Source organism: Gopherus flavomarginatus, chromosome 3 (assembly GCF_025201925.1).
Source record: "Gopherus flavomarginatus isolate rGopFla2 chromosome 3, rGopFla2.mat.asm, whole genome shotgun sequence".
Classification (NCBI taxonomy): domain Eukaryota; kingdom Metazoa; phylum Chordata; order Testudines; family Testudinidae; genus Gopherus; species Gopherus flavomarginatus.
The window spans coordinates 29,492,302-29,780,659 of record NC_066619.1 but is presented as its reverse complement, the minus strand read 5'-3'; the positions used below and the strand labels follow the sequence as shown (position 1 = coordinate 29,780,659).

The window sequence follows — 288,358 nt, the reverse complement described above, 5'->3', positions numbered from 1 at the left end:
TTCCTTTGCTTCCTTTCAATTTCATGTCAGGTCCTTGCTGCACCCATATTGGTTCAGGAAACAGGCGTGTAGTAGTTAGTGGATTCCCAATGGTGCTTCCCAACTAAACTTTGCAATATAGAGGAAGTTGGCTGCAGGAATAACTTCCTGTCTGAAAAATGGGGGTCATGCTATTCACTCTATAATCTCTAATTTACATGACTGCACATGTTTTAAAAACAATTTTTGGCTGTTTATTTGAAAAATTACACGGACCAAATGTGGTTCTGGCATAAGCAAACACAGCTGTCACTAAGTCAGGGACAAATAACTCCTGAGGGGTTACATTTAGAACACCATGCATTCCTCGCAGCTTTTCTTGTGGTATATCTTCACTTTTGTTTCCAGTCCTCCTGACTGAAACCAGGAAGCACAGAAGTGTGCAAACGTCAAGGTAAGACCGTTTTCTCAAATGCTAAGGTTTCAGTTCCAGTTTCAGATGATGGAGGAGGCTATTTTTATATCCATGTACCTTAATCTGTGTATTCATTGTTACTGTGTATAGAAGCAGCACGACTGTGGAAGGTGGGCAAAATAAATACCTTGGCCCTGATCCTGCAAACTGAACTACATGAGAGAACTCCCACACATCCCCATTGAGGTGATTGGGGTGTGGCATCTCAGGTATGTATAATGCCCCTCATTACTGGGTAACTGATTGCCTCACAGCCTTTGTATTTATGAGCACCCTTCTGAGGTAGAGAAGTGCCATTATCTGTATTTTACAGGGAAGGGAATGAGGCACAGAGTGGCTAAGTGATTTGCCCAGGGAACCACAGGAAATCTGTTGTGGAGCAGGGAACTGAAGCCAGCTTTCCGAAGTCCCAGACTAGTGATGTAATCATTGGACAGACACACATGCCTCTTCCTCTCATACATGAGAACAAAGGTTTGCTTGCTTAGATCAACTTTCAGGGTTGTGGCCTTAAGAGACTAGTTTTGTGGTTCTGTTTCTTCAGGTGGAAAATCAAGAGGATGATTTTCAAACATTTTTATAGCAATACAATTCAAAATTCAAAATCATCAGAACTCTTGGGAAAGTCCTCCCTTTTCAGTGATGGTTCTTCTGGGGACTACTGGTACAAGCATAGGAGTCTCCTCATCCTCTACCATCAGTGAAGCCACTGAGTCCTCTCCTACAAAGGTAAAATAATACAGTTCTCAGTTTGTTACCCTTCTAATATCAATCTGCTTTCACCACAGTATGACAGATCGACTGAAGGAAATTTTTCTTCCTGAATATGGCCATCAAGTTGTCTGTATGCTAAATGAAACTAGGCAGGTTGAGTTGGGTTGACTTTTATTTTTCTCCGGGCATGCTCCACCCCAACTCCACTCCAAGGCCTTGCCCTCACTCCACCTCTTCCTGCTCCTGCTCCTGCTCCTGCTGTGCCTCCTTCTCCCGAGTCCTTGCCCCACCTCTTCCCATGCCCATTCTGCCTTCTTCTCCGAAGCCCCCACCTACCGCTCCCTGCTCTCCACACTCTCCAAAGTGCCTCCCCCAGCTGCCAAACAGTGAACAGTGGTGGCTGGTGGGTGCTGAGAACCCACTATTTTTTTTCCATGGGTTCTTGAGCCCCAGAGCATCCATGGAGTCGATGCCTATGTATTAAATCCATGTTTGTTTGCTAGGTACAGTGCATACAGAATTAGGTTGTTTTGCAAAATTCCTAAAAGAGTTAGTATGTCAACATTCATTGTGCAACTCTGCTATTTACTGTGTAACAGGGTGATAACAGCAGTGAGTTTTCCTGTAAATGTGCAAAATTTTCTTGGCTAACACCGTGTACAAAGTAGTTGTGCCAGGAAAAAGAGTAGCAGGCACACTCTTCCTTCACATGGAGTGGGACGGCAGGAGGCATGTTTGTACTCACAGATAAGAGAGACACTTCATCAAAAGGTGCCCCTCAGAGTGTGCAAAAATTCAGACACATTGCTTAACTGACATTGCATCCTCATAACATATGCCCCATATATCCAGAAAATAAGAGGATATGTGAAAATCAAGAATCCTGTGTTGCTGTATGCAAAAATATAAGTGTGCAGAGCAAGTTCCTGCATCCCCTTGCGAGATTCAGTTCCAAATCATCTTCCCTCTCATTTACATTTTATTTATTTCTTCATCAGTGCTGACACCTGCTCTTCCTTTCTTCTAAGTACACCTCTAAGAATACCCAAGTCGTCATGCCTTTTTGAGTAGCTGCATCTGAAAAACATTTGAAAGGGCTGCTGTGCACATCATGGGCATTTACGGGGTTAAAATTAAATACCTATGTCTTTTAAAACCACTCCTCACAGCCACTTGTCCATATGTTAGTGCTTACACATGTATTTTCTCAATTTACACATAGAATGCCACTAAGACTGGTGAAAGCTGTTGTGACTATCATATCTTTTTGCTCATGCCTTAGTGCCAGCCCTATGGATTAATTGCATGGTGAAGAAAGCTGAGACAAACCTGTCATAAACAGATAGCTAAGGGTTAATGTCTCTTTCACCTGAAAAAAAAAGTAACCTGAAGCACCTGACCAGAGGACCAATCAGGAAACAGGACTTTTTTCAACTCTGGGTGGAGGGAAGTTTGTGTCTGAGTTCTTTGTCTTCTGCCTGAATCTCTCTCAGCTAGAGAAGGATTTTTCTATTTCCTGCTTTCTAATCTTCTGTTTCCAAGTTGTGAGTACAAAGTTGGTTTTTTGTTTTGTATTTACATGTCTATAGTTACTGGAGTGCTTTGAATTGTATTCTTTTGAATAAGGCTGTTTATTCATATTTCTTTTAAGCAATTGACCCTGTATTTGTCACCTTAATACAGAGAGACCATTTGTATGTATTTTTCTTTCTTTTTTATATAAAGCTTTCTTTTAAGACCTGTTGGAGTTTTTCTTTAGTGGGGACTCCAGGGAACTGGATCTGCAGCTCACCAGGGAATTGGTGGGAGGAAGAAGTCAGGGGAAAACCTGTGTGTGTTAGATGTACTAGCCTGACTTTGCATTCACTCTGGGTGAGGGGGGAAGAGAGATTGACTCTCGGTAATTCTGTTCTCCAGGCTGGGAACGGGAAGGGTGGAATCCCTCCGTTTAGATTCATGGAGGTTGCTTCTGTGTATCTCTCCAGGAACACCTGGAGGGGGGGGGAAAGGAAAAGGTTTATTTCCCTTTGTTGTGAGACTCAAGGGATTTGGATCTTGGGGTCCCCAGGGAAGGTTTTTGGGGGGACCAGAGTGCCCCAAAACACTCTAATTTTTTGGGTGGTGGCAGCAGTACCAGGTCCAAGCTGGTAACTAAGCTTGGAGGTTTTCATGCTAACCCCCATATTTTGGACGCTAAGGTCCAAATCTGGGCTAGGTTATTGACAAAACCCTTTTGCAAACCTGGTTTGCATATAACCCCCAAACTCTTCCATTCACAGAATCAAAGTGTCTCTGCCTCATGCCGTACCAGTGTCCGAAGGATGAGAACCAGCCTATCAGAAAGGGATTTGCACACAGAAGAAATCCAACCTGTGTGCAATGGGAGCAATAAAACGTGCTAAAGTGAAATCTGAAACGTTGCATCCTGGGAAATGTTTGACTTAACATGTCATGGAAGACAATAAAGAATAACTCATCCTCATTGAAGAAATTCCGACCTTCACTTATAACGATGTTACTTTACTTAGAAATATTGTCTTCAGAAATATCAATGAATGCTGAATGTGGAGGGTCTAATCCTGGAACCTTCACTGAAATGACCTTACCCATGTGCCAGTGGGATTTCTTGTTTCTCCATATAGGTACTTATATGGCCCTCATCAACTTAATACTTGAGCACATGAGTAAAGTTGCAATATAAAGCAATGTAGAAATATTCATGTTAGCCTGCATGGAGTTTGTGTTTACACAAGTAAAGGCCAATGGTATAAGCATATTGAGACATAGGAGTACTTATAACGTGTGTAGTTATTCAAGATCATAATATCAGAAACCCTTGAAAGCACTCTAGTATAACCTCTACCTACAGCATACTGTGGAAATATTACTTTGTCACAGAAGCTGGCCGCATACTCATGGTAAATTATCACACTGCTCCCAGGCTGCTTGCCTCTTGCTAAAATTTATTCTGTACATTTAATTGTAACTAATTTATTTCAAACCAATGAATAGAGCAAAAATAATTTTATAGCAAACATTACCAGTGCTTAAATGAGTCAACCGTTCTGTCTGCTCCTGTGAGAGCAGAATTCGACCCAATGACTTAACAGAACCCAAACAACAAATGGGAAAAAAATCCCTAAGGAATACACAATGAGAGAGTTCCTGAAATAGAAATCTGAACCCTAAATGAGCTAATACTTCTCAAGAATTTTGTCAGAAAAGAATCCAATATGCCTCACACCCCTATAGGGCCAGAATCCATTCTTTCTGTTGTTAAGCCAAATCTATCCCATCTCTGGTAGTACAGAGAGAAAAAAATCAATGACCTTTTATTTTACTTGGTCAATAGCCATATGCAGTAATTACTCCATAATTAATTGCAAGAGTGGAGCATCAAATTGCATGGAGAAGTAAATGCACAGTCTGAGAAAAGTGGAGCTGATATGTAATGTTATGAATAGCGAGACGTAACAATTTTAGGAGCAGTGTACTTGACCAGGTCAGTGAGGGAGTTACGATGTATTTGATTATAAGGACTTCCTTCCTGACTGCATTAAATTAATTTAGATTGAGGGCTGTGAGGAGAACAAACAGGGAAGTAATACAATGGCTACCCAGCTAAGAATACCCAGTCTAAGGGTACGTCTTCACTTCCGGCCGTATCGGCTGGTAGCAATCAATTTCTCGGGGATCGATATATCGCATCTCATCTAGACACGATATATCGATCCCCAAACGCTCTCCTGTCGACTCTGGAACTCCACCAACGCGAACGACAGTAGCGGAGTCGACAGGGGGAGCTGTGGACATCGATCCCGCACCATGAGGACAGTAGGTAACTCAATCTAAGATACTTCGACTTCAGCTACTAGCTGAAGTTGCGTATCTTAGATCGATCCCCTCCCCTAGTGTAGACCAGCCCTCACGCTTGAAAGACAATGGGTAAAAGTACCTGCTTCAAGGACTTTGCGTCTTGTCTTCAAGGAAGATGCAAGTTTCTTTTGCCAGGCTGGGAACTTGAAGCTCAAAAGAATGCTAAATAGTTAAAAGCTCTCTGAGGAGATGGGCAGTCACTTGTCAGAAGCTGTCTAGAGAGACAAGCTAACAGAGTGAGAGAGAAAGAGAGAGAGAAAGAAACTCTGTGGAGGGCATCTAAGCAGTAGGGCCTTTCCAGATCCAGAGAGAGATACGTCTTAGGGATAAGATAAGTATGTATACGGGTCCATTATATTGGTTTTGAGATGTTTTCTTTGAAATGTGTTTGTTCTAAATGTAACCCCTCAGGAGTTATTTGTCCCTGACATACTATGTTAAGACTCAAGGGGACTTGCCTCTGGACAACGGAGGCTCAGGACTCCAGTTCCCAGATTGCCTGAAGTCCTGGATGCAGATAGAACAAGCTGGAAGCTACTACCAGAACCAATCAGAATCCAGAATTCAGGGACAAAGGGTTTGGTTTTACTTTTAGTTTTGGCTATTGCTGGAGAGCAGAGAGGGAAACATCACAGCCGGGGGCTGGGGGGGGGAGTAACCCTTTAAACTGCCCAAAGAATAACTTTGAACTCTCTCAGTGGATCACTGAAAGGTTGTTATACTCAGATGCACCCCAAAACTGCAATCCCAAGATACCGAAAAAATGAAGCAAGACACACAGGTAAATTGTCAGTCAAAATAAGTAATAAGCATGAACAAGTTAAGTCAGCAACGATCTGAACAAAACAAAACAGTCCAAAAGGTTGATGCATAGCAAGCCCTGAGTAGCTGCACACATTTTTTGTTGAGTCTGTGATGATGACTCTTGGGTCCTGTCCTCAGAGTATCCTGTGAACTCAGAGCCCATCAGCATATTCAAGACCTTTATTTTGTCTTTGTCAGCATTAAATTTAATCTATCACAGTATTGCCCAATTCCCCAATGAGATTAAGTTTTGCTGCAATTTCTCATAGTCTTCATTTTTTTCTACTGTTTTAACAGCTTAATGTCCTCTGCAAACTTCCCCACTGTTCTATGAACCTCCCCTTCACAATCACTGCTGAATATATGAAAATGTACATCCCCAAACCAAACCCTGAAGATCCTCACCAGCAAAAAGAAAACTTTTTCTTCTGTGGATGTCACAAGTCATTATATAGATTATTCAGCCATCTAGCTGCTGCATCTGCAAGGATAGCAAACACTTGCAGATGCTCCTCCAATTGTGTTTGACCACCTGTATTGCTGCCCTGCAGTCACACTGTGAAGATTGGGCTAAGCCAAAATTCTGCATTATGGAATTCTGCATTATTCTGGCCATTCCAGTCAGCAGTCTGTTAAGCCAATCCAGGATCAACTTCCCAGATTGCAAACAGGTGGGTGTAAATTAGGGCTTCTATCCCATAATTGCTGCTACTCTGTGAGGACATAGCTGTTGGCCCTGATATGCCATTGTTCACCCAAGATTGGCACTTGACTGGTAGCACTGGACGGGCAGCTCTGGACACGAATGCATGACAAGCTAATGAAAAAGGATGTCGCCAAGTCAGTCATGACAAGTCAGCAGGAGCTGCAGCAGTAGGTGTTTTCTTCTGGAGTTGAGTAGATCTTCTTGTGAGACGTGTGTGTCTTACTGGAACCATTGTCAGCCTTGTGTGCAGCAGCTTGTTTTCATTTTTCATAGCCTTCCATTCAGTTTTAAGGGTGAGGGCCTCTTGTTGAAGCTCTGGAGGAGCTATATGAGACAACACATATAAATTAGGTATGAATGTGTGACTAAGGCAACCACTCATGATATGGGTGGCTGTATTCAGTTCTGAATCAACGAGGTGGGTATGCCAACATCTGCCCCAAACTGTTGTACAATATTACACTGGAGCAAAGAACAGCACCAGGACTGAGAACTAGTTTGACTCCCCCGAAGGTCCTTGCTAGCTTCTGCCCTGATGTGCAGCCAGCAGAGACTCATTGTGGAGGGAATCAATGAACTGACCAGATCAACGCAATCCCCAGAAAAAAAAATTTCAGATGAACCCAACTTTGTTGTTGTTGCTGTTAATAGGTTGAACTGATTTTGGATAAACTTCCCACCTCCTTGCTCACTTCTTAACTTTGCTGATTCTTTATTGTGGTCTCAGCTGGTCTAACCATTTTTAAATGGAAGTTGATGTCTTGAAATTTCATGGGTTCCAGGCTTTGCCCAGAGTTTCAATCAGGAGGAATAGAATTCAGTACATTCTGAGCACTTTTGAGCTGGAGACCTGCAGAGTATGTGAGATTTGAAAAGAACACGTGACCAGTGTCCAGCTGAGAAATTTCTGAACTGACATTGCTCTAAATGGAATATCATCTAATACAGGGAACTCCTGGGGTCAGGTAGAGAGAACAGAAATGGAAATATGAAACCAAAGGTAGCATCTGGTTGGGGTCAGAAGGAGGGGAAAGGATGGGAGACAGAGAGGATGGAGTACAGGGTGGAGACACGGGAGGAGAAAGGAAGGATAAGAGCACCCTCAGAAGATGCAGATGAGGCAGATGGGTATCCAGACTTAAAGGGATTAGCCAGAGTGAACTGTCTGAAGTTCACCCAGCCACAATATTTTGTCTGTCTTATCTCAGTCAGGCAGTAGTTTATTTTGTAAATGTGGAGATCTCTGTGTGCTGGAATATAATTATAATGCACCATAATTTGGTTTCTTTGAACTGTTTCTTAAGCAAGTATTTCCAGGCTTTAAGGTACCATGCTGTTTTCTGTGGACATTTTCCTATTTTTCAGGCACAGATCGCTGGGTTTCTATTATCCGTGTGCTATTTATCAGGAATTTTCCACTAAATATGATTTTCTTTATGCCTCCAGCAGTATAAGGAGGCTGCTTCAAGCCAGAGCAATAAAATCTTAGTCAATTCACGTTTCATGCCAGCTGCTCACAGGAAAAGGGTAGAGACTGCAGATCTGTAACCAAGGAATAACACTCTGTACACTGCGGGGCTTACATTCTGCAGCCCTCCAAAAACATTAGAGCAGAGCAAATATTTCAGCGCAATAATCTATTGGCTTCACTGCACCTGGGTATGGGGCTTTTTCTCCTCTCTGAGAGCAGATTATTTTCTCAAATTCAAGTTATGTTGATTGGTTTTCAAAAACATATGTGCTGCATGTTCCTTACTCAAAACTATTTGAATCAAGTTTCCATGCAAATATTCGTGTTTATAAATTCAATATTAATCCCTATTAATATTTTATTGCTTAAAATTCACTGTGTCCATGAACAATCCTGTAAATTAGGGGAGGGGGTGGGGTGTCTTGTGTTTTAAGGCATTGATGGGGAGTCAGGAATGTAATGGAACACTAAACTCTATTATAATCAGCCACTAGGTGGCACTGTGTGTAAAATACCTTATTGAAGCTAATCTCTGCGCAGGGCCGGCTCCAGGCCCCAGCGCGCCAAGCACGTGCTTGGGGCGGCATGCCATGGGGGGCGCTCTGCTGGTTGCCGGGAGGGCGGCAGGCAGCTCCGGTGGACCTCCCTCAGGCATCCCTGCGGAGGGTCCAATGGTCCTGCGGCTCCGGTGGAGCATCCACAGGCACGCCGCCGTGCTTGGGGCAGCAAAATGGCTAGAGCCAGCCCTGCCTCAGCACATTTCCTGGTGGAGCATTAAAAGATTTTAAATACATCTGGTGTGCATAAGCAAGCTCTGTGGCCCGTCCAAATCTGGAACAGAAACATGAGGAGGCCTGGGTTTAATTCCGAATTTTGCTCCAGACTGCTGTGGGACATTGGGCATTAATTTCGCAGTGATTTGGTTCCCCATCTTCACAGTGGGAATAATGCATCTTTTTTTCCCTAGCCTTCATCTGTCTCGTCTATTACACTATACACTCCCTGGGCACTCTCTCTTCCTGTGTGTCTGTACAGTACCTAGTAGAATGGGGTCTGTTCTCAGTAGGAGCTTGTAGGTGCCCACATATCACAAAATAATAAGTAAACTCTTTTGCTATAATATTCATAGAAATTGAAAACAAAAAGGGACAGGAATGTGGTTGAAGTAAATTAATTCATTTAAAAACTTGTGCAAATTTATTTTCACTGTTTGCCAACCTCTAACATACATGCCTGTAAAATTCGTGGGTACATCTATGTGTATATACACAAGCACATTAGCACAGATGCAGAATAGGAACATGCAGAGTGGCTTGATGTGAAGTTATCCACTTTACCCAAGTCAATGTCTTTTTGTGCTCAGAGATACAATTTTTTGTGCATGTGAACAAATGTACAAGCATAGTATCTGTGTAGCATGGCCTCCCTTGGAGATTGACAGCAAGGGAGGGCCAGATGCCCCCTGATGGGTGGAACCAGGAAAGCCACACCCACCACACCAGAAGAAGAAGGGTGGAACAGGAAGTATAAAAGGCAGCCCCTGTAGTTCAGTTAGGAGGAAGCCACTGAGGGAGGGAGATGCTTCCACCCTGCTGCTGGAGTCTGAGCCAGCTGAGAACATCTTCTGCCTTCTTTGCCAACTTTCTACTTGCACACAACTGAACACCCTTGCCCTGCCCCACCCCTTCTGTGAAGCCACAGCCCCGGTCACTCCATCTCCCCTCCCTCTGTCACTCGCTCTCCCAACCCTCACTCACTTGCACATTTTCAATGGGATGGCTCAGGGAGTTATGGTGCAGGAGTGGGTGGGGACTCTGGCTGGTGTGGGTATGGTTCCTGACTAATGGGAGCTGCAGAACTGATGCTTGGGGCGGGGGCAACATGCAGAGTCCCCTTGCTGCCGCTATGTGCAGGAGTCAGAGATGGGACATGCCACGGCATGGTGCCACAACCTGCCTCAGCCCTGCTGTGCTACTGACCAGATTTTAACGGCCCAGTCAGGAGTGCTGACTGGAGCCGCCAGGTCCCTTTTTGACCAGGTGTTCCAGTTGAAAACTGGACACTGGCAATCCTACTTCTGCCCCGAGGACTCGTCTAAACTTCCTGAGCTACCAGACATGCCAGATACTGAGGAGCAGCTAGGATTACTGCTTGCAGTGTACTCAGGGAAGACAGAGGACAATCCAGAGATCCAGGTACTTGATTACCCAATAGGCAGACTAAGCATGTGCTTAGAGCACCAGCAAAGCAGGGGGCACTAAAAAAAAATGAGTTGTTTTGTTTTTTTTTTTTGGAAAAAAATTGATATTTGATATTTCAGAAAAAGCATTGAAGTAGTCATCATGGGAAAAATCAGAACTTTGTGTAGTGGAGTGTAAGTCTAACACTCTCCCCCCATTTTTCTATTTTCTTTTTTATTACTTATTCCCACCTAAACCAGGGGGGCATCCTACTAACATAGGTTGAAATAATGCGAGGAAATCAGAGACTGTAACTGATCATCCTACTCCTGGTGGTAAAACAGACATTCACACAGAAGGTGTGAATATGTCAGAGACTGAACCTGCTCATGCTGTAAATAATAGGAGAAAAGATCCTGATATGGGGGTTGATTTCAGTACCGATGATGTCTCTTACTGGATAGATCGTGGACCAAATGACTGTCAACACCACACAGGACCATTTGAGAAATCACGTCGGACTTTTACCAATGGCAAACAAACAAGATATTGTCCACAAAAAATATTTTTTGGCATGAAAGTGAATGGTGAGAAATATACTCAAGAATAGCTGCTGTAGTCATCATCAACAGATGTGTACTGTTTCGTTTGCAAACTTTTTGCATATAAACCTTCAACATCCTGGTTTGCTGCAAATGGATTTAGTGATTGGTGGAATACTGTTTTAATTGAACAACATGAAAATAGCACTACTCTCAGAGGTTCAATGTTGACATATTTAAATCGAAGACAGGGCTTTGGATTGACACACAAGTTGGAAGAACAAATTAAAGGGGAGTGTGAATACTGGCAACATGTCTTGCAGCGTGTTATAGCTGTTATTCAAACATTAGCTGAACGTGGTCTGGCTTTCCAGGGATCAAATGACACATTTGGATCATTGCAGAATGGAAATTTCTTGAGACTGTTGGATCTTGTGGCTCAGATATGGCCTGCTAAAAATGGGTCAATCTCAAAATATGGGAATGCTGGCAAAGGTAACCCATCATACTTATCCAAGACAATATATGATGAACGCATTGGTCTAATGAGTGACAAAGTTCATTCAGCTATTGTGGATGAAAGAAGTACTGCTGGGTACTTCAGTTGATCTGTTGACTCTATACCTGATTTTTCACATATTGATCAATTGAGTACTGTACTAAGATATGTGTCTCTCACAGATGGAAAACCAGTTGAAAGATTTATAACATCCCTCAATTTGAAAAGCTACACTGATGAAGAAATGGCAAATCAAGTACTGCATTATCTGTGCCAAGTTTGCAAAATAGATTTCTCAAAGTGCAGAGGTCAAACTTATGACAATGCTGCCAACATGTCAGGGTGTTATCAAGGAATGCAGAAGCTTTAGAATGGAACAAATATTCATACCATGTGCTGCACACGCTCTCAATCTTGTTGGCCATTGTGCTGTTGATTGTTGTCCGGTGGCAGTAGGGTTTTTCTCAACAATTCAGTTACTTTATACATTTTTCTCTGCCTCAACACACCGATGGGCAGTTCTTAAAACATATTTGGGCAATGATCGTGTGCTGAAATCTCTTTCTAATACTCGCTGGGAGGCACATGCAGTGGCAACAAGTGCAATTCTGGAGTCCTACTCAAAGACTGTGGATGCATTAGAAAGTATAGCTGAAGACCAGTCACAAAAGGGAGAAACTATACGAGAAGCAGAAAACATTGCAAATAAGATGCAAGAACTAGAGTTTGTATTCATGCTGACCATGTGGAATGAAATTTTACAACACTTTTACCACACAAGCCAAGCTCTCCAAGTAAAATTGGATTTGGAAACATGTGCAGACCTCTGTCAATCATTAGCAGACCACTTACACACTTGGAGGAATGATTTTACTGTGTAGTATTGTTTTTATTTTGAATTACATATGGGGGGACACTATAAACTTTTGAGTGCTTAGAGCATCTACAGGTCTTAATCCGGCCCTGACGCTGAGAAAGGGTAGGAAGTGGTCTGACTGTGGTCTTGCTGGGTTGCTGCCTGAGTCTGGTTCAGTGTGTTGCATCTGGATTCCAGTTGACTCAGTGGCAGACCACTCTGCCGCTGTTCGGGCCCTGGGTTGGGACGCAGTGGAGTCGGTTGAGCCTGCATCCTTCTACCCGCTGGTATCCCATCCCTGGGCTGGCAGCCACTCCAACCAGGCAGCCTGTGGGAGTTTACTGTCTTCTTGGGCCCCTTATACCAGTGGTGGGCAACCTGTGGGGAATGATGAGCTGTGGTCACTGGGAGCTGTGGGTGGCTGTGCCTGCAAACAGTCAATGAAAACAAACTCTCTTGCGGCCCACCAGTGGATTACCCTGATGGGCCACATGTGGCCCGTGGAGCACTGTCCTAGCCTATGTTGGGTGCTTGCCACTTGCCTGGGCCCACTAGACTGTGTTGGGTGCTCACCTCTGCCTCAGAGCTGGAGCCCTGGCCTGCTGTACCCCACCCTGCTTGAGGGTCAGGGTCTGGATAATTCACTGCTCTGCCCTGCCTGAGGGCTGGAGCCCTACACAGTTGGTATCCTGCCCTGTGTGTGGGCCAGGATCCCCGGATTATTCACTGGGTCTGCCCTGCCAGAGTGTTGGGGCCCCAGATTGTGCTCAGTACCCTACTCTGTCTGAGGGTCTGGGGTCCCAGACTATACCAGGCTCTACCCTGCCTGAGGATTGGGCTTAAGACTGTTGGTGCCCTGCCCTGTCTGAGGGCTTTGGCCTCTGAACCACTCACTGCTTGACCCCGCTGGAGGCATTGAGCCCAAGACTGCTAAATTTCCCCTTGTCTAAAACTGGTATTCCAGGGGAGTGACAGCCAAGAGGTGTGGCCTCCCTCGGAGATAGACAGCGAGGGAGGGCCACACACGCATACACAATTATAATCTATATACACAACAGTTTGTGTTGTGGCTCGCTAGATATAATAAGCCAAGCCACAATAGACCACATCATGGAGGATAGGTCCATCAATGGCATTAGCCTAGATGGCCAGGGCTGTACCACATACTCTGAATGTTGCTAGCCTCTGTTTTCCAGAATCTGGGAGAAGATTCATTCCCTCTGAAGCATCTGGCATTGGCCACTGTAGGAAGACAGGACATGGGGCTCACTGGATCATTGGTCTGACCCACTATGTCTGTTCTTATGTATATCAGTACTTGGATTGAAGACCACCAGGAAATTATTACTCTTTAATAAGTGGATTACAATAGCACCTAGATGTCCCATCCAGATTGCAGTCCCCTTGAGCTAAATGAAAAAAACACGTGGTAACAGACAAGGAAGGACAGGTTAATACTATGACACTCTGTGGTGTGGTAATTCAGTAAATGCACTGTTCTTTCTGATTTGGCACTGAATCATTGCCACAGTATGATGATAGGGGCACAATGCTGGTGGAGGTGGCCTAATTGTAATACAGGTAACTACATTCTGCAAACCCCAAATCCCTCCCTGCAATTTCTGTTGAATATGAAATTCACATAGCTGTGAGCTGTTAAACTGCTTTTGTGTTTCATCACGGATTCTGCTCCATTTCAGTGGTGCCAGCAGGTAAAGTGACATAGGGACATTGTGCCTGGAAAGTGGCCCAATATGCCAAATTTTGAACACTATTGAGTTTGTGGTTTTTCTAATCTGAAGGTTTAGGTTGGCTCCTGGTAGAAATATGGGCCAGCTGCAAAAGTTGGATCCAGATCTAAATTTTAATTCCAAATACACACATCAAGTTTGGGAAATGTTCAGATCTAGGGTTTCCATTCAGGCACTGAGGTTTAATTGACCAGTGTTTGTACATTGGTTTGAGATCTTGGATAAAAAGACAATACAGAGGTGCAACATATTAACTGTTGTTATCTGCTGGCCTCACAAATAAAATTATATCAATGGAAAATTATCTGTGTACATAAATTATCATTACAGGGGAGTGGAATCTTTCTATTATTCATATTTCCCTTAATACCAGAACTCCTGTGCCAGCCTTGTGCTGTTTGTTTGTCCTTGTGTGACAGACTGAACATCTAGTTATGCAGTAAAGTTTGGAACTGTTATTCCCCAAAGAATGTTTGGCCTGGAGAAATCCAGTGATGCTTTCCATTGCATTAGTTCTGCACTGATGGCACTTTCTTCCCTTATCAAGGGAAAGGCAAAGTTTTGGGGTTTATCATTTTTACCAGTCCTCCCAGGGAAAGCTCCCCCGATGGCAAAACTTGGTAAACAAGATTTCTAACTAGGAAGATTGGCAATCAGTCTGATTGATTAAAGTCTTTTATTATGGATAACAGAAAAACCATAACCCAAAAATTTAGAGTCATATCCTACCTTAGCAGACAGAGCATCCCAAAGCCCTTTACTAAACAGAACAGCTGAGACATTCTGCAACCAAATTAAACTTTCAGACAAAATAATAAAATCTGCTTTGAAGCTTGGACCTAATGTATTCAGGAGGAGCAGTGCTCTAGCTGGTTTGGTTTTAGTAAGAGAGGAGCCATAGCTGCAAAGTCCAGAGAGTTGCTCCTGCACTACTCCAGTCCATGAGAGATTATTCATTGATTTCAATGGCATCAGGAGGAAGGCCTAGATCTGGATGCAAATTTTCCATAGTCTGCGGCTGGTTTGATTTGGACCAATGATTGGTCCTACTGATCCTCTGAAACTGACTTGTGGAGCCCCAGTGGGCTGCAGACGCCCCTGGTTCAGAACCGTAACAGCATCAGGCTGGAGACAATGTTTGAAAATATTTACCAGAACTCTGCTCCAGACAGCTCCAGCTGAATTTAAGCCCTGACCTTGGCTTAGTAAAATGTTCTGTCTAGACATGCCTTTTTGTTGTTCCAGGGATTCTCCTTGGGCTTGTTTACACTACAAACAGTACCATGCTATGATACCTTATTATGACACAGTCATGCTTTAGAGCCTGTGTGGAAAGAAAAAAAGTGTCATAACACTGGGCTCTGACACAGGACATTTGCAAGTTAGTCAGGTCCTTATTGTTCCACACTGGCCAGGTCAGGCTGGAGCATCAGATTCATAGATTTTACAGCCAGAAGGGACCATGAGACTGATCTTCTGCATAACACAGACCATAGAATTTCATCCAGTTAAAGGCTAGAACATGGTTGTTAAATGTGGTTCAAACTCAAACAGGTCAGATTACTAATTTAAAGAGATGGCTCATGTGAGTAAGCAATACTCAGCCTGATTGAGGGCTGCTGAATCTGGCCTTTTATGATTGGGATGTGGAAACTTGCCAACACATTGCTAGCCAACAAAATAAGATCTTGTATAAGAACAGCTTTAGTGGTGAACCAGGGTGGCCAAGGGTCAAATGATAAATGTAGGAGAATCGTTCCAGGGGAAAGAAACCTCACTGCACAAACAAGCACGTCCAGAGCTTTAAGTTTGCTTCTGAAACTAGGGCACTTCTGTGAAAATATGTGAGCTGGCAAAATATTGAGAGGCCTAATATGCAAATAAGCGCCAGAGGAGGACTTCAGAATTCTCATTTCCAGTACTACCACAGAATGGAGCTTTTCAAGCTGAGGTAGGGTTTACGCAGGTCAACCACACATACAAGTAAGTCAATAGTCATTATAAGGAGAAACAATGGAACCCCTTATGTTTGATAGGCATTTAATGATAAATATAAATCCATTTCTTTAAAAGTGTACAAGTTTCACAATTTCATCCAGCTTATTTTATCATCCATCCTGCTACTCAGCCCCCAGCCCATATCCTTGTTTTGATCTAAGAGTAACTACGAAGACAAAAAAAAGGGGGGAGGATTTCAAACACAGGCACCTAAATTGTACTTGCAACGTGTGTGTACCTGCAAACATGCCATTTCATCCATAAAACAGGTAGGTGCATGTTGCCTGTTTGCAGAGTTTAGGTTCACAAGCTGCGGTGCACAAGACACCCCCTTTATTGGACAGCCGTCCTCCTTAAGAAATTGCCCCAAAGTATCTCCAAGGAGACTGAGTGTAATTTTTCTCGATTTCTATTAGAAGACGCCTCCCCAAAGCAACCCACCTTGAGAAAATTTTCCTTTGAAAACAGATTTTGCTAGATACTTTTCCACATGTAAATTCCTATTTTGCAAATATACAAATGCATTTTAGCAAGTTCAACTTAGCTGCCTATGTTTGAAAGTTTAGCTCTCAGTGAAAGTTAGGATAATGTGAAATATATGGTTATATTTGTATTAAGCGGAATTGGTGTACCAGAAGCTACAGTATATTAATTCTTTTCATTATTTTAAGCTGTCTTCATTATCAGTACATATTGCTTTGACTTATAAATGCTTCAGGCTCAGTGACAGGTACACTGCTGTGCATGCAGTGTGCTTAATTGAATAAGGCAAAATGGTAATAAAGTTACTTCATTAAAAGGGAATAATCATATCTCTTATTGCATTAATGGGCCATTCTTTTCCCTGGTTTCTACACATGGAAGCTATCCAGTCCAATCAGTGTATGTGTGCATTTTGGGGTGGGTTGTTTGTTTTTTCAAATTAATTTACATGTTTTAGATACTTAAATCAATCACTCTATAAATAGCACCTTGGTATTTGCAGATTTAGACTGAGTCTACAAGTTGTTCCATGCGCCTGCAGGAAATAAGATGCAGGATCAAGGCCAATTTTGGAACATTTTTAACCCAGAGGGAAATATAAAGCAGACTTGCCAATTCCAAGCCACAGGCCTAGACCAATAGCCCTTATTTTAGCTTCAGTGGGACCGTTCAAGCCGAGTAAAGGCTAAGGGCCCTGATTCAAAGCCCACTGAGGCTAATGAAAAGACCCTCATGGATTTCAGTGGGCTTCATGTAAGGCCCTACGTTGGGTAGAATAAGGTTTTATGTACATAGAAAGGAAAAAACAAACTCAAAGGCACTTTTAAGCATGACCTGCCCAACTATTGACATTTTGACATATCCTATGGCAAGAAGCAAAATGAACCATAAAATATCTTATTTACTCGGTACATCACAGGGTCTCATGCTCACAGGGGTGACATTCTCCCCCCGGCACTTGAGGAGACCAGCCTCACATTCAGTCATTGTCCTTCTGGCGACTTTCCCATTCACGTCAACGCAAATGCTTATTCCTCCCTCGTCGCATTGCCCAGCTTCTCGGCACACACATGTGTTGGTTTGAGCTTAAAAAACACACATACCCCAATATTAGTATCTCAACCACTGAAAGAAAAACAGCCCCATAACTGTCCTACCATCAGAAATTGTCCCAGTAACTGAGGAATTTGTAGGAGCTCCTGCTCCTGGTCAGATGTTAATCAATATTTAGGTTCAGTGGGAAAAACTAAAAGCAGATTCAAACAGCAGTTCTATTGTAACAGGAGTCGTAAGCGTGTATTGGGGCTGCTGCTAGTCTGAGCAGTGCTTGCTGAGGATGGCTGAGAGCACAGCTCTCTCCTATCCATTTGAAATTACTGCTTGAAAACAATACTAGCATGATTTATTATTTATCTGGTGGACGTATAAGATGACACGTCCCTGGTCCAGAGAGTAACAAGTTAAGGCCCTGATCCTGCAAACTCTACATAGATGTATAATTTTACTAAAAAGTAATCTCACTGATGTCAATGGATCTGCTCACATAATTAAATGTATGCACGTGCATAAGCATTCACAGGATCAGGGCCTAAATAACAACATGCAAAGAATAAGGGGTATGAGATTTCTCTTCCATTTGTGTTTTTATTTTTAACCTTAGTCCACAGTTGTCCTTGTTTAAGGCTTAGTTATTTTGACTGTATATTTGTTTAATCTTTGCCTAATTTCTTCCTTTTCTATTTTAACTCTTTACCCATTTTTATTGTTGTTTGCTATTTTCAAAACAATGTTTGCTAAGGATCATTGCATGAACCCACCAGACAAGATATAAAACTATGGGTTTGATGGAGTTTTATTGTAAGAAATATAACAACTGATGTGTATGTGGGGACCTCAATGCACTTTACAAACACTAATTCTGGTCACTCTAGGTCAAAAGAGATATAACAGAAATAGAGGAGATTAAAAGACCAGTGATCAGAATAATTAGGGGCCTGGAAGAACTTCTATTTGATGACAAATTGAAAAGATTGGGACTGTTAACTTTAGAAAAGAGAGTATCATATATAGGTATGTACGAGAGCATAAACCAGGCACTTCACTTCACCTTTTCTCACAATGAAGGAACAAGGGGATGTTCAATGAAACTGAAAGGCAGCAAAGGAAATACTTTTTCCACACAATGTGTAATTAGCCACTGGATTCATTGCCACAAGATAACATTGAGGGCAAGCGCTCAGTGGGATTCAGAAAAGGATCGGACATTGGCATGGATAGTGACAACATCCAGAGTTAAGATGAGCAAGGATTGAATAACACACACGAGGGGTGAAATCATGGCCTCATTGAAGTCAATGAGAGTTTTGCCATTTACTTCAGTGCAGCCAAGATTTCACCCCAAAGGTTCTAGAAGGGATATCAAATTTCATGCTCCAATCTCTAACTAATGGGAGTTAGCAAGAAACTTTCCCTAGTATTCCACAATTATTTCCTACAGGCTTTTTTCCAGCATAGAAACATCTGGTCACTGTCAGAAACAGGGCACGGGACTAGATGGGCCTCAGCTCTGATTCAGGAGGGCAATTCCTACGTTCCGAACACCTCTGGAAGGTAGGCAGGAATTATATCTATTTTACAGATGGGTAAATGGAGGCACATCAAGCCAGGAGCAGAGTCATGGCTAATGTGAAAGCGGATAAAGGTTTTCTTTTATTCACAGGCAGTTTCTCCAAATTCATCCACATTAAATGTGAGGACTCTCTTACCATCACATGTTTCCCACAAATAACATGAGCCACAAGCTTTTGCTGCAGCAGCAGGCATTTTGCAGTTTTCCTCGCTGGTCAAAGAGTATTTTCTGCCCATACACTCAAGAGCGTACATCTTACACACAGTTAAGGCTGTGTTTCTCTTGCTTCTCTCATCTATGGCACAGACATCCAGGGACGGTCTGAAAAGAAAAGCATAAATTGCATCATTTACTTCTCCTTTATCTTGGTACCTCTTAAAAGGGGGAAAACGTGTCCTATCCTGATCTCACGTACATCGGTGCATCCCCAATGACTTTGGTTAAGTTACTCATGGCTTACATGCAGGTAAGTGAGATCAGAATTAGGCTCTCTCTCTCCCTCCATCACACGTATGCTGTGCCTAACTTAAGACCTTTATCCGCCTTTTGAAGTCTCTGTGAATTTTGCCAGTGATTTCAATGGGAGCATGCTTTAGCCTTTAGGCCCAGATCCACCAAGGTATTTAGACACCTAAACTCCAGATTTAAGTGCCTAAATATCAGTTTTAGACATCACTGTGATCCACATCCTCCTGACAGCTAAACTCAGTTGCTTCTACCATTTGCTATTTTAAAAATGCATAGTAGACTTACTGTATTGCTTTATTTGTCTGAAAATAACAAATTTCAACACCTGATTTTTACAATACTTACAAAAATGTGTATATGAGGCTGTTTAATTTAGCTGAAAAGAAAAGACTAAGAGGAAGCTCCCAACTCACTGATCTGCCAGCTTTGTAATGCTTCAACAATCCAAAGCAAGTGAAAAGCTGATTGAACCAGCTGGTGAGGGATTCCCCCAGGGCAGGGATATACCAGGGGAAGGGATGTGGCTGGAACATGCTGCACTCCAGCAATCCCCTTGCTGCAAAATAGCCCTTTGGGAACTGCTGCAGCCAGGCATAATTTAGAGCCTCCTTGATACCTGGAGACAGAATATTAAGACACATAAGGAAAGATAATATGGAGAATAATATATTCCCGTTGTATAAATCACCTTCAACTAGAACAACTAGGTACACCTTCAACTAGAATACAATGCGCAATGCTGGTCACCCCATTTCGAAAAGGAGTTTGCAGAGTTTGAAGAGGGTTCAGAGAAGAGTGACAAGTATGATTAGGGATAAAGAAGAAACTCTCATAGGAAGAGTGATTGAAAAGACTGGGATTGTTCACTGTAGCAAGGAGATGAATAAGAGGTGATATGTTAAAAGTCTACAGAATAAAGAATGGTCTAGGGAAAGTAGATTGGGAACTTCTGTTCTTCCTGTCCTCTAACAGAAGAACAAGGAACATTAAATGAAACAAAGGTGAGAAAATAAAAACTTATAAAAGGAAAGAGAATCATAGAAATATAGAACTGGAAGGGACCTCGATAGGTCATCTAGTCCAGTCCCCTGCACTGAGGCAGGAATAAGTATTATTTCAACTATCCCTGACAAGTGTTTGTCTAACCTGTTCTAAAAAACCTGCAATGACAGAGATCCTAAAACCTACCTATGTAATTTGTTCCAGGGCTACCCTAGCAGTTAGGAAGTTTTTCCTAATGTCTAACCTGAATATCCCATGGTGCAATTTAAGCTCATTACTTCTAGTCCTACCTCAGTGGATAAGAAGAGCAATTTATCTTCCTCCTCTTTATAACAAACTTTTATGTACTTGAAAACTGTTATCACAGCCCACACTCACAATTCTCTTCTCCAAATCAAACCAACCAAATTTTTCAGTCTTTCCTTGTAGGTAATGTTTTATATCATTTTTGCCTTTTGCTTTTATCATTTTTGCTGATCTCCTCTGGTCTTTCTCCAATCAGTCCACATCTTTCTTGAAGAGTGGTGCCCAGAACTGGACACAATACTCCAGTTAAAGCTGTATCAGTGCTGACTAGAATGGAAGAATTACTTCTCGTGTCTTACTTACAACACTCCTGCTAATTCCAGAATGGTGTTCACTATTTTTGCAGCAGTATTACATTGCTGACTCATTCTGAGTTTATGATCCACTATAACCCTCAGCTCCTTTTCTGCAGTAATCTTTCCTAGACAGTCCCCATTTTGTATTTATGCTACTAATAATTCCTTCTTACCTGTAGTACTTTGCATTTGTCTTTATTGAATTTCATCCCACTTATTTCAGATCATTTCTTCAGTTTGTCAAGATCATTTTGAATTATTATTCTATCTTCCAAAGCACTTGCAATCCCTCCAACCTTGATATCATCCCCAAAATTTATAAGTCTACTCTCTATGCCATTATCCAAATCCTTTATTAAGATATTGAATAGCTCTGGACCCAGGACAGATCCCTGTGAGACCCCCCTTGATACGCCCTTCCAGCTTGGCTGTGAACCATTGATAACTGCTCTGAGTACAATTTTCCAGCCAGCTGTATACCCACCTTTATTGTAGGTTTGTCTAGGCTATATTTCCCTAGTTTTCTCATGAGAAGGTCATCTGAAATTCTATCAAAAGCCTTACTAAAGTCGAGGTATTTCACATCTACCACTTCCCCCCTAGCCACAAGGCTTGTTAACCTGTCAAAGAAGGAAATTACATTAGTCTGCTTTGACTTGTTCTTGACAAAGCTATGTTGATTTTTTTAACAATCACTTTATTATCTTCTAGGTATTTACAAATTGTTTGATTATTTGCTATATTATCTTTCCAGATATCAATGTTTAACTGATTGGTCTATAATTCCCTGGGTAGTCCTTATTCCTCTTTTTATAGATAGGTACTGTACTTTCCTATGGGACGGCCAGTTCATTCCTGCCTCTGTTCAAGCCCACAAATGACTCAGAGACTTTGTGCTCATAAAACTCCAGATGCGGTCTATATAGCCTTAAACCTACAGTCCTAGAGATACAGGATATCTCTTCTCACTTCCTTCCTGTGTCTTTTGTATCATCTGCCAAATGGCCTAGTTACCCTCTTAATTCTCCTCAGCCCATCAGTTAGGCAGAGCTCTTGTTAATGAGGTCTACCAGGAGCATAGCCACTTAGCATCCAGGCTCATCTAAATCTACCACAGCGACCCAGAGCATCACTAGGGCATCTGAAATCCAGGACGGAGCACAGGCAGGGCTGGAGCACCTGAATCCATGGCTGGGAGAGGGTGAGTTATTCCAAACGGGGAGTGTGCCTCATGGAGGCAGATCTGTGTGAGGCTAGCACTGGGGCTGGAGCAAAGTGAAGCCCGGCTAGATGCATGACTGGGCTGGGCGTGGACAGGGCGCCGGAGACCGGAGCAGCAGCATGCAGTGCAAGAAGCACAGACACACAGCAGCACCAGCAGGACAGAGGGACATGGTCAGGCAGGCGGACAGACACCGAGCTGGGGTCAGCAGGGGCACGCAGAGCTTGAGCCCTGGTGAGGCCCCCCCCTTCATCCCATGGGTGTGCCCCTCAGCCTGTGTGCCCTGGGCAGCCTTGTCCTCTGATCCCTGCTGAGTGGTAAAGGCTGGCTGGAGGAGGTGGGGAAAGGTGGGCCCCCAGATTCCTCCTGCCCCCTCCCACACTCTCATCCCTCCTATGCCCCAGTCCCATCCCTGTGCCCCCAGCTCCAGGCTCTGCTATGCCTCCAAGTTCTGCCACCTGACCCATGTCCTGTGCCCCCCGTGTCCTGCCCTTTCCCCCCAACTCTGGCCCTTAGCCTCTGCCCTCCCTGTCCAGCCCCTCCCCTGCCCCAGTTTTCCCTCCCCGCTCTGGATAAACTTTCTCTCTTCCCAAGATGGTCAGGCTCAGGGAACCAGTTTCCCTTGCTGGGTACCCTGTTGGGGAGGTGGGGGAGTAGCCTTCAGACTCTGCTCAACTGAAGTGGCGGACCAGTTTCTATTATCTCCCCTCTGCCCTAAGGAATGTGAAGAATTTCAGCCTGAAGGGGGGAACCTCTTTTACCCCAGCAGCTATCCACACTGGAGCATGGGGGTGGGGTCGTGGGCCCATGCACATGCCCAGCTCAGCAGGTGAAGCCCTGTGTCTAGGGGCACCAAGGCTAGGAAGAGGGCATGGCATCAGGGGAGAAGCTGAACTTGTGCAGTCTGTCATTGCCCGCCCACTGGAAGGTCAGGGCTCACCCAAATTTCCACTCCTAGCTACACCACAGAGGCCTACTCTAGAATAATTAATTAGCTTCACTGTGACGGAGATGGCCAGATTTCAAGAGCTCACACCCAAAGTGCTCAGCTATTATGAAAGTCTCACTCTGACTGTGGGTGCAGAGCAATTTTGAAAATTCAACTTTTACTGCCTGGTAGGTCCCAGACATTCTTCTATTTCCTCAAAATAAATAAATAAATAAATCAGTGGTTGAGCCATTTGATTTCAAGCACAATAAAGGCAAACCCAAACCACAGCACCATTTGTCCCATTAGTAAAGTGTCCCGGAGACTCAAAGCACCAAATAAATGAACGATGATAAACTCAAGCCAGACTTCACATTATGAGGTGCAAAAGGGTGACCTTGAGCACTCTGCTGGTGCCACAGACTGGTCTCTGCAAATTGCTGTGTAAATGGGAGATCAGATTATTGCATCTCTTCTAGCTCTGCAGTCTCTCGGAAAATACCTGCTTTATTGCACATGCTTATTACTTGGAGAATTTATATCCCAGGGGGATGAGTCTCTTACTCCTCCTTGATCTTCTAAATATCCAGAATAGCATTTTATCTTCCCTGCATCCCCCATTTCACAGATCAAGTGGAGCTGAAATTATCCTTTTACCTTCAGCCGTTTACCTAAGTTCTATCACTGCTAATTCCCACTGACAGGTAAGTGAAGAACAGGGGATTGATCGAGCGGTAATGTAAACACAGCACAATGACTTTCCCTGGTATAAGTAAAGCTGTCTAATCTGTCATGAACTGAAATCCTGAGAAATTTAATTCGTCTTGAATAAAGTGAGAAAGTTATTGTCAATGTCAGGCTGAACTTACCCACACTCATAGGGCATTTTACATACACATTTTGACTGTTGCGCTTTCTCCCATGGCTGACATTTAGGTTCTATCAGTTCTGGTTTCATGCTGGGTACTGAAGTGAAAGAACACAAACAAAACTATTACAGATCAGAAAAATTAAGGCTATTAAATGGCGACCGTGGAATTATCCCCCTGGTTGCATTTAAAAGGTACTGGATTATTATACTATGCCATAAAATTACAGCCTGCTTGTAATAAAAATTATCTACTGTGTAGATGGAATCAATAGAATTTTTAAAAATGTAATAAACTCTGTAGCTAGTGCAATTGCTGAATGCTGCTTTAGCTCTGGGCCCAGAGTCATACGGGGGACAGACGGGGGTACTATATATGATTGTGGGATACTGAGACCACAGCCCATCATGCTGATCAATATTGTTTCATTGTTTCCTTTTCCTCCCCCAGCAGTCTGTCTTTATCGATCTTTTGTCTTACACTTAGTGCCTGCTCTTCTGGGCAGGGACTGTCTTTTTGTCCTTTGTTTGTACAGTGCCTAGCACAATGGACTCATGGTGATAATACAGATAACAAAGAATAATAATAATATACAAGTGCTGTCTACAGTCTGAAATTCCATTTCCCATTTTACAGTAACTATCTATTTCTGCTGTATTGAATAACAGTTAGCAATGTTGACATCTTTGCTACATTTCATCTACACTAGGTTTCAGAGTAAAAGCTCTTCTGATGTGAATGGTGGAAGTTGAGACTTCAAATCTCTAGTTCAGGGGCGGGCAACCTATGGCATGTGTGCCAAAGGCTTCACGCAAACTGATTTTCAGTGGCACCCACATTGCCCAGGTCCTGGCCACCGGTCCGGGGGGCTTTGCATTGTAATTTAATTTTAAAAGAAGCTTCTTAAACATTTTAAAAACCTTATTTACTTCACATACAACAATAGTTTAGTTCTATATTATAGACTTATAGAAAGAGACCTTCTAAAAACGATAAAATGTATTACTGGCACGTGAAACCTTAAATTAGAGTCAGGGGCGGCTCTAGGCATTTTGCCACCCCAAGTATGGCAGGACACAATACTGGGCTGGATGTGGGGAGGGTGACGGAGACCAGAGCAGCAGCATGCAGTGCAGGAAGCGCAGGACCAGCAGACCCTCCCCAAGCATGCCGCCAAAGACAGCCTACCTGCCGCCCTCGCGGCGACCGGCAGAGTGCCCGGGGTGCTGGTGCCTGGAGCCGCCCCTGATTAGAGTGAACAAATGAAGACTCAGCACACCACTTCTGAAAGGTTGCCGACTCCTGCTCTAGTTAGAAATATTCAGATGTGGAGGTTGCAGCCACTGGAAACTACGAATACCAGTATGCGATCCTATATGCAAAAAGACTTAAAATAAAGGCAAGAGTGGATCTTGTAGAACTCTATGGACATAGGTGCTGGAACACGGGTGCTGAGGGTGCTGCTGTACCCCCTGGATTGAAGTGGTTTCCATCATATATAGGCCTTACAGTTTGATTCAACGGTTCTCAGCACCCCTACTATACAAAGTGTCATAAACAGATAGCTAAGGGTTAATGTCTCTTTCACCTGAAGCACCTGACCAGAGGACCAATCAGAAAACCGGATTTTTTCAACTTTGGGTGGAGGGAATTGAGTGTCTGAGTCTTTTGTCGTCTGCCTGCTTTTCTCTGAGCTTTGGAGAAGCAGTTTCTACCTTCTAGTCTTCTGTTTCTAAGTGTAAGGACAAAGAGATCAGATAGTAAGTTATATGGTTTCTTTTCTTTGGTATTTGCATGAATATAAGTGCTGGAGTGCTTTGATTTGTATTCTTTTTGAATAAGGCTGTTTATTCAATATTCTTTTAAGAAATTGCCCTGTATTGTGTCATCTTAATACAGAGAGACTATTTGTATTTTTTCTTTCTTTTTATATAAAGCTTTCTTTTAAGACCTGTTGGAGTTTTTCTTTACTGCAGGGAAATTGAGTCTGTACTCACCAGGGAATTGGTGGGAGGAAGAAATCAGGGGAGATCTGTGTGTGTTGAAGTGGCTAGCCTGATTTTGCATTCCCTCTGGGTGAAGAGGAAAGTACTTTTTGTTCCAGGACTGGGAACAGAGAGGGGGAGTCACTCTGTTTGGATTCACAGAGCTTGTGTCTGTGTATCTCTCCAGGAGTACCTGGAGGGGGGAAGGGAAAAAGGATTATTTCCCTTTGTTGTGAGACTCAAGGGATTTGGGTCTTGGGGTCCCAGGGAAGGTTTTTCAGGGGGACCAGAGTGCCCCAAAACACTCTAATTTTTTGGGTGGTGGCAGCAGGTACCAGGTCCAAGCTGGTAACTAAGCTTGGAGGTTTTCATCCTAACCCCCATATTTTGGACGCTAAGGTCCAAATCTGGGACTAAGGTTATTACATGGTGGCAGAGGTGGGATATAGACAGAATCCAGAAGCCAATAGGAATATTATATTTTTCTTTTCTCTGCTAAGGGCTTTTTAGCAGAGAGAAACAGTTGGTTTTAAAAGGGAACCAGAGAGAATTTTTTTTTTCTGCTCTCTCTGGCAGTTTGTGGCTTGCATGTTAAGCGAGAAGCCATTAAGAGACTGTTGAGGGTCTTTTGTCATGCAATAGCCCTCCCATTAGGAGGCAAGTACCAGCACTTATATGCATGCAAATAAAGTGGTTTTTCTGGTTTCCCTTCATTGAACATTAGCTAGAGAGAGAAAAGGAAAAAAACACTGTTGCTAGGCAGACTTCAGGAGGCAACAGAGCCTGCAGTTCAGAAGATAAACACCGGAGGGCACCCCAACACAAGAAAACAGGAACCATGACTTCTAAGGCAAAAATTGATGCCGAAGAGCAATTCAAAGAAGCTGAACACAGGCGACAACTGGAGCTGAAAGAAAAGGAAGAAAGCATCAAACTGGCAGCCTTCCAAAGAGAACAGGCAGCCCAAGAGGCAGCACACAAAAGAAAACTAGAAGAAGAAGAGGTGGCCCACCGCCGAGAAATGGAAAAAACAACAAAAAGAAATGGAAAAACAACAAAAAGAGAATGAAGAGAAGGAAAAACAGAGAAAACATGAACTGGAGTTGGCAAAAGCTGGGCTGCATGTGCCAGCCAACCCTAACAACCCGGCGCCCATTATTGCTCCACAGCACAGGAAATTTCCCACCTACAAGGCAGGGGATGACACCGAGGCCTTCTTGGAAAATTTTGAAAGAGCCTGTCTTGGGTACAGCATTCCCGAAGACCAGTACATGGTAGAATTGAGGTCACAGCTCAGTGGACCTTTAGCAGAGGTGGCAGCTGAAATGCCTAAGCTGCAAATGAATGACTATAAACTTTTTCAAACCAAGGCCAGATACCGAATGGGGATAACCCCAGATCATGCCCGTCGGCGCTTCAGAACCCAAAAGTGGAAACCCGAGGTGTCATTTCCAAAACACGCCTACTACATTGCAAAAAACTATGAGGCCTGGATAACAGGAAACAACATTCAAACCTTGGAAGAACTGAACCTCCTCATACAAATGGAGCAGTTCTTGGATGGTGTTCCTGAAGACATCACACGGTACATACAAGATGGAAATCCCAAAGATATCGCTGAGGCGGGGGAGATTGGAGCCAAATGGATGGAACTGGCAGAAAGCAAAAAAGCTACTGTCAAGGGGAACGATTACCCCAGGGGGCACACAGACCATAAACCCTACAACCGAGGACAGCCAAAGACCCCACATACCACCCAAGTAAAGCCACAGATACCCTACCCTTCAACCTCACCAGTCTCCAGTAACTCACCTCGGCCCAGTGACCCATCAGATGGAAGATGCTTTAAGTGTAATGAACTGGGACATATCAAGGCCAAGTGTCCCAAGAACACCATGCGAGTGCAATTCATTACACCACAATCACACCAAAGATCCCCAGGCCCGGATGCCTCTCAAATACCCTTGGAGCGAAGGGAAAATTTAAGAGTGGGTGGAAAAAAGGTTACTGCGTGGAGAGACACGGGGGCACAAGTGTCAGCTATCCACCAATCCTTCGTTGACCCCAAATTCATCAACCCAAAGGCCAAAGTTACAATTTACCCCTTCATGTCACAAGCTGTAGACTTGCCTACAGCTCAACTGCCTGTCCAGTACAAAGGCTGGTCAGGAATGTGGACTTTTACAGTCTATGACAATTATCCTATCCCCATGCTACTGGGGGAAGACTTGGCCAACCAGGTGAGGCGGGCCAAGAGAGTGGGAATGGTTACACGTAGCCAAACCAGGCAAGCTTCCAGACCCATTCCTGTTCCTGAGCCGTCCACAGAGGCCCCGTCTGTGTTACCAGAGACCCAGACAGAGGTAGTGGACCCGGATTCCATGCCAACCACTGAAACAGCCACAGCACCTCCAGTCCCAGGCCCGGAACTAGAACAGCAACCAGCACCAGCCATTGCAACCCCATCTTCAAACTCAACGCCAGTGGGCGCCAGCGAGCCACAACTGGCAGAAGCAACAGGCAGCCATACCCAAAAGGCTCAGCCAGAGCCTGAAATACCCTCAGGTGCACCAGCGGAGAGCGGTTCACCAGCAACGGAAACAACCCCATCACCTACATTGCTTCCAGAGGGACCAAGCCCAAGTCCACAGTCTGAGGAAGAACTGGTGACCCCAGCCTCAAGGGAACAGTTCCAGACTGAGCAGGAAGCGGATGACAGCCTTCAGAAAGCTTGGGCGGCGGCACGGAGCACCCCACCGCCTCTCAGCTCTTCTAATCGATCCCGGTTTGTTATAGACCAAGGACTTTTATACAAGGAAATTCTTTCTGGTGGACACCGGGAAGAATGGCAGCCGCAAAAACAGTTGGTGGTTCCAACGAAGTACCGGGGGAAGCTCTTAAGCTTAGCCCATGATCATCCCAGTGGCCATGCTGGGGTGAACAGAACCAAGGACCGGTTGGGGAAGTCCTTCCACTGGGAGGGGATGGGCAAGAACGTTGCCAAGTATGTCCGGTCTTGTGAGGTATGCCAAAGAGTGGGAAAGCCTCAAGACCTGGTCAAGGCCCCTCTCCAGCCACTCCCCATAATTAAGGTCCCATTTCAGCGAGTAGCTGTAAATATTCTGGGCCCTTTCCCAAAAAAGACGCCCAGAGGAAAGCAGTACGTACTGACTTTAGTGGACTTTGCTACCCGATGGCCAGAAGCAGTAGCTCTAGGCAACACCAGGGCTAACACTGTGTGCCTGGCCCTAACAGACATCTTTGCCAGGGTAGGTTGGCCCTCTGACATCCTTACAGATTCAGGGTCTAATTTCCTGGCAGGGACCATGGAAAAACTGTGGGAAACTCATGGGGTGAATCACTTGGTTGCCACCCCATACCACCATCAAACCAATGGCCTGGTGGAAAGGTTCAATGGAACTTTGGGGGCCATGATACGAAAATTCATCAACAAATTCTCCAATAATTGGGACCTAGTGTTGCAGCAGTTGCTGTTTGCCTACAGGGCTGTACCACATCCCAGTTTAGGGTTTTCACCATTTGAACTTGTGTATGGTCACGAGGTTAAGGGGCCATTACAGTTGGTGAAGCAGCAATGGGAGGGGTTTACGCCTTCTCCAGGAACTAACATTCTGAACTTTGTAAGCAACCTACAAAGCACCCTCCAACACTCTTTAGCCCTTGCTAAAGAGAACCTAAAGGATGCTCAAGAAGAGCAAAAGGCCTGGTATGACAGACATGCCAGAGATCGGTCCTTCAAGGTAGGAGACCAGGTTATGGTCTTGAAGGCGCAACAGGCCCATAAGATGGAAGCATCATGGGAAGGGCCATTCACGGTCCAAAAGCGCCTGGGAGCTGTAAACTACCTCATAGCATTTCCCAATTCCTCACTAAAGCCTAAAGTGTACCATGTTAATTCTCTCAAGCCTTTCTATTCCAGAGACTTACAGGTTTGTCAGTTTACAGTCCAGGGAGATGATGCTAAGTGGCCTGACGGTGTCTACTATGACGGGAAAAAAGACGGTGGCGTGGAAGAGGTGAACCTCTCAACCACCCTGGAACGTCTGCAGCGGCAACAAATCAAGGAGCTGTGCACTAGCTTCGCCCCATTGTTCTCAGCCACCCCAGGACGGACTGAACGGGCATACCACTCCATTGATACAGGTAATGCTCACCCAATCAGAACCCCACCCTACCGAGTGTCTCCTCATGCCCAAGCTGCTATAGAACGGAAGATCCAGAACATGCTACAGATGGGTATAATCCGCCCATCTACCAGTGCATGGGCATCTCCAGTGGTTCTGGTACCCAAACCAGATGGGGAAATACGCTTTTGCGTGGACTACCGTAAGCTAAATGCTGTAACTCGTCCGGACAACTATCCAATGCCACGTACCGATGAGCTATTGGAAAAGTTGGGACGTGCCCAGTTCATCTCTACAATAGACTTAACCAAGGGGTACTGGCAAGTACCGCTTGATAAACCTGCCAAGGAGAGGTCAGCATTCATCACCCATGCGGGGGTGTATGAATTCAATGTCCTTCCTTTCGGCCTTCGAAATGCACCCGCCACCTTCCAGAGGCTGGTAGATGGTCTACTAGCTGGACTGGGAGAATTTGCAGTTGCCTACCTCAATGATGTGGCCATTTTTTCAGACTCCTGGCCCGAACACCTACTACACCTGGAAAAGGTCTTTGAGCGCATCAGGCAGGCAGGACTAACTGTTAAGGCCAAAAAGTGTCAAATAGGCCAAAACAGAGTGACTTACCTGGGGCACCAGGTGGGTCGAGGAACCATAAACCCCCTACAGGCCAAGGTGGATGCTATCCAAAAGTGGCCTGTCCCACGGTCCAAAAAGCAGGTCCAATCCTTCTTAGGCTTGGCCGGATACTACAGGCGATTTGTACCACACTACAGCCAAATCGCTGCCCCACTAACCAACCTGACCAAAAAGACCCAGCCAAATGCAGTTAAGTGGACTGATGAGTGTCAAAAGGCCTTTACCCAACTTAAGGCAACGCTCATGTCTGACCCTGTGCTCAGGGCCCCAGACTTTGACAAGCCATTCCTAGTAACCACGGATGCATCTGAGCGTGGTATAGGAGCAGTGCTCATGCAGGAAGCAACAGATCACAACTTCCATCCTGTCGTGTTTCTCAGCAAGAAACTGTCTGAGAGGGAAAGTCACTGGTCAGTCAGTGAAAAGGAATGCTATGCCATTGTGTACGCCCTGGAAAAGCTACGCCCATATGTTTGGGAACGGCGGTTCCAACTACAAACTGACCATGCTGCACTAAAGTGGCTTCATACTGCCAAGGGGAACAACAAGAAACTTCTTCGTTGGAGTTTAGCTCTCCAAGATTTTGATTTTGAAATTCAACACATCACAGAAGCTTCTAATAAAGTTGCTAATGCACTCTCCCGTGACAGTTTCCCAAAATTCAGTAGTTAAAAAGTGTTCTTAAAATGTAAAAGTCTGTTAGTTATATACTTAGTAGTATATGTAAAGGTGCATGTGTTGTAGTAATCTGTTTATTTTAAAGTTCTAGAAGGAAATCGCCGCCAGTGAGCTTCCCCACTGTCTGCAATTTGGGGGGCGTGTCATAAACAGATAGCTAAGGGTTAATGTCTCTTTCACCTGAAGCACCTGACCAGAGGACCAATCAGAAAACCGGATTTTTTCAACTTTGGGTGGAGGGAATTGAGTGTCTGAGTCTTTTGTCGTCTGCCTGCTTTTCTCTGAGCTTTGGAGAAGCAGTTTCTACCTTCTAGTCTTCTGTTTCTAAGTGTAAGGACAAAGAGATCAGATAGTAAGTTATATGGTTTCTTTTCTTTGGTATTTGCATGAATATAAGTGCTGGAGTGCTTTGATTTGTATTCTTTTTGAATAAGGCTGTTTATTCAATATTCTTTTAAGAAATTGCCCTGTATTGTGTCATCTTAATACAGAGAGACTATTTGTATTTTTTCTTTCTTTTTATATAAAGCTTTCTTTTAAGACCTGTTGGAGTTTTTCTTTACTGCAGGGAAATTGAGTCTGTACTCACCAGGGAATTGGTGGGAGGAAGAAATCAGGGGAGATCTGTGTGTGTTGAAGTGGCTAGCCTGATTTTGCATTCCCTCTGGGTGAAGAGGAAAGTACTTTTTGTTCCAGGACTGGGAACAGAGAGGGGGAGTCACTCTGTTTGGATTCACAGAGCTTGTGTCTGTGTATCTCTCCAGGAGTACCTGGAGGGGGGAAGGGAAAAAGGATTATTTCCCTTTGTTGTGAGACTCAAGGGATTTGGGTCTTGGGGTCCCAGGGAAGGTTTTTCAGGGGGACCAGAGTGCCCCAAAACACTCTAATTTTTTGGGTGGTGGCAGCAGGTACCAGGTCCAAGCTGGTAACTAAGCTTGGAGGTTTTCATCCTAACCCCCATATTTTGGACGCTAAGGTCCAAATCTGGGACTAAGGTTATTACAATCATATATAGGCCTTACAGTTTGATTCAACGGTTCTCAGCACCCCTACTATACAAAATGTTCCAGCATCTCTGTCTGTGGATTGTGTTTGGACTGTGCTCTGTGCTCTGTGCTTTGGCCTGCTGTATAATATACTTCTGTATTCCGCTTTGGCCTGCTGCATTATATTCAAAACTTAAAAGTGAAAAAGATCCTTACTGAACTAAAATCCCTCCTGAGATTTCTTCAGCTAGCAATAGTCAGACTTCACTAAAGCCCTACAAAACTGTTTTCTATGAGAGGTTTAACCTAGTTTGTGTATTGGATCGTGTAATATCTGTGATACAGCATGGCCAGAAGGCAGCAGGAGAGTGTTAGCAGGGAGCCTTATTCCCTGCAAGGGGAGGAAGGTTTGCTGTAGATTAACTAGAGCACCTGACGCCAATTAGAGCACCAGCAGTCAGTCATGTGATAAAAACCCCCTGCTTCCACCAGATGGTGTGGGAGTGGGAACAGAGAACAGTTTTGAAGAGAGACTACAAGGAAAGTTTGGAGGAGTGCTGAGAAATCCAAAAAAGTCCTAGGTAAGGGGCAACTGGCTTATGTAGAAGGAGGGCTAGAAGCTCCTTCACAAGCTGAAGGGCAGGAGAGGGAAGTAGCCCAGGAGAAGGAACTGCTAGTTCAAGTGGTTCACCACAAACCTCAGGGCCCCTGGGTTGGGACCTGGAGAAGAGGGTTGGCCCAGGTCCCTCTCTCTCCACTCTCCTCCTCAAGGACACTAGTGGGGTAATTAAAATACTGATTCAGAGGCAAGCAATGGTGCCCTGAGCCTTCCCCAAAGAAGAGAGAGCGTGAGACCCAGCATAACAGTACTGGCAATTTGCCACATATCACTGACCAGAACTGCATTTTTAAAAAGAAATCTTTTTACAATTTTAGACTTACTTTAGCAAAATAGATAAGAATAGACACACTGTCAAAGATAGGGATGGGGGGAATAACAAAAAGGGGAGAGCGAGAACTGTAGTGAAAGTTTAATATAAACACTAAGCCTAGTCCTGACTGAATGTAGATGAGAAAATTATACACATGCACCCCTCCCCCCCAAAAAAAATCCTGGGATCAGCAGGTCAACCAGTCCTGTTTTTACTCTATAGTTTATAGCTAGGAAACTTAGTTATCTGATTGTTCTTATCCCACCCTGTCTCAGAAAACCCAGTTATGTGCTATGTCATGCAAAATTACAGTGATTCCCATTCTTCCTTTTTTGATGTAAGTGTTTGATCTAGTACATCAGCTTTTTCTAATTTGTGTCTCTATGTACCTTCTTTTGTTTAAAATGTTATATTATTGTCTTGATCCTCTATGCTCTTCTCACCAGTTCAGCTGTAATTCCAGGCTTGTCACGTTTCTGGATGCATAAGGCTAGATTGTGATTTAAAGCTGTAGCTTACTAATGAGCTGGAGGGGACCCTGTGAGCCCTTTGTTAACATAGTTGGCCTTTGAAAACCATAAAGGAGAATCACAGTTTTCATTTTTTGTAAGAGTATTCAGCCATTGTCCTTGCATAGGGCTTGAAAACATAAAGCAATGTAAACTGGTGAAACAAATTGCTAGGGTTGAAAGGAAAACCAGCTGGGCTACATTTCAGCAATAAAAGGTAGTTATCTTCGGAGTGTACTCCAGGAAGTGATTTTGCTATCCCTTCTCAAATCCTTAGGTTGGCCCGGTTCATGGAGGTGTGCTAGTGGAGAACAGGAAGTGGTTTGGGGTAGTGGGTGTGACTAGGTGATTGACCCAAGTCCAGCTCTCACCTGTGCCTGATTTCCTCCCAGATCACATAACTGTAGGCAACGGCAAAGCCTGCTAGGGAGGGGAAGCAGGATACGATAGGTCCTGGCTCTCACTGTAAAGAGGGACCTGGAAGTGTTTAGGAAACTTACCACTAGACAAGCTGCAGGGGAAAAGCAGTGGCTGTTAGCCCTCTCCAAGCTAATGTCTGGGAAGGGATTTCCTGTAAACTATGGGAAGAATTTGTGAGCACCAGTTCTCAGAGGAAAAAGTCACCTAGACCTTAGTGAGAAGAGACAGTGGAGAGCTAAGAGACAGCATATAGAACTGGGAACAGATAGATGGAATCAGTCCTGAGGTGGCATGGATGACAGAGGTTTCCTGTATGGATCTTAGGATATATTTCATGTGGTCATGAGACTATTAACCAGACCCCAGAGGAAGAGGCTCTGTTCTGGAATGTCCTCCCATCCCTCTCACCAGAAGTGGTACAATCCTACCCAGAAAGAGTAGCAACCCCCTCAACAGTGAGTGCAAACAAGTATTTATCAACCTTGCCCCAAAATGCTAAAGCCAGTGTCATTTCCCTAAAGGCCTGACTTGAGTGGCCAGCTACTCGCTCGGGCCATGGCAACTGGTCCAAGGAAACTGCCCTTCTACATCTCCTACCAGCACTCCTAAGAGTACGTGGGGAAAACCCTGTGCAGTACCTGCCCTCAACTGGCTGCTTCAGTGGAAGGGGTAGATGAACAGTAGCTAAGGTGCTGCTGTGCTAAGTGGGAGTCCTGCAGCTGTTGTATCCTGCCTCCACCCTGCCAGTGCCTGTATGCCCAGCCTCCTCCTGGAGCTTGAGGAGCCACTACTGAGAGGAAGCCTGGAGCCCCACTCCCTACCTCAACTCCTGTCCCCAACAAACAGAGGACCCCAATTCATCACCAGCTAGGGGGAGACTGCCAGCAGCCGGGGAGGCCTGCCTGCCTCAAGTGCCAAAAGGGACCCTTTTCCTAATGGACCATCCAGCCTTGCCATTGGAGGAGACCTGCTGCCCACCTGACCATCCACCCCACAACCTCAGACCATAGTGTGCCCTGTTGTGAGGAACAGCTGCCAGGTAGGGGGGACACACAGAAGAACTGCTTTGTGATGCAGTTACCATGGTGGGCTGAGAGGGGTCAGGTGGAAAGATGGATGCAGTGGGAGGGGGATGTCACCCACATAGCCAGCTGAGATGGGAAATATCGGAGGGAACTCCTTGTTAAAATGTTGGCAGCTGCCACAGCCTGCAGGGGAATGATATGTGAAGGGGCTACATCATAGGCACCGACTCCATGAGTGCTCCAGGGCTGGAGCATTCATGGAAAAAAAAAGTTGGGTGCTGAGCACCCACCAGCAGACCCCTTCCCAGCACCTCCCACCTACCACAGATCAGCTGTTCCATTGTGTGAAGGAGGTGCGGAGGGGGAGAACTGAGGGCGGGGTGTGCTGGAGGTAGGGGGCAGGAAGAGGCAGAGTGGGGGGTGGAGTATTGGGAGAAGGAGTGGAGTGGGGGCAGGGGCAGGGCGGAACCAAAGAGAGAACCTCCTGGCATATTAGAAAGTTGGTGCTTATGGGATACGTTGCAAAAGGAGCCACGAAGAGAGATAGTCTTAGGACACCTGAGGTGAACATCACAGCAGCATCAACTTCATCAGCATGGGCAAGGGTGCAGCACATTTTTATGACATGAGTAACTGTGGCACACTTAGGGAATAATAAATATATAATGTCTAGGTCTTAGATATCTCTTCTCATCAGTAGATCTCAAAGTGCCTCACAAAGGAGCTAACCCATTTTACATATGGGGAAACTAAGGCACAGACAGGGAAGTGACTTGCCCAAAGTCACCCAAGAGGCCAGGGACAGAGATCCCAGATCTCCTACACCTTAGTTCAATGCATCCTCCATTAGGAAGCACTGCCTCTCTAATCACTGCTAGGATTTCATTCAGACTCAATTAGTGCAGTGGCTTACCTCTTCTCTTGCACTTGATATCCTTCATATCAGGAGACCACTTGAGGCTGGGTTCACACAGAATGAGAGATGACCCTTCCAAGTGCATGCCATCTGGACAGGACAGAGTCACCTTCTCTCCAATCTCATATGAAGGTTTCCATGGCTCTCCCCTCATATCCTCCGCCAGAACAGGTAAGACACAAGCTGTTTCTAAGGAATGAAAGCAAAAGAAATGGTGACACTGTAACTTGTTCAGAAAGTGGTCACACATTTCTTGTCCTGTCTTAAATTATTTGTCTATTGCCCATGTTTAGAGCAAACTGTATGAAAACTCAGCTCTTATTCCTCTAGAAAGACACTAATTGCGTTACTACAGAATATAACCTATTCGTTAAACATTTGCTGTGTGCTTGGGGCTGTACCAGAGACAAAGACAACGTAAACCCTGCGGGCTGGGAATATAGTCTGCACTGGGATCTCCCAGGATAAACTGCACTGGTATAAACTTCTATTAAGGGCTTGAACTGATGCATTTACACCAGTGTCTGACATCCCAGTATAGACAAGGCCCAATAAAGACACACTGAGAGACCCAGAAGAAGATGTTAAAGTTTATTTTTGTAGAGAAGGCAACTGACTGCCTGGGCTAATGTTTGTGGACAATACAAAAGAAGTGAGTCTTCATCAGTGATTGAAATGAGGAAAGGGTAGTGGCCTGACCCTGCAATTGTGAGGGTAACGCCAGGCATGTCATAGAAGAAGGCAAAAAGATAGGAATGGGAGGCCATTAAGTGGACATTAAGGCTGGCATGGATGGTAGGAGGAAGATGGGATCTGGATCTAGACCAAGCTGCTTTCCATCTAGAAAGATATCAATCTATCTGATATACTATTTTAATAGGTGACCCACAAATCAAAAATAAGAAGGATCTAATCATGGTGGGCAACAGGGCGGGAAGTGAGAAGAGAATATTGCAGACATAAACTTATAAACATTTCTTTATAGGTCCCACAGAGTTCAGTGGCTGAGTTTTGGATTCATCATGATGTCAAAACAGCTACTGGAGAACTTAGCTATAGCCAGGAGCTGCCCATAGGACCCCAAGTAAGTTGTGGCATTATTATACACAGAGATTTTTTAAGTATATCAGCTAATAATGGTAATTCTTGGTCATAGGCTCAGGACTAAGTTGATCACCAAATGTGAGTGTCTCAGAAATGAATTCACCATCCACTCCAAGTTGGGCAGGGCCAGGTAGGCAAGCAAAGCTTCAGAGTCTCAATGCGTTCTTCTTCACATAGCACACAGCCAACTTGTGGAACTCCTTGCCTGAGGAGGTTGTGAAGACTAGGACTATAACAGTGTTTAAAAGAGAACTGGATAAATTCATGGAGGTTATGTCCGTTAATGGATATTAGCCAGGATGGGTAAGGAAGGGTGTCCCTAGCCTCTGTTTGTCAGAGGGTGGAGATGGATGGCAGGAGAGAGATCACTTGATCATTGCCTGTTGGGTTCACTCCCTCTAGGGCATTTGGCACTGGCCACTGTTGGTAGACAGGATACTGGGCTAGACAGACCTTTGGTCTGACCCAGTAAAGCCATTCTTATCTTACATATTCTTATTAGCTAGGACCTGGAGAGTTTTTGTTTCCTAAGGAGACTTGAGCAGGGATTATTCAATATATTAGGAGGGTATATCTCAGTCAACTTTCTGCTGCAGCAGGAGAAGAGTATGGAGCACCTCAATTCTATATACATAGAATAGTACTACCATTATTTTACCTAAGATTCAAATCATCAGGGCTAGCAATCCTCTGACTTCAGGGGGGTCAGGAAGAAATTTACCCCTGCAGTATACCTTTGGCCTGGTGCACTGTGAGTTTTCTGGTTCAGTTTTTGCCTTCCTTACAACTAGACCAGATGGACCAGTTGTCCATTCTATTATAGCAATTTCTATATTCAAAGAAAGAAAAAAAGCAGTTTAAGTCTGATTCTAGTTGAGAATTGGAAGACAACAGCTGTCTACATCCACCCCCCCCCCCCCCGCCCTTTCCTCTATTTTTGAAAAATAGATGTGGGGAAAAGTTTCACTGGGATTCAAAAGTCAACTTTCAATTGTACTTTGTAGTGAAAATCAATTTAAACATACTCTTGCATTGCATATTCCCAGTGAGCCACTTTAAACCTTTCCCACATTTAGCAACAGGATCACCAACAAGAGAATAACCATCTCTGCAGGCGTAAACAACACTTTTCCCGACAGGATATGAGGAATCAGCGTTCTGAAAGGAAATAAATAGGAGAAGCTTTGAACGTGAAACAAAAAATGAGTAATAACCAGTAAAAATATCAAACTTTTTTTTTTGGTTTCTAAGAAATCTGACAGAATTAACCGAGCAAATACCATTCCATGGTTTGCAGGATTTTACCTTTATCTTCTGAGATAAACTAGTACATGCAGGATGATAACCATTGACCGGAAAAACAAATGGCAAAATAGATGTTAGGGTCCAATCCCTCAAGCCTTATTCATTTAGGTAGTCCCAGTGGAGTAAGGGTTTTCAGGGTCAGGCCATTAGATTTTAGATTTTTTTTAACTGATTCCTAGTTAATTTGAGGGAAGGATGTTTCTTGCACATTTCTCCAAAACCTACAGTATTGCTATAAGTGTTAGTTATTTCTCATAGCAACCAAAAGGGTGCTAGGCACCTCACAGCATGGATAAAACATAATCTCTGGTCCAAGGAATTTGCAAACTCTCTTGTTACTCCCTTGTTAAATCACGTCTGAGATTAGGCCCAATCCTGCTGCTGCAGGCAGTTGGACCCCTGTGCATGTGTGGAGTCCTGGTGGGGACAAAGAATGTGTTCCACTAGTTAGGGCACTTGACTTGGAGTCAGGAGACCTGGAGTCTATTCCTAGTTCTACCGCCAATTTGCTGTGGCAGCTCACTTCACCCCTCTGTGCCTCTTTCCCATCCTGTCCTTTGTCTATTTTAAATGTTAAGCTCTTTCAGGCATGGACTCTCTTACCATGTGTTTGTACAACAGGGGCCCTGATCTCTGTTGGAGACTCTGGGCATTGCGGGTAATAAAAATAGGAGTAAAGGTATGGGCGGAGGGATGGGGAGCTACAAATAAATAAAATAAATCTTGGCTAACTTCTTGTAAACTTAATCCAGGAGGAACAGCTAAAGAGATTTTCATACAGCATCATATTAAATTGATCAAGACTAATACAGTGTCGTAGGGGAATTGCTATGAGTATATTAACTGCAGCTCAAAACAAGCATAGATTAAGTAATAAAGAGAACTTTTTATAACCTACTTGAACAAATCCATTTTCCAAGAGTGGGGGAGGTGAGCAGAATTCTGTGGGGATTATGGACACATCAAAGCAGTGTGGTTCAATCAAACTGTAAAGCAAAAATTTTAACTGTGATTATTTTTACTAAATGCAAGAGGGTTTTTAGTCATTCTTTCTTCTAAAATACTGCCCTTCACAGAGAATCCCCTTTTCAGGGCCAGTCTACATTACTGTAAGCCATGATCAAACTACACTCATTTATCATGTGTTTTTGAGAAAGCATGTGAAGACTAGAGTGAAGTTAAGCTCATAGGCTTCACCCTTTTTTCCAGATCCACTTCACATCTAGGTCACAGCTCTTGAATTTCATTTTGTTTCAGACTTGAACAAACACAAAAACTTGATGCTTTGGTTTAGCCAAAGCCACTGAATTGCTGTGACAGTCCAACAAATTACAAATCGTTTTGAGTCAAAATCATAAATTGCCTCAGATCTCCCACTTTACATTCATGCTCAAGGTGTTTCCACTTACCGAAAATGTTGCAACTCCTCATCCTCACATTGTCTGCTTTCAAACTGTTCTCCAATGCAGGATATCCCACCTCCACTAGGTGAGGGATTATTGCAGGTTCGACTCCTGGACTTCCTTTCTCCTGAGCAAGGACTCCAAGAGGACCAGCAACTCCACCTTCCATCAATAACTCCTGTGTAATGTTAGAGTGAGACTTTACATTATAGGAATATGTAGGAAATTCTATTGTCCTCTTAGTAGCTGCTGCTATCTTAAAAGCAGGAAACAACAGTCAAAGCTAATGATGATCCCAAACCATTCGCTTGGAGCTGAATCCAAGATCTCACTATCATGGACTATCAAGTCTTTTCTTGCTTATATTGCTTTTACACTGGTGTAATTCTGTGGAGTCATTGCTGATTTATACTAGAATGAGTAAATAGAAATGTAGCACCATACTACAACTAGACAAAAACTGAATGTGTTCCTGTTTCACAGGACGTGAAATAGACCCATTTTTCATTTTTGTTAATTCATTCCCAAAATGTTATTGAACTTTCATTTACATGCATAGCAAAAACAATAATTGTGAAACTCAGTTTGTCAGGGGAAGACCAGCATAATATTAGTCACTGGTGCTCTTTGAATCAAAACTTTTATTCAGATTTAGATTAGTTAAAATAAACCCATGCAATCCAATACTGATCTCTATGCTCTTATACCCTCCCTGCACAAATACTCCTCTTGGAGATCTGATCCCTCAATGCATTACCATTAGAACAGTTGTTCCCTTTTCTCTACTCATCAGTGTCATTTCATGTATCGCGGGACACAAGTAATGTAGAAGCCTAGGCTATTGGCAAATTTGAAAAAAAGCACTTTGATATAGTGGACTGAGTACTATACTTTGAGTCATGAGTTCTAATCCTGGCTTTGTACATAATCTTGGGCAAGTCAACTTTCAAGCTAGATGCCTAAAGTAAGGCACTTAAATAATCAGAGGGGCACATGACACAAACTCTAACTTTTTTTTCAGTAGTACTTATGGGTGCTGGATAGCTCTGAAAACTGGGCAATAGTTTAGGTGCTTAAATGTGCACTTAAGTATCTAAGTTTGATTACCTTCCCCAGACCCGAAGAAGAGCTCTGCGAAGCTCAAAAGCTTGTCTCTCTCACCAACAGAAGTTAGTCCAATAAAAGATATCACCTCACCTACCTTGTGTCTCTCATATTCTCGGATCAACACTGCTACAACAACATAGTAATCAATGTGTTTAGGCACCTAAGTTTGAAAATTCTGGCCTTGATCTTTTTGCATCTCAGTTTTTCTATTTGCAAAATGGGGATAACAGAATCAGAGAAGCAAGAGATGGAAAAAATCTATTAATTCATCTAGTCCATTTGCTTGTCAGTGCAGGACTGCTCTCACTGTTATTAGTATTGTCAACAGTAGTTAAAGACAATACTTGGAATATGTAAAGTGCTGTATACAAATGTTAGGCAGAGAGCTAGAGTCTAACAGAGAGGAATACTCCCCATACTCATTTAACCGCTGTCCTGTAGCAGCCTGATGCCCTCAAAAATCCACTTGACTTTTACAGATAGCTGATGCCCAGTATCACTTGCACATTCAACCTCCGCAATAGCACTGACCGTATCATTGCAAGCAGAAAAGTATGCTTTAAACTTTTGAAATCTCAAAACAAATGTGTACTTACCTGGTTGGTCTTGTACAAGCGTTCCAAGTTCACAAGCTGCTCCAAACGTATAAGGTTTGCAGAAACACAGGCACTGAGTTCCTGCTATGGCAGGTTCGCCACCATTTTGACATGGCCGACATTTGCAGGGATCATTCTCACTCAGATACTCTTCAATGGCTAGTTTCAGGTAATGCCTTTTAACTGAGGCACAGGATACTTCCTTTACCAGCTCGTACAATGGTGTTAGCTAAATGCAATAAACAGATATGTCTTAAATTTAAAAACTACATATTTTAAGGGTGTCACTGTTTAATAACACGTTGGTCATGTACAATATTTGGAGATGTATATTGTGTGGACAGTTTTGCAAAGAGGGAAAACTCTTCATCTGTCGTGAGTAGAAAAGATCAAGTAAGGCCTCATCTACACTCAAAACCAACTTTGTGCTACATTTGTTAAAATCACGTGCAGCTCAGCTGTATTCAACACAGTTCAGCCATGGCTGTGTGGTTGGGGCTAAATAATGTCATGACATATTCAAAAACGATACACTAGCAAAAAAACCTATACACTATATGAGCTTCCCCGGTCCAAGAAGTTGTATATTTTAAACAATTATAATGTCAATTTCTTATAATTTCAATTTCAATAATACTTTTTGCTTCTATAGCCCTTCCACAAAATCCCACATTTCCAGAGCTCACATTAAATCCCAAACTCATCGACAGAATTCATCTTTTTCATTTGACACTGTGCTCCAATTTGGGCCCTGAGATATAAGCAGCTGGACCCCTGTGCTTGTGCAAAGCAGTAGTGAAATTATTGGGGTTCTGCACAGGGGCAGTGTTGTCTTATATAAAATTCTTGTACAAAAATGCTCTACAGTGTACAAAATGCAGTGCAGGATCAGAGCTTTGATTTCGTAAAACTGCCACTCATTACTGTCCATTTCTCAGATAGTCGTCTTTGCCTGTGCACATTTTTCTTATTTTAATTTTTCAAAAACACTCTGGATACAAAACTATTGCCATTTACAACTGGTGCTGATTAACCTCTATAGCTTAATCATGTCTCAACTTCAGATAAACCCACCTCTCAGAGCTGTTTTAGGAAAACAGTACCCAAGTCTTACCTTTTGTTTAATTACTCTGGGATAGTATTTCACTGATCGAGCCCAGAAGGAATATCTTTCACTATTTCCAGCAGGATTATTCAAATCTAGATAAGCAAGGCCAGCAACAGCCGCTGGATTTCCTCCCTCTACATAGGGATCACCTCTAATCTGATTATGACTGGTTCCTACACATTCAGGGATGAGAAATACAGAAGAACAGCACTGGTATGTTTTCATGTAGCAATAGAAATTCCACAATATAATGCAAATAACTGTGCAAGAAATTAAAGGGCATATCAGTAGAGAATTTAAGTAATATAGTACATGTGTCCTAGAATGGCAATAGCGGGCCAAATCCTGAAATGGTGTTTCCCAACCGTGGGAGGACCTGACTAGGGCAGAAGTGCAGATAGGGAAAGGTGCATGGCTGTGGAATCATTCCAACTCCTTGCAGCAGAAATGCTGTTGTGAGTAAAGATGCGAAGAGGTGGAAATGGTGCTGATGGTGCCCACTTTATAACTTTTAGCCCAATGGCAAGTGCTTTAACCACTGGGCTAAAAGTTATATGGTTAGCACCCCATCACCATTCCTCTTACTACCCCCCCAGATTTTGAGTGGGACCCACTCTGGTGGGCAGCCTCGGCGCACGCCGACCAGATTGGATCCCACGGTGAGATAGGTACTTCTCTGCCTACCTTCCCCAACTTTGTGAATCACTCTGGGGCAACAGGTAGATGTCCTGATGCCTAGAGTAAGGCATTAGTGCACCCAGAGGCACCTATGGAACTATTACAGTAGAAATTTAGGGCCAAGTGAGTTAAGCACCTACAGAACTAGGTAGCAGCCAAACAGAAGGTTTGTTGATCACACTGGTGCATACACCTGGGACGTAGTCTTCTAAGTACCTTTGTGGATCTGGGCCATGGCAACTGTGAATGAGTATGGCTCAAGGGATGTGGAAGAGAGGCTATCCACAAATCTACCACAAGGTGGGCTCTAATCAAGTCAGGCTGGGCACAGCTGTCATAAAATCATAGCTATGTAGGACTGGAAAGGACCTCGAGAAAACATCTAGTCCAGCCCCCTGCACTGAAGCAAGACCATGTAAACCTAGGCCATCCCTAATAGGTGTTTGTCCAACCTGCTCTTAAATATTTCCAGTGACAAGGCTTCCACACCCTCGTTGGAAACCTATTCCAGAGTTTAACTACCCTTATCGTTAGAATTTTTTCCTAATATCTAACCTAAATCTGCTTTGCTGGAGATAAAGCCAATTACTTCTTGGCCTAGCTTCAGTCCTCTTTATAACAGCCCTTAACATATTTGGAGACTGTTATTAGATACTCCCCCTCACCGTCTTCTTTTCTCAAGACTAAATAAGCCCAGGGTGTTTTAACCTGTCCTCACAGATCAGGTTTTCTAAACCTTTATCATTTTTGGTGCTCTCCTCTGGACTCTCTCCAATTTGTCCACATCTTTCCTAAAGTATGGCACCCAAAACTGGACACAGTTCTCTAGATGAGGACTCATCAGTGCCAAGTAGAGAGGGTAAATTACTGCCCATGTCTTACATACAAAACTCCTGTTAATGCACCCCAAAATGATATTAGCCTTTTCCACAACTGCATCACATTGTTGGCTCATTTTCAATTTGTGATCCAGTAGAACCCCTATATTCTTTTCAGCTACTGCCTAGCCAATTACTTCCCATTTTGTATTTGTGGATTTGATTTTTCCTTCCAAGTGTAGTAGCTGGCACTTGGCTTTAATGAATTTCATCTTGTTGATTTTAGACCAATTCTCTAATTTGTCAAGATCACATTGAATTCTCATCCTGTCCTTCAAACTGCTTGTGAACCATCTTAGCTTGGTGTCATCTACAAATTTTATAAGGATACTCTCCATTCTGTTATAAGACATTAATGAAAATATTAACTAGTACAGGACCCAGGACTACCCCTGCGGGATCCCAATAGATAGGTCTCCCCAGTTTGACATGAAAAATTGATATCTCCACTTTTAGTATCGTCTTTCAACCAGTTTTGCACCCACCTTATAGTAATGTAATCTAGATCATATGTGAACATCCTGGGGACTGTGTCAGAAGCCTTACTAAAATCAAGGCATATCACATCTACTGCTTTTCCCCTATCCACTAGGTCAGTAACCGTGTCAAAGAAGAAAATTGGGTTGGGGGGTATGATTTGTTCTTGACAAATTCATGGCGGCTAGTACCCTATTATCCTGTCCTGAGAGATGCTGAGCACTTGCCATTCCTACTGGAGCTCAGCACCTGCCAGGATTGGCCTAGTGACCAAAGGGATGAAAGGCACTGGTTTGTATTTGTTTTTTCTGCTCTTCCACCAATTTACACAATATTTTGACAATTGTGATACCTTTTCCAAGCTCCTCAAATGTTAACCCACTTATATCTGAAATCTCGATTATGTCACCAGATATGCATCATTTACAATGAAAACTCAGTCCCTCTTATCTGAAACCTGTTTATGCAAATATGTTCCCTGTAATTCCATTCAGATAGTCAGGGTTCAACTACATCTAAAAAGGTCTTCTGTTTTATTGATCTCCCACACTTAACCCATTCTGACATATCCTGCAGTGCAAGATATCTCTGTGCTGTGGAATCATTTACCTGAAGAGGATTTTAACAGTTCATCCAGTTTTGAGCAGGTAGTCTTTTTCTTTCTTACAATGAATAAGTTCCAACCTGATGATGAACATTTGTACATGTCTGTAATACTCAAACCTGGAAAAAAATAGATCCAGTCACCTTGACAGTAGGCTGAAAATTAATTTCTGCTTTTGGATTCATGTGTGAGGCTCCCATTGACCGAGGGCCCACTTTAGGAATAGAACAACTGCAGCATTTTCTTGCAGGAGGGGACGACTACAAAGCAGATCCCATGCTAAGGATTACCAGTAACCAGTAGCTATCCAAGAGCGGCGCCTAAGGATACTGGCAGAGAGCTGAATGATGTATTTGCCTGATATTTTATTTCCTTTTTTCTGATTTATCCTTTTTCTCACCCCACCCCTGCCCTTCCAGCCGTGGCTGTGTGTTTGAGTATCACCATATGTGCAGTTTTGCCCTTTGCTTTATTTTTATTTTGTTCTGCCTTTGCTAGAGATGGACTTTAATCACACCTTGTATCCAAACACCTTTGAACTTTGAGGCTGTTCAAAATCCAAACCAGGATTGAGATCCAAATTTTTCAAATGGCCCTTTAAGTTTATAATGTGTGGAATCAAATGTATAACACACTGAACCCCAATTCCAAATCTCCCTGAACTTTGAATGTTCAACGCCCAGATCGGGATCTAAAGATAATAGCTTGAGCCCACCTCTAGTTTATTATCGATAAAGAGAGTCTGTGGCGACTGACTGGTGAGAAAGCAGTCTCTTTATTTTTGTTTTATTTGTTAGCTGACAGGATCTAGGGAGGAGTTTCTTTACTTGTTCATTCGCTTGGTTCATTGTAACAAATGCTCTAGTACTCTACCTTCTGCTTTGATTTTTTCAGTATCCATATAAAAGAGAACTTTGTAGTGTCCTCCCAGAGATCCAGAGTGCAGGAAGTGAGTTCCAAAATGTTCAATTAATCTTCGATATGCACTATATTCATAGACAGCAGGAAGGTTGGCAAGTTCTTTCCAGAATGGCTCCGTAAGAGTTAGAAATTCTGGGTTGTTATTAATGAATTGAGCAACTTCCACATCATTCTCAACAACTATGAAGTGGTTACTCTAAGGGGATGAAAATAAATCAGTCATAGAGCTATTTAAAAATGAAATGGCTTCTGCCAATCAGCTCATCAGGATCCTGAACTTGCTAATGGACAATAGTTTCTACAACTGTTCAGTATGTTACCCCTGCATTCTGATTCACTCCTGTCCTCAGGACTTATCATTTATGTATGGCTCTTGTGATAAGGTGGTCTGTTTCTTTTAGAGACTGGATTTTTGTTTTGTTTTGTTTTGTTTTTCCCTTTGAGGTTCTGTTCTTCCTCCTGTAATAGGGTTTCCTGTTTTGCGTGATAGGACTGTCCGAATGAATGTGATATGAATAGTGTGGGAGGTAGACAAAATCACTATTTTTTGCCCTTTTTAATGACTGCAGCATTCTTCCTTCACTCTCTACCTCCTAAAAAAAGCTTCAAAAGGACAAATAGGCAAATGCATATTCCTGTGTAAAAGTTAATGGTGGTTGCCAGGCATTAGGATCCTGGCAGAGTCTGCTTAATGAGCCAGACTGGAGACAAAGGTACTGCAGTTCAGCAAAAGGGAAACTGAGGCACCAGAAAATTCTTTTCTTTGCATCCTGACGGGTCTGGAGCACGCTTTTCTTTATAAGTTCCCCACTCACACTTGTCTTTGTGATAGTTTCTCAGATACACGCGCACAATAAATATGGCCTTCTCAGCTTTTCTTCCAGTTAAATAAGTTCAAAATAAGGCTTATATTTTACTGTAAGTCTCAACATGTGTAATCAGTGTACACATTTCAGTGTACTAACAACAGAAGAGTAGTTTCTGTCAATTTGGTGGCAATCATATTATGAGCTAAAAGCATATTAGCCTTCAGCTTCTGAGTTCATTTAGCCCAAGATACTAATATTACCTCACAAATGGGAAGCACTTGAGTTATTGAATTAATACTTTTTAGTTAACTCAAAATTATAGGCACAGTGGAGACAAAAGCACTTTATAAAGGAGTAGGTAAAGTTCTCAGTACAGTTCAATTCTGGAACACAATTTTTCTTGGGGATAGGCAAAACAAATGTTAACTCCTCATTGTAGAATAGATTTTTTTAAAGTTGCCTCTAAACACTGAGGAATGTAATAAAAAAGGCAAAGAGAAAACAACATTTAAATGAACTGTTGAGAAGAAAATTATCGGCATGGAGAATATTATTCAGTTATTGGCCAGTGTCTTTTCTTACAGCAAAAGCAGCCAATAAATCAAATGAATAGATAATAAGCAATTACAATGTCAAAAAATAAACGAACATAACCCAGACTAGTGACCTCTTTGTACAGATCTTAGAGGGATTATGTTTGTTTTGTCTAAAGTTGCACCAAAAGTACCAAGATAAAACAAAAAAATTGTCTTGAAGATGTTCAAATTATAAAACAACATTGAAGGAAGTAAGACTTTAATCATTCATGGGAAATTCTAAGCCAAAAAGACAGTTTATACATACCTTTTTGCTGTTTTTCTCCTGTGTATTTTGTGAATAGTCATGGCCACTGTTTGATTGTACATTGCGCACTGTGTGTTTCATATAAGCCCAGCTACTGTTGTAAAACTCATAGCTAAAATCATTCTGAATTTTCACCTAGAGAAAAGGAAAATGGAGTCCTTTGTGAACGGTTGTTAGAAGCACATGCACTTTCTGGCACAGAGAGGCTAGGAAGATTTCTTTGGGTTGAATACATTCTAGATAATGTATGAATATAGGATAAAGCAAACATCTTTATACAAACATACCAGTAGTATGGCAGTGGATTTAAGGACTGACCCAGTTCCCACTGATGTCAATAGGAGCAGGATCAAGTCTATTAATGATATGACAATGAACAAAGCATCCCTCTGAAAAGGATGTAATATGTCTCTACAAATGTCCTAAGAAGCATATGTATGCTATACTTCTAAAGAATGAGCAGGTGCATTAGCTGCTCATACTCAGAGAAAACCAAGTGAGGACAGACCCCTGCACTCAGTAAAGATCTGACCCTGAGACATGAAGACTACGTCTACCACACTTTGGCACTCATCTTGCAAACATTTATGCACGTGCTTAACTTTAACCATTATTTGGTTATTATAATCTCTCAAAGCCCTCAATGAGTTGAACACATTCCATGGGTACGCAATGCTTCTATTGAAATAAAGGGTGCACAGGATCAAGACCTTGATCTAAGCAATAACATTCTGGGTTCTGTTCCTTTCTTCTAGTGATAAATCCTCCATTTAACATCGATTAAAACTACTAAACAGATATACAATTTTCTGGGAAGAGATAAACTTAACCCTAAGTAGACAGATAAGCTAGAGGAGGAGGGATAGCTCAGTGGTTTGAGCATAGGCCTGCAAAACCCAGGGTTGTAAGTTCAATCATTGAGGGGACTATTTACAGATTTGGTGCAAAAATCGGTCAGGGACAGTACTTGGTCCCGCTGTGAAGGCAAGGGACTGGACTCAATGACCTTGCAAGGTCCCTTCTAGTTCTCTGAGATAGGTATTTAATTCTGGTGTAACTTGGCATAACTCCATTGACTGACAAAGCTATGCCAAATTTCACCAGCTGAGGATCTGGTACATGATCTCTAACACTATTTTTCGCTGTTGGCAATCCTGTTCCTTGAATGCATGGCCTGTTCAGGAGATAGCTACCCTGCTCAGTTCAGTTCAATAGTGTTGACTGCTCCTTTCTCTGGATTTAATCTTGTGAGAGGTTCTGAGTATTGACTTCCCCAGGGCCAGATTTCCAATTAGGCACAGGGGACTCATAGAATATCAGGGTTGGAAGGGACCTCAGGAGGTCATCTAGTCCAACTCCCTGCTCAAAGCAGGACCAATCCCAAATTAAATCTTCCCAGCCAGGGCTTTGCCAAACCTGATCTTAAAAACCTCTAAGGGGATTCCACCACCTCCCTAGGTAACCAATTCCGGTGCTTCACCACCCTGCTAGTGCTCCTACTTATATAGCCCAAAATGCTGTTAGCCTTCTTGCAACAAGTGAACACTGTTGACTCATATCCAGCTTCTCGTCCACTGTAACCCCTAGGTCCTTTTCTGCAGAACTGCTGCCTAGCCATTCAGTCCCTAGTCTGTAGCAGTACATGGGATTCTTCCATCCTAAGTGCAGGACTCTGCATTTGTTTTTGTTGAACCTCATCACATTTCTTTAGGCCCAATCCTCTAATTTGTCTAGGTCCCTCTGTATCCTACCCCTACCCTCCAGTGTATCTATCACTCCTCCCGTTTAGTGTAATCTGCAAACTTGTGAAAGGTGCAATCTACACCATCTTCCAGATCATTAATGAAGATATTAAACAAAACCAGCCCCAGGACTGACCCTTGGGACACTCCACTTGATACCAGCTGCCAGCTAGACATGGAGCCATCTATCACTACCCTTTGAGCCTGATGATCTAGTCAGCTTTCTATCCACCTTATAGTCCACTCATCCAGCCCATACTTCTTTAACTTGCTGGCAAGAATACTGTGGGAGATCGTATCAAAAGCTTTGCTAAAGTCAAGGAATAACACATCCACTGCTTTTCCCTCATCCACAGAGCCAATCATCTCATCATAAAAGGCAATTAGGTAGGCACGTGCCTAGGGGTGCCAGCATTCTAGGAGCACCTTACCTCTCTAAAACTGCTGTAGGCAGGGGGGAAAACTGAAGATGCTGTGCTTAGGGGTGCATAAGGTGAAAACCTTGGACTTCCCCTTGGAGGCTGGCCAGGTGAACGAGCCACCATCTAACTGAACCAGCACACCAGACAGCTGGGGCTGGCTGAGTGCATGTTTGCCACAAGGAACTCTTTCCAGGAAGCTTGCCACTTTCAAGAAACCTTTCATGTTTCACATTATTCTCCCAGGTCTAAATATGACTCTAAAAATAAGGCTATAGTAAAGCAAACATACTTGGAATGTGTAGGTAAGAAGGCTTTCACTCAGTCTGTAGTATTCTCTCTGATCACCGCTAAACACCTTTCTGCACTGTCCACCAAAACTTTTAGTATGAATCACTCTTCCCCTAGTCTCACCAGAAACGGCATCAAAGCTGCAAAAGAGAAAATACAAACGATAGCGTAAGGCAGCAGAGTCACTGAGAAGAATGCATGGTTGACAGGAGGTTAAAACTACAGAAAGTTACATCTGCATATAACAATCAAAAAAGGACTTAAGGCCTGTGTAGTCAGCAAATTAGTTCACAGCAAGCCAGAGAGGGAATCCACAGTGGACTAGCCACCTATGCGGACACTGCTACCGTGAACTAAAAGTTCCATAGTGAGCACTGATGTACGGATGTTTGAAATGGGAATATGCCAAAATGTACAACAGAATTTTCAGTGCACTGCAGCAGAGTCCACATGGTGAATTAGTGTGCAGCAAGCTAATGCCCTGTTGATTTACACCCTGGCTTGCCATGTGCTAACTCACCATGTAGACAAGCCATTACATAAGAAAATAGGACACTATATTATTGACTCCTAGATGGGCATAAAAGTGCCACACATACATACTAGAGTATGGAAAGTAAAATGCCATTCTTAATTGTGTCAGCAATGACTACAACTTAGATAATGTTTTTACTCCTCTTAGCCAGATATTACACACCTGCTAATGTCAATACATTCATATCCATGGCAACTGCTTATGTTTAGCTATATCCGCAAAATGCCCAATCCATTACCAAAACTCCCCTTTATTCCGTCTGAGCTAAGATCATTCTCAAGGAGATAGGGCTACATTAAACAAGTTAAAGATAATCATTTTGTTATGCTAATACTTCTGTATATGTAGCTGAGGTCATTAAAGAGTATAGATCCACAATGCTATTGCACAGCAGTATTCCTTAAGGAAAAAGCAACTGCTGTTGCTATGCCTTTGGAAACCGGTCTATAACCTATCCTGGTTATAGACAACTAGTTTGCAACATTTCTTTTCAAATTAAAAAGATGTGTTTAAGTTGCAGAAGTGCAAATGTTTCAAATCATTGTTCAAAATCAAAAGGCCAGATTCATAGTTATACTCTGGCTGCTTTAAGATCCTTCTGTGATGCAAGACAGCTATAAACCCAGTTAAAACAGGTTCCCAGCTGCTTTGTATTAGTGGAGCTAGAGCCCAGCAGCCAGATCATAGTAGTGAATCTTGTCCAAAAATTGTACCTATATTAAGATCTTAGGCCTGATTCTCCACCACCATGCACCTTGTTTAAGCAACACACTTATACAAAGTCATTATAAAATGCTTCCATTTTGATTTGGCTGCATTTTATATTGGCAGGACACAGGCGTCAATGACTACTCAAAGTGCAAGTCAGGGAAGAACTAAGCTCCTTTTATAAAATAAAAGTATAAAATTTCAGCTCATAAGGCCAAATTCTGCAATCATATCTCTGTTTGAAGTCAATGGAAGTTATATGTGTGTATCTGAGGAGAAAATTTCATACCCATAATGAACATATGGCAAAGCTATGAAGTCCTTCAATCATCTGTTTAATCTATCTAAATTGGCAGACGGGAGCGAGAAAGAGGTCGTAATGTGCTATACACGGTACATGTGCATTGCTGCCTTCTGTTAGGTGGAATGCCTGCTCAGAAAATTTTTTTAAAGATTGTGTTACACTTTAATGAATGCCCTCTACAGAGACTGTGAGCCCTAATTCTACTCTATCAAAAGGAGACTTTTCTTTAGTGCAGCTGTTTGTCCAGCACCTAGCACAATGGGGTCCTGGTCCATGACTGTGACTCCTAGGCACTAAGGTTAACATAAATACTAAAATAGTAAAAATAATAGTCTTGAGATCTGGAGCTGATCCCTCTGAGGCATGTGAGCAAGTTAACTAGAGGCCAAGATTTGTTGTAAAATGCTACAAAAATACAACTTAAACTAGCACAGATATTGACATAACAGGTAAGATGAGATCTGCAGAGAAGCTTACCCAGCTCCTGTAAGTTCTGCATTAGGAGGCATTTTATCAATGTCACAAGCCGGTCTGCTTTCTTCACACCGATCCTCATCAGCACCGTCTTCCTCGCAATCCTGGTCTCCATTGCACACCAGAGATTTGCTAATGCATTGACCTAAAACCAAAACAAAAAAAAATCTCGGGGAAAGGGGGAAACATGTTTGTCCATCTGGATACACAGCAGTTAAAATTAAAGTATGTTAATAAGCCGATTTAATCACACATTCTCATTTTGTGTAGTTCTAATTAAAAACAAGCTTTAAGAAAAATTATGGAAACTCAAGAAAAAACTCAGACTCAGGGGCCTGCCTCTGTGACCGATATATCACTGGAAGACCAGGGTTCAAATCCTATTTTTGGCAATAGTCAAAAAGCAACACTAGGTCTCTAAAAAATGACACTTGAATTGAACTGAGGGCATTGCAGCACATGTTTTAAACACATAGCTAGGGTTGCTGGAGTGTATACACTAGAATGCGCCTTTAATTATGTGATCATCTATTGGGCCTGATTCTTCTCTGCTTTAGACCAGTTTTACTCCATTGTAACTCCACTGATGGCAGTTGAGTTACTCCTGATTTACACTGGTGTAAGAGAGGGGAGAATTGGGATCATCATTTCCACACCACCCTAACTCATTCAGTGTGCTGACTGGCCAGTGGGCAGTGGTTGTAAACTATGCAATTATAACACAGAAAATCCATCATTCCATTTATTCTGGTGTAACTAGGAGCAAAATTGGGCCCTCGGTGTGCAGGCTGAACAGTGAACAGCAGGCATACAGGAGTGCTGGTGTCTTAATAGTATGTGATCATGTACAATAATATAGTGGGGCAGGGGAGACGCATGGAGGTGGGGCCCTAAGCATTACATGCCCCTCCTCAATTGCCTGCCGTGGGGCAAGGACCCAGCAGCACCCAAGAGTCAGAGCTTGAGTGTGGAATGTGATGAGTTGTGGGCTACTAATGACTTCCGCCCTTGGTGCAGGGAGTTTGTTTATAAACAGAGGCAGGGTGATTAAGATAACAAAGGCTTGTCAATAAATTAAATTAAGGATCATTAGATGATCCTGAAAGCATTCCCAGGCACTCAAGTGAAAAGATAGGAAACAAAGGGTAGGAATAAATAGCCCATTTTCAGAATGGAGAGAAGTCAGTACAGATGTCCCCAGGGGTCTGTACTGGTCTGGGATCAGCGCTGTTCAACATATTCATAAATGATCTGCAAAAGGGGGTTAGCAGTGAGGTGCCAAAGTTTGCAGATGATACAAAATTACTCAAGATAGTTAAGTCAAAAACAGACTGTGAAAAGTTACAAAGGGGTCTCACTAAATTGGTTGACTTGGCAATAGGGTTGCCAGCTTTCTAATGGCCCTTCCTCAAGGCCATGCCCCCTGCCCCACCCCTTCCCCGAGGCCCGGCCCTCCACTCACTACATTCCCCCTCTTGGTGGCTCTCTCTCCCTCACCCTCACTCACTTTCACTGGGCTGGGGCAGGGGATTGGGGTGTGGGAGGTGGTGAGGACTCTAACGGGGGGTATGGGTTCCGGGGTGGGGCCAGAAATGAGGGTTTCAGGGTAAGGGAAAGGGCTTCGGACTCAGCCAGGGTGTTGGGGTGCAGGGGGCGGTGAGGGCTTCATCTGGGCGTGCAGGCTCTAGAGTGGGGTTGGGGATGAGGGTTTGGGGTGCAGGAGGGGGCTCCAGGTTTGGGGGGGTTCAGGGCTGGGGCAGGGGATTAGGACTCACGGTTGGGGCACAGGCTTATCTCCAGCAGCTCCGGACAGTGGCACAGCGAGGGGGCTAAGGCAGGCTTCCTGCCTGTCCTGACTCACGCTGCGCCCCGTAAGTGGCCAGCAGGTCCGGGTCCTAGACGGTGGTGCCGCAGGTGGCTCTGCATGCTGCTCTTGCCCATAGGCACCGCCTCTGCAGCTCCCATTGGCCGCAGTTCCTGGCCAGTGGGAATGCAGAGCCAGTGCTCGGGGCAGCGCACGAAGCCCTGTGGCCCCCCCACCTAGGAACCAGACTTGCAGGCCACTTCCTGGGTGCAGCACAGAGCCAGGACAGGTAGGGTCTGTCCCTCCAATGTGTCAGTAGGGTAAGGCATATATGCACAGAGGGACCACAGCAAGACTATATAGTGGATTAATAAGGCTGTGTCTGATTTTTGACCTGTGAATTTCTTTCCTGTAAAAACTGGAGCTTTCATCCTTTGATTTTATTTACCCCATGATACTGTGATTGTCTGATAAATAGGAAGCACCTTTACGTAATCCTCTTCATAACTTTAAGTATCAGAAACTTATGAAAAATAAAGTAAAATAAAGTACCTGAAAAGCACCTGAACCTATCACCACAGCCCTCCTCTGTTGGGCATCCTCTCGTAGGAACACATTGTCGTGTTTCAAAGGCACTCCCAACACAGGGGTTTCCCCCATACTGGCCATAAACTGCTATTGTCCGTCTGCGAATCTGAATGCAAATCAATAGAAACCTTTAGAAAGTGTAAACCTAAAGCAGAAATATTAGACTGCTTTCATGACAGCACAACAAATCCTTTGCTGTAATTAATTGAAACGTTTAATTACGTTTCCTGAAAACAAAGACACTACTCCTCATGTTACTACAAACTAACAACGTATCAATAAAAAATGGTTTAACAGAAAGGACTCTACTCTTTTTGGCCCTAGTAGACTAATCAACCCAATTCCTCTGTTCTAAAATCTAGGCGCCAACTGCAACTAGTACGAGTCAGTTGAAAATACTGTACTCTTTGCATTTTATGAACATTTTAATGTTGTCAGTCACTCTTGGAACTGACCTGCCAGAACTAAAATAAAACAGCCATCGATCCCAAGAGGAAGCAAGTGCAAAGGAAAATGACAAAAACTAAAGTTAAACAAACTGGAGTTTTATTGCATCTCAAAAGAAATTCAGGTTCATGTCAAGTCTTGAGAGAAAGTGCACGCTGGCCCTTTTTTAAGCTGAACCCATCCATCCACCTATCCCTAATTAACGACTTATCAAAGGAAGCAATAAAGAATCTAAAAATCAAAAATATCTCTCACCTGAGTGGAAGTGCCAACACAGAAAACTTTCAGCTTGTTTCTACTGATTCCTGTTAGGAATGGGATGGAATGGAATGGAGCAGTTGGGTCAACCAATAAAAACTAATAGAAATCAATAGATATCAGCTGAAGAATTATACTAGAGTTTACTTGAATTTCCACTAGGACATCTTTTGCAACTATCACCAAAATGAAAACTGCTGAGTCAGCTATGCTTATGATTATTATCCTCCATCCTAACATCAATGTCCTTTCCTTCTGCACTGTCAGCTCTTAGAATATCGCATCCTTGCAGACACAAATCATATGCTTTAGGCTTTTGATACTCTTACAGATATAATACTACCATAATTATTATAAAAATGCATGTTAAGAAAGGCAAAAGGAAAAAGCATTAATAGCATTATACCTGAGTCTTAGTGCAGCCATCACATTCAGACCAAGGGCCATAAGGATTCCAGTGGCAATTAACTGGAGAGGAAGGACTGCCTCAATATTATTTTTTGCATTATTAAAAAAACAGAAACAAAATATAAGGAATTGCAATGTCTCCATTCATAAGCATTAGAGCCAAGTTTTCAGACACAGCTAAATGAATGTTGATTAAAAATATGGGGCCTTATTGGGCTCCTACTGAAACCAATGGGATTCACTCATCCTGCCACAGAAGAATAAATCTGACTCCCAATCCTTCTGTCTAACCACTAAGCAGACAGGAGAAACTATTTCTGAAGAGGGACACATTCGGTCCTGAATGCTCGCATAGACCATATCTTAACTATACACTGGGAGCCAGATTGTGTCAGCAGCACAGCCCCGTGTCATGGGGATCGCGGGGAGGCCAGAGCTCCCTGTGGAATTCTCAGGCTCAGCCAGAATTCCCAGGAAGTGCACAATTCCCAGGAAGTGCTCCCTCTGGAGCTTGCCAGCTCTTCCAGTGTGTTCAGAAGGGAGGGAGCAAGTGGCCTACCTGTCACCACACTTCCCTCCGCCACTGGAGTGCGGCACTGACAGTGCTGATCGGGAAAGTGGCTTCCCTCTCACGGCGCACAAGCTAAGAGATTCCTTTAACCCTCTCCCCATGCTGTGGACCAGCCACATCTATATAAGCATTTATATATAAGTATATTAAACAATTCATGGTCATTCTTTAGCATACACAATTCCAAATAAATACTCACCTGGAAAAAACTGGAAAGAAACATGTAACTTCTACCAGAAGGAAAAACTCAAATACCTGAACAAGAAGGAGGGAAAACATTAATTAATTTTTGGTTTGTTTTGCTTTTTCTTTTGAACGCATTATGTCAACTCTGGGACCTGGTCGGCAACCCTTACTCCAGCCAAACTCCAATGCAAATAAATAATAATGGCACTGCTAATAATGATGTGAAATCTGAACACTCAGCAGATTAGCCACCCAAACCACTTTTTCTTGTTTGTCTACTTTATTGCAGTTTTATTGCATTACATTTCTCAGCCAGGGATCTTCCTTTTTAAATTAATATTTCATCTAATTCATTTCACTCGTAGAAATTAGCTAAGTGATTGTCTTACCTTCATGTTAGGAGAAACGCTCAGATACCCAGCAACTACCAGGGAAGAACTGTACCTCCTCTGGGACTAGCGGGCAAGTCAGCAGCAGGAGGAGTCTGTCTGTCTGACTCTTGTGGAGTCTTCTCTGCCTTGCTGTTTTGCTTTTCTTTCACAGAAAGACTGAGTAATACAGAGGGAATTTTAATCTTAACCCATTTAATCACCTCCTGGAACACAAACAGCCTGTTCTTGTAGCTGCTCAATGTCTTAAAGACAGAATAATATACATATAAATCAAGGCTTGACTATGCTAACTAGGGCTGGCATGAAACTATGGGAAGGACTCACAAAAAGAAAACTAAGTTTCTCTTCCTTTTTTCTACTGTGCAATGTCTTTCACTTTTCAGAGACCACAAGCCAGCTCTGACCTCAGTTACACAAACTCAGAGTCACTTCACTCTCTTCAGTGGATGGAGTTACTCTGGTTTGCAACTGTACGACTGAGTTTAGATTCTGGCCACAAATCCTTAGTGGTGATGTGCAGTAGCAAGCCTCATCTCCACACATCAGCTTCTACCGTGAAAAATCAGGTCGGGGTCAAGTTTTGGTCTCAATCTTTCAAATGCCCATGTAGCCCCACAAAGCCTCATTGATTTCAATGGAGCTCCATGCAGGGAGCTGTCGGTGTGAAGGCAGTTGCAGGACTGGGACCTTTGTCTATGGGAGAATTTTATTCCTTCCCCTACATGCCCTCTCACTTTCTCCCTATGTTCGTCTCTTCCACAGTGCTCACCCCCTTCTTCAAGAATTGCCCCCAAATCCAGAAATACCATTAAGATGTTTCAGCTGGGGAAATTTCCATTAATTTGCACCAAAAGTAGAAAAAGTCCTTATGATTGGGTGAAGGTATTCTTCCTCCCAGGAAATTCTTTGCATGATACACACGATTCTGTACAATCTAGTGTAATCCAAAGGTAAAACAATTGCTCTTCAGAAGTATTACTCTGCAGCAGGAGGGTAATGAACATTCTACAGAGAAGTGGAAGTCCTTGCTGTGATGTAGTAACTTCTGCATTGCACTAGGTGGAGGCTGTGTGCAGATTCATAGGTTCACAGCTTAAAGCCTGAAGGAACCTTAGATACCTAGCCGGACATTCTATATAACACAGAACAAGGCCAGCTCCATCTTTTTTGCTGTCCCAAGGGGCGAAGCAAGAAAAAAAAAAAAGCCGACCGGCAGCACTTCGGCAGCAGCTCAGTTGCACCGCTTTATTCTTCTGTGGCAATTCAGCGGTGAGTCCTTCGCTCCCTCTTTTCTTCTTTGGCAGCACTTTGGCGGCAGCTCAAAGAGCTGGAGAGGAACTGAGGGACTCGCTATCGAATTTCTGCCGAAGAGCTGGACGTGCCATCCCCCTTTCCATTGACTGCCCCAAGCACCTGATGCCTGGAGCCGTCCCTGACACAGACCATTAATTTTCACCCACTTACCCCTGCATTGAGCTCAAAAACTTGTGTTTGACTAAAGCATAACTTGTGTTTGGCTAAAGCATATCTTCTAAGAAGGCATCTAGCCTTGATGTAAAGATATCGAGAAGAGCTGGAGAATGCACTACTTCCCATGATAGTTTGTTCCAACGGTTAATCACTCTCAGTGTTAAAAATGTGTGCCTCATTTCTAATTTTGAATTTGTCTGGTTTCAGTGACCAGCCATTGGTTCTTGTTATGCCTTTCTCCTCAGATTGGTGAGCGCTTTACTACCCAGTATCTTCTCCCTGTGAAGATTCTTATATACTATAATCAAGTCACCTCTCAGCCTTCTTTATGATAAACTAAACTGATTGAACTAGGATTGACAAACTAAACAGACTGAGCTCTCTTATTATGAGGCATTTTGTGGCTCTTTTCTGCGTTCTCTCTAATTTTTCAGCAGCATTTTTGAAATGAGGACACCAGAACTATACACAGTATTTCAGTATCAGCCTCACCAAAGCCACATATGGAGGTAAAATCACCTCCCTACTCCTACTTACCTGTTTATGCATCCCAGGAATGCATTAGCCCTTTTTGCCACATCATTGCACTGAGCTGATTGTCCACTATGACCCCTAAATCCTTTTCACTGTCACTGCTTTCCAGGATACAGTCCCTCATTCTGTCGGTATGGCCTGCATTCCTTCTGCCTAGATGTGGATTCCTAGATTAATTATTCCTTGCTCCTAGATCTGGGGTCATGTTTCTCTGTTTAAGGCAGGGATGATGATGATGACCTGTTTGCTAAAAGAAAACAGTTCCAAAGCCAATTTAGCTGTATCAGGAGCCTGCTTCAGAGACTCTTCCGGTTCTGTAATGGTGAACCCTTTTGATAACATGATCTAAACTGTTTGAAGATACCTGGTACTTGTTTCTTTATTATTTTACTTGTCTTAACTCATATCCAGGACTTGGGGTCCTTATTCAATTTGAACTCATTGCTTACACAAGCAACCCCCGTAACTCCCTCCTCCCCACCATCTCACAATGAAGTCAGTCTTCTCTGTTGTCTATACACTTTCTCTCCTTGAAACTAATTGATAGGATGGAAGAATAATGCAAAGTCATAGTTTCTCTTTTTTTTCTGTCACTAAGGCCATGTCTACAATATGGAGTTAAGTCAACTTAAGTTACGACAACTATCATAAACCACTGTAAATACATTGCTTGTGCATGTTCACACAATGCTCCTTGTGTTGGAGGAGCACATCCACAGTTGGTGCTGTAGCACCGACAGAGAGAGCAGTGCACCATGGGTAACAATCTCACTGTTAAAATCTCGACCTTTTCCTGCTAGGAGTTCTGGGAATGGATTGCAATGCATCATGCAGTCAGGAGCGGTGCCAGGGTTTTTGGTGCCCTAGGAGGGGGGTCCTTCCGCGCTCCCAGTCAGAGGCATTTCTGCGGCGGGGGGGTCCTTCTGCGCTCCCGGTCTTCGGGGCACTTCAGCGGTGGGTCCCGGAGCGAGTGAAGGACCCACCGCCGAATTGCTGCCGAAGACTCAGAGTATGGAAAGACCCCCTTGCCGCCGAATTGCTGCCAAGGGTGGCAAAATGCCACCCCCCCAAATCCTGGTGCCCTAGGCGACTGCCTAGGTCGCCTAAATGGAAGCGCTGGCCCTACATGCAGTGCATCAAAAAAAAGAAATAGATAAATTCATGGAGGATAGGTCCATTGATGACTATTAGCCAGGATGGGCAGAGATGGTATCCTTAGCCTCTGTTTGCCAGAAGCTGGGAATGGGTGACAGGGGATGGATCACTTGTTCTGTTCATTCCCTCAGAAGCACCTGGCATTGGCCACTGTCAGAAGACAGGATACTGGGCTAGATGGAACGTTGGTCTAACCCTGTATGTTCTTATGTTCTAATGGGGGCGGGATCACTGCCCCATGAAGGAGTTTTCTCCATCTCATGATTCCAAGGGCTTCTGACTGCATTGCGTGTTGTTTTTCAACTGCCCCTGTAAACTTTGTGCCTGCCATCTCAGCTGTGTGGAAGCTGTGTGGAAGCTGGCAATTCCAGACTGCTACCGGTCAGTCATGAATCAGTTTGGAGTTGGGAAGTCCACTGTGGAGGTTGCGGTGATGCAAGTGTGCAGGGCCATTAATCTCCTCCTGCTACAAAGGACTGTGACTCTGGGTAATGTGCAGAAAATATTAGATGGCTTTATGGCAATGGGATTCCCTAACTGCAGTGGGGCGATAGCCGGCATGCATATCCCAATTTTGACCCCAGATCATCTTGCGACAGAATACATCAACAGAAAGGGCTACTTCTCTATGGTATTGCAGGCCCTGGTGACTCATTGGGGTCGTTCCACTGACATCAACGCAGGGTGGTCAAGGAAGGTGCATGACACACGCATCTTCAGGAACACCGGCCTGTATAGAAAGCATGCAGGAACTTTCTTTCCAGACCAAGAGATTCCAATAGGGGATGTGGAAATGCCCATAGTGATCCTGGGAGACCCAGTCTACCCCTTACTCCCATGGCTCATGAAGCCTTACACCACAGAGCACTTCAACAACAGGCTCAGCAGGTACTGAATGACCGTTGAATATGTGTTTGGCAGAATAAAGGGTCACTGATGCTGCCTATTTGGCAGTTAGACCTCAATGAGGAAAATATTCTCAGGTCATAGCAGCCTGCTATGCTCTGCATAACATTTCCCAAGGGGGAAAAGTTTCCCCAAAGGTGGAGCATTGAAGTGGATCACCTGGCAGCTGATTTTGAGCAGCCAGACTCTAGGGCTATTAGAGGGGCTCAGTGGGAGGGGTTGGGGGGCTATACAAATCAAGGAGGTTTTGAAGGAGCATTTTGACAATGAGCTCCAGTAATGTGTCTTTCTATAATGAATTGAGCCAAGCATTGTTTACTTGCCACATTGAATGACCTCTGTAATGATTCCTGCCTGAAAGTTAATTGTAGTCTGCAAATGTGCCGATTGCCACTGTGTATGAATTTCTGTTGCAATCACCCTGTGTAGGTCACAAATAAAGAATCCCTGTCTTTATAAGACTAAATTGTTATTAAACAGCAATACACAGATTAACATTTCTTACAAGGGACATGACAGTGAGCAGCACCCTCTGATGAGAGGATTTCACAGCTGAGTGTAAATGTAGCTGCCATTATGGGAAATGTCCCTAAGGGTGGAGTGCAAGGGATATTGTGATGGGCAGGAACATAAGAGGAATGTGTGTAGGGAGTTTGGGGAGGCAAAGAAGGCAGTTCGGTATGGGATGCAGGGGGAGTCAAGCACATATGTGTTCCACCTTCCATGCAATCAGGGACCTTAGTGTCTCTATTTGGTCCTCCGTGAACTTTAGTATCTACTTCTGACCCTGTATTATCCACTTCTGGCTTTGTCTACTCTCCTGGCTATCCATTTTTAATTTTTCATTTATTGTCTCTCTCCATGCTCTGTGTTCACTATCGGCCTGATCTGATGATTGCAGCACTTTGCAAAACTCCTTTTCATTTGCTTCTTTACCTGACAGAGGTGCTACACCAGTGTGTAGGAGCTGGCCCTCAAGAAACAATAAACAGAGTCTTGAATCAGAAAAGTTACACACACCTCTTTCTCTCTTTCCCTTGCAAGCATGAAGCATGGCCAGAGCACCAAACATGGTGAATTCGGCCGGGGGGGATGGTGGTGCAAGATGGAACAAAGGGTCTGGGTGGGTTCAGAAGGGATCAATATAAGAACCTAGGGACACTATTCTGAATATTGGCACCATTTTCAAGAAACGGGGGTGATTGAAGCTGAAATCACACTACTGATGCAAGGGTGCATCTCCTGCGTGCATGCAGCTTCAGACTGGGTCCATATGCTGCTCACCTGTGTGTTTCTTTGGTTCCTGCAGAAGTAATTGCGGATTGTCACAGCAAAGTTTTCTACAATGGGGAAAGAAACAAAGCAGCTCTGCCAAGGAACCTTCGGCAGAGGATTGCAGAGTATCTGCAGGAAAGTTTCCTAGAGATCTCTATGGAGGATTTTGGGGAGATCTAAGTGGGCAATAACAAACTTTTCTGCATGGGACCTACTGGTTGGCTGCATAGGGGAATATGAAGCAGATGCAAACAGTATCTAGTGTTGTTAATTTCTATTCCATCTCTCATGTACACCATATAACAAAATAAAGGACACCTCTACCTCATGTCACTGGGCACTATCAAAGCAAAATGAGCTACCCTCTCCTACTTCAGGAACACCGGAGCCGGACTGCTGGGACTGGCTAGACTCCTCCGGAGTCAAAAAGAAGTCCTGACTTGCCACACCACCAAACGAGCCTGTCGCCTGTCCCACATCCTCCTCCAACTCAACCTCCTCGTCCACCACTTCATCCTTGCAGTTGACTCTGTTTGCTGCTGCCTCCAGTCCCACCAAATATCCACAGGGCTCTTGGCAGGGTTGCCACAAGGATGAGAAGCAGCTCCTTGTAGAAGCCGCACGTTTTCAAAATCACACCAGAGCGATGTTTGTCCTCATTTGCCTTCTGGTATGCCTGGTATGTCAGGTCCTTGATCTTAGCATGGCACTGCTGCGTGTCCCTTTTGTGTCCCTTCTCATCCATGCCACGAGCAATCTGCTCTTAGGTGTCTAAGTTCCTATGGATAGATCAGAGCTGCGACACAGCCCCCTTTCCCCACAGACCCAACAGATCCAACAGATCCAGCAACTCCAGTGTACTCCAGGCCGGAGCACATTTGCTGTGGAAAGCCAACATGGTCAGCTGGAAAGATGTGACGTGAGCTGTCCACATGCAGCAAACAGGAAGTGAAATTTCAAAAATTCCCGAGGCTTTAAATGGGAAGGAGTACATGCCTGTGTACCTGGCTGCAGGGCAGCAGAGTAGAAATGCTTAGCAGAGCTGTCATGATGGGCATTGTGGGACACCTCCTGGAGGCCCCTTAGGGCAGGGTTTCTCAAACAAGGGTCGCCGCTTGTGCAGGGAAAGCTGCTCTGGGCCAATGGGAGCTGCTGGAAGTGACGGCCAGTAAGTCCCTTGGCCCACGCCACTTCCAGCAGCTCCCATTGGCCCGGAGCAGCCATCCACGGCCAGTGGGAGCCGCTATCAGCCAGACCTGCGGACGGGGCAGGTAAACACTGTGGCCCGGCCCGCCTGGGGTTTTCCCTACACAAGCGGCAACCCCTGTTTGAGAAACCCTGCCTTAGGGTGACATAAGCAAGCGCAGTATCTACACTGAACTGCGTCACTCTAAGTTTGTTGCAAAAAGCTCTGTGTTGCTCGTTGAGGTGTTTTATTATGTTTACTATGTAGCAAGAGAGTTTAAATTGGGGAGCGGGAGCATAGCTGTGTGTATGCCTCCATTGTTTTGTTGACGAAACCTGACTTTTGTCGACAAAACTGTGTAGTTTAGACTAGGCCTAAGGCTACTTTCTGCTGGAAAAAAATAATGATGGGCTTGGCCTTGATCCCAGTAAAGTTAATGAGACTTATTTTGCAAACATCTACACAGGCCAAATAGTATTTAATTTATAAGACTATTCACAAGAAGTGAAATTCATCCCTGTGCTGAAGGGAAGTGGAAGTTATGTGACGTAGATGGCTGATTTTTACCTGACTCATTTTTTCCAGGTTCGTTATCCATTGTATTCCCAAACAAAATCTGTGAAACTAGTTTTTGTTCTAGCAAGTATTTTGCAACAGCTTTTCATTACAGCAACTAAGGTTCATTGCTGATGATTTTTATTATACATTAAGAAGAGTACCCAATGTGGCACCCTTTTCTGTTAAAGTAGTGTTGTGTGAAACTATCTGGAAAAAGAAGCAAAAGGCCAACCATAAGGCAGAAATTGTTTTGTCCAAAATGAGAATTCCACCACAAGAATTGTTAGTATAATGCTTCATTCACTGGACTGCTGATATTCCGCCTAGTTTGGAGATGCCATGAAATGCTGCTGTCTGTATTTTAATTCAAACTAAGGTTAGCCAGTATATAATTACATCTGTGATATTTCCCTGAAGGCTTTTGATACTTTTACAGGATTGATGTGTAGGTTTCTCCATAGGTTACAAGGCTTTAAATGACCTTGCATCTTCACTTTTGTCTGAGTTCATTATCTGTTATGTTGATTTTAACAAATAGGGAGGAACTTGTTGAGAATTTGAAAGTAGAAGGAAGCTTGGGTGAAAGTGATCATGAAATCATAGAATTTGCAATTCTAAGGAAGGGTAGAAGGGAGTACAGCAGAATAGAGACAATGGATTTCAGGAAGGCGGATTTTGGTAAGCTCAGAGAGCTGATAGGCAAGGTCCCATGGGAATTAAGACTGAGGGGAAAAACAACTGAGGAAAGTTGGCAGTTTTTCAAAGGGACGCTATTAAGGGCCCAAAAGCAAGTTATTCCAATGGTTAGGAAAGATAGAAAATGTGGCAAAAGACCACCTTGGCTTACCCTTGAGATCTTGCGTGACCTACAAAATAAAAAGGCGTCATATAAAAAATGGAAACTAGGGCAGATCACGAAGGATGAATATAGGCAAATAACACAGGAATGCAGAGGCAAGATTAGAAAAGCAAAAGCACAAAATGAACTCAAACTAGCTATGGGAATAAAGGGAAACAAGAAGACTTTTTATCAATACATTCGAAGCAAGAGGAAGACTAAGGACAGGGTAGGCCCACTGCTCAATGAGGAGGGGGTAACAGTAACGGGAGACTTGGAAATGGCAGAGATGCTTAATGACTTCTTTGTTTCGGTCTTCACTGAGAAGTCTGAAGGAATGTCTAGTATAGTGAATGCTTACGGGAAGAGGGTTGATTTAGAAGAGAAAATAAGCAAAGAGCAAGTAAAAAATCACTTAGAAAAGTTAGATGCCTGCAAGTCACCAGGGCCTGATGAAATGCATCCTAGAATACTGAAGGAGTTAATAGAAGAGGTATCTGAGCCTCTAGCTATTATCTTTGGGAAATCATGGGAGACGGGGGAGATTCCAGAAGACTGGAAGGGGGCAAATATAGTGCCCATCTATAAAAAGGGAAATAAAAACAACCCAGGAAACTACAGACCAGTTAGTTTAACTTCTGTGCCAGGGAAGATAATGGAGCAGGTAATCAAAGAAATCATCTGCAAACACTTGGAAGGTGGTAAGGTGATCGGGAATAGCCAGCATGGATTTGTAAAGAACAAATCATGTCAAACTAATCTGATAACATTCTTTGATAGGATAACGAGCCTTGTGGATAAGGGAGAAGCGGTGGATGTGATATATCTAGACTTCAGTAAGGCATTTGATACAGTCTCGCATGATATTCTTATAGATAAGCTAGGAAAGTACAATTTAGATGGGGCTACTATAAGGTGGGTGCATAACTGGCTGGATAACCGTACTCAGAGAGTAGTTGTTAATGGCTCCCAATCCTGCTGGAAAGGTATAACAAGTGGGGTTCCGCAGGGTTCTGTTTTGGGACCGGTTCTGTTCAATATCTTCATCAACGATTTAGATGTTGGCATAGAAAGTACGCTTATTAAGTTTGCAGATGATACCAAACTGGGAGGGATTGCAACTGCTTTGGAGGACAGGGTCAAAATTCAAAATGATCTGGACAAGTTGGAGAAATGGTCTGAGGTAAACAGGATGAAGTTCAATAAAGATAAATGCAAAGTGCTCCACATAGGAAGGAACAATCAGTTTCACAGATACAGAATGGGAGGAGACTGTCTAGGAAGGAGTATGGCAGAAAGAGATCTAGGGGTCATAGTGGACCACAAGCTTAATATGAGTCAACAGTGTGATACTGTTGCAAAAAAAGCAAACGTGATTCTGGGATGCATTAACAGGTGTGTTGTAAACAAGACACGAGAAGTCATTCTTCCGCTTTACTCTGCGCTGGTTAGGCCCCAACTGGAGTATTGTGTCCAGTTCTGGGCACCGCATTTCAAGAAAGATGTGGAGAAATTGGAGAGGGTCCAGAGAAGAGCAACAAGAATGATTAAAGGTCTTGAGAACATGACCTATGAAGGAAGGCTGAAGGAATTGGGTTTGTTTAGTTTGGAAAAGAGAAGACTGAGAGGGGACATGATAGCAGTTTTCAGGTATCTAAAAGGGTGTCATCAGGAGGAGGGAGAAAACTTGTTCACCTTAGCCTCCAATGATAGAACAAGAAGCAATGGGCTTAAACTGCAGCAAGGGAGATTTAGGTTGGACATTAGGAAAAAGTTCCTAACTGTCAGGGTAGTTAAACACTGGAATAGATTGCCTAGGGAAGTTGTGGAATCTCCATCTCTGGAGATATTTAAGAGTAGGTTAGATAAATGTCTATCAGGGATGGTCTAGACAGTATTTGGTCCTGCCATGAGGGCAGGGGACTGGACTCGATGACCTCTCGAGGTCCCTTCCAGTCCTAGAGTCTATGAGTCTATGAGTCTATGTTCCCAAGTATAATCTATGCGCTGCGACTTCTGCGGATGGCACGGAGCAAATCACAGTTGGGTTGAGAAAGAACACGTTGTCATTATGGTTTTTAATTGTGACACTCACTTTCTCTCTGAGAGTTTCTGGATTTGTATGGGAGTGTTAATGTCATCTGGCTTTTTCTAACTAACTGCAATTATCTGCTTTGCTTTCAAGGTATTTATTACATTTCAGGGATTAATGTAAAGTGCCTTGGGATGCATCTCCATAAAATGTGTCAAATGATATTAATGTTGTACTAACTACAACTCAAAAGATTTTCTCCCAAGGGACCTTTCAGAATGTTTTCTTACATACTCTAATGTGTGCTGCAGTATCTAGGTAAAACAAACAAAAGTGAAATGCTGAGAGAATTTCCTAGCTTGCATGAACTCATGTTAGATTAAACTCGAGGGCATGTTTCCATCATTCAATGTCTACACTGAATTTTGAGGGATTAAGTGTGACTTGAGTGGTCCGGCAACCTCGTGTTGGTCCGGTGCCTAGGACAGAATTTCACCCCATATGCCTGCATGTGCCAGCAGGTTTTTTATGTTATTTAGGGCTAAATCATCACACCTAGTCCTGTGTAAGGAGTGGCATGTAGCTGGCACAAGCACTTAAATGGCCTACAGTAGGCAGTATGTAGGGGAAGACATATATACTTTATGTGGCAGGGAATAGAACTCCATTGGTCCCAAATAAGCTAGCAAAGAAGGGGCTAATAGGAGTAGGCAGAGGAGGAGCCACTGCCTCTGTGCTTTATATGGATTCAGTGACACAAAACCACACATAGCATACAGATGGGCTGCACTAATGTTTAAGTTGTTTTGGGGGTGGGGTATCTGTCCCTCACAAGCCCTAAAGACAAAGAGGGTAAAGTTTTTCAACATGCCTAAGTGATTTAGGAACCAAGGTGCCATTGATATTGTTATGGGACTTAGGTTTCTAAGTCACTTAGGTGCTTTTCAATATAGTATCCACAGTCTACTCTGTTAAAAGTCAACTATGAGGCTTTGATACTTCCAGTTCTTTTGGTATATCTGCATTATTATTATTGGAAATATTGTTATTAATTGATCAGAAAACAAAACTCTTCCTGTGAAAAAAGTTGAATGAAAAAATCTTTGCTTAAAATGTTTCAGGCAAAATCTTTCAATTTTTCTTCAGGGAGTTTCAAAACAATTTGGAACAAAAAATGCAATAAATGCCTCTCAATAAAGAAAACAAAATGTCCTTTATTTTGAAGGAAACTAGAAAAAAAGGCTGACAGACAAAACTTGACATAAACAGAAAAGCTTTCAGAGTTATGTTTTTCAAAGTACAATGGCATTCCTGGGGCCATCTGAAATTCATCAAGATTTTGTCAGATTGCACAAGAGGTTTGTAATTAATTCTGTCTGCAGCTTCATTGCTTCTCATAATGTGCTTTCTTCTCATAGAGACATTATCAGCTCTAACTGGACCCAAAGTTTAAGTTTTGTGAAAATAAGTTTTTGCAAAATTTAAGACAGTGACCTAGATTCTTTGCTGTGGTGAAGAACACAGTACAACGTGGGGGTGTGGGTAGTAGTATTTAATGGATGCAAAGCTGACATATAGCTCTCTTTTGCACTCCCTGATTCTGGGCTGGCTCTATATTGGTCCCCGCAACATTAAGTAAAGCAGCCTGAAGACTGAGCTACATTAAACTAGCTACCAGCAACCTCAAAAGGCCAATTTGGCAGGTGGGTTCAGCTGCATTTAAAGAAAACTTGGCCTTGCCTCTTGGCAATGGCCACATCATAGCTATGCTGGATCCATGCCAATGGAAGATGCCCCCGTCCCCCATACTGGTTTGATTTTCCTATTGCTGGTTACACTGGCTTTAGAGCCCATTTGCACCAACAGTTTAACTCAAGGCAGCTGTATTGTAGCAAAAACTCTGGGCCACTATGCTCCTATGATATTTTAAAATAATGAAATAATACAAATATTTCTGTTTTTATGCTTGTATTAATGGTGATTTATTTGTACTTTTTTATCTGCAAATAATAAACATTCATGCGGTATTTACACCCCAAACAATGCAGCTAAAAATGTACAGAACCTGACAGTGAACTTGACTAGAAACTGTCTATAAATAAAACTGAAAGTGATTAACCTTTTGTCATTTTCCAAGTTATGCTCTAGAGCCATAGCTATATAAGAATGGAGAGCATATCACATGAGGGCTTTTAAAAGGACTTCCATCTCAAAAGGTGTCATTCATTCCAAATTATCTTTTAATCCTTTCCGAGTCTAGGCTTATTCTGAGGGAGAACCCCATGAGTGGAAGCCAAATGATGATGTTTCTAATTTGAGGCGAATACCTACAGAGCAGTTTATAGCTGACAAAAATGTTCATTGTGCAGCTCTGTTGAGACTTCAAGCTAGCAAATGGCTTGGAGAAGTTTTGGATGATAACACAAGAAGAAAATACATAACAATTTCCAGAATAGAAAGCTAAAATCTAGGCACTAATGTAATAATAAATCTAGAGGCCTCAAATAAGACTGGAGTCCCATTGTGCCTGACACTGTACAGGCACATAGTAAGAAACAGGTATACTCCTCAGCATATTTACTAAGGACTGTATTGTGCCTTTAAGGCACAGTTGGCACTGGCATAATCACTACAGCAAGAAAGCCAAGAAGCACTGGACCTGAAAAAGACATACTGGTTGTTACCCTGCTACAGTAGAAGTCAATGACAAAACTCCCTGTGAACTGATGGAATGACTCAGCAGAAAAAAGACTGTCAGCAATATTTTTTTCCTCAAGGGTTAGTATTTATAATATCTTAGTAAAATAAGTTAACAGAGTGAGTAGAAAATTCCCGTTTAGGATTCATTTCAGTCCTATGATCTTTTTATTGTGGAGCCCAACCTTCCGAAAAGTATTTCTTCCCTCTCCCAAGCAGACACTCTAAGTGTATGCCAACACTTAGTGTGTTAAACCATACCTAAAAGATTAACATCATTGTAAATTCTAATGTAGACACCGTCATGCTGCCTGGAATGGCTCATAACTCTGAGTGCCTGTCTCAGGGCAGCCTGTCAGAAAAAAGTTTGTTCCAGGACACAAACTTTTGTTGCTACTTGGGTTAAACACAACTAATGACAAACATTTGTGCCCTGTTTAGGCTAGAATTTGCAATAATTGGTTAATATGTTAATGTATGAGTAAAAATTCCAGTGTAGACATAGGCTTATAGACCTTCCCCTCTCATCTGTGCAAGGGCAGGGGGAAGCTGAGCTGAAGTTACTCCAAGGGCCAGATTTTCAAAGGCACCTAAAGATGTAGACAGGTGCCTACTAAGATGGGAGTTAGGTGCCTAGTTGCTTTTGAAAATCCCACTAGGTGTTTAGCTGCATCTTTACATGCCCAAATAGCTTTGAAAATCTGTCCACCAGTGACTTCATTGGAAGCAGGATTCATGTTCAATACCACAGTTCCAAAGAGTCCAGCTGCTGTGCCACTCTTGAAGAGGGTGCAGCCAATGCAAGCCTTTGTGCCCAGCTAGCTCCAGAGCCACTCTGGAGGTTAGCACCACTATGCATACTAGACTTGCATTCAGTGAAGCACATGGCTCTTCTTCAGGTATGGAATAGTTCAGGAAGCTCCATGTGCTTTCTGTGTTCCCTTTGCCCATGCTTGCAGGGCTGGGCACAATCTAGTCCTAACAGTTCTTATTAAGAGAAAGAAAATGAGAAACTGCAGGCACTGCAGATGTTATGCTGGAGTGGAATTCCCAGATGCCACATATATGCTTTGTTTCCAGTAAATGGAAAATTGCCTGGACCCAAACAGAGGAAAAGATTTGTAATTATAGACGAGCACAGATCTGCTTTATTGGTCCTTAAACATTTAGGCCCAAATCCTCATCAGATGTAAATTGCAGTAACCTTATTGACTTCAATGGAATGTGCCAATTTACGCCAGCTGAGGAATTGGCTTCCACTGTCTACAAAGTCAGAATTGACAATTAGCTACTTCATTTTTGTCTCAACAGATTTTTTGATAATTTGTACATTATATCGGAGCATTCAAATAAATACACAAAAGAAAGTCAAACAATTCTGTAACAATGAGCAGAAGACTTTGTGCAAATAGCAGTTTTTCTTACTTTAAAATGAGTTAACATAGTTAAAGTGGTAGCTGTGTTAGTCTGTATAATCAAAAACAACGAGGAGTCCTTGTGGCACCTTAGAGACTAACAAATTTATTTGGGCATAAGCTCACAAAAGCTTATGCCCAAATACATTTGTTAGTCTCTAAGGTGCCACAAGGACTCCTTGTTATATTCAAAGTAGGGCAGCAACTTTCCAAACAACTTTACTCTTTCCAGACAAGCTACAATGACATGATCATCTATTAAAAAAAAAAAAAAGATCATTTGGATCAGTTGCACATCAAGCTCAATGTTTGTAAAGTGCTTTGGGATGAAAGGTAAATTGTTATAAGTACGTGGAAGTAAACATAAATTATTTTTATTATTTCCCAGATCAAGCCTATGTGATACGGTTTGCTGTATTTCATCTTCCTTGACTTTCTAATTAATGGCAAAGAGTCCTGTGGCACCTTATAGACTAACTCTTACTGGAGCATGAGCTTTCGTGGGTGAATACCCACTTTGTCAGATGCATGTAGTGGAAATTCCACTCTTTGCCGCTTTTACAGATCCAGACTAACACGGCTACCCCCTGATGCTTTCTAATTCATAATATTCACTGTGACAATCATTTTTTTCTTCGCTTTTGCACAATGTTGTAAGCATGTGTCATATTTTTCAAAACTCAGGACCTAAATTACTCCTTGGAATATGTGTGAGGAAGTGGGCCTTAAGGATTTGTGTGTGGCAAACATGCATTTGTGAACTCAAAACAGATTCTCAACACTTAGCTCATGTATGTTTTATACAATTGGCTTTGGCTCATATTCTTCCGTGCAGAGTTTTGAAAATGTGGTCCTTAACCACTGTATTTGGCACTAACTCGCGCTAACAGTGTTAGCAACCCCAGCAAAGAGGCCAAAGAATGACTGGGTCATGGAAACTGAATTACCCGCTTACCTTTGGGCATGGACACTGCTGTCAAGCATTCATGCCTATTGCATAAGATGTATAGCAGCTTCCTGGGAAAAGGGGAACAAGATGTCATGCTCTTACATCAGACTGTTTAAGGGAAGGTTGGTGTCTAGTAAACTTATGAGCATCTATAATTTAAATAAAGGTGAGACACTTGACAATAAATGTGTAACTGGTTGGATGACATAATGAAGGTGTTGTGTTGGCATAGTCGCATCTGGCAGGATATGCAATTCTGCATGAAGCAAGAAAGAATTAAGAGGGTGATGTAACCATCTTGTTTAAATCTGGTCTTAAATTTAGATCGCCCTTTCCAAACTGGATATAAATGAGTATCCTGGGAATGGGGTTAAGATGAGCCCAAGATTAGGTTATTAAAATTGTCCTGCTATGCCACAGAGAGTCCCTTTTGAGCTAATCAAGTTCCTCTCTGCAGTTGTACTGGAGTCGCTAAAGCTGATTGTTTTTGAAGATGGCAATTCTTCTGGTATAGCTCTGATTTTGTGGCTAGAATGACAACCGTAAGGCTGATAGTGGTTTCTGGTTCAATTCAATGCAGCTTGGGTTTAGATTGGGATGAACTGAAGGTTACACCCTTTTTGTGGACTCTCCTTAGCTTTACGGAAGGAAAATGTCTTTCCTGTCAGGGAGATGGTTGTTTCAGTTGCTTGCCCTATGAGGTAAATGGAGCCAAGGCACTTCTAGAGAGTTCTAAGTGAAAATACTGTTCTGCTGACTGTTCTGTTCTATTGATGACTTGGTAGGACTTTATAATGATCTTTTGTCCTTGTCTATCATATAGTGGCCTTGAATGCCCTGACTCCATTTCCACAGGTCACTCTGGTGTCCAGGTGATAAGACAGATGTAGTGTAAGGGAGAGCAGCTAGCAGAAATCATACACTGAGTCTGACTATTTGGTCCCTTAAAGACTTTTTGAAATAATATGCTGTGGCTTCGCAGGAAGTAAGGATGCATTTCATTGTCTCCACTATAACATCCTCAACATCCAGAAATGTGTAACTGTTCAACATGGCAGACAGTTATGGAGCATGATGTTTTAGTGACAAGTCTGTGGTTTCTAATGGGGTAGATGGAGTCTCTCCTGGGTTGCTTCATCCCTTTCTTTCTGAGAGGTCTGAGATTGCTCCTGGGTGACTGCTCATCTGCCCTAAAGGCTCTCTCATGGGGTACCACAGGTTTCTGTCTGTCACTCTTCCTGTTCAATGTGAACGTCAAGGTTAGGGCCTGATCCAACTCACAGTACAGTCAAAGGAAAGAGTCTTGTTAGTTCAACAGCACCTGAACTGGTTGCTGCAAGACTCATCTATCTCCCCCAGCTTTTGCTAAGGAGCAGATTGAATGACACTGGATAGTCAGATGCGGGGATTACTATTAAAGTACATTTTGTGACATGGGGTTGTTTTGAATGGGCAGGTTGTAATTATCCTTAATTTTGTAAATTTAAATATCTGTGCAAGCACCTAGAGACTTGGATTGACAGTTCTTAAAGAAATATGATTAAATAAAAGAAGAAATGTTATGACAAAATGTCCATGGACACAATCTGGACATCTCTGTACTTAGGGCTGCCTGACACTTCACATTATAAGACCCTGTTTTCAGCTGATCATAATTTTGCCAAACTTTAACCATTCAGGCTGAATTTTTTCATGCCAGGTGTCTGCTTCAGGCTGAATATTTTTTAAAAGTTTGGTAAAAATGGTTCAGTCATTTCTGAGAATGTGATTAGAAAAAAATACATTGCTTTACCTATGTGAAAAAAATTCTTACAGTCATTTCATTGAGAAGCCCTAGCATCTCCATGCTGTGGAGCAGGAACTTGACATTTGGCAGAGAGGTGGCCTCTGTCTCAAGGATATGCCTTTTGCTGTTCCTGTGAAAAAATACCACTTCAATGCAGAAAGCACAAGAACCAGATCTGGGGTGGAGGGGGGTGACAGAGGGAGTAAATTAGGACAAGGAGGGGGGCAGAGGGAGAGACTGAGGGTATGTCTGCACTAGAAATGCTCCAGTGGCATAGCTATGCCAGAGACAGAAGGGGTTCTTACATCACTGTAGTAAATCCACCTCTCTGAGAACCGTAGGTAGGTGAACGGAAGAATTCTGTTGACCTATCAATGTCTACACTGGGGCTCGGGTTTGCTTAATTAAATAGCACAGGGTGTGAAACTTCCCAACTGTAAGAACAGTAGGACAAGGGAACAGACTGCCGAGGGAGGTCGTGGAAGCTCCTTCACTGGAAGTTTTCAAAAGGAGGTTGGATAGTTTAGACACAACAAATCCTGCATCTTGGCAGTGACTAGACTACATGACCTTAGCAGTCCCTTCTAACACAATGGTTCTATGATTCTGTGACTGGGAGCCAGTGAGGTGTGGGGAAGACTCAGATCAGATGAGGAGCTGGGCCAGAGACTGAGACTGGCTAGGCAAGGAGACTGGAAGCCTGTGAAGGAGAGGGCTAAGTGAGAGAGCGAATGGAAGCCAGTAAGAGGGGGAAAACAGATTGGACAGGGAGGCAAGGTGGGAACTGGGCCTGGCTGGGCAAGGAATCCAGGGGAATGGAGTTGTGGGTGCTCAAAAGCTGTGAAAATCAGGCTTCTTGCATTTAGATATCTAAATATGGATTTAGGAGCCTAACTTTGGTCATAGTGTCCAAAGACTGTCTGTGTAGGATCGATGATAGAATTAAAAAAAACAAAACAAAACAGGCCATGGCCAGTATTTTGGTGGGATGGGGTGTATCTGTATGAACTGGTGTTTATTATGTTGTTTCTTTTTTCTTTTGCAGAATGGCAAATCTTTTGGTGTTTCCTGGGGTAATCCTGAGCTATGCAAATCTGAGACAGAAAGTACATTGTGGATAAAGGAACATTTACAAGGCATGTTCTTTAAAGGAGAGCTTATTACTGGGGCAACATAAATATTTATATGAAATCAATTACACATTAAATTATAATCCAAGCGGGTGTGTCTTCACAGCCCAGTTAGGTTGAGTTATAACACACAAAAATCTCTCAAATCATGTTGATCCTCTGTGGGGATGCAACAACTCATTAGCAGCTAATTCAATCACTCTGCTAATCTAATCGCACTCTGCTGCTATTCAAATCACTATGTATTACTCCAGTGTTGTTCTGGAAGTGTAGTTGCTCTAAGGGCTTGTCTAGTCTTTTATGGTGCTCTAACTTGCTGGCTCAGGGGGCTGAAAAATCACCCCCCGAGCGCAGCAAGTCCAAGCTCTTTAAAGTGCTAGTATAGACAGGCTTCAAGCATCATGCTCCCAGTGCTTGGAGCTAATCCCCTCGTGGAGGTGGATTACCAGGAGTGCTGGGAGAGCTCTCCCACAGCGTTCACGTGCGACCACACTCGCACTTCAAAGCGCTGCCACAAGAGCATTCCCGTGGCAGCGCTTTGAAGTTTCCACTGCAGACATACCCATGGCTGTATCTACAAAGCAGACTCTTGCTAGGGCTATGGGAGGAGTTCTCCCATCTGCATAGTTAATCCACTTCCTGAAAAGGTGGCAGTTAGGTCAATGAAATAATTTTTCTGTCTTCTGCACCAGGGGTTAGGTTGGCTTCACTGTTGCTTAGGGGTGTGGATTTTTCACACCCCTGAGCAACATAGCTGGGTCAACCTAACTTTTTAGTGTAGACCTGCCCTAACTTGAGCTAGGTTAGCATGAATGTAGTAATTTGAGCATATTCACTGAAGCTGTGTCTACACTACCACTTATGTCAGCAAAACTCATGTCGCTCAGGGATGTGAAAAAACTGCCTCTCATTGAGGTGATTTTATTATGTCAATGGGAGACCTCTCTCCCATCAGTATAGAGTGGCTACATGAGTGATCTTACAGCAGTGCAGCTGCATTGGTACAGCTGTAAGCTCGCTAGTGTAGAAATGGCCAAACTTAAGCTAACTATTGCAGTGAAGATGAGGCCAGAAAGAAGTGATTAATTATTTATTGATTGTTGAAAAGTACTTTATTTGTTGTAGGTTAATTTTTTTTTTAATGCAAAGACATGGGCCAATGAAAAATGAAACACTGTGATGTTCCTAGGTGTCTTCTTTCTACTTTGTTCCAATATGTAGAAAATGGAGTGTTTTATCCCTAGAATATGATGCAAACCATGACACCACACCTATACTGTTTTGAGAAATGTCGTTCAGTAGTTGAGTAGTAGTTTTGTTGCAGGCGTGTTTATTTGTGACTGGGGACATTGAACAAAGGTTCTTAACTGCGATATATGGACCACTGGTGGTCCACATAGTTTTTGCTTGTGGTTTGAAGAGAACTAGCTGGTTATGGGTCGTGACCTTCCTCATTTCCAGCTGCTAGGATGCATTAAAAGAAGCTAAAACTATAATAACTACTCTCATATCATTTATTCATGTGAGCAATTGCTATAGTTCTAACAAGAATGGGAGGTGAAGTGGAGTCCAAGCAATCATGAATGGAAGGAGAGGTGTCCATGAGACATTCTCTCTACTCAGATGTCATCCACACTATAAAAACCTTTAAAGAACCCCTGCATTAAAAATATGAGATCTAAGAAACCTTATTTTCACTAAATTGTGGTACTTATTTGGTTTCATTATATGTGAGTTAATTTTTTGTGCCGTTTTTGTGGAGGAGGAAGATTTTAATGTTTGAGAACGAGGGGATTATGGGTATCTTTTGTCACATATACAAAAGAACAGAACATCCACAGGGTCTCTCCCAGTAAAGTGTAGGAGTGCTGGAGGCAGAAATGGTTACAATAGTCAGTTTTGTTGCAAGCTTTTTTTGGTGGTTTATTATGCATTTTACCTAGCAACTTCTTAAACTAAATATTTTTTCTTTTACCAATTTTTTTTTAAATTATTTTAATCAAATAGAAGCTTTTAATACATTCACTGATTTCTGAATGAGATGCCCCAGCTTCTCACATATGTACCATCTGTTTTATTACAGTAATAGAAATTTAAGAATTAAGCACAACTATAACTTTGTAATATGAATTTCAATCAACTGACATAATTCACAGTCATTTAATAGAGAGTCATCGAAGAGTTTCTTAGTAAATTGTATGATAGGAAGGACTCAGCTAAATTACAGTGTCCTCTAGTGGCAATCAGTGTTGCTGTGCTCTACATTCTTACTAGAAATAATAGACTGTCTTGTGGTTAAAGGAGAGCAGATACATGGGATCAAATTTTTCAGTAGTGTGTCCACTAATCTTAGGTGCCTCATCATTTGAGTGCCATCTTGATACATTTTGGACCAGATTTTCAGAGGTGACATGCACCCACATCTCCCCATGACTTCAGAGAGAGGCAGATGGCCACAGCGCTGAAAATCAAGTTGGCACCCAGAAATTAAGGCACCCAAAATTAGTAAACATTGTTCAAAAATTTGCCTTGGATTCTATTCCCAGCTCTGCCACAGACTTCTTGTGTGATTGCAAGCAGCCACCTAGGTCACGATGTTCAAACTTCAATGGGAGCTGCAAGCACTCATGACTTGAGGCATCTCAGTTTGGAAACATAGGCTTTTGGCTTCCTTGGCTTTGTAAAGAAACTTGGTAGTACAATCACCTGCTACACTTGTAGGGTATGTCAGACCTGAATCTTTCCCTGTGCAAAGTATTTTACATCTATTTTGTAACTCACTGTGCCCAGGTATTAATGACTACACAGAGTGAAAGACAATGGAAAATCAGGTCCTTCATATCCTCACCACAAAATTTCTTGCAACAGTGCACCAGTTTTGCTAGCACCAATGCAGTGCTAGTGTGGACTGGAAGTGCTGTGCTGTAGCTGCAATGGTATAATTACTTATTGAGTCCCTGGGCACTCCTACAAGGCTCCTTCTCATGCTGCTGTGACAACTCTGAACACCGAGCTGCTTGTCAAAACTCTCACTCACTGTCTGCATGCAGGGCTGAGAACAGCTGAGATGGTACTTGGTCAATCTTAAGATTTACCCATTCCCCACCTCCAATATCCCAACCTCCCATAGCACTAATTAAAGGCTCAAAGAGATACGGAAAAATACACCTTTATTAACATTTTTCAGCATGTAAGCAAACTGGGTTTTTTTGGTTCTACAGGGGACTCAAATATTTTTTAAACAACATGAACATGGCACACATTCCAATGTGCTTACTTTAGTGGCTGTTGCCATGCCAGTCTGTCCACTACCACTGCAGCATCTCTCAAGCTCCTGATATCAAAATAGAAAACAGGGAAGGGACATTAGTTAAAAGATATATAGCAAGGTTTATATGAGGAGGATCGCCCAGACCCAGTTTGTATGCTGTAACATATATTCATGCTGAGTTGTTTGGATTTCCCATGGTCTCCTGGATCCCTGGACTGTCATCAGGCCACAGAGAGAAAACCACATGACTTCATCTTCATTTGCACTGGCTAAATCCCAGACACTACCTGGATGTAAGCCTCTTTCTCTCTCTTTCCCTCCCGCCACCCCACACATCCTTTTCCTTTCCTACCTTATTTCTTCTCTTTCCTATCCCTCTCCTTTTGCCTAATAAGAGTCTAGCCTAGCTGGTCAACACTGAATATTTTACAACACTGCTGTAAGCTTGTGATCAGAAAAAGGGAGCAAAAGCATTGCCCTAAACAGCCTGATGCTGGTAGCGTACAAGTTTACCGGGTCTCAGAGGGTATATCTACATTAGTGCAATTAAAAACCCAGCTGATTCGGGTTTCCGCTAAGGGGCTGTTTAATTTCAGTGTAGATGTTCAGGCTCAAGTTGCAGCCTGGACTCTTAAGACCCTGAGAGGTGGTAGGGTCCCAAGCTCAGGCTGCAGACCGACGTGTACACACAATTAAACATCCCCTTAGCCATGAGCCCAAGTCAGTTGGCATGAGCCAGCTCCAGGTGTCTAATTGCACAGTAGATACCATAAGTGGCTTATATGACCACGTGCTGTGCCTGTATTTTTCCAGCAGCGAGACTGCAAGTACGACTCAACACCAGAGGCATTTTTTCTATCTTTGCTGTCCCTTTCTTTCCCCTTTTATTGTGTATTTATGCTTGTTTTGTCCTCTAGGAAATGGGATCACTTTATCAACAACAGTTCCAGCCCATCTCACCTAACTTCTTGTCTTTTCCCCAAAAAGACAATTACCATCTAAGAGACTCTCAAATAACGTCCCCCCCCCCCCGCCTTTAAAGACTCTCTTAAGGCTAAAGGAAAAAAATGTTAAAATAAAAGCCTTACTTAATTCTTTACATTTCAAATGCTTTGTTTTTTCTTCTTTTCTGTATTTTTAATACATGGTTAAAAGGATTTTTAATTATGTGTTAGCCATAATATTAAGCAGGCTGAGATCTCTGTATGTGAAACCCTCAATCTTGTTTAAAACTGTAATGTTGGACAGTTTCAGGGTCAAATTATCACCTTTGTGTCACACGGTCCATCTAAATTAATACAATACATCCCATTGGTGTCCACCCAAAACCTCCCAAGGAAGTGTTCAGGAGGCTGGTGGTTTACAGATGCTATACAAGCACTCACAAATGGGAATGAGGGTAGGGACATCCCTGACTTGTTCCACGGATTAAAATGAGTGTGGAAGAAATTATACTTATGAATAACACTGCATATAATAATTAACTTTGTTAAAATGGACTTGGACTTACACATTTATGTACTAGAAGGAAAAAGTAAAACTGTTCTATGGAGTTGGGAGACTTTTCTTTATCAACTATAAGCGGCCATTATCCCATATTTTCAGGCTCTGTAGCACATTGCATTACTTCTTGAAAGAGAATGAGAGGTGGCCCTGTTGTACATCAGTACCACATCATGAGGTGAATGAGACTATCACGTTAATTCTGATATTCAGCAATTTTAGGAAACTTTGTAGATCAGAGTTGAGCAATGGTATAGGTCAGTAGGAAGACAGGTAAGTGGTGCTTACAAGGTTTGCAAAGTAGTGACATCTGAATCTGTCTATAAATGGCAGATTACTTAAAAAATAACCTGATGATTTTAGAGCATTCTGGATTGGTGACACTGCATATTATTCTGTGTCACGATGTCTGCCCTCTCACCCCTCATCATCCCAGACCAGGCAGGTCCCCCTGTGCTAAACTTGCCAATTCTGGTTGGATCTGTTCTGGGAGGTTTCATCACCACATAGCGCAGTGGTCAGCAACCCTTCAGAAGTGGTGTGCTGAGTCTTCATTTATTCACTCTAATTTAAGGGTCTGCATGCCAGTAATACATTTTAACATTTTTAGAAGGTCTCTTCCTCTAAGTCTATAATATATAACTAAACTATTATTGTATGTAAAGTAAATAAGGTTTTTAAAATGTTTAAGAAGCTTCATTTAAAATTAAATTAAAATGCAGAGCCCCCCGGACCGCTGCCCAGGACCCGGGCAGTGTGAGTGCCACTGAAAATCAGCTCGAGTGCTGCCTTTGGCACCCATGCCATAGGTGCCTACCCTGACATAGCGGCTTTAAGGCCCCAGCTACTGGGGAAATCATTTACAATTACCACCCAGCAGTTTGCCCCAGTGGAAAATAAGGACCTGCGGGTGCAGCAGATTCTCCCTAGGCAAGCAAAGACGTTCAAGCCAGTCCCATAGTCACTGTGAGAATTCCCCAGGGTTTCCCCCCTAGTTGTTCACAGCAGCATCTGAGGAAATAATGTGTAATTCCTGGGGCTTCAAGGCAACACTGGAGGGTTGGCAAAAAACCCGCCTCCCCTGACCCCAAACGCAGCTGCTTGTGGGCAATGTGATCTGCTCCCACTGTCCTGCCCGTCTCCCCTCTGCTTGGGTCCAGACTCCCCCACCATGTCACCCTATGTACCATTCCCTCGGGTCTGGGCTCCCCTCACCGTAACACCTCCCATCCCATTGCCCCCCCCCCCCCCCCCCACTTTCCAGGCCTGGGCTCCCCAACTGTGTCATCCCGACTCCTGGCCCCCCTCCATTCGGGCCCAGTCTCCCCACCATGCCACTCCATCCGGGTTATTTCACCCTGTCTCGTATCCCCCCTCCCTCCGGGCCCTGCCCCCGGTGTCACTCCGTCTGCCGCCCTCCCCGTCCGGGCCCTGGCTCCTCCGTGTCACCCCGTCTCCCGTCCCCTCCGGCCCCGGCTCCCCTTGTGTCACCCCGTCTCCCCTCCCCCCTCTGGGTCCTGGCTCCCCTCGTGTCACCCCGTCTCCCGTCCCCTCCGGGCCCCGGCTCCCCCCGTGTCACCGAGTCTCCCTTCGCCCACCCTCCGGGCCCCGGCTCCTCCCGTGTCACCCCCTCTGTCTTCCCCCAGGCTCCACTGCCGTGTCACTCGGCCCGTCTCCCTCCCCTCACGTCACCTCAACTCTGTCCCAACTCACCTCGTGTCCCGTCCCATCTCCCCCTCGGGTCCAAGTTACCCCACTGTGTTTCCCACTCGCCCCGTCTCCCGTCCCGCTCTGCCCTCGGGCCCAGGCTCCCGTCCCCCTCTCTTCAAGCTCCTCCGCTCTGCCACTCGGCCCTCAGGCCCAGACTCCCCCACCATGTCTCCCGGAGCCGGGCGGAGCGGTTTGTCCGCTTCACCCGGAAGTGGCGCGCGGGATATAGCGGAAGCGTTGGGCGGGCCCGGGTCTCTTTGGTGCTAGCGGCCGGAGGAAGATGGTGAGTGCCGGGAGGGGGGTCGGGGGAAATCCGCTGCCATCCAGCGGGATTCGGGGGCTGCGTGGTGCGGAGAGGCTGCCCGGGGCCAGGCCAGTCCGTGCGTCACGATGGAGCTGCGGGCCGGGGCGCCAGGCCGCCTCTGCTGTGAGGCCACGGCGGGCCCGGTCCCTGCTCCCTCTTGCTGCGCTCGGGGGCTTAAGGAGCTGGACACGCTGCCACTGAGAGAGCGGGGGGCGCGGGGTCTCCCGCCTCCGGGGTCCCCTCCGCGAGCATCTTCCCTCGCTGACCCCGAGCCGCGGGGCTCTGCGTGGAGCGAGGCCTCGTGCTGGCGAAGGGGCCTTCAGTATTGAAGGGTGAACCACCAACCTGCCCTGTCCTGTAAAGATCCGGTAAAAGCCTCCTGCGCGTTGGGGCTCAGCGGTGTCAGAGGGGATTGTGGTAGCTCTTTAATAAGAGGAGCCAAGTAAACCGTGCGGGACATGAGGTGGGGGGGGGGGGGTCTGCCTAGGTCTGTAACTTGTCAAAACGATCCTGCCGAGTTGTCTTTTCGATGGAAAGGTATAAAAAATTATCATTGGCTTGTGCAAAACGAGCCTGCCGTGTTGATGAAGTGATGCTATTCCCCCAGTTTACTCGCAAGGAGAGATCACTTGAGGGGTTGAGAGAAAACAGAATTAGGAATCTAAACACTTCTAAGTAGTTGTGCTATCTCATATTTTTTGTCATAAAGGTGGGATATACAGGAATACAAGTAATTCTTGTTTAAGAAAGTGAGATGTGGTACATAAAACTGAGATGTGTATGTTAGATGTATTTCCACCTCTGCGTTTGTGTGTACCTTTTGTTATTTCATTAAAATATCTGAGTGTGAAGAGTTTCAGAAGAGTTTACTTTGTTTTGAAGTACATGGTTAAGCGCTAGCCAAAACTGTATTTTTATTTAATACTGCTTTCTGACATGCAAATTCCTGAATTGTATTTCAGACGAAGGGAACATCGTCATTCGGTAAGCGCCGCAATAAGACCCACACTTTGTGCCGGCGCTGCGGATCCAAGGCATACCATCTCCAGAAGTCCACCTGTGGGAAATGTGGGTACCCTGCTAAGCGGAAGAGAAAGTGTAAGTATGGAACCTTCAAACATTATTTGTGTAAACTTGTTCTTCGAATTAATTTTTCATGAAGAAACTGTTTATACAGTACCAGGATAGTCACTTGTGAAAGTGATGCATCTGTCTAAATAAACACAACCAAAACAGTGGGGTTTTTTGTGATTTAATAGAAAAAATATTGTTTGTATAAGGAGTTCTGTGGTATTTTGCAATGCACTTTAGAGTTTTCAAGGAGCTTTTTGTTCACTACCTTCTGTTTTCTTTATTTACATAGGCCTGGTCTACCCCGGGGGGGGTGGGGTGGGGAGGAGAGGATTGACCTCGGATACGCAACTTCAGTTATGAAACTGGCATCTATACTAGAAGCGATAAATTGATCCCCGATAGATCGATCACTACCCACCGATCCAGCGAGTAGTGTAGACGTACCCATACAGAAACTACTTATGAGAAAATGAGCACCAAGTTGTTCTGCATATAGCTATACGTCTCCAAATCAAATTTATACATATTTACAATATATCATGTAGAAACAACCATTGTTCAATGTGCACATATTTAAAGTATTTTAGTGGTATTACTGTTGCTCTGCTTCGTTCCCACTGTAAAACAGGGATGGTATTTGCCTATCTCATTTTATACACTTAATTGTGTAGGTGAAACAAAATAAATCTGTAAATTGCTTTCTAGATAACTGGAGTGCCAAGGCTAAAAGACGCAACACCACTGGTACTGGTCGTATGAGGCACCTGAAAAATGTCTACCGTCGATTCAGGTACAACACTGAATTTCAAGCATGCAAGTTACACTGTAACATGAGATCTTACACAGAATTCAAATACCTTTTAAAAACCCATTATCTAAATGAACACTTATTTCCATTTTCTTTTGTAATTTATGCAGTATGTATGTAGTCTTACATTTTTCAATTTATTGTAAACATCTTGTAATGTAAAAGGTATTTGATTCATATATTTGACCCAACATTCCTTGGTAGCCTTCTCCATTTGTTTAGACGGGAAGTTCTGAGTTCTAATGTAAGATCTGCAACTAACATGCCAAGTGAACTTGCCTAAGTCAGGAAAGGTTTAATGAATGTTTATAAATGCTTTGGAAAGCTCAGTTAACGGGAGTTACATAGGGCATAATATTGTTAGTTTTGATTGTAATCCAGTTTGGTTTACATGAATATGAATCAGAAATGGAAGCAACATTATTTCTAAGAGTGAAGCCATGATCTGCACTTGTGGTAACTTATTGGTATTTTAATTAAAATAATTATACCAGTGTTTTCCATTGTTGTGGAGTGAAGAACACAAGAGGAAAAGTAGCTAGAGGGGTTTTATGCAATGATAATACAATGTCTTTGTGATGACTGGCTTTCTTTTTTACACTTTTATTTGCACTTTTTGCACTACTGCATGTTTGGACTAGATGTGCTCTAGCAGACTTTAAAGGACTTTCAGATTCCACTTCCATTACTAAAATTACCTCTTTTTAGAAGATATGTCTTGTCCAGCACTTGTTTCTGTTGAGGCGATTACTTCATAACGTTATTAGATCTGCTGATGCTGCCAGGCACTAATAAAGTGAGTTGAAGGCATTCTGCATCTTGCAGGATTGGGCTCATTGTCCACTTGAAAGAGTACTTTTTTTTTTTCTTTTTTTTTTAATCTTCTGGGTGGTCGTAGTTGCATGTTAACTACCTGCAACTCAACAAATTCCTGAAGCAGAACTTCTTGTAATAGATCCTTGAAAGATTTCAGAGGTTTTTGCCCACATGTGGCATTACCAGCAGAATCCCAGGATATGAGTGTGATCATAGTATTTTGTTTTAAATTGTGGAGGAAATCACATCATATAAAAGAGGAACAGAAATGTTTGACTAATTTTGATTTCCATAACAGCATCCCATGAATAAGAGTTAACATATTTTTGTTAGCCTGTTCCTTTTGTAAGAAATGCCACGATTGCCAGTGTTGATGAGTTAGCAACTTGGTATAGATAGTACAGTAATACTAATCCAGGAACATATACCTTGTTAGCACTGAGATAGTTATGTTTGATAAATTGAAATTGCATTCAAAGTGAGAATTAATCACTTAAAGGTGTGCCTTTCACGTTTCAACATGGAGTTCATATGTCGTTTAAAGCATCACTGCTCCGTGAAGGTATAAAATAAAACTGAAGCTTCCTTTAAAATGAACATTGATTTTAATAGTGATGTCTGTAGTGTTGCTCTTGAAAGTCCAAAAAAGACTTATAGCTAGGGTCAGTGTTAGCTCTTATTCTTTTGGTCTGTGTAGTCCTTTCCCAACAGCGGCTGTCAGAAAAAAGTTGTAATAAATCACATAATGTCCCGCTTCCTGCAACCTGCTACTTGATACATCTAAGGCCGTGTCTATGATACCACTTAAGTTGCTCAGGGTGTGAAAAAACACCCCCAAGAGACATAAGTTACACTGACAGAACACTGTCTATGCCTTCTCCTGACGACATAGCTAATACTGCTCGTGGAGGTGGTTTTATGGCATAGAGCAGCTACACAAGTGGTCATGCAGCTATAAGATCACTAGTGTAGACATGACCCCAAGGCATTGGTTAGCTGCATTTAATTGCTTTATCTTGGTGAACCTTGCAGTGACTGTTCCCTTGTTTGTTTCTTTCTTAGCTGGTCTCACTTTTTCTCAGTTTACTTCATTAGTAATTGGAGGCTGAGAGATTTGTGTTTGGAGTAGCCTTACATCTAATCATACAGTACTTACTAAAGTGAAACTCCCCTTGGCTTCAAATAATCAGTTGCTGGGAAAAGAAAAATAGTATGATTTCAGCTGGAGTTTTACCTGAGTAAGCACTGCAGAATTGCATCCATTATGTTGGGACATGAACTTCTGGTAATAACTTAACTCTTTTACTAGGAGTGAAATTTTAAATAGACACACTGAAATGTTCATGAGCAGCTTGTCAATGATGTTTCTCTTTAAAAATGTCTGAACATATGAGTTCCATAGTGATTTTGACTTGTAGCTGAGATAAGCTGAACCAAATACATTGTCTGAAACTTTCTAATAAATACCACTTTTTAGAGCCTGGAATATAAAATGCTTAAAAAAGACAGTAACCCTATTATTATTTTTGTACATACAGGAATGGATTCCGTGAAGGAACAACACCTAAACCCAAGAGAGCTGCTGTTGCAGCATCCAGCTCATCTTAAGGACTCATCTGTTTGTTAAAATAAATGGTCTAATCCAGAAAAAATTGTCAGTTTTTTGGTTTTTTTTACACATTTTATTTTGGTGAAATAGTAAGAGAGTGTGTGTGTGTGTGTGTAATAGATTCTGACAGTCTTGTGTTGAAGTTCATTAAACACATTCCTTTAAGTGATTTCTCATTTGATCATATTTATATCTTTAAGAGTGTTCATCTAAATACTGTAATTGCTGAAGTTTTTTATGGGCAAAGAATATAATAATTCTTTATACCAACACAACTTTTACTCTGAATAATTTCAAAACTCCCTTTTACATAACAAGTCTTCTACATATACAGCCGTAGGAGATGTTCATCACTTAGTAGCTTATGGTTGATATAACTACTAATTTGTACACAGATGTGCACAGTTCTAGATACGACTATAAATAAGATGCACGTTTTTTCCTTATTCTGTCTAAAAGAAAGCAATTCACTTACCAAGGAGCTATAAATATTCTCACCCTAATAGTCGCTGTATGCACTGGAGTGTACTTTAAATGACAGCCATCAGCTAAATAAAGCCATACGTTATTCTTAATGTCAGTCTGTAAAGGTTTTATTGACTTAGAACTGCCTACTTTCAGAATATAAGGGAAAACTATTTAAAAAAGGGGTTGTCTGGTCTTATTTATCTTGTATTTTAGTGTACTAATGTTCTGTTCACTGTTACTTTTCACAATTTAAAAAAGACAGGTCTGCAAAAAGTGTCTACCCCATTTGTTCAGGGGGTCATCATTTGGGTTGAGTGAAGTTTACAACTATGGAAAAAATAGTTTTTAAGTCCCTAATGAACAAGTGGTTTTAGCCTAGTCCTTATTACTAACGAGACCTAATCTGCAATTGAGGGTCGGGAATCTGGATAGACACCTCCCCTGCTCCTCCAAAAAGAAAACAACAAAAAAATCAGGACAGTAGTAACATTCTGTTGCTAGGATCAAGGTACCATGTGTGAGGGGTTCCACCCCACCCCCAGGGGATTAGTGCCCTGGGGGTTAGAGATGTGCTGTATATGTGAATTACTTAGGTTAAATGAGCAGATGCTTTGTGCATTAATCTGTATGTTGTGGCAGAGGGTTGGTCAGGAGTCTCTTGGAATGGGTGTTGGTTCCCATACTCTATAACTTGCCTTGGAAGACTTGGTTGGTCACTCACAACTGATTCTTTATCTCAGGATGCCGCCATTGGAAAAACTGCTGTATGGTGAGAGTGTAGGCTGGGTGCAGTGACTTGAGGCCCCTTAAGTGAGGGAGGGCAGAACAGGCAAGTCAGCAAGGCTGAGCATTTCCTGGTACAGTAGGCCTAAAACCAGGCTGAGATGTTTATGGTTCCTTTTGTTTCACCTTGTAACAGTTCAGGAGTGCAGGGTGTCAACAAGCATCTCTTACTTCACCTTATTACACTATTGAAAGAAGGGTCAGTTACGACTAAAGTTTATACTCTGATATTTTAAAAGGATGTTAGTCATGTCTTTGCTTCCATAACCTATACCTGGCTTGGAACTGTAGAATGATTACTGTCATGGTAAATGTCTATCATATATCCATCTCCAGCCTGGTATATGGTAGAGCACAAGCAAAGAAAGATTGGGGAGGGAGTACAGCAGATGTATCCAAACTATGTAATTGTGGATCTACTTGGGCCATTTCTAAACTAGGAAAAATTATTACTGCCCTACTCTCCTTCCCTCTCTGATCCTGTTATGAAAGCAGAAACTCACTCTATCCATCAATTGTTTTGATATTATCACTTTTAAAGGAGACATTTAAAGACTCAACTTATTTTAATTTCAAAAGCATTTTTAATTCTACAACTACATAATGTGCTGTGGTGGTGGTTTCTTATGTTAGTCTTGTAAGTATGTATAGTTTGGCTAAAAAATGCGTATGCTTCATATGTGTAATGAGATGCATCTGTAGCACATGGACACCATCATGGCAGAAGTGTAACTGAGCAATGGGGATGAAATTAAAAGAAGGTAGGCTGGTTAGGAGAGCTTCCTACTATTGAATGCTTTGGCATATCCCACTTCTCCAGCATCCTTGTATGAGAGCATCCCCAACCCTGGAAGCATAGGGAAAGCTTCTGTCCTAGCGCACCTAGCAATAGTAGATGTGACCTGCTAGGTCTTTCCTTCAACAGTATGCAAATTATTTTTCTATGTGGAAAAAAAAAAAGGTTAATCTCTGATTTTTCCAGGACACAACTGACCTAGGTATTTTTATTTTGTGAGCAATCAGATCTACTGACTAAAAAATCCAATATGTTGTTGGAAAGAAAAATGCTTAGCCCTTTGCTGCTACTGTTTGTCAGCTTCCCTGATGTGAAATATATTGATCTGTACTATCTGTCAGAAAAAGGTCAGTTTATGTCATGATCAAACAGAAGTGCTGGAGAAGAAAATCAATAATTGTATAATGCTGAAAGAGGAATTAAAAGGGATTTTTATACAGTACAGCAGTATAATAAGCTGTTGATTACTTGAACAAGTGAAAATTGTGCAAACGTTCAATTACACTTTTAAATTGTATTCAGGGGAATTTCATAAATGATAGATGTTGTAGGAGCAGCAGTGATCTGTATGCTCTGTATGACTATGCTATGTATGTATGTATGTATCTGTATGCTATGTACAACTTGTATGCTCAAAAGGTCTGTTACATTTCCCTCCCCTTAATCTCCTCTCCCTCTTTGAATACCTGTGAAGTGCCTTCCCCCCTTCTCTTGGAATGCTTGTGGGATGAATGAGCTGGTTGAACAGCTGGAAGATCAGAAGAGCTTCCAAGTAGACAAGGTGTCTGGGACTCTAATTAGGCAGCACTCACACACCCAATGCATGGACACTGCCTGAGGTGGAGTGTGACCAACCAGATGCGGCCAAGTCATCTCTAGTCCTAGGCCATGAGGAGCAGGTCCTTAAAAGGGGAAGGGGCCATGTGCTCAGGAGAGCACTTACAAGCTTTTACCGTCCATAAAGGTCCTTCGCCTGGACCGCCTGACCAGTGGTTTGCCGTGTTGCATTCCCTCATGCCTCGGGAAGACTTACCTTCATCGCACCATCCATTGCTGCACTGTGGGACACTTACCTTCAAGGATCCTGACACCTCCAGTGCCGTGCCTCTCCTGGGCGAGTGAGAGTGTGACACCCCCCCCACACCCACCTTCTTTTGAGCTTAGCTATCAATATAATAAATGTGCTGCTTTCTGCCAAACTCTGGTGGGTCATTAGTCATCCCTAAGCTTACTAACTGGCCCAATTTCGGGTAACAATAGAAACAAGTCTTATACAGGTACAGTTGTTGGAGCTGTTGGTCAGTATCAGTTGAACGTTGAATTTGTATTTTGTGGACTGAAGATTGAATATCATCAGTTTTTCCAGGTTCTTGCTTTGCTGTAATCTGCTAAACTACTGATGTTTGTTATTGTAAGAAATGCCATAAAATAGTTAATGTGATAATTACTGGTGAACTATTTAATGTTAAAATCACACATGGATTTGAGAACCATTTTTCTTGAAGGGTAGGTGTGAAGCACTTATAAATAAAAACTAAAGTTTACAGTTTTCTAAGTATTGGAAAGCTTCAGAATATTTAAGCTTGTCCATAATCTTAAAAAAAAAATCTTTTAAATAAATACCTACTTATTGATAACTACCCTATCAATGGTGACAGGCATGGTAGAGTGATAGTTGTGTTAGTCTGTATCAGCAAAAAGAATGAGGAGTACTTGTGGCACTCTTTATTCTATCAAAAACAACCTAGGATCATTCAGACCCCATTGCAATCAATTTAAGTCTTTTTGCCATCTCTTTTTCAGAGCTTGGATCAGGCCCTTGTTTATAAGAATCCTCTGTTTCTGTAGAGGGCTATAGCTTGGAGGATTTGGCAAAGGCAACTGATATCTTTCTTCTCTGACATTCTCCAGGTTGGTTAGTTAAGTCACCTTTCTCTCAAGTTTTGTTGAAACCTAGTAGACCAAAGTAGGTGGAGGCTGTTTTGTTTTCTTGTTTGAGTGCAGGTTAACTTTTTGTCCAAAGTCTCTTAAAGAATTTCCCGGCATTTAAAGTAAGATAAGGGGATGGAGGCATCCATGTGGTGACCTGACATGATGTCCCAGGAGATGTGCTGCCTGCCAGGAGCCCACATCTGAGAAGCTATGGAAAGGGTGCTGAGGATCATCTGTCCCTCTGACAGTTACTTCATGCTGCTTATCCATGGAGGCACTCATGATACTGTCAGGTCTGACCATCAACAGTGACTACAGGGCTTGTGGAGCGTGAGGGTAAAGGAGTCAGGGGGGCAGGCTAAGTTCTTGTCTGTGCTCCCACTCTCAGGGTAAGGGCCCAGGCAAGGATATGCACATCCTGAGGATGAATGAATGGCTGCACGGATGATGTCGATGGGAGGATTTTGGCTTTGTCCACCATGGGATATTGTTTCAGAAAGGAGGTCTGTTGGGACAAGAAGGGGAAGAGCATCTTCGTGCACTGACTCACCAACCTAGGGAGGAGGACTGTAAACAAGGTTCAAAGAGGGCAGGTGACAAAATCCCACAGGTAAGCATAAGTGACCTTACCAGAAGTCTAGGGGGAAAGGGTGTAAATAAGAAAAATTACAATAGGGTCATAGGAGCAACAAGAGGGAAATCATTTCAGATGTCCATACATAATATGAGGAAACAACAGGAAGAACTGGAAATATTAGTTCATAGTCAAATTATGACTTAGCTGGTATCACAGAGACCTGATGAGGTAAATCTCGACCAGAACATGGGCAGTGCTTCTCAACCTGTTGCACTACTGGCAGACAGCTGTGGCTCGTGACATCCTCAGGGCCATTCAAGCAGTATTGAATGTGTAGACCCCCTATCATGACATCACCCCCATTTTTTCCCCTTTTATCCTTACCTAGAGACTTTCAACAGGTGTCTTTTCACTTTTTTCTGGACCTCAGAACAACTACACCTCCTCCTTTTTTTCTTGCCTGCCCTTCCTGAACAAGCTATACCCCTCTATACCAGTAGTTCTTAACCTATTTACCACTGTGGGCCACATTCAATACTGCTTGAATGGCCCTGAGGATGTCACGATGGGTTTTGTAAGATATCATTGGAAAGGTTATAATTTACTGAATGTTATTATCCAATTTGTATGCCTGTATCATTTCTGTATCTGAAGTTAGGAATATTAACTATGTATCTGTATTTCAACTATATACTTTGGGTGACGCCCACTGCTAACACTTTAGGTACAACATGGAAAAGCCAGACAGGGCTCATGGCCCATCAGCGAGGACAATGGACTGTGAAAAGGCTTGGCCTTCCTGTGGATGCTCCATACTGCCACTGACTCGTGGACACTGTGATACTACAGAGTCAGGTGGTCTTGTCACCTGATACTAAACATTACCTGGAACTGCTTGTAACGTGAAAGGGAAGGGGGGTTCAAGTTTGGGAAACAAAGGATTCCTGCCTTATGTAAAACCTATTTAAAGGTGGGGAGGAAGGTAAATGAGAAACCTCCTCTCCATGACCTGTCTGCCTAAGAAGAAAGACTGCTAAAGCCACCTGAAGGGAAGTCAAGGGGGAAGTCCAGACTGAGACAGGGGTCCAGTCAGAAAAGGAAACTTTGCAACCTGCCTAAAATAATATCTAGGATGAGAATTTACATTTTGTAACCCGTTTCTTAAGTATATTGAGCTTAGCTTGAATATTTTTATTTGGTCAGTAGTCTGCTTTGTTCTGTTATCTCTTATATTCACTTAAAATTCACCTTTTGTAGTTAAACTGGGGTTATATTATAAAATTATGCAATTTCTAACTGGGGTGGGGGCAAGAAGCTGAGCATAACTCTCGACATTGAGGAAGAGGGTGGATTTTTATGAGCTTGTGCTATACAGATTTTTCTACACAGCGCAAGACAGTATTTTGGGCTTTATCTCCCAAAATGGCAGGTGGCTCTACCTGTGAGCTGCAGAGAGGTAGGAGAGCCTAATACACCAAAGCAGGGAGAGGGAGCCCCGGCTGACTGAGCCGGGGAGGCTCAATGAAATCCCAGTACATCAGGTGCCATCCCAGAAAGGAGAGTCCAACCCATCACAGTCTGTCAGAACACCATTTACAATAAGTTCTTGGAATGTATTGGGGAAACCACTTTCTAAAACAAAAAAGGAGGAAGTAACCACCAGGATGGCCATTTTAGACTTGATTATGACCCACAGGGAGGAATTAGTTGTGTATCTAAAGGTGGAATGCAATTTGGGTGAAAGTGATCGTGGAAGGAATGAGTGAGTGCATCAGAATAAGGACAACGTAGCTAGAACAAAAAAAGATTACAACTCAGAAAACTGCTGAGTAAGGCCTCTTGCAAAAACAATCTAAGAGATAAAGTTCAGAAGAGCTGACAGTTTCTCAAGGAACGTATTAATGGAACAAGTTCCAACTATCCTGATGTGAAGGAAAGATAGGAGATTACCCTAACTCATCCCTAGGGGTCTGTGACTGCTGCAGCAGCCCCTCTCCCCAAAGATTTAGTCATGGATATTTTTCGTAAAAGTCATGGACAGGTCACAGGCCATAAATTTTGTTTATGGCCCGTGACCTGTCCATGACTTCTACTAAAAATACTCATGCCTAAATAGTAGCCTTATTCATCCCTCAACTAAATTTCAGTGGTTTTGTAGGCTTCTAGTTATTGCACCTTGTGTAAAGTTTCCCCCAAAACACCATTCTTCAGGCATCTACGACAAAGGAGAATGGAAGAGATAAATGTTAGTGTGCTGCATGAAGATGTGTGACTTAAGATAGTAAGCCAATGACACTGGAACACACCTTTTGGGGGGAAGAGGGTAAATATCTTCCCCTTTGTGCTTTACCCCCCTCTTCCAAATCCCCATTGCTGCACCTTTCTTTCATAGTGAGATGTTTGATTTCATGGGAGAAGCTTGCCTTTCCTTCACTGTATTATGTCATACAAACAGACTAACGTTTTCTGCAATAACAGCAAGAAAGCATCCAAAAATGTCTTGAAGCACATACTATAGATTTATGTCTCAGAAAACTGAGAGTTACGACAGCCTTAGCCTGCTCTTCAATTTATGTTCTGTTGCAGGGGTTGGCAACCTATGGCACGCGTGCCAAACACAGCACGCAAGCCGATTTTGAGTGGCATGTTGTCATGGTCCCGGCCCCCAACCCCACTCAGCCCCCCTACCCACCGCTCTCCCCTGCAGGGGCAGGAGGCAGAAACTTGGTCCTGTGGCAGCCAAGCTTCACCTTCTCCCCCACTTGTTTCCCCAGCATGGTGCTTTCCTGCCCTTCCCCGTCTCTTACCCTGGGCCAATCAGCTGATGGCCCTAGCGAGGGGGAGGGGGAAGAGTGGCAGTGTGCAAGCAGCTCCATAGAGGAGGCAGAGAGAGGTAGGGATGGGGCCTTGGGGAAGGGGGTGGAACAGGGCATATCCCTTCCAGCCCCCTGCCATGAGCCACTCAGGGCAGGGGGCTGGAAGCACCCCTACGAGCCGAGCACCCTAGCCCTCTGCCCTGACTGCTCCCCACACACCCAGCCCTCTGCCCTGACCCTTGAACACCCCCCCACACCCAGCCTTCTGCCCTGACCCATGAACCTCCTCACACACCCAGCCTTCTGCACTGCACATCCCCAGCTCTCTGCCCTGACCCCTGAACCACCCCCCCACACCCAGCCCTCTGCCCTGACCCCTGAAACCTCCCCCCCAAGGTCTGTGGTCCTGGCCACAGGCCCCGCTCAGCCCGCTGCCGACCTGGGTGACGAGAACCCCAGCCTGGCAGTGAGCTGAGCAGGCTGGCAGCATAAGATCAGCATTTTAATTTAATTTTAAATGAAGCTTCTTAAACATTTTGAAAACCCTTGTTTACTTTGCATACAACAATAGTTTAGTTATATAATATAGACTTATAGAAAACACCTTCTAAAAACATTCAAATGTATTACCGGCACACGAAACCTTAAATTAGAGTGAATAAATGAAGACTTGGCACACCACTTCTGAAAGGTTGCCGACCCCTGTTCTATTGCTTGACCTGACCTAAGGGATACGCTAGATCAGATCACCCCCTCCCATAGCAGAGTGTGAAGGGAGGAAATGTCCAGGAGGATTTTCTTCTTAATCATTGCTCTTCTGCAAAGTGAGTGGCAACTGTTTACAAACCCTCTGGAATCAGTCCATGGGAGACTATAGGATTCATATTCCATGGCTTTGTTCTCCTGGCTACTCAGTGCTTAATTTTTGCCAGGGCTGAGCCCCAGCATCCCTAGGCTTGGCAGTTCATAGCCCTGGCACCTCTGGGCTTGTCACATCAGTTATCAAAGTAAAAAAATTGCTTGAGCCCTGGCACCTCTTTCATTACAAATTAATCACTGTCCCCACTCCCTTGCAATTGCTATCCATAGGACTGACTCCTACCCCAGCAAGTATCAGAGGGGTAGCCGTATTAGTCTGGATCTGTAAAAGCAGCAAAGAATCCTGTGGCACCTTATAGACTAATATATGTTTTGGAGCATGAGCTTTCGTGGGTGAATACCCACTGCGTCAGATGCATCCGACGAAGTGGGTATTCACCCACGAAAGCTCATGCTCCAAAACGTCTGTTAGTCTATAAGGTGCCACAGGATTCTTTGCTACCCCAGCAAGTAATTTAAGAAAGGCAATTCATCCCTAAAATGTATTATCTTTCTGGAAAATGTCAGTGGAGCTAGTGGACAATGTGCATCCCACCCAACACTGGGCTGCTCACTTCCCACAATCTTCACAAAAGACTGCCATTAAAATAGCCTATCCCTCCCCCAACACTCCAGCTGTGGATTTTATAGGTGCATGATCTGGTCCACTTAGATTTTTCTTCAAAACAAATTAGGAATTCCCATATTTACTTTAATAGAGCTCAATTCAATGCTGTGCTGAAGACCTCCAGATTCTGCTGAAACTAATAGGAGTTCATAGATTATAAAGCCAAAAGGGACCATTGTAATCATCTAGTCTGAGTTGTATAACACAGACCATAGGACTTTGGTGAATTAATTTGTTTGAACTAGAGCATACCTTTTACACATCCAGTCCTGACTTAAAGATTGTTCATGATGGAGAATCCATCACACCCCTTGGTAAGTTGTTCCTATTGTTAATTATCCTTAATGTTAAAAATTTGTGCCTTATTTCCATTGACATTTGTCTAGCTTCAATTTTCCAGTCACTAAGTCTTGTTATACCTTTGTCTACTAGATTGAAGATCCCATTATTAATTTTTTGTTCCTCATATAGGTATTTATATACTGATCCCATCAGCCTTTATTCTTCTCTTTGTTAAGCTAAATAGACTGAGCTTCTTGGCCTACATCCTCAAAGGTATTTAGGCTCCTAACTTCAATTGAGTGCAATGGAAGACAGGAGCCTAAATACCTGTGAGGATCTGGGCTCTTGAGTCTATCGCTAGTGATGTTTTTCCAACCCTTTAATCATTTAATTCAGAGCCCTAAGTAAGAGTGTTTCAGGATCACGTCTTAAATGCCACAGAACATGCTGTTCTCTGTTCTATTTATTTGTTCTAAGTTTTGACTGTTAAAGGCCATTGATGTCAATTAATTAGAGGTTTAATTAGAATTTGTAAAGAAATTGGGCACCTGACATTAATTATTCACAAGTTTATAGATATAATGCAAAATTAATTATAATGTAAATAATCTTCATGTGCCTTGATAAATGGAGTCATTAATAATGATTTTAAATGTATTATATATTGAGAGAGGAGGAAAAGATCAGAATTATTTCTGATAAAATTTTGGAATAAAATTTCAGATAGACATCTACTTGGCCTCAGCTTTTACATGTGCAAAAATCACATGCCTGCACTTTGCAAATGCCTGTGCATTTCCCATCCTGGTTGTTAAACCTGGTGTAGTTACTGCCATAGTAACAGACTATATTCCTTATGAATGGGGTTGATGAGCTGTTTCACCCATGGCTGAGGATACTGTATCTAGTTATATGGTCCCCTATCACCATAGTTACTGACTGCCTCAGAATCACTAATGTGTTTATCTTCACCGTATGAGGAGAGAAGTATCGTCTCCAATTTACAGAGCGGGAACAGAGGCTAAAGGTCACAGAAGAAGACTATGCTAAAACTGGGATTTGAGGCAACAGCTTCAGAGTACCAGGTTAGTGCCCTGACCCACAAAGCCATCTTTCCTTCTTGTATGAAGCGGTACCACTTTAAAACAAATCCTAATAGGACGGAAGCTTGAAAGAGGAAAATGATTCCACAGCGAAAATTATTCAAAACTTACATTTAAAATGTAAAGGGGAGAAGTGGCAAGTCTTCATGAAACAAACTGGATCAGAATGAAGTGGACCTGTTATGACAGAAAGCAAGTTGTCCACTGGGCCCATGAAGGGGAAGGTAGTGAAAAGGTCACTGTGCAGTGTTCACTGCTCAGCAGAGTTATTTTTCATGTGAAACAAGGGCAACTAAAGGAGATTAGCTATTCTATCACAGAAATAATCCTAAATGTATAAGAAATATAAACATAGTGTAAATATGCTGAAGGTACTGAAGATCAGTTCAGACGTGGATAATCCATAACAGCCTCCATGCTATGAGGCCAATGATCCTCTGAGCAGCATACCAGATGAGTCACAGGAAGGTTAAAAAAAAAACAAAACCAAAACAAAACCCAATGCACTTCGTCTACTGTACAATATCAGAGGAAAAAATATATTCCTGATCTCAGCTAGAATCCACTTTATAGTCTGAAACAATAGAATTGCAATTTATTATTATTATTTATTATTATTTTATTATTATAGCTAAGGCTGGCCACAAAAGTGTAGACATATTTGAAGACAAATCCTAATTTTATTTTCTGTTACCCTATCCAATACTTCCTTCACATTAGCTTTTATTACACACTGTCTGTATATCCTGTAAACAGGAGATTGTGCCTTCTAAAGCTTCATTTTGACTTCGAGGTCAGTTGCTGTAGATGTTAGCAACTGCTTTATTAAATTTACTCAAAATACCTGTTTAATTTAAAAATATACAGGTGATTGGTTAACATGCTATGCATTTTGAGTCAAATTCTGCTGTCAGTTTCACACAAGTGTAATTCTTATTTTCAGTAGCCACTGTTTCTCCTGTGGCTTAGAGTTTCTAGTCGGGCTTGTTCATCTAAAGGGGGCTTTTTAAAAAATAATATATCCCCAGATTAGACAAGTTTCTAGTTGTGACTCCACCACAATTTTACAAAAACAGGGCTAAGGATACAGTCAAGTGTCAGATAAATATTAAAGTGCTGATTTTAATGTTTGAAATTTGAAGACTAAGAACCATAGACAGCTTCAGCGGCACAGCAAACAGAGCTGTAAACAGGAGAGTTTGAGTGGGACTTCTGTTGGAGGAGAAGATTTACAGGATTTAGGTGGGAAGCCCATGACGGATACAGAGGCAGCAGTTGTAGTGACCCAAGCAGTGGAAGACACAATGAAGATGACTGGATGCGGAAGCTGCAGCATGTACATGGTCCTGGAGGGGCTACCTGAAAAGAGTTTTGTCTGCATGAATTGCCGCCTGATAGAGCTGATGGAAGAAAAGATCCGAGGATTGAAGATGCAGGTGGAAACTCTGCTCGAGTTTAGAAGAGGGTTTGAGTGGATAATGGAGCAAAGACATGATGAGAGCGAAGGGAAAACCTCAGACTTGCAGATGGAAGCAGGACCAAAGAACTCTGAGGGGAGACTGCCAGGTGAGGAAAGTGAACAGTAGAAGCATGTGACTAAGCGAAACCGGCAGAGGAAAAAACGGGCTAGCGAAGGAGCAACAGAACTCAGGAACAGGTTTGCGGAGGTGGAAAATGAAGAAGGGGCACAGCAAGTGGTCGCTGAAGGTGAGAGGGCAAGGAAGAAGAGAAGAGTAGCTAGCCCTATAAGGAGAGGGGAAGAGTCAATGAAGATGACACCAAACATGAGCCCCAGGAGGATACGGAATGGGTTGCAGAGGATTGCAAGGGTGAATAGGAATCGAGAGGACTTGCAGCCAGAGGGAACAGGGGATAGACTGGAGAATCGCACCATCACCAGGAAAAGGCAGGTCTACGTGACTGGGGACTCCTTACTGAGAAGAACAGACAGGCCTGTAACCAGAGCTGATCCAGAGAACAGAAGGGTGTGCTGACTGCTGGGTGTGTAGAACTGATCAATGAAATTGTTTTTAATTGTTCACTTTATTAATGTAACTTCTGTTCACCATCCACTACACTTGTCTATATTGTAACTTCTGTTCACTGTCTGCCATATTGTAATTCAAACCCCATTTTAAAAGTCACTCCATTTTGTAAAAGCTTCCTCCAACCTTCATTTTTGCAAACTCTGCTGTAATCTTATTAGTTTAGTTTAGATGTGTGAATAAGGCATGTATGGATGATGAAATCAACCTCCAGCCCCAGCCTGTCCTGATGAAATAAAGTTCAAACCCCACCGGCTGAAGATGCAGACAAGAGCCCTAACAAAGTAAGAAGAGTCCACCCTAAAAAGAAAAGGTGCAATAGAAGGAAGATCAAAGCCAGGTCCCAGGCTGAAAGTCACGCCTGCAATTGACAGGTGATCAATCACCAAACCCAGAGGCAGCGTGACACAGCAAGACCTATAGACTCTGGATTCAAACTAAAGCCTACAAAAAGGATGGGTGAGATGAAAAACTTTGTGTCCCTGCCTGCAGGTATATGGGATCTTGGGGAGCAATTACCACACATGTGGGGTGCCAATTAATTTCTTTATTAAAGGGAAAAGGAAGTGGTGGGAATTTAACAATGAAATGCGATGGGATGGGGTGTATAGGGTGTTTACAATAGACAATGATGGGGGGGTTCTTCTTATTGAACAGTGTAGGGAGTTCTAACAGTCGGATACAGTAAGGGGTTCAGCACAATGGGATACAGTACAGTCAATAAGCTTATCAAAAGAAATGCAAAATAAAATGGTAGCTTCTATATAAAATGGTCAACAATCTTAGATAGAATGTATTAAGTGGTTAGTGGCCTTATACACAATGTAACACAATGGTATCAATGCAAATACAAAGTATTTCAGAAAAGTGGAAACAACCAATGGGGTGTTTATAATTACAAGTAAAATGTGAATCACAATACAATAATACAATATGGGTGATAAGTGAAATTATGCAATGTAACGGTATAAAAGAAAAGTAATGACAATTTGTGAGGCTAGGATAGCAGATAATCTGCAAGAGTGTACCTAAAGGCTGGGTCAAGGAACAGGAGGGGAGGAGGGGAGTGAATGATTAGTGGCAACTGATGAGAGGAGAGTGCAGCTGGAAGCAGCGAGAGACTCTGAAGCCCTGCAGGGTAAGAACAATGGAGCAGAGTGATGGTGATCTTTAGTAGGGGAGGGGCAGCGGAGAAGTGTAAAGAAGGGCTAGAGAGAGGTTTAAGCAACAAGCTGATAAAGAAAAATAACCCCAGGCCCAAAAGCCAGGTCTTGATGCTGCCAAAAATTAAATCAAGACAATAGGCCTCAATCATACTAACATATAGCAAAATAAGAAAAGCTGATTTTCCACTAACCCTCCTGAGGCTCACTCTCTGATTTCTCTATATAACACTATTATAACACTATTATGCTACTAAAATGCTGCTAAACAATTAAAATGCTGCCTTTAAGGGACTAAACTAACATAAAGTCCCTTGTATAACCCATCCATTACTACCGGAATAGACTGGCAACTGCTAGGTCATTATAGTTTATTAAGTAGCTTGTGCACGCATAAAAATAACCCCAAATAACTTGGCCAAAGGAACAAACATGTATTTTTGGACCTAAGTTCCTCAAAATTTTGCTTGGGAACACAGCTGCGGAAACCGCAAGTAGGTGGACACCAGGTGTCAAGATCCTGACAAAAACAACCCGTAAAAAGGGGAAGTTGCAAAGAGCAAGCTTGCAAATTAGCTCATTCTCTATATATTTTTAGTAAATGGTGTCATTGTATTAACCAAATATGGTATCTTCGGATGCATGAGTTCATACGGTAATGTGCGGTTTTTGGCTATATAAACCCAGGTACCACTGCTGTAAGGTAGAGCGACTTTCCCAGTCGTCTCTCCCTGCATATATGCTTGTATTCTCTGATTAATCAATAAAGGAGCCTCAGGCTGTCTGATCAACTCAACTGAGTGGTGGTCCTTTTCCACGACAATTTGGTGCGTTGGCCGGGAACCCACAAGAGGGCTTCTCCTGGATCGGAGGACCGCAGGCAGTCTCCTTCCAACCCCCGGGCCCAAATTAAAAGGTAAGAGACCTTTTGAAATCTCTATGGGGCTTGGCAGAGGACTGGTCTGTAGGCTCCGGTTTGGGTAAGTCACAAGCTGGGTTCGAACTTTTAGCCATCAGACAGACCAGATGCCCTTTTTCTAAGGTTTCCGAGATTCTGAGGTTTCGGAGCCTTTCTAGAGGCTCCGCTCCCGAGGTTTCAAAGGTACCGCCAATAACCCACGGACCACGCTCCTTTTGGTCCGGAGAGTCCTGATCCGGGCGTGGATCAGGGGTCCCCTTCCTACCAGGTCTGATGGGGATCCGGGTTTAACGTTTCGTGGTTTCGCCTTGACGACTGTGTCAAGAAAGTGCCTATGTCTGTGTGTATGAGGGCCAAGCGGCCAGTGTGAATGCAGCTGTGGGAAGACGCCCCGAGCCTCCTGCGAAGCGAAAGCTCGTGACCGGGAGTGCCTCGAAAGCAAGCCCCACAGCTGAGCTTCTGTGTGTGAAGTGTTTGTATAAAGCTTCCCAGCTGGCAGGCCTTGGTAAGTGGCTAGCCTGTTGGGTGCTTGTGTGTTTCCCCGTCCCTTTTCCCTTCCCTTCCACGACCTATGACCCTGTGACCGCTCCTCGATCACTGTCCTTTCAGGACCGCAGAGTCCCTATTCTGCCCACTGGAGCTGTAAGCTCCCTTCCCTTCTCGGAGAGGAGGGAAGTCCCCAGGAAAACCGTACCGCTAAGTCCATAGCTTCAGAAGCATCGTTGGCTTAAGGCTGGTGCTCTGGGCTGACGACAGGCGTGCGGGGACCGCGGGTTCTCCGGAAGGGAGCCCGTCCCATCCTTTACCTCCTTCTTGTAGGTACCTGCTGTTTCAAGGCAGGTCAGTGAAAGCCTACTCCCATCTCCCCTGCCCAGGGCAGGCATAGACGCCATCGGTGTTAGAACCGTGGTAATCCTGATTAGCGTTCCCCTGTGTGAGTGGCTTGTGTGAAAGAGGGCTGAAGTGAAAATGGGGTCCAGCCAATCTAAAGGGATTCCAATCCCCCCAAAAGGCACTCCTGCTGCTTATATGTATGTACACCGTGGCCCGTCGACATGTAAATACTTGCAAAAATGGAATTGGTATACTAGAGAAGATCCAAAACTGCAATTCCCTGTGGAAGGCAGTTTTGACCTTGATAGAATTGTGCACCTCAGGGGTGCTCTTGTTGCTAACTCTGTGGGACAGGGACAGTTTGATGCTTATTTTGAGTGGCACGATGAAATGGGTAAGAGACGTCAGGAATCTCAAGTTAGGGGATTGAAAGACACCCAAGAAAAACTAAAAACCCAACTTAAAGAGGCACAGGAAAAATTAAATAGTGCTCAACATTTGCCAAATCCTCCTTCTTCAGGTATAGTCCCTCTTTGCCCGTCCCAAACACACCCACAACCAACTGCCCCGAAAAGAATCTATCCTTCACCCCCCTCTGATGAGCTGATTGATCTGTTTTTAGACTACAGACCGTGGCCCAATAATCCTGTACCCGCCCCTAATAACCCTCCCGCATATAGTCCGGGTGACCGGGCAGGGGTTGGGGCCGGATCTGGGGACAGAAGTGAGACAGAGGATAACCGAGGTGACCATCCGGACACCTCTTCCTCTCCTTCGGGTTCCGGTAGGCAAACGCCTCCCAAGACCCCTTCAAGTGGGTCTACGCCCCGGTCTGATACGTCTGACGACTTAAGAGAAGCTCTAGCCGTAGTAATAGTGGGAGAAAAATATATAAACGCTTGGCAACAACTATCATGTAAAGAAAATATAGACTGGGAAAGCAGGGAAGTTAATTGGGAAAAAATATCTCCAAATTCGCCGCTACGACGGCTGTCAGGCACTATAGCCGAAATGAAAGAACTCATAATGTCACCAAAATATGACTCCCTTTTAAATCTTCGCCGCTCTCCGGTCTCCGACGACCCTGATGCAGTGGCTTTTCATACCCGCCGTAGGGAGTTTCTGCGTAAAGCTGAGAAAATCCCCGACCCGCCGCCTAAACCCGTTACCAGTTTTCCCCTCCGGCAGTTGCCCTTGGGCACAGGAGGGGTAATGACAGTGCATGCTCCCTGGTCACCAGGTGATCTTTACAACCTTATTGAAAAATTTCCAAAAATCAGGGAAGATCCTGTTAAATTTCAAGAGCAATTGGAAATGATAGCTAAGTGCTATAACCCCTCACATGCCGATATGCACCAGCTGTTATCAGCTATAGTGCCCAAAGAAACCCTTACCCGCCTATATGCCAGGGCAAACTGGCCAGCTGATGTTGACCGGATGTCAGAAGCTGACTATATCCAAAGAAGAACCAACCTAATTAATGAGGTTCTTAATGTATGTCCAAGAAAAACGGACAGGACCAAAATAAATGCTTGTAAACAAAGTAAGGGAGAAAATCCGGCTGATTATATGGAACGTATAAAGCAAGTGTTTGAAAGACATTCGGGGATTACTAATGCAGAACAAACAGCCACACAAGCTATAGTGGCGGCCTTTGTGCAGGGACTCTTGCCAAAGGTAGGAGAGCAGTTAAAGGTTAACTTAGTGGACTGGGAAGGTAAAAATCTGGAAGAAATTCTGGCAGCAGCACAGCATTTTCACAGACAGTTAGAAAGAAAGAAAGACGAAACAGAATCTAAGCTTATGGCTTTGCAGATCCAAAGCATGCAAAACTCTGCTGGCAAAGGGCCCAGGCGAAGAACAAAACAGGCTGTGACTAAAAATCAACCCTTTGCTGGATGTAACCCCCTAACTAATCTTAGCTCCACAGCCTGCTTCTCATGTGGGCAAGAAGGACATTGGAGGGGCAATTGTCCCTCATTAGGGAAAGACCAGTGTAGGTATTGTAAAAAGGAGGGACACCTTATCAAGGATTGCCCTACGCGACCTCCTAGACAGTTTCCAAAACAGGAGGGAGTGCCCTTTCCTGCTCCACCAGCCCCAGCTCTTAACTACTAGGAAAGCCAGGAGACTAATAACATCGTCGTCGCCCCCCTTGTTCATGTGGACCAAACTGGTCCAACTGTCTCTTGTCTAATAAATGGTGTCCCTACCCCTTGCTTGGTTGATACAGGAGCTTCTAGGTCCACCTTAAGAGCACAAGATTTCTCTACTGTACCTCTTTCCGCTGAGGTCGTAACTGCTGTGGGAGTGGGAAATACCCCTATTCCCCATCCTGTGTCATCTCCCTTATCTATATCTATCGGCCCCCTTTCTGCTGATCATGCTTTCCTCCTCAGTCCGTGCTCCCCTGTAAACCTTTTAGGAAAGGATCTGTTGTGCAAACTTCATTGCACTATCTTTTGCTCTCCAGATGGGGTCTTTTTAGAGGTCCCTGACCCGGCTCATAATGAGGTTTTAGGTCTACTCCAAATTGATCCAGCCCCAGATCGGAAACCCGACCCCAGTCCTTCCTTGTTGCAACAGGAACTACTGGCAAGGGTGCCCCCTTCACTGTGGGCTGAACATGCCAACCAAGTAGGACGCATTTGTTCTGCTCAACCTGTCAAAATTCGTCTCAATCCAAGCAAACCTCTTCCTAGAGTCCGGCAATACCCCCTCTCTCAGCAAGCTGAGGAGGGAATTCGTCCGGTTCTTTCTGCTCTGCTTAAACAGGGAGTCATAGTTCCGACAGTGAGTGAATGTAATACTCCCATTCTACCTGTCCGAAAACCCGGGAAAAATACCTGGCGATTTGTACAGGATTTACGTGCTATTAATGCTGCTGTCCTCCCAACTTTCCCGGTGGTTCCAAATCCTGCTACTATTCTCTCTTGTATACCTCCCACTGCTCAGTACTTTTCTGTGATAGATTTGTGCTCTGCTTTCTTTTCTATTCCTATTCATGTGGATAGCCAGTTTCTTTTTGCGTTTACTTATCAGGGAGCTCAGTATACTTGGACCAGACTACCCCAAGGTTATACTGAGTCCCCTACTATCTTCTCTCAAACCTTAAAGAAAGATGTGGATGATATCTCTTTTCCAAATGGGTCTGTCCTAGTTCAGTATGTAGATGATTTGTTGCTTGCTTCTGACTCTTTGGAAGCTTCAAAAGCGGATACATTGGTTTTGTTGCAAGCCTTAGCTCAAAAGGGTCATAAGGCTTCAAAGGAAAAATTACACCTCTGTCTCCCTGTAGTGCATTATCTGGGTCATGATATTTCTGCAGGAAAACGCGCTTTGTCTTCTTCACGGGTGCAGGCAATTCAAAGGATCCCCAGGCCAATTACAAAAAAGCAGCTTAGGGGATTCTTGGGAATGGCAGGCTACTGTAGACAATGGATTCTGGGTTATGCGTCTCTTGTACGGCCCTTACAAGATTTAACCCTTAATAAGATCTCTGATCCTATCCCCTGGCCCACGGAAGCAGAGGAAGCGTTTCAACAAATCAAAATTGCTTTAACTAAAGCCCCTGCTCTCGGTTTACCTGATTATAAAAAACCATTTACTCTTTTCTGTCATGAAAGAGAAGGCTCAGCCCAGGGTGTTCTCACTCAAACCCACGGAGAAAAACACAGACCCATAGCTTATTTTAGTTCCTCATTAGACCCGGTAGCAGCCGGGTTACCCCCCTGCCTCCGGTCTGTTGCCGCAGCTGCAATACTGGTTGAAGCCTCCGCCTCCCTAGTTCTTGACAGTCCGTTAACTGTTGCAGTTCCTCATGCTGTCACCGCTCTCTTAACTAAAGGCAAAACACAGCATCTTTCAAATTCCAGACTCACCAAGTATGAAATGCTTCTTTTAAATGCTGCAAATGTTACTTTGGCTAGGTGCCCAGTACTAAATCCTGCTTCTCTTCTCCCCACGGCAACCGATGGGGAACCCCATGATTGCTTATCTGTAACTGCTGAATTATCTGCTCCCAGACCTGATCTGCAGGATATTCCCCTGCAAAACCCAGAATTGATTTATTATGTGGATGGCTCCTGCTTAAGAAATGCGGAAGGACAACTGGTAGCAGGCTATGCTGTATGCAATCAACAAAGTGTTATAGAATCATTCTCCCTCCCTTCAGTAAAATCGGCTCAAGTTGCTGAACTGTTTGCCCTTACTCGAGCCTGTTGCTTGGCAACCGGAGTGTCTGTTACTATTTACACTGATTCTAGATATGCTTTCGGAGTAGTACATGATTATGGGCAACTGTGGAAATATAGGGGATTTCTTACTTCTACCGGAGCCCCTATTAGCCACGGCCCATATGTCAATGCTCTTTTATCTGCTTTACAGTTACCTTCTGCTATTGCTGTAGTTAAATGTGCCGCCCATAAAAAACCCCATGACGATGTTACTCGAGGAAATGCACTGGCGGACGCCTCCGCCAGGCGAGCGGCCCTTTCCGGGTCTCCGGCTCCTATCGAAATATCTGCTCTTTACATGTCCCAGCCCGTCCCTTCAGTTGACTCCTTACAGGATCTAACACTCATACAGGAGTCAGCATCAGAGGATGAGAAAGATTGCTGGAGACAGTTCGGATGTTCCAAACATCCAAAGGATGCCTTGTGGTATGCTCCAGACGGCCGCCTGGTAGCACCTTTGGCTATACTCCCACACCTTGCCAGGCTAGCCCACGGGTTAGCCCACGTAGGCAAGGAGGGAATGATTGCTTCTGTATCTAAGCACTGGTATGCTCCAAAGTTTACGAGCCTTGCCCAGCAATACTGCCAAACATGCCCTATCTGTATGGCATATAACAATGGGCGACCGGTTCGAACCACCCAGGCAGCACACCCGCCACCCTGGGGACCGTTTGTAAACATCCAAATAGACTTCATAAATATGCCTAAGTGTTGTTCGTATGAATACGTGCTTGTGTGCGTATGCATGTATTCTGGGTGGGTGGAAGCTTACCCATGTGCTAAGGCAGACTCAACCACTGTAGCAAAAAAGTTGCTCAAGGAATTTATTCCTCGTTTTGGTATTCCCATCTCAATTAACAGTGACAGAGGAACCCATTTCACAGGTCAAATCACTCAGCAAATCTGTAAGGCCCTTCATGTAGACCAACGTTTACACTGCGCTCACCATCCTCAGAGCGCGGGAGCAGTGGAACGGAAAAAATGGGGATCTGAAAAACAAGTTAGCAAAACTGTGTGTGGAAACAGGCCTCAAGTGGCCAGATGCACTCCCTCTGGCATTAATGCAAATGAGAAACACTCCCATGCGTAAGCATGGATTGTCTCCTCATGAGATTCTCATGGCTAGACCAATGAGGATGCCAGTATCCCCGCCTCTGCCCCCTAACACCCAAAATTTGCACCTCTGTGATGAAAGTGTACTAGAGTATTGCAAAGCGCTAATGAGACATGTTAGATTTATCCATTCACAGGTCCAAAGTGCCCTACCCGATCCAGCTGAGACTGCATGCCATCCTTTGGAACCTGGCGACTGGGTTTGCTGTAAGGTATTCCAACGAAAATCCGCCTTGGAGCCCAGGTGGAAAGGTCCATTCCAGGTCTTACTAACCACCCATACTGCAGTGAAGTGCCAAGGACTCCCAAATTGGGTACACGCATCTCACTGCAAAAAGGTAACGCCTCCTTTGGATCCCCCCGGTGCCCCGCTTGTTCCACAGCCTCAGCCGGCAACGTCAGCAGGTGAACCTGAGCAAGAACCCAAGTATTGCCTTCGAAGTCGGCAGGTCATATAAAGCATCATGACCGATCCACAAACCAAGATAAAACAGACTGCACGAGTGCGGAAATGGCTATTGCCTTCTCTCTGTTTTATCACCATCCTAATGTTTTTCCTGAACATTTATGATTCCTACTTACTCTCAGTTGCTGCCCGAAAGACTACTTCACTGCGTTTCCTGTCAACAGTCAAGCCAAAGGTGAAAACAACCACTCCACACTACCCGATGTGTGGAATCGCAGCCAAGGGAAAAGAAAAAATCACTCCTCGTTCCGTTTTGTGTGACAAACAAAACCTTGCTACCAAACGAAGAGGAAGAGTAAAAAGGTCCCGAGAAACCTCCACCGCTAAACCAAAGACTCTTACTATAGAGGACGTTAAAAATTGGCCATGGTATAAAAGACGTTACGTAATGTGGTATCAGGGAGGAACTTGTGGTTATGCAACATGGTCTTGTGGGATACACTGGCTATTGGGATTTATCCCTAGTGCAGGTCAATGCCGCCCAGGTCAGGTCCCCTGGCCATGTCACATTATTCCAGAATTATTAGACCACCCCCACACCTCCCCTGTTCCCCCCACGGTCCCTCCTCTGAGTAATCCTCCCATAGTAACCCCATCCATTAATATCTCGGACAGTCGTACCCCTCCTGAGCCCCAGACAGATCCACACTTACCCAAGACCTCAACCGTTAGGCAGTGGCCTAGGCCCTCTTCCACTGGTAATTTGTTTTCTTACTGTCTAACCAAGTTAATTTTTTCCTCGCAGGGTCAGGTATATGAACGATACATTAAGTGGAATGCATTTGGTATGGTGTATCTTAGTTATCGTAATGTAACCTCTTATATTAATTATACAGGAGAACCTGACCAATCTAACATTTTCATAGATACATGGGACACTGACCATGATATAGATCTTGTACTAGTCCCAGGTACATGCTGGCCTCTTTATGGTGAGGGTCCCGAATGTTTTGTAGTCACTCATGCCACCATAACTAATGTCACCGTTAACAAAATGTGTTTAGCCACTGTAGGGTTTGTTTGTGCCCAGGACATTCCCATTACTGCAAATCTGTCCTGTACATTGCTTCAATATACCCCTTCACACTCAATTGATATCACCCTGGCCAAAGAAGGCATTCAGGTTCAGAACCAACAATTATGGTATGAGCCTACTGAAAACCCTCATTTATCAGGGTTCAGATGGACAATCCTAAATGCTACCTTGGGAACTGTCCATTTCTCCATACCCCTCACCCATTTCCAGATTACAAGTACTTATTCTAATTGCTCTAAGGGTGCTGCTATACGCCTGTTGGAGCAACAGGCTAGACTTGCAGAAAGTAGGAAAAGAAGGGATATCGTTGACACTCTGCTGCATGGTGCTAACACTGCAGCATCAGCCTGGACTCTATATAAAACGCAAGAACATGAGGGCCATCTGGGACAATTGGACCAGGCCGCAGGGTTTATTTCCAGGGCTCAAATTACTGAGGAGAAGGCCAGTATAGGCGCACTCCACACTATTTCAACACTAAGTATTGTTACCCAGGACCTGCTTAAGCAAATGGTCCACCAGATTGCTACGTCAGGAAAGGCATTGCAGTGGGATCAAGCATGTTCAGAAGTACAGGACTATCTCAATACTATTCTTTTCTCTTTACGCAAGGACCTTGAACAGCAGCGCTGGCCCACTGCCCTTACTAATGCATCTGGTATCCCCCTCGATTTGTGGCCATGGAGGCTTACGTGGAAGTTCTCTAAATGGAGATGTTGGCGCTCACAATGTTCCTTCCGGGCTTATGGACCCGTAAAAGGATTTTGGGCCCCCACTTACCGTATCCTTCCAGGCCCTTGGGGTGGTTGTTTGTGGGACTGGGTAATTCATCGAGACGTTTGGGAAATTAAACCTCCTGGCGGTCCTAACCGCTTCTTAATTGGTGCCCCGGCTATAACCCCTAACCTTTGGATAGGTCTAGGTGATCTCTGGACCTATTGGCCTTTGCAGCCCCCGCAACTGCAATGCTTTAGGAAACTACACCCAGGAGAGGTAGTAACTGTTCACCACCGAGTATGTTGGGAGGGCCCTGGTACTTTACAAGACCTAGCTTCCCATAACTTACTGTCTGCTAACAGCAGCTGCGTTCATGTTAATTCTTCAATCATACACGATGTGGCTTTTAATCTCCACACTAGCTCAGGCATTCACAACATTTACTGGCCCGCAGAAAAAGACTATCAGGTTTATTTAGAATTCCAGGTTCCCTTCGACTGGACCTCTGTTGTCCCTGACCGATTTCACTCATTGCTATCCCTCCTACCAGAAATTCAATCTATTTCACATTTACAAACCCAAATTCACTATTTAGAAACTGTTTACCAGGAAGCTTTAAATGCCCTCCAGACGGTTCATTTAGTCTCTACCCTCTGTGTTAAAGGTGATGTTCTGTGTCAATTCACAAAAAGTTTCCAATCACCCTAAAAACACCCTTGGTATGTATGGCTTCTTTTCACCATTGGTACAATTGCCTTTGTATGTATTTGCTGTTGGTGTTGCTGTAATTGCTGGTCGCATTGTACTTGCCCTAGTATTCCTTCCCGTTCCTATCCCCCTCCACAATTAGTTTCTCTTCACCCTGTCAGGTCCAAATCGTATTACACACCCACCAATGTCAATAATGATATTTGTGTTACTTTCAGGACTAGCCTCTCCGATAACGTTCAGACCCCTTCCAATATTCCCCAGGAAGGAAACACTGGTCAAGGAACGGTGAATCAGGAAACAATTGAACAAATTGCCCAGGAGCTAATGAATATCCCCCTATCAGACATTGATGAAGTGTTTGCTGATGTGGGGACCCACTAACAGCAAACAAAGGAGGGAATTGATAAAGAAAAATAACCCCAGGCCCAAAAGCCAGGTCTTGATGCTGCCAAAAATTAAATCAAGACAATAGGCCTCAATCATACTAACATATAGCAAAATAAGAAAAGCTGATTTTCCACTAACCCTCCTGAGGCTCACTCTCTGATTTCTCTATATAACACTATTATAACACTATTATGCTACTAAAATGCTGCTAAACAATTAAAATGCTGCCTTTAAGGGACTAAACTAACATAAAGTCCCTTGTATAACCCATCCATTACTATCGGAATAGACTGGCAACTGCTAGGTCATTATAGTTTATTAAGTAGCTTGTGCACGCATAAAAATAACCCCAAATAACTTGGCCAAAGGAACAAACATGTATTTTTGGACCTAAGTTCCTCAAAATTTTGCTTGGGAACACAGCTGCGGAAACCGCAAGTAGGTGGACACCGGGTGTCAAGATCCTGACAAAAACAACCCGTAAAAAGGGGAAGTTGCAAAGAGCAAGCTTGCAAATTAGCTCATTCTCTATATATTTTTAGTAAATGGTGTCATTGTATTAACCAAATATGGTATCTTCGGATGCATGAGTTCATATGGTAATGTGCGGTTTTTGGCTATATAAACCCAGGTACCACTGCTGTAAGGTAGAGCGACTTTCCCAGTCGTCTCTCCCTGCATATATGCTTGTATTCTCTGATTAATCAATAAAGGAGCCTCAGGCTGTCTGATCAACTCAACTGAGTGGTGGTCCTTTTCCACGACAAAGCGGACACCAAAAACAAAGGAAAAAAAAAGTGGCAAAGGGTTTGGGAAGTTTCACAGGGGGAGAAGCAGCAAGGGGTTTGGGAAGTTCGGAGGGTGATGCATATGCTGGGGCGGGGAGCAGCAAAGAGTTGGGAAGTTCGGAGAGAGTGCAGATGCGGGGGAAAAAGCAGCAAAGGGTTATAACAGGGAGACACGGAGAAGCACGCAGAGGGGGAGATTGGAGTGGAGGAAAAACAGACACGGGAAAGTTCAGGGAGAGATCGGGAGAGCGGGAAGACGAATTTAAGCAGCAAAAACCGTATCTATCTTAACCAACGACTAGGCAAAACAACAAATATCGCAATTCTAAGCAAAACTATAACAAGCAACTATACGGAGCAACAAAACAGTAAACTATAACAAGGCAGGTGAACTTACAAGCTTTACAATCTTAACAAACTATGACTTATTAAACTAAAAAAAACCCAAAACCTATGGTGCACCTTATGTTATGAGGAAGTCACAGAGGGCAGAGTGGTATGTGCCCAGGATACAGCTCCCAAGGCAGCCCCCAAGGAAGCCAAGGGATAGTGGCTGCAGCAATGGATACAGCTGAAAGCAGGGAGCCCCGAGGCAAAGCCCACAGGAGCAGAGCTTAGCAGCGGCACAAACTTATTTTTAGCGGCAAAGCGCCGCGGAGTTTAAAAGAGGTTTTAAGACACAGACCAAGGTTTAGCTTGAGTCTGTGTGCTGGGGAAACAGAGCCAGCAGCTAAAATAATAAAATAAAAGTAGGGAAAGTTTCAGAGAGGGATTCTTACCAGTCCCCAAGGCAGCAGCAAAGGCAGAAGCAGCAGCAACATCAGAAGAAGCAAGGAGGGCTCGGTACAGTCTCAATAATCAGGAGATCTCTCAGGTAGCAATTTGTTCTTTGTGGGGGGGTGGGGGTTAAAAAACCAGGGGTAAGCTCAAAAATAAAACGAGAGCGGAGAAAGGACCCCCCAAAGCCCCTAGCTGATCAGACCAGGCAGCAATGCAGGAACCTTTCTGATGTTTGTTTCAAAAATGTCTGTTTTTAAAGGCAAACTCAGGCAGTTTCCCATCAGTAATCCTGATAGGCTCCCTCTGCCACAGGGGACGCGGCACAGGGAAAAACTGCAGGTGAGCACAGAAACATGTCTGGGCAGAGTCCTGTGCTTTTGAGTCACCTACTGCACACGTGGCCTATGACTCATGCCCAGGATCTTAAAAACACAGTAGGTCTTGCAGCTCTGGACATTGCCTGCCCTACACCGAGCCCAGGTTCAACGAGCTGATAACAGGACTAACCCTTTGAACAGGGCAGTGGTCCCATTTAGCACGCAGCACAAGTAGCCATCCCTTTGAGAAGGGCAATGGCTCTTGTTAAACAACTTAAGGGGCCCTCCCTTTGAGAAGGGCAGTGGCCCTGGTAAACAACTTAACAGCCAGGGAAGGGCGGCCAGAGGAGGAGAACAAAAACAAAATGGAGTATGGGGACAGCTGTAAGAAACAAAATGGAATAGGGGGATAGCTGTAACAGACACTTTGGAGGGTAACATTCTGCTGCCAACATGGAAGGACATCGGTGCATACCCAACAGAGATCCAGCTTGTCCTTGTGTCCAGCTTTCCTGGCCCGTTAGCCGCCACAAGCTACGAACCCAAGCTGCAAAATCAAGCCACGAACTCAAGCTATGTCCAGGACTGGTAACTATGCAGCAGCTGCAGAACCTCTGATGGATGTGTGTGTGTGTGTATAGGTATTAGGTATAATGTGTGTGTATAAGGAATAAGATATTAGTTATTGGTCATAGATCAGTTTATCATAATAAATGTGGCATCTTTGTCTTGTCCCCTGAAAAGATCCTATGTAGTTTTGTCTGTACAACAGATGCTAAGATACGGGATGTGGACCTGAGGCTGAAGAAGATCCTAACAGGAGCGGGAAAGAATCCACTGATTGTCCTTCATGTGGGAACGAATGATATGGCTAGATTCTTGCTGGAACGTATCAAGGGAGACTATGCCAGTCTGGGGAAGATGCTTAAGGAAACAGAGGCTCAGGTGATCTTCAGTGGGATTCTGCCTGTTCCTAGAGAAGGGCAACAAAGGTGTGACAAGATTATGGCGATCAACAGATGGCTCAGGCAGTGGTGCTATAAGGAGGGCTTTGGGATGTATGACCACTGGGAGGCGTTCATGGACAGAGGACTGTTCTCTCAGGATGGACCTCACCTGAGTAGGGAGGGAAATAGACTTCTAGCAGGGAGGCTGGCACAATTGATTGAGAGCTTTAAACTAGGAATTGGGGGGAGATGGTTGGGAGATGTCCAGGTAATTTCCAAGCCGGATTTTAACATGGAGAGGGAAGAAAACGAAGCAAGAAAGGATACTGTCGTGGGTAGGAGAATGGACATACAGAGGAAGGGTACTGTAGATACAATTCTAATAGGTGATACTGGTGGTAGAATGTCTGGGCCTAACGAGGTAAAGAATGTGAGTGAAGCCAAAGAGCAAGAAGTAAGACGTTTGTACACCAATGCGAGGAGCCTAGGTAACAAAATGGAGGAACTAGAGTTACTGGTGCAGAAAGTGAAACCAGATGTTATAGGGATAACATAAACATGGTGGAACAGTAGTCATGACTGGAGTACAGGTATTCAGGGGTATGTGCTGTTTAGGAAAGACAGAAATAAAGGCAAAGGTGGTGGAGTAGTATTGTATATCAATGATGAGGTAGCCTGTAAAGAAATAAGAAGGGATGGAATGGATAAGACAGAGTCTGTCTGGGCAAAAATCACATTGGGGAAGAAAGCTACTAGAACCTTCCCTGAGATAGTGCTTGGGGTGTGCTTTAGACTGCCGGGATCTGATCTGGATATGGATAGAGACCTGTTTAATGTTTTTAATGAAGTAAATACTAATGGGAATTGTGTGATCATGGGAGACTTTAACTTTCTGGATATAGACTGGAGAACAAGTGCTAGTAATAATAATAATAATAGGTTTTCCTATATGCAATAGCTGATGGATTCTTGTTGCTGAACCAACAAGAGGGGATGCCATTTTAGATTTGGTTTTGGTGAGTAGTGAGGACCTCATAGAAGAAATGGTTGTAGGGGACAACCTTGGTTCGAGCGAACATGAGCTAATTCAGTTTAAATTAAATGGAAGGATAAACAAAAATAGATCTGTGACTAGGGTTTTTTATTTCAAAAGGGCTAACTTTAAAGAATTAAGGAAATTGGTTAGGGAAATGGATTGGACTGAAGAACTTGGGAATCTAAAGGTGGAGGAAGCCTGCAATTACTTGAAGTCAAAGTTGCAGAAACTATGAGAAGCCTGCATCCCAAGAAAGGGGAAAAAAATCATAGGCAGCGATTGTAGACCAAGCTGGACAAGTAAGCATCTCAGAGAGGTGATTAAGAAAAAGCAGAAAGCCTACAAGGAGTGGAAGATGGGAGTGATCAGCAAGGAAAGCTACCTTATTGAGGTCAGAACATGCCGGGATAAAGTGAGACAAGCCAAAAGCCATGTAGAATTGGACCTTGCAAAGAGAATTAAAACCAATAGTAAAAGGTTCTATAGCCATATAAATAAGAAGAAAACAAAGAAAGAAGAAGTGGGACCGCTGAACACTGAGGATGGAGTGGAAGTTAAGGATATATCTAGGCATGGCCCAATATCTAAACAAATAATTTGCATCAATCTTTAATGAGGAGCTTAGGGATAATGGTAGGATGACAAATGGGAATGAAGATATGGAGGTAGATATTACCACATCCGAGGTAGAAGCCAAACTCGAACAGCTTAATGGGACGAAATCAGGGGGGCCCAGATAATCTTCATCCAAGAATATTAAAGGAACTGGCACATGAAATTGCAAGCTCATTAGCAAGAATTTTTAATGAATCTGTAAACTCAGTGGTTGTGCCATATGACTGGAGAATTGCTAACACAGTTCCTATCTTTAAGAAAGGAAAAAAGGTGATCCGGGCAACTACAGGCCTTTCTGTTTGACATCTGTACTATGCAAGGTCTTGGAAAAATTTTTGAAGGAGAAAGTAGTCAAGGACATTGAGGTCAATGGTACTTGGGACAAAATACAATGTGGTTTTACAAAAGGCAGATTATGCCAAACTAATCTGATCTCCTTTTTTGAGAAGATAACAGATTTTTTAGACAAAGGAAATGCAGTGGATCTAATTTACCTCGATTTCAGTAAGGCATTTGATACAGTTCCACATGGGGAATTATTAGCTAAATTGGAAAAGGTGGGGATCAATATGAAAATTGAAAGGTGGATAAGGAACTGGTTAAAGGGGAGACTACAACGGGTCGTACTGAATGGTGAATTGGAGGGAGGTTACTAGTGGAGATCCTCAGGGATTGGTTTTGGGACCAATCTTATTTAATCTTTTTATTGCTGACCTTGGCACAAAAATTGGGAATGTGCTAATAAAGTTTGCAGATGACACAAAGCTGGGAGGTATTACCAATACAGAGAAGGACTGGGATATCATACAGGGAGATCTGGATGACCTTGTAAACTGGAGTAATAGTAATAAGATGAAATTTAATAGTGAAAAGTGCAAGGTCATGCATTTAGGGATTAATAATAAGAACTATTGTTATGCCTCCCCAGGTTATCAGTTGGAAGTAGGGTGACCAGATGTCCTGATTTTATAGGGACAGGCCTGATATTTGGGGCTTTTTCTTATATAGGCTCCTATTACCCCCCCACTCCCTGTCCCAATTTTTCACACTTGTTGTCTGGTCACCCTAGTTGGAAGTAACAGAGGAGGAGAAGGACCTTGGAGTATTGGTTGATCACAGGATGACTATGAGCCGCCAAAAAAGCTAATGCGGTCTTGGGATGCATCAGGCGAGGTATTTCCAGTAAAGATAAGGAGGTGTTAGTACCGTTATACAAGGCACTGGTGAGATCTCATCTGGAATATTGTGTGCAGTTCTGGTCTCCCGTGTTTAAGAAGGATGAATTCAAACTGGAACAGGTTCAGAGACGGGCTACTAGGATGATCCGAGGAATGGAAAATCTGTCTTATGAAAGGAGACTGAAAGAGCTTGGCTTGTTTAGCCTAACTAAAAGAAGGCTGAGGGGAGATATGATTGCTTTCTATAAATATATCAGAGGAATAAATACCAGGGAGGGAGAGGAATTATTTAAGCTCAGTACCACTGTGGACACAAGAACAAATGGATATAAACTGGCCGTCAGGAAGTCTGGACTTGAAATTAGATGAAGGTTTCTAACCATCAGAGGAGGGAAGTTCTGGAACAGCCTTCCAAGGGGAGTAGTGGGGGCAAAAGACATATCTGGCTTCAAGACTAAGCTTGATAAGTTTATAGAGGGGATGGTATGATGGGATAGCCTAATTTTGGCAATTAATTTGTCTTTGACTACTAGCGGTAAATATGCCCAATGGCTTGTGATGGGATGTTAGATGGGGTGGGATCTGAGTTACTACAGAGAATTCTTGCCTGGGTGTCTGGCTGGTGAGTCTAGCCCACATGCTCAGGGTTTAGCTGATTGCCGTATTTGGAGACGGGAAGGAATTTTCCTCCAGGGAAATTGGCAGAAGCCTTGAGTTTTTTTTTGCCTTCCTCTGCAGTGTGGGGCATGGGTCACTTGCTGGAAGATTCTCTTCACCTTGAAGTCTTTAAACCATGATTTGAGGACTTCAATGGCTCAGACACAGGTTTGATACAGGAGTGAGTGGGTGAAATTCTGTGGTCTGCATTTTGCAGGAGGTCAGACTAGATGATCATAATGGTCCCTTCTGACCTTAAAGTCTATGATTCTATGATTCTTTATGATATTTACAAGAAATAAAACATTCACCATCTTACTTTCTAATTTCTGCACTAAGGGCTGATCCAAAACCTACTGAAGTAAACGAGATTCTTCAACAGGCTTCGGAATCGGTTTTAAATTATTGTATTTAATATTTATGTAGGAGGGGTGTAATGTAAGAAATATTCTTTAACAGATGCAGAAACAGATTCTCTTGCAAGATTAATGATCTCTGCAGAAGAGTGCCTTTCACCAGGGAGTTGATAACCATTTCAAGAACACACTGTGCAGCTTTCAAAGTCTACAAATTCAATAACTGTGATACAGATCTTATAAAAACTATAACATACTATAAATTAAGCCAGAGAGGTGGATGATGACTTCTCACAGGATAACATCTTGCAGGCACCCACATATTGTTACAGTAACAAATTTCAGGAAAGGAAAAAAAGTTAACATTTTCATAGTATTTATTTAGAACACATTGAACAAATGTTGTACATCCTATTCCTGTATGAATTATTAGATGCATACGTGAATATACTGTAAAAAAAAATTGACTAGCTTTTCCTTAAAAATGCTGTTTCATCAAAATCTAAACATTTTATAGGAAAGTGTTGACAAAAAAATTCAGTATGATTCAAATTCAGATGGAGATTTCATTTAGTCTCTCATCTAGTTTTGACTTATTTTATTCCAACTGTTTTATGTAGACTATTTTTTACTTTTAAAAACTTATTTAGATATTCTATTCAATGTTTATATCATTTATATCTATATTGTTTCAGAGTTATTGAAACAAAACATTGACATTAGCTAAACAAAATACTGTATTTAGATGTCATTTTGATGCTTCCTACATAAAATACTTCAGAATTTTTGTTCTGTGATAAATTTCTAAATTTTTTACTTTTGTCCTGATTTGGACAGGAAGAAAATTTCAAAGTGTCATAAATTTTTATACAACAAAAATTCTATTTTCTAATAAGCTCTGTTTATGGTCTTAAATATATAATTATACAGGTTGTACAGTGAGTCAAATTGAAGATTAATATAATTTTTGAGTATTTAAATTAATCTTGACAGTGTTTTTATATTTTAATTATCTATTTAAATATATTCAGTGTCTATAAATATGTAGCATCTGTGCACCTAACTACAGTTAAATTTATGCAAATACATACGTACAGTACTATAGTTTCTGGAGCGACTGACTGCAGACATTTCGTCAGTCAACCAAATCCATCTGCTAAAGCACTCTTCGCTGTGACCATCAATTGTGAGTTGAAGGCCTGACTAAATAAAAATTGCCTAATTTGCTTCTGGTGTCCTACAGAAAGCATATTGTTTTTATAAGGTCCCTTGAGAACACCTTGCTGCTAGTTGTGGACATGTTCTAGGATCTGACAAGAAGAACCCTCAAGGTCAACTTATGCCAGGGCTACACTAATAACCTTTGACAGTATTTGTAATGTTAAAAAAAAAAATCACACCCCTAAACTAACAATACTTTTATATCAGCAAAAGTCCTTGTCTATTTGCCTATAATGGAAAAGAATGCTTTAGCCAGTGTATCTTGGTAAGTTTGGGGGAGTCATATAAACTATACTAGCAAACTTCTTCTAGTGTAGATTATACCTTAGTCACTACAATGTGACACGGAGAGAGACAGTCCCACAGGTAGCTGGGACATAGACTTTTAACGGCTTTATAGATCATAACTTATGTCGCCCTTCCACCATAACAAAGCAGCAGCAACCAAAGCTTTTTCCTTTTCTCCTCTTCTTTGCCAATTTCTCTTACTCCTTTAGGGCCAAGTGTGGCCATTCTTACTCTAACTGGGTAGCAAATTATTCCAGAAGTGGGCTCACTGAAATCAGTAAGAATAGTAGAATCTAGTCTTCAGTGGAGACTGGATGCAAGGGCTGGGAGAGGAGAGCACACCAGTCTCATTTGTGTACAGCATCATATTCAAGAAAAGAGGAAGTGCTGTAATATCTGGGTTCAGTACATTTCCTTCTCTTCTGCGAGCAGTGCTGATGCAATATGTCAGTAGGACCAGTTGGGGGATCAGGGTGCTTATCATTGTGGTAGGAGGACTTAGGGCTCTTCTAGGTTAGCTGATAAGGATGCTGACTCCCCTATCTTTTTGTTTTTGTTCCTGCAACAGGATCTGAGCTGCACATGGGCATGTCCAAAATAGCTAAAAATTTCACTCAATTTCCCAAATGATTTAAAATGATGATGAAAAGGTTGGGGTGGGGGACCAAGTGAAAGACTGAATTTATAGGTGTCATTAAAAATGCAGTTACTTCACAGGTCTATTTGTGGGTCATTTTATTCTGTACTTTGAGCTCGTTAGCTAATGTTTTTTCTAGGTACAGTTCAATGTATAGGTTTTAATTTCTAAAACCCCATAAAGTTTTGGTGTTCACTACCTTATAGAGTGCTTCTCTCCTTCCATGGTTCCACAGTTGAACTCTGGAGGCAAGGATGGTCAGCAGAGGTTCCCTGCCTCTAGAATCCTCCGCCTCAATTAGCCTGATAACCTGTTTGTTGACCTTTAGTCCCTTCAATGGGACTATTCAAGTCAAAGTTAAGCACATCTGTATGTCTTTCTAAGAATAGCATTTTTCTCAGGTCATTTCTTTAGCAAAGCTAAAACAGGGTGAGTTTTATTTATTCAGGACTGGGGGGTCTCTTTGAATTGACTTTTTGTCCATTTTATTTCTTAATTTTAATGCTTAAATGTAATGTATGTGGCCAGAACCAGGGATGGATACATATTTAAGTGCACAGTAAATAACCAATATCTTGAATGGTTCCTGGAAGTGAAAAATACAGTATAGTTTTTATGTTACTGGCATCTCAAATATGATTAGGATGTAGGCAGCTTCATTTAGCATCAATATAAACTTGCAGGTATTCTCCAGAAGATGCCTGGCCCCAAAAAACTAAAACTTGACATGTAAAAAATCACTTCAGTATTTACAGAGGCAGATTCCCTCTCTGCAAAATTTTACAACTGACCAGGTCGCAGTCTGTAGGAAATCCCACTCTGATGGCAGTCTAACGATACTCATCACTGAACCCACAATGGTAACATTTTATTCATATATGAAAAATGGTGCATTGTCTCACAGCATTTTTATTATAAGTACACAGTTTGTGCAGTATCTCCCCACCAAGGAGACCAGGTGGCCCTGAAAATGGGAATATTTAGAGTGAGTGTTTTAATTTTCTGGAGATGCTGGTTTCCTGAAGGAACTGCCAGCTGGCTGAGCTGGTAACACTAATTGGCCTGGGCACATGTGCATTTAAAAGAGAGGCTTCATCAAGCCTGTCATAACTTAACATCTCAACACCCTGCCTTCCTCACTCCAGATCTTCCAGAGATTGCCCCCTTTCATTCGGCTTTTCCCCCACCTGTAGAGTCACCTTTGCAAGGCGGCAGGGGGAACGGTGGGTGTCTGAGGTGGGCATCCTTTTCTCTATTCTCCTCCCCCATCGGTCCCCTTGAACGTCCCAACCAGGACTGCAATGCACAACCCCGGCCGTGGGCAACTACTGGACAAGGACGGAGCAGCAGCCGCACCCCGCCGCCGCGCGAGCCCTGCAGCTGCCCACCTGCGCCACGCCCCCGCCAGGTGCACAGTTAGATGACTCCAGAACCACCCCAGAAAGGCGAAGTGGTTTGCCCCTGCGGAAGGCGATAAGTGACTGGCGTCCGGTGTGGCTCCGTTTCCGGGATTCGGTGCGGGCGGGCGCTGCGTGTTTGCTCCTCCCCCAAGCCCCTGTATCTCTCCGGGCTATCGCTATGCGCAGACTCGGCTCCTGGCTCAAGATGGCGGCGGCGGATAAACAGAAACATGAACACGGGCGGGTGAAGATCGGGCACTACATCCTGGGGGACACGCTGGGCGTGGGCACCTTCGGCAAAGTCAAGGGTGAGAGCCGAAGCGCCCCACGCCCCCGAGGGGCTGGGGGACCTGCTGCCCTTTTTCCTCGGGGCGGGGAGGGCTGCGGGAGTTGGGGCCGCTCACCCCTCCCGCCGGCCTGAGAGAGCTGGGTCCTCGTCCCCTGCCCTGTGTACCCGCCGCAGCAGCTTCGCGGGGTCGCGCTTCCCCAGGGCCTCAGCCTGATCGGGCGCCGCGCCCTCCCGGGTGAGCTCCGCCGCGCTGGGTGGCCTGTGCTGGAGGCCCGTGCCTGAGCGGGTGGAGCCCGCGCCGTGCCCGAGGCGTACGCGGCGAGCGCCCGGGGGTCCTGGCTGCCATGCGGCCTGGGCACACACCGAGCTGCCCGGGCCCCTGGCTCGACTTCGCTCGTGGCTGGGCGCTCCCGGGGCCCCTGACAGTTATCCGCCGGGCAGGAATTGCACCTCTCAGCCACCGGCTGCCCATCCCGATAGACGGGACTCGCTCCTCCACTGGCACTGGCGAGGGTGATGAAGGCGATCAGGGCTGTGCCTGGTCATGTGCGCTAATCCCAGTGAACTCCCCAGGGTTTAACAGTCATTCTCCCGGTGTTGGCTAGGCCACGGTTTCAGACAGGATAATTGGTTAGATGAATCCTCGGGTTTGGTATGGCAGGTCCTGCGTTTTAACGTGTTCCTGAAGTTTAACCAGAAACCAGTGAGAGAGGCTGGTAAAGCAAAACCGAGCAAAGACTGTTAACCTGAAATTCCTGGGACTTCTGCTCTCAGTAGAGGGACAGATAGCTGGGTCAGGGACAACTTTTTGAGTGCGGGGATGATATTTCATTGGGACATCTGTAGAAGGTGGACACATGAGACTGACATTTCAGTTAGGCCTTAGTTAAACATTTGGGTTCCAGCTTTAGTAATGTAGTTACAGCATGGAAAAATAATGCAATCAGTGCAGTGCTTTTTGAAATCAGCTGCAGTAGACAGTGATGTGGAAATGGCCTCTGCTATGTTGTAAGCATTTGTGGGAAACTACAACTGAATTTGCTGATTTTGACAATAGGTGGGACCTATTGTCTTAGAACAAGAAGTAACCATTGTTTAAAGGAGGAATACCTTTTTTTCCATTTAAAAAAACAAACCTACTTAAGAAAACTTACTTGCTGAAATTCAGTATCACATCTTCAGAAGAGTGACTGTCACCATACTTGTATTTAGAATATTCTGATTTATGCAATAAAAACATCAGTTAACATTTAATTTAGTTTTTGTACTTAATTTTGTGATATTGCCACCAAAGTACTTAAAATGAAACTTTGACAATGTAAAGTGCTGCATAAACAGTCATATTCAGCAGCTTTGTAAGTTGGGAAGCTTTCCCAATTTACAAATGGGGAAATGTAAGCATAGAAAAGTTTTGATGTACTCATTGTATGGCCTTGGGTATGTCTACACAGCAAATTAACCACAATAATAGTGAAGATGTGGCAGTGTGGGCTAGCAGCCAAAGTAGTACCTCAGATCCCTGGAGGGTTTGTATTTGGGCAGCTAACCTGCACTGAAGTTTGTGCTGCCAATTCCTCACTATTATTGCTACTAGATTAAAACGAGTGTGGATACGCATGTCTGTGCTACACTCACACCACTATTTGCTATAGCCAATATTAGAACTCTGAGATTAGGACTTAATGTGCTGAATCCACTAGACCTCAATATCTTAAAATATGTGAGAGTCCTGTTCATATATTGTGGATGTGTAAATTAAAAATCTCCCCTCAGAGCTGAGTTTAACAAGATACATTTTGGGGGTGGGAAAGGGAATCTTTCAAGGAGGGCAAGATTCTTGAATGAGATTCTGTGTTCATGTGCATGTGGCTTTGCACTAGAAAAAATATTGTGTTGGAAAATATTAGCCAGCATGATAAACCCTATTTTTACGTTAGGATGGATGAGGACAAGCTGTATGGTTTTTTTTTTTGTTTGTTTGTTTTTTTTTAAATGTCAGCTGGCTTCCTCACCTTAGAGGTGACCCATGATTAACACAGCTTTAAGCACAGCTTGATCTTGTCTGCACTGGGTGTTAAGTCATATCTAACATCATGTTAGCCTGTTTTCTAACATGACACAGTCCCCAGTATAGACATGGCATAGGTGGCAAGAGTGAGTGCGGGAAGCTTGCTGCTGTTCTTGCCACTGAGAAATCTGTAAAGGGAGCATGCTGTTGCCACATCCAAAGGAAAATCCAGCACCTAGCCATCCGTCAGACCTTGTTCCATCAGCAGATTAATTCCTTTCCAATGTCTGTTCTTTCTCCTTGAATCCATCTGCCCAAAAGCAGCAAGAGGGTTTTGATCCATGTAATCTCAGAAGCCCTAGAACTGAGAGTATCTGGACTTGTGAAAGGGATGGAATTTTCTTCACCTATGATTATTGGGGTTGTGGTAGTGATATCCTGTAAAGCTGCTGTGCACCACAACAGAGCCAAACCCTAGCCAGAATATGCCTCATCCAGAAAATGATGACGGGGTGTGAAAAACAGAGATAAACTAAACTCTAAAAAATTTATTGGAAGACAGGAAAATAACATTCTGCAGTAGTTAAGCCATTATGACCCATAATATAAAAAATATATACCAGGTAAAAAGAAATCCAAAAACTGAAGTGCCTACTATGCAGAGTTACTTTTAAAATTCTATGTTTATGAACTAATCACTACCCCTTTCAAAAGTCTTTTTAAACACTATGAAACCTTGAAGTGAGATGTATGAAACGTTCAGACACGCTTTAATTAAATATAGGAATGTTCCTCTTTGGGATTGCTGCTATTTGGAGTTTCAGCATACCACTTTAAATGAGCTATCAGATCATTGCCAAGAAATATGGAATCACTGTAAGAAGGTGCTCTCTCCAAGAGGGGTAGGAAACTTAACTGTCATTCAGACATTTCTTAATCTTACTTATTCTTTGTAGCTTGTTCATTATAAGAAGCGAACATGTATCCCTCTACTAATTACATCTTTTGTATCTTTCCTACAAAAATTATAGTGCTTGATTATCTGGGGGAAAAAGGATAGGGAGAAGATGACACTTTAATGAGCAGAGTTTGGTTACATCACTCCAACCTGCAGCCAGTATCTGTACTGGACTGTTTCTTTTTGCATATAAAATTTGTCACTTATAGTAGCAAATCTCCCCTTGTTGTGCTGTAGCCTTCAGTGATTTCCTCTGCTTTACTCCCCCCACCGCTGGTTCACTTCGCAGTTTGGTTCTGTCATTCGGTGTCATGTTGTGTCTCCAGTTTTGGTGTCATCAACAAATGTGATCATAGTTGAATATACATTAAAGCCCATGATAAAGGCCTAAATTGTGCACTGTGTTGAGAGGTTTTAAGATGATCAGATGGTCTTATGGAACCCCCAAATCTGGACTTGGCTTCAACAAACAGGAATCATTACTTCTTGAAAATGGATACTTCGTTATATTGATAAAGGCAGCCCAAAGTGGCAGCTTGAGAGCCACTATACTAGGCAGTAAGTGTGGTTAATCCTTGGCTTCCAAGTCCAGCCCTCTCTGGGAGGTTGCATTTTTCAGGAATCTGCAGTCGAGGTTGAAATACTATAAAGGAGAGAAACCAAGAGAAAAGCAAAGCTAGAATTTAAAAACTAATTTCCCTTTTGTTAAGCAAACATTTTGGCGTAAATATATTTAATAGGACTCAACATACCTTTTTTTTTTTTTTTTTTTAAATCTAGGGGTTTTTTTTCCTGCCAGTTTAAAATCTTGCATCCTAAATTGGTTCTGATTCCAACTGGAAACTGGAAAAGGTAAAAAGTCACATTTCAAAGTGCAATTAGGGGAAGCAAGATTCTTCATAAGACTTCAAACACTAAAGATAAAATAGTGGACTTTTTTGTCTATTCCAATTCCCAAACTAGTGCTGGAAATCTTAGTCTGTGTAAAATGCCCAAATACGTCTGTCCTGAAGCACTTAACAAAATTTTTGCATATGGCCAAACCAGAAAATAAGTGTGGAAGAGATGATAGTGATCAAATAACGTGGATGCTCAGCAAAGACGTGTGCATAATTTTCACTTATGACTTATTTTAATGTGTATGAACTTGTTTAACTTCTATTTTTAAGAGGAGTCAAAGGTATTCTAAACTTAGATTCTTTACTTGTCAAAATAAGCAAACTCAAGCTACAGTGTGATTAAAACAACCTTCAATCTTGACTGTTTTCTCTTCTAGGTAACTTAAAAACAGGTTTAGCTTATGTTGACAGAACAACTTCATTATGCAGACTGCAGTCAAGACTAAACCTGTTTTCTAAAACTTTCCACGTTGGCATTCGAGTTTATCATAGTTTATGAAGCTTGATAATTTGTGATTACTGTGAATAAACTACTGAACGTACGTTTTTGCAGATTAACACTTGCAAATGTGTGCTACTGACTTTCACCATAAGTAGAGGTGATCCATCAGTATAGTTGCTGATCTTGCAGCTTAAAAAAAACAAACCAAGCTATTACTGATGCACTTGACAGCTTATACCAAGTCTGATTCTCTTTTGCCTATGATTCAAAATGTTTTTTAGGAATGATAAAATAATTCTAGCTTCGAAGAGTATAAAGCTCAACTAGGGCTACATCTGAGCTATACACCACTTCTGGGGTCATGTAGTGTATGTGTAGCTACATGCCGCAGTGAAGAGCACAGTGCATCCACACTGTGTTGTGTAGCTACATGTTTCAGTGGGGAAAGGGGTCAGCAGCTCCCTTCTGTCAAAGCCTTTCACTGTGCCTTCCGTCCCTGCTGCCGGAGGCTTTCCTCATGGTGGGAAAAGAATCCCAAAGACAAGGAAAGGCACTGCTAACATTTCCCCTCACACACTTCTGCTAGAGTCTTTTTCTAAATGGTGGTGAATGGTTCCAGCCAGCAGGGAGCTGCCAGGGTCTTTCTGTGCTGTCTCTTCCTTTCCAGAGCCTTTTCCCACTGCTGGAATCTTTCCCGGGGAAAGACTGCAGCAGCAGGACACTACATTGCTAAAAATAGCGGGGTGGACAGGGAAGCATGGCTTAGGTCAGGGGTAGGCAACCTATGGCACGCGTGCTAAAGGCGGGGCACAGGCTGATTTTCAGTGGCACTCACACTGCCTGGTTCCTGGCCACAGGTGCAGGTGGGCTCTGCATTTTAATTTAATTTTAAATGAAGCTTCTGAAATGTTTTGAAACCTTATTTACTTTACATATAACAATAGTTTAGTTATATATTACAGACTTATTGAAAGAGACCTTCTAAAAAGATTTAATTGTTTTACTGGCACGCGAAACCATAAATTAGAGTAAATAAATGAACTCGGCACACCACTTCTGACAGGTTGCTGACCCCTGGCTTAGGCTATGGGCAAGTAGAGAGCCATGTAGGGTATGTAGGGTAACACCATCAGATATGTCTTTACTTGGCCAAGACATGCCTCGCCATCTACACTTCTGTTTATGTAGGAGTTAACGGGGGCTATATGGAAAGGTATACTACATGCTGCCAAAAGCAGCATACGGTGTAGAGATACACGAAATGGGACTTTGTTGGGTTGTGTGCCTAAATGACTGCCCATAGCATCAGTTTAGGAGATGCCATTTAAATAAGTGGCCCCTCCTCAGTTGCTTTTTAGAGCTTGGGGGGTAAGTCAAATTGTGGCTTCCCTGGGCCTCTCTGCAAATAAATGGCTGGTTCTGCCATCTGTACAGTTGAAGATGCTCACAGTAGCTGGAGTCACTGTTATATGGAAAATGTTAAGCATGTAGATGGAATCAGAATTTTGAATCTAGGAAAGTAAAATTTTATTGTGAACCTAATTGTTCTCCATTTCCCCTCAAGAAAACTATATATTTGGTATTACTCATGTTTTAAGTTCAATCACATGAATAACGTGTCCAGTTCTGGTCTCAGCAATTGAAGAAGGATGTTGATAAATTGGAAAGGGTTCAGAGAAGAGCCATATGAATGATTAAAGGATTAGAAAACACAGTAATTGAGCTCCTTGAAAACTATCCATTTAGCTTAACAAAGAGAAGATTGTCTATAAGTGTCTACACAGGCAACAAATATTTAATAGTGGTCTCTACCATCTCTGTTACACTGAATACTTAATAAAACCCAATGGCTGGAAGTTGTTGAAGCTAGACACGTTCAAACTGGTAATAAGGTGCAAATTTTTAAGTGAGAGTAATTAACCATTGGAACAATTGACCGAGGGTGGTTGTGGATTCTCCATCGCTGATGATTTTTAAATGAAGATTGGATGTTTTTCTGAAAGATATGATCTAGGAATTATTTTGTGGAAGTTCTGTGACATGTCCTGTGTTAGATAGGTCAGATTAAATGATCACAATGGTTCCTTCAGGTCTTGGAATCGCTGAATCTGTGAGAACTCATTTTCAGATGAAAACAGTGCTTTGTTGTATTTTAGGTTGAGGACCAGGGATCTCTTAAAGGGTCAGTGTGTGCCAGACTTTACTTTAGAACTGTCAGCTCTTTTGGTAGTCAGGTCCCATGCACAGGATGCCATCTTCCATTTTGCTTGCCTTCTACTTCTGTGATTAAGGCACATAAATGCTGTCCCCTCAGCAAATCTTGGTGCGTGCAGACAATTGTTAAAGCTTCCAGCCCCCATATGTTGAATGGCACATTAACCCAAGAAGAAAATGCTTTCAGTAGCAGCCCTTGTCTGGGAGGACTAATGGGTATATTGAAGTTGGTACCTTTTTTTTAAAGGTTAAACTGTGGTCTTATCAGTGGAAAGTGTTTCCATTTAAAAGAAAATTCTGTTCTATTACATGCTTGTCCTTACTCAGTATGTCTTGAATAACTTTAAGGAAGAAAATATTTCACCTGTCCCTTTTCACTTTCCTACAGAAATCTAGATGATATTTTGGGCTCTGAGGCCTTGCTTTGAATTCATCTCAGAAACTGGATCTGTAAAATAACCAACAATCTGTCACCAATGAGTCTGGTCTATTTTGCCTGTGTCAGTTGCCTTGAACTACTCATGCCAGAACTCCTTGCAACATTTTGGGTTGAGAACAGGAAGTACCTTAGTAAATTAGCTTAATTTCAAACTACGACTATCTTCCTCTTAGAAATAGTAAATAACTATTTCATTTTACTATTCATAGGTGTTGGAACTAGGGGTACTGGGGATGCTGCTGAACCCCTGGCTTGAAGTGGTTTCATCATATACAGGGTTTATAGTTTGGTTCCAGTGGCTCTCAGCACCCCTACTATATAAATTGTTCCAGCACCTCTGTTACTGTTTTTTAGTTTATCAATAGTACACAATCTTCTGTTTTTTCTGCTAACAAGAAAGGAAGATCAGTTACAAAAATCGAGTCTGGTTGGAGATACATGGATAGAAAAACATATTCCCCCTTACTGATTAAACACTGCACAACCAGGTGAAGGAATGGATTTTTTGGTTGGCAAAAATAAAGGATATTTCTGCTCACAATTCAGATTCAGCAGTATGGGGTACTTTTTTGAGCCCTGAACAATCTGTTATAACCAGTTCTTTACAGCAGCATTTCTGAACTTTCCTTTCATAGGGTAGGTTACTTTTTACAGTCAAACAAAATATTAGTGTTCATAACGGAAAACATTGGGTGTGTAACTGTTCGGGTGCTAGTAAAGTTTCATGACATTTGAAAAGCTCACTATTGTCTAATTTCCGGGATCCTCTCTTCAGTGAGATTTTGGTTCCTTGGATATCTACATTGTTTCAAGTTTCTTAAACTCAATGTTCTAACTCCTAAAAAGAAGTTAAGTACCTTACAATAAAAAGTTATTCAAGATGCTTTTGTCCATAAACATCCCACTATAAGTGTGTGTGTACTCCTGGAACCTCTTAGCCAGCATTGTCCATTGGAGCTGCCTGTTAACCCTCATGCCCCTGGGAATAGCCCCAATAGCCCTGAATTCCTTCACTAACACAGAAATCCAAGTAATGTCTCCATATCAGCAGGGAAAGAGGGCAGGTCATGTCATCCACGTGGACAAAGGCATCTCAAAGAACTGTTAAAATATGTTAAGTAGTCTTTCTTCTTTGAGTATTTGTCCACATGGATCCCATTGCAGGTGATTGGCATCCTTATCTTATGTGAGTGTAGAAGAGCCTTGCCAAACTGGGCATCTGATCTAGAAGCTGTGACAGTGGATAGGGACTACTTGTATGAACTGAATTCCAGGTAGCTGTTCTAAAAATATTTGGGAATAGGGATTCCTCTTTAACAAGCCACAGATATTGACTGGGCCCTAGTGGAGTATACCTTAACTAAAGATGGAATAGCAAGTTTGTTCAGGGTAAGCCATCTTAGTGCAGTCTGTAACCCATTTTGAAAGTCTCACAGAAAACAGCCTGACACTTAGACTTATTAACAAAAGCCACAGAAAGTCTAGGTGGCTTATGAAAATCTTTTTCTACAAAGATAAAAGGGCATAGAGCTGTGTACATCTTGTGTGTGGTCTTTCTTCTCTGTTAGAGAATTATGTGGTTTAGGAGAAAACACTCTTAAGTGTATAAACTGGTTGGTATGAAAGTTTTTTAAACTGCTTAGGGCAAGCATCTTGGTGCAGTTTGAGTGTAACTGTCTTTATGACATGATATATGGCTACCCTACCATTAATGCTTGAATTCCTTCCCACCTGCAAGTCAAGGTGATAGCAACTAGGAACACTGTCTTAACAGAAAAGGGAAACAAAACATGTTGCCATTGGTGAAAATGGCTGGCCCATCACATATGGAAGTACTGTATTCAAGTTCCAAGTGGGAAATGGCTCCTCATTTGGTGGCAACGCATCAGTCAGGCCTCTTATAAATCTATATACTGCAGGGTGAGAAAAAATTGAGTGACCATCCACTGGCGGAGGATAAGCTGAAATAGCAGCCAAGTGGACCCTAACAAAGCTAATTGAAAGCTCAACATGTCTTAAAGATGAGTAATCAAAGATGATTGATATACGAGAGTCTGGGGTTTGTACATTATTCTGAATAGACCACAAAGAAAAAAAATGTTTGCTTTGATTTGTCTTTCTAATAAAGGACTTTCTACTTTGAATCCAAATCTTTTGTATAGCTGCCAACCGTGATCTCTACACAGAACTCAGGCTGCAAGATTCTGTGCTGTAGACTCTGGGTTGGATGAAGTACAGGGCCTTCGCTCAGGGAAATGATGCCTGGTAGATCTAGAAGTGGATTGATTGGTAGATGTCTCAGGTTGGAATACCAGAACTGGCATGTTCAGGCTGGGGCCATCATTATCATCCAAGCCTTGTCTTGGTGAAGAGTTCTTAGAACTCTGGGGATTAATGGAATGGGAGGAAAGGCATAAAGCAGATTATTGTTCTCTTGGATCAGAAATGTACCTGCTGTATAACTCACACTTCTGCTTGGAACAGAACATTGGATACATCATATTCATGTTGGTAGCAAGCAGGTCTATCGAAGGAAGACCTCACTTTTGGAGTACCTGATTCATAATCAGAACTGAACTTTGCAACTCCCATTTGTGGTAACTTTTTTTGCTTTGGTGATTTGCCATATTGTTTTGTGTACTCAGAAAGTGAAGAGCTATTGGGTTGATCCAGTATAGGATACTAGTCTCAGAGATATATTGCTGTATGACATAATAGGGATTTTCTGCTTATGTATATTGTCTAACAGAATTTCAGTGGTGGTCCCCTGAATGAGGGGCAGAAATGCCTTGAAAGCTAGACTTAACTGCCCTGAAATACAGTACATTTTTGTGTAATCGAGGCTCTGCGTGGGACCATATGCCTTGTGTTTGAGGAGCTCTCCAAACTCATCTTGGGAATGTCTGTCACCATAGTCTTTGAAGGGGATGGTACATGCAACAGAACACCTTGGCAGACACTTGGAGGAGCTATCCACTAAGCCATCCAATAAGGAGAGATGACAGCATCTTGTGAGGAATTTGTGTGTCTGTTTGGATGATGAAATGTCCTCAGTCAAAAGCGAAGGGACTAGAGATGTAGCCGTGCATCTAATTACTGAGTGTTGTACAATGCAACAGGCTGAGGCAAATCCATAGTTGAGGGAGACTGAATGTGATCAGTGATGTGATTTATGTTGAAAATTTCTGAAGAAGGAACACTTACTGGCCTGGAATCTAGGATTGCTGTTATGAATTGATTGAATAGGAGTGAGGTAGACTTGACTTGGCTGATCCTGAGGCCTACCTTGGAAAACAGATGAGGAACTGCAGATGCCCTTGTTGACCTGACCTCTGATCAGCCATATGTTCAGATAAGAAGACAAGACCTCTGTGCTTACCAAATGTCTGGCTGTAATAGGAGCTCATTTAGGGATCAGTGCCCTTGGAGCTGTTGACGGGCTGAATGGAAGGACTCTGAACTGAAGATGAAGTCCATTGACTGTGAATCCTAGATACTTCCTGTGTGTTGGATGAATTGACCATGGAAGTATGAGTCTTGCAAGCTGAGAGTTGCAAATCAGTTTGTGGGATCTAAGAGAGGCATTATGAAGGAAAGGATGATCATCCGAAACTTGACATAACACATCTAAAATTGGCCACCATCCACCTTTTTTCTTCAGGATGAGGAAGTAGTGAGAGTGGAAACCATCGCTAAAAACTGGTGTTGCTTCCTTCACTACACCTCCTTAAAGTATCTTTCTCTGCGTTCAGCAGAGTGTTGAGAAGGTTTCCCGAAGAGGTATGGGGATGTGGAGCTGTCAGAGATTGAAATTCTTTCTGTACAACTTTAAGACCCATTGGTGGTAGTTAATTGCAACTTATATTCACCCCCCCCCAAAAAAAAAAACCAAAAAAACCAGGAAAGAAGGGGTGTAAAGATCCTCTGTGATTGGACTTGATGAAGAGTGCATAGTCAAAGAAGAATTCTTGTTCTGGAAATGAGGTCTCTTCCTAGAAAAATCGCTAGCTCTCTGATACAGGTATGAGGAAGACTGAGGCCTCTGCCTTTAAAAAATGAAAAAAAAATTGTTTTTTCTCTCCTGAGATGACACAGATCCAGAAATTGGATTGTCAGACTGGAATTCTTCAGTGTGTGCTGTATCTCATCAGTTTTAAAATTAAACATCATGGCACTCAAAAGGCAGATCTTCACCAGTGGCCTAAACCTCTCTTGGAATACCTGCTTTCAGAATGGTCTTCTCATACTGACCACAGTGGCAGTTGATCTGGTTGCAGTGTTGGAGGTACTCCACGAGACCTGCAAAATGGTTATTGCCATCAATGGACCTTCTGAAAGAAATTTCTCAGATAGCTGTAACACTTTGTCCCATTGTATGTAATTGTACTTGCCCAGTACATCGTGGTAACTGACTATATGAATTTGCAAACTAGCAGAAAAGTCAACTTTCCTCCCCAGAGGATACATTTTCTTGGGCTCAGATCTATAAAGGGTTTAAGTACCTAAAGTTTTGTTTTAAAAGTTCCCTATGCACTTGTTTCTGCTTTGGGCATAACACACTACCTCACTCCAGGTATCCAACATCTAAGCTCTAGCAAGATCCTCAGGCAGGAGAATGTCTGGTTTCTTTCACCTGCAGGACCCAGTATGGTAAGTATATTCAGATGTAGAAAGACAGATTTAGTTGATCTCTCTTGTAAAATTTCATGGGGATCTCAGACGTGTTTGCCGTTCTTTTAAGAAGGCCCTCAAAGGTTCTGAAATTATCTATAGTTGATGTACTTCTAAGGTGCCATACCCTCATCAGCTGAGGAGGAGGCTTTGAGCAGAGGCCCAGGTTGAGCCTCATATTCTTCCACAAGGTCTTCCTCTTCACTAAGATGTTTGTGGTCTGCAGATTGTAGTTATTCCTGATGGACAGATTGAGTTTCCCTAGCAGAACTTTTAGGAGGAGGCAATCTTACTATTGGACCTTGAAGTAAAATAAGGAACTAGCAGTAGAGGCTATGAGATTCTGAGATTAATAGGGCTGGATCAGTTTCCCATAAAGAAAGAACATATAGTGCCACAATGGAAGGAACCATGGCATGAGACACCTCTCTGGAGCATGAGACTTGTGCTGAGAACTTCTGACAGGAGCACTTTCACGAAATAGTTTGTGTTAGGGCAGATATCTCCTAGGCACTCTTATGAGGCTCAGAGGATGCTGAAAAGTAAAGCTCCAATAATGGAGCTGCAGGTATCTGTGGAGTGGAAACAAGAAAAGTCTCTGATTTTTAAAGCCTGTGAGGGAGCTTCCCATACTGATGAGACTGGACAGGGAGGGATTTATGTTTGATACCTCTAGGTTCCCATACCAACAGAACCCTGAAAACGTGATAAGAGATGTGTACAACAATGAAGACTCTGGTTCATCAGTGATCATAATGTCCACCTGAGATATAAATGCAGCTTTAGTAGATGAAGGCAGAACCGAGGCCATCAGTACTGGAAGTACATTCTTGGAAAAAGTCTTGTCAGACTGCAGTGCTGATAACTGAGGCCGATTGTGGAGATGACAATGTTGTCAAGGAGGTGACGCTGATCTATAAAGGGTTGATGAAGCAGGAAGTGGTACAAAAGGTAAGAGATGTGATCTTTCAGTCTTAGGCTCTCTGTGCCAATGTGATTTCAAAGGCGCTGATTTTGGTACATGAGCACGATGAACTTTGTTCTCTTCTTGGCTTAGTTCTAAGCTCCACCAGGAGATCTGTGATCTTTCCTGTCTTAGGCAGCAGAAGCCACTGCCTGACCCAAATGGGATAGTGAAGGAACTCTGTTTCCCAGCAGCTGAAAGTTTCTTGACTAGCAGATTTTATTTTCTGGAATGACATCCATGTAGTTGGGGCACTTGAAGTTGGTTTCACAGCAGACAGCAGCTGGTCCTTTGAGTCAGACACACTGCATAGATTTCTCCATCTAAAATATTTTTTCACATGCATCATAACCCATCTGTGTGCATTTGTGGGGGAGGGGAAGGGAGAGAAGCTACAAATGGCACAGTGGAAGAGTCACATCCCTAGACAAAGCAACGAAGCATCAGTGTGTGTATTAACAGTTACAGCAGCCTCTGATGCAGGACACAGTATAAAGTCTGGGAACTTGCTCTGCACCATTAGTCATGCCTTGGTACTGAGGAGTAGATCCGCTGAGGAATAATATTTGATTTTGAAGTTTTTTAGCCCAATTGGCTTTAATTTATCAAACAACACTAAGCTAATTGTAATCCTAAACTATCTAAGAGCTATGGGGAAACGGGACATTGGGACTCAGGTGGTAAGAAGTAACTGAGTGGCAGTTGGGGATGCCCTTCTCTTTATACTGTTGACAATACTGATCAGAGTCTCATTATGCTTTATGGCTAGGCCATAAGAGAAGTGGGAAAACTAGTATCTTCTAGCTTGTAAAGCTACAGTTAATGTAATGCTGCACTGGTAGTTTTACCAGATAAGGAATGGAATTGTACTAAGGGCTGGAAGGAGATGTTTTCACCAAAAATATGTGAATTGTTTTGTTTGTTTGTTTGACTGGTTAAGGTGTGTTGTGCAACTAAGAAAAAGTATTTAGTAGTAAGCAAATAAGATACAAAACATTCTGAAAACGTGATCTGTTAAATTGTTTAGCTATGAGTTGTGTTAATGTTAAGTTTTTCCAAGAATGTTTTGTTTTTTTTTTTTCTTAAGTTGTTTAACTGAGGGGAAATGTAAAATGTAATTTCTGTGCTAGTTGCAGAAACATACCAGAAAGATAGGCTAAGATAAAAGATCTTGTTACTTAACCAACATGCATGCTGTACCAAGTTACAGCTAGTGCAGATAAGCTTTGATTTTTGGAGAGCTAATTTCAAAACAAGATAAGAAACCGGTAAGAACTGGTGTGTAAGTCTTGGATAATGTATTAAAATCTTGTCTGTTGTAAACTTGAGAATATATACGAATAGAGTTGAGCTTGCACTTTGGGACAGACTGAAAGATGTAAGTGCTGTGAAACTGTTCCCCCTATAAAATAATGACCTTTCTGCATTGTGCTGATCTATTTTTGATTGAGCTTGTGTTATCGGAGGCCTTATCAATAGAATAATTGAACCCCAATAACACCTTGTTGTGAGATCATGTGCACAGCCTCAGTTGACACTGCTGGCTAAAAGGTTGATGGACAACCTATAGTAGGATCTTTGTGGACAACTGCTTCAAGAACTGTTAACTTTCCTCTGACTCTTTATTGCTGTATTGTATCATTTTTATTGTAGACTTGGGTGAAAGCAGACTGTTCCCTCTATGGGTCAGTTAACTTTTTTTCATCCCTACTAGCTGCATAAGTTGTCTTTGCAAGACCAAAATGAGATGTTAATATCCTAACAGTATAGGTTATAGATATAGATATAACCTTCCCAGACCCTTTAGGAGGTAGGAAAGGTAGAGCAGTGAGGCTGGAACCAGGTAGGAGCTGATCTTTTGAAAGTAAAATGGTCAAGATGTCAGGAAGTAATAATGCCAACCACCAAGATCTTGCTGCTATTCCTAACCCAGGGAGAGCTGCTCGCCACACTTAACTGAGCTACTGGACCATATGGGAGGTGCTGCTGTGTCAGGGAACAGCAGCTGAGTCTCTGGACATTTTCAAGAGCACTATGATACAAGTTCTACTGCAAGCAGCTGAAACACTGGGAGATACCACGTGGTGTAAAGGAAAAGTTGGTGCTAGGTTCTTGGCTTCTCTAGAAACTGTTGGAAACATCTAGGGAAATTGGGAGCTAGAGCTGGTGAAAAGTCCTAAGAGGAAGAAAGACTTGAGGAGCAGAATTAGGGGAAGGGCTGGCTAATCAATATATTAGAATAAGAAGCTATTTAGGAAGATTAAACTTCACTGTTAAACAGCCTGTAAGAATTTGGAAGTTTTTGTTCAATAAATTAAAAGGAGATAAGAGATACTGCAATCTTTCCCATAGCTTCTTCTCACTATTTATCCAGTATAATCTGACAAAGGATTAGGGAGTTCAACCAGAGAACCAATTTGAACTGGTATTTATTAATAGGACAAAATTATGGTTCAGGTTCAATCTACTAAACCTGAACTGGGGGAAAATATTGGGTTACCAGTTAAAATAAAGGTTCAGCATTTTTTAAGCTCAGTATTTTAAAAATTACTTTGATATTTATTTAGTTATGTCTTCTGTCTTTTTTACTGGGTTTGTAATTGGTTAACTTTTTCATAACCACAACTTTCCATATTTTTTTGAACCATTCCTTAGTGGTTAGGCTATCTTTATAACATAAAAGAAATATTGGTAAACTTTTGGGCATGTTACCACTAATTAGTGTGTTTGTGCTGTAAATAAGTAGTGGTAAAATAACTATAACTTCTAAATTTCAGATGGACTGAAGTGTAGTTAAATAGACTTTAATTGCCAACTGTAATTGTGATTGAATAACTGCTAAAAAACCTTCAAAGTAACTGATGAAGCATATGGTATGCAATAACTCTATGTAGAAAGTAATGGGAGAAAAACCTAAGACTCTGATTATTGGCAGAAGAACATTCCTTGGAGAAAGTGGGGGGAGCAGACTTTCAAGTTGATAGCTCCAGAGAAATATGGGCTTGCAAGCAAATCAGCCAAAAAGCTTAAGTGATTTATGCACAGTAGGCCAATGGGATCCCCGCTTAACAAGAAGGGTAATGGTGGGAATACAAAATAGCCTTTCAGTTGATGATTCTCTTCTTTGAGGTATAGCAAAAATGCAGGAACACATGAAAAAATATCAAGGCCCTGAAAGACGTACAGAATCCCTGACTAAACAAAGCTAGTGCATTAGGGGTATAGGTTTGTTCTTGTACTTGAGTCCTGATCTTACCCTGCAAATACAGAGGAGGGGGAACTTCTAAATAAAACTTCACCTATAACCTTCTCCAGGATAATGGGGATAGGAGGAATACTCTAATCTTGCTGGGCTGTTTCCAGGCCACAAAAGGTTCCAAATGAGATTTATTTTTCTGAAGAGTGCTTGGCAATCCTGACTGATTGTTCCCTTTATCCTGGCAGTTGGCAAACATGAGCTGACCGGGCACAAAGTGGCAGTGAAGATATTGAATCGACAGAAGATTCGCAGCCTTGATGTAGTAGGAAAAATCCGCAGAGAGATTCAGAACCTGAAGCTTTTTAGACATCCTCATATAATTAAACTGTAAGTTTTTTTTTTTAAATTTTTATTACCTCTATAATTAGCATTGTTGACCTGTAACACTCTTAACATAAAATATGAAATATAACAGTGTAAACTTAAAAGTAGAAAGCAATGTTACATTTTATTGGAGCAGTAACCCACCCCCAATCAGCTGTCCAATTTCAGATATATTGGATTTTTTCCAGTGCTTTTTCTGCAACGCATTTTAAGGAAACTGATTTTCTGTGAAGAGATTTTTTTTCCTTAAATCTTTGTTGGTTGCAAACTCATCAATAATCTAGTGTTCATAAATGGAATCGCTAACAGAAATAAACACACAACCCTTCTGTCTCGACTGCTAGTTAGTATTAAGTGGTTATATTGGACCTTATTTTTCTGTTTGCAAAATGGTTGAGTAATTTGGGGTGGAGTTGAGGGGAAATAGTTCTATAGGGAGGTCCAGACTTATTCTACTCTAAAGTGTTTTTCTAGCTTCATGCCACTTAGTGCAGTATGGTGTATCCAGATGTAGGTTTACCTTTTAGAAGTTTCTTTTGAGCCAGGGAATCAGAAATCTCTGCATACATGACTTTAGTATATAGAAGGGGAAGAACTCTGAAAGGGTGTGTCCTCACTGCAGAGTTAACTCAAGTGATCAGCCTTCAGGTATGAGCACCTGGGTTAGCCTACCTCATCTGTGAGGGGCAATTCTGCAGTCATCTGGCATCCGCACTAGTACTTCTGCTCATATGAGGCATTAAAACTTGTAGGATTATATCCCCTGGTACTTAGCACTGCAGTAAGTTGAGCTGCTCTGGTTCTCTCCTAGTGAAATGTGGGAGAACTTGTCTATCATTCTGGTCACAGGTGGGAGTGGGGGTTGGAGGAAGGCACTGGAGGACTATCAGCACTTAAGTGGCTTACCTGCATCCATCCTGCAATGTGTGTGGGCTCCAGTTGGAGTGTAAGCAGCATTTAGGTTTTAGCCTGTACCCCAGGATGGACCAGTTAGCTCAGGTGTTCACCACCACTATGCTTGGATGGGAAGTTTTTTATATGAGAGCTGGGTTAGGGTAACACCTAAAAACTAGAGAGTTCCACCTGTAATGAAGACCAACAGGGAAATCCTCCATCCCCAAATCCAAATCTTCCTCAGTTAAAACACTGCAAGCTTAGACAACTAAAACCTCTTTCCTTTACTCTGAGATTGCAGTGCACACTTATTTCTAGGAAATTGTTCAACACTATCATGATTTATACAGTGAGAGAGAACTTTTTTCCTAACCATTTTTTTGCTCAGTCTTAAATTTTTCTTCCCATGCAAGTGTTTAGTTGCAATGTCAAGTATGGTTTAAGCTTATTTTATCAACTAAGAATGATTAAAATTCTGTTTAAAAAAAAAAAAAGTAATTGCTTGACTTAATTTGAAATATACTGTGTTGTGATCTTGACCCTTCTTAACAATAGGCCACAACTTTCTGCTTCTAAACATGTATTCAGCTGATCAAATCTTAAAATTGCAACATGTTAAAGGTTGAGAATTTCATGGCTAAGGTGCTGCAATATAAAATTTATTTCTCTACAAACTGGTCTCACTGTCTCTAGAATATTAGTTTAAGGTAATGTTTCCCAAAGTGTGAGGCACGTCCCAAAAGACTGAGGGTATAAAGTACTAGTGGGCACAGGGGATGAAGAGTCTCGGATGTTTTCCAGAATCGAGTTTTATATTTTGAAAACACTAAAATTTGTCTACATTAGGGATGTTTTTCTGGCCATACAAAACTGCTATACAAACCTTCATAGTATAGATGCAGCTCGTATTGGGATAAATGTGTTTTTGCCAGCACAGCTTTACATCAGTTACCCAGGAGACATAAGCTATACCCACAAAAGCACTTTTATGCTGGTATAAGTGTGTCTACACTAGGGCTTATACCAGCAGAGCTATGTAGGGGGAAGAGGAATTCACATCTGACATACCAGCATAGCAATAAATTCGGGGCTTGGCTACACTCAAAACTCCAAAGCGCCGCTGTGGGAGCGCTCCCGCAGCAGCGCTTTGAAGTGCGAGTGTGGTCGCAGCGCCAGCGCTGGGGGAGAGTTCTCCCAGCGCTGCATGTACTCCACCTTCCCATGGGGATTAGCTTGCAGCGCTGAGAGCCGTGCTCCCAGCGCTGGAGCACTGTTTACACTGGTGCTTTGCAGCACTGTAACTTGCTGCTCTCAGGGGTGTGTTTTTTTTCACCTCTGAGCGAGAAAGTTGCCGCGCTGTAAAGCGCCAGTGTAGCCAAGGCCTCAGTGTAGACCAGGCCCAAATCTCTAGCTGTAACAAGTGTAAAGTTAACCCTGAAAACATAACCCTAGTGCAGTTGGTGCAGTAATGTCTGGCTAAGGCCAGGTTAACACTTAAAATGTAGGTTGACATGGATACTTGTAAGAAGTGTGAAATAGCTATACCTACATTATGAGATTATGCTGGCGTAGTTATGACAGCATAGTTTGCTGCTATAGCCCTTGTAGTGTGGACATGGCCTGAGTTTTCAGATCACCTGAATGAGTAACTGAGGTGTAAACTGTCCTATTTATTTTAGTGGGGGTGTGGTATCTCCCATCTTCTTTGAGCAGTGAAATAGTTAACTATGTTGGCATTTACATAGTATCATATTACGAAGATCTAAACAATATATTTGGAATGAATGACCCCTCCTGTTGGGGCTGAAACCGGGTGTAATTTGTTTAATTTTCTTTAAGGGAGGCTCAGCTTTCACAAGTGTTCAGGCCAGTGTTTCCTAAAATGTTACTTGTTAGAAATAACTTCAGAAGTCCTAATAATGCAGTATATTAAAGAGAATTTATTTGTACTGTAAGATACTAACAAGTCATTAATGAGAATGAGTCATTAAAATGAAATATCTCAAATTAAACTATGTAAAACTAAATCAAACAAGAATTAACTGCCTGAATAGTCTTGTAAGGTAGAATAAGAGCCTCAGAATTCAGGATACATTAGAAATATGACTATTAAAATATATTCTGTTCAATATTTTGATTTGTTTACAAGTTAGCAAGTATTAATCACTCAGCTGGTCTGAGCGCTCATTCTTGTCAGTGAAGCTCAAGAATAACTTGTCCAGGTATGCTGAAACTTTTTTGTTTCTCCTTACCCTGGGAAATCTTTCTATAAGAAAACACTGCAGTCCTTCCTTTGTGTCTACAAGAAGTTTGTTAATTTGTACCATGACTATACATGGCATGCCTAAACTGAATCATCACATGACTTGCTGCTTGTCTGTCTTCATCCACCATCTCCTACTGTTACCCCTACTTGTCACATCTCATCTAAATATAGACTGTATAATAATCAAGAGAGAGCTCTAGTCTTTCTGTTTGTTCTGGAAGCAGTAGCTGGCTTTTGTGTGCTGTAGAACTCCTACATCCTATGTTGTATAGAAAACAGAGAAAATAAATCCAAGCATGTTGAATAGTAGATTAGACCAACTGTTAAATTAACCACTTCTACATTACTGTAGTAAGCTTCCTAACTTTCTCTGCAACTGGTCTGTCTCCTTAAATGCCTTCTAAACTCCTTAAACCCCTTCCTGCTTGTATTCTACAAATATATTAAATATGTTTGACTCCTTGTACAATAACAAGAATAGTATTGCATCACCAGTGATGCCCTTCGTCTCTAACAAGTACTTGTCTCTTCCTTAGCTTTTTCTTTAGTTATGGAAAGGGGGTTATAATAGGCCTGAGAAACTTTTGTTCCTAATCTGCTGGCTAAAACTGGGGGTCCTACTCGGAAGCGTAAATTTTCATTAATATGCTTCCACCTGTTGCTGAAGTGGTCCCATTCCCTGAAGAGAGATAGTGAAACAGGGATGTCTGAACAACTTCATTTCATATAGGAAATATTTAGTTCTAAGGTATAGCTCATATCCAATTAATTTAATGAAGCCAGTGGTGTTTTAATTATGAGTAACTAGTTATATCTTGTGGGTGTGCAGTGGAATTAATAGATATGTTACCTTTATTAGGTACCAAGTCATCAGTACACCATCTGACATTTTCATGGTGATGGAATATGTTTCTGGAGGGGAACTGTTCGATTATATCTGTAAAAATGGAAGGGTAAGAGGAACTTCAGCTCTACCAAACTGTAGATTACATTTTATAATCGCTTTTGCAAAAATGTTTCTCGCTAGGTGAAGGCCTGTTCTTATCTAGTCTTGCAATTAGCAGTAGCACGTCTCAAAGTATCCTGTCATTTTTCTAACTTAGTAAACTTTGCTCTGAAACTAACACTAATAAGTGGCGTCTGCTAGTTTAAACTTACAGAATTTCATTCATTCATAAATGTAGTTTTATCTTATTTGAAACTGCACTTGCCTCTTTAATTGAATAGTGATACTAATTTTAATTAGTCAATTACTGCATCCGTGCAAAGCAGACTATAAATTTAGAAAGTTTAAAAATGACTTTACATAAAGGTTTTGATCAAGTTGAATTCACAACTTTTGGTGTTTGTTTCAACCTGATGTATCAAATGCTTTTTCTCCATAAAGCAAAAATAGTGGAATGTGAGAGCTCTAAAGATGTGTGTTCCTAATCACATGACATCTTTGACAGTCATGCTTCTGAAATTGACTGGAATAAGCAAGTTTTGACTGTGTAATTGACTCAGTGGATAACGTTCCTTAAAAGTGTTCTGTTTAAGGCATTGCGGGCTAGAAAAATTCATTCTGGGTTCTACTGCTGGCTCTGCCACTGAATCATTGTGTGGCATTGGCTAGTCAGTTCATCTTTCCATCTGTTACTTTATCTATAAAGTGTCCAGACTTTAAAATATGTTAGGTGTAACCTGTTGCATTCTTTATTTCATCCAAAGACACTTGTATGGAAATGTAATATTAATGTCTTGCAGATTCAAGAAAAATGTTGGCCAGATAAGAGTATTTTAAATGGCTTCTTTTCCTTTCTTAGCTTGATGAGAAGGAGAGTAGACGTTTATTCCAGCAGATCCTTTCTGGTGTGGATTATTGTCACAGGCATATGGTTGTACATAGAGACTTGAAACCTGAAAATGTACTGCTTGATGCACACATGAATGCCAAGATAGCTGATTTTGGTGAGCTTTTATTTTATTCTAAACTTGATGATGATAAAGTTTCATCAGATGCTATTTATTAATGCAGAAAATATTCAGTTATTGGAGTTCTGATACTTGGATACCAGGGTGACGGGCACAGTACAAGAACCTAAGAAGTGTCCCAAAAAAGAAATATGAGGACATTGCTTAGTGCAGAGTTCTCTTCTCCTTATAGGCCATCTTTGAGCCAGACATTTTCTGTGACTGGATAGAACTTAATCGTTTGGCCTAGTCTGGCAGAACAGAAGTGTCACTAAGAAAGTATTAAACTATATTTAGCATTTAATGCATGCTATTCCAAGATTGACTTTTGGCAAGTTCCTTATCTTCTATGTCTTTCTCCACTTGTAAAATCAGGACAACTATACACCTTTTATTTGAATAACTCTAATGTCTTCTGATCCACAAGGACAGTTCAGCAAACTTGATAAGAACCACATCATTGTAGTGAAAGGCATAGCACTTAGTACTATTCAGTACTACTTTCCATATCTAACTATAAATTTAACTTAAAATTAAAAAAGTAAAAAGCTCTATCCTGATGATGATAGAGTATAAAACTGAAACTTAAGATAATGGAAGGTGAAAGCAGAACTAACTTCTTACTAATTCTTGCACTTGCTATATATTGTCTGCTTAGCCAAGAGAAGGAAGGTTATAGTTCTTTACTTGTACAGACTTGCTATAAAAGAGCACAAAATACAACTACAGAAAGACAATGGCAGCTAGTTTTCAGGACTGCCAGCATTAGGAAACCTTCTTGCCATATAAACATAGAAAGGTATCCATATTGCTACATAATCCTGATATTTCTCTTGTAGACATAGTGGATTATACCCGCCCTTGTAAAGCGCTTTGAGATCTCTGATGAAAGGTGCTATATAAATGCTAAGTATTCAATTATTTCAAAGGTATGGTGTTCAAATACATTGGGGGTTGGGAGTCCTGTTAATTATTTATGTCAAAGGGGATTACTCCGTTTATACGCAGAGTGCTTTTAGATGAACGATTACTTATTCTGTTACAGCAAAACAGAATGCAGTATTAACTGTTAAAATGGCTTTATTACCATGCATAAATTTTAGCAAAGCTGTTGAACTTATTTAACTAAACAAGAGTATTTATAAAGAAACCTGTTCAGTTTAATAAGTATGAAAACTAGTTGAGGCACTCTTCCCTATCACTTTAGATTCAAAAAAGGGAATACTGCATTAATGCAGTAAGCCATAGCCAGAACACTCAGTCCTATCCAAGATGTAGTCTGCAACTTCCCAGTGGATGTTAAGAGATTGCACGTCTCCTGCTGTAGGTACAATCATTATTCTGTTCTGTAAAGAGCTGCTATTGAATCTTGTGTTCTGTTGAAGCTATTCCTTGGACTGTTCTGTGGTAGTCTTCCACTTCAAGCATTTGGAAGCAATCACAGTTAAGAACGTTTTCTCTTGTTGAAGTCCCACCTTACTGCAGTCCTGTGTTTCCCTTAGAACAACTCAGTCCTCCATTATGTCTCTGGACATTTCCAAAACAGACTTTTCTTGCTGCATCTTGGAATGAATGTATTCTCTCAGGCATGCCTAGATCATGTGCATACATATTTTTAGTTTTGCTCTTCAACATCAGTTCAGTAAAACTAATTTCTGGTATACTGTATGCAGCATCTTACACTGCATTGTTCTGTTCTGTACACATTTCAGTAATTTCTAAACTGCTGTACTTTATAATTTAGAAAAAGTAAACTAACTTATTACTCTTATTAGCATTAGTGGTTGGATTAAGATGCACATACAGTGTGCAATCAGTTTGCTTTAGCTGAATATTTTAGTAGCTGCTTTTGTACACTTTCAGGTCTTTCAAATATGATGTCAGATGGAGAGTTTTTAAGAACAAGCTGTGGTTCCCCTAACTATGCTGCACCAGAAGTAATTTCAGGAAGGTAGTATCTCTTATATTCAATAAATGTGTGCATGTAGTTGAAAAAATACCTTGTTGTTTAATATTAAGGATAACGACAGTATTATAATATACAAACTCAAAGTTGAAAAATGTTGACTTTCCCTCTCTTGCTAGTTTTTGAAGTTTACCTTTACATTGATTACTGGCCTAGTTAGCTTTAATGGCCCCTTCAGTGTCACTGTACTGTATCAAGTAGTCCAAACTGCAGTGTGTTTGTGCTTTACCCAAGTCAGTTTGGTAAAAATGCAGTTTTGTCAACTAGAAAATTCATGTACGGTGAATATCATAAACTGGCTCTATCACTTCCCAAAATTTCCAAAATGGTCTATTTAGTACAGTGTTTTGCCAAACAGTGGGTCCTAGCCCATGGGGGGATCACAGGAAGGTCCCAGATGGGTCGCCATGTCCAGCGTTGGATTAATCCATCCCTGGGTCCTGACCTAGGCAAATGTTGTGGTGCAGAGGAGTGGACTGGGAGAGATGGACAGCAAGCTCTTCCCACACTCACCCTGCAGCAGCAGCTTCTGTGCTGGAAGGCTGGGCCTATCTTTTTGCTCTAGTGCAGGGTTGCAGCACCATTTATGTTTGGCCTGGCTTCCCCTTTGACGTGGGGAGAAGCTGGCCAAATATGAGTGGCTCTACAACTCCATGCACCATGTTGCAATGCCTGGAGGTAGTGCAATCTCATGTGATAGGAGCTGCCTCTGCAGGGTGAATGTGGGGCATGGTCACTCCCCAACTCCACCAGGCCTCCTTTCCACATTGGGCTGGAATTAAGGTTGTGTTGCCAGGGCAGAGGGGGTATACATATCTTGGTAAGTCATAAAAAGAGAAAAACCCAAATGCAGTTAGTGGGTTGCCTTATTAAAAAGTTTGGGAACCACTGGCCTAATGAATCATAGTACACACTTTGGAAGTAGCACTTTATTTTTTGAAAAACAGATAAGTTCCAGGCAGTAAAGTTGCATGTTAGTGCAAACTTTTACTGTGGCGTGTTAGGCCCAAATGTCACTTTCCCTATTTTAGCTCAATCCTGTAACTATTAAATCCTCCAACACAGTTAGTCGATAGTAGAGTGCAGTCAGATGTGTGACTTGCAGCTTGTGTAGGTATACCCATGCTATCTTTAATCTAGCTAACTTGCTAAAAAGCAGCAATGAAGACACAGCTGTGCTTGCTAGCAGTGCAAATATGTACCCTGGGGACTATGCAAGCGTGAACAATCCAAGCTGAAGCCCATGCCACTGCTGCATCTTCATTGCTATTTTTACAAGATAGCTAGATTAAAGCTAACACAAGTATACAGTACCTACACAAGCTGCAAATTGTACCTCCGATTGCAGGATAAACATACCCTTAGTGTCATCTGTTCTGGACAACCCACTAGCTTCCACCCCACAACAGTATTGCTGAGTGTAATCCAGGCATCTGATTTGTTAGTAAATGGGACAAGGAAACGGGAACTTAATTTTACAGCCTCGCCCCAGGATGATATTTGAGGTTTGGATATAATTTGCCACATACTTGATCTGCCTTGTCAGTGTAGTATGGTCTTCCCCTCAATTTAGCACTATGGTAAATTACATAGATGGGTGATTCACACAAAGACAGAGCAGAATTCTTCTATGTATCCATGTCCTACCTGTCTGGTAGATTTCAGCATCACAATGCCTCCCCTGAACAGTGCTGGTAGACCTCAAATTGTCTGTCTGTGTCCCTTTAACTACTACAACAGACAAACAAGCTGCAAAAAGATATATATTGTACCATGCTACTATAATTTGTTAACAGAGAACTTTTTCCAGATTATATGCAGGTCCAGAAGTAGATATTTGGAGCAGTGGGGTTATTCTCTATGCTCTGTTATGTGGAACCCTTCCATTTGATGATGATCACGTGCCAACGCTTTTTAAGAAGATATGTGATGGTATCTTTTATACCCCTCAATATCTGAATCCATCTGTGATTAGCCTTCTGAAACACATGCTGCAGGTGGATCCTATGAAGAGAGCTACAATCAGAGACATTAGGTAAAACACTAATTGATGTCTAATCACAGATGTCACAGTGATGGTCCCTGTATGAATCAACAGAACTAAGAAATCGTTCATAAAAATGCTTCTGCCATACAATATGTTACAAATACCTATACTAACTTAAAGTGTTTGGGGTTTTGGAAATCTGACAACTCTGGTTCCAAATGGCAAAATCTGCTTATGACTAGAATTCCATTACTAATACACTTAAAAGGTGTTGAAGTTCAAGAAATTGAAGTGTCTGTATTGATCCTTGAGGGGGAAAAAGATCCTGCTAAAAATTGGGATCACGGCAGAAAGACACAAAGATGTACAAATCCTAAAGAAAGATAGGTGTTAATGTTAGTGTGTAATACAGGGGTAGGCAACCTATGGCACACGTGCCAAAGGCGGCACGCGAGCTGATTTTCAATGGCACTCGCACTGCCCGGCTCCTGGCCACTGGTCTGGGGGGCTCTACAGTTTAGTTTAATTTTAAATGAAGCTTCTTAAACATTTTAAAAACCTTATTTACTTTACATACAACAATAGTTGAGTTATATATTATAGACTTCTAGAAAGAGACCTTCTGAAAACATGAAAATGCATTACTGGCACGCGGAACCTTAAATCAGAGTGAATAAATGAACACTCGGCACACCGCTTCTGAAAGGTTGCTGACCCCTGGTGTAATATAATACTTTTCTTGCACTTTCCATCAGAAGATGTCAGTGCTTTATGAATGCTAGGCCTTATAATAATTGGGTAGGTGGGTGACATATTAATCTTATAGATTCTTTTAACGAGTAAGGTACAGAGAAGCAAAGTGATGTGATGAAGGTGTCTGGGGAAGACCGTGGCACGGTAGGGGTAGATCTGATGCCTAAGCAAGTGCTTTAACCATAAGAACTGCTTCTACTCTTTGTACAGGACAAATAGCAAAATAAATCTATTGGTTTCCTTGATTAAATGCCCTGTTACATTTTCATATTTTTAGATGAAGATTTTCATAGACTTTACTATAAATTGTCACTGTAAAATTCTTGTTTCATGACACATCACTGGACAGTTATGTAGCTAGTTCAATGCACTGAAGTGACTAATCTGCTCTTTATTGTATTTTCCAATGGATTAGAGAACTTTTGAAAAATAAGGTTTCTGCTGTACTTTAACTTTTGAGTTGTGAAATGTAAACTGTTTAATCTTTGTTCTTGTATGCTGGTTAATACCAGACAGTACCAAAGGGTTGCAGCCTGACAGACTTTTACCCTTTCCTTGGTAGTTCAATCTACTAACTTTGGAGGCAGTGAGGGAAGGTGATTCTTGAATACAGATTAGAATGAACAATGGTTAACAAAATGTCAAAATACCAGTTTCATTATATATACCAGTCCCTGTCCTAATACCTATCAAGGAGATTATTCTATATAACAGGACTAGGGACCTTTTCTTATGCACAAGTAGTATGTGGCTGTTGGGATTGGAGCAAACTGAATTTTTTCAACTAATAGTAAATTTGCCCAATGCATTTTTGAACGCACCAGAACTATTTGTGAATTTGGGTCAAATTCAACGAATGCTTTTGGCAGAAAAAACATTTTTTGAAAATCAATGTTTTTTTAACCATTTCAGAACAAAACATTTTGACTATTTCAAAATTTAGCTGGACTTCTCTTTTTTAAAAACTGAAAAAACACAAAACAAAAAAACCCCAAATTTGTTGTTTTTGGGTCAAATAAACCTTTTTTTGAGGTTTAGCCTATGGATCGAAAAATCAATTATTGGTTCAGGAATAGCTGGGAGGAGAAGGGAACACCTAATGCATGATAACCAGCAACCAGTAGACATTGTTAGAATCGGGCTGAAAATTCCAAAAATAAAGAGTTTGTGGTTTTGTTACTGCCATCAAGCAGTTGACAAACAACCTACTGGAGTGTGGTTCAAGCAGGGAAATATAGAGGTGAAATATTAAGGCCATGTCTATGCTAGGTGAAAAAGGTGGCCAATACAATGTAAAATCCTAGTGTAGACAATGCAAATTGTAGTTCAGTGTTCCTAGTCTATGAACCTCTGCCCCCCCCCCCCCCACATCAAGTAAAATGTACCAATGTGTACAAACACTTTTAAAAACATACCTCTTTTTCTGGTCTTGACCTGACCTAAAACAAAATAGAGCTTTCAGGTTTACTAGTAATGGTACATAATGGGTTATCTTGACATCAACAATTTTCCTTTTTAGGAACACTAATTATTAGTTTTAGAAAAGCATTTTAATGAAAGTTTGTTTTTAACTATTTAGTTTTCCTTAAAAGTTTACATAAAATCTATGTGGCTGAATTCAAAACTACTTATTTGTATATCCAGGGAGCATGAGTGGTTCAAGCAGGACCTTCCCAAGTATCTCTTTCCTGAAGACCCATCATATAGCTCAAACATGATTGATGATGAAGCCTTAAAAGAAGTGTGTGAGAAGTTTGAATGCACAGAAGAGGAGGTGCTAAGCTGTTTATATAACCGAAATCATCAAGACCCCTTAGCAGTCGCCTATCACCTCATTATAGATAACAGAAGAATAATGAATGAGGCCAAAGACTTCTATTTGGCAACAAGCCCACCAGATTCTTTTCTTGATGATCACCATTTGTCTCGCCCTCATCCTGAAAGAGTGCCATTTTTAGTCGCTGAAGCACCGCGGCCACGCCACACACTTGATGAGCTCAACCCGCAAAAGTCAAAACACCAAGGTGTAAGAAGAGCTAAGTGGCATTTAGGAATTCGGAGTCAGAGTCGACCAAATGACATCATGGCAGAAGTTTGTCGAGCAATTAAACAATTGGATTATGAATGGAAGGTGAGGGCACAAATGGTTTTCTAACAGATGGTTATATTGAGCTTAAAACACTAAATTGATACCTTACTTTAGGAGGTTTGTCTTTGTATACATTTGTCACTCATTCTTTAAAAATTATAATGGAAATTAACTATTACATCTTTATCCTTTTCCAGGTTGTAAATCCATACTACTTGCGTGTTCGAAGGAAGAATCCAGTGACTAGTATATATTCTAAAATGAGTTTACAGTTATACCAGGTGGACAGTAGGACGTACTTACTGGATTTCCGTAGCATTGATGGTATGTGAAGGAGAATAAATAAATAACTATTGGAATAATGTAACTATAAACAATTGAAGAAACTGTAGTGGTGTAATTCAGACTTTGATACATAAATATCAGTTAGAAATGTGTTTTGGAAGGCCATAAGGACCTGGGCCATTGTCTTCACTGAGGGGGAAAATGGTGTGGGTGGGCTTAATTTGTTAGCTAAGTTTGAGGTAAAATCTTGGCAAAGACAAGGCAGTTGTAGTTTTCACGAGTTGGCAGGTCAAGTTCAAGACAATGGGTCAAACAAGTCTTAACCTGGATCTGTTAACTACAAACTGCCTTTTCTCCACTAGGATTTTACTTCAGGTTAACACATTATTTCCTAGTGAAGATTGCATTCTTAATTTTGTCAGGCTATGTTCTCCCATACTTTGCCACATCATGTATCATATGCATGATGTATCTCTGTCTGCTGTTACTAAAACTTCTGAAATAGTTAACAATAGACACATAGTATGTGCAGTGAATCTGTTTACAAAAGATAAGGTCTTAGGCTAGACAGGCTCATACAGAATGAGACACTTATGTGCAGCTTGTAGGTGTAAAGTGAATATGTTTGTGGTAAATATCTAGTTCTACGTTTGGGAGTTAAAGTAGGATAGAGGTAAAGTGGTCCATTTCTGAATTTGTTCCATATGGCTACGTTAGTTATAATGATGGGTATTTGGGGACTACATAGAAAGTAAAACTTGAATGTTATTCAGGATCACAGGACTACGCTGATAGGTAGAGAAAAGATGGTGCAACAGACTGAAAAGTTTGAACTTGAGGAGGATGTCTGACTGATACGTAGTTCAGCTTGAACTGCGCTTGCGTATAGGATGGTATAGCAAGGCATAGGGTTCATACAAGATGCATAGAAAAATGTTGTGTAAAGACGGCTTATGCTGTAGAGTGACTGGGTATGCAAGGAAGGCCCAGAAGAGAGTTTCGGCAAAACTTTGAAGGTAGACTTTGTCAAAGGGTAGTGTTGACCTGCAAGTACAGTAACCCTGCCATACTTTGATACCTTGGCTTTCTGAACTAATATACAGTGGTCTAGCTGTAAAATACAAGTTGAAAGACACATACTGTTATAGTTGTAACTCTCAGAAAAACTTCGGTTTGGGGATTTGCTTCACAGAAAACCTGCATTTCTAATCTACAGATACCCTTATGATCCCGTATACACCTATGCAAATTGACTCTTTTTTATGTACTTGTAAAATTGATCTGTGGCTTGTAGACTAAGTAGTCTGATATTCCAAAAATAAGGTCCTCTTAAAATAAAACACCTTTTTGTTTTAACAGTTGCTCTTTCAGTTGCTTTAGTGTCCTCTCCTCCCACCCCCCCCAAAAAAAAAAATTAAAAATCCAGTGACAGAAGACTGCAGATGAAAATCTCAGACAGAATTGTTAATAACAAATTGGATTTTGGGGGGTGCGCGCCAGATCTAAGAGCAAATGGTTATTTACAATCTTTAGTATGGAATTCCGGTCTCATAAACTAGTCTGTCAAAAACTGTAAAGCAAGGGACAAGTTTAGTGGTGTGAAAATTTAAATATTTAAACTTATTTTTAAAAATTATAGAAGTTCATAGTTTAGATAGACCATAACTCCATGCAAACATACTTTGTAAACTAATTTGAGCAGATGATAGTTGAAGAATGGACTAGAGGGCTATTGCCCTCAGTTTCTTCAGCTAATTTTGATAACCTGTGCACAAATGTCTTTCAGAGTAACTTGAATGTCAAACACCTGTTACCCCTGTGAAAAAATAGAGGTTTGCTGCATCTGCTGTACATATTTTGATTTGTAACATACACATGCAAATGCTGTGTAAATAAAAGTAGAAAACTAGATTACCTTTCAAAGACTTGGTATTAATTGGGGACAGGGGTAGAGAACCTTAGATTCTCAATTTAGTGGCTATTTGTTTCATTTGCCATTGTAAAGTGTTTCGTGTGTCTTTTCTTCCTGTAGACGAAATTATTGAAGCAAAATCTGGGACTACCACACCACAGAGATCAGGTTCTGTGAGCAGCTATAGATCTTGTCAGAAGGAGTCTGATGGTGATGCACAAGGAAAATCTGCAGATGTGTCCCTCACCTCATCAGTGACGTCTTCACTTGACTCTTCTTCAGCTGACTTAACCTCAAGACCAGGGAGTCACACCATAGAATTTTTTGAGATGTGTGCAAATCTTATTAAAATACTTGCACAATAATTTTAAAGATTGGCTTATTTCTTTTATAGCAATAAGCATGCCTAAATCATAGTCAAATGCTTCCTATTATAATCAAGTTACAATTAACTAAGGCGCTGAAGACTAGCCACATAATGCAGTTTGCACAGGACTGAAACATGATTAAGAGAGTTAGACCTCTACTACACTGAAGTTGAAGTGAGTTATGATTACATTGTCCACTATTCAATAGTATAATACAGGTACAATAAATTACAGGCCCTTTGGGCGGTTCTCAGCATTTTACACTGAGTGCACATTAGGCTTCATAGAACATTACTGTTAACCATAAGGACTGTTTTGTTTGATTTTATGCTAGTGATAATTCTGTTGCAGTGTAGGTAAATGTTCACCTGCTAGCCCGGTGGCCTATGAAAGCGACTTGTTGGGCACAATCTGCAGTTGTGTCCCAGTTTCAGTATACTATTCAGTTGTCTAACAGCAGGAACATGTTCAAGCTGCTGTGGTGTTCATCCCACTTACAATTGGCAGTAAATAGTCAAGCTCGTTTGAATATTTTAAAACCAGTCATAACTTACTACTTTTTTAATAACTTTGATAGATTGATTGTGTATATGTTGGAGAGTTCAAACAGTCAGCATTTCTTATGCATTTGAATACTAAATAAGCACTAAAGATGAAATCCTGTGAGCTATATTAAGGTCAGTGAAACAATTGTGGTCCCATACCACGAGGTTTGAGAAGGCTCATGGAAAGGAGATTCTTCAGTCTCCTCTTCACCATGGCACAGTGTTCCACAGGAGGGAAGGCTTTCAGTGGGTTCATGAACTGTACAGATTCACTAGCCCATCTTAGAGTAGTAGCAGTGGAGCAGCTCCTGCTATGCTGCTACAGGCTGAGGATTCTGTTCCTTGGGGGGGGGGGGGGTGTGTGTGTGTGTGTGTGCTTTTCCAGAATCTTGCACTGAGTTTATTCTTAAATGATCAGTGTTCTTTATATCACATGCTGGGCCAGCTATAGGACTGTATAGAACTCATTTTGCAGTTGGAGCTATTTATCTCGATTAGGATGCCCAAATCACTTTTATAGCACATCTTGTTGTTTTTAATTAAATGATTCTAAAGTTAACAGTGCAATTGATCAGTCATATTTAAACTGAAATCTACGACTGATCAATGCTCATAAAAGCACATAAATTTGAGTGTTAGTATTCCAGTGAACTTTTAACACTTGATCCCAAATGTTGACATAATTGGCATGAATAGTTTAAGGCTTCTAAATTTATCAGGCCTGTTTCAGTTTTTCAGAAAGAAATGTGATTTATTTGATTTAAAAAAAATTAATATTAGAGAAATCATAGCATATGCACATAAAGAAACATTTAAAATGTTTTATTTGTAGTTGGATGTACTTTTGCTCCTTTAGGTATGATAAATACAAATTTAAAGCAATTTGTGTATGCCAGAAAATGTGTAATCTTCCAGTTGAGTTGTATGTTAACTTCAAAATGGAGTCCGCTAGAGTTCTTCCCCCCGCCCCCTTTTTCTTTACAATACCACTTATAACTGAGAGAACCCAAACATACAGAGTGAAGTCTTGACTACACTCAAGTTAATGGGAGTTTTAACAGTGAGTGCAATTTGTCCAGGATTCACCCGCAGTGAACTGCTAAATACAGATGTAGTAAGAATAGTTTATCCTTGCATAGAGTAGTACAATAAGCTGGGTTATCTGACTTTAGAAGTTCATCCATAAGTGTTTCTAATATGCACTGAGTTTGAGGAAACCTGCAGCTGCTTAAACCCCAGGATTTGCTGTGTTTTAGCATTATGAATTTGGGAGTTGCCTGGTCTATCCAGTAACTGGGGGCAAGTTCCAACTTCAACTCGTTCCCCTGTCTTCAGAGAAGTGTCACACATGGTCCTTATAAAGCAGAATTACACTACTGTATTTCAAAACAGAAGGCGGTATTTTTGTTTAAAGATGATGCTTTGGGTTTATACTGCTGATATAATTTAGATGTTAGCATGGAGGACCAATCACAAATTCTACTTTTTAAAATGTTAGTCTTGTCAGAATTAATTCTTATACAATTATTCAATAAGTTGTGATCCCTTTTAGCCTTGCTGTTTTATTTTGAAATTATTAAATATTGCACTTGTACAAACAGCATAACAAATGCACAGTTTTTTAATACAGTATTTCCTCATTTGGGAACATGTAAACTGTCTCTTTTGCATATGTTAGATTAAATCCTTTCAACTAGTAGCTGTTCCTAGTTTGCAAATCCTTTGTAATGCTGAACACACATGTAAAATGTCTAAGTGCATATAGCTTTACTTTTCCAGCTCTTTTTTTGCTTTAAGGCGACCATGTTTTTACTTTGTCTTGGTGTATGAAGTTTAACATATATTTCTGGCAGAACGCATAGTTTTAAATAAAGTAAATGTTATTGGTATGATAAGTCAGTTTGGATGGCCCCAGACTTTCTCATTGAATTATTTTTTTTAAACACGGGGCAGTGAAGGAAGAAGTGGGACTATTTAAGCTGTTTTATTCTGGCTTCATTCATCTGTTTCATAACTTTACCTCTGACAGTTTAAACTACTTTCTTCATCAGACCTTCTTATTGCTCTTGCAATGAAGACATAAAGCTGACTTTCTTAAAATGTTGCATTAGTATCTGGCAATAGGCTATCAAAACAAATTATTTCACTGCAAGACTTAGTGGGGCTGTGTTTGGGGAGATCTGACTCAACTACATTGTTAATAATTGCAAAGGGAATACTGAAAACTGCTTTTTAGATTATTCCCTCCCTTACTCCCCAGCTTGCTATATGTGGAGAGGCCCCTCAAATATCTTGCTTTTTTTATTGTAATTGTTCATAAGAGGTGGATAAATCTGTCCATGTGTAATGTAACTTACACTGGTAAGGTGGTAAAAGTCCATCTTTGTGGTGCAATATTTCAGAGACCATTTTCCATATACATCTTGACATTGAAATAAAATATTTACGGTCAATTGATTACCATTGTATGTTGTAAGAAATGGACACTTTTTTTTTTTCTTACAAACAAGATGTGCCTACTTCCTATTGCAATTTTTGGCAATACTGAATGAAAAATGCTTGTTATAGCTGTATGACTTTTTACCTTTCAAGGATGTGAAATTGTATGTTAGTCAATATAAAATACTCAGCTATCTCTTGTTTGAAAATTGTGTGCATGCTAATTTGTCTTTTGGTATCCATACATAAAATTTTGTATACTAATTTAAAGTGGATGCAACATTTATTTCAAATCCAGAAAACTATGAAAAGTATAGATTAAACTAATGGAACAGCAATAACTCTGACCACTGAATGAATTCCACCTTTCATTTCTGTAGCACGCTCACTGTTGATGCTACTATCTTCTACAAGACAATTATCAATAACTGTGCTTTATGGCTGCTGCTGACTACAGTAGCTCAGTAGTTTAATCTGCTTTACCCCCCACAAATCTACATCACAAAACTTGACTTCAGATGAAAGATTAGTGCTGAATGTCTAAACACATAGAATCATAGATTATTAGGGTTGGAAGGGACCTCAGGAGGTCATCTAGTCCGACCCCTTGCTCAAAGCAGGACCAACCCCCAAATGGGCCTCTCAAGGATTGAGCTCACAACCCTGGGTTTAGTAGGTCAATAATCAAACCACTGAGTTATCCCTCCCCTCAATGAGTCTATGAATAATGTCTCCAGTTTTATAGGCATGGGCAATAAAATCTGTAGCAAATCTTAGCAATACCTGCAAGAATTTACTCCATACAATTCCCTACTGGTATGAACTTCCTCTTTAGGTCACAGACAAAGAGGGTTATACCAAGAATCCTGTCTGTCAAAGCTTGCCAAATGCTATGTAAAAGGCTCCTAGGATCCATAATTTCTACAATAGAAGTCCTGACTCTTGAAATGCTATTGAAAACCTTTGTACCTTACAGATGGGTGTTAATACTTGCAAGTTTTCAAAGAAAATATTTAAGCAGGTTACTGTGGCATGACATGATATAATGGCTGGAAGTTGGCAATAGATAAATTCAGACTAGAAATAAGGCATACATTTTTAATGGTGAGAGTAATTAACCATTGGAACAATTTACCAAGGATTGTGGTGGACTGGACATCACTGACCATTTTTAAATCAAGATGGTATGCTTTTCTAAAAGATATGCTCGAAGTATTATTTTGGGGAAGTTCTATGGCCTGTGTTATACAGGTGGCCAGACTAGATCATAATGGGTCCCTTCTGGTCTTTGCATCTATGGGAGAATAAAAAGGCTCCTGATGTTTGATGGTTCTGTCAAATGCACCTGCACTGAAGTGGTTAATGTTGACAGACAAATGATTATACTTTTGCTACTTCAGTATTTATTTACAGACTAAAATAGCAATGCATTCTTTAAGGGAGAGGGCTGGTTACGTAAGCAGGCTGAGCATCTAGTCTCGAAATTGGGGCCTTTTTCAACCCTGCAACACAACCTGAATTCTACAACCTGGAACTAGCAGTGGCCACCTGGAGTGGGTCAGTAAGGGTGGTAGCCTAAATATGAAGAACTATAAAAAGACACCATTATTTGTGTTGTTTTCAGATTTGAATCGTAGCACTTACCTGCATCTATTCCAGCTGCATTCACTTAAGTATAGATACCTAAGACTAGAAGAGATCATTGTGATCATCCAGTCTTCCCTCCCTCTGAGGGAAATAAACATACATTATGCAACTAGAGACACTGAACCATATCAAATGTCTGTATTCCACAGGAAAGAATGGCTCACAATCCTGGAGCAGGAATAGCTTGACTTAAATTCTAGTATAAAATGGTTAACTTTTTTTTTAAATTGCAAAATAAGTGAGTATTTCTAAACGTACAAGACATGTCATAAGGGACAAAGAATCCTGTGGCACCTTATAGACTAACATGTATTGGAACATAAGCTTTGGTGGGTGAATACCCACTTCGTCACCATTCACCCAAAAAAACTTATGCTCCAATACATCTGTTAGTTTGTAAGGTGCCACAGGACACTGGCGCTTTTTACAGCTCCAGACTAACATGGCTACCTCTCTGATACTAGACATGTCATATTAACAACTGGCCTTTTAAAAAAACTGAAATGCTGGCACGTTACAGATTTCTATTTTCTTCCAGGGGTTTAAAGGTAATTCACTTAATAAATCTGTTTCATACACAATACTTAAATTAGGTGTAGCTGTATTGAATGGTGGAAGGATTTGTTGAAAGAGTTGTCACTGTTAGGAGGAGGTGTGTATCTTGAGGGAACAAGTGTGCTTCCTGTCAGCGCTGAATGGAGTAGACCATCAGTGCACAAGTATAATTCTTGTCATGGGGATTGTTGGTAGTCTGTAGCATACATGACTGGACTCAGGTGTAGTGAGGGGGTAAGAGCAGACAATGTCTTGAAGGCAAGGATGAAAGGGGGGTGCCAATGCATGTTAGGGGTGGCTTGTGTGAAGTTGGCTCAGTATTTTTATAGGCTAGTTATATGTAGCTCCTGTTTGATCCACCTGACTTAAACCAATGTTTTGCCTTGACAAAGAGGAGAGCTTGGATTTTGTTCTTTAGTACTCATGCGCTCTGTTCCCCATGCGTTCTATAGCACCTGTGATGGTAGAGCACTAGTGTGTTTTGGCATGTTGGAGCAGTTTGAAGAGAACAGAGCTAAGGTACACACCACACTTGCAATACAAACTTCAACTTCCCTGGTTTTTCAGAGGTTTAAGTGTAGCTGGACTTGATGTTCTAGAAGGTACAAGGCAGCACTGGGCAAAAAAATCTCAGCATTCCCATACTTTACAGCCCAGTTCTCCCCTCTCTACTGCCTCTGGCTCCTTGGTGATGATAAAACTGGCCACAGCAGGCCCTGATTAAATGACAGTCCCTTCACTGCTCCTAATCATCTCCTCTCCCATTTCTCTGCTTGTCAAGCCCAGCCATCCTCCACAGAGAGGGGTTGGTGTAAGTGAGGGCCCTACAGGTCCATCTAAGCAAAGAATGCAGGGACAGACATGGAGGCATGTTTTGAAGGCAATGACAACTGGAATGATGTGCATGTAAGGGTCTTGGGAGATATAGCTGAGGCTCCCCTGCAGAGCTGTGACCCCCCCCCACTTCTTCCCTGCACTCCCCTACTCTTCTCTGTGAGGAATTTGGTGATTTGTGTGGGAACAGGACATATAGGTGTACTTCCTTTCCCCTGGAAGTCTGTCACTGGAGAGAAAAGTGCCCGACTTTCCTCCCTTTCTGATTCTTCTGTCAGTAATTGAGCTCCCTCAGATCAAAGGTGTCAGATCTATTATTTGTCAAAGGGACATAAAAACACGTACATTTTTTTTGGAAATCCAGTTCTTTGTCAAAGCACTAGTCCTCAAACTGGGTTTTCAAGAGCTGTGTGGATGCTCTCTTGCATTAAGGGTTGTGACACAGCTGTTCTAAAACACAGCCCAAGAAGGTGAGGGTTGGCAGTGGGGCACAGTCCTCCCAATTCCCACCACCACTGTGCCAACCCCTCACTCCCTAATTCTTCACCAGAAATGTTAACAGTCTCCTTAATGTGAGCTACTCATATCAGGAACTCTTGACAAAATGACTCAGCAGCTTGCTTTTCTTTGATCATACTCGGTTCGTTTGTTTTGGAAATTAATGAGGTGTGAGAGTCATGATGACAATATCCTGATTTCAAAAGAGAATCTTTCATTCTTCCTTCTTCAATGCTAATTTCCTTCATACTACTACTCAAAAGATAATCAGAAAGGCTATCTGGATTTTAGAGCACTTTAAAACTTCAGGCCATAAACCAGACTCTTGGCTCTCAGAACAAAACTTGCAAAAGGAACTCCTGCACAACACAGACCAAGAACAAATCTGCATAACAAATTCTCTGAAGGCTGCCAAGGGAGGGTTCAACTCACAGTTCATGGGTGCAATGTTCAGCTTAAATGCAATGACTACGGTTACCTTGGACTACACACAACGTGTGACACCAGACTGTTTAAATTTAGAGCATTTGCAGGCAAAATTGCACCACAGAGACTGAAGTGTGATCCATCAGTTTAGCTTAGGCTGACCTGGAGTTACAAATTTGACCCTCAGTAACAGCTGCAATGTTGTTTTCCCAAAGTGGCAATGGATGCTGGGTCATAGTTGAGATAAATCCAAGGCAGGTAAAATTGGTTTGGGGAGGATTAGACCACTAGGTTGAATTCCAGTTCTGTGCAGTGCAAAAAAAAAAAAAAAAAAAAAAAAGGAAAAAGACACAACCACCAGGTTTGGAAATGTTGTTGTTTTTTTTTTTTTTTTAAGGGAGATGTATCGAAGGAACCTCTTGGTCAACTGTCTGGATCCTAAATTTGCACCATAAATCCTACCCAATACCACAACGATCACCTCATTTCTCTAGACCATTTCTCATGTTTGTTTCCTCTTTTTTTGAAAAGTGACCAAAGGCCTCTACTCCTCTGGTTCTCATGGTCCTGGCCATGTGCTGGTCCAGCTGGAGCTGGTCCCTGCTGGGAAAGGGAGAAGCAGAGTAGTTGCTGTGGAGGAACCAGCTGAGCATGAATACTGACTGCTGTTGGAATGAAATATTTCTGCCAAGCATGCAGTCTCCTGGATAAAGTACTGAAAGTTGTTAACTCACTGCTCATATCATTGAGAAACAAGTTGGTGAGGTAATATCTTTTATTGGGCCAACTTCTGTTGGTGAGAGGGACAAGCTTTTGAGCTTACAGAGAGTTTTTCCTTGGGTCTGGGAAATGTCATGTCATATTGTCCGATGGCTTAGACAGGGTTAATTGGTCAGGCAGAAGACCTGTCACTTCAGTTGCTACATAAAAAGCTGATGAGGTACTGGAAAGATTTCACAAAAATAGCTGTAGCCTCCTTGAGTTAAGAGGATGTGAAGCATCCTACAACACTATGATTTAACTTGAGCAACAGTCCCCCAAAAATTAACAGTGAAATTGAAAGATGGATGATAGTCATTCTTGGATCTTTTCAGGTGCTGTGGACCACTTACTAAGACTGAGGTCCCCTACAGGGACACCTCCCTGGAACCTGATCCCTGAAGTGTATATATAGTTTAGTGCATCCCTTCTATTTGTAACTAGATTAGTATAATATTTCTGATCCATGTTAACAGTTTCCATTGCTTTAATCTTTCCATGATGTCACTTTACAATTTGGTTCTTTCCTATATATTCACTCTGCTCTGATGTAGTCCTCTTCAAATCTGATCACAGTTGAATTTACACCAAGGAAAAACACAAGATGAAGGACACAAGCAGTAATACAGGGTGCACAGAAGTCTATTTTGCTAAATCAATCTCTAGAAACCCAAAAAAGTCCTGTATAGGGCTACAAGTACTTATTCAGTGACAGATGCTTTACTGTTGTGACAGAAGCAGCTTCACTGACTATACAAAAGTGCTTGGCAAACCACCAATGGGTCTCAGATTGCAGTTTGAGCAAGAATCATAAGATTTTGTAGTGTGGAGAACTACCTTTAGAAGGACCTACTTTCATTATCTCAGCATCAAGCACTGCCAAGAGACCATTTTAGTGAGGCATTTAACCATGTGTAAAGAACTACAGTAGCACTTTGTAATTAAATGCATTGCGAAAGAAGAAAAATAGGAAGCATATTTCTTATAAAGCTACATAATGAAGAGTAACATTAGCTGACCCTTAGTTCTTGAATAAAATGAACACTGTGAAAAAACCAATAAGCACTGTGCGAAAAGAGCAAATATTCTAATGACAGCACTTTGGTAAGAACAACGTGTAGCTCCTGTCCAGGATATTCCACAGCTTGCAATTGTTTGGGGCAAGTTTTTCGGAAAACGACAGCTCGGGCGTTCCTGTGTGTTTCGTTTGCGCCCTGACCCCCATGCAGGTGCGGGGCACGACTATTAAATTAAGCCTGTTGCTTGGCCACGGGTCAGAAGCGAGAAGCGATGGGAAGGTGGGATCTCCTGGGGCAGGACCTTTTTATGTCACTGGCCGCCTCTGCGCTTCGGACCCTAGCTCCCACAGTGCAGTTACCGCCCTGGGTAAGCACCTCCCGTGGAGGCAGCTGTCAGCGCTTGGTTCCCGCGTGTGTGAGACGGGACGTGGGGGAGCGGACCATGCGCAGGCCACGTGATCTGCCGGTGGCCACGACCTCCCACCCTGCACCAGGATATTGCCTCGGGAAGGGCGGCGCGCAGCCAGTCAGCACCTTACCGCGGCGTTCCCAGTTCTCTCCGGCGCGGGGGCGGGACAGGGCGGGGCGCGGCGGTTCCCCTCAAGCCCCAAAGGGTGGGCGCACGGCCTGCTGGGAGTTGTAGTCTGAGGGCGGGGCCAGGACGCCCCGCCCTCTTTCCCCGCGGCTGAGTGAACCGGCGGACAGGCCAGGAAGAACAACTTCCGCTACCGTGCTGGGCGGGTTCAAAGGTCGTGCGTTTCGAGGTGGCGGAAGAGCAAAAGCTGGAGAAGGGGCGAGGTAACGGCCTCCTTCCGCGGTGCCCCGCGAGCGAGCCCCAGCCCTGGCCGCGCTCTGCTCTGCTCTCCCCCCGCTCCCGACCCGCTCCCACAGTGGGGTGGGCTCCGGGGCTGCGGCTGCCGCTGTGAACGAAACTAACCCGCTGGTTTGGGGTCGATCAGTCTTAGGTAACCCCCCCCCCCCGAGGCTGGGGGATGCCCCAGAGGTTGAACCAGGGAGCCCCAGAGCTGGGAGTCAGGGCAGCTCCTTCTCGTGTGGAATGGATCGGGCACAGAGAGGAGGCGTAATGTGCTAAACAGCAGGTTATATAATCTCAGATCTTCCCCTGCCCGCCCCTCCCGTCTGGTCTCTGCTGTGCTATTATACGTGCCATTGATTTAGCTTTACAGCAAAGTTCAAACAAATCATCTGTGTTTCCTTAGCTCTAGGTGGCTTTGCCAAAAATAAATGTTAAACCATTATCTTTCCACTACATGCATCTGACGAAGTGGGTATTCACGCACGAAAGCTCATGCTCCAATATGTCTGTTAGTCTGTAAGGTACCACAGGACTCTTTGCTGCTTTTACAGATCCAGACTAACACAGCTACCCCTCTGATACTTGACATCGTCTGGACATTCTTTCTTCCACAACTGCACCAACATCTCCACCCCGACTCATGCTGCTGTTCCATGCTGAATGAGACGAGACCTTCAGCCTGCCCCAATGGTCAAAAAATTAAAGCCCCTCACAGAGAACACATTGCTAATAGTGTGGTAGCAGTATGCAGAGAGAAAAGTGCTGCCAAGTAAGCACTTTCCTAGATATTTAGGGCTTTATAGATTTAGACCAGTACCCTAAATTCCATTCACATTCCAAAACATAGTCAATACACATCCTAGTTATCACAGGTTTTTGTAATTTATGATGCATGTTTGACCACTTCTTGTGCCCTCTGTCCTCTCTCTGTCAGGACTACTTCAGCATTCAGCTGCTTCAAACAACTGCTTCTCTTTTTAACCAGCCAGACAGAGAAATGTTTCCCATACAGTTTCAAAATTACACTGACGTTGTGTGGTCACTAGACTGCCAGCAAATTCAATATTCATGTGATTGAATGGGAGTTTGATATGTTACTTTCTCCGTATCAAGATGAGCAAATTAATCTACTGTTTTTTTCCTCTATACACATAGAAACCAAATTGTTAAAAAAAATGTTTTCATCTAGTTTTTTAGAATGGCTTCCTTTGGGTGGAAGAGGAAGATTGGGGAGAAGGTTTCGAAGGCCACTTCCCAACAATTTGAAGCTGAAGCTGCTGATGACAAAGGTCTGGTCGATGATGATGATGTTGACTGGCTGCATGCCACTAAGAGAAGAAAGGAGATTCTGTTGGAAGACTGCATGGAGAAAAGTAAACTGCTGAAAGATGAAGGTGCACGTTTGGCTGAAAATAGGAGGTACCAATATTATCCTGATCTTTATTAGGGTAACTTAACCATAATACCATTTTTTTTGTTTCTAACTGGTAGGAAGTATCCAATAGAGGCTTCCGGATTCACATATGTTTAAAAGATAAATCCTGCTAAACTGCTTATACAGTCCAGTACTGAATCAATCATTACCAGAGCTGAATGCATAATTGATTTTTTTCAGTTTAGTTGCTGAACCAGAAAATTAAACATTTTTTTGCTCATTTTGAGACAAAATTGAAATTTGTTATTTTTTCTCAATGAAAAACTGAAAATTTTTTGTTCAGGTCAAATAAAGCATTTTGGACAGTGATTCAAAATGACATTTTGAAACAACTTTTTGAACTGTCACAGTTTGATTAAAAAAATGTTGTTTCAAATTTTCACAGTTTGACTTTTTCAAAACGTCCCCTCCCCCTTCTTTTTTTTAGTTGGCCAAAACTGTTCATTGAATTTGACTTGCAACTGCAATTTTCTGCATGCTTACTAAATAGACTGAAAAATTTCAGCCCGTTCTTTAACATTGATAACACTTTGGGGGCCTACATGAAGTGAATGTATAGTCTTTCCTTTTTTTATTAGATATATATTCACACCGCATAAACCAACACCATATGGTGTATGACTAGGTATCTTTGATGATAGGGTAGTCTCAGCAGAGAGATGAAAAGCTTACTGAATATGAAAACTGAACTATATTCTTAACCTAGGATACCCAGAACAAGCTTTTGATAAAGTTGGAGGGGTGAGGTAGAAACATTTCCACTGTCACTATCATACTGCATCCAGAAAAACAACCTTAAGATAGAGAATATATTTAGCCTATTTATAAAACAAGTTAATATAATTATATACAACTTTTGTGTCTCTTAGGTCTGTTATTTTAGGCCTAAAGTATTGACATTCCTCAAAAATAACTAAAACCAGTTTTAAGTTCTCCTCTACCCCGATATAACACTGTCCTCGGGAGCCAAAAAATCTTACTGCATTATAGGTGAAACTGCGTTATATCGAACTTGCTTTGGTATGCCGGAGTGTGCTGCCCCCCCGGAGCGCTGTTTTACTGCGTTATATCCGAATTTGTGTTATATCGGGTTGCCTTATATCGGGGTAGAAGTGCATATTGTCAATATTTTTTAAGGTAGCAACATTTACTGCTTATGTAGATGCTTATACCAGAAAGCACAAATTGCACCATATACCAGGATGCATTGTTAATTACTTTGCGGTCATTCAGTATTGGAAGTACCTCTTTATCTGTTTCACCTTTTTGATTTATACATTTGAAAGAGATTGTATTTTCAATCTTGACAATATGAAAACATTCCTATTTTATTGTATACTATAGGGTTTTATGCCACATTCATCACCATAATATTCCTACACACCTGCACTCCTGTAGCTGAGTATTTCACTTGATACTGACCCTCTGTGTGTGTGTGTGTGTGTATCTTGTATCTTTTTGTATATTTTTACCTTATTGTATTATGTAAAATGCAATAAGCTTTTAAGAAACAACAAAGAATCTCTAGTATATACGTGGACAGGACACAGATAGCATTAAGATTCGTGTAAAAAGCTTCATTTTTTCTAACTAAATGTTTTGTTAACATAAATTCCACCATCAATGTCTGTGGCCTTTATGGCTGTTACACACTATGGTAGTAAGATGCTTATGGGGCTTATAACTTTATGGCAGTCCTCAGGTTTTAAAAAAAAATCAAAATATTTCATGTAGTTCAGAATTGAAAACCCTCAGTATGGACCCCTCTCAGTCTTTTCATTACTGCATTGTATTGACTGGTGGAGGGTCTGAAAGTGAGTAGGCAAACCTGGGGTAATCGTCTTCAAGGAAACTTCAATTAAAATTTCTTGTTGGCATTGTGGCAATAGTGTTTTTAGTAGTGACACAGCTTAGCACATAGTTTTGGGATGGCATTTCTTGCATAGGGGAAGCCTGGAAGAAGACAAAGTTGGAAGTGAAAGAAGGAAATGGAGGTATTGAGGCTGGCGTTACTGGTGGGATGAAGGGGGTGAAGGAGGAAAGCAAAAGGAGACAAGAGTGAGAGAGGCTAGGAATGAATTACCTAAAGACTTGACAATGCAATTGACTTGACAGGGAGTGGAGGGATTCAAAGGGTGTGTGTGTATTGTGATTAAAGGAGTAGGTGAAGAAGATGATCTTTGGCAACTCCAGGAGTGCAAGCTAAATAGGGGAAAGACAGAAAAGCAGGAAAGGTTACAGGATTCAAGGTGGAATAAGGTGCAAATGAGCAGTTTGGATTAGGAAAGAAAGAAAGGAAGGAAGGACAGATCTTTGAAATCTTGTGTAACAGTGTCAGGTTTGGTCACTGCTTAGAGGATTTTACTCGTTCTTTTTGTTAATACAGACTATCATGGCTACCACTCTGAAACCTGCTTAGATGTGGTGGAAGAACTGGGGGAGGGAGATCAGCCAAAGATACTCCCTCAAGGTAATAGAGAAGATGGTTATGTTATCAACACTAAGGGATGCAGTGGAGAAGATTTGAAAATAAAAATAAGATCAGTTTTGACTGTGTGGTGCTTGTAATAATACAGATCATCTGAGATATGAGATCCTAAGAAGTTACACATAAATTGAAATAAAAATCAGGTTAGTTAAGCAATTGCAACTTTATTTGTGGGCACTTATAGGTCTATATGGCACAAGCAAAACAGATATATTAGTTTAAATCTGTTTTAGGAGTGTTCATGTAGAAAGTTGCACTGGTTAAAGCAAATCAGTTTAGAATCATACCTTAGTGAAACCAGTGCAATTTTGTGAGTAGATTAGGTGTAACAGAGAAATCCAGATTGGAATAAGTACTAAAGTCCTGTTTCTATCTATCCATGATCCTTGAAGTTTATGATATGGAGAGTTAATAGTAAAAGAAAGTTAGAGGAAAATTCGATAAAAAGATAATTAACTTATCAGTATTGCTATGGATATGTTTTGGCTCTTTCCTGCTGCTCTGCAACAGGAGTTGTGATGGCAGCTTATCCAATAGATGGAGCTAGAGACCTTTTCAACCAACATACCTTTGTAGAATCCTTGCTTATTATCTTGAAGAATGGGAGGGGACCATACAGTTTTAGCTATCTTTACCTATCAGTTTTTGGGGATCATCTTATAAACGAGCGGGCTAATGAACAAATATATATGGTACTCATTTCTCAACCTACTGGGAAATTTAACTTAATCCTTACTTGAGAAATTCGTTTTTTCTTTTCTCGATATACGCCAGATTCCCGCAATATGTGTTTGGTACCGTTATCTAGCATTACTACTTAAGAAATGAAGTGAATTTGGCACTTTCTGCCTAGATGTTTAGATATCAAACAGTAGAGGAGGATAGGAATATCCATCACAAATTATTATGATTAAGGCTAAGATTTAGTCATGTGTATTTTTAGTAAAAGTCATGGACACGCCACGAGCCATAAACAAAAATTCACGGCTCGTGACCTGTCCATGACTTGTACTATATAACCCAGACTAAATCTTGAGTGTTTTGGAGAGGGGGGTAAACGGGGTGCCGCAGGTGCTCTGGGGCAGGAGGCAACCCGGAGGCACTGCTGGTGGTCGGAGGGAAGGAGCTGTGGGCATGACCCAAGACCGCCGCTGCTGCTTGCCGGGGGAGGCAGCCTGAGACTGCTGCTGCTCTGGGGGACGAGAAGGCGAGGTGGCCCCAAACTGCCCCAGCAGCAGCAGGTGCGGCTGCCCGAGCTGCTTGTGAGGCCCTGGCGTCAGTCAGACCAGCCGCTACAGAAATCATGGAGGTCACAGAATCCATGACTTCCATGACCTCTGTGACAGACTCGCAGCTTTAATTATGATAAAAGTATGTTTGCTGTGGTATTTGGCAGGATGAGGTAATATAAAAGAGATTTATTAGAAATGTGGGAATGGATTAATAAGTGAAGTTACTTCTCTCCTCTTGAGTCAACATACTCATATTTATTTATCTGTATGCACATACCTTGTTTCTTCCTCCATACAATTTTATAATGCTTATATTCAAACAATTTAAGAGTGTGTTTTTTGGTTTAAATGTACAATCATTACTGGCTTAGTAATGACTTTTGGGAACACGAAAATAATAATATTCCATCCTGATCACCTGTTTATTTACAATGTTTAGAAGTAGCTAAAATGACAGGACAAAGATTATGGGGTGGAAAGCTCCTTAATTTCTCAATCAGGGAAGTTGATATTCCTTGAATAATGAGAATATAATAATGAAATGTTTTCCCAGAAGATCTAAAAGCCATTTCTGGGATGAAACATGGCAAATGTTTAATTAGTTTAATTACATTACACAGTAGTCCAGGGCAAGAAGTGAATAATATTGTATCTAGTGAAAACTGCAGATAAATGTAGATTGGCAGAATGTTAATTTGTCAATTTAGAATTTGACTAGGACACTAGGCTGATATCACCCATACTCTTACAAAAATGTCCATGGGATATTGGTGGTCAGAACATCAATTTGATCAGAAAGAAAGCATCTATGGAATATATTCACCATGCCAAGGTATTTCAGAACTGACTTAAAGGGAAGAATGTTGCCTACTCAGTCACCAGCTCTGCTGCCTGCAGCAGCTGGATACACTTTGTCCATATCTGCTTAATTTGTGAGAAGTGATGGGATTGTTATGATTGCAGACGTTACTTTCCTCCTGGCAGATCTGATCTCATACTTAATAAATAAGCAGTTCTGCTTATTAGTTTATATATTTGTATATCATATAGTTACATAAAGTTGTAATATCATTTTAGCTTGTGTATAAGTATATTGTTCTAGGAGGCTTTTTGTCTTAATTAAAAAAAAACTTGAAAGGTCTGAATTCGTTGTTTCATATTTTGTTACAGAAAAAAATAGCTAATAAAGATATTTGTAATTTTACATTAAATATAAAGACCTGGCTTGGCAAACAACACTTGTGAGTGTTTCCCCACTATGTCTCCTTCATGCAAATGCTGGTAGCTGGTTTGGAAACACCCCTGATGTATATACAGATACTGCACAGGAGGAGTCAATAAGTTGTGTTGTATAGTCAATAATTCTTGTTAGGTGAGAAAAATATTCAGCAACAATGACACAGTCTATATAAAAGATTTTTCTAGCCACGCTTCACAATGTGGATGGTTTTTACAATTATTAAAATTACTACAGTATATGATGCATAAAGCACAAAATCAATATTGCAACAAATATTTCCCAATTTGTTTAATATTTTGAACTAAAGTAACTGCATGGCCGCCAACAGTATCCCACATATTAAAACATGACTGTGCAAACTGTAAATATTGTGATGGCCTTTGAACTTTGAAATTCAGATAATGTCTTTGGTAGCCATTTAGAAATGGATTTGGTAAACAGTGCTATCTAGGTAATTCTTGGGTACAGTTACCTCAGGGAGAATAAAGACTTCTGTTTTAAAAAAAAAACAAACAAACAAAAACAACAGCACTTAGGTTTTAATAAACATTCCCCAAAGGGTGTGAATAGGTATGTATGTATTAACGGTTATATCCTCAGTGGGGTGATCTGGTCCTGGAGGGGTGAGAGAGTAAGGAGCCCTTGCTCAACCTCCTCTCTGTCTCTTTTTCTGCTGGGAGGCCTCATTAAAGTTGCACACTTAAAAAAAGACAAGATGATCAAATGTGAAGGTTCCTACTACGACATTAACTTGGCTATATTATACGTGTGTTCTGTTTTCTATTAATATTTTCTTTGCTAAATGAATAACATATTAATTTATGTTATCAAATGAATGCCACAGATTATGTAGGATGTGCAGTGTATTATTGCTTTGGGAACTTTTTGCATTTCCTGGCTTTGTTTTAACTGTTCCACAAACAGGTTTTCTTGCATTAAAATATTAAACAAGCTAGGGAAAGTTGAATAGGGAAACATGATGTTCTCATTTTAAGAAGTTTAGTTTGATTTTACATCCTCAGATTTTGCCAAACTGCAATTCTTTTATTTGCCTATTCTTTTTAAACCAGCATCTTCATGATGAGTAAAAGCTCTCCACTGTTAACTTTCTTTTCTGAGCTATGAGGAAATTATACTCATAATTTTTCTAATGAGGCATGGATAATACAGTAAGAACTCATTACCATTATTTGTAAGTGGAAAAGATTTATGTAATTTTGTTGTCTCTTGATATCATCTGGGGTGCATATGTGATATTTTTAAGAGTGCCCATTTAGTACTTGACTCTTCCACAAGGAGCAGTGATGTCCAAATAAATTGCAATGAAAACATCAATGGTAATTATCTTTGGTTAGTCAGCTTTATGTGAGTGGTCATAAAAAACATTGAAAAATTAAATAGCTTTATCGCTGTTTGGAAGAACATCTGGTCATATCAGTGAGGGTAGCATGATGATTTTAAGGCAGCATATTTGAGTTTTGTCTGTAGTTTTTTTAGTGATTTAGCATGGTTGCCTTGTTTTAAAGCACTCCATAATAGAACTGTCCCTGGTGTAAAGATGTCTTCCACTGAAAATGCTCCATCACGTATTCCCCCCATAAGAGGCAGAATATGTGAATTGTAATTCATGCAGCAGATTTGGGTTCTGGGGTGATTGTGGGTTGGTCTTCCCAGTGGATGGATCAGGTCAGCAGAACATAGATATCTCACATTATTAATGCACTGTGAGATCACCAATTCTTTGTACCTATGTACTCCCAGCACCTGACCCAGCTATATCACTAAGCATCATGGACTTCAGTTTTGAAGGAAATCTTAGCTGAAGACAGTGTTAACCTTACATAGCTGGTTGGAAAGGGGCAAGCAGGGACATGGATATGGATGGGGTTAGGACCTGAGGACCTGGTCCGGGGACTTGTCTACAGAGAACTGAGGATTTAAAGATGGGATTGGAGGAAGAATAGGAAGGAGTGTGTGTGCGTGTAATACTAAAGGAATAAATGCTTTATTCTGAAAGACAAATATTGTGAAGCCCTTTAAAATGCGATATTGGTACAACAGATTACTTAACAAATCTAAACTGATTCTCCTAATAAAATAAAGAAAGTATTAACCGATCTGTTGAAAATATCTTCTTTGTGTCAAGCTAAATAAACTGCATCAAACACTGATTCTGTACAATTAATTTCTGTTGACAAAATAGTCTTTTTTCAAAGAATACTTTTTTGAAGACAAAATACTTTGGCTTTAACTTTTTTTTAAAAGTGAAAGCAGTACCAGTGAAGTATGCCAAATTGACAGTCTTGGAGACTGAAGTCTGTTGTGTATCCATAAAAAAAAGAAAGCAAAGGCAGCAATAGTTTAAGTTCTCTGCCCTAGCAGTGTGCTCAGCCCTGACCTGGAGAAACCACCTCTAGAGGAGAGGGGATTGTTCAGAGCTTTGTTGTCTCTGCTGTTATTGTTAACAGGCCTGCCAATTAGTGCCAAACAGTGGTGGCTGTGGGTGGGGGCTGGGGTCACCAATACATTAAATTGTGTACCAGCTCATTTCACATTATCACCTCAGAGATGCTTAGTGGACAACAACTTCCAGTTCCTAACTGACTGGATAAGATTGAATTGGTGACTTTGTATCCTTGTCTCAAAGAATTTTTAACTAAAACTTTATCATACGTTAAAAGTTTTCACTATAGTACTTTCTTATTAATAATACATTACTTTTTCTTCTTTGCTATGTGTTCTAGATCATGATCTTTCAGGATAAGTATAAAATAGCTGATGTTAAACTCTTTCTTCATTGATGAGCGTAGACATGCATCCTATCAAAGAGGTTTAGGTGCTTTTCTTTTCTTAATGAAGGGTGGTTATAATTGTAAGCAACATTACAAATGGTTTCGCAAAGCTAGAGCTTTATTGACTTCACTAGGACTCCATGCAGACTCTGGGCATGTCTGTGCTGCCCTGCAGTTTGGACGGGTCTGAGCAGTGTGCGCCAAAATGCTGCATTCTAACTCCCCCGTGTAGGTGCTGCTGGTGTGAACTAAAACGTTCCTAGTTGTTTGCATTAATATAGTCTTCCTCAAATGGGACTGCATTAGTGTGAAGTAGGAGCCTTTTAGTTCATGCCTGCTGTGTCCACATGAGGAATTACAGCACAGCACTTTGGTGCTTACTGCTCACACCGCTGTAGTCCGAATTGCCAGGGCAGTGTAGATGTGCCCTAGGAGAGCTGTCTGCATGGATTCACTCACAGGATTAGGGCCTCAGTCACTATGATTCATTGGTAAAGTGGTAACTTTTGGGGAGCTGGGGAAAGACTTTACCTTTCACACTGATCTAGATTTTGTTTGATCTTATTTAGCTGATGAGTACTCCAGTGGTCAGTTTGTTTAGAGACTAAACACTCCTCTACGAGGTACAAGGGTGAAATAGCCAGAATTAAGAACGTAGGTACATCTAACATGACTGAAAAATGCAGACTGTTTTTGTGCAATACAAGATTACACAACTGAACGTGTTTACACATGGAGAAATATACTATTGGACCACATTTCTGAGGTTATGTTTCTTATGTTCAGAATATTTTCCTGATCTTTTGGCAAAAAGTAATTTTGTAGCTTTATTTAGTGGTCAGAACTTATAGAGTGTGTTCAGGAGACATTTTAATCTTACTCAATTTTTTAAACTCAGTAATAAGTGCAGAAAGTGTTTTTATAGTGTTTAATATGCTCACATCAATTGGTACCTGTAACATTTTCATTTTAGTCTACAGGTTAATTATTATTGCCAGTTTTATTATTTCTCTCTCACATGGTGAAAGTGCTGTTGCTTCCTGGTGATGCTTCCAGCTGGCTTATATCATTGAAAAGGAAGTTTGGTGTATAACACAGGCCTCAAATGTTTGCTTCTATATAAATTTGTTATGTTTATCTTTGACTTGGTTCCTTTCCGCTGATGATTCTAGCAAATATTGTTTTCTAACAGCTCATCATTCTGCTGTCAGAAAAGGAGTTCAGTTTTTAACTGATTTTAGATATGTTCTGATTTCATTTGTAGATGTTTCCATGTTTATGTGTAGAAGGAATTACAAATGTTATGAAAACTCTTTATGTGGATTTTGGCTTTTTAAATAATATCCTTTGCTTTAGAACTTATTACTGTCATTTGACAATGGAGAACTGTAGGATTGTGGCATCAATACCTTACTTGGACCCTGTGTATGTTTTTGTATATATGTTTGTTAATATGTATGCATAAATACTGAAGGGAAAGAATGTACTCAAAGAATAGCCGTAAACAATGAGTTTTTTACTAAGTAAATTCATATTCTATAACTAATTTCTCAGTTCCTATTTGAAGAGGGAGTCAGAGCTCTGCCTTGCCTCTCAATGCTGTCAAGATATGAGGCACCATTTCTTCTGTGGAGGGAAAATCATCCAAATACTTGGATAATCATTATCGCCTTTAATAGTGGAGAAGTTTTCATATTTCCCTAATCAACCTGCTATGATTGGGTCCCTGGTTTGATGCATAACTGAAGTAATTTTTGTTTTAAAAGCTACTCGTCTCTTGGAAGTATATGTCAAGTTACAGACAAAGTGATACGTTAGTGTGTGTAGGTAATATTAATTGAGTGGAATAAATATTTTTTAAAAATAGCAGTTCCTCTCAGAGAGAGTTCCATGAATGTTTCCATGTGAATCTATTCCTCCAAATTCAAGTATTCCATGTAGAGGAACTACGTCTCATGCATTTTATTCTGCTGTCCTCTTAATACGTGCTATATTTGAAATTAGTGAATGTCAGTTAGTAGATTTTTATATTTTCTGTTTGATTTTACATTTGGTTTCCACATTCAATATTTGCTTTTTGGTAATCAATGGAAAAAGAATTAATAATATCCAAATTCCCCCAATACAAGCCTTATCCATTTTATTCCTAGCAGTTTTAGCAAAGGACATAGAATTTCGTTCGTGTCCAGGTAGAATTTGTGGATTTGAGCCCAGAAGTTATATTAATGATATACTTCCATGTGCAATGATCAATTTGATGGTGACTTTGCTATATCTTATTAGAGATTGTAGGAGAGTAGTTGAATCTGTGAGTGATAAAAATGCTGCATCTGGATATATCTGTTGCATGCTGAAGATTTCTGTAACATACAAAGATTTTGAGTAATCATATGAAATCACTCCATCCAAATCTCAGTTTCATGCTTGAGGAGCATATAACCTTTTTCTGTGATTGAAATTTGAAGAAATGAAAGACAATTCCATAATGCTTTCATAATGAAGTCTCTGATCTGCATGTACATACTGAATTATAAGGTTTATTAACCAGGCACTTTTGTTGAAATAGTGTAAAGAACACTTTTTATTTTGTAAAATTGTGTAAAGCGTAGGTCGTGGTAGGGACAAAAAGTAATAAAATATTCCTAATGAGAGAGACATTTGGACACTGGCATATATGGCATTTATTGTTTTATGTGCATGTGAGATCTGTAAGTTCAAAGAATAGTTTCCCAGGGTAGGTGATGGGCATTTAAAACTGAGTTTTGATAGATCATTGGCGAATGTACTATAGAGAACTATACTATATTGTCTGAGAGATGGATTCTGTGACCAAACATGTCTTTTCTGTTTCTAATGTCTGTGATTGTTCTTGAAAAAATGGACTCATCCTGAGGGTCAAACCTTTTGCTGGGCAATAAATCAGAAAATTGGCTGGAGAGAGAACACACGGTAGATATGTTTAAAAATGCTACTGGTTACCGTGGTAGATATGTGAAAGGGCTACTGGAAACAAATTAAAAAGGTGCAGGACAGAGGGATATGTGAAAATTGTTTGCTAGTCTTTTAAGAGCAAAAAGGATACTGAAAACTGAAAGTAATGGAAGCTGGAACCATCAATCTGCTCGGGGGAGCTGAGGTAAGCTAATGTTCTATACAGAAGGAGTAGGAGTTAGGAATGACTCTCTCTTGACTGAGATGCAGAATGATGTCAAAATACCAGAGTGCTTGTGAGATGAGCTGACCAGGGGCCATGGGCACTGGGACAGGTACACATATTGAAAGAAATAATGCCTGTGTTAAACGAGGTCCAGAATAGTGAGTGTTATTTACTCAGGGGTTACTGAGAAACAGTTCTGGATCAGGTGCTCTTTGAAGTTGAGCATCCTTTTGTGGCAATCAAACAGTATGTGCTAAATTAAATTGAAACCCAAAGGTTAGCCTGTTATCTTTCAAAAGCTTTCTCTCTCTTGTCTCTTTGACAGATCAAGTGAGAGTAAATATACAAAAATGGTATTTAACTCTGCATTTCAGGTGTATTTTGTAATGTTATAGATGAAGCTACCCCAGTGGAACCTGAGGTTAAAATTTTAATGAAAATAGCTTTAATTTCAAATAAATAACAAACCCCTATGAATGTCAAAGTTGTGAGCCCAAAGGCTCCATGTTAACGTATGTGGACAGGGAGCAGCTTGTTCACTTCTTATTTGTGTGGCTCTGTCTGCTTAGATTAGCAGAAAAAATATTTAGAAAAAGATTGTATTTGTGTTTTAGCTCAGTGTGTTAATTCAGCAATCGAGCACAAATGTGTATCATTCCTTTTATTCTCATTTTCCCTATTTAATAATGTCCTTTCTGGAAGAGGCTGACGCCAGCTTCAGGATGTTTTTTTCTATGGCAGTATTGAAGACTTTGAGAATGACAGAAACCTTCCCATTGCTGGTAACCTTGCAAACTCTTCAGGAGCAGGCAAAGATTTTAGGAATAGCAGGAATGTTTAGTATTTATTCGTATCTCAGTTTTCATCAGTAATATATTTTTCCTCCTTGTTACTCCAAATGACTTGACTTGGTTGGACATTTTTTTTTTTTTTACACACTAAGAGAGCAAGTTCTCAAGGGAACCAGCAGTTGAACAGGTTTTATTCTCAGATGTGATGTTAATTTGTCTTCCCCTTCTTATTTCTCTTTTTCAGTATAAAACATTGTGATTAATGCTTCTCAGAAAAGTTTCTTAAAAGAGTCATAAGAATTAGACAAGAGAAAAAAGGAAGTAATCTACAGAAATACAATTTGTTTAACAGTAGAGAAGACAGTAGAATCCTTCTTAGAACATGTAATTCTGTTTACTGCTCAAAATGTAACTCATTTACCACATCTTGCTTATTGCAGAACAAGGGCTGAAGTGAAGAACATGCCCACTGGGAATTAATTTGGACAACCTTTCTGAAGTGTGGTGTTCAGGGTTTCCGTCAAGATCTATGTAGTTCTATTTGGCAGCAACCTCTTTCAGTAGTTTGTATGAATTTTAAAAGGTTAGATAGTATTCAGCAGGAGGAAGCACTGTAATCTAGGAGTTAAAGTGGGAAGTGAGAGGACTGAGAATCCAGACACGTTGGTTCTGTTTCCAATTGTCTTGTACTTTGATCTTGCTCAAACCATGCAGCCTCTTTGTGCCTCAGTTTTCCCATGTGTTAAATGGGGACAATCCTAACTTTATAATGTGCTTTGATATCTTCTGATGGAAGGTAACTGCGTAAGTGCAAAGTGTGTTTTATTACTGTTAGTTGATTGTTGTTGCCCCTATCCTTTTACATTTATGCCACTCTGATTACTTTTCTAGGAACAATGTTTTAAAAAGTTTACTGGATCTGAAAACATTGTTGCTGTTTTGCCAATATTTCAAGTCCTGGTGGGCAATAGATATAAGACATTAACTTAATATTCTTGTAATTATCTGTTTATTCCCCTGTTTCAGTTCAGATGTGTTTTTAATAGTCCAGTTTCACTATTAATATAGGAAATTAATAGTTTATGCCATTTGAAAGCAGTGTTATCTTTCCTTAGCTGTATTAAACATTGATTTCTTGACAAGATGGTAAAAAGAATAACATGCTTTGGTGGTCCATTATTTCGAGGGCTGTCAAGCGATTACAAAAATTAATCACAATTAATCGTGCAATTACAAAAATTTAAAAAAGCTAATTGCAATTAATCGTGCTGACAAACAATAGAATACCATTTATTTAAATATTTTTGGATGTTTTCTACATTTTCAAATATATTGATTTCAGTTACAACGCAGAATACAAAGTGAACAGGGCTCACTTTATATTTCTTTTTGATTACAAATAAATGCACTGTAAAAAAAAATATTTTTCAGTTCACCTATACAAGTACTGTAGTGCAGTCTCTTTATCATGAATGTTGAACTTACAAATGAGGAATTATGTACAAAAAATAAAACAATGTAAAATTTTAGAGCGTACGAGCCCACTCAGTCCTACTTCTTGTTCAGCCAGTCACCCAGACAAACAAGTTTGTTTACATTTACAGGCGATGATGCTGCCCCTTTTAGGTTTACAGTGTCACCTGAAAGTGAGAACAGGTGTTTGCATGGCGCTGTTGTAGCTAGTGTTCCAAGATATTTACATGCCAGGTACGCTAAAGATTCATATGTCCCTTCATGCTTCAGTCACCATTCCAGAGGTCATGCATGCATGCTGATGATGGGTTCTGCTTGATCACAGTCCAAAATAGTATGACCAACACATGTTCATTTTTTATCATCTGAGTCAGATGCCATCTGCAGAAGGTTGGTTTTCTTTTTTTGTGGTCTGGGTTCTGTGGTTGCCACATCGGAGTGTTGCTCTTGTAAGAACTCTGAAAGCATGCTCCACACCTCATCCCTCTCAGATTTTGGAAAGCACTTTAGATTCTTAAACCTTGGGTCGAGTGCTGTAGCTATCTTTAGAAATCTCACATTGCTATCTTTTTTGTGTTTTGTCAAATCTGCAGTGAAAGCGTTCTTAAATCAAACATGTGCTGGGTCATCATTCGAGATGGCTATAACATGAAATATATGACAAAATGGGGATAAAATAGACCAGGAGACATACCATTATCCTCTAAGGAGTTGAATCACAAATTTAATTAAAGCATTTTTTTTTTTTTAACGAGCATCATCAGCATGGAAGCATGTCCTCTGGAATGGAGGCTGAAGCATGAAGGGGCATATGAGCGTTTAGCATATCTGGAACATAAATATCTTGCAATGACGGCTACAAAAGTGCCACGTGAATGCCTGTTCTCACTTTCATGTGACATTGTAAATAAGAAGCGGCCAGCATTATCTTGTCTAAATGTAAACAAACTAGTTTGTCTTAGCGATTGGCTAAACAAAAAGTAGGACTGAGTGGACTTGTAGGCTCTAAAGTTTTACATTGTTTTGTTTTGTGGGTGCAGTTAGGTAACAAAAAAAATTCTACATTTATAAGTTGCACTGCAATACTTGGATGATGTGAATTGAAAAATGCTATTTATCGTTTTCCCAATGCAAATATTTGTAATCAATAATAAATATAAAGTGAGCACTGTGCACTTTGTATTGTGTTGTAGTTGAAATTGATATGTTTGAAAATGTAGAAAAACATCCAAAAATATTTAATACATTTCTATTGGTATTCTCTTGTTTAACAGTATGGTTAAAACTGATGAATTGTGATTAATTTTTTTAATCATGCTTAATTGTTTTGAATTAATTACATGAGTTAACTGCGATTAATTGACAGTCCTAATTATGTCATGATCTGCAAGGGTTAGAAACATGCAACTACTCTGGGTACATAGGTCTTTTGTAGATCTGGAACTCTCTCAGTTTAGCAGCGTTTTTCGGCATTGGTCAAAAACAGTTAGTCCCAGGTAATTTTAATTCTTTGATGTAAAAGTCATCAAAGTTTAGAACCCCTTGAGATAGCCTAGGCTTTTGAGGAAACCAAACGTTTTTTTTTAAATATGTGTTTAAAGGAATTAAAATTTAATGTCATGGTAATTATTGATAAGAAATGGAGAATTTTACTTACCCATTTCCCCCTCTTTAATTAAAATATGGTATGTGTGTGTTTATGCAGGTATCTTAATTTTTTAAACATACTGGGTGAGTTTCTGTGCTAAACTAGTAAGGGATACAGTGTGGAACTTAGATCCCAGGGTGGGTTAAGGTAGCTTTAAGCCACCTTTGTGCCAACCTGATCATGCACTGCTCTGAGGGCTGGAGAGGTCCATAGTGTAACTTAGCTGCCCCTACCACACCCTTCTCCTGCCACACACTTCCCACCCCCAGCATGCCTCCTAGCCTGGTGATTGCAAGGGGATCCTTGGAAGACAGGTCTTTGGAAGTCAGGGAAATTGTCACTCACTCGGAATTGAGACTTTTAGTGCCTGTTTACACCATGTTAGTACTTTACCTAACATAGAGCAGTTGGAGTGGGGTAGATTTTGCACTAAATTTAAAATCAAATTAGAAGCTGTTTTGTCACAGAGTTTTATCACAGAAAAGTGATTTGTTAGAATCTATGAAATTTTTGCAGTTGTTTGAATTTATGTTAATAAAGGTCATAGAACGTTCTCCATAGTTTCTTGCTGTTTTAAATGTACGTTCAGGGAAATTTATAGAAAGTGAGGGCAGGCATATTTAGTGAACTATGATGTGTGTGGACTGGACTTAGAGTGCCTGGTACATTTGGTAACAGTGAAGCAGTTAATACTACATAAGTAAGCCATCCTTATGAGCTCTGTAAATCCCTAGTCAGACCTCTCATGGATCTCATTCATAATAGTTTATCCTTTCTAAGGCTTGGTCTCAGCACAGATTTGCACTGGTCTAACTTCTTCCTTACATTAATCCCATCAAATGGGGTCTGCTCTACGGGTCGTCTCCCTCCAAAGTGCTCTGTTCAGTACCTATCCTCTATTGCACTACCTACTAACATATCTTTATGACATCCCACCACTTCTTCTTGAATGAGCTTCTCGGTTTTTTTTCCCTTCAGCCTTGCTCTGTTGGTCTCTCTTACACACATAGTTGTCAGGAATGCACTTTATGTGACCAAACCATCTGAGCCTGCACTCCTTCATTTTTTTGTGTAGGGATATTACTTTGAGTGTGTCTGCCCCCCCTTACTTGTCTGTTTTCCAAGCTGAAAAGTCTTAGTCTTATTAATCTGTCCTCATATGGATGCAGTTTCATGCCTCTAATCATTTTTGTTTCCAATTCCAATATATCTTTTTTGAGATAGGGCTACCACATCTGCACACAGTACTCAAGATGTGGGTGTACCATGGATTTATTTAGAGGCAATATGATATTTTCTGTCTTATTATCTATCCCTTTCTTAATGATTCTCTTTGTTATCATGGTTCAATGAATTTAATTTTAAATACTGTAATTCAGGTGTGATACAGTGCAGTACAGTCATAAAACATGATGCCATAACTATAGTGCATCTGGGAACTGTTCTAAAATTAAAACATACTAAATTGAAAGGGCCATAATTATCAAGTATCAGTTACATTAAAATAACTTTCTAAAGATGCAAGACCTAGAAATGCTGCTTGTTACTCCAGTTGACAAAGATATTTAAAAAATATACCTTGATGCATATTTTGTTATTACAATTAGTTCAATAAACAATGTCTCCTATAACTTAGTGTTTCATAATTGGCTTCATATCTATATCTAAGAGAGAGCTATTAAAAAGCTCAGATTTAGAAATATCCAGCGAAAAAAATCCTCTTTTAATTAATCAAGCAAGCCTTTGTAAAGTGACTTCCAAATAAAGAGATGTGGAAAATAAGCTCTGTAACAACTGTTACTTTATAGTTACGCAAAGTGCTTAAAAGTTTCTGTAACATGGACCAATACAAGAAGAGGGATCAGGAGGTCCCTTTTAAGGGTCTGATAATGCTTTTTATGTGTGCAAGGAGATATTTGCAGAAGAATGTAATATAATGTACATATGTCATCTGTGGAGGTGATATCAGTGTGATAAATTGCATTTATTATGAACCTTGACTGTCTCAGCTGCTTTCTCCACCACTACTTTGTTTCTTCCAGTGTTTATAATTTTTATATAGAGTTTTTATGAAAGACATATCTCCTCTACTCGACTGCCCCACAGCCTCGCCATTATCAATTGGTTTATTTTGTGGAAGGTGTTATGAAATAACTGGTCCTTTAAGAGAGATTTGAAGGAGGAGAGGTTATTGACATCAGTTCAGGAACGGCGTTCAGTGGGTAGGGTAGGGGTAGAGAAGAAGAAAGCATGCAGAAGTGGGCAAGTAGGCAGTTAAGGCTGACATCACTAGTCATTTGAACAAACAAAATTCTTATGAAAGGAAAAGTATAAAAGGACAGAGACAGCAGTACTTGACATACAAATGTAAATCCAGTTGCTAGCTGGCAGTGTGTGGAGACTGAATATACTGATAGTACTATACCATGTTTTATTGTGAGATTTGAAGTAGGGAGTGAGGGTAGTGAACATCTTGTAGTTGACTGCCATCAGGAAACGTTTGGCATATACTTAACAGTGCAACTTGGGTCTTAAGAAGGACACTTCACAGGCATTTTTATGAGTTGAACTCATTAGAATGAGCCTAATTCTCCTTTCAGTATAGTTCCAGACTTGTAATAAGAGGCTGTCACTAGTCCAGGAGTTCTCAGGACAGATTTTTTGGTGGCCTCAGAATGTGGCCACCAGCAAGAGTTGGTGGCCTCTCTCACATTTTTTCTTAAAATACTTAATTAGCTTTAGGAAAACCAGATAAATATGCACATAGACATGTCCAAATAATTGTAATTCATTTATTGATAGCTAGTAAATCTGTTATGAAAAGTGATACAAACAAACATACAAGTATCATTTTTCACAGCAGACTTACTCAGCCCTGGCAAGTCTGGGGACAAATTAAGCCCTGGTTGGAGGGTTGTGGGATGCAGTGGGGGCCAGGGGAGATGAGGCATGGTGGAGGTAGTTGGGGGCTGGAGCCTGAAGCTTTGTGGCTGGAGGACAGGGCCTAAAGTTGTGTGACCAGAGCTTGGGGCCTGCCATCATGCAGCCAGGGCCTGGAGCCCAAAACCCCATGTCCAGAGCCTGCCACCCTGCCTAAAGTCTGAGCCCTACTGCCCCTGGGAAAGTGGAGAACTCACCGGCTGCCTGCTTCTACAGCGTTGTGCCCTAGGTGACTCCAGAGGGGGGCAGGGTCCAATCCCTGCTGCTCATCCCAGCAGCCAAGGCAGTGCATCCAGGAGCAAGAGGGTGGGGGCACTACTTTGCCCTTCTCCATCTAGCCTGATTTATAGATTATGAATAAAAATTCCAAGTTATCACTTTGAGGGTTGACAGGTTCTTGTCCCAAGATTAGGCCCAATATTAAAATATATATTGTTGGGAACTCCAATGTGCACAGGTACAACACTCACACTATAGGAACTCTTTTTTATATTTACAAATAAATAATTTTTTAATACATTTAGCAAAGTTACACACACAGTAACTCAGGAAGGTAGATAGAGATAATACAGAAAGTACATCTGAACATCCATATTCATGCTATCTCTTGCAGAACAACCTGAAATGTTAGCCGTTATCTTCCTCATCACCGTCGCCTTCCTCATCTTCACCAGTTGCCATCATTCTGGCCTCTCCCAAGGACTACATCTCTCTCTGCTACTGCTCTGGGATGCCGCTTTTATAATTTGTTATGCTGACGTTACCATATCTAATGCATATTCAATAGGGGTTTCTCCCCTCTTCCTTATTTGAATTTCCTTCTCTTACCAGCGTTAAGATGTCCTTTTTCTGTAGGTTAATGTATTTATGATTTCACTCCATTATCATGTATGTCACTTCGTTGCCATGCAGGATGGATTTCATTTAAATCACTAGTCAGGAAGACTCGATTTAATCATGGATTTCTACACAGAAGTGCATTCTTGTTGGTTGTCATAATTTTAATACATATTCTTCACAACTCAAAGATAGATGTAGGTTTCATTTTTAGAAGGTATACGCTATACATTTTTAAAGTGATTTATTTTGAAAACTTTTCAGATTAGTTTTACACTTATATCAGAAAATGAATGATTGTTTGGTTATTTCATTTACCAAAGGTAATTGAAGCAGATAGTTCACCTCCCAATGACTTCATAAATATCTCCAATTCAACAGGTTAATCATAAATATTTGGATGATTTTCTTGCCAGGCTGTATTAGGAGGAGAGTATCACCAGACAGACATTTAAATTGCTTTATTTAACCAAAACAACAATGTTATGTATTCTGGATTTTTTTCTTTAACAGCAAACATATTATATTTTAACAAAACAAGCATATGAATTTTTAAATTTAATTAAATATTCAAGTTTTTTAAAATCAGGTTTGTTTTTGTTAAAATTGTTTTTAACTAAAATAGTTAAATGAAATATTTAAAAAAGAATCGACTGTCAGCCAGGTCAACATGAGAAACTTTGTCATTGCATATTTCTCTTTTAAGATCTCACTCCGTTCCTTCCAAATTTCAACAGCATCAGCAATAAAACAGCTATTTCCCTGCATTTTGTTCAAGGCTACAGAAATAGGCTTCAGGGTACTCAGCATGTGTTCAACATTTCTCCTAAGCCAATGTTGAGAACTCTGGCTGTGAGAGTGCCATCTGTTTTTTCACAATTTTGTTCACAAACTGTCATCAGATTAGGCCAATTCTTGATATAGTGCTCAAAACAGTCCACTACTGAGTTCCATCGCATGTCTTGTGGGTTTGGTTCCTCACACTTTTTTCAGAGCAACTGCTGCAAAGTGGTTGTTATTGAAGTATTTTGCAATTTCAACAACATTAGCCTTTATTTCTGGAACACTGAAGCCTTTGGCTAGGAGGTGCATCAAATGAGCACTGCAACCGTATGTTGTTAGCTTGGGACTCTTCACCGTCTTCTGAATAATTTCTTCTCATCTTGGATACATTTGTAGCATTGTCTGTGATCAAACTGCATACTTGATATTTGAATTTTTTTTTCACAGTTTGTTATAGCTTTTACTGCTACTTCTTGTAAGTATTCTGATGTGTGTGCATTTCCTGATTATCAATTGTTTCTGTATGGAAGACATTCCCTTCTTCTGTTATCACAGAAGCACATGCAACAGGATCGTTGTGGACATTGCTCCACTCATCAAGACACAGGTTAACAATTTGACCCTCTAGACTTTTGCACACTGTTCAATTTCTCTTTCATACACTTTATCCAGCAATTTACCTGCAACATCTGCTCTGTTGAGTGGACTATATCCTGGTCTTAATGATTGAACCATGTTAATGAAGTTGGGTTCTCAATCATACAGAAAGGAGAGTTTGTTGCATAAACAAACAGGGCAATTTTTCCATCAATTACCTCTTTTTGTAATCTGCTGGTTCTTGTCACAAATTTATCTATGGTTATTTCTGGATGATGGAGTTTTGTTTTTTTTTCTACAGGTGATAAAAGGAAGATCTGCCTATTTCAGCAATTATTTTTTATCACCTGCATCTAAAATAATAGTACCATAGAGTAACAACTATATTTTTTGTTCAAACATGAGAATTCAAGAATAGTTCAGAAGGAAGAGAGGCCGTCCTTAAGAAAGTATGAAATACAACCTGAAGAGTCCTGCATGTTCCTTTCATCATCTTCAACGCAGCTTCCTCCTGAGAAGGAACACTTCTCATGATGGTGTTTCATTTGGGCAAGCAAGCCTTGCATTTCTTTGTTGCACTGTTTGCATTTTGCACGCATGCCTGTCTTAGCCACAGGTAGAGGAACGTCATTAAAATATTCCCAAACTGGGTCTCTTTTACAGCCTGCTGCCTTTATAAGTTTTCCCTTCTAATGAGAGAATGGTATGTTAGATCTCAAATCAATGAAGGCTACACTCAGGGCTGGGCTACAATAGCGGGGGTGAGGTGGTGTTCAAACTAAGATACGCAACTTCAGCTATGCGAATAGCGTAGCTGAAGTCGAAGTATCTTAGTTCCACTTACCTGGCCGTCCTCATAGTGACGAGTTGAGCGCCGTGGCTCCCCTGTCAACTCTGCTTACTCCTCCTGCCGAGGTGGAGTACAGGCATTGATTCGGGGATCGATTTATTGCATCTAGACGAGACGTGATAAATCGATCCTTTATACATCAACAGCGGTGGCTCCAGGCACTTTTTTGTCAGATCACCCTATTATGTATTCCTATTAGTGTGATAAATAAATAACTCTCTAGGGCAGGAACAGTGTCTTTCGGTATGTTCAAACTATGCCTAGAACAATAGGACTCTACCAGAATGCAAACAATATGGGATCATGTTTATAAATTATAGATATACTTTTACATGCATACTTTATATGCTCTGTGTATATAAAGTACAGTTCTTTGGCAGTCTTATGATTTCTTTTTTGTTTGTATGAGCTCAGATTTGAAAACAGAAGCAATTCTAGACATTCTGTTATTTCTGAGAACTGAAGTTTTGGTGTTGGTCTGTGGAGAAGCCAGTTCAAAATGGTCATTTTCCAGGTCTGCCATTCTCGGTTAGTGGGTACTGGATATGTTTATATGCCAAACTGGCCCTGGCAACTAAATGGCAGTATTTAGACAGCATAGTTTATTTTGTCTTTGACCTGTTAACCAGTAGCATAAACTGCATGTTGTAGAACATTGTTTAAATTGTTTGTCTTCTGTAAAATTTAAGAAACAACATTTTAGACACAGTATGTTTCATGGTTGTTGATCACTTAATCAGATCCTTTGGATCAGAGCTGTTAGTTTTGAACAGTGGTTCATATTAATTTAGTTTCACAGTCACATTGTACTGTTAAAAATGGAGATGTATTAAATGTGTCAGACAAAATACAGTTTTTAATAGGAATTCTGCAGCCCTGCTTTCTCTTTAGCTAGTTTCTCCTACTAGAAAATGTCAGTGATTTTGGAGTGTTGTCCTCTTGATGCTTTAAGAATGCATCTTGCATTTCTTGTCCATTAATCTTTGTATTAGTGGTAAGTTCACCTTCAATGAGTTTGGCTATTGACCAGGGTAGAGCTGGGTGTTTCTTTTTCTTTCTTCCAGGCTGTCCATTGTTAATGAATAAAAAAGTTACATTAGTCAATAGGGAGATTCTCATTTGTACTTCTTAATTTAGAACAAAAGGATGGTTATGGTTTTCATCTCGCCTGTTTTATTGGTATATTTTATTTTAACCCTAGATAAAATATGTGTGAGTGCCTAAACAGAGGCATAGTTCTACCTGTCACAGCTCATTCAGTAATAGGAAGCATTTTTATAGTGTAATCCAGAGTTCCTCAGCCTGGGAGGTTACACTGGTGTCAGGGGGTTGAGATGATCCTGCTCTAGCAGTGGGGCTCCCCTACTGTGAACTTGAAATCAGTAAGAGCTGAAATCACTAAAGAGCTGGAATTGCTGAGCTGAGAGCACTCAATACTGTGCTAACTAGTGGGGGAGCCTGAAGCTATGCTGTGGAGCAGAGCAACTGGCAGAGCGGAGTGGAGCAGTTGTGGAGCCACGGAGTGAGTGGAGCCGAGCAGTTTGTGGGGACGGCTGGAGCGGATCACGGGACGGCTGGTGGAGCAGAGCAGCTGGTGGAGCGGAGCAGTTTGTGAGGACGGCTGGAGGAGCAGAGTGGAGTGGCTGGTAGAGCGAAGCAGTTCGTGGAGAAGGCGGAAGCAAAACCCCATGGAGAGGCAGGGCAGTTGGCCCCAGACCACGTAAGGTGCCCCTTTCTACCCAGGCTGGGATGGAGGGGGGACCTCTGCAGATAAAATCTCAAACTCTGGCGCTGCACTGACCCGGGACGGAGACTTTTGGATTGTGGGACTTTTGGGACTGTGGGTGATCTTTGGGTTGCTGGACTCTAGGGACATTTGGGGTATGGGACTTTGGAGTCTTGGGGTGATTTGGGGGTTACTGGACTCAGGAGCCCAGGGAAGAGGACATGGCCCAATTTCCTGTGGTGGGTCTTTGCTCATGGTTTGGTCTATGAACTCTAGTTGAGGTGTTTTCCCAATTTAATGCTTGTTGTTTATCTCATGTAATTAAACCTTTTCTGCTACACCGAGACTCTGTGCTTGCGAGAGGGAAAGTATTGCCTCTTCGAGGCACCCAGGAGTGTGTGTAAGATTTTCCCAGGTCACTAGGTGGGGGCTTGAGCTGATATTGCATTACGTTGTAGGGAAGGGACCCCTATGTATTGAACCCGGCCCTTGCTGCTATCAATTCGGCCTAGCAGACGGGTTACAAATACATACCTGGGATGGTAGCTCTTATGATTTATTGTTAAATATTTGTACATAGTATTATAGGTGTGCATGATACTTTAGGAAGAGACTGAACACACTGTGCCACATCTTCTGCTGGTTACATCAGCTTAGAGGAGCTTAAGCCCGATAGCATCCCCATTCCCCATAGCCAGGTGGACTTCAGGAAAGAAACTGCAGGGAGGAACGAGTCAGAGATACCAGAGGTGCTGCAGGAAGCCATTCAAGCAAGGGCCCATGGAGATGGATGATGTCATCAGACTGCTTTTTGCAATTATCACTCTGAATGTTCTATTCCCCAGGCTGTTTGGTTGTTTGCTCCAATACTTCCTGCCCTCTCTCTTCCTTTGTCCTTCCTTCCAGCTAATCCCCCCCTAAAATAACCCCACTGAAAGAATTTGTGTTTAAAAAAAAAAATCATGGAACTAGCAAGATGTTTGTCAGCTATCACATTGATTGTTCAACTTGTATGTTATATCCCTTTCTTATTTGTAATGATGGCCAAAGATCCATGACATGTGTACTCTGTTTTTGTAGCCTGGGAGGCAGACTAAATCTGTCAGTCAGAGGCAGGAGAAGTGTGGCTCCACATCTGATAAACTCAAAACTGCCAGATTTCTTCTGTCTTTGCAGACCAGCTTCAGAGCAAATTTAAAGATGGAGAAAAAAAGGGGAGGGAGGAAGGGTTTAAATCTCCAGGCTGTCAGTGTCTGCCTTTATTAGCAGAGAGAATTACTTTTCTCCTCACTCTGTGTTCTCTGCTCATGCATGTGGAGTGCAGCATGGTACACGAGGCTAAGAAGAGTGGGAAGGCTTCTGACAGGAATCCAGAAAGATACACCAGACATGTGTTCACTTTAAGACACACAGTATCCCCTCTTTGACTCGGGACTCTGTCAGAAACTTCTCTCTCTCCATCTGGAAGGGAAGAGGATCAAGAGGAGGCATAAGAAAGAGGTCTCCCAGATGGTCAGTGCCTTTTACTCACCTGAACATAAAGCACTAACAACAAAGAGCCCCCCCACGCCTGTCCCTTTTATCTTCTGAAGAGTCTGATATAGGAGATTCATCTTGGAGGCACTGTAAGAATCACATAGTGAAATCTGTTTCCCTCAAACCACATAAATCTGCAGAGTACAATAGGGCAAATAATCCTTAGTGCCTGGTTCCCCTGCTCACCTTCACAAAGTGCAGCATGGAAATTCAATGAAGAAAAGACCAGGCTGTAGACACACTGTTTCCTCTAAGCATGCATACATACATCCCCACAAAGGAATTTTCTTTGCTTAGGGGAGCAGGGCAAATGGTTCATTCTGGAGGAAAGCTAAGTGGTCCTGGCACCTTATCCTCCACTGGGGTATCTCACAATATACTAATTTATAATATTTTTTAAGAAGTAGACTCTTGTGGAAAATTGACCACACGGATGATTTTAGATCAGACAGCCTGAGGCTCCTTTATTTCATACAAGCATATATGCAGGGAGAGACAGCATGACCCCACGCAAGAGGCAGGCTGCCCTGCTTTCTACAAATCTTACCAAGTTTATAAAGGTTAAAACCGCAAAAAGTAGCACACTTGTTACACATGTTAATTGCCTTGTTTGGGATATAATATTAAAAACAAGCAAGCTGACCCATTACCTTTCCATGTATGGTTTTTCCTGTTATTTGTCATCCCTAGCCAAGTCTGCGGTTTGACTGTTCTAACACCTTTTTTGTAGTCCCAAAAGCAAGCTCAGCTGTTATAACTTAACAGATCTTCTGGTTCCCCTTTATCCAATTCCAGTTCCTCTTTTTGGGGCCCTGACCACATCTTTCTACCCCCGCATGCCCTTTATACACAGAAAGCCATTGTTCTGTTTTGGGAACTTTCCACTGTGACTCCTTTTACTTCTAGACACACTGAAGCAACTTTTCTTCATTCTTTCATTACTCTATCCTGCTCCTCTCTTCCCCTTATACACAGAGACAAGCTGAACCAAAGTTCAACGCCATCTAGAAACAAGCTTATCCAAAGTTTAGGCCAAAAACCTGGCCAAAATTGTAAGCCCACCGTATTTTCCCTCACAACTCGTTATGGGCCAAGCGAAGCAACACCCTGCACTCAGTGTGATGGTATTTCTCTATTTGTTTGAATATAATGTGATAACTTTTGAACACTGTATCCAAAGGTCCTAAGCATGAGTGGGAAGAACCTTGGTGAAAATTAGAATAGGAAAATGGACACACAGTGTTCTTGCATCTGATTAGCAGACCCAATGGCTTCAATCACTGACTTATCTCCCTAACAGAAAGAAAAGAAGTAGGAAATGTGGCAGGGAGGAGAGAATTTGGGCACATACAGTCCTTGGCATGGGAGTGGTAAAATGGGCATCTCTGGTATGTAGGGAGGAGGAGTAGGGGACACACAGGGCCCCTGGCAATGGGAAAGAGGTGTCTACAAAACCCCTCGTGTGGGGGCCTCAGACAGTTCTTGGAATGGGGGGAAAATAGAACCCATGGTGAAAATAGCCCATATGGAGGAAAATTAACTCCTCTGTCCTCTTGTGAATCCCCATCAATCCAAATGCTGCATGGGGAAACCTAGTGCCAGATGTTGCAGTCCACTATAACGTGAAGTATATTTTATGACTATCACAAACGGCTTTGATTTTAGTTTCTTTGTTTTTGTAAAGATCATTGCATCAGGCTTGTCAGACTCTCTCTAGTTATATGCAGTGTAGTTGTAGCCGTGTGGGTCCCAGGATATTAGAGAGACAAGGTGGGTGAGGTAATATCTTTTATTGAACCAACTTCTGTTGGCGAGAGAGACAAGCTTTCCTGTGTGGCTTAAAAGCGTCTCTCTCTTACCAACAGAAATTGGTCCAATAAAATGCAGCGTCTCCCCCACCTTGTCTCTCTAAACTCTCTTTAGTTATGGCCCAGTTTTCTAATATACACTAGATTTTATTGTTCAGCAAATAACAAATGTGCTTCTGACTTAACGCAGAAACATTAGCAGTATTGTGTAAACTGCTCATTAGCACACTTGTGTGTTTGATTTAACTGGAAAGGAGGAAATGTTTTATCTTGTTTATGGGAAACGTGATCATTTAATTAACTTGTGCTTCCAGGTGGGTAATTTGTATTTTTTTTCTACCATGTGTTGCTTTAAATAGATAAATTCTACAGGAGTTTGCTCTTTCTGGATTCAGACATTAGTTTCTTGTTGAAACACCTGCCATCCATCGCCTTCTGTCCAGAATATCCTTATCTGTTTCTTTTGGCAACTTCTATGAACATTTAAGAAGGGATTTCTCAGCATTAGATTGATGATGTCACTCCCACTTTATTGACATGTATTAATTCCTATATACTTCCCAGCATCCGCATCTGTAAATATTGTTATATTATAGGTACTAAACAGTGCCAGCATCACAAGAAATATATTTATGAAATTATGCCTGCAAACTGTATTTTCTCCATTTCCATTGTTCTGTTTCAGTTTTCTGTTATAGTTCTTTTATATTATAGCTCTCCCTTGTTAGTGGTGCAAAAACCTACATGTGTTTCTTCCTAATTAACCTCTAAACATGCTGTTGAGTATCCTCCAAAAGGTGGGGACACACTGCACTTTCCTTTGAAAATGTGTCTCTGATTAGCTAATGCATTTGTAGTACTACTGAGGAAACAGTCACGTTAATTAGGTTTAGAAATTGATCTCCCTTAAAAGTCAATTCTTTTGTTGGTTTCAGAGCAGGAGCTCCAAGCTATTCCAGAAAGTGTAAAGGGTTCTAGCTGTAAATTTTCTGTGCAGATGTTGGTTGTATTTAGAAGAAAAGGAATAGATATTGTAACTGTAATTCTTAAATATTAAATAAAAAAATTACAGGATCAAATGCAATAATAAATTATAGGTGTGTGCCAGATAACAAGAGCTGTCATATGAAACAGGTGCCTCTGAGCAATTGTGGAAGACCTATGGTGCTAGGAGTCAGAATTTTTGTAATTTTAGCAGACTCCCAGGTTGTTTAGTCACTCTCAACAAATCCTAATACCTGATGTGAAAAGGGATAGAAATGTAAATATAAATATTGGGTAAGATTGTGTTAACTGCCTGGGACAAAAAAGGCAAGTTAAGTGTAGATCATGAAGCTGGAGCTATTCAGTGACCTTTTTAAAGGTCCATGGAGCCAGTTTTCATTAGATAAGGTGAAGGAGTTTGAAGAGGGCATATTAATAATGCTTTTGCAAATCAGATTTAATTATTTTTATGTATCAAAGCAATGTGGTCAATCTAGAGCTGAAAGGGAGAAAGCAGTGGGGAAAATTTGCTAAATGCAATACATTCATGATGCATTTAGGCGCAATCCTCCCCCTGTGCGCAAAACTGAAATGTCAGGTTTTGAGCACGAACTCTCTCCATGTGTGTGGCCAACGTAGGATCGTCTCTTCTAGGTCACAGACTACTGTCAAAGTTGCATTGTGGCTGCTGTTGCATCATTTGAGTCCAGTTTCCTCTGCTGCCCTATCACTTCTTTTTTATATGGGTGTCTTGGTTAGTGGGACTTTTCAGTTGTAAATCCATTGGTTATGCCCACCAGCCCTCAGACGACTCTTCATAGCTATGGAGGTGGAGTGCAAAGCATTCTTTGCAGGCTTCCACCTGTGCAGTAGATAGAGGCATAGGGTTTGGGTTATACAGTGAGACAGTAAAAATGGGAGAAAGGGAAAACTTTTAATTTAAAAAATAATTTAGGACCCAGAGTTACAGAACAATGGGTTGAGTGGGTTAAACATCTTCAACAGATAACCTAACACAAAAACATGAAATGTTAATTTTGTGTTGAATCTTTTGTGCTTTTATTTCCTCCCTTTTGCTTTGGTGTGCTTTGCTTTACTATGACTGACCATTGTCACATTGCAAATAAAATGTCCATATGACAACCTAAGTCCCTTTTACAGCACAAGTCTCTCCTTATATGTTTGTTCATAAGCTAAAAATTTTTACAGCAGACTTTTAAGCATATTTTCCGATCTTTTAGTGGCTGTAGTCTAAATGAGATTGGAGCACAAACTCATACCTGCCTCTCCCATGCCCATACTTATGCCCATTTATTGAACTAGGTTATCCTGATGTCGTACAGAGAGGGCATTTCATACATTGGTAGTGGGAGAGCCCACTCCTGCAGCCAATGAAACATGTACAAGTCCTGTTTAGGGCAGTTAGGAGACTGATGATGGCTTTCATACATCTGACTTTGGCCCTTGGTGGTCACATCTAGCTTTTTAATATATATTACTTTAGTTACTGGGTATCCTCAGTTAGGAATCAGTTTATACCCTTTCTGATTTTTTTTCTCCTCCTATTTGTGCAGAGCGTGGCTGTGTATTAATTGTGAGGTATCAAAAACATGCTGATCCTGAATTTGCTTTGCCATAGTTGAGTACGTCTCCCTCGTTCACCAATGTATTTAGTTTGGCTAATATTTTCCAGCTTCCTAATTTGCCATGTATTTGATTGACATAGCAACTGCAACACTTAGTTTTTAAATCTAAGGGGGCTATATTTTTGAAAAGGGGCTAAAGGAGTTAGGCACTCAACTCTCACTGACATAATGGAAAAAGGCAAAACAAATAATATATTTTGGTTTTCAAGTAATAGTCTGTCATATATATATATCTATAGATAGATTACACAGATAAACATGTATCTGTATGTATATGAATGATATACCTACGTGCATATACACACACACACAGGATATGTGTTTGTGCCTACATATACTTACGCGTATAGGCCAAAAAAATCATTTTACTTAGTTCACCATGCTTAGCACTCTCTGCTCAACAGAGACTCTGGACTGGAAATTTATGGATCTTACATATCAAGATTGAGATTAATTGTCTCGCTGTGTAAAAAAGTTTACATGGTGCCTGCCCCTTAATTCATTCAAGAATACTAAATTATTACTGCCTTTTATAAGTCTCAGGTGCCATACAGAATTAAAAACTTCCTATGTGTATCTTTACATATGGTCTCCTCTTTTGTCCATCTCTTTAGCTATGTAATCTAAAATCTGTGTTTCTGTTTCACTTACCAATAATATGGAACTTGTCAACCATTATAGAAAATCCAGAAATGGTTTAGGAGCAGAAAATAAGGGAAAATACCTTATCTGATTAAAGTAACAAGAAAATAATATCTGGATAAATTGTAATTATTCATAATGCAATGTGTATAGACCATCAAAGCTAACTTTTTTTTGTGTCGTCCAAAAGATGTTTCCAGAAGCACACTGTCCCAGCAGCACAGCAAATGAACATGTTTTGGTCATAAATTTATTGTGATTCACCAATGGTACTTTTTGTAGTGTTCCCATCCAGTTATTTTCTGTGGTTAGTTGAGAGATCTGCTTAGATCAAAGCTTGAGGTGGTATATAGTTGCAGGAAATGACAAATGTATGTAAGATTAAAAAGATAGAATGTAAATTCGATTTAAGAAGAAGACAAAACTCCTACTCTTGAATCTAGATCTGCTACTGTGTTTCTAAAAAAATATACAAATATATTCTCAGTAAAAGAGAAGAGTACTTCTGAAAAATGATCAAAAATTCAGCTCCAAAATTAATTTCCAATTTATGTTTTTTTGCCTACTGCTTTTAAAGGAAGTACAGCTAAAACTTATTTTGGAAACTAAGCTCAGACTTTTAAGATTTTGTATTAGCAGAGCAACAGCATGAACGGGGACAATTTCCTTTAGTGTTTTAGACATCTGTAGAATATTTTTCATTCAGACACTAGAGATTTTATATCTACTGCATGTGCAATCTGCTTGTATGGCTTCTGAAAATGATGAGTGATTTGATTTTACTTGAAGGCTATAATATTGCTTCCCTTATCAAGCTTGGAAGGTCACAATATAATAATCTTATCAGTTAAATTATGCTATTACAGGTTCAAGATTAATAAGCTTAATACTCCAGTTCTTGAACTGGGTTTCCTGATATAAAGCTCCTATTTTTCTCCTGTTTGTCATTGTTTGTTGCAGTTTCTTGCAGAATTATTGTCATCTGAAATGACGCACACTGCCCAAGGTTAATTGTATAAAATGTCTGTTGACTTTGCTGAGATTAAATAGAACACCCACATATTTATAGGCATGTGCTTTTCAGACATCCGGCATATCGATAACTCCCTAGATATGTTTCTGTTTAGCTATTATCCTCCTGAAATTGTAGAAGTTAAAATTGTGCACTTACGCCATTGCTAAAGTACTGAACTATTTTCAGTTAGAGGCATATAATTCATGCTTATTCTGTATACTAATTTTATAATACGTTTATTTAGATTTATACAAAGTGTTATAAAAGAGCTCCCATCTAGTTATCTGGGCACTCATGCTAATTTTTTACAAGTATTAACAGAACTGTTACTTCCCTATGAGCAGGAAGAAAAAGGTATGCTTTGCGGCATTTGTAGTTTTTTTAATCAGTCTTCTCTTTGTTATAAAACAAAAATGACTCTATTAAGTTCCCCTCCCCCCATTATTTTAAAGATAATTTTGGTGCTCCCTGGGGAGAGTGGGCAGTGGTAGGAGATTGGGTTTCTATTTCTGGCTATGCTATGGTTTTCTTGCTTGTTTTAAACTGGGTAAGCTGATGTACCTCTCTGCTCTTCTTTTGCTTAACAGTATTGCTTAGTAGAAAAAGGAACACTAAAACACTTGTTTAATAACAAACAAGCCTATAAGTTACATGTAGTTTGTGAACAGATGCAAGAAAGAAATATTAGGTTAAAATTTTGGCCTAATAATTGTGAAGTGTAAATGCTGTTGGATCAGTTATAGTCTATTTTGTATTTACCATCAATCTCATACTGTGTTGTCGTCTAGTTTTCCTTTTATGTTAATAATTATAAAATTTGCCTCTGCTTCCTTTGGTTTATCCTCACAGTTGTTCTTATAGGATACTAAAATCACAGAACTAGGGGCTTGCCTGAAGAAACTAGAACAGCAAAACTACACACATGAAGGAAACATAATAAGCTCTTTGATTCTGTATTTTCTGTTGTTTACCTCCATAATACGGAGGTGTTATACCCTTAGCTGATCAGATCACCTGTGCAAATGAACATACTTTGAATGTCTGTCATGTGAAAACTATCTGTCACCTTATTTTTTTGAAACTCTAGTTTTGTCTTGTTTAGAATGTTAGTTGCAAAGTAAAAAAACCTGTTTATTTTTTAAAACATTTTTGGCATTACTGGAGAGACTTCTCGATATTTATTAAGACTTTTTATAAGCAGATTATGAACATTCATTCCCATAACACTCTGAGGCTCACAAATCCACACACAATGATAATGTACATAAAATATTGGTCCCTTCCCTCTTCTCAGTAGATTTAACAGTAAAGTGCTGTAGTGATCATTTAGAGTAGTAAAATTCATTACTTTGGCAATTGTACTAGTGTACTCTGAATTACTAGCATAAGTAATTAAAATTAAGCGGTACTTTTCAAATAGTTAATTTAATTTTGTATGTATTTTGCTTGCTTATTTTTGTTTGCATAGTTGAAAAGTTCAGGAATTTGTAGTGATTTGGGGGGGATAGCTCAGTGGTTTGAGCATTGGCCTGCTAAACCCAGGGTTGTGAGTTCAATCCTTGAGGGGGCCACTTAGAGGTCTGGGGCAAAATCAGTACTTGGTCCTGCTAGTGAAGGCAGGGGGCTGGGCTCAATGACCTTTCAAGGTCCCTTCCAGGTCTAGGAGATAGGATATCACCATTAATTTTTTTACTTTTTTACCATAGTCTCACAATTCTTAGTGCAAGTTAGCAAATTTCTACTGAGTTATTCCATTTTATAGTATGATATGGTTAAGTATCTCTTCACCCCCCACTTCCAACCACCGTTTTGATACAGTTGGGGAAACTGAAATACAAAGTATAAATGGCTGGTACAAGGCTGCACAGCAATTCAATGACAGCTGGGAACTGAACTCTGGAGTTCCCAGCTTCTGAGCTCTCCATAGGATTGGTATCTTGAAGTCAATGAAAGAGCATATAGTATTTTGTTTTGCTGAACATCAAGATTTATTTTTAAGGAAAATATTGACCTTGATTGTGCATCAGCCACTATTTATTTTTTGAGCCAATAAATTTTGATATTCACCTAAACAGAAGTAATTCTGACAATGTTACAAAACCATTATGGAGATATAGATGCAGACACTAAAATCATCGCTGGGGATAGAGCCCTGCAACTTCATCACCATACAAAGTACAGGACCGTAGCATTAGAGCTAAGGAGTATTTCGGTTAGCACTGAATAAGTATAAGTGTTACGATAACCAGCCATTTGAATGGGGCTTTTGCTTTTGGTGTTGAAGGTTCTGGTTTCTATCCCAGCAGACAACTGTTGTTTCTGTATGGATTTGGTCATGGGTTCAGTATTTAACCCTATTTTACAGAAGAGTGTAAACCAAGGTATGAAGAGGTTATCTGCCTAGGTCACATATCAAGTTGATGGCAGTGCAAGATGTAGGACAGCAGACTCCTGGCTGCTAGTCATGTGCTCTGACCACTCTATCATATTTCCTTCCATATTCTATATTGCCAGTTTACTCTATTAACTTGTTGATCATTTGTCATTAAATTGTTATTTGTGTCAGTCATATGCCCTTCTATGGTGGATTCCATTCAAGGGTCTCAAAACACTTCCACAAACTTAATGAATTAATCTCACAAGACCTGTATGATTTAGGTAAATAATATTATCCCCATATTGCAGATGAGGAAATAAAGTAATGTCTTTCCCAAGGTCACACAGGAATCTATGGCAGAGGTAGGAACAGATCCCTAATCTCTTAGCTCCCACACCTCTGCTTTAGCCACCAGACCATCCCTCCCACACCCATTCCCTCTCGCACCCATTTTCTTTGTATAGATTTTTTTCTGATAAGGTATATAATGAAATTATATTTGCATAATAGTTGAAATGACCGAGAGGACCATGTTTGCACATGTGTGTGAAGTAAAAATCTGGAAATTGAAATTATAACTTCTTGGAAATCTCATTTTCTAGTACAGCATGATGGTGAAGGTGGTAATTGCTTCTGTTGTACAATGAAATGTTATTTTTCATGTGTTCTTTTAATGTAAAAAAAGTGAATTAATGATCTTCACACTGTCCATTCATATACCCACACAGTTCTCTCTAATGCGCTGGGCTGATTTATTTTTAAACTGATTGTTCTGTTATGAAACTAAATAAATTTGAAACTTGCTATGTAAAAATGATTTTACTGTAATTTCAATACAGTCATTTTCAACATGTCCATCATCAGTATCTAGGAATCAATAACAAAATTGGGACTGAATAGCTTAGTCATTACTAAAATAGAAATTCAGACTAATAATTATATACAAATCTTAATGTGGAGTTAAACAAGTGTGATATAGTGTATTGTGAGTATTCTAAGTATGCTATATTGTGATATAGTACATAATGTGATACAGTTGCAACTCTTGTATTCCTTTCCCTTAATGACATCTTGTTTCCTTGGCCCCAGAACCAAAATTTACTCTGGACTAAGATTTTGTGTATAAAGATGCCCCCTCTCCCACAAAGGTTTATTATATTTCTTGGGGAATACATGAATAATACAAAATAATTTTTTTCTTGAGTAAAAGAATTTGCCCTATGACTATAACTAAGGTACAAGTCCTGCTATTTTTACTCGGGGAAAATGCTCATTAAATCAGCCTATTAAATTAAAGATTGATTTATGGGGAGTTTTGACTGAGTGATGATGTCAGAATTGGGCCTTCTATACATTTCAGAACAAAAATCTTTAAGGTTGCTAAAAGCTGCTGAAAAGAACATGTACTTCTACACTCACATTTAACAAAATAAATAAATAAAAATTAACAAACTTGTGGAAATTACCAGATAAGGTTGAATATAGAAGTGTGATGCTTAGTTTAACGTCTCATTCTTCAACGTGCACCTATCCCCTAGAATTTTCTGTTTGTGCTAACCCATACGACATTGCTTCATGCTCTTTAGTGAATTTACCTTCTAATCTTATGCCATGTCTTCATTACCAAAAATAAAAATGTATTTTTACATCAGGATAACTGTCACACAGTAAAATCCTACTGGTGACAAGGTACTATAATTCTTCTTTACCACAGTTTGGCTAAATCATGAGCAGTATAGTGTTGACCTCACTTAGCTAAACTGCAGCAAAAGCTACTTGCACATCATCTCTACTGGGATTTTACAGCAAGATAGCTAAGCTATTTAGTTACCCCAATGTAAAAACCACTTATTTTAGCAGTGAAGACGTAATCATAGTTTCTTTCGTACCTGATGTCTGACCTGTAAGTTGAGGCTCAGAATTGTAGGATGTGTTGGTTTGGCATCAATAACTTCCTAAAGGAATTTTAGAATTTCACAGATTATAGCTGTAGACATCTTTTAAGTAGAAAAGCCATTGTGCTTCTAAACGGCATTTCATTCCAGTGCTTCCACATGGCCATACCATTGCAGTCCATCATCATCATCCCTTTTAGAAGGGATTTAAAAGTTTGTAGTTTTGTAAACATAAAGTGATTTAGGTTTAGGAGGCTTATAAATGTTGATGCAAGTGTAGATTCTTGTATAAACTGTGGCATATTGATTATGATAGTGATTATATACCCAGATCTTGCATGCATTTAGAACAATAAACAAACAAATAAAAAACAGCTAAGGTAGGTAGAGGCTTTTTTTCTTAATAAACCATGGGGAATGCTGTATGCAGTGTTGTAGCCATATTATTCCCAGAATATTAGAGAGACAAGGTGGAGTATGGAGAATGCTGTCTTCTGTATGTGTCCAATTAGAAATTTTTAAAATATGTTTCTTTAGCATGGTAAAATCCCTTGATTCTACGCTGGATCTTCAGATACCTTCATTCAGCTGAAGAGCCTGCCAAATTTGTTCTGTCTTCATAGCTACATGCAGGCTTGATCCTTGTCAGCTGCAGAGTTCTAGGTTCTTTGGATCTAAAACTTCTCTTAACTAAAACAAAATGACGTTTACAATTTGGGGTGATTAGACTTTAATTTGGCTGCATCTTTTTCAAGCTTGTCAGCTGGCCTTTTGAGCTGAGCCGCTTGACTCTCTGCTTCCTTTCTTCTTAAGTCTCAGCAGCAGCACATATCTGGCATGCCTGTGCAGTTTCCTCTTTGGTCTCTTCACTGTAGACCTGAGTACAAAGAGGAAGTCTTAAAGGGAATATTTATCATCCTGCACAGCTTTCTGGATAGTGCACAGATAGTGAGCTCTGCTCATTTTTGTAGCCAGAGAGAAGAGCCCACACACCATTTCCCAGTTGAAAAACTTTCAACTGGGAAATGGTGTGTGGGCACTTCTCTCTGGCTACAAAAATGAGCAGAGCTCACTATCTGTGCACTATCCAGAAAGTTGTGACCTGTGCGTTGTGGAAGGAGAGATATTTAAGGGTATGAAGAATGATCTGATGAACTGAGTGTATCAATGGGTTGAGGAATAAAGTTACAGTTCAGTCCTTTTATATTGGATAGTTGTGTGGCATAGCACTTTAGAAATTAACTGATCTTTGATGTTTTCTATCAGTTCTGCACATTGGAGCTGTCATCAATGACCATGTATTCCATTCATCCTCAGTTGAGAGTGATTTGTCTTTCCACTCTCTTAGGATGATCTCTTATGCTGTCATTAGACTAGTTCTCAGCCATTTGTTCTTTTGGATTTGTGAGTCCTTAGGTCAAAAAAACAATTCAAGTAGCACAGGGTTTCTGTAGATGGGAATTTTGTATCTAACATCATGTCTGATTGTATTCCAGACATTGTATGCCTCTCCACAGTTAGTGAGATAAATCATTTACTTGTTTTGAATGAGTTATTCCATGTATCTGTTCTTTGCTGAATTCCAGTACCAGTCCCTGGCATTCTCTTGATGTCCCATCTGCATAGGTAACTGCTTACTAAATTTGGGGATTTGATATCTTTGGAGAGAGAAATTTGCCCATATTTCTATTTTCTTTAAGGCCCTGATTTTTAACAGTATACCTAAGCTTTGCGGCACACACATAATACTAATATAGATGTTAAACAATAACTCGTATTGCAGAAATTAATAAGGGTTTGTTTGTGTATGTGTGACTTGTTTGCATAAAGATTGCTGGATAGGGTCTCACTCATATAATGAGTAACTGAAGACAATACATTATCACATAAAACACTGAAGTAATGAATAATTAAAACTGTATTTTCTTTATTAGTATATGATTTATGTGTTCTGTAGCACCTAAAGATCCTCTTTGGACTTCATATATGCAAGCAGGATTATAAAAGCAGTGGCCCTGAATATATATGATTCAAGCTGAATATCAAAGACCAGAATTTGTACCCTAAAGTGGGTATTTGAAATAGACGTTTTTAATTACATATTTATATGGAAATCTGACTTTTGCTTAATTATCTTGTTTAAGAGTGTCAGAAATTCAGTTTCCCAGAAGTGTTGTTGAAATAGTGAGTGCTTAGCAGGAGATGTTTGTGTTTCATAGATTTAGCAAGCTGACCTGAAATCCTGCCAAGCCTGTATAGCTCCCAGATGGTTAGTAGCATAACTGAAGAAAACAATTACGCTACATTAGAGGAGCTTTGGGATTTCACATTCTATTAAATAAAAAATGCCAAGATTCTTCAAATCTTTTTTTCTGAAACCATTGCAGAAGTATCACATTTTCAGTCACTTGCTTCTTTTTTACCATTTCAAAAAAGAAGAGAGAAAACTGTATTGTTCTGGAGAGAGTCATTCAATCTTTAATGAAATCACAAAGCCTATGTTTTGTAGCTGAAATGAAGTATGCCATGTTATTCCACTGCTGGCAAGTGAGAATGAAATATTAAAAAAACCTATGTAGATTTTTTAAAACATTCTCTGCTGATGAAGATTAAACATTTGGATTTAAATTATTTGTGGAGTTGGGTTTTGTTTTTACTGGAAATAAACATTAATTATCCCATATAATTCAAATGTGTGTCTATTACTTGCTCTACGTGATTTGCCCAAGGTTACATAAGATATTTAATTTCTTTTACTCCATATACATCTGAAAAAGGAGTTCCTGTTTCCTATGATAAAACTGCTCCCTGTTCTTTCAAAAATAATATTCATGTGGCAAAAAAAAAAAAGTAAGCTAAGGTTTCATTTTCACCTACCATGTCACAATTCTGGGGTGGCTGTTAGCCATAGCCATCACCTCATATCATGTTATTAAAAATAGGTATTCTGGATACATCTATAGCATAGTTTACAGATACTTACTTTTCATTTGGGGAAGAGAGGGTAGCACACTTATTTACATGTTTATTGTTCGGATGTTTCTGACAGTTGAGAGCAACACAACACTTGTCATTTACAGTTCTTCGAGTGATTGCTCGTGTATTCCACAATAGGTGTGCGTGCTTGCCATGTGCACCGGTGTCAGAAGCTTTTCCCCTAGCAGTACCCGTAGGGGAGCGCCCCTAGTGATCCCTGGAGTGGCGCCTCCATAATGCAGTATAAGGGGCACTGTGTGCTCCCCGCACCCTCAGTTCCTTCTTGCTGCCAGTGAAGGTGCTTTGAAACTGCTCTGCACCAGTTTTACTGCAGCTTGTCCCCAGAACTCTTGTTCTTTCAGTGTATGGTACGTATAATTAGTAGTTTGATAAGTTTTAGTTTAGTTTAGTTAGTGCGCCCGGGCCAGGGCATGGCCTGCGCCCGGGTTTTAAGTCGTGCGACACTTGTAGGCGACCAGTGCCAGTGAGTGATCCACACGCAGACTGTTTATGCTGTTTGGGTGAAACCCATCTCAGTGATTGCTGCAAAATTTGCAAGTCATTCAAGCCTCGGACCGAGAGAGAGAGAGATATTAGGCTCCGGGCCGTCCTGATGGAGTTGGCGTTGACCACAACTCCAGCATTCAGCTCCAAGTCGGCATCGGGTACTGCTGTGTTGGTGCGCGGTGACCCCCTAGCACCATCTACCAGTTGGTACCGCTCCCTGTCTGTGGGGCATGCTAAGAACGCTAAGAAGAGGCCTTCGCCGCCATGGCACCAGAGCAAGACGGGGAGAGGCTAGACCCATGTTGGGCAGTCCTCAGTCCCCGTTGGTCTCTAGGCCTCCGACTCAGGTCAACTGGAGTTGCCCAGCCCGTTTGGAGCACGCTTCCCTGGATGTCCGGATGCTCTCCACGCCATAGGCCTGGGACATTATGTCCGTGCTGGTACCAGATGACGCAATTACGGCCCATCCTCCCTCCATCCCGCAGGAGGACTCTTAGCCCTGGTCTACACTGGGGGCGGGGGGGTATTCGTCAACCTAAGATACACAACTTCAGCTACACGAATAGCATAGCTGAAGTTGGAGTATCTTAGATTGACTTACCTGGCCGTGAGGACGGTGGCGAATCGACTGCTGTTGCTTCCCCGTCAACTGCACTTCCGCCTTTCGTGAGCTGGAGTTCTGAAGTCGACGGGTAGTGCGTTCGGGGATCGATTTATCCATGTCTAGATGAGATGTGATAAATCGATCCCTGTTAGATCGATCTCTACCCGCCAGTGCAGCGGGTAGTGAAGACCTGCCCTAAGGCCCACCAGAAGCTATTGAAAAGAGTGGCATCAAACCTCAACCTTCATGCAGAGGAGGTGTAGGAGCCCTTGGACCTCCTTTTTAACGTCCTGTCCATCTCGGTACCGGGCAGGGTGGCCTTTCCACTCCACGAAGGGGTGATGAAAATTTCAAATGCCTTGCGCAAACCCTGCCCTCATTGTCCCCCATCTTTAAGAGAACGGAACGCAAGTATTTTGTGCCTACGAAAGGACATGAATACCTATACACCCACCCTGCTCCTAACTCCCTGGTGATTGAGTTGGAACTTGCAGGTGGATCACTTGATCACTTCCCTCAGCACCAGTGATCTCTTCACCCAGAGGTGGTGCACAGACTTTTCCAAGAGTTGGGAACTCCCCAGGTGGACCTGTTCGCGACTCGGCAGAACCATTGCTGTCCCCGGTTCTGCTACAGGGGGACTGGGACAGAGCGCTATCTCTGATGCCTTCCTCCTGTCCTGCTCAGGCCAGTTTCTCTATGCCTTCCCACTGATTGACAAGGTCCTGGAAAAGATAAAGACAGACAGGGCCCGGGTCCTTCTGATTGCCCTGGCGTGGCCCAGGCAACATTTGTATGGGACCCTGATGGTCACCCTGCCGTGGCCATTACTGTTCTGCCTGGACCTGCTCTCCCAGATCAAGGCCGCCTCCTCCACCCCAACCTAGTGGCACTCCACCTCACAGTGTGGCTGCTTAATGGTTAGGCTCGGAGGAAAGGACGTCCTCGGAAGGGGTTCAGCGCGTCTTCTTGGAAAGCAGACGACCCTCCACATGCCAGCCTACTTTGCAAAGTTGTCTCAGTTTTCCCGATGGTTGGCTGAGCGTGATTGCTCTGATCCAGTTCATTTGGACTACCTCCTTCACCTTAGAGCCCAGGGCCTGGTGTCCTCATCTGTCAAGGTGCACTTGGCGGCCATATCAGCCTTCCACCCGCTGGTGCAGGGCCACACAGTATTCTCCCATGCCATGACTGGCCGATTCCTTAAGCGATTGGATCGTCTCTTCCCATACGTTAGGCCCACTGTCCCGCAGTGGGACCTGAACTTGGTGCTGGCCCGGCAGACGGGCCCCCCTGTCTGAGCTACTAGCTACATGCTCCTGGTTGCACCTCTTGTGAAAGGTAACCTTCCTGGTAGCGATCACTTCGGAACTCAGGGTCTTGACCTCTGAGCCCCCATATACAGTGTTCCAGCTCCACCCACATCTTTCTTTCCTCCCGAAGGTGATCTCCGCCTACCACATGGGTCAGGACATTTTCCTGCTGGTCCTCTGCCCCTTGCATCCAGTAAGGAGCGCTGCCTCCACACTCTGGATGTGAGACAGGCTCTGGCTTTTTACCTGGAGTGGAGTAAGCTGTTCAGGAAGTCCTTGCAGCTGTTCATCGCTTCAGCCAAACACATGAGAGGTTGGCCAATCTCCTCCAACTGGATCACCTCGTGCATCCGTACCTGTTATGACCTAGAGGGAATCCCTTCGCCATCAATTGTGAGGACACACTCAACTAGGGCACAAGCCTTGTCGGTTGCCTTTTTAGACCGTGTCCCCATTCAGGACATTTGCAGGGCTGCCACTGGTCTTCAGTTCACCCATTCGCCTCACATTATGGGATCGTCTCCCAGACCAAAGAAGACACTGGATTCATCAGGGCTGTGCTTCGTCCCAAGAGTTTGTGAACTCCTGCCCACCTCCAACGATATAGCTTGGAATCACCTATTGTGGAATACACATGAGCAATCACTCGAAGAAGAAAAGACAGTTACCTGTTCCATAACTGGTGTTCTTCAAGATGTGTTGCTTATGTCTGTTCCACATCCCGTTCTCCTTCCCCACTGTTGGAGTTGTCTGGCAAGAAGGAACTGAGCGTGTGGGGAGTGTGCAGCTCCCATTATACACCGCGCCATGGAGGTGCCACTCCAGGGGTTGCTGGGGCGCTCCTCTACAGGTACTGCTAGGGGAAAAACTTCTAGCACCGGTGCATGTGGTGAGCACGCACCGCTGTTGTGGAATAGACATGAGTAACACATCTCGAAGAACACCAGTTATGCGAAAGTTAACTCTTTTGTCTATTCCTCCTTTCTTCCTACCCCATAAAAATTGGCATTGGTTTGATCTATGTCGCTTATTTATTTGTCCTAAACGGCAAGTATTAAATGAACAACACCAGCATCAATCAAAACCAATTTTAACTGGAATTTTAAAGAAATCATAAGTTCCTATCTGACTTGAGTCATCCAGGGACAAACATACAAACACAAACTGAACAGTATAAGAGTTATTGCCACTTCTCACCATTCAGTGCAGTATTTAATTTATCCACCATCAGTGTTTATTATCTATCTGAAGTCTCTTTTTGGAAAAGACTCTTGGCTTAGTTCTCCACAGTTTTGCACTGTGTGTAGTTACTGACGCCTGTGTAAAGTGTGTAAAATGTTGCTATTCTAATTTGGTAATTTGGTGACTATACATTGTGCAGGATAACAAAAATTGTTAGTGACATGTCAGAGTTTAAATTGGACAAGAAATTTCAAAAACTGGGATTATTTATCCTGGAAAAGAAAACATGGTGAGCAAGCTAAGTGACATTTTCAAAATCATGAAGAACATATAGAAAACGTATCAATCCTTCCTTTTTATCTTGTCACATAATATGAGAGCTGCGAAGTACCCAGTGAAACTAGGGCTGTAATTTAAGAAATAATAAAGGAAATATTTCTAAAGTAGTATATTGTCAATCAACCTGTGAAATTTTCTACAGAATGTTGTGAAGACAAATGCGAGATAATTTTATGGTCAAAAATGAAAAGTAATTCTCATGTTTTTTCTGATCACCCAAGGTGAAACTGATCACTTTTCAAGTCAGCAGAAAATTCTGCCCTTTCCTTACCCTCGTGTACAACATTGCACAATTTGTTATATGTGTATCATGAGGTGGTGTAGGGGATATCTCTTGAGACATCAGGTACTGATAATGCTTGAGGCAGAATAGACAACAAGATGCACAACTTTCCTGTTACATAAACATGTTTAGTAACCAGTGGTTTTTTTAGATACACAACAATGTGTTCATGTTTTTGAGATTGGGATCTGGCCATCAAGGAAAATGTTAGTTCTGATGACATTAGTTGAGTCAGCATTTTGTTTTGATATTGAACAGGAACAGTATTTTATAGGAATAAAGAAAAATATTAATGTTACTGTTAGTTTTCTTTCCAGGACTAAGCCTGACCTTTGAACATAGGTGCCAGATTTGGTTAATTACAGCATATCAAGGAGTATAGCCTGTGTACTTGCTTAATATGCTTGGGAATGTAGGTCCAAAGGTCTCTCTAGTCCAGTATCCTGACACTTAGTAGCCAGCACTTGATGCTGCAGAGGAAGATATAAGCAGTTGTGGGATAATCTGCTCCCCACACAGGTCTCATCCTGTTGTCTGACAGAGATTATTTTAAACCCTGAAGCACAAAGTTTAATATCCCTTCTTAAATTTGTTATAATAATTATAATAACTCTATATAATCTTGATATCCATATAAAGATCCCCAACCTTTTTTAATCTTGTTAAGTTATTGGACTTAATGACTTCCTGTGACAATGAGTTTCACAGTTTAATCACCAATTGTGTGCAAAAGTATTTTATGAGTTTTAAATTTCCCACCATTTAAATTAATTTAAATGTCCTTTTATTCTTGTGTTATCAGAGAGGAAGAACAGAAGTTTCCGAATTACCTTTTCTAGACCATTCATTATTTTATATACGTTTATCATGTCCTCTCTTATTTGCTTCCTTTTTAAGATAAATAATCCCAGTCTTTTCAATCTGCCTTCATATCAGAGTTTTTCCAGAGTCATTCTCATCACTCTTCTTCTGAACCGTCTTCTAGTTCTGCAGTATCCTTTTTGAAATGGGATGAGCAGTAGTTCAGACAGTATTCCAAATGAGGTTGCACCATTGATTTATATAAAGGCATCATAATATACTATAATATCAGTCACTATCCTATATCTTATACATCCAACATCTTGTTATCTTTTTTGCCATTCCCTGCCAATGGGAGCTGAGGGAAGTGGTGGCCAGGCCCGCATTGCTTCCCGCAGCTCCCATTGGAACAGTGAACACTGGGAGCTGCAGGTGGCCATGCAAATGTAAACAAATGGCCTGGCGGCCTACCAGTAGCTTGCCCTGAAGGGCCACATGCACCCGCAGGCTGCAGGTTGCCCACCACTGTAAGAGAGTTAATAAAATCTCTTTTTGAAACTTTCTCCTTATCTTGAGGATTTGGTTTGGTCTTGATCTTCTCAGTTATAACTTTGTTTTCATCTTGGAAAGTGCCATAGGAAAGACAAAGGTTCAGAGAAGTGTGAAACGTTATTTTACAGATCAATACTTTTGAGAGGCGACGTGGTTTAATAGTATGAGCATGGGGTTGAAAGTAAGGAACTTCTCAATTCTAGTCTTTTCGCCCATTGACTCATGGTGTGTCCTTGAGCAAGTGACTTAATCTCTCTGTTTCTTGATCTGTAAAATAGAGGTAAAAAGGTATTTTGAGGCTTAATTTGTGAATGTTGGTACAGCACTTTGAAAATATGAAGTGTTATTAAAATACTAATAATTGTTCATGAATCTAAGCTATATCATAAAGCATGCCATTAGCCACGCCAGCCTGAGCATTGCAGCTTTTGGTATCTCAATTTTTCAACTACCCATGAAATGTACAATGGCCTAGTAAGGTAACTCCCTGGTAGAGTTTTCTGTGAATAGAGCATGTTTAAAATATTACAGAAAGAAAGTTGGTAACATTAACAGTGGTCTGTGAAAAACAGAAGATTTTATCTATACTACAATATCACAAAGATAACAAATATGGAGGGTTAATATCTAAAACAATAGATAGTATCAAACTTATTAGGAAATCATGATGTCAGTAGTTTGTTTTGTTACCTTTTTTGGTGTAGAATAATTTTGCATAACATGTATGCTTCACACAGTAGTGTATAGTTGACCTTGTCGAAGTTAGATCGGAGTGATTTTTCTGTTTATTTACATGTCAAGGTCCAAATTGAGTCCTCTGAAAAGGATTTAGGGGGATCATTATAGATTAGCAACTGAACCTGAGCTTGCAGTGTGATGCTGTAGCAAAATGAGGTGACACAGTTCTTTGTCATAAGGACATTGTATTCCAGCAGCTGTCTCACCAGAGTCCAGTTCTGGTTTCCATATATTATAAAAGAACAAGATCATTTATGATCTGAAAAACATGCCTTTCAATGAGAGACTAAAGGAGTTTAATCTTTTCAGTTTATTGAAGAGAAGGTTGGTTAGGTCTGTAACTACCAGCACAGAGAGAAGTTAACTGAACCGAGAGGGCTCTTTAATCTGTCAGGTAAAGGTTGTACTGGATTCAATGGGTAGAAGTCAGCAAAGATCAAACTGGAAATAAGATATTAATTATTCTTACAGTTAAAAACATATAATTGCAATGGATCACAAAGGGAAGTGATAAATTCTCCTTTACATGGAATCTTTAAATCAAGATTGACTATATTTCTTAAATGCATGCTACAGGTTGTTAGGTTGATGCAGAAATCACTGGATAAAATCTATGTTCTCAAGGTAGTCAGACTGGTTTTCAAAATTTTATAAATCTTTGGAGATGCTAATATTTTACTGGTTTCAGAGTAGCAGCCATGTTAATCTGTATCCACAAAAAGAACAAGAGTACTTGTGGCACCTTAGAGACTAACAAATTTATTTAAGCATAACCTTTCGTGGGCTACAGCCCACTTCATCGGATGCATAGAATGGAACATATAGTAAGAAGATGTATATACACATACAGAGAACATGAAAAGGTGGAAGTTGCCATACCAATTCTAAGAGGCTAATTAATTAAGATGAGCTATTATCAGCAGGAGAAAAAGAACTTTTGTAGTGATAATCAAGATGGCCCATTCCAGACAGTTGACAAGAAGGTGTGAGGATACTTAACATGGGGAAATAGATTCATTTTTTAATTAATTAGCTTCTTAAGGGTTAATCTTTTACTGCAACCTCATTGAAAGGAACCAGTCAGCATAGCTTTGGATAATCTGAGCCTAATTTTCAAAGATCGAGCATATAGAAATAGCCATGCATATAGAAATGTATGTAGTTACTGTGAATCCTCAAATGGTTTAGTAAAAGAAATTTAGACAAACACATGGTGATTGTTTATAAGAAGTGCATAAATGTATGCCTGACTTTTGAAAAAATAGCTCATTGTTATACTGATAATACATTGGGGATAGTACCACTGGAAAAACAATCAAAGCTGTAGAAGGCATTTTTTGAAAAGCTAGAGGGATTATCAGTCAAAGGAGTATGTTAAATTTAAACACAAAAAGGTATTCTCCACAGATTGTTTTTTCTTGACATCTTTATAGCTTCTAGCTGAATATGAGAACAGTAATGATGTCTCTGATGTTAACTAATGATGTTAACCTGAATTGTTTCCCCCTTTTCTAGGGAAATTATTTTATGAAAAAATGTACCCTTTAGAAGTTAAAATAAAAAAAACTCTTTGTGAAAAATAAAAGCCCACAAAGATGTGTATATGTCATTAGACCTACATGATGTGTATGTATGTAACTTACAGATTTTGAAAACTAGATTGCTTGAACTGAAATAAAAATACCTGCTAGTTTTTATTATCCTGCCATGGCACTTAGACCACACACCTATAGTTAGTTCAAATAAGTTTGAAAGCAATTGGTTGCTTTCTGTAAAACAATTATAATACTCTCACAGGAGAATGAGGATATGTTTAATTTGTTCCAAATAAAAATATATCTACATTTTCTTTCATTTTCTACTATATGTATGACTCATTTACCTAACAAATAGTATTTTCTTTGAGGATGTTTTTCTTGTTTAAAACTTTTTTTATGCACTAGGATCCTCTCCTTTTATTTGTGTTAGGCAGGACTAGATAAAAAGTAGATTCGTTATAGCTGGTGCTTGCTCATACCTGCCTCTGAATGAGAAATACAGATGTGTCTTAATTACAACAACAGATTTGTATTTTTTCTAGCTCTTTTCTGAATTACAAGGGAGACATTGTTGTCCAGTGTTTAGAACACTGGACTGGGACTCAGAGATGTAGGTTCTGTTCCTTGCTCTGTGATTGGTCTGCTTGATGCCTTTGGGCAAGTGACTTCATTCTATGACTCAGTTTTCCCATCTGTAAAAATGGAGCTAATGGTACTGAACTTTGTAAGGCATTAAGATATACTGAGAAAAGCACTGTATAAGAACTAGGTGGTGATGGTGATATTATTTATTATTATTCATTATTTTTATTATCTTCATTATCGTCAACAACATATACAATGTAATTCTGAAATTCAGCGTTTTATTTGGGAAATTTGCCAAAGTTTCATCAAGTTCATATAAGCTGAAACTTGAACTCACAACTCTAGGGAATGGGATGGATAAAACTGGATTAATTTCATTCAACCCAGATTACAGTTTGACTTGCTCTGTGAAAGGAAGGCTTGTGAATAAATCTGTATGATTTCCAGCACAAAAATGTCAAGTTGAAGTTAAAATTGAAAGCATATATCAAGGCTGCAATTGCTTTTAGTACAATTTACCTATGAAAAATGTAAAAAATAAAAAAATGAAACCCCTCTAATATTTGAAACCCAGGACATAGAGTAAAGTTTGCACTTTTCTAATAGGGCACCTGAGCTACCTTAACTTTGCCTGTGTGGAGATGCTAGTCTATCATCTTCGCTTTTCTGTACGTAGAGTATTATTTGGGGTGTGCACCGCTGAACATTGATTGCGTGTCTCTGATGTTAAGTGACCTTAATAATCTGTGTTCTTTTGATGTAAGCATTATAATTTCAGCCTGTGAAGTTTGTATATGAAGGACTGACTGCTGCATGGAGTTGTAGAGATTGATGCTGCGAGGTGCTGAGCACTTATATGAGTTAGAGTCCTTGGCCCTTTTCTAGGTCTGTCCTAGCAAAGGAATGGTGAAGGAATGGTGAATGATTCCCTTCAGCATGCTATTTGTGTAATTGAGAAGTGGTAACATTTTTCTAAGTATTGTGTATAACCATTGACAAGAGCCACATTGAGACAAGGATTTCTAGATTTTGTGGTCACAGAGAATTACACTCTTTGTTAATTATGGATAAGGTAATATCTGGTTTTGTTATTTTCAGGACAGAGTTTTAAGGTGCCTTGTTTGAGAAGTGCGGTTCCTTGATCTCTAACATTTGAATGAAAATAAAGAAGCCATCCAAAATGATCTTGGAAAATGTTATGGAGTTTGGGATACAATCCAAACAAGTCAGGGATTTTGTCAGCTCTTACCCTGTACCCCTGGGTGCCTCACAATGCTTTGCCACTGTAGCTCCCAGTCTGGGATGCTCACAGTCAGCAACAAGCATGCGGGTCACACCCTGAGTGTCTGTGTACTATGCAACCAGGCCTGGTTCACCAACTCTGACCTCAACAGCATGTCTGCAGCCCACAGCCCCATGCTGGCTTCCACCAGCCTTGTTTCAGTTAGAAAGCTGACCCCAACACACTCCCAGTCCCAAATTTTCCCCCAAACCATGTGCTCTTCAATATCTAGCTCTCTTCTGGACAGTTCAGAGAAATAATCAGATTCTTTTAAAGAGAGAAAAGAACGTCACAACTTATTAACTTTATGGGGATAAATATACCATGTACATTTTTAGGGCAAACCACCAATCCTGAACCGCAGAATTAAGATTTAAAACAGCCAACAAATTCAGTTTGTCTCTTCACCCATCTTTTTGCCTATCCACTTCTATCACTCATTCTGGTCAGATTCAGTGTCATTACTTTAGTTTCTTGTTTTGCAATTGTCACATAGTTCCCTACAGAGTTCTGTTGGACCTTAGCTTGCTTCCAAACTTGCTTTTCATTTCCACATGCTGCTGCTACACTGGCAGTAATGCCGCTTGCCTTATCTTCCTTGCCAACATGTCTCTTGATTAAGGCTACATTTTAGTTACAGGTATTTTTAGTAAAAGTCATGGGCAGTAAACAAAAATTCATGGCCTGTGACCTGTCCATGACTTCTGCTATATGCTCCTGACTAAATCTTGGGGGGGCTGCCTGGGGATGGATGGCAGTGTGTGAGCCACAGGCCATGGCACATGGTCTGGGATCCCTGCTGGTGCTGGGAGTTGACGGGGCCTGTACCAGCAGGCTCCCTACCTGGCTTTGCTCCTCCCAAGAAGTGGCATTCCCCTCACCCAGCTCCTAGGTGGAGGCATGGCCAGGCAGCTCTGTGCGCTGCCTCTGCCCAGAGCGGTGGCTTCACAGGAGCCATGGCCAGTGGGAGCTGCGGGGGCAGTGCCTACAGGCAGAGGCAGCACGCAGAGCTGCTTGGCCATGCCTCTGCCTAGGAGCTGAGCAAGGGAGACGTCACCGCTTCTGGGAAGCCCCCCAGGTAAGTACCGCCCTGAGCTCACCTCACCCCATCCCATCCCCTAACCCCCTGCCCCCTCCAACACCCAAACTCTGCTGCTGCTGGGGGGAGCGGGAGGGGCCAAGGCTGCCCCAGCAGCAGCTGGTGCGACTGGTGCAGAGGCTGTCTGAGCTGCCCCTGAGCCAGCACTCCGGCCGTTGCAGAAGTCATGGAGATTCTATGACCTCTGTGAAAAAACCCGCAGCCTTACTCATGATTGAATCGAGGGGTTTCCATGCGTATCTAATCCTTGTTGCTATTTAACATTCATATTGTGATACTGCTGTGCTAGACGTTGTACAAACATATAGCAAATGACAGTCCCTGCCCCAAAGTGCTGACAGTCTGAAAGACATCTTGCTATCCCTGCTGAGATTGCCAGCAATTGTGATATTTTCCGAAATGTGGGCACTTGTCTACTAAGAATGAACTGAGGTCATAAACACTAGGTTGTTTAACTTTGAGAAAATGTGAAAACACATTGAAACATCCCTTTGGCTTATATTTAACTTGAATTCTAAACATAGTTGTTAGCCATTTCCATCTGTAAACTCTTTTAAAAGGGTAATTATAGCTAAAGCACCAGTGACAAATTATAGTTTAAGATTGCCCAGGGGGTTTCCATTATAACCTGTTTTCAGTCACTCATAGAGTTCTGAAATCTTCATCTATTGGGCTGAAATTTTCCAGACCTGGTCCCTGCCAGAGTGTGTTGTTTTTTGTTTTTTTTTAAAGAAAGATAGGATAAAAAAACCTGAAAGCTGTTTTGAATATGAAAAGTGTGTGTCTGTGTGTGTGTAAAATTTTTCCAGTTTTATACGTATTATATAAAAAGTTGTGGTATATATATCTTGTGACTAATTTTAATAACTCTAGCACCTAAGCAGTTGAGTTAAAAGCTGAAATTTATCAGAGAGAAAACCCTCCTTGAAGACAAATGCCTTTGAATACAGTGGAAAAAATAATTATGATTTGATCGCTTTATGTGCATTTAAAAATTGCATTTAACAGGCACAATAGTTTATTGGTGTAAAAATGTGATATTTTTAACACTGATCCATGAGAGAGGTAGGTTGCACTGTGCATGCATGTATACATGGCTAATTTGGCTGTATATTTAAAAAAAATAGATCCATCCAGTTAAAGTTTACACAGTATAGGCCTGGTCAAAACTCATAGAAGTCAATGGAAAGACTCCCATTAACTTAAGTGGGCAGTGGATCAGGACATGTATGAACCAGTTGTCTATACCAATAGTTTAAAAACTCTTTTTCTGAGGACCCAGTTGGAGAAAATTGTTGATGCCCGCGACCCAACAGAGCTGGGGATGAGGGGCTCGGGGTTGGGTCAGAGGGTTGGGGTGCGGGGCTGTGTGGTGGGGCCGGGAATGAGGAGTTCAGGGTATGGGAGGGGTAGATTTTGCAGCGATGGGATCAGAGAATATGTGAAGCTCTATCCAACAGCATTCCTAGTATTTTTCTCAGACCTTGTCTAAATTAGAAAAATTGCACTGGTGTAATGAAATTAATTTAAATTCTCTCTCGTTACACCGCTGGAAACCTCTAATGTAAACACACTTAAATCAGTTTAAAATCTTAAATATATCAATTAAACTTAAGTTGTATTTGTGTAATAAAAATAAAGCCTTAGCCTTTTTCATTTTCAGTCTGCTGCTTTCCATGTTCCCTATTGGAGGACAACTTAATGGCTAGCGTCAAATATTTTCCCAGTCACGCTGATGACTGAATCTTTAAATTTTAAGATCACAGTCAGTGCTCCGGTTTGCACAGAATATTCTATTATATTTGAAATTAAAGAAAGATAATTTGATTTACTTTTTAATATGATCTTTTAAAAAAAATAGAGTATGATTAAATGCAATGTAGTGATTATACATTGAGTGTCTCTGTAGTTGCAGTAGAAAAAATAAAATGGATAGCCCAAATTTCAGTAGGCTTCTTAGACTGGAAAGAATTTTAAAAGGAAATATATGTGGAGTGATCTGATGCAGATTGCATTTTTTTTTCTAAAAGAGATTAGCTACTATTTAATCCCAAATCAAGGGACAGAGAAAAAGGATGGTTTTGAAATTAAGGATTTGGACTGAGATTCAGGAGATCTGGTTCTAGTTCTCAGCTCTGCCAAGGGCTTACTCTGGGACCTGTGGCAAGTCACTGAGATTTTCAGAAGTGCCCTGCACCCACAATCAGGGTCAGATTTTCAAGAGAGCTCATCTTTTAGGCATCAAAATAAGTAGTAATTTTTTCCAAATAAGCCCAGCATGTTGAGTGCTGAGCTGTTTTGAAACTCTGGACATAAGTGGAAGCTGTTGAGTTCAGAGCACTTGTAAAAAATCTGGCTCCAGATATCAGGCCTGAGCACATGAAAACCTACCTCTTAATCTCTCGGTGCCTCAGTTCTCCCATCTGTAAAATGGAGGTAATAGTTCCCTATATTGTGGGGTGTTTTGAGAGTAAATTCATAATATTTTTAAGATGCTCCAATACTTTGGTGATGAGGATGATATGAATTGAAATACCCAGTCTAAACCATTCATAAACATAGTGAGAACGTAATATTGTTTTAACAACTACAGGTACTGGGAAGCTGTTCACAAATGGGATGAAGCACTTCAGTTAACTCCAGAAGATGCTACACTTTATGAGATGAAATCACAGGTAACTCATGAAAATTCTTTGTCAATTTAGAAATCCAAAGTTATATGGTAGTCTTAAACAGAATATGCCTAAAACCCTGCCACCACTTGTGTATGTAAAAGGAGACCGCAACTGGACATGGGCCACTGATTTTAAGAAATATTGCTTGTTATAGGCTCAGAGATAGATCCCTCTCTCCTCTTTCAGCATAGCAGGGAATCTTCTAGAGGTTAGAGTATTTTTACTCTTGCCAAGCGTGCCATGATAACGTCTCTGTCCAGGTATGAATTTGGCCAATGTCTAAATGTAAATTTTAAATTGAGACAGGGCTGTTTTGGCGGGTTAAGGCTCCAGCAACCACCAACACTGCACTGAAACCTTGATATGTAATGTCCCTTTTCTGTCCAAGCGGCTGGTCAAATTTTGGGGCCATGGCAACTTCCCAGTTAGAAGTAGAAATTGATGGAGTCTGGTATTCTCTTTGACGCAGCCTTGTTTATTTACAAGGAATGTACAAAGCCCTGCGTCTCCAAATATCATAGGGACTAAGAACAAAAGGAGCAGTTTCCTAGTTTATAGCTCGAGACCATTTTAGCCAACAGACCCAAAGCTCTCTAATTTTTCCCAATGTTACGCTGTGCTCACATGCTACTTCTTGGCTTTCTTGTTTTGTTGCTTCTGCCTCTTGCTTTGTTATTGTCTCTTCTTAGTTTCTGTGTGTTCAGTCACACCCGCACCTGTACACACACCTAGTTGCAATACCAAGTGGCCCTCTGCCCCAAACACACATGGTGCTGGTTTCTGGCAGACTGTATTAGTCCATGTTTTAGGTGTGACTCATTCACTATCTCATACAACTACCTTAAATAAAGGACGTATTCACACACCAGTTTGAACTAGGTTGTAACTCAGCCCATAATAAAGTTTCACCCAGTTAGTAACAATATCAGCTGTATGGACTAAGAAAACTGCTGACCTCACAGCGACTTACTTTTTGTATGGCTTCAGTGGCAAAGTTACTGGACACCGTTAGTTTATGCATGTCCATGTGCTTGTGTCCCCTTCTTGCCTAAGTAGAAAAATAAGATTTTCCATCTTTTTGTAACGTACATTGAGTGGATTTTTGAATTGGGAATGAGGAGCCAGTTAGAGGGAAAGAAGACAAGAGATGTGGGTTCAACATTCTATCACCTCGTACTGCTTTTCATTTAAGCTTTTGTTATGCCATTCTCTGTTTTTCATTTAAGATGTTTTAGGTTTTTTTCCCGTTCACATGGTTAATTTGCTTCTTTTTGCTCCTTACCTTTTAAAACAATGTTAACTGTCAAACTGCTTCTAAATGTAGGCATACCACAGTAGAACATACTTGTTGTGATGCCAAATATATCAGATATGTTCTAGTATTTCACTATTTCACAAAATGACTGCAGCCCAGCAGGTGAGGTGGAGGACCTGGAGAAACAATGTTAAATGTTTACTCAAACCAAACCCTAGTACTTGACCAGTTCCCTAGTTTGGCACCAGCAGTACGTTCTCCTCTCTCCACTTAGGCTTTCTCCCTGGCCTTTTTAAAAGATACATATTCCTACTTTCCAATGGTGTGCAGAGAAGAAGGCAATTAACATTCACAATGGCCTGTGTATGCCTGGGGTATGTTTCTGAGGGAGACATTCTTCTTTCTCTCAGGCCAGTTGTATTAATACTTTGAGTACATATTTGCTCTTAGCAGAGGCCTTAGTAAAATTTAGGCACCAGTAACCAAAGGTGAATAGTTCTGGTATTATGTTGGAATTGCTATATTTGTTGACTCTTACTGCCCATTCAGATTTCCAGGAGAAAGTATTTCCCTATTGTGTGGGAGTATATGATGGCCAAAAGCCACCTCTCCCCTGCTCCCATCTCTATGAATCCTCAAATGCAATTTTAGAAATTAAGCATATATAGATCATGTTTTGTCACAGTGCCCTACTGGGATAAGAACCAAAGGACTGGTGATTGGAGAGGGGAGGGCACCAGTGGGTGGAATGAGACAAAGACAGGAGAGAGAACATTGCATGTAAAAGAGGAAGAAAGTCCACGTCAGAAAAGAGAGAGGTTTAAAGAGTAAGAGAATGAACAGTTAAAAGGGGAAAAATACTCTGAAGGAAAATGTGGCTATTGAAAAATATGGAAGAAAAAAAAACAGGCTAGTGGGCAGAAAAGAAAAAGGACAAAAAAACCTATGGTGCTGTAGTAAATTATTAGTTGTTTATTTTATGGAAAATATGCTTTATTCACTGTTAGAATCTGTAATGTTATAAAAAAAAAGTAAATAAAGGCAAAACTAAAGAAAAACAAAAACCTGAACGTTTTCCTAGCATTTGAATGGGGATGTGATGATGATCCCTCTCACCCTCTTTGGATGTTGTCATGTTTTGTTTTTCCTGGGCTAGAGAATGTTTAACTCCTCAAAAATGTGGAAGTTTATTAATAATCAAATGTACAGAGGCCAGTTGTAGTGAAATAACACCAAGATAGCATCCCATTGTGCATAGATACTGAAGGCGCAGTCCTCCTTTAGTTGTGGCTTTATGTTCTTTAGCAGTTTTAAGACACACTCTTTACAGCTTTTGTAATTTTTCTTTATGAATTCCTGTGGGTAACATATCAAATATACTGAATTATTTGGCTCACATCTCTATGCACGTTACAAGTTACATTAGAAAGGCTCTATTGAAACAAAGGAGTAGGCCCCTAGATTAATTAGAAATGGTCCTTTTCTTTCAATGGCGTAGACATTAGGATCCATTAATAGTTTTCTTTTGAAACCACTGAATGTTTCTAATGAAACACACTCATAATTTGTTCTACATTAATGGATCAAAGAAGTGGACATTCATTTTTCCTGTCACATCAGCCTACAGTTCATAGTCAATTATTTTCCTCTTGATTTTATACAACAAATTGCTTCTCTGAAATGCCACTTAACTCTTTGCATTATTCAAAGCCTGTAGGAAGCAAGAAGGGGCACCTACCATACCATCAGATATACTTAGAGCCAGGTTTACAAAGGTATATAGGCACCTAAAAATACAGATAGGCACCTCTGGGGATTTATAAAAGCACCTGAGTGAGTGAGAATCCTAACTCCAATTGACTTTAATAGGAATTAGGTGTCCAACTGGTTTAGGTGCTTTTGTAAATGCCACTAAGTGCCTGTCTGCATCTTTAGGCATCTAAATACCTTTGAAAATGTGCCCCTTAGTTCTTCAAGTAAAGCAAATGGCTTAAGATATGAAAACTGCTTAGGTCTTGTTAGGGACATGAATGCAGGCTGAGCAATTTCTTGAATAAAAGACATCAAGAAGTGGGGTCTCCTCTGTGTCTGGCCATGGCATATCAGCCTCTGACTTTTAGATGTCTTATAGGTTTGAAGCTCTGCCCCCTCTCATTGCTGGAAAAGAGAAGGCATTTTCTGTCTTCTCCTCACGCCCAGAACTTCCTGGGTGCTGAAGAGAAGCACTTCACCACAACTCTATGGATTTCCCTACTCTCTATGTTTAGGTAGGATTACCATACTTCTGGGTTTTCCCGGACATTGCCTCTTTTTTGAGCCTCTGTCCAGGTGGATTTTTCAAATAAGGAAATGTCCCAATTTTTGCAGAGCAGACACCGCAGCTCAGAAAGAGCCTCTATTGATCTGCTTCCTGATTGGGCCTTCCCCTACATCTGAAGCTGATTGGTCCATTTCTCTGCAGCCAGAGCTGCCTGATCTCTCACACCCAGGCCCTGGCTCCCAGCCCTGGGAAGGGGGTCCTACAGGGATTTGCTGACTGATGGCTGTTGCTGCCTCAAGGCTGTGACAGAGAGCAAGACTGTCCCCCCTCTTTAATGAGTACCCCTGCTGCAGGTACCCCCTCGAGTTCCCCTGCTGCTCTCCCCAGTGTCCTCTTTTTGAGAACCTGAAATAAGGTAACCCTGGTTAGATCCTCCTCCTCATCCTCCTCTCTGTGCTGCTGCTCTCAGCTTTTCCAAATAATGGCAGCAGCAGGAAACGAAATGATTTGTGACATTTTCATTGCTGCATAAAAAGTTGTAAATAGCTTCAGAGAAAATGACCAAAGTCTGGTTACTTTAATCTGCTGCTTCTTGGAGCAGTCTGTCTGTCTGAGGATATGGCTACACTACAGATACTACAGTGTCACAGCTGCAGCTGCGCCAGTGTAGCACTTTAGTGTAGACACTTACTATACTGATAGAAGAGTTTTCTGTTGCTGTGGTAAATGTACCCCCTAAAGATGTCATGGCTAGGTCGATGGAAGAATTCTTCTGTCGACTTAAGAAGTGTCTCCAGTGGAAGACAGCATTACACAGAACATGATTTTTTTCACAGCCTTGAGCAAAGTAGCTTGATAAACCTAAGTTTTAGGTGTATACCAGACCCAAAAAATTATAAAGACAATACTGCATCAGTTTATACTGCGTGCAATTTGTGAGGTTATTGTAGCAATTTGTGAGGTTATTGTAGCAAAGTGAAGACTCACTGGCGCAGCACCTCCTGCTGGTCATCTTGGGAATTAGCTCATCTAGCACTCAGAGCGTCCTCCGCTGATCAATGTGTCGCTTGCCTCAGCCCCCCCCATGTCCCTCCCAGTCCTGGGGCCCCTTACTTTGGGGTTCTTCCCCAGCAATACCCCACCACACTCTGGGTCTCCCCTGCTAAGGGAAGCCCCAACCCTCTCACCCGCTTTGCCTCAGTGGCTACTGCCAGTCACCATCTAGACCCCATTCATGGGGCAGACTGCAGTCTGTCATGGCCACTCATCATTTGCAAGGAGGTTGGACCAGCTGCCTCTGCCTATCTCTGGGCTGCTGCCTCTGCAACCCCAGAGCCTGTTTTGGCCTTTTAGCCAGGCCCAGAGCCTGGGGATTTACCAGGCTGGTGCACCGCTTGCCTTTCCCCAGCCCCGTTCCATTCACTGTACCCTGAGCTCCCAGGCAGCCAGTCCTTCTCTCTCCAGAGCAAGAGAGAGACTGCCTCAACCCCTGGCTCACAGCCCTTTTATAGGGCCAGCTGTGGCCTGACTGGGACGTGGCCCCAGCTGTGGCTGCTTCCGCAATCAGGCTAGCCTTTTCTCTCTCTTTTCTGTCTTAAGTGCTTGGACGAGTCACACGTAAAGGAGAAGTGCTGCATATGTAAAAATTTTCAGCCATGAACTCAGAAGGAGTGGGATATCCATCTCCAAGCTTTTCTGTTGGAGTCAGCCCTTCGCCTGGCATCTGAGCCTTCCCACCAAGAATCAGCGAGCACTTTGACATCAGTGTGTAGTGCACCCCTGGCACCGGGCTCCATCTGGTACCGCTCCACATCTCTGGTGCCTAAGAAGGCGGCACAGGTCCACAGCACCAGGCAAAAAGGCCCAAGGGTCCTCAGTCAGGGGAATCTAGTTCAGCCCACCCGGCCACTCCTAAGTCCGCGGACCCCAGTTTGAGAAACGCTACTCTAGGAATTATTTTGGGGAAATTCTGTGGCCTGTGTTATAAAGAGTTTAGACTAGTGTTGTAATTGTGCAGGCCCATCAGCAGGGCTTTTTTTCTATACTAATCTTTATATATTTTATACCACACTCATCACAGTAGTATCAGAGCACCTTTCAATGGTGCATTGAGCAATGTGACTGTACATCTGCCATATGTTGTTTGTTCTGTCATCTCCACAGAAGGGGAAGCATGTCCAGCAGAGTATCTTGTTTTGGTAGTATCACTCTCTTGTTTTTTTAAAATATAAATGTACCTGCTTCTATTTTTTTATATTAGAAGAAGGGTACGGTCAAAGAAATGCATTTTACCCTTGGAGCAGAAAGCATGATGGTTTGTAACATCCTTAGTTTCTGGGGAAGTTCATTCCATAGTCTCAGCCCAACCCTGGACAAAGTTCTATCTCCTGCAAAGACTTTATGCTTATTGTTGAGAGTTCCCTTGTTCAAGAGGAATGCAGTTGTGAACCACCAGCTTTGTCTTGGAGCTTTAGATGATCTTTTAGCTACCCTGGGCTCAGGCCATGGAGCATCTTGAAACTAAGGACCAAGAACTTGAAGTTCATTCTAGATTTATGGGAAGCCAGTGTAGAAAGTGGAGGACAGGTTTGACATGTTCCCAGTGGCCTGTGTTACTGAGGAGATATGCTGTGGCATTCTGTGGTAGTTGGGATTTCCTAAGTGCAAAAAAGATTTCATGCCCAGTTATATTATATGGCTATAGTCCTGCCGAGAGGTAACAAAAGCGTGAGTAACTGAGGCCAGGTCTTCGTCTGGCAGGATGTTTCCTAGTCAAGCAGAGATGGTAGAAAGCATTACTTGCGGATGCTGGTGTGTGAGGAAAGCTCAGCGGCAGTGAGGAACCCCAGAGTACTCATAGACGACAGACTGAATTGACCAATTGTGAATCTTTATCCAGCGGAGACAGCACTGTGGAGGCAAGCTCTTCAAAATACTTTCTTCTGCCCACCAGCATTACCTCTGCCTTGCTCAAGTTCAATTTTAGCCAGCTGTTCTTCATCCAAGAGCTGATCTCATTCAAACACTGGACCATCTTGATAGTACTGGTGTGTCATATGTGGTGATGATGGATAGAGCTGTGTGTCATCTGCATGTTGCTGGGACTTAAGTCTGTGTTGTCTGACAAAGGCATCCACCTGCATGGAATACTTACAGAGCTGGAACCATAGTTTGTATTTAAAAAGATACTGGCAAGATTAATATATGTGTTTGTAAAGTGTCCTTGCCTATCTTTTTAATATCACTGGAGAAGATTGAAAATTGAAAGAATTTTTTAAAATAACATTTAGTTTTCACCATTTATTTTGTTTCCTTCCTTCTTTTCACATTTACTTGGACAGTTGTAACACATCTGTTCAATTTCATTGTGGTGCTCCTAGTTAGGTTTACTTTCTGATCCTCTTGCAATGCATAGTACTGTTGTGATCACATTCAGAACACTGCAGGAGAATGTTCAAATATAAAAATATTTTTAAAAATTGTAAAGAAATTTATCTGTGCGGTTTTCTGAAACCTTTTTAAAAAACAAACCTAAATTTGTTGGCAGCATTCATATAATGCAAACAAATGGCTAGTACAGATGTCATTTACGGTATGACTTGTGTTAACTAACTTCCAGTAAGCATAACTTTGTGTAATTTGATGCCCTTCTGCTTTTAAAGGCACTCATCTGAGCAGTGAAAATCTTGTTTATGCCAAAATTGGAATGTGTAATTCATTCCAAAAATATTACTGTTAATATTTAAACAGTATTTTCATATACTTGGGTAATTTGTTCCAACCCATCATACCAACAGAAATAATAAAGCTGTTATGCAGCTAAATCAGACAATTAATTTAACTGCAGATTTAGAGGAACAATAATGCATTCACTGAGCAAAGGATCAATTTGTCAGAAAAATTGTTGAGGTTTTAGGAAAACATATGCCTATCTCATTGTGCAAGTAACACACTACAGAATGTGATTCCTATTTAGAATTTTTTGGGATTAGATACAAGGATTCTTTAGAATCACTTTCAAATCTTTTCTTTTCAGGCGTTAAAAATAATACCTGTTAGGTATGTTCTCAGGATTGACACAGAAAGAAACCACTTACGTAAATCTTTGCATATCTATAGTCCTCTTAATTAATTAGGTTTGTTGAGGAAATTTTATATTAATATGTAGCAGCTTCCCAATTTACGTAGTCAGCAGCAAAGTAATGTAAGTATACAGATTTCTTTGTTGTTTAATAAACAGTTTAAATAAATATGCTGTCTAAAGACAGTAGGAATCCATAAATATTTATAGAAAGTAACTGAACAGTCATATATCCATATTTTCATTAACATATCTTTTATTTTACTGGACAAATATATTTTAAGACTTTTCGAAGAGACAAAATGAGGTTTAAATGCCCTGATTGTCAGTGAAGGGCATACAGTATGTGCTTACAGAAACCTATCTGGGATGTGTGTAATTGCTTAACTTGGGCTTGATTCAAAGCCCACATAAGTCACTGAGAATCTTTGCATTACTCTGTTACTCATTGGCCCATACAGAATCACATACAGACAGGGCATAGAAAATTTTGTAAGTAAACATATGATGCCCTCCTTTGAAATTACAATGCAAAATGTACAAGGAAAGGTTTAATTTTACAGATTTGAGAGAGCTTGCACCATTGTTTCTGGGCCATCTTTTAATCACTCACATGGCCCACTGGGAAAAAGTTCCAAGTGATGTGGAGAAATCCATGCAAACAACCTTCTTCCAGGATTTTGCAATCATTTTTTTTAGGACCCTTTATATATTAAGTTCATTTTAAATATATTTATCTATCATTAAACTAGGGTCCAATGGAATAATAATAATATTTAGATAGTACTTTATATGTTCAAAGTGTAGTACAAGGATCTTCATGTATTATGCAATTTAAAGTTTAGTGATGTTAGTACAACAACACTGTTGGATTGTTTTATTGCTGCTTTGAATTAGAAATCAGAAAGAACAGACATGGAACAATTTTTTTATGCATTTAGACCCTGATTTTCAGTTAGCGCTGCAGGGGAAGATACTTGTATCTGATAAAGAATCCCTTGCCATCAGTGCAGTTGCATGCAGACAGAGCACTCTACCTGCCCTGAGCTCATTGCTCCTTTTAAAAGGTAGAAAATTCAAAGTTAGTAAAAGGATATATTTTTTCACACAAAACACATTTAATCTTTGGAACTCATTGCCATAGGAAGTCATTAAGGCCAAAAATTTAATAAGATTCAGAAAGGGATTATACATTTATTTGGATAAATGGATAACAAGAATATATAGAGTTAGGAAGGGATATTAAACTTTAAACTTCAGAGTTTAAATCAGTCTCTTTTGAGCATTTATATGAGATCTAATGTTGGGTGTGGTGGGCAGATTATCCCACATCTGCTTACTGTGGAATTCTTTCTCTGACAGCACGTGGAACTGGCCATTGTTAGAACCAGGATACTGGTTTACATGAACTCTGTGAGATCTAGTATGTTAATTACTATAGTCCTTTTGGAGTCTTAGTGGGTATTATTAATGTATATATGATATTGACTCTGTGTTCCGCATTCTAGATGCTCTCGTAATAGGTGGTTTTCAATTTTTTATAAATCTGTGTATTAATGAAATGTTATAATGGTCTAATAACACCTTAAACATTACACCTAGTGAAGTAAACAGAATAAATACAAATTTTTTCTATAAGTATTTATTTTGACCTCTAAAGGCCATAGTAAAGTAGAAAAATATAGACGTCAAAGACATTTGTAAAGATCACTTTTAAAACTGGAACATAATGGTAAAGGTTTAGCACTGAAAGAATTTAGGTTAATTGCAGAAAACTAGATGACAGAAGTAGTAGATAGGTCAAAGCCTTGTGGGACAGTAATTAGCTATTACAATGCGAGTCTGCTAAAAACTGCTGAGTACCATTACGAAGAATTTTATTCATCATCACTTTGAAACTGACTTTATGGAACAAGGAATCAGATCAATTTCACTAGACTTGGCATGTGCCCACATGTACTAAAGTGATCCAATCATAACAATACACAGAGCTCATCTAAAGCAGAGGTTTTATTCAGTCAAAGTCACAAGAATTACTAAGGCTTTAGTAATTCCCAAATAATGTGAGTAAGAAGTAACCAGTCATAATACTTCTTAGATTTGATTGTAAAGCCAACCTCTTGATGAATATTACAGTGTTTTAATTAATTTTTACCATAGTTTTGTAATTCTAATCATTTGCCATACTTACAACTTCTTTTAAATTAGAACCATTTAACTTCAGTGCACCTTAGTTCTATGAATCTTCATTAATTTAATGCATGAAATAGTACAAAGTCCATTGTACTTCTGGGGAGCCATCTACTGGAAATCTTCGAAAAAGATCATGTAATTCTCTAAGGTATTTAAAATGACAAGATAGAAATGTTTGTTTAGACAAGGGGGTCCTCAGACACTGGAATTTCTACTTCATTTTATAGAACTTTACTTTTAAACCTTTAAAATTTTATTTAATTTTTGTAATAGATTTAAGAACTTGTACTAATGAAGTGTTTTAATTATAACTAGGAAATGAATCAAACCTGCAGTCAAATTACATAATCAGTATGATGAAAGCTTGACTGAGTAGGAAAGGCAGATTTCTTCTGCCTTCCAAATGAAATTTGAGAGAGAGGTCTGAACCAGCATGTAAAATGAAATTTTTAGGAGAAGCATGTCAGAAAAGAGCTAGAAACTTAGATATCTATGGTAGAAAATCCTCAGAGAAAACTATGAGTTAGTGTAGGCAATTTGAATCATACTTGAGAATTTTTCAGACACTTTGCCTTGAGCACAGGATGGTAGCGTGGAGGATTTAAAAATAAGTCTATGATTAGTAAGAAAGTTCTCATTATTGATAGGGTCTGTTTGATCAGTAGAGAAGTGTGATGCAGAGTGGCGTTCATTGTGGGATGAAGTGGAACACAGAGAAATTTGGATATTTGTGTGACTTTACTGGAGGATATTTGGAAGCTTAGATGTATATCGTTGCCGAGAAACTAACTGGACCTAACTGTTTGTTAGAGATTAAAGACTAAATTCATAAAAAATCCTCTAATGAGGGTTTTAGAGGTAGCTTTTAATGGCATATACACCTCTACCCCGACATAACGCTGTCCTTGAGAGCCAAAAAATCTTACTGCGTTATAGGTGAAACGGCATTGTATCGAACTTGCTTTGATCTGCCGGAGTGCACAGCGCTGCCTCCGCCCCCCCAGTGCACTGCTTTACCGCTTTATATCTGAATTCATGTTATATCGGGTTGTGTTATATCGGGGTAGAGGTGTACTCCCTTTGTAAAGCATCATGGACATTTGTCTGTAGAAACACAGATTTGTGAAAATACTATGCGGAAATGTCATGGGGGGCCTCTGCTCACCGCTAGGGAAGCTTCCTCCTGGCTGCTGCAGGGATTAGCTCTTTCAGGCTGACTCCGTCTTCTTGTGGTTCCTTGGCCAATTATTTCAATCTGTCACTCTGCAGCCGCCTCTTACTCCTCAGGAGCTGCAGCACCTCATCTTCATGGCTTAGCCCTCCAGCCAAGTCACAAGAGTCCTCCTCTTCCAGCGTATTATCACAGTCTTCCACACTGTTCCAGGCAGTCCTTAACTCCATTGCCCTGGCTGGGCCATTCCCTCAGTGTCTAGAACAAACGAACTTGGATGGGCTTCAATTTCACTGCCCAGACTGCACCACCCACTCAGTGGTAGGGGAACCCAAGTCCACCCTCTACTCTGGGTTCCAGTCCAGATCCCCATCTCGAGCAGCAAAGGTCTGAGCAACCACTAACCTTCCTGCCAGTCCCCTGGACTACTTCCTACCTTGCCTATATCCAATGGTTGCATTCTCCACCCTTCCAGCCAAACCCCTTTCTTCTGTGTCTGCTAGACAAAGCCTTCCTTTTGGATCTAAATCTCTTCTCTCATTCTGGGGTGAGTGACTGTAGGCCTTTTCCCTGTAACCCTCTTTCTGCTACCAAGTCCCTGATCTTATAGAAGCCCACTGTTCCTGCACAAGTGAGCTTCCCTTAATTAGACCTCTCTTGTCCACCTAAATATCCCGCTTTTCAGCCTAATAGGTTAATTGGGCCATCTGGCCTATGTTAACCCCTTCAGACAGAGTGTGGGGAGCACACCCCTATACAGGAAGAGACCTCAGTGTTGATGCAAAATGATATTAATAAAAGTACACCTCTACCTCGATATAACGCTGTCCTCAGGAGCCAAAAAATCTTACCACGTTATAGGTGAAACCGCGTTATATTAAACTTGCTTTGATCCACCGGAGTGTGCAGCCCCGCCCCCCCGGAGCACTGCTTTACCGCGTTATATCCGAATTCATGTTATATCAGTCGCATTATATCACGGTAGAGGTGTATTATAACTGAATATATTTTAAGTCATTACAAGCTTGTTTGCACCTTTACTAAACCTTAAGATACAGCTACAAGAATGTCATAGTCAGGATGCTTAGAAATATAGCAATACATATATTGATCTAATTGTGGTAAAGTTAATCCAAGAAATATCAGGTTTCTGCTTCTATCTCCCGAGGACAAATAAGCCTCAAGAAGACAGACCACTTAAAACATTAATGCATTAATGTTTTAATTAGAGGCCTAATTGTAAAAAGGAATGTAGGGTATATTATCAGAGCAATACATCTAAGTAAAGTGGGCTCTACCAACCCTCACCTTCTTACAAGCACACCTGCTTGTGTTCTTAAGAGAAAAACATATGTGTAGTTGGAGAAGTTTTAAACTTTTGTTTTATTTCTTAAATGTTGACATGACAAACACCTTTTGCAAAGTGCATACTTGCAAACATGTCAGCTAAATACGAAGCTTCTAATGTCATTGCTATATAAATGGTAAAATGCTTTATGTGCCAACATGGAATCTAGTCATGTTGCTTGACTAATATAAGAAGCCATTTAAGTATAGAATATTTATATTCATGAAGAATTAGCTAATTACTGGCAGTGCACAAGCAAACCATCAACCAACTCTGGAAGACAAGAATCATATCTCCAGAGTCAATAACTTTTAATTATATATAAGCTAAAGAGTTTGAAAGTTATTTAATTTAATTTTTTTTATAACTAAAAACTTTTGTATAAAGAACAGAAGTGTTCAGAATTTTTGAAAACAGAATTTCATTTCCCGTCAGACTCTAATAAAATCGAGAGACTATCTCATAAACTGGACTAAATAAAAAGAGTTGAAACTAACTTAAAAATTTATCTGAATCTTTCCTGCCACAAGAAGAGCAAAGGCAACTAACGAAATACTGCCTATGCATTAAACAGACTGCTTATTCAGAAGCAGAAAGTGTCACCTAACTCAACCCCAAGTGCATGAAGCCAATGAAAAGGATGGCAGCCACCAACTTTGAATCTAAACAAACCTCAGAGGGGTGCATTTTCCTATCATTTCATGAAAATAGGAAGAAGGATATAAAAACTCTGAAGTGAGCAGACTTCACACATCCTTGGCTACTCTGTCAAACACAGTAGAGCTCTCAAACACAGTACAGCGCTCCATAAGCAAGCTGCAACAGACAAATAAGAAAAACAGAGAAGACTCAAGAAGAAACTAACCTAAGGAAAACATCCCCAAGACTTCTGCATGGATTCGTGAGAGGGAGCTAACTAAAACACCACCAAAGGATTAGAATTAAAACTCTTGTAATGATTTTGTTGGAATATTGAAATACTGTAATTTAAAAGACTAACAGTTTGTCCCATTAATCACCATGTGGATAGGCCATGTATTCCTGGAGAGGAGACAGGGCTTAATAATGCTAAATAGAGAAATGGTGGGATATAATTGGATTTAGGATTCTTAATATTCATAATTAGCTTGTTTTAACACAGCTGCTTCTAAGTAACTAATTTAAATATCTTTGATTTCATAGGATTTAGTCAAGATTCTTATTTTGCCCAGCTATAAATTGGTTAGGTTATTATTAATAACTAGATGGACTTCACTGCTCCTTAAATTATCTTGCATATACATAAACGGTTTTAATTATCTAGTAAGGTGCTAAAACTGAATTCACAATAATTTTGTGAAATAATATACTTTTGTCTTAATTTACTAAGATAAAAGCAGCCCCCAGAAGCGGTTCACTCTCAAGGGTATAATCTCTGTTAATAGGTCTCCACAGAGAGGCATATGGAAGAGATTGTAATGGAAGTAACCAGTTTATCATTTGTGTTTGATCATTTGTGCTGTTTTGTTTAACTTTTTCCTTTCTTTAATGATAAAATAGCCATGGTTAATAATTTTCATCATTTTTGCTTGGTCTTGATCATGGTGTCCCCTAAAGTATGTGAAACAACACCTATATCTAAGTGCTCACATCTTGAATATTGCGTGCAGATGTGGTCACCTCATCACAAAAAAGATATATGGGAATTGGAAAAGGTTCAGAAAAGGGCAACAAAAATTATTAGGGGTATGGAACAGCTGCCATATGAGGAGAGATTAATAAGATTGGGACTTTTCAGCTTGGAAAAGAAATGACTAAGAGAGAATATGATAGACGTCTCTAAAATCATGACAGATGTGGAGAAAGTAAATAAGGAAGTGTTATTTACTCCTTCTCAGAACACAAGAACTAGGGCTCGCCATATGAAATTAATGGGCAACAGATTTAAAACAAACAAAAGGAAGTATTTTTTTTCATATAAGGCACAGTCGACCTGTGGAATTCCTTGCCAGAAGATGTTGTGAAGGCCAAGACTATAACAGGGTTCAGTAAAGAACTAGATCCTATCATGGAGGATAGGTCCATCAGTGGCTATTAGCCAGGATGGGCAGGGATGGTATCCCTAGCCTCTGTTTGCCAGAAGCTGGGAATGGGTGACAGGGGATGAATCACTTGATGATTACATGTTCTGTTCATTCCCTCTAGGAAACCTGTCATTGGCCACTGTCAGAAGACAGAATACTGGGCTAGATGGACCTTTGGTCTGACCCAGTATGACCGTTCTTATAACTAAATAATAGGAGCCACACCCCTGTGTTGGCAGTAAGAGAAACAGTGAAATCTGGCCTACCACGTCTTGTTTTGCTTGTTATTTGCAGTGTTGTTGTAGATAACAATCTAGTCCCCAATTGCCTACTTCATTTCAAGTGACCACATCCAGCATGTGTACTGCTGCTGCTTAACAATCTGTCCCAACTTGTGTTTAGCTCAGAGACAGTGCTTTCTTCCCCGGACCTGAAGAAGAGCTTTGTGTATCTCAAAAGCTCATACCTTCCACCAACAGACGTTGATCCCATAAAAAATATCACCTCACCTACTTTGTCTCTCTTAAATATTTTTAGTAATTTTTTTAAATAAAATTATTCAGTGTCCAACTATTTAAAACTACTTCTTTTCAACCCACAATGCCCCGTTGAAAGGAGAAGGTATAACGGAACCAATTTTTCATTAGAGTAACCTGGGATTTCAAAGAGACATACTAAAACTGCATAATCCAATTTATTCCAGTTTGTGGTTGTTTTTTTAAAAGCCCTGGTTTGTGCCTGATAATTGTTTCCCCTAGTTTCAAGTGACTGGTAGAAGTATGAAAGATTAATTTCTTTTCCATTTGCCAAAGGCTATACCAGTGTCTATGAGGACATAACACGGACACAAAGGGTTGCACAGGTATCACTGAAAGCATAATGTGAAATCTGCAGAAGCTTTTTAACTGGTGGTGATGATTATTTAAACTTGTATGTATTTGTGCTGTGATAGTTCCCAAAGGGCCCAATCAGGGTTAAGGGCCCCATTGTGCTTAGTACAGTACAACTCACAGCAAGACATGGTCCCCGCCTAAAAGAGACTACAGTCTAAAGTAATCCACTTTGAAAGTGAATAAACTAACTTGGAAAAAGGCTCTCTTATTCTGGAGTGAGTATCCGTAGGTGGGTTTATACTGAAATGGCTATTTCAGAATAATTTTTCCTTAATAGCAGTCATGGTAAATTTCCAAGTGTAGATAAGCCCTTAGGAACGATACACAAAGTGAGTATAAAAGTAAAAGAAAATGAGGAAGGAGAATAAGGGTAATAGTAATAATAAATAGTATTTTGATAGACCACCTATTCGCGTGGTTCAGAGCCCATTGAAGTCTGTAGAAGTCTTTCATTAACTTCAGTGGGTTCTGGATAAGGTGCTATATGTATAGCTCGAGAGACTTTTTAAAAAATAAATATCAGCAATCCATCTCTTGCCATCTGCCTAGCCATTACCAATAGGCAAATTCCTGTAAGCATTGCAATAGAAGTTGGTCTTGAAGAGCGATATGAATGAGAAAAACTATTGCCTTACAGACCAGTTGAGTAAGGCATTCCAGTTGTAAGGGGTGGAAGAGACCAGGGAAATGCATGTGAGAGAAGCAGACAAATGAACTGTCAAGGCTGATATGATGGAGTAAAGGAGGCAAGAGCAACTCAGTAAAACATAAGAGCAGATCAGTAAGGAGGGGCATGGACAGATTCAGTGGGAGTGACATTTTGAATTGACTGGCTGGAGTTATTGGGTGTCAAGGAAGTAGAGGGGATTGCCGTAATCAGGAGTAAAAGTAGAAATAGGGACTTACCTGTACAGGGCTGGGTTGGGGCTAGCTCTGGCACCCGTAAAGGGCGGGGCCTCAAACAGAAGGGGTGGGGATAGGGGATCAGAGCCAGCCCCAGCCTGCCCTGTACTGGTTAGTGCTCCCCCTCCCCCACTGGGGTAGCAGCGGCAGCTGGGGTCTCCAGCAGCAGTTTAAAGGGCCCAGAGCTCGGCCGCCGCTACCGCCCTGGGCCCTTTAAACCACTGTTGGAGCCCTCAGCTGCCTCTGCTACAGCAGGGCTCCAGGGGCTATTTAAAGGGCCCAGGACTCCCCTGCTTCTATCGTCCCAGCCCTTTAAATAGCCCCCGGAGCCCTGGGGTAGTGGCAGTGGGGCTCCAGCGACTATTTAAATGGCCCAGGGCAGTAGAGGCAGCGGGAGCCCCGGCCCTTTAAATAACCCCCGGAGCCCTGCTGCTACTCCAGAGCTCCAGCTGCACAGCTATGGTGGCAATTTATAGGGCCTGGGGCTCTAGCCGCTGCTGGGAGCCCCAGGCCCTTTAAATTGCTGCCTGGGGAAGCTGGGCTGCCCCGGTATGACGCACCGGCTTACTTTCACCTCTGGCTGTAATCAAGACAGGCTTGGTCAGGATGAAAAGGCCTTAATCTTAGAGGTGTTTGTAAGGAGAAGGTGGCAAGATATGAATATGGGCTGGATTTGGGTGGGGCAAGACAGAGGGAAGATTCAGAGATAGTACCTGGGTGACAGTAAGGGTGGTGGTTATGTCACTACTAGAGAAAGGAGGAAGTAGGAGGGTTTGAGAAGGTAGGTATGGGTTTACTTTTAGCCATGTTTTGTTTAAATTGGTCATGAGTCATCCAAAAGGAGATGCCATGCATGACCTGGAAAGAAATCTGTTTTAGGGTATGTTTGAGGGACTGGCAATTAGAGGTAAATTATTTTCAGTTGCAAACTGGGATGTGAAAATTAGTAAAATTAGTAAAATGCTATAAATATAGCACCTCACAGTAGTGTTTTTAGAAATTCATTTGTCAGGATAGAACTGCAGTTGAAAGTAAGTTTTGAACAGCTCCTCTTACATTCACATAAAACTCAGTCACTAGGTTTTAGAGCATTTGGTGCACCATTGAAATGTATAAAAATGCTACAGCATTTCCTGGGCATGTAATCTTGAAAATGGATTTAGAAATATGGTAGATTCTGTCTTAATAGTATGATGCTAATCTGAGCAGAACAAAAGTTTCATAGTACATATTTCATTTTTATTCACTGTTACAGTGTATTTACTGATCTAGTAAAATCAGGTTCCGCCACCTCAATTTATAAGTAGTAATATGGTCAAAATTTCATTCTGTTCACATGAATTTCTCTTCGCTAGTCCCTGCAGTGGCCACTATTAAAATGTTATTTGTTAAAGCAGGAAAGTCACAGGTAGATTAATCAAAATCAAGCCAAAATGCTAAAGTAAGTCAGTTTGGTGCTGATATTTCTGTTTGAAGACAGGAAGGAAGGAGAGTCATCTGTATTGTGAGTCTTCTTGTTTAAAAATGATCTGAGACTTAAAAAGCTTGATAAGCATTTTGTTCTTTTGTATGCATTCTTTGCTCCTGCTCAGAGCAATTAAAAACATTATATATAAATTGTGCCCAAAAATACACATGTGGGGGTACACTGGTATCTGTTTTGCAGGCAGAAATTAGGCATCTCTTTAAAAACCCCTCTCTAAATTGAAGAGTTGATTTAATAGCATTTATTATACATTCTAAATTTAATTAATCTCTCTTCAAGGGCTTAAAGGACTTTGAAAAAACATTGGTTTGCTGCACAAAATATACACACCTCAGTTCAGCAAGGTACTTAAGCAGATGCCTACCTATAAGTACATGACACCCATTCAAGTGAGGCACTGCAGCTTGCTGCAGTAAAGAGCCTTAATGGGTAGGGCCCTGGTTCAGGAAAGCACTTAAGCACAAGCTTAACTTTATGCGCATGCTCATTGTAGGGGAGATCAGAATGGAAGAATTTTCCCTATATTAGAAAATGTATAGCTCAGTAAATAACAGAGTAGAAAAAATGATGTTAATACATACGTAATCTATCTCTCAGAGTTTACTTGTAGGAAAGGACATCTCCAAACTTCCAATAATATCAGCTACATGAGAAAACACTCAGAGATATGTTTGGGAGTTATCTTATACTGGAAAAATATTGGCAGGAGGCATTGAATGCCATATTGGGCTCCTAAAAGTGCCCTGGCCAGTGTTTCCTCAGATTTGTGCTGTACTCTTGTAACAACAGACGTATCAAGAGATGAATATTAAGACAAATTTGTTAATGCTGCAGTTTGGGCAGCTAACAAAACGATCACTTTTTAAACTAGAAATCTGAACACCAACCAGCTAATAATTATTGGATTGTTCTGTTTAGAAATCGATTGTAAATGGGGGAAGGAGGACTAGTGCACATAAAATTATAAATAATCTCAAGGTTTTGGAAAAGTAGTGGAATATTTTGCAGGCTTTCCTCAAAAAGCAGGTCTACTGACAACTAATATGAAAAAGAAATGGAAAAAAGGCATTAAATCATGCATTTCTCAAAAGAATTCCAGCCATCCATTAAACTCTCTTCTAAGATTATCAAGTGGAAGAATAATAAAGAATGGTGTCCCTACCCTCTGTTCGTCAGAGGATGGAGATGGACGGCAGGAGAGAGATCACTTGATCATTGCCTGTTAGGTTCACTCCCTCTGGGGCACCTGGCATTGGCCACCGTCAGTAGATAGATACTGGGCTAGATGTCCCTTTGGTCAGACCCGGTACGGCCGTTCTTATGTGCTTATGGAATTAAAGTGAACCCAGATTTCTAAATCGTACCATAGGGTAGTCACGCTAAAAAACACCAGCAGCTTTGATTTAAAGTGTTCATTGGAATGCTGTGTTTATTTTGTTTCTCTTGTACAGAATTATTAGCTTTCTTATCTGTCTAGTGCGTGTACTGTGCTCATCATAGTGCTATCAGAACACTTTACAAATTATAGAACTAAACATTCAAAATATCTTTATATCTTTTTTCCCTTCCATCCACAGTCAAGTCAATATGTGGTAGTGGTGGTTTAATTTATTGTGGGACATCTAATTGGTTTTACATTTTGATACGAAGACACAATCACTCAGTAATTTTCATAGTTGTGGGCCAGCTGCTGAGAAAACAGTTTCCTGTACATGATTATCAGTTGTGACATTTCCATCATTTCAGTGGAATGTAATTGTCAGTGTCTAATACTGGTGTCAATTGCCATAGTAGTGAGTGACTGAGATAGTGATCTCAAAGTGAGGTTGTCCTGCCATTTCCACAGAGGACTTGAAAAATAAGTGGATTGTGCTGCTGAATAGGAGGGTCTCTGCATTTTAAAACATATGCAGCTTCTTTAGATTGGTGAATTTTCATTCCTGGGCATAGTGCTTTGCAGTAGCAAAGCCCAGAGCTTCCAAATATAACTATTCATTGTTAATGACAATGGAAATTATATATTTGTTGTTACGTGATCTGTGATTTGTAAAGTTTATTTCCAGACTTAGGTTACTCATGTTTGCTATATATGTATTTGATATATTTTAGCCTTCTAATAAAAAATATATTTTTTGAAAAATAGTTCGAGTTAGTGTCAGAGTTTGATCTTTAATGTTTTCTCCTTCTAATGTATTTAAAGGAATTACGTTACTAGCTTAAACACAGTTAATGGAATCACTGTGATTTAGTAGTAGATAGGGCTGGAGACTTCCATTCTGCTCCTAGTGCTGCCACTGATTAGCATTTCAAAAATTACTGTGCTATTGAGCAAGTCCCTTGACCTGTCTGTGTCTCAGTTTCCCCACCTGTGAAATGGGATATTTAACTTGCTTTTGTAATGCCCTTTGAGATCCATGAATGAAAAGTGCTCTGTAAGAACTAAGTATTCTTATTATTATTAATGGCTGTCCGATAAGTCAATTCTGTCTAGTTTTTACAAGACAACTGAAAAACAATCCCCTTTGTAGGGAAAGTAAGGAAGCTGAAATTGTTTAAAGATGATAGAAACGAGAATGAAAGCTAGGCAAAGTAACCCATTTCTAGCATGTCAGATTCTGAGTATTCTTGATGAAAGTTAGTATTGTGTAGGCTAAACACACAAAACGTTGTTGCTGGTTGTCAAGTCTACCACTGATGCGTATACTGGGCAAGTTTGTGGCCCATTTCATATGTAGATATGCATAGGAGCTAACCAGACTAGAGGCCTCTGTGCTTAAAGAAGCATAGGTGCTGCTACTGATGTGTTCCCTCCTGCTACAAGTTAGCCAAAAAGAGAGCCGGCAGTTTGTGCTTCTCTCAGTGCAACTGAGAGATCCCCCAGAGCCAATATACATATGCACAGTCAGTAGCAGAGGGCTCTGGCTGTTGCAGGCTAGCTATTTGTGATTTTCTGTGAGCTGCTTGAGATTTTTGGATATCCCTGACTAACCTACACCTACTACTTTTTCATAGGTCTTGATGGCTCTGCATGAGATGTTCCCAGCAGTGCATGCAGCAGAAATGGCCATCCAGAGAAATCCACATTCTTGGGAGGCATGGCAGACTTTGGGACGTGCTCAGCTTGGATTAGGAGAAATAGGACTGGTAAGAAAACAGCCTTATCAAAGAATGGAACATGCAAATCATGAATTCAGAACCACATGTGATAGAGTAAAAGTACCAGAATGCCAGAGTAATATAATTTCCTTATAAAAGTCGAATGTAAACAAGGCAAAGGATTATTGTTCCTTTTATTTCCAGTAATCTCTCCTACTTGGTTTCTTAACAAACATTTCCTGTATAACATTATTGTTGGGTTTGTGAAAGATGTAGCCAGATCAAAACCATTCACCTTATTCACATGAGAGATTTAACCAATAGTATTGTTACACTTATCTAACTACACAAGTACAGATGCCTATTGCCTATCAGAATGCAGTGCAGTTTACCGTGGTTTGAAATCAATGTTCACTGCACCTGTTCACGTCATGGTCTACTTTGGCTCAGCTTGTCTGTAATAGGGGTTTGTACCATTGTAGCTACATCAGTGGCTAAAATGCTCATCTAAACAAGACTTTACTCTTTTCCGCAAGGAGAAGTTTATGAATTTAGCAAATCTATATGAAACCAAGGTTGAGTTGTCTTCTCCATTAGAATACTTAATTTTGAGGATCAAATATTTTAACTCTCTATTATACCTAGTTTGGCACTGATAATAAGTTTTACATTGTGTTTAAGAAATGTAGGTACATGTGCCCAGAGATAAGTGTGATGGATGCTTATGTGTTATGACTGGGACATTGGTGGTCAGACCTAGTGATTGGAGGAGGAGTTGGGAGTCCAGCCAAATCAGGTACAAGGAGATCAAGACAGGCCAGTGGGCAGATGGAAAATCAGGCATTAGGAAGCAGGTAAGGTGAGGTCACCGGTAGGCCAAAGTCCAAGGAAGATCAGAGGGCAGACTGAAAGTCAGGTGTCAAGAGGCAGGCAGGGTCAGGTTACCAGTAGATTGGGGTTGGGCACCAGGTTACAGACGACAATTAAATAGTGAAGTCAAGGACAAACCAGGGTTGGAAGCTAAAGTTTAGGGTCTGTCGCAAGCAGGGTCTGGAGTAGAGAGAGGCAGGTAGTCTGTGGTGTTCCTCAGACAGCTCTCTTCCATGCTTCCTGGTTTAAGTATTGGTACCAGCCAATCAATTGGCTGTGAGGCGCTGCCACTCAGGTCCTGCTGTGTGGTACTTCCTGCCAAGCCCAGCCCTACAGGGCCCTCCTGTAGGAGCCCAATCTAAGCCTTCTGTGATGATATGGTGGCATCAGCCACCCAAAACACCCATAGTCTCTGGTTCCAGCCCTGCTGGTTCATACATTGTGTAAAATAAAATATACAGAGATCTGGAATCGCATTGAGCTGAAAGCTTGCAAGTTAATGTTGTTGTTGGTTTTTTTTAAATGGTTTGAAATTCTTTAACAAAATAAATGAATAAATATAGGTTGGACCCTTTAGCATATCCTCTTTTTGCAAAAGTGTACACTAAAATATCTTATTTTTAAAAAATAACACTTTTACTGGGCAATTGCATTGTCCTTATGCATACTGTACATACGTACTTGTGTGTGTGTATATATAAGAGTACTGATAAATGAGTAGGTACACAACGGTTATACCCAACTGCTCCTCAACTTACCTTTCCTTGTTAGTGTTTCAGAAGAAGTAGATCTTGAGAAGGAGGAGTGGGTGATGGTCTTCTGGACTAGTTCAGGGAAGTCATGCCATGCATAGCAGTGTAAGAAAGTATGGAGATGTTTATGACAGAAGTAAACAAGTGGATGGTTAAGGCTAGCGTAGCAGAGTGCAGGACTTCTGATCATTATGTCTCAGGACCAAATTATAAAGATAAACAGTTTCCTAGGAAAAGCTCACATGAATGCATAGACTAATGAACTGGAACTACAAATAAAACGGTGGCTATAGTTAATAATATCTATCTCAAATATCATTCAAACCAGCTATCCTATAATAAAGAGCAATATGGGTGAGAGACGAATGTTTGTGATAATTAAACATATGTGACATTCATATCTGTGTACACAGTTTTCTGGCTGTGTTAATTTGAAAGCACAACCAAGCAGAACTATTGATGAAAACAAATGCAAAAGGCCAGCAGTAAAATGATTAAGAATGGATTCTGAAATAAAAAAAATATTTGCTTTATATTATTTGATAGTTTGTTATACATGGAGTTGAGCAGCTATGTGATGATCCGAGAGTAATACATTTACAGGGAATTCAGAGTCCTGTTGAAAAGAGAATGATTAAAGGTGTAATGTTTTGGCTGATATTTCTTTGGTTATTTATGAGAAATTAATATGAAGTGTTTTCTTTTTTATTTTGTTTTGTTTTTGTGGCTGGATCACTTAAAATTATTATGATTATTATTTTTTAAATAGAAGCATCAGTGAGGACTGGTGCTTTTACTGTATTTGAAAAAATGTGACACAAATAACATTTGAAAGCTGTATACTACATATGAAGAGTATCTATTTTCTATTGTCTTAATATCATAAGATGAAGATGTTTTACTTACAAACTCATGCATATCTAAAGTCTGGCACATTGACTCACCGGTGAAAGTCTATAGCCTGTGTTCTGCAGGAGGTCAGACTTCATAGCTTTTCACAGTCTGTTTTAGATTTAACTATTTTGAATCATGTGCAGACTTTGTCACTTTACTGTTTACCCTTTTCCCAGATCACGTATGAATATGTTGAACAGCACTAGTCCCAGTACAGATCCTTGGGTGACTAAACTATTTACCACTCTCCTTTGAGTGCTGATCCCCATGTGGATTCCAAGCGTGAGTGTGCATGCGTGCCATGCACTGGAGTCAGAACAGTTCATAGTATTGTCCGTTGACCCGCATTGTGCGTCGACCATGTGGTTATCCGAGGCTTTTAAGAGGCTGTGCAGGTCGATGCAGCTCCAGTTCCCTCTTACCGCCACATGACCAGAGTTGAAACCCTGTCCCTTCATGCTCGTAGTCGCCTAAGAGTACTGCGTTCAACCTTTTTCACTGTATATCATTTCCTTGTTTAATTAATTAGGAAGTTGTCTGGTTTTTGTTCGTAGCCAGTTAGGTTCTTCGTTAGATTTCTCCTCTTCTAGGACGTATAGCGTCTTGCACTGCTATTATACCACATGCCCGTCTCTATATGCACAGCCTCCAACATTGGCACTGAACAATCTATAATCCACTGGTAGACTCCCTCACCAAGCTGCTGGTCCTTCCCTTCCATGTCCTGACCTTCCTCTCGTGGCGGTACAACTGCTCCACAGTCGTGGTGGGCATGCCATTCACACCCCCACACCCACCGCCACCTTCACCACAGACTCGTCCTTAGTTGGCTGGGGCACCCACCCTGACAATCACACAGCTCAGGGTCTCTGGTCCACGCAAGAAGCACGGGTGCACATCAACATCCTCGAGCTCTGAGCAGTCCATCTGGCCTGCCAAGCTTTTCTAAACTTCCTCCACTCCTATCACATCCTTGTATTCTCAGACAACATGATGGCAGTTGACTATATAAACAAACAAAGTAGCACCCGGTCCCCCTCTCTGTGCACGGAAGCCATCCACCTGTGGAATTGGAGCCTCCACCACCAAATCACGCTATATGCCATACACCTCCCAGGCACCAGCAACTCTCTAGCAGACTGATATCTTTCGATGAGTGAGAACTCCATGACCCCACTCTCCAGTCCCTCTTCTACCAATGGGTCATGCCTCACTGCGATCTCTTTGCAACACCACAGAACAGCAAACTGCCCCTGTTCTGTTCCCAAGAAGGCCTGGGTCCAGACTCTATAAGCAATGCCCTTCTTGTTCCCTGGCCTGCGCATCTACTCTGTGCATTTCCCCCAACCCTGTCCTTCCCCAGGTCCTATGCAAAATACGCAAGGATCGAGCCACGGTGATCCTTATAGCCCCCTCTTGGCCTCGCCAATATTGGGCTTGGTATTTGATTGGGGATCCAGTGTAAACCAAGCCTTCTCTACACCCATCTGCAGCATTCTCACTAATAGCAGATAACTCTCCACTTTCACCTGCTGCTCTGCCAAATGGCGTCACTTTGCAGCCTGGGCAAGCTGAAATAACATTCCTACCAACTGTGTCTCCATTCCTACACTTCTAAACCACCTCTTTCATCTCCACCACTTGGGCCTGGTGCATTGCTCTATCTGAGTTCATTTAGCAGCTGAAGAGGTGGGTTTTTTACCCTTGAAAGCTTATGCCCAAATAAACCTGCTAGTCTTTAAGGTGCCACCGAACTCCTCGTTTTTGTAGCCTCTCTCAGTGCCTTCCTTCCTCCCATGGATGGCTTCTCCGTCTTCACTTATCTGACGACCTCCAGATTTCTCCAGGGACTCCTCAATGTTTTTACTCCCGTAAAACAACCCATCTGTCCCCACCCAGAACCTTAATCTCATCCCCTTGGCACTCACCAAGCCCTTTTTTGAGCCCCGTGCCACCTGTTTCCTTGCCGACATCTCATGAAGGTTATCTTCCTGGTGGCCATCACCTCAGCATGTCATGTCAGTGAGCTAGCGACTGTGGTGGTAGATCCCCCCCTTTACAGTCTTCCATAAAGATAAAGTCTCCCTGCGCCTCCGCCCCAAATTCCTTCCCAAGATGGCTTCCTCCTTTCACTTCAACCATAGTATACCTCTCCCAGTCTTCTACTCTGAACCCCATGCCTCCTCCCTAGAACATGCCTTCCACTCCTTTGATGTTCGACGGGCACTGGCCTTTTATCTCCACTGAACGCGAGCCTTCCGCACATCTCCGCAACTCTTCATCGCTATCGCCAAACGTTGCCAAGGCTTATCCTTTCAGTGCCTCTCCAAGTGGATCACCCACTGCATTGAAACATGCTATGATCTCTTGGGAGCAACACTTCCACTCAGGATCACAGCCCATTCAACATGGGCTCATGTTACCATATCCACCTTCCTTGCAGACGTACCTTGGCAGGACATATGCTGGGCAGCGACCTGGTCTTCCATACACACCTTCTCCATGCATTATTCTGTTGCTCCCTCCACGGTGATGGGTGCTACCATCGGGCATGCTGTCCTACGCAGTTGGTCCTCTCGAGAGACCTCGCGCCTGCCTCCTTCTTGAGTACTGCTTGCTACTTTCCCACACTTGGAATCCACATAGGGACCAGCGCTCAAAGAAGAAGAGAAGGTTACTTACTGTAACTTGAGGTTTATTGAGATATGTGGTCCCTATGTGGATTCCAGTCCTGCCCTTCATCCTCTCTGCTTCGGACTCTCCTACTGCCTGCTAAGAAGAAAGTGGAGCAGCATCAACCTGTGCAGCCTCTTAAAGCCTCAGATGCACCATGTAGTCAATGCATGACGTGCGTGCAGATTAACTGACACTACCATGAACAGCTCTGGCAAATGGCACACGTGCGCACTCATGCTTTAAATCCAGATAGGGACCACACACATCTCGAAAACCTCCAGTTAAAGTAAGTAACCTTCTCGTCTGTTGAAAAGCATGGAAACAGTTCTGATCCTTCATTACACTTTAGTCATTATAAGTGGGTCATTAAAGATTGATTTCACTGTACTGCCAAAGACAAATTAAACAGTCATTTTCCCTACACTTGAAGATCTTCATCAGTACAATAGCTTTTCATGAGGAAAAACAAAATGGCTTCTGGGTTTTTGTAAAACAAAAATAAGAAAGCTGCGTAAAGCAGAATTTTGCTAACTGGCACTGTTATAGACGTTTGCAAATTAACAAATAAGAGAACAAACATAAAACAAACCAACACTAAGTGTTCTTTATTTATTTTGACAAATATAGTTAGTTATGTAATTATTTGATAATAGTTCACGGAACACTAGTAAATGTTCTGTAGTATATTTTGAAAAAGTAATGAAGTCTTGGTAATATGAGAACTCTCTATATCATTCTTCTGTTACTTCTTCTTAGAGAAATTGGGTATAGAGCATCATGTTTCTTTGGTAAAATGGAGTTTGCAGATCAACAAAGAGCAAAGTGTTGTGTTTTTGCTAGAATGCGCATATGCCAGATATACCCAATATTATTATCTAACCAACTCTTGTATTACATTGGAAGTTTCTATTATAAATTCTGACATAAACCATTTCCAGACTTTAGTTGTATTCCTGTCATTTGCCAAATTTAGCTAATTAGAAATACAAATATATGATAATCAGTGGGAATGCCAACACAGTGTGTGACATTTATTAGTCCATGTAACTTCTGAGTTAGTGGTTCCAGTGTAAAGCAGTCAAATCTGTAATAGCAGCAAAGAGTCCTGTGGCACCTTATAGACTAACTGACTTTTTGGAGCATGAGCTTTCGTGGGTGAATACCCGCTTCATCAGATGCATGTAGTGGAAATTTCCAGGGGCAGGTATATATATGCAGGCAAGCTAAAGATAATGAGGTAGTTCAATCAGGGAGGATGAGGCCCTGTTCTAGCAGTTGAGGTGTGAAAACCAAGGGAGGAGAAACTGGTTCTGTAATTGGCAAGCCATTCACAGTCTTTGTTTAATCCTGAGCTGATGGTGTCAAAAGGATAAATGGACACAAATCAGATATTAGGAATGGCAATATACAAAAACCTGTAGGAGAACACTTCAGCCTCCCTGGCCACACTATAGCAGACCTTAAGGTGGCCATCCTGCAGCAAAAAAAACTTCAGGACCAGACTCCAAAGAGAAACTGCTGAGCTTCAGTTCATCTGCAAATTTGACACCATCAGCTCAGGATTAAACAAAGACTGTGAATGGCTTGCCAATTACAGAACCAGTTTCTCCTCCCTTGGTTTTCACACCTCAACTGCTAGAACAGGGCCTCATCTTCCCTGATTGAACTACCTCATTATCTCTAGCTTGCCTGCATATATATACCTGCCCCTGGAAATTTCCACTACATGCATCTGAGGAAGTGGGTATTCACCCACGAAAGCTCATGCTCCAAAACGTCTGTTAGTCTATAAGGTGCCACAGGATTCTTTGCTGCTTTTACAGATCCAGACTAACACGGCTACCCCCCTGATACAAATCAAATAATGTTTCAGACCAGGCTGCTGCCATCCTAAAGGAAACAAATCATAACTCAAAACTGATTTTTATAGTTTTGTGCAGGATTAAGGCATTATGTTTTATCACACTGTTATAACATTCTTTTCTCCTAAGGACACAATATGCAAAGTATTTTGCAGTAAGTAAAATATTGTTTTGAGCAGTGTTGGAATAGTGTAACTCTGCAATTAATATTAAAATCCTAAGTGGACACTTGCTTTTCTATTAAGAACACAAATACAAAATAGAGACGCAATTAAACTTTTAACAGTTACTGTTTGTTTTAGATTTGTGAGACAAGGCAAGTGAGGTAATATTTTTTATTAGACCAGCAGAAGTTGGTCCAATAAAATATATAAACTCACTTACTTGTCTCTCTCATATTCTGGGACCAACACAACTACAACAACAGAGCAAACATTTTATATTTGTTTCAGCCAAAAAATTGGCATCGAACTTTTCTTTACATTATTCAGCTTGTAATTCTTTATTTTTGTGTGTTCTATAAATTTAGGTATATTCATCAGGTTTTGGTGTGAAATTAATTTTTTCTCGTTAAGGCATATTTCCCCAACCACAATGCCAGCAACAGTCTCATTCTAGCACACAGTATTAAGGGAGTGTTTGGCCAGAAGCTGGGGGAAGTGGAGCTGACGTGGAGCTGGGGCTAGACTGCTAGAGCTAAACTGTCAGGAGTCTAATGGTAGCACTGCACTTGGGCTAACTAGCCATGCTTCCAGTATTGATGAGGCGGGAGAGTAGGCGCTCCATACTTCAGACTTTGCATGGTTAGATGGTCACTTTAATGCCTCACCAAAGAGGAGAAGACAACACTTTCTCTACATCCACAATATGGACTTGGTTTGTAGCTTTTGCCAATCCATTGGTTTTCCATGGGAGGCAATAATACTATCCCAAGTGGCTGTTCCCAAGCCAACTTGGGGGGCAAAAGTGGTAAAGAGGAACCATGGGGTCTGAGAAAGCTGTATGCCCTCTGATTGGAAGTAGCCAAAAATTGCAACCAAGAAAAACATACACTTTGGACATCTGTGGTATCTCTGGCAGCATGCACAGTGAAAATGGGAAAATATATTGTAGGTAATAAGGATTATCAAGTGTTAAATTATCCATCAAAAATAAGAGAGAAGTACAGTTAAAATGTAATGAAACAGTGCAGACACTTTGATGTAAGAAGAAAGAACAGAGGAAATGTGACTCAGTCTTTAAATTGATAGCACAAAATATTCTTTCATTGCCAATCCATTAGTTGACTCATTTGCAACAAAACAGTAAGTTAACTTTCAATCTGTTCTTCAGTATATGAAAGTTGATGATTATCCAGTCAGAACCAAAATTGATTTGTTTTAATTGTTTAATGTGTAATATACTTTAATATTTTGTCAAATGAGCTAAACTTTGGCCATTTTCCATCAATTCTAGAGCAAATATATAATAAAAAAAATCATGTTTCTTTGTATGAATTTGGTGCTCATAAAAGTAAAAGGTTATGACAGTGAAGCGTAAGAAGCATTCCTCACAAAACTCTGCCAATACACCTTAATCCTGATCTGCTACACTTCTATTACTCTAGTCTTTGACCTCTCTTGAAAGTCTTAGTTACATTTAGGCGCTCCCACCAAACTCACTTTTACTCATTCTGTAACTGCACTTACCCACTGAGCTTTCCCATTTTCCAAATCTATAAATGAGAAATGCCTGCAGTTTTCTAAAACCCAACTGTTGTTTTATAAATAATTTTAGGATTGTTATCGGTAGACCCGGTAAAGCTATCCGCAGGCAAAAGTTGCCCAACACTTCCCATTATAAGATCCTGTTTTCAGTCACTTACAACCGCAAACTTTAACCATTTAGTCTGAAATTTCCCAAGCTGCTGATTTTTTCTTAAAAGTTTCATCTGTTTCTGATAAAGAGATTAGGGAGGAAAAAGTCTTACCCATCTTAAAAGAATTCTTACAAACATTTTGCTGTGAAGCTTTAATACCTTCATATTTTGGCACAGGGCCTTGACATTTGGCAAGGGAGAGGGTTACTTTGATGCCTAGGATGTGCCTTTTGCTGTTCCCTGTGAAAATTTGCCCAAATTTGGCTAAATTATTAACCTCTGAATAATCACAGTTCACCCATGCTCATAAGAACATAACATAAGAACGGCTGTACTGGGTCAGACCAAAGGTCCATCTAGCCCAGTATCCTGTCTACTGACAGTGGTCAATGCCAAGTGCCCCAGAGGGAGTGAACCTAACAGGTAATGATCAAGTGATCTCTCTCCTGCCATCCGTCTGCAAACAGAGGCTAGGGACACCATTCCTTACCCATCCTGGCTAATAGCCATTAATGGACTTAACTTCCATGCATTTATCTAGTTCTCTTTTAAACCCTGTTATAGTCCTAGCCTTCAAAAACTCCTCAGGCAAGGAGTTCCACAGGTTGACACTGCGCTGTGTGAAGAAGAATTTCCTTTTATTTGTTTTAAACCTGCTGCCTATTAGTTTCATTTGGTGACCTCATATTCTTATATTATGGGAACAAGTAAATAACGTTTCCTTATTCACTTTCTTCACACCACTGATGATTTTTATATACCTCTATCATATCCCCCCCTTAGTCTCTTCTTTTCTAAGATGAAAAGTCCTACCTTCTTTAATCTCTTCTCATATGGGACCCGTTCCAAACCCCTAATCATTTTAGTTGCCCTTCTCTGAACCTTTTCTAATGCCAGTATATCTTTTTTGAGATGAGACCACATCTGTACGCAGTATTCGAAATGTGGGCATACCATAGATTTATATAAGGGCAATAATATATTCTCCGTCTTATTCTCTATCCCTTTTTTAATTATTCCTAACATCCTGTTTGTTTTTTTGACTGCCACTGCACACTGCGTGGTCGTCTTCAGAGAACTATCCATGATGACTCCAAGATCTCTTTCCTGATTAGTTGTAGCTAAATTAGCTATGTTGTGTGTGTAGTTGGGGTTATTTTTTCCAATGTGCATTACTTTACATTTATCCACATTACATTTCATTTGCCATTTTGTTGCCCTATCTCTTAGTTTTGTGAGATCTTTTTGAAGTTCTTCACCGTCTGCTTTGGTCTTAACTATCTTCAGCAGTTTAGTATTATCTGCAAACTTTGCCACCTCACTTTTTACCCCTTTCTCCAGATCATTTATGAATAAGTTGAATAGGATTGGTCCTAGGACTGACCTTTGGAGAACACCACTAGTATTATTGGGGACACCATCCTTGGGAAACACCACTCAGTATTATTATTTATATTACCATAGCCTTAATCATGGACCAGGATCCCAGTGTGCCAGATACTGTACAATCACAGAACAAAAAGACCAACCTTTCCCCAAAGTGCTAAGTCTAAAACAAGAGAGAACAGATGAGCACAGACAGATGGGAAAGTGCAAGGGAACAAGGAGACAGTATTGGTCAGTATGGTAGTCAGTGGTCTCAGCAAAGCAGCAGACTAATCATTGTCAAGGGTTTTGGGTTTTTGTAAGTGTCATAGAAAGGACGGGTTTTAATGAGAGTTTTGGAGGATAATGAGGTAGTTTTGTAGATGTTTATGGGGCAGGGATCTAATCAAGCAAGAAGGGTAGCCATGGGAGAAAGCAACGGTGCTTGTTTGGAGGTGGGTAGTGGCATGGAAGCGAGAGTCAACGTCTTGATAGTGAATGAGAGATTACATGGAGGGTGTGGTTAGGCCTTGAAGAGCTTTGAAAATGAAAACAAGTTTTTGATGCAGTAGAGAAACAGAAGCCCATGGAAGGATACAAAAGTGAGGCAACAGGCTGGGAACATGATTTAAAACAGTATTCTGAGTGCATCTAGGGGGTGAAAAATTGCATTTGTCAAGGCCACAAAGAAGGATGTTGCAGTATGAGACAGTCAGGGTCCAGATGGTTTTTCCCTGGATCCTGATTGTCACACTGTAATGCAAGATGATGAGCACCTGGGCTAGAGAGACAGAGAGTTAATTTTAGCTGTGTGGACAGATAGGAAAGGCCATATCTTAGAGGTGTTATGTAGAAAGAATTGGCAAAATTAAAACATTGGCTGAATGTGAGGACCTAGATTGTGGTCTGAGTCAAAGATGAGGCCCAGATTATGGGCCTCACTGGCATTCAGGATGATAATGTCCACAGTGATCAAGAAACAAGTAGTGAGAAGGGCTTGGGAGGGAAATTAAAGAGCTCTGTTTTAGCCACATTGAATTGTAGTCGATAGCTAGTCATCCATGAAAAGATGTCAGACTGAGATTTTAGTTTAGATGAAAGACGACAGGTCTGAAATAGAGAGGTATTTGAATCGCCAGCATAGAGATGGTCGCTGAATTTGTGTTTGCAGATGAGTTTACTGAGACACCTTGTTAGAGGGAGAATAGGAGGGGACCAAGGACAGAGCCCTGTGGAACCCACACTGAAAATTGGAGGAGGTATTAGGAGAATCCTCTGAAGGATATGCTGAAGGAGCAATTAGAGAGATATGAGGAAAACTGGGAGAGGACAGAGTCGCCAGCTAACGAAAGACGAGATTTCAGGAAGACATCCTTGGTCAGCTGTGTCAAAGATGGCTGACAGATAAAGGTGGATGAGGAAGGAATACTGGTTCTGCAGTTTGGCTAGGAAGAAGTCATTAGAGACTGGTGTGAGCGGTTTCACTGGAGCGCAAGGGTGGAAGCCAGTTTGGAGAGGGTCTAGGATTGAACTTGAGAGGAATTCCAGACACTGATTGTATGCAAATTGTTCAGTGAGCTTAGAGATGGAAGGGAAAAAGGATTTGGTTGTGGTAGTTGGAGAGGCACGTGGGATTAAGGGTAGGGTTTTTTTTAAAAAACAGGAGAGACTAAAGCATGCTTATAATGTGACCGAAAAGAGTTAGAGAAGAGAGAAGTTAAAGAAAAAGTAAGTAGGAAATGAGATTGGCGTGAGCAAGATCAGGAGTTGAGATGGGTCAGGGGGCCAAGCAGAGGGGTTTGTAGAAGAAAGAGGATAAACTTCTGCATCTGTGACAGAAGAGGAGGAGGAGAATTGTAGGAGGGGAAGGATGAAGGGAAGGCAAGCTCAGGAGTAGAGGAGGTTCACTCATGAGACTAGTTAGAGTTTGGCAACTAAATTATCTGAAGATTTTATTTGTACTGAGCATGCACCAGCCCAGAGCTTTCCCTGGATTTGCTCTTTCTAGCTGTCAGAGACCATTGTGTCTACAGGCACCTGTCTCAGCATTCTTTTGTCCTCACCACCTGTCCCCTCTGCATTCAGACAATTCAGGCTGGTGTCATAGTAGCTACTGCTGTTAGGAGGAAAGAATTTCAAGAAAAGTTCTACTTGGCTTTTGGATAGCCTGCAGTTCAGGAATGGAGCATGCTTAGCTACTCGGTGGACTGGTGAAAGCTCAGTCCAGTGAACTCATAGGAGCTATGTGGGGTTGAGCATGCTCAGCACAGGCAGAACCTTTGGAGAATAATGTTGTTAGCCTCCAACAAACCTCTATTGAGCATGTACAAACAGAGGTTTGCAGGGCTTATAACTTGGTCAAATTTGGGAGGATTTTCACAGAATTGTCACAAGATGCATCCCCGACACCAGGGCAACCTCTCTATCAAATTTCAGGTCACTGCTCCAAATCCTGTCAGCATTAGAGCTTGTCAATGAAATAGTTGTAAGAATCTGTTAATATCAAAACTTCAAAAAAGAAGACTTCAATAAACTCAGAGAACTTGTAGGTAAAGTTCAGTGGAAAGAAAACCTAAGAGAAAAAGGAGTTCAGTAGAGCTGGCAGTTTTTCAAAAAGACAGTATTAAAGGAACAACTGCCAACTATCCTGATAGGGAGGAAAGTTAGGAAGTAGAGTAAGGCCAATATGGCTCCATCAGGAGCTCTTTAATGACCTGAAAATCAAAAAGGAATCCTACATTAAGTGGAAACATGGACAAATTGATAGAAGAAGAACAAAGTAATAGAAACAAAATCAGAAAGACTAAAGCACAAAATGAGTTACACCTAGCAAGGGACATAAAAGGCAGTAAGAAGAGGTTCTTTAAATACTTTAGAAGCAAGAGAAAGATGAAGGAAAGTGTAGGTCCTCTACTTAATGGGTAAGGAGAGCTACTAACTGATGACATGAAGAAAGCTGGGGTGTTTTATGCCTGTTTTGCTTCAGTCTTCACTGAAAAGGTTAATGATGACTCAACACAATACTAATAAAAAAGGGGAAATGCAAGCCAAAATAGAGAAAGAACACGTTAAAGAATATGTTGATAAGTTAGATGTTGTCAAGTCAGCAGAGCCTGATGCAGTACATCCTGGGGTACTTACAAATCTAGCTGAAGCAATCTTGGAACTGTTAGCAGTAATCTTGGAGATCTCTTGGAGGATGGGTGAGGTCCCAGAATACTGGAGAAGGGGAAAGATAGTGCCTGTCTTTAAAAAGGAGACCAAAGACCTGGGGAATTATAGACCAGTCAGTCTGACTTTGATACCTGGAAAGATACTGGAACAAAAATAAATTTGTAGCCACCTAGAGAATGATAGAGTTATAAGGAATAACCAACATGGATTTGTTAAAACCAAATTATGCCATAGCAACTTAATTTACTTCTTTGGCAGAATTAGTGGCCTAATGGATGGGGGGGAAGTAGTAGTTGTGATATATCTTGTTTTTTAGTAAGGTTTTTGATGCAGTCCCACATGACATTCTCATAAACAAACTAGGTAAAAGTAGTCTAAATTAAATTTCTATAAAGTGGGTGCAAAACTGGTCAAAAGATCATATTCAAAGAATAGTTATCAGTGGTTCATAGTCAAACAGGGAGGGCATAACTAGTGGTGTCCCACAGGAGTCCTGTCCTGGGTCTGGTACTAGTCAATGTTTTCACTAATGACTGGGATACCGGAATGGAGAGTATGCTTATAAAATTTGCAAATGACACCAAGCTGAGAGGGATTACGAAGACTGGATTACAGTTCAAAATGACCTTGATTAATTGGTCTGAATTCAAGAAGATGAAATTCAATAACAAGTACAAAGGTTTTCAAGTAGGAAGGAAAAATCAAACACACAGCTGCAAAATGGGGAATAACTGGCAGGTTGCAGTGCTGTTGGAAAGGATCTGGACATTATAGTGGATCACAAATTGAATATGAGTTAACAATGTGTTGCAGCTGTGAAAAAAGCCAATATCATTTTAACATGTATTTACAGGAGTGTCATATGTAAAACATAGGAGATAATTAGTCTGCTCTGCTCAGAACTGATAAGGCCTCAGCTGAAGTACTGTGTCCAGTTCCGGGTGCCACACTTTAAGAACGATTTGAACAAATTGGCGAGAGTCCAGCGGAGAGCAACAAAAATGACAAAAGATTTAGAAAACTTGACCCATGAGAAAAGGTTAAAAAACTGGGCATGTTTAGTCTTGAGAAAAGAAGCAATTGTGCTCCCCATCCACTGAACCTAGAACAAAAAGTAATGAGCTGTGGTAAGGGAGACTTTAGGTTAGATATTGGGAAAAACATTCTAACTATAAGGGTAGTTAAGCTCTGGAATAGGTTTTCAAGGGAGGTTGTGGAATACCCATCACTGGAATGTTCTAAGAACACCTGTCAGGGATGGTCAGGGTTTACTTAGTCCTGCCACAGCACTGGAGATGAACTTAATGATTTCTCAAGGTCCCTTCCAGCCCTATGTTTCTATGATTTGATGGGCAAAACCACATATTTTCCCCAGTCCTTGTTCTTAGAAATGGACAAACCATTTAAAAAATTTTAAACTTTAAAAAAAATTTAAAACTGCTGAAACTTTAAAAAAAATAAAAATCATCATTCTGAGACTGGCACCTCGACTGAAAAAAATTGGCCTGAAGGGCTAAAAGATAATAAGCAACTAGAAAGAGGATGCTGCAATCAGGATGGATTTGATTTAAATCAAATTGATTTAAAACACTAGTCAGGAAGACTTGATTTAATCATGGATTTCTGCGTAAAAGTGCATTCTTGTTGGTTGTTATAACCTTAATACATATTCTTCACAACTCAGAGATAGATGTAGGTTTCATTTTTAGAAGGTACACACTATACATTTTTAAAGTGATTTATTTTGAAAACTTTTCAGATCAGTTTTACAGCTATATTAGAAAATGAATGATTGTCTGGTTATTTCATTTACGAAAGGTAATTGAAGCAGATATTTGTGAAGTCATTGGGAGGTGAACTGTCTCCAATTCAATGGCTTAATCATTAATATTTGGAGGGTTTTCTTGCCATGCTCTATTAGGAAGAGAACATCACCAGACAGACATTTTAAATTGTTTTATTTAACTAAAACAATGATGTTATGTAGTCTGGGTTTTTTTCTTCAACAGCAAACATAGTTTAACAAAACAAGCATATGAATTTTTGAATTTAGTTCAACATTTAAGTTTTTAAAAATCTGGTTTATTTTGGTTAAAATTGTTTTTAACTAAAATAGTTACATGAAATATTTTTTTTAAAAAAACACAAAAATTAAATCAACTGTGTCAGCCAGGTCAGCATGAGAAACTTTAAATATTGGCTTCTTCAGCTAACTCAGTTGTCTTCACCTTCATTTTCCTGTTTGTTCATAATCTGGAAAAGAAAAACAAGCTTTCCTGCTTTTTCAGGTCCCAAACGATGTCTCAGTTTGAAATCATTTAGTCCAAAGGAAGAAAATATTTTTTCTACACCAGCAAAAGAAGCTACTGCTGTTAAAAATGAGATTATCACTCCAACAGTCTCTGAATCCAAGTGCTTCAGTGACTCCCACCAGTTCACTGGTGTGACTTTCTTTAAAACATCATCAGCAAACATATATTTCGTGAATGGTTCACCCTTAGCTCTGAAGTTGATTATAGTTGGCATTATGGAGGGATGATTGCTGGATGTCCATGTTATAGAAAGTTCCTCTTCTTCAGCAGTTAAGGTTTGACCCTGGTACCGAGTATTGAGAATGTTTGCAAGAAAATGAACTGGAGATAGTGCTTGTCCCATTTGTTTTTTTAATGCTTGTACTTTAACTCTGTCTTTGCATAGTTCTCTTTTTAAGATCTCACTCAGTTCCTTCCAAATTTCAACAGCATCAGCAATAAAACAGCTATTTCCCTGCATTTTGTTCAAGCCTACAGAAATAGGCTTCAGGGTACTCAGCATGTGTTCAACATTTCTCTTAAGCCTAATGTTGAGAACTTTTGCTGTGACAGTGCCATCTATTTTTTCACGATTTTGTTCACAAACTGTCATCAGATTAAGCCAATTATTGATATAGTGCTCAAAAAGTCCACTACTGAGTTCCATTGCACGTCATGTGGGAGAGTTAGCTTGGTTCCTCCCACTTTTTTCGGAGCAGCTGCTGCAAAGTGGTTGTATTTTGCAAATTCAACAGCATTAGCCTTTATTTCTGGCACACTGAAGTCTTCGGTTAGGAGGTGCATCAGTTGAGTACTGTTGTTAGCTTGGGACTCTTCTAAATTTCTTCTCATCATGGATACATTTGTAGCATTGTCTGTGACCAAGCTGAATACTTGACATTCAATTTTTTTTCCACAGTTTGTTATAGCTTTTAATAGCTTTTACTGCTGCTACTTGTAGGTATTCTGCTGTGTGTGCATCTCCTGATGTATTTATTGTTTCTGTATGGAAGACATTCCCTTCTTCTGTTGTCACACAAGCACATACAACAGGATCATTGTGGACATTGCTCCACCCATCAAGACTCAGGTTAAAATTTGACCCTCTAGACCTTTTGCATACTGCTCAATTTCTCTTTCATACACTTTATCCTGCAATTTGCCTGCGGCATCTTCTCTGTTGGGTGGACTATATCCTGGTCTTAATGACTGAACCATGTTAATGAAGTTGGGTTCTCAATCATACAGAAAGGAGAGTTTGTTGCATAAACAAACAGGGCAATTTTCCCATCAATTACCTCTTTTTGTAATCTGCTGGTTCTTATCACAAACTTATCTATGGTTATTTCTGGATGATGGAGGATTTTTTTTTTTTTTTTTTTTTTTTTTTGCTATAGGTGATATTCTGTGGCTATGTAACATACATGATGTACTGAAACACTGTCATTGGAAGATAATTCTGGAACATGCATCTGACGAAGTGGGTATTCACCCACGAAAGCTCATGCTCCAAAACGTCTGTTAGTCTATAAGGTGCCACAGGACTCTTTGCTGCTTTTACAGATCCAGACTAACATGGCTACCCCTCTGATATCTGGAACTATAGAAAATGATGGTGATCTTGAAGGTGGATAGTCTTCAGAATCCTGTATTATGAGGATGGATTCTCCTAAACAAAATAAATCAGTGCAGTTATTTAATTATTATTACCATACTGTTTATTTAGTATTACTCATTGCATTCACTGACAGTACTACTTTAAAGGGAAGATCTGCCTATTTCAGCTATTTATTTTTTATTACAACTGCATCTGAAATGATAGTATCATGGAGTAACAACTATATTTTTCGCTCAAACATGAGAATTCAAGAATAGTCCAGAAGGCAGACAGGCCATCCTTAAGGAAGAAGTACACCTTTACCCCGATATAATGCAGTCCTTGGGAGCCAAAAAATCCCCCCCACACACACACACACACAGGCACTCACCGGCATCAGTGGGAAGCGGAGCAGCCTGGCCACAGTCTGCTCCACTCTGCCAGCTCCCAGCCATGGCACTCCACTTCCCACCATCCGTGAGTGTGGGGAGGTTGGGGAAAGGATGCCTCCCCCGCACTCACCTGTGTTGGGAAGGGGGCAGCTGGGGAAAGGTGGGAAGTGGAGCACCACGACTGGGAACTGGCGGAGTAGAGAGGGCTGGGGCCAGGATGCTCCACTTCCTGCTGCAGATGAGTGCAGGGAGGTTGGGCTAAGGATGCCTCCCCCCAAAAGTGGCTTCCCACAGCCCCTGGCCCCTAGGCCCGGGGGCGTGGGGGGGGGGCGAAAGTCCCTGACTGCCCCCAAGACCCTTTGCCCCTTATCGAACCCTTCGGCCCCGGCCTGGCCTGGCACCCTTAACATGCTGCTCAGAGCAGTGTGTCAGAGCTTTACCACAGATATGAATGGTTTCAGCATGATAGTATTATCCAGCAGAATTTGGTTTAGGGCAGCAGTCTGTGTGATTAAAGATGTGAAATAAGAATAAAGACCAGTATCTTACTTTCTGTGTGGGTGTTTCAAATTAGATAGGAGGGCACTAGCAAGTGGTTACAAATATTTTAACCAACATTGGGTGGATTCATGGATTGCTTTGTTTTCTGTTGTTTTCAATTCTTGATTTTGCCAGAAATTGATAAACATTAAAACATTTCTGATAGCAACATAAAATGTTTTCCATAAATTACAGTGCTGAATTTTTATGAGGATCTTTGATCTGATATAAATTGAATCCCTCTAGTTTTATGCACCTCTTTATATTAAGTATTATTATATGCAAATACTTAGCTTTAATATCAGGCTTACAAAGAAAGAGCATGATCTGTTGTATTCATGTTGAGTATCCAGGCTGCTTTTCAAAATATTGAGAAAAGCGTTGACTCTAAAACATCTGTCTATCTGCCTACAATTATTAATCATTCTTTTCCTGGAATTGAATGGCAGTTTATCCGAACAACAATACCAATAATATATTCAGCATTTCTTAAAAGAAATCATGGGTTCCTGCTTCTTGTGTGCTAAGACCAATTCATGTCACGGAGTATGTAGATTATTCTATACTTTGACAAAATTAACTTGCAGCTCTTTTAACCAAAGAAGGACAGAGAATTTTCAAGCAACTCAGATATTTTGTATACTCACTAAATTAAAGGGAGAACTTTGCTTTTCTAGTTAAACAGCTGATCACATCTGTTTTCTTGTCAAGTATATAAATTGGTTGTAAGTCTAAACTATAGCTCAGCATTATCACCACTGATTTGCAGCATAATAGCAATGGTTTTGTAGCCAGTTGTAGCTGAATTTGGATCAGTCAGGTGGAAACTTGAATAAGCAAAATACTTTGGTTTGGTCAGCAGTCAGCTTTGGCTGTGGTTGCTTTTAGGAATCAAAATACTTTTCATTGACTTGAAGGTTTTGTCAGTTTTGCGTGAAGAGGTACTGACTTTACAGTGAATTTAATTTTACTGTGAATTCATAAGAGAAAAGCAATCATGTAGTAAATCAAAGACTATACAGTAAATCTTGAATCCATTTGCATTTAAAATCTAATCAGTTGTAATTTGTGCTCCAGCATTTTTCCAATATTTCAGTACTTTCCCCTTTATAACTAAGGCCTGGTCTACACTATGGGGTTAGGTCGAATTTAGCCGCGTTAGGTCGATTTTAAAATGACTGCATCCACACAACCAACCCCGTTCTTTCGACCTAAAGGGCTCTTAAAATCGACTTCTGTACTCGTCCCTGACGAGGAGAGTAGTGCTAAAATTGAATTTGCTGGGTCAAATTTGGGGTAGTATGGATGCAAATTGACGGTATTGGCCTCCAGGAGCTATCCCAGAGTGCTCCATTGTAACCGCTCTGGACAGCACTTTGAACTCTGATGCACTAGCCAGATACACAGGAAAAGCCCCAGGAACTTTTGAATTTCATTTCCTGTTTGGTCAGCGTGGCAAACTCAGCAGCACAGGTGACCATGCTCCCAGAATCATAGAGCATAGAATGTTTCTATGCTTCCCCTATCATCTCCGTCCTTGAGGTTATCACAGATTAGAAGGCGAAAAAACCACACTCACAATGACATGTTTTCCGAGCTCATGCAGTCCTCCCGCACTGATAGGGCACAGCTTAATGCACGGAGGCATTCAGTGGCAGAGACCAGGAAAGAATTAAGTGAGCATGAAGAGCAGAGGCAGGATGCGATGCTGAGGCTAATGGGGGAGCAAACGGACATGATTAAGCGTCTGCTGGGGGAGCAAATGGACAGGATGAAGCATCAGTTGGAGCTGCAGGAAAGGCAAGAGCACAGACCCCCACTGCATCCACCGTATAACCGCCTACCCTCCTGTTATAACCTTAGTCCCAGATTTGGACCTTAGCGTCCAAAATATGGGGGTTAGCATGAAAACCTCCAAGCTTAGCTACCAGCTTGGACCTGGTACCTGCTGCCACCACCCAAAAAATTAGAGTGTTTTGGGGCACTCTGGTCCCTCTGAAAAACCTTCCCTGGGGACCCCAAGACCCAAATCCCTTGAGTCTCACAACCAAGGGAAATAATCCTTTTTCCCTTCCCCCCTCCAGGTGCTCCTGGAGAGATACACAGACACAAGCTCTGTGAAACTACACAGAGGGACTCCCCCTCTCCGTTCCCAATCCTGGAAACAAAAGTACTTTCCTATTTCCCCAGAGGGAATGCAAAATCAGGCTAGCGATCCAACACACAAATCTCCCCTTGATTTCTTCCTCCCACCAATTCCCTGGTGAGTACAGACTCAATTTCCCTGAAGTAAAGAAAAACTCCAACAGGTCTTAAGAGAAAGCTTTATATAAAAAGAAAGAAAAAATAAGTACAAATGTTCTCTCTGTATTAAGATAATACAACACAGGGTCAATTGCTTAAAAGAATATTGAATAAACAGCCTTATTCCAAAAGAATACAAATCAAAGCACTTCAGCACTTATATTCATGCAAATACCAAAGAAAAGAAACCATATAACTTACTAGCTGATCTCTTTGTCCTTACACTTAGAAACAGAAGACTAGAAAGTAGAACTACTTCTCCAAAGCTCAGAGAAAGCAGGCAGACGGAAAAAAAAGACACAGACACTCAATTCCCTCCACCCAAAATTGAAAAAATCCGGTTTCCTGATTGGTCCTCTGGTCAGGTGCTTCAGGTGAAAGAGACATTAACCCTTAGCTATCTGTTTATGACACCTCCTCCCCATGTTCCATAGCCTCCTCACCCAGATGCCCAAGAATGCAGGGTTGGGAGGCTCCGGGCACCCAGCCACTCCACTCCAGAGGATGGCCCAAGCGACAGAAGGCTGTCATTCAAACAGTTTGATTTTTAGTGTGGCTACAATAAGCAATGTGGCCTTGTCCTTCCCTCCTCCCCAACCCCACCCTGCCTACCTTGTCCATTATTTCATTTTTTTTAATTAATAAAGAAAGAATGCATGGTTTCAAAACAATAGTTAACTTTATTTCGAAGCGGGGAGGGTGATTCTCTTATAGGGAATTAAAATCAACAAAGGGGGCGAGTTTGCATCAAGGAGAAACACACACAACTGTCACACTGAAACCTGGCCAGTCATGAAGCTGGTTTTCAAAGTCTCTCTGACGTGCAGCACACCTTGCTGTGCTCTTCTAATCACCGTGGTGTCTGGCTGTTCAAAATTGGACGCCAGCAGATTTGCCTCAACCTCCCACCCCGCCATAAACGTCTCCCCCTTACTCTCACAGATATTATGGAGCACACAGCAAGCAGCAATAACAGTGGGAATGTTGGTTGCACTGAGGTCTGACCAACAGTGCCAGTGAGCTTTTAAACGTCCAAAGGCACATTCTACCACCATTCTGCACTTGCTCAGCCTGTAGTTGAACTGCTCCTTACTGCTGTTCAGGCTTCATGAACGGATCCCCCGAGCCGAAGAGCAGAGTTGCAGCGGAAGCAGTGGATGAGGACGGTTAGCAGTCCTACTGCACCGTCTGCTGCCAGCAGCACCCAGGAGGACCAGAAAGGATCCCCCGAGGTCGTCGCTGGGGAGCAGGAGAGCAGAGTTGCATCAGAAGTGGTGGAGCCATACACCATGCCCTGGAGGCTGCTAGAAGCCAGGCAGGGAAGACATTCCAAGAACCCCTGGCCAAGCTACATGTCCGAGGATGGTTAGCTGTCCTACTGCACCCTCTGCTGTGAAGGCAAGGAGCTGCTGTTGTGTAGCAGCACGAGCTGTTGCAGGTGCTTCTGTGTCTAATGCTTGGAGGTCCAAGTAGGGCAAGGTACCTTGGCCAAGGCAAATAAGCAAGAGCCCTGGAGCTGTTACATATGTCAACCACAAAAGTGCTATGGGGTGTTACAGCACTGGCCAGACTGGAATGTGTGGCTGCAAGACTTCTTCATCAGCGACAAAGGACAGGAATATGATGCACCTAAAATCTAAAAAGGGCCGCACATTTCCCAGAGTCATTACCCTTGATAACAGAACGTTAATGATTGCATTGGCTACTTGGATCACAGCAGCCCCCACAATAGACTTGCCCACAACAGCAGTGGTGACGGTGAGCTGAGCAGGCCCCAAGCTTGCTGTGGTATGGCGTCTGCATGGGTAACCCAGGGAAAAAGGCACGAAACTATTGTCTGCCATTGCTTTCACAGAGGGAGCAGTGCCTGACGACATGTACCCAAAACCACCTGCGACAATGTTTTGGCTCTATTAGGCATTGGGAGCTTAACCCAGAATTCCAATGGGCAGCAGAGACTGAGGGAACTGTGGGATAGCTACCCACATTGCACTGCTCCGTAAGTCGATGCTATCCACAGTAGTGAGGACGCACTCCACTGACTTAATGTGCTTAGTGTGGACATACATGATCAGCTGTATAAAATTGATTTCTAAAAATCGACTTCTATAAAATTGACCTAATTTCGTCGTGTTGACATACCTTAAGTGTAAAAGCCTTTATTTGGTCTGACAGTGATACGTCTGAGATTTACTGCCATCTTCATTTTGTCCTGGATAATCCTGCAGTGCCTAGTACTTGAATTTGTTGGAGACAGCCATAACTTAGATTAGCAAACAGGAAGTTGGACACTATGAATAGATAGTATTCTTGCTTGGGAGGAAAGCTAGATAATTCACAGAAGTTCTCCACTTCTTTGAACAGCTCTGCAAAGTGGGAGAGTTTGTCTTTTGCCATAGTTCCATGATTAGATCAGGCTTACATGCTCCAGAAAGCTGCTAATCTTGTGGCCAAGATAGTGCATAGTATCAAATCTATTTATGAGATATGTGTTAATTTAAATGGTCAACGTGGGTGGTGTTTATAAACCTCAATAATCCAGATTTCTCTTTTAAATCAAACTGCATCTGTCTGCTCTTGCCCTCCTGTTTGTGTGGGGCAGGGGGGAGGGAGGGGGAATGGAAAGTCAACAAAATAAAATGAGTTTGGCTTGATTTTTTTCTTTTAATTGACAGTATACTTTTGTCATGTTCTTATTAGCGTTAAATGCTCTTACAACAAGCATGGTCAAAATTCATAATTATAGGGAAATGACCCTTTTTATAATTTTGGGTTAGCAACATGTAACCCTTCATCTGCATTGTGCTTTAGGGCATTTCATCATTCTTTTGTATAACAGTGAAATTCTGTGATCTGCTTTTAAATGGTGTTTCTGTTCAGGATGGTTCATTTTCCAGAGAGAGAAAATTAGTATTCATTGTTTGGCACTACCATTTAAAAGAGTTTTATATTTGATTTTGTTGGATTGGCTAATTTGTATGAAGGTTGTTGCTGCCTTGAAATATGTGAAAGAACACTTTATTATATTAAAGACTTCAATCCTCTGCCAAACTCTCATTTGAAATAATAGCGAGCATTTTCATAAGGGCTTGATTTTCAAACAGTTGTGTGTTCAGTTGCAATCCTAATTTGCATTGGTAATTAGCACAGTTGCATGCACGAACTGGGTATTTGTATGTGACAATTGCAAGTTATGTACTGTTTGCTGGACAGGCACCTGATTTGTTCATGTATTTTTCTATTTTCACACAAATTAGGCATGCACATCCAATTTTTCAAAAATCAGGCCCAAATTACATGTAAAACTAACCATGGAAAAGCATTCTAGGGAAAATGGGAGAAGTACTTTCACTTGATTTTAAAACTGGGCTGGAGAGAGCAATAGAAACATTCTGAAACAATCATCTTAGTCACAGCTGGACTAAACGACCTAGAAGGCTGTTTTCATCTCTGTGATTAAATGTGTCAGCTCAAAAAATGCTAACCGCTCTCTGTTCATTTTTAGGCAATTCGCAGCTTTCAGGTGGCCTTGCACATCTATCCAGTGAGCCCTGAACTATGGAAGGAAGACCTTACCTGGGCAAGAAAGCTGCATGAACAGCAAAAGAAAGCCACAAAGACTAAGGTGATGCAAGCTGAGGCAAAAGAAGCAGATGATGCCCATGAATCAATCCCAGACTATGACTTTGAAAGTGATGAGATTGTGGCAGTTTGTGCAGCTATCGCGGAGAAGGAGAAAACTGTTTCAGCAACTAAAACAGTAGTAATTGTGTCTGCTTCGGGCACAGTAGAGACCATAACTGAGAAGGAGGAATGTTCTACAACCCCCGATGATGCCGTTTTTATCAGAGCCCGATAATGCAGCATAATCTTTTGCTGGTATTCTTTTGAAATCAAATGTTATTTATCAAGTGTTGGAAGAATTTTTTTAGCAGCAGTGGAACAGGGTAAATAGAATGGGTCATTATTTCTGAAGTAGATTTTTCAGAGGAAAAGTGTTTTAAAGAAAATGTGAAAAAACTACAGATAAGCGAAAACCAGAATTCCTGCTGCATCTATACTATCAAATAGGTGTTGATTTTAAAACCGATATTTTAAGACTTCACAAATATAATTTGAAAACACTAATTATATTATCATAACTGCTTTCATCCAACTCAATTTCTTAACTGCACAGTCTAAACAACATCTGCTGTTTTTCCTGTAATTAATTATCAGTTACTTAAAAAGAAACCGGAAAAGAGAAAGTTGATTTAAGTATTACAGTTCAAGCCTGTTAATAATTAACATTATAGATCAACGCAAGTGAAGTGTGACTCTGAAAGCTTGTTCTCAGGAGTCTTTATTTTCAATAGGGAATAGGGTTTTTTATGAAGAAGTTACAGATCACAGATACTCCTTGTAAACCTGGGGTCAGATTCCAAGCCAATGTTCTTACCTTGACCCATCCCAGTATACTTAAGTATATCTCCTTATATGCCTGAGTACATAAAATGTTAGGAGTCCCCAGTGCACAGTGGGAAATGGATTAGGAATAGATCTTTAGATGCAACTCTTTTGTGCTATGATGATTCTACAGTAAGACTACAAAGAAGGGAATCTATTGCTGTATTGTTTGGTTATGTTCCCTGTGGTATGGCATTGCACTCGTAAAGAGTTAGATGATTTTTGGTTTTTAGCAGGCCACTTATTCAGGATAGCATTTATTCCTGTTGCTTTGTGGGGACTGTGTCCACTTGCTTAAATAAATGAACAAAATACATCTTGTGCTGCACATAAGGAACACAGAATGCTTCATTTTGTTTGCTGGCTGGTTAATTCTAAAATTTCAGTAATTCATAATGAGTCTCCCTTTCATGGGTGGTGTTCTAATGTATATTTGGGATATATACATATATGGAATATGCGTGTGTATAATCTTTCCCTTCTGTGACAAAACAACATTTAAAGCTCTTTGTTTTGTACTTTGGAAAACGTATTTTTTCTAGGGCTGATATTCATAGGCTAAATTTCAGCTCAGATTAAATTTTCCTTAATCCCTCAAAGACAGGCTTTATAATAGAACTACTGATAAACCTATACTTGTTGCACCAGCAGGCACTGTAAAACTATTTTACTATATATATTAATAAGACCATCTATACAGCCATGAAAAGGTCATCCTGTTATTGCACAGCCTCAAGAGGATCATTGTTCCACTAAGGTAGTGTTGGCACTGAGAGGGATCAGAGCAGATCTTTCAGGTACAAGGAAATTCTCCTACTTGAAAATTTGTTCATGGGGCTGTAATTTTACTTGTATGCATTAGTAGGATATATTTGCTATGTCTCACTTGGACAGAATTGGACTAGATGACCTGATATGTCTTTTCATTATATGCCTTCCAGTGTGTGGTACATTCATGGGTGCAAAGGGTTTTCCTCCTTTCCTCCTGTCCCAAGTTTATATAAACCCATATCTGCTCCCATTGAAATTAGTTGTAAAATTCTCATTGACTTCAGAGGTGCAGTGTCTGGCTCGTGAAAAGATGCTCTTGCATACTGTCAACTTGGGTGGATTGCTGGGCCAGGTTTGAGAGGTCTGCACTTACATCCCAAATGTGCAGAACATGTGTTTCCCTCTGATTTGATTAAAGATTAGATTATTATTTCCAGGTAGTGAGGTGAGCAGTAACGTCTTGTATGAGGGAGCACCAAGCACACTTCTTGTGATGGTGTGTTATTCCCAAATTGGGAAGTTTGACATCTGGTGGTATGAACCTCATTCTAATGTTGTACAGTGTTTTGTGTTTTGCATGCTCAGGTCTTGCTTGTTGGATATCTCCATATTGTAAATAAAGCGTAGACTTCCCTGCCTATCATTGGTGGCTGTTTATTGTGGAAACTGGGTCATCAGAGGGAGGTGTGTTGGGAAGGGAGGTGCCCCTGATGTTTAATATGTTATGTAGTGTACTTGATCAACCTATCGTCTTTTGTTTCTGAAAGTATTAATATTTTTTGTATATTACTCTAAAACATAATCATTACAGTAAAAATTGGTATCTTGACCAATACTTAAAAATATCCAACTTCTAGCCAAAGCAAGAGTTTTCGGTCTCAAAGAGGGAAAGCATTTGACCTGAAAGGGAAATATCTTTGAAACATATTTGTGCTTCAACTGCCGGAATTTTTTGCCTCAGGCAATTACAGGTAGCAATGGAAACAAAATTGGTATTTTCCACTTTTCGAGGCTTCTAACAACTTACCCTTTAATATTTCACACCGTAATTTAGTAGAAAAACTACAGGAAGTGTTTGTGGTTTATCTGTAGGGGCACAATTGTGGCAAGATCAGGCAATAAAAGGATGTTGGAGAGCAGTTTTTTGTCTATATATTTTCAATTCAAATATACTGTATACTACATAACATAGCTATGTCACAGAGTTAGAGTTAAAAATTAGAGAAATTAAGATGTAGGCAAGGGTTGCAGCATTTCATCACCGTGATAAGTAACTTACACACACACTCTCCACAAAACAGATTAGATGAGATCAGGAGAAGAGAGATGCTTTCCAGTTAAATTTGAGAAGAGATGAAGTGTGGATGAAGGAGGACTTGTCAGATGACACAAGCATCAGAGATGGCTGTTACACAAACAGTGGTGAGATAGCATGAGACCAATCAATGCTAGAAAAGTAGCAATTTTCTCCAACGTAGTGGGCAGAGCTTAGGACCTGGATGAGAGCTAGCTAGCTGAGGCTCAATTCAGTCAAGACATAGGTAATATTGGTAGGTGTGGGAAGGAATGCAAGAGGTTCTATGACTGAGGTAGTGTCACACAGGTTCACGACTTTGATAGGTCATTTTAGATCCACATCTAGTCCTGGATGCCGCAGTGGTTAAAAGTGTTTTTCCCCTCCTCTGTGCCTAGTGAGAAGTCTGACCATTAATTTTAGAGGCAGATTGTCAAGTCAAGAGTTACTCCAGGCCATAGAACTTCCCCAAAACAATCCCTCAAGCTTATCTTGTCATGGGATAAAAGGGAAGATCCTTCCAAGGATTGAGAACTGGTTAAAAGATAGGGAACAAAGGGTAGGAATGAATGGTAAATTCTCAAAATGGGGAGGGGTAACTAGTGGTGTTCCCCAAGGATCAGTCCTAGGACCAATCCTATTCAATTTATTCATAAATGATCTGGAGAAAGGGGTAAAAAGTGAGGTGGCAAAGTTTGCGGATGATACTAAACTGCTCAAGATAGTTAAGACCAAAGCAGGCTGTGAAGAACTTCAAAAAGATCTCACAAAACTAAATGATTGGGCAACAAAATGGCAAATGAAATTTAATGTGGATAAATGTAAAGTAGTGCACATTGGAAAAAATAACCCCCAACTATACATACAATATGATGGGGGCTAATTTAGCTACAACAAATCAGGAAAAAGATCTTGGAGTCATTGTGGATAGTTCTCTGAAGACATCTACACAGTGTGCAGAGGCAGTCAAAAAAGCAAACAGGATGTTAGGAATCATTAAGAAGGGGATAGAGAATAAGACGGAGAATATGTTATTGCCCTCATATAAATCGATGGTACGCTCACATCTTGAATACTGCGTACAGATGTGGTTGCCTCATCTCAAAAAAGATATATTGGCATTAGAAAAGTTCAGAAAAGGGCAACTAAAATGATTAGGGGTTTGGAGAGGGTCCCATATGAGGAGAGATTAAAGAGGCTAGGACTTTTCAGCTTGGAAAAGAGGAGACTAAGGGGAGATATGACAGAGGTATATAAAATTATGAGTGATGTGGAGAAAGTAGATAAGGAAAAATTATTTACTTATTCCCATAATACAAGAACTAGGGGTCACCAAATGAAATTGATGGGTGGCAGGTTTAAAACAAATAAAAGGAAGTTCTTCTTCACACAGTGCACAGTCAACTTGGGGAACTCCTTGCCTGAGGTGGTTGTGAAGGCTAGGACTATAACAGTGTTTAAAAGAGAACTGGATAAAATCATGGAGGTTAAGTCCATTAATGGCTATTAGCCACAATGGATAAGGAATAGTGTCCCTAGACTCTGTCTTTTTGTCAGAGGGTGGAGATGGATGGCAGGAGAGAGATCACTTGATCATTAACTGTTAGGTTCACTCCCTCTGGGGCACCTGGCATTGACCACAGTCAGTAGACAGGATACTGGGCTAGATGGACCTTTGGTCTGACCCAGTACAGCCGTTCTTATGTTCTTATCTTTTCGAAAAACATTGAAGCTTGATTTAAAAATTGTCAGTGAAAGAGAAGTCACCACAATCCTTGGTAAATTGTTTAAAAATTAAAAATTTACACCTTATTTCCAGTCTGAATTTGTCTGGCTTCAACTTCCATCCGTTGTTCCGCATGTAGATACTTATAGATTGCAACACATACCACTTATGATGCAAGTACTTGTGTGTGCGGGCTTACCTTTCCCTTTCTACATCTGTTCATTCACGCAAAACTCAATTGCTCCAAAGTTAGTGGAAAGCAAGCACAGCAAGGGTGAGCGCACCGCCAAAGATTTTTATGTAATGATTTGGAATGAAGACTCTGGTGTGTTTTGGAATAATTTATCTAGCTCAGTGGTCCCCAACCTTTTTGGCTGGCGGGCGCCAGCCGAAGGACCACTGCGGCGTTGGAGCACCCGCCGAAATGCCGCCAGATTTCGGCGGCGACGCCTCTCAATGATGCCGCTTCCCGTCGACAAGCGACATCATCGAGAGGCATCCCCGCTGAAATTCGGGAGCGACACCTCTCGATGACGTCATTTGTTGGTGACAAGCGTCATCATCGAGATGCCTCCCCGCTGAAATGCTGCTGAAATTCGGCTGCATTTCGGCAGGTGCTCTCCCGGGGGCCAGGACGTGGGTGCATTAAGATGTCCCCGCGGGCGCCATGGCACCCACGGGCACAACGTTGGGGAACACTGATCTAGCTGTACTCCAACAGAGATTCTGCAGGATGACCCCTTGTTAACGGTGATAGTTGTGTAGTGCTTTGGAAACGGAAGGAATGGAGGACATTTTAACAGCTGTTAAATAGCGTGGTTTGAAAGTTGTAGTTTATTAAGATGAGGGCCGATGGGCTGGCACTGAGTGAATTACACATACAATTAAAGACTTACATAAACTCCTGAACTCAAGCGGAATGTTTCCATTTAATTGCGATCTCCAAAATGATTTTGGTCAGTACAACTGCTTCTTAAACATATCATCAATATCAGGCTCAGGATTTTAATTACAATAAAGCAATTCACATGAAAACACAGTAAGCAACATAACATGCTTAATATTCCTTTGACAATTTTTTTCCCAAAGATCTGTACAGAATTAATGTTTGATACTACAATGCTGCTGGAACAAGATCTATCTTTTAAAACATAAACACAAAATTCCTTTTCATCACTGGTTAACAGTTATTTATGGCACTACATTTTAGTGGTAAATAATTCTCCTTGGGGGCTGAGTATGGGGTATGGGATTATATACCTGTACTTTGTAATGAAGATTCTGCTTTGCTTGTTTCATATGATTATGTGATGGAATATCAGATTACGCAATGATAAGATTCTTTTTACTCATTTAAAGTAAAAGGATAAATGTTATAAAAAATACCGTTAGTACATTGGGGATTTTTAAACTAGAGTGAATATTAAAAATATTAACCAGGAATTGAAAGTTTTAGGCCCCAATCCCAAAAGCAGTTTATCCAAATGCTTAATTTTATTCATGTGAAGAGTCTGATTGACTTCAGTTGGACTGCTTGTGAGTGCCGTTAAGCATGTGTGTAAGAGTGCAAGGTTGGGGCCTTAGTACTTAGAAAGGAGAAATTGTGTTCTGCAGATAAATATTCACAGCACATAAATAAAATCTAGCTTTTTAGAATGTACACACACTGGAAAGAATATTTTAAACTAAGAAGGTGTGTTTTCTTTTCTCCCTTAATAGCACATAATGTTTCCATTTAGTTCAAAAAGTTTTTATTTGTTCCCATCTAGAGAACTAGTTCTCCACCTGCCTGTAAATTTGTATGGAAAACAAACCTAACTCAAGAATGTCTATCAGCAGCCAGCACTATTCAGAGGAAATGAAGGCTGGCAATTGTTTCTATATACCTTGTATTAATAATAAACCTTCTCACAGAGAAGAATAGATTTTTAAATATTTTAAATGATGATATTTACAGCAATAAAAATTCACATTTTCACGCTTTAGTGAGACTCTTTAAAATTGTACACCAGGCAGTTGTCGTAGTATCTCTATCCAGGTCCCAGTAACTGTCTCGCCTTCAGCTCTCTAGTACCCAGAGACTTAAACCCTTGATAGTTGTGGCAGGAGCGGGGAGAGAAAATACGTTTCTAGCAGATTTGGACAAAAAATGACAGATCTTTTCAACCATAGAGTCCCAGCAGCAATCCTATGTCACAGAGCAATACAAGGTAAAAACGGTGTATGTTTCCAAACCCATTAGATCTGTCCTGTATGTTTTGTGATGGCAGGGCCTGTTTGTAGCAACTGCTCCATGGTATGATCCTCAGTAGTCTGGAAGAACTGTACCCATCACATGGCAAGAGAAAAATAGCCCTTCAGAGTATAGCTGACCCCCGGTTCCCTTTAGTAGGCAGAGTGCGTGTCTATTGCACCAGTTTTTCCAAAGTATTGGGAAAGGATCACGTGTGTGTGATTGCTTTCATTGCTATATACACTTTTCTGATAAGTTCAATGTTTCACTGGGAAAGGTGACCTGGAGGGAGCTGCTTTTGGGCACAGAGCTGGCTTCGCCACCAGACCCAGCTTTGCCACCAGACCCTACTTCATTCACCAGAAAGACACTCTCAGAGTCCTGTCCTGGCAAAGAGTCTGAGGTCTCTGAGCTGCGTAGTGTCCTCACTGATGAAGTGTCACACTGAGCCAGACCAGCACTGGTTCCTGGCAGCAGCATGCGACCCCCAGTGCTACTTTCGCTTAGCTCTGGAGGGTAGAGCAGTGTCTGTGAGGTGCTACTGATCTCCCTCAGCTCCCGAGAGATGAAGGAGGGTGAGTGGCTGGACATGGCGGAGGAGGTTCGGCGTCCATCCGCACAGTTGAAATTGCTCCCAGAGTGTTGCCTTCGAGCCCCTCCAATGCGGCAGAAGAGGCACTTGATTTTCTCTATGACTTTGCTGAGCACTGTCTTGCGGAGGAGGATGTAGACCCATGGGTCCAGGATGGGGTTCACTGAAGCAATGCGGATGGCCTGCAAGTCGGGGTTTTGACTGACATCCTTCACTACGTCTGGCCGGTACAGTTGGTTCACAAAGACACGTACCTGTCAAGGGGAAAAGAAAGACCCATATTTACAGTTCAATCCAGCAAACCAGAGATGACATTTTAAAAAATCAGGCTTAGCAATTGCATGTTACAACAAGGGGAGAGGTTGGCAAAGCCAAGCTTCTCATGTCAACAGCAGGTTTATTTTTAGAAAAGGCAAAGATCAAGGAATGAACTCTGCTGTAAATTGACCTTTTTTCCTTACTCTTGAGGGTAAGAACCGCTCTCTTTTCCCCTCCTGATTACTGCCTACACCCCTGATGTATCCATGAACCTTTCCAGTTCATCCCTACAGTTTTTTAATTTTCAAATCCCAGGTGGTGATTTTTCCTTCTCTTTATAGAACCCAGAATTCAAGATTTAGACCCAAATCCTTGTATAACCAAATCTTTGCCAGCCAGGGGTACAGGAGGCCCTAGGTCAACTGAGGAGACCTAATCATTGCATATTTCCTCCAGCTAGGCTCTCATAATTGTATGTTTAAAACCAAATAAAACCCACATTACCAGCTATCAGGCAAACTGGTCTCCAGAGACAAGCCCAGAGCTGCCTAATCCCTAGTTTAGAAATATTTGTGCTGACAGCTTCCATTATTAGAGCTTCAAGGCAACGTTTTAATACCCTCAACATTCTGCTTGTTGAAGCTTGTTTTAAGAAATGCTAACAGCTGCCTCTAACGGCCAGATTTTTCATTGATTAGGATGATTCCAGCACTGAGCAGAACTGTTTAGATCTTCCCAGCTGGGTCTGCGTCTAGGTTTGGATTGAAAGGTGCAAAAGTAATAACCCTGAAATGTTCAGGATGTTCAGTTCAATTGTTGGGATGCAGAAGTTTATTTCAATAGTGTTTCTAAGTAACCACTCAGAAATTTTGTAGTGAATTAACACTTGATTGGGATCTTGTTTATCCATGGTAGCATTTGACCATTCAGGCTCCTTGCTTTAAAGAGAGGAGAAAACAACAGCACAGTTCTAGCTCGTTCATTAAGAGCCCTTGCAATCACTACTGTGCATAAAGTCCAGTCCAACACTAATGTCAATGGGGTTATCTTTCCAGCGACCTTAATGAGTACTGGCTTGGACACATAGGGCTTATTATGTTGAACTGTCCCAAGCTGAACAGTTTCAAACAATAACTTTAACTAACAATCAGGACTTGAAATGTGTCCCAGGAATAGGAAATCCATTGGAAAGCCGTTCCTGTGGAAGACCCTACCTGCTTTGCAGACACTCAGGTCAGTTTAGGCAAATCAACTTTCCTTATTTGATATAAATATCCAGTACCAATAATAGATTTTATGAATTCCCCTCTTTGTCTTGACTTCTGAAGTGAATGTTTGTCAAGTTTTGGGCCAGTTGGATACAGTTTCAGACAAGGGGTTTAAATGAAGAGAAGGAAAACATAAGCAAACCTCTAAAGTCATATTTACCAGAAAAGTGTGTGTGAAACAATCCAAGTCTGATGAAAAATTTCACAATTCAGTACAGTAATGTGAGGTTTGGATTGATTCTTCCTACATAAGAATTCAGGACTTGAATTAATGCCCAGCAACTTTAAATTCAGCAACTTAAAAAAAAAGCCAGGTCCACCTCTTGAGTGGGAATCTGTGTCTAATATGTGTATCACTGAAAGATAGTGAGTATCTGGTGGTTCCTATGCTGTCCTGCTCAGTCTGTAGTAATCATTTTCTGAGCTATCGCTATGTAATCTATATTCAGGAATGGATTCCTTTACCTGCTTAAAGTCAGATAATTACTAGGTAGAGATACAAGTATCAGTCAGTGATATAAAAGTACTATAGAGAGTATCACTATCAATATAGCTACCAATTAGTTCCTCTTAAAGGGATTTATTTTTTTTTTGGTTACTATATTAGGAAGCAAAATTGCTACCTTTTCTGACCTGAGTGGTCCCCTTGTATCACTGCTTGAAGAATAATTGAAATAAGACATTTAAAAGTGTTTCCTCTATACATTAAAATACGTAAAATGTGGCCAAATTCTACAGAATTGTAGTGAAGAAAGGCCTTCACCATTTGGCCCTGAGAGCTTGTGTTAGTGTAATAAAAGTAATCCGATTATCTAGCTTGACCACAAAGTCTGGTGGAGAATCTTACCACTTGGTGGCACCAGTGTCACACTTTTAAAAGCTCCTTTTCCTGTCTCTAGTTTGAGGAAACACGGAAGATCAGTTACCAACTATGGTATTTGCTTTGATAGGGAGATGTACCATGAAAGACATGCCATGGCCAATTTAATGTTCTTTGAACGCATTACCAATGCCAGCCGCAAACCATGCAGACACTAAAGAGTTCTGCTGCTTATCTCCCACCCCTCTGAGATGATCTTCAGCACTGAAACGCTGTCATCCCTCTTACACGGACTCTGTGTCTGAGAAGAGGCTGTCAGAATTCCAGAAAGCAGCAGTGTTAGCTTTCTTTGACATCTGCTCCTTGGTTTCAAAAGCCAATCTTGGAAGAGTCAGTTAGTTATTTGTGTACAGAGGAGAAGAATAATGCTAGTATTTTTTAAAAAAAGAATAAATCTCAGAAATACAAAAGTTAAATTGCCAGAGAGGATTTTTCTCCTGATCCTTTCCTCCTAGAAGATTATTTTTAAAATGCAAAGGACTTCTTCCACAACAAGTTCAAATATACTCTGCAAATGTACATACATCTGTCTTGACACAGGCCATTTCATCTTTGCTGAAGGACTGCCTGCACTGACAGCTAGGGCTCCATAAGACAGCATCTTGTGATTAGAAGCACAGTATTTATTTTCCTTCAGCCCCTTCCAACTAACATTTATATTCCATGTAAACAAGATCAGGAAGAAATCAGCAGAGAAGGATACAGTACCACTGATACATTCAACTGATACAGCAGGGACATCTTGAAAGAAGTTGCCAAAACTACTCATAAGAAATGTGTTATTGTTCCAACTTTAAAATTTGATCTTTTTCATTCTGTTTTTACATAGCTGTAATTTTGGACCATCAGTTTAATGTGAATGATTAAAAAGTAAATTTAGTTATCAGCTAGCAGCGTCTGAACAGGAAATTCATGTACTTGACACATCCCTTTATGTTTACCTGGCAGAGCTTACTGTAATATAAGAATCTATTGTAGTGCTGATTAAATAGGTGATAATGATTTTCAATCACTAACAATGTCTGGTTACATTGCAGCAAAGCACCTTATGATGTTTATATTCCGAATAGTCCACTGACAGATGTATCCTAGGTATGTATAAAAGACACTTAATTTGGGCCTACTTTGTGAAAACTTTAGAACGTTCACAGCTATTACTACATTCCCAACAAGCCTACACCATAGCTTTTATCACAAAATCCAATGGCATATCAAACTAGTTTTACTAGTACATGTCCATACCAACTGCATGTATCATTATTAATCATATGTCTGGCAAAAAAGAAACTGAATGGATCTTCCAGTTCAGTCATTACTTAAGTAATTGAATTAATATTCACGTATAGCATCTTCTGCAGAGCAACACTGAAGTGCAAATAATGTTTTGCTGAAAAATGCTCTTTTACAAGATTGTTTGATGAAGCAAAGTCAGCCTGGCCTCTTATGAACATCCAACCAATCCACTCAGTTACCTTAAGGCAATGGATTACTGTGTGTCGGAACTAGTTTGACACTTGAAGTTGTCCAGTTTGAAGTTCTAATTAAAGCAAGAAGCAAACTGGGACTGATCAAACCCTGGTACCAGAACAGGTTTGCACTAGTTAGATTTCTTGATTACTGGAAGCAAAGAGTGTTTTTTTTAAGGTGTACTAACGAATTGCTTCTCGTGGCTGTGTTGAAATTGTTCTGAAGTTTATGCCCAAGTGATTAGACTCTAGAATCACTTGGCTGCTACAGCTTCTGTTGACACAGTGAAAGAGTCTGGTTTTTGCATTTCCTTCTGACTAAACGTAAATATAAGTGGCAATTTCTACCCATCTGAAGTACCATCAAGTGCCTTTTATGATAGTTATTATGCAGAATAAACAAAGGAGCAGCCCTCTACCCAGTTTTCACCTGTCCTCATAAAAACTTCCCCATATCGTATATTGACATGCTATAAATAGACACCTAGTTAATAGCAAGCAGGAAACAAATTCTGTAGCTGTGTAAGCCAAATATGCTTTGTCCCACAGGGACTTAGTATTTGTCATAGCTGATCATGCCATTGCTCTAAAATCTAGTCTGCCATCTCACCTGCGGCCATGGACAGTCCTGATACTTCAGAGGAAAAACAAACAAACATTAACCACTGGGACAATTATAAATTAAGTTTAAAAACTCTTTTCTGGCCCCTTCAGGTATCAAATGTATGTGGTGAAATATGAGATTTTATTACCCTTACTAACTTGGCATACCAAGCTAAATTTATTGTTACAGAGCATTAAATGATCATGCCTTTTAAAAAAATTTGACCACCGGCAACAATGAATTCCAAAATTTGACTATCACGTATCTTTACTCTTGTGAGAGTGTAAAAGCGAAAATACAAATACTAATTTCTACAATGTTTTCAATCAAATCCCCTGTAATATCATCTTTTCCATACCTTTAACTACCTTTACTGCCATTCTGTAAAACTTTCAATCCTTTAAATATTTTTTTTAAGATGAAGTGACCAATGATGAACTCTGAGAAAGGTCTGGACACATGTTTTGTATTACTTTCTATCTTATTTCCTTGATCAAACTCTTCACCATGACATCCACAATAACTTCCTGCAAATTCAGAGCATACAGGTGTATGTGAAACATGTAGATGATTTTTGCTAGTGTGCATTCCTTTTAGTGTTATCAGTTCATTTTATCTGTCTTCATGCTCTTTTTTTTCTCTCAAGTCCATCTAAAGTTTCTCACAATATTTCATACATTTTATCAATCAAAGCCATTTAGTGCCATCATAAAACTTCACTGATTCACTGTCCAAATCATTAAAACATTAAAAACACTGAGCTCTCAGAGCATCCCATTATTACCTTCTGTTCACTATGATTCAGTTTCCTATTGTTTAACCATTCTTTAAATAAAGACATGACTTTATTTATTACACCATGGTTATTTCTTTTTCTGAAGTTCTTTAAAAACCTTTAGTAAACATATGTAAATAAAGCCCACTGGATCACCTTATCTATTTTATTATCTCCTGAAAGAGCTCACTCTGAGAAAGTAAGATGATATGATTCTCTCCTACAGAAGCTGTGTTGCTCTGACCTTGTTTGGTTATGGTTTATTCAGCTTCTGTCACCAATAGGAAATCAGCTCATCAGAAAATTTCATAGCCACAAAGAAGCCTCTGTGTTTGCTTTATGTAACTGCAGAGTGCCACCAACAGTATCTGGATGCTGCTCCTCTTCCTTATCAGAACGGACTGTTCTGTAACAAGTGAGACCTATCAGCTCCCTCTGTAGTGAGGGCTCTAAGTTTAATCAACAGGATCTGCATTGGCTCATAAAATGTATAGGCGGGTTAATGATTTTCCAGTCTTTCTGCCCAGTGGCTGCTTTTAAAGGTATATTACATATTCATACCTTCCCTCCACTATTCCACAGCTTATTTCATTCAGAACTCTAAGGGCAGGTCTACACACAAAGTTGTACCAGTGTCACTGAAGCGGGACAACCTCGCAAGTGTGGATGTAGTTATAGCAGTGCAAAGGTGCTCAGACAGTTATATCTTAAGCCTGGTCTATGCTTAAAAGTTGTTGATATGGCTACATCAGGGTGTGAAAAGAATGTTTTCCCCAACCTAGCTAATGTAGCATGGAGAGGTAGTGTTCCTGCAGCTATGGTAAAACCCCTTCTGTTGGAGTCGGTTGCACCCACACTACAAGGTTATGCCGGCACAGTAATGTGCCATAGCTATGCTATGTAGTGTAGACATGGCCTGAAACAGTTAAATCAGTACAACATCTATGTATAGATCAGCCTTTAGCTCTTGCCTTCACTGCTAAAAAAGGTGCGTTTTTACCTCAGGGTAACTAATGTGCATGAGCTATCCTGAGGTAAAAACACAGTAAAGACCAGGCACTTTAGTTTTACCATGAGGTAAAGTAGGCAAGGCCAATCCAAGATCGGGATATAGAGTTGACCTCCCCTCGCTTACCTTGCAGTAAAACTAAAAGTGCCTTGTCTACGCTCTGTTTTTACCTCAGGGCACGTGTTGCCTTGAGGTACAAAGTACCACACTTTTAGCAGTGAAGATAAGACCTGAGATGACTGCAGCACATCCTAGCCCTCTTTTCTCTTGGCACCTGCCCGCTCCCACAGATTATGCAGTCACCAGCCTCCCACCAAAACCGCTTACTCCCCAAGACCATAAATTTTGATTTTCAACAATCCAGTTGCCTTTCTGGTGGACCCCCCCCCCCCCCGTATGTTTTGGTTGTTCTTTCTGTAAAAGTTTCTCCATGAATCTTGAATGAAATTGAACCACATCTCTTTGTATTTGGCACTGAGACTTCTTAGTTCCACCTCTCTATCTGGTCCTGCACGAGATTCACCCACTAGTTTATATTTAGCTTTCAGATCCTTTCTCTTGCACTTACCTATATCCCTTCCAATAACATGGTATTAAAATATTTTTCAGAGTTGTTACAATGTCAGCTTAATCTAATTAAGTATCTTCAGTCCAATGTCAGGAGGTTAGCAATTATATTACCTGAGTGTTGATTGGGTAGGAAAACAGAATAACTGCATAGTTTCTGATCTTGGGCTACAAAGCTCTAAGCACTGTTCTTGGATCTGATGTGTGCATGCACATGGGTGCACACACATTAGGGTGACCAGATAGCAAGTGTGAAAAATTGGGACGGGGTAGAGGGCAATAGAAGCCTATATAAGAAAAAGAATCTAAAATCAGGACATCTGGTCACCCTAACGCACATGCACAGTATATGCTGATACAAAAACCATGCTTTAACTGAGTCAGCCTTCCAATTCTTAAGATGTTTTGCAAGACATTAAGATGTCCTGCAAGCAATAACATGGGAAAGTGAGCAGTTGTGCCAGGGTGCACTGCAAAACATTAGGCTGAAGGCCAAGTGGCTAAAGCCAAAATGCCAGGATCCAGGCACAGCTGCACTTCAGAGTTTTATACATGTTAGTAATGTGGCAAAACTGGCCTGACCCCTGCAATTATACTATTTAACTGAATAGTTCACAATCCTAGTTGGCCAATCATATTTCATCCTCATTATGTGGCTCCCTGTTACAATAACTCTGATATGGGGCTATTCCAGGATAACTGCCACCTACAGTAAACTCCATTACAATTATCTGTGTTCTAAAACCATCTCTTTCTAATAACACTCCTACCGCTCAGCTCAGAAGATCCTGTTTTGGGAAGGTGGCAACTATGCATAGCCAATTGTTTTTTCTTTTAATGTATCTGAGTCAACAAGACAAAGAAGTTTGCCAAGTTTTATTTGTAATTTTGTGTTGAGTGGCAAACACGGACTGAGCCCCAAACTGGTATTTTTGGTATTAACTTCCCCTGGAGTTAAGGTGGAGGGCAAGAAGGAGGTGTAGTTCACTAATCAAAGGTTGGATCCTACTGCCAAGGATGTCCATGGCACCAATGGTAGTAGCTTCAAGATTGGACCTCAAGTGATCTGTTCATCTGTTTCAGGAAGTTAGCCAGTCATCAGTGATCATGCTCAGTACTAACGTGATTTCTAGATTACTTAGGGCCAGATTCTGCCACTCTTACTCTAAGAAATCAACAAGAGTGCCCATAGATTAAGGCATGACTCAAGGAGAGTAAGGGTGGTAGACTCTATCCCTGTGATGGTAAACTTTTCAGGACAGAGAGCTTGTTTTTGTACTTTCTGTGAAGAGCACAGCACACTGTTGGTGCTATATACATAATAACCTCGCTCTCCTCTGTGTCTTAACACACACTGCAAATACTTTAAAAATGCATTGTGTCCTCAAGTGCAGGCCTGTCCCAAACCACATTCACTTGCAGCAAAAATCCTGTGGCACCTTATAGACTAACAGACGTTTTGGAGCATGAGCTTTCATGGGTGATGCATCTGACTAAGTGGGTATTCACCCACAAAAACTCATGCTCCAAAACGTCTGTTAGTCTATAAGGTGCCACAGGATTCTTTGCTGCTTTTACAGATCCAGACTAACACGGCTACCCCTCTGATAATTCACTTGCAGTTTGATTTAAAAACAGATTTTAAGATACCTTACAGTCTTGCCAGGATGTTGCTGTGATATTTCTCTGAGATACGAGGGAAGCCACTCTTTTTTTGGTCATATTTTTAACACTACAATGTCAAAGGCACCTGGAGCCGAGGATAAGCATTTATTTTTGTTATCATTCTAAATCAAAATAAGTTTAGATCACTGCCTATGTGTGTGTAATCTCATTAGAATTGTTTTAATAACTTGTGAGAGCCCAGAAAATAGAAGCCTTGTCCTACAGCCACAGACTAAAAGGAGGTGGGTGAGTTTTGCCCCAGAGGACTTGGTGGTTGGGAAGATGGAAAGGGCAGTGCCGTGTTACTTACCACTAGAGGAATGGAGCAGATGACCACAACCAGGGAGGTGGCAATAAGCAAAATGACCATCTGGATCTCTGCTCCAGCCATGCGACGAAAGCTCCTGCGCCGGCGAAAGTCAGACAAGCGGCTGGCAGTGTTGTCTGTGCCCAGGGAGGTGCGTCGCATGAACTGGCGATGCATGCGAATCAGGGCCACACACACCAAGACATTGCAGACTACCGTGACCATGATTAGGAAGGAGCTGAAGCCGGCATACATGTAGGAGTAGGCAGCATGGGTGGCCTCCTTGGTCTTCCAGTCTATGAAACACCAAGTTTTGGGGTACTGTAAGGTAGACTTGCCCAGTCCCATGCTGGGCAGGGCGCAGAACAGCACATTGGAGACATAGATGGCAAAGAGAGTGAGCCCGGCCAACTTCTTATCCACATAATGGTTGTAGAAATAGGCATGGTTAATGGCCAGGTACCTTTCTATAGACATGGCACAGATGATACTGAGGCCAGAGAGCCCGAAGAAAAGGAGGATGAAGGAGCTGTATTCACACAGTGCTAGTCCACCCGGCCAGCGGTTCTGCAGGTATGTGGCAATAGTGACTGGGCTCACCAGACAGGTCCCCAAAAGATCAGTGACTGCCAGCCCACACACCAGTGTGTAGAAAGTGGTCTCCTTCTGCTCCTTCCTGGACTTGCAAAGCACCACGATGGCGATCAGGTTGCCCACCACGCCAAAGATGAACATGACAGTGGGGATGGTGGGGGGCTTGCCGTCCCCATGCTCACTAGTGGAACTGTTTGCTGTTGTGTATATGGTGGTGTGGTCAAAAGACATGATGAAGATTCTGTTGTTGTGGGTTGTTAGGGGAAATGAAAACAAAAGTGGATCCAAAAATGCAGTTCAAAGACAAGTCCCTCCCCCTCCGCTCCCCCCAAAACGTCAAGGAACAAACTGCAGTTCAAGATAAAAGAGATTCAATTAAAAAACCTCTGCATTTCAAGGCAAGGGGGCGTGAGTTTAAAAAGCAACTGAATTCAAGAAGAAACAGACGCAATGGAAAGTGAAGCCACAAAAAAAAAAGCCTTGCATTTCAGAAGAGTCGCAGTTAATGTTTTTTCTTGGTACAGCTTTTGTTGTGGCTGCTGTTCTATCAGTTTTGGGGCAGGTTCTTGCACTTTCCAAAGTTCAGCTCGGAAACAGATCCCAGCTTCTGAGAGTGGGGACTTTCCCTTTTTCCGGTGCAAAGCTGCTCTTTTCCTTGTCTTTGCCTCTCAACTTTGTACAAGCAAAATCTTCCCAATGGTCTTCCTCCAAAAAGAGGTTCAGCTAGATCCTTGAAGGATCGGAGTTGCTTTCCAAACCCTCTTCTTTTGCCGCGTGTGCCCCTGCGAGCCAACAGCTGCTGAGTCCAGTTCCTTGAGATGTGGAAACGAGGATTCAGAGGGGCAGAGGTGGGGACTGTCCCAGCCCCGTTCGGGACCCTTTGCGGTGGGACCGCGCGGGGCGCTGGAGTTATAAAAGCAGCGGGCGGTGGATGGCGGTGGCAGGTGCGTGTCTCTCCTCCCAGTCGCCTCCGCTGGGTGCTGGACTGAGCGGCTGGCAGCTCGGTGCTGAGAGTCCCACGCAGCCCGGCTGTGTGAGCTGTGCCAGTGGCTGGCCCCTGGAGCTCATCCCTCCTCGCAGCATGTGCTGCCGTGTGTGTCACCCTCGCTCGCTCGCTCACTCCCAGGCGGGGCTCGCCTGCGCTCCCTTCAAGTGTCTCCAGAGGGGGAGGAGGCAGAGGGGGCAGCTCCCCTGGGCTCCTCCCAGCTCCCGCGCCTGATTGGTCGGGAGAGGGAGAGCACCCGCCCGCGGGCGCTACAGCCTCGCCCGCAGCAGCAGCAGCAGCGCGGCGAGCATCGGCACAGATGGGTCGGGCTGCAGGTTGTGCAGAGCCGGGCCTGGGACAGAGCTTTTAGGAGCACGGTGGATAGATCCTTGGGGGCCGGGCTGGGTCGGGGGGCACAGGGAATTGGGGGCTGAGGGGAGAGACCAGAGTGGGGGGGGACACGGAATTAGGGGCTGAGGGGAGAGACCAGAGTGGGGTTGAGGGGGGGTACAGGGTTTGGGGGCCAGGGAGGGAGACCACAGTGGGATTGGGCAGAATGTTAGAAAACTGGGGGGCAGGGGAGAGTGACCCCTGGGTGGGGTGGGGCAGGATGGGGGCAGCAGCAGGAGGTGGGGATGGTCTCAGCGAGCAGTGGGAGGGGAGGCAGGAACAGACACTAGAGTGGTTGGTGGTTGTGGCAGGCCAGGTCCAGTAGTGACATGCATCCATTCTCCCTCCTGAGACTCCAGTGCCATCCTGCAGTCCTGGGCTGAGCAGAGAGCGTGGGAAGAAAGGGGATTCAGGAGAGCCAAAGCTATAGGAGACACTCTCAGGAGGAAAGGAGGAAAGCAAGACTGGAGAAATGGAGCCAGAGGAGGAGAACGAAGGGGGAGGGAAGGGGCCTGGTGATGGGACAGGGGAACCTATCCACATGCTGGCATGCCACATGTGAGGTGTCAGCATGGTGTGTCCCAGCACTGCATTGTTAAGCACACTAGGGAGGCAGCGGCTGGCCTGACTTGAGGGTGCGGCGCTTGGAGGGAGGCAAAAGGACTGGACGGTGAAGAGCAACTAGCCGGCATTCTTTAAGAGACCATTTAAAGTGGATGTGATTGGCATCATACGCAGCCCAGCCCACCCCCATTTTCAACTGCTGTTCCTTTGCTTTAAATGTTCAGTAGCTTCCCAGCCAAGCCGTATGGGATGTATTGTCTCCCAAGTCCTTTCTGTATGGTTTGGTCATGGCTCCACAGTTTAGGGAAGTTTGTCTGACATCCTCCACATCTAAGAAGTACATAATTAAATCAGACCTAGAGTCTTGTACCAGTAGGGAGAAAGCAAGGCCCCTGAGTTTGCATTTCAGGTTGAGTGCTCTCCATTCCAAGTGATTGCAATGGGAGTGGAGGGCCCTCAGCACCTTGCAGGATCAGGCTGTGAAGGACCTTCCCAAAAGTAAGTTTCTCTGTACTGAGCACTGGCAGTTTGCTCAGCAGTGTTTTATCATAGAAGCCTCACAAATTTCTGGAATGGAATTTTGGGAGAGGCCCCGTCTCCTCCTCCTCCAGGGCAATCTATAACTTGAAGATGCGCATATGGGAGGTGATGATGTGCCTTGCAATGAGGTAATATGATACCACTGCTGATGACCATATAAGGAAATGCCTCCCATGTAAAGTTGATTTCACCTCTTGTTTATTAATGACAAGCAACTGAAAGGGATCTCACCTGGGCTGGTTTCTAACAGGACGGGTGCAAGAAAAGTGACATGACATTCCAGAGTACAAAATAACAAAGCCCTACAGCAGGAGTCTCTTGTGGCATACAAGAATATCTGCCTTTACTGTCACAAGATGCTCTCTCTACAACATGGCATATGTATATAATAAAATTTACCTGCATTTGGCCTGAGTTCTTTGTTATTTAAATATTTACTAAACTCAGGAAGGGTGTGTGTGCATGTGTGTGTGTGTGCACGCACATGGGGAAAGGGTTTATATATTGCTGTGAAGAACTTGTTTTATCATGATCAGGAGAACTGGATAGCTCAGCAGGTTGGTAATGGGATTCATTACATTTAAGGCTAAAGCGCAGTTAGTTCAAATTTGGCTCAGGTTGGTAGTGGACAAAAATTGTTGCCAACTGGTCATTATTTGGTGGCCTTTGTGAAAGGAGCAGATGATCATAGAGTTCCTGGTGCAAAAGTGTCTAGATACAGAGAGACAAATCAAACAAAAATTGCTGCCACAATGCCTCAGCAGAGGGGCATTAATGACAAGAGTTAGTACTTCCATGTCAGGGTGAAAAACATAGGAGCTGGTCTCCCAGATGTTTCAGAGGAAGGTGAAAAAGCCTGTGCCCTGAAGCATGTAGTTTATATCCCTTATTAAAAACAAAATCCCATCTGATGTAACTAGATGTTTTCATTATGATATAAATGTCTAATCCTTTTTTGAATCTGATGAGTTTGGCCTTTCTGAAACGTGGCAGTGAATTCCACAGGTTAATTATGAATTGTGTAAAAAAGTATTTTGCTTAATTATCAGTTTGGTTAAGGCACATTGACACAGTAGACAGGGGGTGTGTGTGTGTGAGAGAGAGGGAGAGTTTATGTGTTGGAGTGGGACACACTTCTGGGAATAGATGACCAGTTTTCAGTGGTGAGTCTGCACACACGTCTGTGGTGTAAGGAAGGAGCGTAATTTGTGGTTCAATCACTTCAGTTTCTAATGCTGTCAGTCTGGCATATTCAAATACTAAATTAAATTTCAGAATAAAATAAAAAGCTTCTCTTTAGTACACTTTATAGAACTAAATAGCTGAGACTAACTTATGTTGGTCTTCCTGTTGGGGAAGAAAAGCACACCGAATTAAACTATTTATGTGCCTTTCAAGTTAAAAGTATGACAGCTCTTCCTCCTTTGCACCTGCAAAATCAAGTAAAAAATAAGTTATTTTTCGCTGTTAAAGTGTGATAGCAAAATGATATGTTATGGCAGCACAGCAAAATTGTGTGTGTGTGTGTGTGTGTGTGTGTGTGTGTGTACGTACAGGATTTGCCTGAGAAGGCAAATTGATAAAATCTTAGGCATCTTTTTATAAACAATTAAAAATATTTGAAAACTAAGACATAGCATAGCGACTGTTTTTCTTAATTTTTTGATTATTTTTTCAATAGATTTTCAGGGCCACCCAGAGGGGGGCGGCAAGTGGGGCAATTTGCCCCGGGCCCCGCAGGGGCCCCCACGAGAGTTTTTCGGGGCCCCTGGAGCAGGGTCCTTCACTGTGCCGGGTCTTTGGGGGTAATTCGGTGGCAGGGGCCCCCCACCGTGAGGCTTTGGGGCACTTCGGCGGCGGGTCCCGAAGCAGAAGGACCCCCCTGCCCGCCAAATTGCCGCCAAAGCGGGGCTTCCCGCCTCTGAAGACCCCAGGCCCCATGAATCCTCTGGGTGGCCCTGTAGATTTTTAATCTATTGAAGGAGGAGACATCCTGTTTCCCCTGATCAACAGAGACTTCCTGCACAGATAGGGTGACCAGATGTCCTGATTTTATAGGGACAGTCCTGATTTTTGGATCTTTTTGTTATATAGGCTCCTATTAACGTAGAACCAAATATCAGTGCACAAAACATCCCTCAAAGATACAGAAGTCACTAAACTACCCTTGGAAAATGCTACTTGCTCTGAATAGGCCTTTTCTCTGGCAGCATAAAGAGGCCTTAAAGTGGATGTAAGTGCAGTGCAGGGGTAGTAGTCACTACTAGCATATGGAAGGAGGAGACATCCTGTTTCCCCTGATCAACAGAGACCTCCTGCACAGATAGGGTGACCAGATGTCCTGATTTTATAGGGACAGTCCCAATTTTTGGGTTTTTTCCTTATATAGGCTCCTATTACCCCTCCACCTCCTGTCCCGATATTTCACACTTGCTATCTGGTCACTCTATGCACAGAGTCCGTTTATAGAATCTAAGCACAGAAGAACACTGTTTGTTGTTGAGTGCTTCCTCTCTGTTTCACTTCCTGCTTATTATCTGATTGTATGAGATGTTGAGATGGTTGCCTCAACTCCAGTTGACATACAGAGAGTGCTCAGATCTTTCATCTCTCTCTCTCTCACACACACACACACACAGAATTGTGCAAGAAAATAGACACATATATGTCAGTCTTCTTGTTCAGTTGCTCCATGTTTCAAATGCATGTAAAGAGTTTGTAAAATGCAGGGGAAATAAGAGAAGTGACTGAAAAAGCCATCAGAAGTATACTTTTGAATGCAAGGGTACTAAAATCAGCTTCTAAAATGAATATTGTTCTTTTACTAGAACATCCCAAGTGACAACATATTAGAAAACAGTCATAAAATAACAAGACAGATTGCATACAGATTTGCTTTATCTTGTTTGTTCATTGTGTGAAGACTTGCAAAGCATTAGAAGAATTTAGAAGCTTGAAACCAAACTGGAATTTCCTTTTGAACTCAGGGTTCGGATTCCTTGTAATACTATCAAGATGACAATCATAACCGCACAAAAGATTTAAAAGCTGAAGAGGAAAGAAGAGGTTTAAAGTGGAACTGAAAAAATTGAAGAAATTCCACTTGCAACATGAACAATCATCAGGTCACAATGACAGTGTCATGCATTTCATAAACAGGTAACCACAAGAGAGTCTTCTGTCTACGTGGAAATCACTAGAGTGACTAAATATAGTGAATAAAAAGCAGCAGAGATAATAATAAAAAAACTTTGTTAGTATCAAGGGCTAAACTAGAAAACAGTGGCACCTATGCACCTTCTAGTAATTCAAATGCCAGCTGCTCTTTGAGTACAAATAAATCAAATGCACTCAAATACTTATTTGCATGTGTAATTATCAGACTGCCACATGTAAGAAATAAGGTGCAGATTTCTAACATTGATGGTAATTAATCACTGGAGCAACTTGTTTAATGATGTGGTAGATTCTCTATCACTTGCAACCTTTAAATCAAGACTAGATATCTTTCTAAAAGATATGCTATAGCTCAAACAGAAGTTCTGGGCTTGATGCAAATTATCTGAGATTCTTTGATCCGTGTTATGCAGGCAGTCAGATTAGATGACCATAATGGTCCCTTCTGACCTTGTGTTAAAATCTATGAATGTGCCTTTGTCCATGTGCATGTTTTTGCTGTTGGAGCTTAAGTGCTAGTGTTGAAAAAGTGTGGATTACAAGAAATAAACCAATTTGCATGTAATAGGAATAACATTTTTGCATTTTAGTTCTAGTTAGCTTCCTAGTATGCTTCCTCAAAGAAATAACCAACAATAACCAAACCAAACTTTCACTCTGATCTAGGTGCTGATGGAAGTTAGAAGCTTGTTTGCACTGACAAGAGCCAGGTGCAGTGTAAGCAGATCTGCTATATAGTGTCTACCTACAGCCCTGCCATTGTTTTTGAATCATGATCTTCACTACTGATCTTGACTTCTTGGGAACAAAGAGAGCCAATTAAAGAAAATGGTCTGGTGCTTGGCAATACGGACAAAATGTCCATGAGTTACTAGGATGTATCTACTACATGCATTTTAGCAGAGATGAAAATCAAAACCTGCTGTTAGGACACCAGTGGTGAAAATTTTGTGCCTCCTAGCATCATGTCTTCTTTTGTGTGAGCAATTTTAGTTTATATTGAAGATTGGCAGCCTCTAAAACTCTGGCAATATAATATAAAGGCCAAAATGTTAAAATGTGTGAATGTTTAAATTTAATCTCAAACTCTGGAAGCAGTTATGCAGGTGCTTAATTGTATTAAGGTACGTAGGCTGATTGACTCCAATGTGCATCAAGTTGAGCACCTGTGTAACTGTAGGATGGGAGACTTTGGCACCAAAGTGCATTTTTAGCCACCTAAGCAGGTGGCTTGATTTCTAGCAGTGCTAAGCATTTCAATAGCAGTTGCTAGTCATCCATCAGGCCACAAGAACCTAAATATGGATGTAGGTGCTCAACTTTGGCCAGCCAAGTCTGAAAATCTCCCCGTGCTGTGAAGCACTGCATACTCTCTGCTCTAACTGAAGACTCCAAGGGTTCATCTGTGCTGCAAAAAAATGCAAACAAAAACCTTATGGCAGCAAGTCTCAGAGCCTGGGTCCATTGACTTCAACTCATGCTAGGGGACTAAAAGTAGCAGTGTAGACATTCCCACTTGGGCTCTGAACCCGTCCTGCCCTGGGCCCTGCTGCATCAGAGCCTGAGTTCCAGCCCGAGCAGGAACATTGACATGGCTATTTTAGTCCTGTAGCATAAGCCCCACATGGCTGAATCAGTTGACCCAGACTCGGAGACTTGCTGCTGAAGGGTTTTGTTCCTGCAGTGTTTATGTATCCTAAAGGTATATCTTCCCTGCATAGTTAACCCTGTAGATTGAGACCTAGGTCTCAGCACCCAGGTTAGCCTAGGCTAGGTACCCTTCCCCAGAGAGAAGCTCTACCCACTTGATCATGTCCTCACTGTTTCTGCACTTGCCCATATATGTCTCGGGGCATATCCCATGCTTCTTTGTTCTGAGCTGCGCTAGGATTTTTTCCAGTCAATTGTGGGAGAACTTGTCTGTTGTTTGAGGTGAACTGTGGGAAGGCATTGGAGGACTATCAGCACTTGAATGATATTGCCTGAGTCCTCACTACAAAGTGGGTAGGTTCCAGCCCAAGTTAAACTGGAGCCCCTTTTCTAACCTATAGCCCACAGCCAAATAAGCTAGTTCAGGCTTAAAGCACCTCCAGTCATGGGTTGGAGGTTTTTTCATATGATGGTGAGGGAGTTTGGGCTAAAACCTGGTAAAAGCATGGGTTAACTGTGTAGTGAAGACTTACCCTACATGCCAAGGGTGCTCAGTAACTCTCATGAATTGCTTAGCACTTGGAAAAAATCAGGCCCCTGACATGAACATTTGGTTTATGGAAAGTTTATTTTCCCCTTTTTTGTTTTTAATTTTTGTAGGGCTAGTTCTAATATAGTAACCTATTTTCCTTTCTGGCATATATATCAAAAGTTATTTATTTTTAGAAAAACACATACAACATTGAGACAGAATATTACTAACGTTGAACCTAGATGCTGAAATAAAATTGTTATATAATGTAAAAATAACAGAGTATGGAAATACTACTTATATAATAGTCTTTCTTTGGTTCATCAAATGGCAAGAAAAGTGCATTTAAAGAGTAACGAGAAGACTCATGAAAAAGAAGCTGGGAAATCCTGTGCAACATTCTCAATGGATCCAGCATTGTAAGTAGGTAAACATTTTAACTTCAAAATCTATAGTATGTTCACCAGTTATCATATTTCTTGCCAGGACAACATATTTAGTTTAGTAGTATTAAGGATTTTCCAGAATCTATCTATCTATAAAAGTAATTTCTGGAATAGATCCTTGACATCTACTCCAGCAGATCTGGTGAGTTGGGGATTCCCCCAATGAGGGGGAATCCCTGGGTGACTATGCTCTCTCTTTGCAGGTTCCTTCTCATGATGCCTAAGCTACTATAGAAAGCCAGCCAAACTCTGACCAGAGGTTTCAGAGTAGCAAGCATGGCTGGTGCACTGTTGTATTCCAGTCATTCTTTCTGGGGTGGGAATCCTCTGGAAGTTTGTTACCAGCTGGCAGAATTTAATGCAGTTCCAAGGCTTTTCTAAATTATCCCAAGCCCAAAGCTGCTCACAGTCGTCCCAGGCCACTTTTAAGCCCCTGTTGCCTCCTCTTCTGCAGCTGCTCTGAGTAGCTGTGTAGCTGTCCCTCTATCTTTAAATATGGACAAACATCTATTAGATTAAACAGAACATGAGTCACAGAGGAAGTGTGTGATTGTCATTTGAATGAAATTTACACACCCAAGACAGATATATTTGCATAACACACACATTTTGAATTTCCTTTTGCCGACATAGGGTCAATAGTGTGTTACATAGCACTTTGTCACTTGTGTTAATGGCATTATTTTTTGCTTACATCTGTGGCTTTTTTTAATACTGTGATGAGAGTAACTTTATCTCTATTTGAAATTGATTTTTGTGACTGCAGCTGTACTCTTTTTCACTTCTTAAAAAAAGGTTAAAGAAAACCCCGACAACCAAATGTCTTTAAAAAAAACCATAAAATGAAACTGGAAAAAGTATCTATGTACATTAGCAGTTAAAGTTGCATTCCTTTAACCAATTGTCTTCTGCCAATTTGCATGGAACTGTATGGATTAAATTAGATTATCCCTTTGCTCAGATGCCGCTTCCAGGTCTATTTGTAAACAAAAGTACCTTTGAAAACCTATTGTTTGATTTGTTAGATTTGACAATGGTTGTGTTCCTTTCAGATGACAGCAGCATATATATTATTGTAATGAACTAACAATAATAATACTTAGCATTTAACATAACCCCTTCCCATTTCAAAGTCCTGTGCAAAATATTAACTGATTAATGATGCACACTAGATATATCAGACACTGTCCATGCTGACGAACACATTAAGGGACAAATTCTCTTCAGGCATAATCTGTCGCAGATCCATTAATGTCAATTAATGTGTTTTTTTTTATAATGGCCTGTTTTCATGAGAGACTTTAGTGTGAAATGTGTACATTAATAGCTGATAAAATGTTATGATGTGTTATTTTTCCCCAGGATATTTTAAATTGATTTTATTGCATTTATTTCATAAATTGCATTTATTTCATTTTATTTAACAACCTCCTTGTGGGTACAACACTTTACAGTCATGGTGAGGGAAGAACCAATGGCAGGAGGGAGCCATTTGCTTCAGAGGCTTGATTAGGGATCCGCAGAGTTCAAGACTGTTTCCCATGGATCCTCTTCACTTCCTGTTCTGTGATGCTGCCTCCAGTTCAGGGACTTCAATCAAATCTGTAACTTTTCCTCTCCTGTGGGATGGGATAATTCAATGATCAGCTCTTCCTGCTTTGAAGAAGAAGCTCCAACTATTTTGTTCCATTTGAAAGAATCAAGTTGAAATTGTAAAATTCTTGGACCAAATTCAACCCTGTTTTATGCCCTGTGCAGCCCCAGTGGAGTCAGTGGATCTTCACAGGTTGAGAGACAGGCTTTTGGAGTCAGGAAGCCATTGATGAAGATGACCTTGGAGTCTCCTGAAGTTGATCATACTATAATACTTTTGCTATATTCATTTACTTGGTCTTTCACTTTTTCACTTAACACTTTACCTGAGAAATAAGCATACCCCTTCATGGAAATCCTTGTCTCTAGCCAGGGGTGCCATTTCAGATTTCGGCAGGGGTGGGGCAACTTGAACCATGATTCCAGGGGCTACCTCGGCACTTGAAAGCTCTAGTTTTGTTGCAGATAACTTAGCAGTTAGCTGATAGGAGCCCTATGTCTAATTCCTATATAAAAGAAAGAAAAATAAATATTAGACCCACTCAGCTCTAATAATAACATGTTTTAACATCTTGTGGCAAGTCACTTAAGGGACACTGGCTAGGTTTAAAATGTTAACATATTCTTACTAACTCTGAAAAGAGAGAGAGAGACCACATGAGGACTCCTGGGTTCTATCTCTGCTCTGAGAGGGGAGTGGTTCTAGTGGCTTACACTGGGGGCAGATACATCTGGATTCTATATAAGAACATCAGAGTGGCAATATGGGGTAAGACCAATGGTCTATTTAGCCCAGTGTCCTGCCTTCCAACAGTGGCCAATGCCAGGTGCTTCAGAGGGAATTACAGAACAGGAAATCAAGTGATCCATCCCCTGTCGCCCATTCTCAGCTTCTGGCAAACAGAGGTAAGGGACATGCAGAACATGGTGTAGGATCCCTGCCTCATAGTCATTGATGGACCTATCCTCCATGAACTTATCTAGTTTTTATTGGAACCAAGTTATACTTTTTACCAGGGGATGTTGTGAAGGCCAAGAGTTCCACAGGTTGACTGTGAAGAAATACTTAATTTTATTTGTTTTAAATCTGCTGCCTATTAATTTCATTGGGTGACCCTGCTTCTTGTGTTATGTGAAGGAGTAAATAACACTTCCTTATTTACTTTCTCCACCCTACTCATGATTTTATAGACCTCTATCATATCCCCCCTTGGTTGTCTCTTTTCCAAGCTGAAAAGTCCCAGTCTTTTTAATCTCTCCTCATGCGAAAGGTGTTCCATACCCCTAATCATTTCTGTTGCCTTTTTCAGTACCTATTCCAATTCCAATTTTTGAGATAGGGCAATCACATCTGCACGCAATATTCAAGATGTGGGCATGCCATGGATTTATATAGAGGCAATATGATATTTTTTGTTTTGTTATCTATCCTTTCCTAATGATTCCCAATATTCTGTTCACTTTTTTGATCGAGCAGATGTGTTCAGAGGACTATCAACAATGACTCTAAGATCTCTTTATTGATGGATTCAGCAAATTTAGACCCCAACATTTTGTTTGTATAGTTGGGATTATATTTTGCCATGTGCATTACTTTGTATTTACCAACATTAAATTTCATCTGCAATTGTGTTGCCCAGTCACCCAGTTTTCAGAGATCCCTTTGTAACTCTTTGCAGTCTGTCTGGGGCTTAACTACCTTAAGTAATTTTGTATCATCTGCAAATTTTGCCACCTCACTGTTTACCCCTTCATTTATGAATATGTTGAACAGTACTGGACCCAGTACAGACCCCTGGTGGACACCACTATTTACCTCTCTCCATTTTCACCATTTATTCCTGCTCTTTGTTTCCTGTGTTTTAACTGGAGTGCCCACCAATGCTCTCAGGGTCATCTAACAATACTTAATTTACTTTAATGACAAGCCTTTTGTTATTTTAATCACCCTGTCTCTGTTTATAAAAAAAACTCCTTGCCCCCAAAGGCTGTGCTGCTCCCAGGTTCTGAACTCATCACATATTCCACTCAAGCTGTGTTGCAATTAAAAATTCCATCTGGGGCTAGGGCAAGTAGCCCTCTGGTATGAAATTCATGGCACCCCTGCGAACGGCATCCTCCAATTCTGTGCTGGTGAGTGCACGGGACTCTAAGCATTCTCTCTTTGTTGTCAGGAAAAGCACGAAGGCTGTCCTTGTTAATTTTCAAAGGCTGCACTGTGTCCCTCTCTGCAGTGGCACTGAACTTGTCTACAGCAAAACTAGTGTAGTTCCTCTGTTAAGGGAGGGCAGGATCCTTTCAGCCTCTACTGAGCATGCATTCTATTTGCACATGGAGACCAGCTTGGGCATAGGGTGATGGCCAGCTGAAGGAGCTTATTTACAAGGATTTTCTGGTTACTGCCTCTTATGTGTCAGGGGGTGTAACGGCTGTGGAGGCTACTCCAGCTATTAGGCTTGAGTAGCAGATCTAGTGAAGCATTATTCTTTCCACATTCCTTTGAAGAATTCCTCAGCAGCCACCTGAGTTACTCAAGACAGGGCCCTGGGAGCAGGATTTTGCGTCTTTTATAAACACTTAATATCACAGTCATTCAACAAACACATTGTACAATGATTTCAAGGGCCACGGTAACTGATTGCATGCTGCACGAGGCCCAGTATTTTACCTCCAGCATTGCACCATTAAAGTCTATGTGCCTGGGAAAAGAAACATGTTCCTATAATCAGTGCAAAAGTACAAAGTATCGTCACTAAGTCAGCAGGCCAGCTTGGTTTTTAGAGAAGCTATTGGTACTCACTTGAGAATGCCTAATTCTGTGGGAGTGACTCATGCATTAGGTGAGTCGGTTACCTTTCACCAGGAAGATACTGTCTAAAAATAGCTGGAATAAACACCAGATTTATTCAGCTTGTAGCAAAAGGCAAACTGTGTCATCTGGAACTACTGGGTGGTTTTGTTCAAACTCTGTTACAGTGTTGTTCTCCACTTTAAGGAATTCATTCCTTGCATGTAGACTCTCTCTTGCTCCAGCAGAGGGTAGTTTATCCTCTAGGTCGGAAGTTAGGTGTATTAAAAGAACGATCAGAAAAGGTAACTACTTACTCCCACCTCCCTGTACTTGGATATTAGGGATTTTTTGGATATTTTTAGGGAAATGAAAACAAACACCAGCGGACTGAACTCAACAAATCAATACACACAATTATATTGCTAGGCTACAGGATGTTCCCAAGCTGGCACTGGAATGGCAATCAAGTTCAACATAAATCCCGTTTCTGTCTTGCTACCAGACATTTCATATGACCTGTAAGAGGATTTGCTACATTTTGCTTCATATGCTGAGACTAGTTGCATCATCAGCCTGGTGCTTATAAGCTGGGTATAGTCCTTAAACTTCATTTGGCAGTTGGTAAAATTCATAGAACTTGAAATGTTTTATATTTGATGCATAAATGTGATCATCCTAACTTAAACATATTTATTCAGTCTGTTT

The 288,358-nt window shown here is 41.4% G+C and overlaps 5 protein-coding genes and 1 non-coding gene across 12 annotated transcripts; 4 read left to right on the top strand and 2 right to left on the bottom strand.

Moving 5' to 3' along the window:
* Positions 1-15,876: 15,876 nt before the first annotated feature.
* C7 (complement C7) lies at positions 15,877-57,472 on the bottom strand. Its single transcript, XM_050946923.1, has 18 exons — positions 57,244-57,472; positions 56,868-56,923; positions 56,096-56,171; positions 54,949-55,090; positions 52,596-52,737; positions 50,573-50,711; positions 48,120-48,254; positions 46,420-46,663; positions 45,552-45,665; positions 42,916-43,082; positions 41,802-42,030; positions 40,105-40,276; positions 39,594-39,681; positions 38,416-38,548; positions 36,284-36,475; positions 24,055-24,151; positions 19,100-19,284; positions 15,877-17,419 (listed from the first exon to the last, which is right to left on the bottom strand). The coding sequence occupies exons 1-18, from the start codon at positions 57,247-57,249 to the stop codon at positions 17,232-17,234; spliced, it is 2,505 nt and encodes an 834-aa protein (XP_050802880.1). The 5' UTR covers positions 57,250-57,472; the 3' UTR covers positions 15,877-17,231.
* A 24,376-nt stretch (positions 57,473-81,848) lies between these two features.
* On the top strand, positions 81,849-86,315 carry RPL37 (ribosomal protein L37). Its single transcript, XM_050947188.1, has 4 exons — positions 81,849-81,944; positions 82,928-83,063; positions 83,745-83,829; positions 86,202-86,315. The coding sequence occupies exons 1-4, from the start codon at positions 81,942-81,944 to the stop codon at positions 86,269-86,271; spliced, it is 294 nt and encodes a 97-aa protein (XP_050803145.1). The 5' UTR covers positions 81,849-81,941; the 3' UTR covers positions 86,272-86,315.
* Positions 86,013-86,093, top strand: LOC127048511 (small nucleolar RNA SNORD72). The gene has a single exon (XR_007773705.1). It is a non-coding gene; the product is annotated as a small nucleolar RNA SNORD72 (small nucleolar RNA).
* Positions 86,316-120,524: 34,209 nt separating the features above from the next.
* On the top strand, positions 120,525-154,549 carry PRKAA1 (protein kinase AMP-activated catalytic subunit alpha 1). 6 transcript variants are annotated; one of them, XM_050947003.1, is made up of 9 exons: positions 120,525-120,669; positions 136,690-136,831; positions 140,848-140,941; positions 141,794-141,938; positions 143,805-143,892; positions 145,718-145,942; positions 148,292-148,778; positions 148,934-149,060; positions 151,054-154,549. In XM_050947003.1, the coding sequence occupies exons 1-9, from the start codon at positions 120,540-120,542 to the stop codon at positions 151,296-151,298; spliced, it is 1,683 nt and encodes a 560-aa protein (XP_050802960.1). In that variant the 5' UTR covers positions 120,525-120,539; the 3' UTR covers positions 151,299-154,549. The 6 variants fall into 6 exon arrangements, with proteins under 6 accessions (XP_050802960.1, XP_050802962.1, XP_050802963.1 ...); XM_050947004.1 differs by lacking the exon at positions 136,690-136,831 and having other exon boundaries at positions 120,574-120,669; XM_050947006.1 differs by lacking the exons at positions 136,690-136,831; positions 140,848-140,941 and having other exon boundaries at positions 120,573-120,669.
* Positions 154,550-160,751: 6,202 nt separating this feature from the next.
* TTC33 (tetratricopeptide repeat domain 33) lies at positions 160,752-260,385 on the top strand. Of its 2 annotated transcripts, none has more exons than XM_050947124.1 (5): positions 160,752-160,821; positions 162,030-162,259; positions 213,125-213,206; positions 233,872-234,003; positions 258,036-260,385. In XM_050947124.1, exons 2-5 carry the CDS (start codon positions 162,039-162,041, stop codon positions 258,387-258,389), a joined length of 789 nt encoding a protein of 262 aa, XP_050803081.1. In that variant the 5' UTR covers positions 160,752-160,821; positions 162,030-162,038; the 3' UTR covers positions 258,390-260,385. The 2 variants fall into 2 exon arrangements, with proteins under 2 accessions (XP_050803081.1, XP_050803080.1); XM_050947123.1 differs by lacking the exon at positions 160,752-160,821 and adding an exon at positions 160,838-160,988.
* Positions 260,386-264,647: 4,262 nt separating this feature from the next.
* On the bottom strand, positions 264,648-276,088 carry PTGER4 (prostaglandin E receptor 4). Its single transcript, XM_050947037.1, has 2 exons — positions 274,395-276,088; positions 264,648-265,846 (listed from the first exon to the last, which is right to left on the bottom strand). Exons 1-2 carry the CDS (start codon positions 275,214-275,216, stop codon positions 265,235-265,237), a joined length of 1,434 nt encoding a protein of 477 aa, XP_050802994.1. The 5' UTR covers positions 275,217-276,088; the 3' UTR covers positions 264,648-265,234.
* Positions 276,089-288,358: the final 12,270 nt, after the last annotated feature.

What these genes read in the sequence shown, in the direction of transcription:
- C7 (XM_050946923.1), bottom strand. An exon ending in GCTTGTACAAGACCAACCAG is followed by an intron (nt 40,277 to 41,801) that starts GTAAGTACACAT and finishes AACATTACACAG; the next exon opens with GAGTTATTGATGGAAGGTGG. An exon ending in TATCAAGTGCAAGAGAAGAG is followed by an intron (nt 24,152 to 36,283) that starts GTAAGCCACTGC and finishes CTTTCACTTCAG; the next exon opens with TACCCAGCATGAAACCAGAA.
- RPL37 (XM_050947188.1), top strand. An exon ending in TGCTAAGCGGAAGAGAAAGT is followed by an intron (nt 83,064 to 83,744) that starts GTAAGTATGGAA and finishes ATTGCTTTCTAG; the next exon opens with ATAACTGGAGTGCCAAGGCT. An exon ending in AATGTCTACCGTCGATTCAG is followed by an intron (nt 83,830 to 86,201) that starts GTACAACACTGA and finishes TTGTACATACAG; the next exon opens with GAATGGATTCCGTGAAGGAA.
- PRKAA1 (XM_050947003.1), top strand. Translation starts at nt 120,540, where the DNA reads ATGCGCAGACTCGGCTCCTGGCTCAAGATGGCGGCGGCGGATAAACAG. An exon ending in CATCCTCATATAATTAAACT is followed by an intron (nt 136,832 to 140,847) that starts GTAAGTTTTTTT and finishes TACCTTTATTAG; the next exon opens with GTACCAAGTCATCAGTACAC. An exon ending in GGATTTCCGTAGCATTGATG is followed by an intron (nt 149,061 to 151,053) that starts GTATGTGAAGGA and finishes TTCTTCCTGTAG; the next exon opens with ACGAAATTATTGAAGCAAAA.
- TTC33 (XM_050947124.1), top strand. Translation starts at nt 162,039, where the DNA reads ATGGCTTCCTTTGGGTGGAAGAGGAAGATTGGGGAGAAGGTTTCGAAG. An exon ending in CGTTTGGCTGAAAATAGGAG is followed by an intron (nt 162,260 to 213,124) that starts GTACCAATATTA and finishes TAACAACTACAG; the next exon opens with GTACTGGGAAGCTGTTCACA. An exon ending in GATTAGGAGAAATAGGACTG is followed by an intron (nt 234,004 to 258,035) that starts GTAAGAAAACAG and finishes GTTCATTTTTAG; the next exon opens with GCAATTCGCAGCTTTCAGGT.
- PTGER4 (XM_050947037.1), bottom strand. Translation starts at nt 275,216, where the DNA reads ATGTCTTTTGACCACACCACCATATACACAACAGCAAACAGTTCCACT. An exon ending in TCTGCTCCATTCCTCTAGTG is followed by an intron (nt 265,847 to 274,394) that starts GTAAGTAACACG and finishes TCCCCTTGACAG; the next exon opens with GTACGTGTCTTTGTGAACCA.